Source organism: Peromyscus leucopus, chromosome 7, assembly GCF_004664715.2.
Source record: "Peromyscus leucopus breed LL Stock chromosome 7, UCI_PerLeu_2.1, whole genome shotgun sequence".
Lineage (NCBI taxonomy): Eukaryota > Metazoa > Chordata > Mammalia > Rodentia > Cricetidae > Peromyscus > Peromyscus leucopus.
The window spans coordinates 78483918-78772275 of NC_051069.1; the positions used below are offsets into that span (position 1 = coordinate 78483918).

Below are 288358 nucleotides of genomic sequence, written 5' to 3' on the forward strand. Positions count from 1 at the left end.
TGCTGAGTTCTTTGTAAAGGCAACTGACAGAACGTTCCGGAAGGAGAGTGCCTTATCCCTGACATAGAGCTGCTCCCCAGAGAGAGGAGCACAGCAATGGTGGGAGAATAACGGGGGGGGGGGGGCAGAACTACCCACCTCACCCTCGTATTGCAACTATTTAATAAACCAGACAGATACATTCTTTCTCATAACCTGGCTGGCTCAAAGGCTTTCTAAATCTGGAGGCAGGCAGGTGGGGCTCAGGAACTGTAGATTCAGCCAGAGCAGAGCTGCACAGCAGAGGATCAAGAGGTCCTTTTGTAAAGGCTAGCCATGGCCACAATGGGGAGGGACAAGAATGCCAGGATCTGAGCCTAGATTGGAGGACAGGCAGTGAGAGACAGAAGCCTGCCGAGTGCTAGGAGATTCTCTGTGGCTGTGTCAAAGTTGTGTGACCCCTTGCTCTGTGCCCTGGTAGTTGACCCAAAGACAAGACTGAAAGACCAGAAAAAAAAAGCCAGCTATAGTTGCATATGCCTTTAATACCAGCATGTAAGAGGCAGAGTTAAATGGATTTGTGTGAGTTTGAGGCCAACTTGGTCTACATATTGAGTTCCAGGACAGCTAGAGCTATATAATAAGACCTTGTCTCACAAAAACAAAACACAGCAATAAGAAGAGACAAATCCTGATCTAAGAGATGAAAACCCTGGCCCTACTTCATTATGAAAAGACTCAGTAACAGATTAAGATCATTTGTGGGGCAAGACATTGCTTTAGTTCCTTTAGAATAGCTGTGCTTATAAAATGTGGAATGTATTGGAGCAGCCTGCCAACTGGGCACCAGAGAATAGACACTGGAAGCCACTGGTGTGCAATGCATTCACTGGCTGCTTCTGAGAAATCCCTCAACCCAAGCTGAAAGAGCCTGTCTGGGAGGCTACTTACTCATTAGTGTCTCCTCAGCATCCATCAAGGAGAAGTAGATCATAGTAGCTGCACAATGAAGGTTTCCTGAATGGATGGCTGGATGAATAATAGGATGGGTGGGTGGGTGGATATGGATGAATGGATGGATAAGTGGGTGGGTGTATGAATGAATGGGTATGTGCATGAGTGAAGCATTTGGACAATAAAATCTTTCCTCCACTGTGTTCCCACTGTACCATTATGTCCAGGCTATAGACTTTCCTCAAAGGAAAAGAGATATCTGTGTTTTGAAGTGTGTGGTCTTCAGCCTGACAAGAGTAAACTGTGACAGCCTCCAGCACTATGACAGCAACAGCGTCAAGCGTCCACCCTCTAGCGTCCAAATGCTAGTCTGCACCGTAGGTTCCACCTTTTGCAACCACAGCTATTTTCCAAAGGGGATCACAGCAGCAACTTGCCTCTCACAGACCTTGTTAGTCTGTGGGGTCTTTCTCCTATAATGAAATGCAGTCTGAATTTTTAAATCTGAGTCTGTTATGGCAATGAAAGGTATGCTGTGTGGCTTTAGGAGCTAGGCTAGAGGCAACAATGTAATGGCTCCTGGCACTCCTGGTCCACTGGTTCTTAGATCTTGGCCATGCTATGAAGAAACCTAACCGACTCCACTAGTAGATCATGTATATTTCCAGACACATCCCCAGGTCGGCTCTGAACTGAAGTACATTGTTTTGCCAATCATGTGAATGAAATATCTTCATGGAAGAGAAACAAACTAGTTCCCTCAACCCCTCTCTAAGTCGTAATTTTGTGGGCAAAATAAATTAATGTCATTTGAGCACAAAATTTCACAATAATTGTGCAAAAATAGACATTGAGAACAACAAAAAAGTCAGTTTAAATAGATCAGAAAAGAATAAATTAGCAATACTTATTAAACATCCTTAAAAATTACCATGCCTCTTTTGGGAGCCCGGTGCCTGCAGTGTGGCACCTTGTGCAGACTTGGTGCGGCGGGGAGGGGCTTGGACCTGCCTCTGCTCGGTGTGCCAGGCTCTGCTGACTCCCCAAGGGAGACCTTGATTTGAGGGATGTGGGGACGGGGGGTGGGAGGGGGGAGGAGATGGGATCTGTGGGTGGTATTTATGGTGAGTAGAAAATTTCTTAATAAAAAAAATGAAAAAAAATTACCATGCCTTAAATCCAACACCCCATTTTGAGTGATTTAATCCTTGTGAAGAAAGGAAATATGAGCTCTAAAATTTTACTGCAAAAATATGTTTTAATTTGGTACATACACACAAAGGAATTTTATTCAGATGTTAAAGAGCAATGAAATTAAGGCATTTGTGGGAAACAGATGAAACTGGAGATTATTGTGTTAACCAAAGTAAGCCAGACTCCAAAAGAAGACAAACATCACGTATTTGTATATGTGAAATCTAAACGTAGATTCTGGTGTGTGAGTGGGAAGGAAGCCGCCTAAAGAGGGGAACACAGAGAAGGTAGCAGAACACATGTGAGATGGAAGCAGGTCTGAGAAAGGGAGGCAAAGAGCTAGGGGGAGCGCAGAGATACAAACAGGAACAAAGTATCATGGTGTGTATATATGAAACTGATGCAAGTAGAAACAAAGTATCACGATGTATACATATGAAATGGAAACATCACCCCGAAACCTATTATTTATGATGGCAGAAGCCTGTCATTCCAGCCACGCTGGCAGCTGAGGCAGGAGGATGACAAACAAAAGGCTTTCCTGAGTTCCAGAGTGAGTTCAACACCAGCCCGTGGAACTTAATAAGACCTCGTCTCAAGACTAAAAGTTAAAAGAGACCTGGGGATATGGCTTGGTGGTAAAGCCCTTGCTGGGAGTGTACGTGGTTCTGAGTTCAATCTCCTTGGAGGCAAAAACTAAATTATGCTAAAGACGTGTAAGTGAGAAGAGTGCGAGTTAGAAAGAAGGCATTGGCAGGCAGACAAGAGAGGGTAATGGGATATGGAGGTGATCATAATATATTGTATACATGTGAGACGTTTCCAAAAACACTGAAAACCACCCAAATATTTAACAGGGGTTTGAGTAATTCAATTTGAGCAGATCTCATTCTATTCTGGTGACCAAGTCTCACACTTGGTCATAGAGTACGTCTTCCAGTCATCTCATTGCTGCTTCTAGTGCGGGACTCTTACAAAAGGTGATGGACTGTATTTACATCTTCCCTTAGATTCTGCCCGTTGTTATTATAAGATGCATTCTTAGGGGCTGGAGACGTGGCTCAGCAGTTAAGAGCACTTGTTGCTCTTCCGGAGGACCCAAGTATTATTCCCATCACCCACATCAGGTAGACCACAACTGCCTGCCATTCCAGTTGTAGGGGATCCAGCACATTCTTCTAGCCTCCAAGGGTACACACACACACACACATGGATATATTCACACAGATACACATATAAGTGTAGGTTAAAATTAGTTATTTTAATTTATCCTTAGTGAAAAGGAGGTGAGCTGCATAAAGGTACACACATTTTCAGTCATAAATAGAGAATTTTCCACAGGGCCTGTATTCCGATCAGTGATATAGGACTTGCTATTTCCCCACACCTTTAAGTGTCCTTGAGCAAATATTTATGTTTCCACTTGTGCTTCTGCTATAAATTTCTACTTTGTGTACTTTATTCATCTTTCTCTGTCTGGGCTATTTGTCTTTTTCTCATCAATTTATATGGCTGTCCTTTTTTCTTTTTCTTTTATTGAAAACAGTTTTTTTTTCATACAATGTATTCTGATTACAGTTCCCCTCCCCCCTACTCTCTGTTCCTCCCCAACTCTCCTCCCATGTGGATCCATATCCTTTCTGTCTCTTGTTAGAAAACAAACAGGCATCTAAAGAATAATAATAAAATAATATAAAACAAAAAATAGGAATAGGACAAAACAAACAGAAGAAAAAGAGATAAAGTAAAAGCTCAAGAAATGCACACAGATGCAGAGACACACCCTATTGCACACACAGGAATCCCATAAGAAAAACACAAAACCAGAAGCAATCATACATACACAAAGGACCTGTAAGGTTCATTTTATGTTGGCCATGTACTGCTGGGTATGGAGTCCGTCCTTGAGATGGTTTGTTTGTATGACTGGACTTTACCAGTCATACGGCCTCAGGAATATTCTCTAAGGACTGTGCTGGCCAATATAGCAGCTACTAGCTATATATGTAGCTATTGCCATCCAACTCACTGAACTTAAATAAAATTTCAAATCCATTTCTTCAGTCACAGCAGCTTCGCTTCAAAAGCCAGGAGATGCCTGTGGCTGGTGAACATGGCAAGCAATTCCCATAGCATGGGAGTTTTTGCTGTACATCATACCCTCATCCACCATTTATCATTCATCTTCACATTGCCTTGCAGCACAGCTAACTTGGAATTTTTATATTATTAAGTGTGGTAATCTTTTCTTCGTAATTACTAAATATATCTTCCCTCATTAAGTAAGCCAACCTTATCCCAAGATTATTACTTTGAAGGTTACAGTATTTTAGATTACATTTATTTATTTATTGCTGGGAGCAGGGCAGGCACTCACGTGCCTCGGTGCCTGTGTGAAGGTCAGAGGACAACTTGTGGGAGTCGTTTCTCTCCTTCCATCACGTGAGACCAGGGAATAGAATTCAAATCATCCAGTTTGGTGGCCGATGACTTTGAATGCTGAACTGTTTTGCCAGTCTCTAAGCTTCAATTTTTATTGCTAAGATTTTACACCACCTTTTTCATTTAGAGTTTTTAAATCTTTTTTTCTTTTTCCATTTTCATGCGTGTGCTATGCATGTTTGTGCATTCATGTTTGAGTGTATGTGGACACATGGGGGTGCACATAGATGTGTGTACATGTGGAGGCTCAATGTGGATGTCAGAGACCACCTCCCATTACTCTTCCACTTTATTCAGTGAAGCAGACACCAGTCAAATCCAGAGCGCCCCCAGAGCTTGACTGGGGATTCCCTGTCTTCTGAGACTGGAAGTACAGGCAGGCAGCCACACCTACTCAACATTTAGGTGAGTGCTGCAGATCTAAAATCTGGTCCTCACGTTTATGCACCAAGCAGTTAACTGCAGAGCTCTCCACCCAGCCCTTGGATCTTTAGTCTACAAGGCGTTTGTTTATACTCCTACATGTCAAGCCTGCTCATCTGGGTTTACTTTTGCATCCTTCACGTTGTTGTTAAAGTTCAGCTATGCACTGTCGGTGCAACAATGCTTTTATTAGTGATCTGTGCTCCCTTCCCAGGCTTACCCAGCTCTGTCTTTACCCTCGGTCAGGTGAGTGCTCAGTTGCACTTTCAGTGCCAATGTTCCCTCTCTGATCACAAACTCCGGACTTTGTACGGTAAGAAAGTAACGTAAGAGGACAAGGACAGAGACAAACGGACAAAGCTGTGATAGTGAGATGCCTTTTGAGAGCATGTGGCTTTCACAGTACCCCATCCATTCCCTGCAGATCCCGGGTGTGGTTCTGTGGTGTCCCCAGGTCACCTGTGCTCAGCTGCAGTGACCCTAAGATGACCTGTTGGCAAACCTGAAGTCCTGCTTCCCACTTCTTTATCACCATCACCTTCAAATGCTTCCAGGCTCTTCCCCAGCTACAACCTGGGCATGTGCCCAGATGGTACCCTGGACTCAGCCTCTGCCCATGCAGCTAGCCTGGACTCAGTTTGTTGGACATCAGGGAGGAAACCACATCAGACTCCAATGGAAGGCCTTGTGAACAGCAGAGGAAAGGCTAGCTCCATTATTTCTGGAACCCAGAACAAAAAGAAAATGACAGCTGGGCGGTGGTGGCACACACCTTTAATCCCAGCACTCGGGAGGCAGAGGCAGGCGGATCTCTGTGAGTTCAAGGCCAGCCTGGTCTACAAAGCAAGTTCCAGGAAAGGTGCAAAGCTACACAGAAACCCCATCTCAAAAAAAAAAAAAAAGAAAGAAAGAAAAGAAAGAAAAAAGAAAGAAGGAAGGAAGGGAGAAAGAAAGAAAGAAAGAAAGAAAGAAAGAAAGAAAGAAAGAAAGAAAGAAAGAAAGAAAGAAAGGAAGGAAGGAAGGAAGGAAGGAAGGAAGGAAGGAAGGAAGAAAGAAAGAAAAGAAAAGAAAATGATAGCTTCCTTTTTTTAAATATCTTAAGAATTTCAGGATGGTGTCAGCAGAGTTAACTGAGCCTGGGGCCCTAGGAAGTATGGAGCCATGAACCTTCTAGGGACTCCAGACCTGGAGAACTGGGATTCCACCCAATCTGCTTCCATACTCAGACTGTGATACCCTCAATGTCCTGTGTGTAGAATGGATGTAGTACTGTATAAGTTCCATGTCTTCAGAGCGCATCTACTGTCACAAGTCTTGTCCCTGTATATTTGTTCTCATTACCTTAAGCTGCCTTACTTACCTGGAGCCCTGAGCCCTGAAAGCAGGGATTCACTGGGCCCCATCTTCCCTCCACACCTCCAGCCCTACGCCATGCTCCCCACTGAGAGCCTTGACCCAAACTGTCCTATTTTAAAAACTCCCGCTTCAATGAAAGCATGTAGCCCAGTACAACCTGGCTCACATCTGGGGAAATGATGGTCCATACTCTGTAAGAACAAGAAACTAGGTTCAAATTCCCATCCGCCACACCGTATACAATAAGTCTCTTCTGGACTCTTACTTAGACGTGCTTCAGAAACAGTTGTGAGGACTGCACAAAGTAGGACTCAAGCCCTGGCACAGACCAGGGACCAAATAGTAGTAACTTTTTAAGAAGAGTTGATGTGGCCAAGTAATAAGAGCCTGAGCTTCTGGAACAGTCCCAGCTCTGCCACTAGCCACCTCTACCCCACACTCCCAAAGTCTCTTCCGGTTTCCACGGAGGTCACAAGGGAGAGCTGCTAATCGTGTATGCTTTGTGCGCCGCTTTTAAGGACTAAACCTGTTAATGTGTACAATCCAGTGAGAGCACCGCTTGCACAAAGCGCCGGTCACATGGCTTCGTGTTTCATTGATTTGGAGTTCCCAGTGAGTGCTCTGGGGACCTTCGGGGACTGGAGGAAGAGCTGGTTTGGGGTTTTCTACCTCTTAAGCAGGCCTGGTAGATTATCTGGGCCATTGTTTTCTGGTCCAGTTAATGGGAATAATGGTTGGTGCCTACAGTTGTTGCAAAAACCAAATGTGCCCCTGGTGCCAGAGTGCTGACTAGAAAGAGGCAAATTCCATTGTCATTGCGATGATCTTTCTGGTCATCAGAATCCCTGGTCTTGGACTGGCAAGAGGGTTCAGTGGGTAAAGGAGCTTGCCCAAGCCTGACAACCTGAGTTTGATCTCTAGGACCCACTTAATGAAAGGAGAGAACTGACTCCCAAAAGTTATCCTCTGACCTCCACGTGCATGCACACACATACAATACATACATACATACATACATGCATGCATGCATACATACATACATACATACATACATACATACATAAATGTAATTTTTAATGTTAAAAAAATAAAGAAACCCTGGTCTTGTAGAACTATGGAAAGAGAACCAGCTACTCAGCAGAGACAGAGAAGGCAGAGACCCACACCCACACTCCAGCCAAGCAAATTCACTTAGAGGTTGCCCAAGGCTGGATGGAGAGCCCCAATCTGCGCAGCTTAAAGTGCTCTTCTGAGTGAGGGGGGACTCGCTCATCCTGGCTCCACTGTCCCTCATTCTTTTCATAAGCTCTTGCCTCTTCCGCCATCCATAAACATGAAGGCATTCCTTTGCAGGGGATTTAATATCAAGGCTGTCTGTCTGACCCCTGAGGAAGTCCAAGCTTCCTCCCCAGGTCTGTGTCTAACCGAATGCAGCTTTCTGCTCTGCTCTGCAGACAACCCTGCACTCCCTTGATGTCCCTGGGATTGATTGCTCACACTAAAATCCGCTGCCTCAGGGATTTCCAGACAGAAGTAAGCCTTCTTTTCATGAGCAATCACGAAGCAGCCTGGAGCAGGAAGGCGGGGTGCCCGCATGCCTGGCTGGTCTCTATAGATATTGGATCACACAAGCCTCCCCTCTCCCTGACCCCACACAATAACCTCCCCTGGGAGGGAGTTGCCTGGGCCAGGAAGGAGCTGTGCCATGACAGAAAGGCATCTACATCTCGCTACACAGATGGAGGACCCAAGGTTGTGCACAGCACTGGATCTGCTTGTGTCCAAATCTGAGTGTAAACTGAATATCCTTAATCACTGTCAAGAGCCCACTGCTTACATCTGAGGGGCCTTGCAGGGTGGGAAGAGAATGGCCAGGAGGTCTTATGTGGCTTTGACTTAACCCTGGGAAGGAAAGGTGAGTACATTCAGAGAAGTGGGTCAGGAGTAGACACATGTACAAAAAACCCTCTGTTCCCCTTCCTGGAGATACCATCCACAAGCTTGCATCTCAGAGGCTGTGTGTGTGGCTGAGCCTGGAAGCTGTAAGAGCTGACAATGCATCTGTGCACATCTGCCCCTCAGGGCCTTCTGTTCTACAGACATCGAGTTTGAACCCATCATGTGCTAAGCCACATGCCAGGGCCTTGGGATTCAGCGATGAATAGAGTCAACAAACCCACTGTGTTCTCCCCACTTCCAGCCAGGTGCTCAGGCCACACCCCAGGAAAGCAGGCTCTATTCGAACCTTTCCACTCACCAGCCGTGTGTCCTGGGCTCAAGTTTAGACTCTACCCTCTGTGTGACATGGTACATGTCAGTTACCCACTTTGAACTCTAGTATCCCAACTATAATCCAGAAATGATGACAGCAATGGCAAGCTCAGACCACATGCGTCATAATTAAATGAGGTAAATGAATTGAAAAGAAAGGGATTTTGCTCACAGATGTTCCTAGTAAGCCCTAAATAAATGAACCATCTACTTTTAATCATTAGTATCCTATCTTCCCAAGGACAAACAAGCTTTGTTTCCATCTTTTCATGTGTATGTCTTTGGACCAATCAAAAAAAAAAAATAGAAACAGTCTGTATAAAAATGGAGTTATAAGAAACTATGAAAATACCCCTCCCCCGAGAATCGACTATGGAGATGTGCTCTGTTTTGCTGTGATTGGGAGCCCAGCAGGGTCTCCCCAGGCAACTATCACATCCTTGAAGAATCATATGCAACAAAGGAGGGTAGGGACTCCTTAGCAACCTGAGCAGCCAGCCTCTAACTGGCCTGGGGGGGGGGTCAGCAGAGCCTCTAGACTGCACTTTATTCCTCTCAGCAGCTCTGCCCATCTATCCTGTAGCCACCTAAGCTCCTCTCCATGCCCTCTGGTCAACTCTGGGCAGCAGGTGCTGAGTCTCCTCTGGCACATGCAACCTCATGAAAACACTCAAGGGCCTCAGCCACCTCTGAGAGAAGGAAAGACCCTGAAGAGACTTCCACTTCACTTGCTGTCCCCAAGATCCAGTTTGCATTTAAAAAAAAAAAAAAAAAAAAAATGAACCATCATCACAATGGTCAAAAACTTAGTCAAAGTCACAGCAGGCATGGCAGAGCCATCCAGGGCTTGAAAGCAGGCACCTGGACACACAGATCCTCGGCTGTCGTTGCAGCCACACCCACCAGTCTGAGGTGTCCGTGGGAAAACACTGCAGAGCTGCAGGGCCTGGGCCACGTCCACATCAGTGAAACCAGAATCTGTGAGGATGAGGGGCACGTCAGCAGCGGTAGATAGCTAAACTGCACAGCACCCCATTAGAGCAATGAGACCCCAGCAGGACACCAAGGGCCTTCGGGACAGTCCTTGACATCTGCTCTTAGCCAGGGTGCGCCTCAGAGCTCTGGTACAACTGGCTGCCTGTCGGAATCGTTCAGAGCCACCAGGTGACCGCCGGGAGCAGCTACCGTTAGGAACACTATTTCGTGAGCTGGACCACTCAGTAGGAGCACTTGCTGCACAGATATGAGGACCAGAGTCCAGATCCCCAGCACCCACTTAAAAAGTCAGGCTTTCATCCGTACCTGCCTGGAATCTCCGTGCTGTGGGATGAGGAGGACAGAAGGATCCTTGGATTGGTGGCCAGCCAATGTGGCCAAAATGACAAGGTCCAGTTCAGTGCAAGATCCTGTCTCAAGGGAATAAAGCAGAAAATGACGGAACAGTCCACTTGATGTCCTTCTCCGGCCTTCCCACACACATGCATGGACACACACACACATCACTCGTGTGTGTGTGTGTGTGTGTGTGTGTGTGTGTGTGTGTGTGTGTGTGTAGAGAGAGAGAGAGAGAGAGGGAGAAAGACTGACAGAGAGAGACGACAACTGTTTTTGCCAGCAGGATGGTGCTTGCTCATGGACTGAGACAAGAAGATCATGAGTTAGGAGCCCACTTGAGCTATATAGTAAGATCCTCACTCAAAAAACAAAACAAGCAAACAAAACAAAACAAAAACTTGTTTTATTGTACATCATAATCTAAAAAACTGTATTTACTCTTTAAGGGAAAAACAATAGTTAGTTGTAACAAAAAAATGAGCTTTTCAGTTGAACTGCTAAGCACAGCATGTTAGTCTGTAACTAGCCATCCAGCATATGAAAGCATTGATAGTACAGGAGTTTCACCTGTGGCTTGACCCCTTTCATACGGGTGGAGGCAGACTCAGGCGTGTATCACTCAATTACTGTCACTTGTCCATTCACACAAATGGACTGGATTGGATTTGGTGGGAGTAATTAATGTAGATAAAGAATCAATCTGAATCAACAACATAATAAGCAGCCATCTTTAATAAAAAGAATGTGTTTAATCAGGGCCGTGAAACATCCCCTTAGCACATGTCCTACAAACTGAGAAAGACAGAAGTGTTTAGTGTGTATCTGCCATTTGCTGAAGACAATTTCTAAGGATGGAACTTAGGCACAAACAGAAATTTCTGTTCTTACCCTTTTAAAAGAGGAACCCCTAAATTTCATAGTTCCATAGCCTTTTCATTCACCATCCAGCTATCTGAATGTAAGAGACTCAAAAATAAGGGCTCCCCAACTCCCATCCTCACCCACTGTCCTCCTGGAGGCGACTCTAAGCCCAAGTGCAAGGAGCACATTTTAAATAAGCAAAATGAAGACTTTACCAAGTCTATCCCAGCATCCTCAGGCAGGAAGCTCAGACTAACCTTGCTGTCCTTCCCAGGCGACCTCTTCCTCAAGTCCTGCGCTACCCTGGGGCATCTAAGGGCAGTGGCATCAGGTTTTCTCCACAAAGAAAGTGCAGGTGAGCCAAGGATTTCTGAAGGCAGTGAGTGCCAATCACCCACCCTTATCAGTTCTCCGTCCAACACTTAGAGTCACAAAGCTGGCTGGAAAAGTGATAAGGAAACATGATTGGCAGGCAAAGAAGTTCCAATGAAGCATTGCCAGACCAGGTGAAAGCTGACACTTGATCCCCCCCCCCACTACCACCACCACCCTTCCTTAGCAGGTCACTCTGCAGCACCCACCAGAGTCTCTCAGGCCCTTCCGCTTTGCTCTGACCACTCCCCGCCTTGGACCGCTCTGGAAAGCAGTGGATTCTTTGCATTTTAAAATATATCTTATTTTCTATTGAAAGTAAAAATGATTTTCAGTTTTAAAAGTTAGTAAGCAAAGCCAAGTGAGCAAAGATTTTACCAGAGGGCTCCTGCGAGTCTGAGGCTGGGGGCCTGGTGAGTCCTGCTCCTCCCCAAGTTCTGCTGCTAAGCCAACACCCACATGCCATTCATAAAGTCCCTACAGGAAGTCTCCTCCTCTCATCAGGATTGGTCCTCCAGAGGGGCTGGCCTCAGTCCAGAGCCCATCGACAGCAAATCTGCTCAGGCTGGACGTGTCCGCCCTGCTGCACGGCCTTGGGGGGGATTATGCCAGGGTGGAGCTCATGAAACCCGGCTCACTGTCTCATCATGTCAGGTGCTTCCTCTTGACCCTTTCACCTTCCACACTGATTCCTCCACAGAGCTTCTGGAAACCCAAAGGAGTCAGAATGGCCGCCATCATAGAGACCTTGACACCATTCTATTTATCGCGATGAAATCAAGGAAGAATATTCCAGGATTCAACAACGAATTTGTGTTATGGGGAGGGCATCGACTTCCATCATGTCTGCTTACCACTTCTTGATTGTGTAACTGAAAATCACTGCATCTCCCTGAGCCTAGGATTTCTGCCCTATAAAATAGTGTTTGGTTGACCCTTTGGTACCCATGAGAGATTGGTTCTAGGAATCCTGAAAAACCCCAAATCTGCAGATGCTCAAGTCTCTTATACAAAGTGATGGAATGTTTTCATATGACTTTCATGTATTCCTCTGTGTGCATTAAATAATCTCTAGAAGGATTTTAATACCCAACACAATGTAGTGACTATGTAAATAAAAATGCTGAATTTGGTGATGGAGAGACAGCTCAGCGTTGGGAACACTGGCTGTTCTTCCAGAGGACGTGGATTTGTTTCCCAGAACCTACTGGCAGCTCACAACCATCTGTAACTACAATTCCAGGAAATCTGACACCATGCACACCTACACATAATTAAAAATAATAAAGGCAAATTATTGTTATACAAAACTGATTAAAGAATGACAAGAAAAAACATCTACACACATTCAGTTCAGATATGATTTTCCCCCAAAATTTCTACCCTTCCCCATAACTGAATCTACAAACATGGAACTCGCAGACACAGAGAGGAGATGACTGTTCCACCCAAATCCCAGGATTATGTGGGAATCTCCTGAGAAAATTGATAGAAAGCACTAAGTTCAAAGTCACCATGACTACTTCCAGGTTAGGTCACTTTTGATAGGTGTCTAGAACTTTCCAAATTTCAGTTTCTTGTTTTAAGAACTTAGGGGCTCTAAAATCTACCCCAAAGAGTTGCTGCAAGGATTGAGATGCACAGTGTAAGGTTCTGACTCACTGATGTCTATGTGCTTAAATTGGCCTGAATTTAAATCATGCACAGCCCTGTGAGGTTCTACAATTCCCTGACCATCTCATTTGGCATATCTGCAACACACACATGTGACAACCCCAACCCACAGGGCAACAGTAACAGTTAGAGGAGATGAGTGACCCAAAACCACTTAATCCAGAGAATTTAACAGATGCATAGCCAACATCACTAAAAAGATAAAGCCTCTATCGACAGTGGCCTTGACACAGGACCTACCACCCCACGACCATGACTTTAACAAATGTTCTAAGAACTGTGGTGTTTTAGACCATGTTCACAATTTCTTTAGGTTCATATCAGGCCAGTCTTGTGAAAGAGCCTCTGCCCTGGCTGTCATCTGTACATGAGGCACCAAATATGCATCTATTGCAGGCAGCTCCTTAAGCAGGACCAAGAAATAATAGCATCCCTGCCCTCTGGCTTAAAGAAAAATAGGCCAGGGCCCAATGAGAGAAATAGGACCAAGGCCTCTGCCCCAGATTCGAAGCAGTGAGTGCTTTGACATGCAAGGAGTCCTCCAGTCAAAGACAGGAGGAGCCTGAGATGCAATCCAATGGGTGATCTAAACATACCACAAAGTCTCTAACACCAGCCTCTAGGAGGAGCTAGGTCTGGGCAATGATAATACCTGTGCTCCAGCATCCACTTTTTTCCTGATGAGAAAGTGGAGCCAGAGTGGAAATGTGGTGAAGGTCTGAAGGATACAGATTTGTTTCTGATCCTTGAGAGGAAGGTGGCTTCTTACCAGCAGGAGGGAAACGTAGCTCCCTGACTAGATGTCAGGCTACAGGACCATCTTACCACCTTTCAAAGACCCAAAGTGTGAGAAGAAAAAAACACAGTGGTTCACCTCTTCTTCTAGGAAAACAGCTGTCCTGTCTCTTTTGAGACTCCCACAGTTCTTGCCACAACTTTGGTTCTGTGTCTGTAAATACTACAGGGCATGAAAACTCACAAGTATTCAAAACTCAAGAATATCTTCAAAGATGGCTCCTATGTGCTTGAAAGGGAATGCTTCTAGCAGATAGAAGGAGTCCATAGCAAAGGCCCCTCTCTCATCATCTTGTTCCTCTAGCAGAAAAAAAAGGGGGTTCACATTTCAGTGTCTAAAGTAAGTTGCTTAACATGCTTATTTCTTACCGCCATTCTATTGAATTCATTTTCATTCCATGTAGCCCATCTGACAGACATTGAAGAGATCAGAGGTGCTGTAGATATTAGACACAGAGAGAAGAATTCAGTCTCTACATCCAAGGAAGTTAGAAGGTCATGGGTAACAGTGACCTGCAAAGCCCTTAGCAGAAAAGAACCCCGCACTGCCTTTGGAGGAGATGGAAAAGAATGACTTGTGGCTCCTGCCTGAAACAGAGGTAAGGGATGTAAGGCAGAGGCCCTGGAAAGGTGTTAAGTTGGAGACAGCCAACATTCCAGTTTTCAGGTGAGGGTGTGAAAGGAGGCCAGGGATGTAAGATGAAGACCAATCACCATGCCAGGGACACTGCTTTAATGTGTGTCCTGCCTGGTAAGCAAAAGGAAGCTCTAAGGTCCTAAGAAAAGCCACAGTTGAGTCAGACATGAAGAGGGAGGCTTGGGGACAAGACAGCAATGGAAAGATCACTCAAGCTGCTGCTGTCAGTGCACAGGAGAAGCACAGGGAAGCAAAGACGCGCCTCTTCTCTAACTGAATTTTAAAGCTAACACTCCGACATAGATAAATAGCTTAGTTGGTAAAATGCATGCTGCACAAGCACAAGTCTGAGTTCCAGGAGAGTAGGAGGCCCTCTCTCTAAACAAGACAGTCAGCTCATAATCGAACTCCTGAGCTTGACCGCTGGCCTCAAAATTCACTGGTACATGTATGCACAAGTGCATATGAAACACAGATACCTTCGCACACACACACACACACACACACACACACACACACAAATGCATGCATGTATATACACACAGAAGAAATGCACCAAATAACTAAATAATGGCCCTTTGATAACTAAGTAGTTCCATTCAGGCAACATCTTCCAGCCGCTTGCTGAGCTCAGCTCAACCCTTCCTTCCGGGCACCAATAGTCATGCAACACAAAAAGCATCTTCCAGAGATAAACCCCATCTCTCTAGTCCAGGGACCCTTCCAGACAGCAGATGCCCCCAGGAGCCAAGGAGAGTCAATCTGCACGGCCTCTTGAGTTTATTTAGACTTGTTGCATTTCCACCAGAGAGACAAAAATGCAAGCATGAGCCGATCCCAAGACACCCACAGGGCTCAGGCCAGTGCAGCCCTTTGACTTACCACTCAAACTTCTACCCCACTGAGCCCCACCCTAACAGTCCTTCCAAAACTCACTCCAACTCACTTTCCAGGGCTAAGTAACAAGACAGTGTGTTGCTATCTTCTGATTACAGGTGAGTTCATTGGCTTTGGACTTTTGCTCCTAAAAATACCATCAGCACATGAAGGGACAGGAGGGGGGGCATCCAGGGGAGTCCTATAGCCACAGCTAAGGAAGCTAGATTGCTTTGCTTTCACTATAGCTGCCCCATGAACCCACAGGGTCACTCAGGATATATATATATATATATATATATATCTTTGTGATTTTTACTAAAACATGCTCTAAACACACTAAGGCCAAAATATATTTGACTTAATTTTTTTCACATCTGACTGGGCAGTGGTGGCACATGCCTTTAATCTCAACACTCAGGAGATAGAGAATCTCTGTAAGTTTGAGGCCAGCCTGGTCTATAGAGCAAGGGACAGCCAATGTGGTTACACAGAGAAATCCTGTCTCAAAAAAAAAAAAAAAAAAAAAAAAAAAAAAAAAAAAAAAAAAAAAAAAAACTCTGATGCAAATTACTTTCCAGAAGCCTATTTTTCTCAAGGTAGCACCCTCCTCATTACATAATAGAAGCAGACTCAGAGAGGTTAAGGAAGTTGCCCAAGGCTTCACAGCCGCTCCGAATTAGAACCTATTCGATTTCTCTACATTGTGCACTCTGTCAGTGCACAAAACAGTGAATTAGCATAGTACTCAACTCCCACAAACATCACAAATCACACATGCCATGAAACTATTTCCTATTCCGATTAGCCCCACATTGAAGACCAGTTTAACCATGGGGCTAGCTTGAAAGGTTAAGCAAAATAATTACCGAGATGCTAAGCCATGCCTTGCCCATCTTTCAGGAACACCTTGTCCAATAAATGACCCTGGAGATCCCCAAGGCACTTTCTCTTTCTTTAGCATTGCCTGACTCTATTCAGGTTATGAAATCCCAGCCCACCAGTTCTCAGCTGGGCAGCCCGTCACATCAGCTTGCATCTCACATAATCCTTTCCTGCCGGCTGACTGCTTCCACCTAAGCCTTTCTGTTTGCCTGCTGCTGAGTTCCTTCTGAGCAGTGTCAAATGTGACCTCAGCAGTTCAATTCCCCAAAGCTTGCACCATGTTTGGGGCACGTTAAGCTGTAGAACGGACTAAATCAGGACAGGCAAAGGGACAGAAATGACTGATCACTGGACCCCTTACAGCAGGTGCCACTGCCTGGCCCCTGGATCCTGGGGCTCCAACTCTCAGGCTCCTCCCTGTACTCCATCTGGCTGAGCTCAGCTCATCCCATTTAATGAGCTCAGGAATGCAACCAGTTGAGACACCCAGTGTTTGCTTTGGCATCTTTGAGCTGAACTGTGGCCCAGGCTCTGCTCATCCACCTGCAGGATCACATAGTTCAGCCCTCAGACAGCATCCAGAGGCAATGGGAGGGCAACACCCGGAGCGGGGCTCAGACTTGTTGAATATGCTCTGAAGTATAATAAATAGCCACTAGGAGTGCCCTGCAGAGCTACTGTGGACCTGGGCTAGCATCTGGGGAAGACTCTGTTCTCAGCCTGACTGTGTGACCTCAGAGCTGGAGGCATCAGGGTCAAGGAAGCTATTCTCTTCCCTGAATGCCACTAGACCCTAATGGTCTTCAGCAAAGCTGCCTCCCACTGAAGTCCACATGCCAGTCTGGCGTTTGATCAGAAAGCACTGGCTAAGCATATGGGCTAGGGATTGAAACCAATGCTGTCAGGCTCGGGTGTAAGGAAGTTAACAGAGGCATAGAAATGGAGCCAGAAACCCTTTACCCAACCTGCATCTGGTTATGATTTTATACTAAGTCAAGACTTTAAGTATATAAGAAAGGGGAAGAAAAAACATGACCTTGGGGTGGTTTCAGAAAACCTGGTTTTGCAAGTAGATCAAGAGCCTAAAGCCAGGGAAGCTGTGTTTGGGTGGAGGGACCAGACAGAGTATTCCCAATGCACTCTGGGAGGTGAGCAGTGGGGCTAGAGAGGTAGATGGGTACAGACTGGAAGGGTCTTAAAAGTCACGAAAAAAAGAAAGGCTCCTCTTCTGGAACTGGTGATCTATGGAGGGCATGGACTAGCATCATGCACACTTCATAGTCCGTTACTTATTCCGTCTCCCCCACTAGGACATAAACTCTGAGAGTTTTGTCTGTTTTATTCATTGCTGCTTGTTGTGGGATGGTCTGTATGTCAAATTGCCCTGATTGGTCAATAAATAAAACACTGATTGGCCAGTGGCCAGGCAGGAAGTAGGTGGGACAAGGAGAGAGGAGAATTATGGGAAGCAGAAGGCTGAGGCAGAGAGACACTGCAGCCACTGCCAGGACAAGCAGCATGTAAAGACGCCGGTAAGCCACCAGCCATGTGCAAGGTATAGATTTATAGAAATGGGTTAATTTAAGATAAAAGAATAGTTAGCAAGAAGCCTGCTACAGTCATATAGTTTTTAAGTAATATAAGCATCTGAGTGATTATTTTATATGTGGATTGTGGGACTGTGGGGCTTGGTGGAGCCTGGAGAGAAGCCCTCCAGCAACAGCTGCTTCTAGAGCTGAAGCTGCGATGGCAAACGCTCATTCAACATTAATGAAAACTGAGTAAGTAAAAGAATGACTTCCTCGCTAGAGAGTGGTGGGCTGTTAGTGAGTTTGGTTTTGTTAATACAGAGCCTGGTGTCCATAATCTTAACATCTGAAGAAAATATTTAAAATCCTTTTCTTCTTTCCATTCTAGCCAGCCAGCCTCCAACAAGTCTGTGATCTTAGGGATCTCCTGTAGTAGGTAGCCATTCCAGCATTGACCTGGAAGTTCCAACCCCCATTGAGGCCTCGGTAATGGTCAAGCCTACAATGCAGGGCTGAGAGAGGATGCTGAAGACCCGAGATCCAGATGCGCAGGCTCTCTTGGTTCCTGGACCCTTGACACTGGAGGTAGACCAAGCAGAGTTCTCCAGAGAGCACTGCCAGACTGTGCTACACCTTTCTCAGACCCTGTAACCTATCCCTTCATTTCTAAGTTACCCCACAAAATAAACCTCCCTTTTAACTACGTGGAGTGGCCTTAATAATTTCACCAATAGTCTCCTCTGCAGTTTCCAGATTAATCTGACTCTACAAACCTAGATCACATGCAAAGTGATGAAAACTAAAGGGAAACAGTCCAGAAAGGTAGCCATGCAGGAGGCTGGTCACGGGAGAGATCGGGGTTGGAGTCTCAGCTCTGCTCTGTGCTCTCCTAAAGAAGGGGACAAAGCTGAAGCTGAGCAGTTGCCTTCCAGAAGCCTTCATAGAAACCACCCCACTGCTCAGACCCATTTCTAAGCTGGGTGCAGTTGACTCATGGTGATGCTCAGAACCATATATAGGTCGACACCTCTACACCTTGCTCTGGAAGACACATTGGCTCACCTGGTCCTCACTGTCTTTGTATGCTTCCTCTGCCCAACACTCAGAATGCAGACAGGTTGAACCATTCCCCACTTCATCCAGTGTCATCTATAAGATCTTTGCACGATGCTAAGGCTCTAGCCACATGGGAACAACCAATGACACAAATACACCCCCACATTCCCTTCTCCATCCTTTCATCCATTGCAGTTCTTCATGCTGCGTGTTGTGTGTGTGTGTGTGTGTGTGTTTGGCTGGGGGGGGGGGATACGACACACCTCAGTTGAGTCTCTTAAACTGTTGCCCAAGTAATATCTCTCTCTCTCTCTCTCTCTCTCTCTCTCTCTCTCTCTCTCTCTCTCTCTCTCCCTCTCCCTCTCCTCTCCCTCTCCCTCTCCCTCTCCCTCTCCCTCTCCCTCTCCCTCTCCCTCTCCCCTCCCTCTCCCTCTCCCTCTCCCTCTCTTTCTCCTCCTAGCATACCCAGGACAGCCAAGTCACAAGTTTCCCCTCCCATATTTCCAGACAACAAATCCAAATGGGCTAACAGCCATCTCCTCCCATACTAATTGGACCCATTGTTCTTCCAGATGCCCCTTATCCGGGGATGTACTTGGGACCTGTTAGACATTGCTGCAGCAAAATGCACCATCTGTGAGGAAGGAGGCCAGCACCTTGATCTTGAAGCTCCCAGTTCTTAGAACTGTGATTAATACATTTCTGTTACGTATAAGCCACATGGTTTGTGGTGTTTTGTTTTAACGGTCTGAATGGACTGAGAACCCTCTTTTGCCAAGAATACAGCGTTTACTTCTTCTCCATGCCCAAACCCTCTTGTCTATAAAGAAGTGGTAGTAGATGGAGATGAGGGAAGTAACCCTAGGACAATGGAATCCTGAAGTAACGACCTTCAGAGATGCCCCACACCACCAAATTCCAGAGCTGTAGTGTGTGTAGGCAACAGGATGCCCTGCTCCATATTGTTCATGGGGCTTCTAAGAAAAACATTAAAGAGAATAGCTTGCCCAAAATCATCCAGCTGCATGACAGCGGGAACAAAGACTTTAGTCTTGAGGATCTCAACTGCAGGAGTGGATCCTCCCGGCCATATTCTTGGGAACATTTCAACTAGGTGCCAAGTCCCACTAGGACCACTCTCCAAATTCACAAATAAAAACGCGACATCCTGGCATTCCGATGGTCTCCACCGGCCCAGTAACAACGTAAAATAGAAAGTACCAGCCGTTTCCAAGCTCAGGAGTTATGTGACTTTGAAAATCCATATGTGATGAGGGGACATCAATTCCAAAAGCAGTTACCCAGACAAATGAGTCACAGGGGAGTTTTGCCATAATGATACAGACCTTCTCTAAGTCTTGGTCAAGGAGAACCAGAACTTTTTCGCCAAGAGTGGAGATTATTAGAACTCCAGATGCATGGTCCCATATTCAGTTAGGGAAAGACAGAACTCAAAAGGCTCTTTTTCTAATATGCATACACTTTCCATATTGCTTTCCACACAACACTGGGACTGGGACAGATGCCAGAAGATGAAGTAAGAGCCTGGGAGGGAACACAGACTTATGTTTCTACTTAGAGAAACCTGGGTCCCTTCTTGTTCTCTCGGCTTTTGTCCTGTCCCCAACCGCTGAAGACACATCAGAGTTGCCAGAAAGAGGGGCCTTTCCTGCACAGCACAGAGCTGCAAACCTATCTGAGTACAAACAAAAGCATTTTTAATTGCACATCGTGAAAGTAAAATGGAAAAAAAGTAAAAATAAGGTTCAGCTCAGGCCCTCAGACCCCAGACACCCGCACGGCCCATACACACACCACCAAGATGTGGAGAGTGTGAGTCAGCCCACAGTCTTCTCAGCACAGCTTCAGAGGTATTTGCAAACTGGAGAGTGGATTTAAAAGTTCCTGGGTTTTGATCTTGCAATCTCCATGCTTGAAATCCTCTCTCAAAGGACGGGCAGAAAGTAGAAAGGGAAAAGTGACACACAGCCATTCTCTTCAGCATCGTATGTAATGACCAAAGAGCTGGAATTTCCAAGATGGCTCCTGGAAGAATCAGTTAAATGGACTGTGCATCATCCATCCTATAAAGGGGAATTATTGGCCCAATTCACTGCACAGTGCAGTGATCTGAAAACATCCACAAATTCTTTGCAATTTACCCTCTCAAGAGGTAGAGTGGTGATCCCCACCTCACCTCCAAAGCTTTGTGAGCCTCTCTAGCTGCCTTGAAGGGCAGAATGAGGTGGAAGTGTCTCTCACGGTGTTTACTGCCACATCTACCCCAGGTGCTTCCAAGAGAGGGTTTGGAAAGGTACAATTTCTGCTGCTCACTTGGGATACTGTGACCCGTGAGCTGCTGTGTCAGGGTCCACTGTCTTGAGACATTGGAGAGGGTAATGCCCGAAGAACCCCAGCCCTGTGAATCTCTCCAGCCCAGAGACATAGACGTGGAGGTTCCATCCTGGGAACCCTGACCCCAACCATTATCTGATGTCAGCCCCTGAGAGACTCTAAATGAGAACTGCCCAGCCATGCCCAGGCAACACATAACACAGCAGAAGACATTATTGATATTGGGTGCTACGGAGTTAGCTCAGTGCTTACCATGTAAGCATGATGACCTGAGTTTGATACCCAGCACCCACATAAAAAGTCAAGGTGTGGGAAACACTTATAATCCCAGTGCTGGTGAGGTGGAGACAGGAAGGTCCCTGGGCTCTCCAATCAGAGACCTAGCCTAAAAACTGTGATCCTGGGTGTCTGTGAGGGACTCTGCTTCAAAAATTAAGACAGGTGGCTCTTGAGGAACAATACCAGAAATTGATCTCTGACTTCCCCATATGGGCATGTGCATGCAATGTGCACAGAAATAAAACAATGTATAAAATCTTTAACAGAAATTATCTTTGTTCGTTTAAAAAGCTATTTTAGGGGTGGGTTGCCATACCCCCCCTTGCAGTGAATAACTATCCAAGAGGCAGATATACAAAGGGAATGTAGCGAAATAGAACAGCCTGAGTTGGAGACTGAACGGGCCCTCAGTGTGGAACTGCTTCTCTGTCACACGTAGGGGCTGGTAAAGAGAGGGAGGGTGTCCATCTGTTGTGGGACTTTCATTGGCCCTTGACACGAGTTTCCCAGCATGTTGGCATTTTGTACCAACAAGCGGGAACATCCCACTGCACCTAAAACGCTGCAGCTGCAGCGGAGGGGGGGGGGGCGTCTTTCCCCTCGCTTCGCTTCGCTTCTGCTTTTGTTACATGTGCTCTTTGGGAAATGTTTGTCGTTCGGTTCCCCCTGGTGGCTGTGTCTTGCGCCCTCATCCTCGCCCATCAGCAGTCTTGACCCCTCTAATGTTCAACTAGAAGACCCTGCCCCATGATCTCTGTCCCCACTAACAAGGTATGCACCTTCCAGTGTGTCCCGGTGCCTTCTGGTGCAACATCTGTCTGGCTTGTGCGCATTTCAGATACCAACCTGAGGTTCTTCAGCTAGGGAGCCTGCCCGAGACTGACCTAGGCCTTCTGCGTGTGGGTGACAGTTGTGTAGCTTCGTCTGTTTGTGGGGCCCCTAGCAGTGGGGCCAGGATCTGTCCCCGGCGAATGAGCTGGCTTTTTGGAACCCATTCCCTATGCTGGGATGCCTTGCTCAGCCTTGATACAGGGGGCGGGGAGCGGGGAGGGGGAGCTTGATCCTGCCTCAACTTCATATGCCATGCTTCGTTGACTCCCATGGGAGGCCTTTCTGAGGAGTGGATGGGAGGTGAGGGTAGAAGGGAGGTGGGGGAGGGAACAGGGAGAGAGGAGAGAGGGGAAACTGTGGTTGGTATGTAAAATAAATTAAAATTTTTAATAATAAGAAAGGAGGGACCCCATTATAAATATGAAGTTATCTAAGAAAAAAAAGAAAGACATTTGTTTCTTCTCGGCTCTGGCATTCCCTGCTGGGCCTGCAGAACTCACTCTCCTCACGCTCTTACAGCACTCACTCCCCACTGCAACATTGTCATTGCTGGAGGGGTACAACTGAGGCAAATCTGGGCTACAGAGCAGCTACATTCTCTTCTAATTCTACCTACCAGCCCCTGGCCTTTAACAGACTAGGGCAGCTTACCTTCTCCTGTAATTGGCTAGAAATATTAAAAACACCTGGGTTTTTTTTTTTCACTTCCAGCTGGACTACACCTAAGAATTAGATGTTAGAGCCTCTGTCACACACAGGACACACACACACACTCTCTCTCTCTCCTCATCAGCATTTAGTGTCCATCAGTTTATGGAGCACACTTCCCTCCTCTTGGTCAGAGTGCAAATGCCCATTTAGTTCACTCTACAACCAGCAGCAAATTGACCTTTAAGAGACTTATGTAACAAAGACAGATGTTAGACGGTTGTGTTGGAAGTAGTTGTGTCTGGAAATTTGGAGCAAGGCTACACTCACAGGCTGGTGTGGAGAATGAAGGGCCCTTGCCCCCAGAAAGTGTTCATCCTGGAATCAATAATGACTCTGTAATGGGCTGAAATGTAGACTTAAAAATTCCCAGGTTATTTTTAGGAATATATGTATATTTACTTACATATATGCATGCAATAACAATTAGCTTTAAAAAGAGGCCATGACTTTAAAGGAGAGTGCAGAGAGGTATACGGAGGGTGTGGGGGGAGGAAAGGGAAAGGAAGGGAGGAAAGTAATTGCATTATAATCTCAAAAAAATAAAAATTCCAATGCCTTCTGGGAGTAAGAAGAGGGAGATGAGAGATGTGCCAACAGCCACTGGAAGCTAGGAGGGAGAAGCCATGTGTGGAAGGACTTCCGGGAGGAAGTCACCATGAGAACCTCAGACCTACGAAGAAATACGTTTCTATTGTTGGAAGCCACCTGTTTTCCGGTCATCTGTTAACCTCAGCTCAGACTAATACAGGCCTTGAAGGAGGCATGGGAAGAGGTAAAACTGCTCCCTCTGACGGCTACACAGGCAGGAAGCAGAGGGGAAAGGGCCTGCTGTAGAGCACTGTTTTCCAGAAATGATACAACCGTTACTCCATTACCATCTGGAAATCAGTGTAGATGTGACGACTGCCTTAGACCCTCATAAGATCAGGCCTGCTGATATTCTCTCATAGAAGGAGTAGGCTAGGCTAGGCCTGGGCCAGCCTGGGAGGTCCTGGAGAAATCTTACAGATGAGCCACCCCTGAGCCTGCCACTTAGTATTCTCGCCAACCGCTCCATAAAGCCTTGTGAGAATGAGGGCCTGAGGTCTATCTGCAGGAGGAATGGAGGGAAGGCTTTGAAGAGCAAGGGGGGAGCAGAGTGCCTCTTGCCTGAGACCAGGGAAATTGGTACAGGGGTATTGTGGGGACAACTTGGTCTTGTCAGGCGGGGCCCACTGAGGTCATTAGTTCAAAGCAGAAGAAAGAGGTCTCTGTGGCGTAAAACTGATGGGAGCTGCCTCTGAGCACAGAGGGCCCCCACCTCCCCAGCTCCTCAGGGAGCTAACAGCAAAGGCAGCAGAGCTTTTCCCTCATTTTAATTTGATCAGTTCAAAGGAGTGTGACCTTATTCTGCAATCACAGGCTGGTGAAGCCTGAGACATTCCAGAGAGGTGAGCATGCCTGCAGTTTCCCAAAATAGGTAAGAAATTAACACCTCCAAAATAGCTGTGTGAGAGCCACCAGAGGGGTGCAGCCTGGTTCTGGAGCAGCTGCTGCCTTCTTCCCGTCTCCGTGTTCCTCTTCATCCGGCCCTTCCCCACCCACCTGCCACACTCCTCTCCACTCCCTACAGCCCTCTGTTTCTCTTTCTGCTCCTGTCCTGTCCTCTAGACCTTCTCCTCTCCTCCCTTCCTGCCCCTTTCCACCTCCATTTTCCCCTCCCTGTGATCCTCACCTTTCCTCCACCTTCTTCTTCTTGAGGGAGACGCTAAGCCCACAGTTGTGTTTCCCAAGGCCCGAAGCAGCAGGGAGTCCCTTCTCCTCTACTTGGAGACAGTGCAGCCAGGGCAAGTCCTGGCTGGTCTCTGGCTAAGCAGGAAGCCTCAGGAGTTTAAGATGTGAAAAGGAGAGAGAGGCTCCTTCCTGGAAGAGGTCTTCTTAAATTAAAAAAAAAAAAAAAAAAAAAAAAAAATTAAATCCATACCATTTTTCATGCAACAAATAACCTTGGCTCACATACTGAACACCTACTGTGTGCCAGCTCATTGGTGTAATAAGCATTCTAAGTGAAAATGGGCCCACGTGCAGAAAGTATGTGCAGGTGCAACAGGGACAGCTTATCCAAGGAGAGGGTGACCGTATTACTCATTCCTGGTCTAGGACATATATGAGAGCAATGATTTCACTACAGCAAAAGGAACAAACCAGACCTGTTTCCAGCAGATGAGGATCTCTGGACACCCCAGCTCTGAGGATCACTTAAGGGTACCCATTTGATAACATAGACAATCTGCAGAAGCAAATTTGTAAAGTCAATTAAGAACTATTTACTATTTGTTTCAAGGTCTCACTCTATAGTTCAAGAGAGCCTCAAATCTCAATCTCCCTGCCTTAGCCTCTTGAATACCTGAGTTTTAGATAAGTGCCATGCACCTAGGAGTTCACCTTTAAAAGATACTAGGCACTAGAAGAGTTTCTGTTTTATTCCTTGGGGATCTAATATAATGACGGAAGAAATTTTTGCAATCACATCAACAGGACAAAAAATAAAGGGACACACAAGAAGCACCATCAGAAGCCAACATGTATTTTTATAAAATTCCGTATGTGGTGCTACTAAAGAATATACTCTGAACTGTCACTAGAAGAACGTTTTCTTTCGGAATGTAAAGACCAATTAGCATTACACTCACTAGGTAAACACTGCAGCTGTTGTTGTCTTTAAATAAGAACTGTCTGGTCTCATTATGATTAAGCATTGTTCTGAAGCATGTAGGCAACAAAGCAAGGTAAGGAAACAAATCATACAAAATTATAAGGGAAGACAAAACAAAATTATACTCATCAGGAAGTATAACTTTCTACCTGGAAAAACTCCATCAGGATTTAGTAAAGTGACAGCTGTAAATGGTTACATAAATATGAATAGTATTCTTTTCTTACAATTAGTGTGTGTGTGTTATGATGTGACACATCCATACATACATTCATACATATGTATATGTGTTTGGAATTAAATAAAAATGCTAGCATTCATAAAGAAACATAAAAAAGAAATAATTATAAATCTAAAACATTTTCTTGAGGCAAGAGATAATATCATGGAGATGCTTAATCTCATTAGAAATTATAACTACAGTTCATAGTATTCAATTTTTTATTTAAAAGTTTTCTGGAGCAATAATACATTGTAATAAATAAACCTGTAACATTCAATTTTATTAACAAGTTTTCTGAAATAATAAATGTGAACAAACAAATAAATCATCAGAGAGAAGGGTGGCCCTATAAAACATGTTCTGAAAATCTGTAGCTCTTGTTTTTTGGTTTTTTGGTTTGTTTTTAGAGTTATTTGGGGCTGGAGAGATGGCTGGACAGCTTAGAGCACTTCCAAAGAAGACACGAATTCAGTTCTGATCACACACATCAGGGGCTCACAACCACCTAAAGCTCTTGTTCCAGGAGATCAAATATCCTCTTCTGGCTTCTGCAGATATCTACTCACACAGTGGGGGGAATAATGCTCTTCAGTATTGGAATAATGAGTTATGTTGAATAACCTACAAACCCCAACACTACCCATTACACAGATGCTGCCATTCAGACTCACAGTTCCAACTCACGGTGCCCATTAAAAATCACTGGGAAGGCTCTTAAAAATACCTATCTCTAAAGCAGTCCTTGAAGGGCATCAAATAATAAGAGCATCACACTTGACTCTGAGTGTGGTGCACACACGTACATGTACATAAGTAAAGGTAAAATTATTTATTTTATGTATGTAGGTTACACTTTTGTGTGCGAATGTGTACACATGTTGGAGTGCAAACCATCCATGCTGAGGCCAGAAAAAGGTATACAATTCCTGGAGGGGGGATTACAGGGGTCTTAGGGACGTCTGCTTTCTCACACCGGTGATGGGATCCAAACTCATGATTGGTCACCAAGCGTTCTCTCTAGCTCCAAAGCAGCAATCCTAAGACAGCAAACGTGAGACGTACCAGAGCACTGGGAAGTCCCGAAATGGCTGGTGGCGCCTGTAAACAGCCAGAATAAAATGTCTGTTCTCTGACAGCATTTGATAGGATTTGAGGAAGTCAGAAAAATACTAAAAAATGGCGGGCAGTCATTTTAAAGTTATGGAGACAAATTTGATCGCCGCGTTAGGCCTGACTTTCTTTCTTTCTTACTTTCTGATAAAAATCGATGATTTGATCCTTGCTTGAGTTTAGTGAGAAGCAAGCCAGCATGTGGGCAACATGTGAAAACTGTTGAAGTAGTAGGGACAGTGATTTTCAAGCCACCTTCAGCAGCCTCTTCCTCCTTCCCTAGTTTCTTTGTTTCTGGGCAGGGCACGTGACTAGCTCTGGCCAATGAACTGTGGGACAAAATGACTTGGGCAACTTCTAGCCTCAAATACAGAGGAATGTGGTGTGACCTTCCAGATGTTTCTTTCCTTTTTCATGGATGCCAAGGAAGCCCAGGACTCAATATGCTATCAAAGCTGCCATTGGCTGCTCTCTGCCTGCCTTTAGGAGATAGGCAGTATGATCAAAAAGCAAATATTTGTGGGAGAAGCCACTAAAATGATTCCAGTGTTCTAGTCTGGGAATAATGAGTTATTTAGAATAACTCACCTACCCTAACACCAGCTGTCACCCAGATGGCAGCATTCAGACCCATGGTTCCAAATCACATTGAACATTAAAAATATCTGTTCCCCAAGCCAATCCTTCCAGAATACCAGGCTTGACTCTGAGGGTAGTGCGGGCATGGGATCATTTTAAGGGATCATTGTGCAGCCCTTGTTTCAAATACCACTGCTTTAAAGTGAGAAGCTATGTGTTTCACACTCATAAAGGTAACAGCACACTTGAGTCATGGTTGGGTCAATATCTGCTCTTCAGACTGGCCTTTCTCTCTCTGTGTCCACACAGCAATAAACATACCTGTGTTTTATGTTGGGTTAAACTATGCTGGTCTTACATACAGCTACCGATTCAAAAGAAGCTGTGACCATGCATATCATATGTATGTGCAAGCATGCACATGTATTTGCAGGCCTGAGAGGTGTCCGAGGCCTGCCGTCAGAGGCTCCTCTGTAAATGGGCCAGAGGGCCTAGCATGGGAAGCTCAGTTTGAAATGTTCAGTATTCAATCTCTGGAACACTTGAAGGCAAGACCCTAATAGATTTTGGAGACACTCTTGCATGCTGATGACATTTCTCCACTTTAGCCAGGATTAAAGCTGGAATTGTGGGTGAGATTACTGTTGAACAGGGTGATGAATGATTATTGCTACTTCCACACCTGGGACCAGGTGTCCTGCATGCAAGATTCCAGGGACACAGAGAGGTTCCTAACACCCTCATGACGGAAGTCATGTGTTCTAGGACATGAGGCAAGCTGAGAGCCGAGTGGGAGGCTGTTGTGTGAAATCACAATTCTTTTCTAGTGCTGAAATGATAGGGTGTGAGTCTTCTCTTTCCCCCTACTCCCGGGCTTGTATGTTGGCAGCATCTGTGACCCAACACAAATCAGTGGATGAAGAGGCCCTTCGAGAGAGACAGTGACCAAAGCACGTGAAAAAGGCTCAAAATGACACCATTCCTGTGAGCATCCAAACAGAAAAGCAAATGTCTAAAAGGAGCCTGTGAAATCTGGCAGATTGCGTAGAGCTAAAATGGTCACGTCAGCAATGTGACTCGTGTCCGAAGTGATGTGATGAAGGTGACATCTCATCAGAAAAGATAAGGATTAAGATGACTCAGGAACTGTGGGGTTGGGGCCGAGACAGAGACTGACGAGCTCACCATGTCAGAGCAGCCTGTGGCTGATCCAGAGGATTGTAAAGTGTGCCCTGGCAGCCTTGCTCTTCCTTTCATGGAGGATGCATTATGATATAAACAGGATTGAAAGGGGCTAAAGAGGAGCATGGTAACTCGGGGTGCTGTATGAGATGAAGTAGAACCCTATATAGAAGCTGGACCACTGGGCTGTCCAGTTAATAGACGCTGGGCAAGGATCCAAAGTCCAGTGAAGTTCTGGGCAGATTCTATTTCCAGATGGTAAACCAGGGAACCAAGGCAAGTTCGCTTTAGCAGCCATGAGCAAGAACACAGTGATGGGCTGTCTCTGCATGGCAGAAATTCCTGGGCTGCCCCTCACCTAAGCAGGGCAGTGGTTAAATACTGGGTGGCAAAACTAAGCCCAGAGAAGAGCCTACTTCAGGTTCCAGAGATGCCCTGAAGTACTTCTCACCAGCACTGGGATTCTCTGGCAAACTGGCTGGTGACCAGTCTGCAGTATCAAGCTAGGCTTCAGAAAGGGGGTGGAGAAGGGGACTGGATGGATCTAGCTGCAGTGAGCCTCTTCATATGTATTAACCAGATTAAGACTATCCACAGGGAGTCACTGTCATCCTCTCGCACTTGGTCAGTGCTACCTCTATCTCTGACCATTTCCATTCCACAGCCCCGTAGCCAGTGTTCATCATTACTCAGTTAATCTCCCCAACACAAGGTTGCTCGGCAGCTCTGCAAATACCCAGCACACAGCTGCTGCTTGCTCCCTCCACCTGGGCCAGTGGCAGACATCACTAGGCAGTTCCAGCAGCCTTTCCCTCCAGACCTGTGCAATGCCTTGGCCTTATCCCAGGCAGCCACAGCCTGCCAGTCAGTGTTGGATGTTGCCACCTGACCATAGCCTTTAATTCCAAGAACAAAGCCAAATCAAAGTCAGCCCCACCATTGATGTGGAGGTCATCTCTACAGCTCTCATTGCAAAGGCAAAATTGAGTCCTTTGGCAAAGACTATCTAGTCAGCCTGAAGTGTCTGCTGTAGGATCCTTCTTTGGTCAGAGCAAAGCATGTTCAGATTTGTGGTGAGGGGTTACAGAATTTTTTTAAAAAAAAATTCATTAAATTTGTAGAGAATTGATGGTCCTGAACCTGTGGTGAGTCAACTGACAGGGTATGTTTTGTTGTCGCTGTTGTCTGTTTTTATTTGTTTTTCTTTACAATGGGGTGGAAAGCATACTCATACAATCATTTTACCACTTGCTTTCAGGATAATATGCAAGAAATTACATGATCTAGTCAATGACTTATAAAACTGACTTTGTATTAGACTGTTGCCTGACTACACTCTATGAGACTGTTCCAAGTATGTTGAAGGTGGGCTAGCCCAGGTAATGATGCTCAGTAGGTTAGGTGTAGTGAGTCCCATTCATTACATCAGCTTATGGTGGTCTTATCAGGCTATAACTCCATCATAAATCAAGGAGATGTATATAAACCTTTCTATAAAAAGAAATATCAATAGTTGAAATAAGGAAAATGAGCTAAAAATAGAATAATGGGACCATCTAATTACCACCAGCGTTAAACACTAAGTTACTATACCTGGTCAACACAACCTTAGTGCTGGAAGCATACTTCAACTATACATTATTTATCAGAAACTACCTAAGATATATCCTCTGATGTTGAGCCAAGTGTCCAAGGACCCCAAGGCAGAGGGTCACCAAGAACCTACCAGCTGTGCTACCCCCTTCAAGAGTACTTCTAGGCCATGAAAGGAAGGATGGAGAAAGACTCTGCCACTCTGCCTTCTTCTTTAGCTCCAGACCCCTTCCTTCCAACCAGGGTGTGGTTACCTGGGTGACTTAGCTGTTAGTCCCTTCCCCCTCTGCCACCAGCTCCTAGCTCTATCAGATCAGTGCCCTGTTCCATTGCACAGCTAATTCACTGGGACTTTTTATAATCACCACAGCCACCTCAGAGCTACTCCTCCCTCAGAGCATCGTTCACACAGAGACCAGATTTTGAACAGTGATTTCTTGCACTTCTGAAATGAAAAGCACCTGCCTGACAAGTCAGCTCTCTGGGAGCCCTCTCCCTTTAAGGGATCGCCTGTGAGTCTGGTAAGCGTGGGTTCTTGCCTGGGCCATCAAGAGGACGGGTTAGGAACTGGCTTTCATCTTCCCTCATGGCTCACAGCATGTATGTTGCCAAGGATTTATTAAGTGGCCATGCCTGTGGGCTGGGAATTTAGCTCAGCTGGTGAACTGCATGCTGCAGGAGCATGAGGAGCCTGTTCAATCCCAGCCCCTGTGTAAAAATGCCAAGCACGTGCCTGAAATCCCAGGGCTGGGGAGGCAGAGACAGGAGGACAACAGTTTATCTGAATCAGTGACCCCCAGGTACAGTGAGAGACCCTGTCTCAAATTAATAACAATAATTATAATAAGTGGACAGTAGTTGAGGAAGAAACCTCATATCAACCTTCAGCCTCCACAGGGATGTGTACACATGTGTAAACACACACACACACACACACACACACACACACACACACACACACACGTGTGCGCATGTGTGAGAGAGAGAGATACAGAGACAGAGAGACAGAGAGAGACAGAGACAGAGACAGGGAATTCCTGTCTCTAACGATCTTAGCAGATCTCAAAACCTCACAGTGGGTTTGGGGAGAAAGACATGATGAGGCTTTATATCAAACGAGGTTCTCGTGAGTATGCTGAAATTCCTCATCCCAAATGTTCTTCTCTCTCAATAGTCATGTGCAGACACAGGTGGGGTTGGATTCCAAACAATTCAAAAGCAAGACCAAGAGATCCAGGCTCCATGTTATTCAGCAGGCCCTGGGGTACAATCACAGACTAACTATTCACTTAATGTTCAAAAATTGATCTTTAACACTTAATATGGCCTCTGGCAGTCCCTGTATAAGATTCTGGCTCACCCAAAACACCAAAACATCTGGAGACTTTAGACAGTCCCACGCCACAGGCTCTAACAGTCATAGTGTGTTAGCATCGGAAACGCTGCATTCAAACATAGCCATCCCATCTGTCCCACCTTCAACTCCTCGTGGTGTCTTTCTCTTTATGGTTGCAAAGCAGGTGCTCTCCCCCTGGGAACTGGGAGTGTAAGGAAGCTTCAAAACACCTTTCCTTCTTGCTCCACATCTGCTGGGCTCAGCAGAGCTGCCTAAGGTAGTGGGATTGGAACAAGTGGGGACCAAGTTTCTCAAACTGACAGCTACTGGATCACGAGTGATGGAACCGAGTGGAAGCCCAAAAGAATTTCTCAGAAAGCAAAGGATGTTGCTGCAGAGAGGCCATTAATGACCCAGCTTCTTTCCTTGATATAACAGGCTCAGAAGATTAGTCTGGAATTTGCTGGAGGTAGTTTTCATCTTGGTTTAATGATGGGATATGATATGACAGCTGTATGGACGTGTTGGAGCAATACATAATTGCACAACCAGGGTGATCGGAAACTAACTCCATAACTCTAGCTGAGGCCTATTGATTAAAGGCATTTGACACCCAGGAGGAGGTGAGAACCCTAATTGGACTCCACTGTAGTTTGGATAAGGCTCTGGAAGTCAGGTGCCTCTCATCTGCAAATACCCTGAGGTTGAACACAGTGCAGAACTCCATGAGTTCTGCCACAGCTCTGAGCTCACCCTACCTGGGATGGTGTCCTCGCTTCACCCATTAATGTCCACTTGTCGCTGGGAGTTGCATGAGCTCTGAGTATCTGTTCAATCACTCCCTGGGTCTCTCCCTCAATCAATGGGAAGGTTAGAAGTCTCCTGTCTATAAAGTACTTACTGGCGTAAATACATTTTATTTAATGGGAATGGAGGTGAAATCCTGCCTGTAATGTCCAAGAGGCAACTGCAGCTGTATTCACTATGGCTTGAGAGCAGCTGGGAGAGTCTGGTCAGCTCTAATCCAAGATTCAGCCATGCATTCACTTAATTTAACAGGCAACGAGATTTGTAGTGGCCATGACAGTAAGAATTCGCGTAAGGGGGAACATGCTATGTGCTCCATGGGTAGATACTGGACATTTGAACTTCAGTAATGCACTGAAGGAAAAGGCAGCCATGTCGTGGGTGAGTGAGGAACAGCCTCAAACAATCCATTGTGGACACAGGCTGACTCGATGGCAACAGTGTTCAGAGAGGAGAGAGAAGCAGCATGGAGCCTGGCCACAGGATTTGTCGGTATGGTGGAAAGCGGGGGTTGGGGAACCGTGTTCTAACCAGGAATGTAAAAGGTCTATGGGACCCTGGTGCTCGCAGATCCTGCATAGCATTTGAAAGTTTGATCATTTCTCAAGTGTCCGGGACACCCTCATACCGAAGGCTGGGGGTGTGGTGGGGACAGGCACGTGATGGAAGGTCGGTGCGTATTGTAGATAAGCTGCTCTGCTGCCCTGTGTTACTGTGCAGGGATGGGGTCCAGGAGAGCTCCCAGTCTACAGGCCTTGGAGGGAGAAAAGAGGTGTGGACTTCTGCCTGAGTGAATTCCCAAGCCCAGTGATGGATCAGAGCAGGGTGTGGGCCAGAGAGTGTCAGGATCAGATCCTGTCACCAGGAAATAAGAAATCCAAACAGGAGAGTTAGAGGGCTGTCATGAACTGTTGCTTTGGCAGGAAAACTGGCCCAGGATCTGTGGCTAGAACTTCAGCCGATAGCTTGGCGGCATCCTTGGAACCCCTGAGTTAACTTGCCACCAGGTCCAGCAGTGAGGCATGACGTCTCCTGAGGTGCCAAGTGTCTCCATCAGTATGAGTGCTGTATGTGCCAGCTGCAAATCACAACTAAGAAGCCCAGAATAGTCAGTGGTTCCCAGAAGAGGAACAGACGTGTTTTCAGTCATGCAGCGCTAGTGAGGTGCATTTTCACCTGTACTAGCCCCTTTCCAGCCATGTCCCTGTAAGCAACTCTAACAAAACTCAGGGGATCATTTAAAAAAAAAAAAAAAGACAGGAAAGTAAAGTAATAGGGCCTATTTGAGGTAAGGGAAAGGACCAGCAGGAGAGGGGAGGTGACAAGAAAGGGTAATGGAGATGAATATGAATAAAACACATGCTATGTGTGTATGAGATTGTCATAATGAAATCCATTAGTATGCCTAGGTAATATATGCTAACTACAAAGTAAAATTTAGAGGAAAATATGCCATACACACATATAGACACATACATACATACACACATATGCAAGTACACACACATATACATACGTACATACACATACATAACACACATACTCAAATACCCATACATAAATACACACATACACACACATATATACACACACAGCCCAGCCATCGACCACATTTTCTGATATGTGACAAGCCACTCTCCATTTCCAAGCCTCAATTTCTACAAGTACATGGTGATGACGGCCCTACTTCCCAGAGCTATGGTGAGAATCAAGTGAACTAACGCTGGTGAAATAGGAGACCTCCGTCTTCCACCTCGGTGACCCTGCTCTCCTGCTCACGCTCTGCAAAAGGAACCAAGATGGGTCACCTGTCGGGTGATAGTGTGAAACTGACTGAAGCTGGCTCATCCTTGTCATCGCTGTGGCTGAACAGAACCCAGTCAGGTCTTCAGGTTGACAATTCCTGTCTTCCTGTGTGGGGACTCTTCAGGGTGGGCCTAGAGAGGAAAGCACCCTCAGCTGGCAGAGGTTTGCAGAGTTGAACCCATTTGCCCTGATTATCAGCCCTGATCTAGGGGGCTTGGCTTTGCACTTTTCTTTGGCTTCCTAACTAAGCATTGCTCAGCACTTGCCTGATGTGAACACTCTAAGTTTAAGACCCTTCCAAGTAACTCCTTTCCCTGAAGCCTCTGGACCAGGGCTGCTAGTGCACGCAGAGGGGCAGACCACGTCAAGAAAAGACAACTGCTAATATGCACAAACGCTCCCTAGAGTTCAGAGGACTTCACAGACCCCTCGATACCAGGTTAAAGGCTGACCGTGCCCATCCCCCAGCATCGCGGGTCCTGCAAACCTAACTGCTTCCTGCGAAGGGCCCGGACCAAAATCACTCAGTAGTTAGAGGCATCACCAAGAGAACACTTCCTACCATGCCTCTTTAGGCCTCCTGATGCAACATTTGGTGTGAGAAATTGAGGATCAAGAGAGGACGCCAACCTCGCAGCCCTCTATCCAGGAAAGCACTTTACCAGAAAGAAAACAAGGACTGCCTATGTTGGGCCTCCATTTGCCTAAACTAGCCAACATCAAGACTCGGTCAGGGCCTTTTCTCACCACAAGGGGGCGCCCGTGTCATGCGTTAGTTTAGAATGTGGTTGGGGTGTTAACACCTTAGAAGATTGTGATCTCAGATTACAGATAGGGAAACTGAGGCCAGAAGAAAGCAAAGGGCTCCTGAGTCATCCTGAGTAATTTTCTTCTCTGTGCTCTCCACTCCCGTGTAAGGCTTTAGATTAGCATCATGGCTTCCAACAAGGGGACTTGGTGCTTGGTGGATATTCCTCCCAGAACAGGATGAAGAAACGCTGGTTTCAGACTGCCCCACCCACCCGAGACAGCACCTGCGAGCACTGAGCCCCTAGTCCTGTGCTACTACCAGCCTTTGACATACTGAGCTCTGTACAAGATTTCCTCCAGATCCTTGATTTGGCTAGGAAATGGTTTGGAAACTGCTGGTCTCAGAAAATGCCCATCATCCAGAAACTCCACAACTCTATTCCAGAAATGTGTGCAGCTTTCAAAGGACAAAGCTATGTGGTCCTGATACCCGTGAGAAATTCTGCAGGCAACAAGGCAAAGATAGGGTTAAAGTCAAGGCATCACTGAACTTGAGACCTGTACTGACTGCTGCTGCTGCTGCTGCTGCTGCTGCTGCTGCTGCTGTAATTTCCATGCTGTGATGAACTATAGCCTTGAGCTGTGCGTCAAAATACACCCTTCCTCTCCTAAACTGCTTCTGTCGGGTATTCTGTCCCAGCAACAAGAAGTAAAACTAACACAATGAGGTTCGCGTTAAGAGAAAAAAGCCAGGCACTCTCATAAACAAAATGACTTTATGTTCTCCTGCCTCTCCAGGGGAAAACCTCAAATAAAAAGCAGGAAAAGGTGAGTACCTGCGGAACATCCACACTCTTCCTGAGGCGATGACTGCTCCTCTCTTTAGTACACATCCCCATCCCTCCATTCATGGCCAGATATTCTTTTTTAACAACCAGGAACTCTCTACCCAACCCCAGCTTTGCTCCCTTGACATGGGTCAGCCTCCCAGAGGCTGCCCAGGCAAACCTGGTGTCTGCATTGGTTTGACAGAAGGCTGTCCAGGACCTGTGCCCCCATCACAAGGGAGAAGAGGAACCCCTGAGAAGGTGCATGGTTTCATCTAAACGACATATTTGGAGCCCAGATTGGACAGGTAAGCAATGTTTTCTAGACAGCAAGAAGAGAAGGCAAAAGTGCCTGGAGGTCTGTGCATCCTGTGGGTACTCTCGGCTCCAGAGGGAAGTGACCATTTATTCCAAGTTCCTTCACATTCAGACTCTCATAATAAGTGTCTGAATGCAGCCAGGGAAACCAAAAACATGTAGTTCTTTCCTTCAAAGAAGTCAGAAACCAATCCCCACACCACCATGAGAGGAGGTGCTGGTGGCACTTCCAGAGAGAGGGCACTGTCCCTACTACAGAGTAGGAAGGCATCCCATGGAGAGTATATTAGTCTGAAATTAGGAAGGGTGCGCTGGGTCTGTTCCACTTTTGATGGGACCTAAAGCTTATAAATGTGTGTGTATGTGTGTGTGTGTGTGTGTGTGTGTGTCTGTATGTATGTATGTATGCATGTATGTATGTATATATGTATGTGTCAGTGAGTGTGCCTGTCTGTCTGTAAGTATGTACATGTATGTCTCTGTGTATCTATATGTCTGTCTATGTGTTTGTGTGTCTGTCTGTCTCTGTGTGTATGAGACTGTGTATATCTGTGTGTCTGTGTGTCTGTTTGTGTGTGTGTGTGTGTGTGTGTGTGTGTGTGTGTCAAGAGGAGTGGGAGCTTGATTGAACGAAAGGTTAGAAAATAAAGTACAAAATCTACAATTGATTTTAAATGAGAAAAGGAATCACAGAATATAGTTTTTGTAAAGCTAGAAAATATTAGGGACTTTACAAAAGAACATTGTTCTCATTAATGTGCCTGACTTGCCTCTAACAGGCTTTTTTCCTACATTTTTGTTCATTTAGTCATTAGTAGTTTCTACAGAAAACCAGGACCTTGTAATGTCATCTTTTTTTTGTCATAAAAATATGAAAAGAAGTCAATCTTTCCTCCAGCTTGGTAGATCAGAGAAAATTTATGGTTGGTAATTTCAGTTAGATGAATGTTAATATTTAGCATGGTTACTATTGCCATTACTGTCCCATCACTGTGACAAAATCCCTGGCAGAAAACAATTTAAAGGGAGAGTGCTTTACTTGCATTCACAATTTCAGAGTCCCAGCCATAAGGGTAGAGAAGGCCTTGCAGTTGAAGTGTGAGCAGCAGCTTCCAGCGTCTCGACAGATCAGGAAGCAGAAAGAGAGACCAAAGCTAGAGACAGACCATACCCCTCAAAGACTCGCCTCAGTGATCCTCTGCTTCAAGGTACGCCACACACATCCCAAAGAGTCTGCAAACTCCCACAAACCCAGGATCAGGTGTCCAATCTCATGGGCCTCTGGAAGGACACTCTATGTTCCAACCATGTAGTTACCAATTGGGGAAAACTTCTACCAATGATCTTTTATATGTGTGCTGTATAATTTCAATACACTTTGGATTGTCTTTTGCAAAGATGACTCTTCAGTTCTTTTGAATTTGAGAGTACTTGTTAGCCAATTTGTTGACAACAGTTCTGTGTTAACATCCTATTACCACTTTTAAGTTATCTTTGTCAATGTCAGTACTTATTCCAAATACGCAAAAATATTAATCTCTTTCAAAGATGTCCATATGATTGATTTCTCTTCATTAACTCACCAGCCAAGCCATCCATGAACCAATCCATTACCTGTATTCAAAATGTCTCTCTTTCTCTTAATGAATTGCATACATTACAATTCACTTTTCTTTAATTAGTGTGCGTGTATGTGTGTGTGTGTGTGTGTGTGTGTGTGTGTGTGTGTGTTATATGCATGGACATACAGCAAATGTGGTGTGTGTCCATGCATGTGGAGGCCAGAACTCAATGAACTCCTCTGTTTTTCTCCACTGTATGTTTTTGAAACAAGGTCTCTCACTGAACCTGTGTGCCTTAGTTAGGGTTTCTATTGCTGTAAAGATACACCATGACCACAGCAACTCTTATAAAGGAAAACATTTAATTGAAGTGGCTTACATTTTCAGAGGTTTAGCCCATTATCATCATGGTGGGATATGGCAGCATGCAGGCAGACATGGCGCTGGAGAAGGACCTGAGAGTTCTGCATCTTGATTTGCAGGCTACAGGAAGTGAACTGTCTCCACATTGGGCATAGCTTGAGCATATGAGACCTCAAAGCCCACCCCCACAGTGACACACTTCCTCCAACAAGACCACATCTTCTAATAGTGCCACTCTCTATGAGCTGATGGGGGCCAGTTACGTTCAAACCACCACACCGTGTAAGACTAACTTGCTAGCAATCTCCTGAGGTCCTCCTGTCTCTGCCTCCCAGCACTAGAATTACAGGAGAGCACCACTGCAGTCAGCTGTGTATAAGTGGGTGCTGGGGATTTGAACTCAGATCCTCATGCTTGCATAGTAAACCCTCTACTGATTGAGCCATCTCCCAGCTTCACCATTCACTCTTCAGCAGCAGGATAAGTTCGGTTAATTTTATTTCCATAGAGTTTTCTTATCACTGATTTTTCACCTGAATATTCTCTTTTTCTTTAATTAATAAATTGAAAGATATCAAATGGATTTAGCCAAGTTGGGAATCTGAGTTAACTTGTTTTAAGAAACCACTCAAAAAAATCTTACCAATTTTAGTAAGACTCAATTAAAGTGGTGTGATTAAGATTTAACTTTTTGAAATGAACTTTTTGTATCTTGTATTGGGATTTGAGTTTTTCTTCTAAGTCTTAAAAATACATTTAGACTCTTTAAAATGCCCTGAGCTTACACTGCAAGGCTTGAATGATACCTTTTGGGTCTAAGCCAGGAGGTATCTGACTTGGGAGTGCTTACAGTTGGTATGGGTGAAGTTCACTGCCATCCTATGCAAAGGTTAATGGCTGTGAGCTGTCTCTATGTAGGCCCTGCTTTCAGGAACATTCCCAAAGCCCCTTGTGCTAACTCACCTGCCGCTGTGTCAGATACCTCCTGGCTTAGACCCTCACCCTTGGGAGGGGCTATGCACTAAAGTTTCCCTAGTCTCCTATGAATTTCTGAAAACAAGGTGCAAATTACAGAGAAAGAGAAATTAGGAAACAGAAAAAGCACAAAAAAACCATAGCCACTCATTCAAAAGAGATAGCCCGCAATAAGCCTCATTATAGCTAAGAAAGCAGGAGGCTGGAGACACTGGGAGCCAGATGAGAAGAGGCTGGTGTTCCCAGGGAGGAGGGCAGAGCTAGATCCTGCAGCCAGTGATGGTCTCAGTTGTCCGCACAGCTTTCCTTCTCCCTCTGCATTCCTGGGATCTCCCCTGCATTCCCTTTGTCAGTAAAGACCTTTTGAAAGCTCTGGTCTGCTGTCTGAAGAGAGAGGTACAGTTTGTGCAGAGTTGAACTTCATCCCTCTTCTAGGCATTGTGTGAATGTCCAAAGGGAAGACGGGCACTACAAACAGAAAGCAGAAGCTGGGCTCACTGCTGCGTTGCCATGTTACCTGCCAAGGGTGCTTTACAGTCTACAGGACATGAATGCCACCTTTGGTGGTTTTGATTTAGAACGTACATCCTTATGAGGAGACCTGGCAGTTACTAGTACTCTTATTTCACAGTTGAGGGAACTGGGCCTGTGGGGACCCAGATGACTCACTGTAAACAGGTTAACAAGGCCCTGTGTGAGTCATCCTCCTAGCCAAGGACAGCCAGGCCCAGCACCGCCTGCATTGTCATATCAGTTGTCACAGGACAACCTGCCTTGGGAGATGTGTCAGAGGTGATCTGCGCCTGCCCATCCACGTGGAAGGATGGCGCCACTGTCCTTCCCACCCACGCTCCTTTCGCTTCTCTCTGGGGTTCTCAGACCTTCAAGCCACAGGACTGAACATTGCAATATTGTTGGTGTATGGAAAATACCCCTACCTCTAACTCTCATCCAAACTGGAAGAACATCTGTTATCAGAACAGCTATGGACACTGGGTACAAATTGGTCAAAGATTGTCTACATTGAGACTGCCCAGCCCACACAGGCAGAACGTCCTGAGGACTGGGGTCAGAGCAACAGTTTGTACTCAGCATTAACCATCTTAGGTATCTCCAAGCTAGCCAGCCCCTTCTCTGTTGAGTGTTGGGCATGAGAGGCCGTTGGTGCCTTGGGAAATAGCTGTTAGTTGCTTATCTGATGCCTTATGTCATGTACAGGCTCAGCTACCCAGGGACCTCAGTGGCCTGGAAGCTTCCAGTCTTTCCCCATGAGGAAGGCTAAGAAAAGAGTAATTAACCATCCATTCTTAATTGTTGAGAGTCACTGTAGCCTTAGAGAGCCTCTTCAGCTTTGGGGTCTAAGGTGGGGAATTGACTGCAGCAAGTCCCAGGACTGGCAAGGCCCTGGACGGCCTAGAATGAGGCTGTCTGATATAAGGTGTCAGGTGTGGAAATCCATAGCCATGGAGTCCCGGTTGCCCTGATCTCAGCTCATCAAGACAGCACAGAATCCTTCTTAGGGTGTTTGTCTCCCTCCTTCTTCCTCTACAGTGCACACAAGTCTGGGCATCCTCTTAAAAGCAAGTTCTGACTCAGGAAATAGGAACCACATGAGGGTCTGCTAGCCAACAAGCTCCCTGGTGGTACTGGGGCTGGACCAGACTGCACTCGACTTTCTATGGTTCTGAATCCTCCAGTTCTCTTCCAAAGCTGAGAGAGTGGGGAAGATGGGCCAAGGCAGGACAGCCATGTGACATGAGCAGCTCCAGCATCAGTGACAGGAAGAAATGAGGCTCTTCTCTCTAAAGAGAATTTAAAGGTGGCCTGTGGTATTCCTGAAATAGTTTGATCTGTAAGGCATCCCCAGAAGGTGTCTAGTCAGGTGTCCAGGAGGAACATGAGTACTCTCAAAGGCATCAACAACACTCCATGGGGATGTCCATCCAGTGACTATGTTGCTTTGGTTAGTGGGAAAACCAGCCTCGATGCCAGAATCCTTAATGGATAAGAAGAGGTCTAAGTTTTGCTCCCATAAGCTGTATGGCTTTTTTTTAAAAAAAAAAAAAAAAAAAAAAAAGAAAGAAAGAAAAAACTCTCCAGTGTGAGGTTCTTCATCAATGAAACTCTCAGTGTGAGGTTCTTCATCAATGGCACAGGAATGATAGCAGAATGAGAAAAGGTACAGAGTATAAAATCCTCACTGAAGACCTAGAGCTACAAAGTACCCACTAAACGTCAATAACCATACAAGTATCCGTTGTTATTATTGACCATCGGAAGCTATGTAAGAGTGCAATTGGCTCTGTGACCCACAGAGTTCATCGAAACCTCAAATCCTGCTTCTCTCTAAGGTGAGTCACCAGCCAACTGGCGAAGGATGAAAGGCAGACTTGAGACAGAGAGAGACATCGGAGGTCTCCTATTTCCAATCTCCCTTTGTCAGCCAAACAATAAACCTCAGGGCACTTGACAAGCAAGGCTGGGGTTCAATATTTGTGTCAGGGTACATCCACTTGGCATTTAAACAGAGCAGACTGCCTGCGTCCTTGGACTGCTGGAACAAAGCACCACACACTGGTGACTCAAAATACTAGAAACTGATTATCTCTCACAGTTCTAGAGGATAAACATCTGAAACCAAGTTGTCAGGGGGTCACACTCCCTCTGCAGGAACTAATAACAAACCCTTCCTCCTCCCCTCCCTTTTTTCTTCCTCCTTAGTTCCTTTCTTCCTCCATTCTTTCCAGTGTTCCTTTTTCTCTCCCTCCATCTCTCTCTACTTCCTTCTTCCTCTGTCTCTTCCTCTTCCTCTCTCCCTCCATCTTTCTTCCTTCCTCTGTCCCTTCTTTCCTCTTTCCTTCCTTCCTTCTTGCTTGGTTTGTGACAGCCTAACAGGTCTCTGTTTCTGCCTTCATGTAGATTTCTTCTCCATCCGTCTCTCCTTACCCCCTCCTCTTCATGCACAGATCTCATTGTTTTTGGTCTCCACCCTTAATCTAGAATATCTGGAGGTCAAAAAGCTTACTGGCAGAAAGGCGTTTTCCCGGGCAGGTTATGGTCTGAGGTTCCAAGTAGAAGTGAATGTATAAAGGACACTATTTAACCCAGTCAAGGGACAGTCTTCAAAGCTGGGTGGCATCATTCTCCCAGCCAATCACAAAGCATGTCCTAGTTGAGCCAGGTGCTCGACTGTGGTACAGTGAACACCCTCTGAGCTTGTACTGGAAGGAGCAGGATAGAAGGGCATCAAGGAGTGGAAAACATGCCTTCCTTCTTACCCTCCTTTTTGTGGACATAAAGCCATGCCCAGAGGAGGGTGGTCTGGAGTATGATGACTCTGGCAAGAGTCACTTTCAAACACTTTGAGACACCGGGGACACTAGCCTGGAGGGTACAGTTAGGGATACTGGACAGAAAACAAGTACATTTACTGTCTTCAATGCCTACACATTACAGGCTCTACAAAAATAGGGGCTATAGGGAAGAGTACTTGACTCATCCAAAGATGTGTCCTCTATGGTGATTTTTTTATTTGTGCTGAAATGTGATTTTATTTGTATGTTAATAAATAAAGTTGCCCGGAGATCAGAGGTAAAAGCAAGCCATTAAGCAGAAGTCTGGAGGTGGTAGCACATGCCCTTAATCCGATCACATGGCAGGCAGAGTTTCTGTGTGGTCAAGGACACAGCCAAGCGTGGTGACCCGGGAGTCTTTAATCCCAGTACCAACCAGAGACCAGGAGGTCTGTATAGACAGGCAGTGACGAGAAAGTCATGTGGCTTGGCTTACAGTCAATGAGAAAGCAGAACAGGAAAGCAATAAAAAGACAAGTCACACAGGGAGAAGCTCTCTCAGGGGAAGGACAGCAGTGAGTGGTAAGCTAAAGGTAGTCTTGGCTCTTCACTAGTGCTCTGATCTCTTGGGCTTTTAACTCTGTATTTGGCTCTGTGTTTCTCATTCAATAAGACAGTTTAGAATTTCATCTACAGTCCTCCCCATTTCCACTTATCCTGGAGTATGGATGTTCCCTGAGGATGTATTGCATCCCTGATTCTCATACAGCTCCCTCCACAGGAGTCTAAGACATCCATTGGATGGAATAGATGCAGAGGTGGGTTCATGAGCTGAATGAAGAGGTGGCTAGTTGCTTATCTCCACTCACTTTTTCTTTCCCCAAGCTGTATCCATTATTCCCCACATGCTCCAGCTCTCCACCAGTGACTTGCAGGAGAATTAGATTCACCTCCTTCAACTCTTGCTCATTTTCTTGCCAATCTTATCATATGGGCTTATATGTCTTCTTGCCTTACTTCCCATATGCCTACGAGACAGGTTCTTCAACTCCAGCACTCCTAACACTGTGGGCTACATCATTCTGTATAATGGGCATCTTCCCTGTACACTGAGGAATCTTCACTAGCCTTTGCTTCTCTTTGGCCTTTATCTACAGAATACCAGTAGCAGGCCCCAACTTCCCTATTTGCAGTCAACAAAAACTCTCCAGGACTTGGGAAGTGGTGCAGTTGGTATGTTCAGGTTGCATCATGAGTCAAGATTGTTTTTTGGAGCCTTCTCTATGAAATGGGTATCAACCCAGGAGATTTTTGTACCCTCCCCCTGAGACATTGGGCTGCATCCACTTCCTATTTTTATTTTTTTCTCACTAAACCTGGGACTTGCCCATTTGGCTAGCTGGCTAGTCGTAAACCTCCAGGGATCCTGCAGTCTTCAGTTCCCAGGGCTAAAGTTACATATAGGTATAGGCTCACCTGGTGTTTCTGTGGGTGCTGGAAGATAGAACTCAGATCCTCCAGCTTACCCAGAAAGCACCTTACACTGTGTCATCTTCACAGCCCCCAAACTGGGAAGTGTTTTAAAATCCTTACACTCTGCCAGTCAGCCTCCAGAGGTGGCATCCCAGAGCCACACTTTAAAGGGCCTCAGGCAATGTCACTGTATGGTGATATTTTATTTGTGCTGAAATGTGATTTTATTTGTATGTTAATAAATAAAGTTGCCTGGAAGTCAGAGCTAATAGCAAGCCATAGCAGAAGCCGGGCGGTGGTGGCACACACTTTTAATCTGATCACATGACAGGCAGAGTCTATGTGTTCAAGGACATAGCCAGTTTGGAGACATATGCCTTTAATCTCAATACCAACCATAGAGACCTGGATGTCTGTATGGAGAGGCAGTGACGAGGAGGTCACGTGGTTGGGTTTACAACCAATGAGAAGGCAGAACAGAAAATCAATAAAAAGACACACAGGAAGTAGGTCTGTTTTTCAGGGGAAGGACAGCAGTGGCAGCGGGTGATAAGAAGCCGGTTTTAGACTCAGCTCTTAGCTACTGCTCTGACCTCTTGAGCTTTTAACTCTGCATTTGGCTCTGTGTTTCTTATTTAATAAGACCATTACATCTACATCACTGTGTGCACAAAAGTGGAAAATATTGTCCTAAACCCTGCCTACCACTAGCTTCCCAATGTGCACACAGAGAGAGAGAGAGAGAGAGAGAGAGAGAGAGAGAGAGAGAGAGAGAGAGAGAGAGAGAGAGAAAGAGGGAGGGAGAATCTGCTCAACCCCAAAGGATTCAGTCATGAAGTCATTTCCATCTTCTGCATTACAACTCTGTCTCCCACTTCATGTTTTTATTCCTATTCTGTTCCCCTTGTCCAGAATTCTCTCATATACCCTCTTTGGAGTAACACCAAAATTTGAGGACTAGAGGCCTTGATGATGGTAACATTAAGCAAGTTGGAGTATTAGGGGGAGGACTATATTTGAACAAGGTGCATCCCTAGACTGAAAACTGAGTCCTAGAGAAGAGCAAGTGGAGACAGGTTTTCTACCAAGACCTGAACAAACCACTGCAAGTTATTTACAAAGAGATGGAGCCTTTTGGAGCTCAGCCTACAAGCAGAAATGCTTTTGCCTTCTGTCTGTTGCCATGGTCTCTGTATGCTTTTAGCAATTAATTACCACTATTAATTTCCACTATTACCCAGCTCATTACAGTTCTTTTTTCATGCCTATTGCTGGCCCTGGGGCGGCTGACTCCCACAAAAATATGTCCCAATATAGTTGACCTGCCAGTAGCCAGCCCAATCTTGCATCAGAGGAAACCCCGGGGCTACTTGGTTAGATTGAAGGTCTGCAGCCCTTTCTGGGGTAGACTAAATCACCTACAGCCAGCTATAGCAACTTGGGAACATCCCACACCTGGGATATGGAAAAGTCCCAGGCAGTGAGTCCCACAGCCTTGTTGCAGCCTGATTGCTGCTGCTGCTGCTGCCGGTGGTGGTGGTGGTGGTGCTGGTGCTGGTGGTGGTGGTGGTGGTGGTGCTGCTGCTGCTGCTGCTGCTGCTGATGCTGATGCTGATGCTGCTGATGCTGCTGATGCTGCTGACGCTGCTGATGCCGCTGATGCCGCTGATGCCACTGATGCTGCTGCTGCTGCTGCTGCTGCTGCTGCTGCTGCTGGTGGTGGTGGTGGTGGTGGTGCTGCTGCTGCTGCTGCTGCTGAGCTCTTCCCCTCCATGCCCATGGACATCTGCTTCTGTACCTAGCCCACGTTGTCCCACCTTAGCTCCGAGGGGTAAAAAGGACATTTGTACATTCTTCTCATTGGGCTTATTATTCTCTCAGAGGTGAGTTCTTTGTTCACGTTTCAAGACAGGATAGGTACACCTCCAAGCCTCCTATTACTATCTGGGTTCAGTAGCCCCTCTAAATTGCTTCAGACCCCTGGAGGAACACCTCCTCCAGTCCACTGACCACTCTCGATGATGCCAGGGTGAGTGGATGCTACAGAAGTGTTAAGGTGGAAGTCCAACCCCGTGGTTAGAGCAGAGACTGACAGGTGCCTCCCAGATTCTGAGCAAGATTGGCCTGAGGGTCAGGAGCAACACTAGCCTCAATGAAAGCTGCTGGGGAGATGGTGGAAGCTTCATGGTCTCCTCGTCCACCCAGTGCAGCCCTGTGGGTGAGGAGTCAGGGTGTGGCTTATAGGAAAGGCACAGAAGGCCCATGGCACTGCAGAGTCAGGAATCAGAGGGAACATGGAAGCAGAGGGGATCACTCTGCTCCATGGTCATCCCAAGAGAACTAAGCCACCTGCCAGCCCTGCACAGTGTCAAGAGAATACACTGTCTCTGCCTCGATTCGGAAGAGATGCCTAGCCTACCTCAAGAGCCCAGGATGATGGCTCTTGAGAGTAGGTACCCCAGAGTAAGATAGTAAGGTACCCAGTTCAGAGTAAATACACTCAGAGACAATGTCATCCTGGAAGATGGACCCAAAGGGAACCTAAAGTATGTCAGACCCGAGTGGGTCCACATGAAGGCTGGGGTCTGGGATCTGAAAACAATGTTATGATAACAAAAATTGATGCCTTAGTAGCCAGGAAGTCCTACAGGGCCTGGAGACAAAACCCAAAAATGCAACCAGCAGGAACACACAGGCCTCTTCAACAAGCTGGGAGAGGTGAGGCAATCTATGGTTGGCGGGACCTGTGGTTCTTAGGTCTCTGGTGGTAAAGTTACACTTCACAGCAAAAAGATTGTGGCAGAGCAAATCTGTTCACTTCACAGAAGCAGAGAAGAGAGTGACTGAGATCCTCAGAACTCCTTCAAGGTCCTTCTCCCAGTGACCACAAGACTTTCACCAAGCCCCACCTCTCAGAAGCTGAAGGTCAAGTCTTTGACACAGAGGTCTTCAGAGAATGCTTATCCAAGCCAAAGCAGTGACTTTCTTAAATTCACACAGTTCATCAATGACACAGCCAGGATTTACACTCACTTATCCCTGTCTAAAAGGACAAGTACTCAAGGGAACTCTGGAAATCCTGATGGGAAGAAATGAGAAGTGCCCTCTGCTCTCCAGGGCCCCTGGAACAGATGAATACTGCCTAGATCTCCCTTGGGTTCGAGGTGAAATACCCTCCCCAGGCAGGAAGCAGAGCCTCTCATGGCGCTTACACATTCTCTGGAGTAGCATGGGGTTAGCAAGCCTTGGGTTCTGCATCACAGAGTGTCTTTTTCCACAGCTCCTATGTTTATGGAGCTTTGTCCTACAGCCATGTTTCAGGCTTCACAGAGGCTGCACTCAGCCGGGCCAGCACAAGGAGGCAGCTCAACACAGAGTCGAAGTACCAAGCTTAGGACCCTTGCATGGAGGACAACCACGAGAAGGCCACTTTACAGCACTGGATACACATGAACCAGATCACATCTGGGAGGTGTCAGGACAGGGGCTACACGGTCCCATCTGTGACAGGAGATGAACACAGAGAAGCACTGACCTTCAAGGGAACTGTGAAAACAGGACCAATCACTAAGTACAGGTGTCCAGAGCTGATTATCTCAGTTTATTCATGATCCAGATCAGGAGGGTGGGGTCCCCTCAAATGGGATTTAACAGCAGTCTTTACAAATTTTTAAAACCACATCTTCAATCCCATTATCGGTGTGTGTGTGTGTGTGTGTGTGTGTGTGTGTGTGTGTGTGTGTGTTTGTGCGTGCGCGCGCGCGTGCATGCCCATACATAGAAATGGAGGTCAGAAGACACTAAATGTCCTCCTTTATCAAAACTCTCTGCCTTCCTCACTTGAGACAGAGTCCATCATTACACCTGGAAAACAGTAAGTCCCAGTGATCCTCCTGTCTCTGCCTCCCTGTAACACTGGGGTTACAAGCACGTGGATGTAATTGCAATGACCTTTTTCATCCTGGGGGCGTGAACTCAGGTCCTCATGCCTTCACCTGAACCAGCGCTCCCATGATGTTTTTCCAATATAATTTCATTAATTCTTTGAGAAGTTCATCCAATGTATTTTTAATCATGCTAATTCCCACTCCACCCTGTAAGTCCTCCAAGATCCACCCTCTCTTTTTTGAAATAACTCAAGTTATTTTTTTAAATAACTTAATCTTTACTATCATATTCTCATAGGTACAGGTCTATCCATTAGAATGTAGTTGACCTAGCCAGGGGCTCCACTCTTAAAGAAAATATCAACTGTCATTAGCTCCTCAGTTAGGAGCTAGGGTTCATGAGGCCCTCCCCACTCCAGGCTATAATGTTGACTAGATTGAGCTTGTTCGGATAACCACAGCTGCTATGAGTTCATGAGTACATGGGTTCTGTCATGTCCAGAAGACACTGATTGGCTCCAGTCTTCTCTGACCTCTGGTTCTTAGTCTTCTGAGTTCATCCTTGAACCTGGGTTGGGGGTGTGATGTAGATGTCACATATATGGCTGAATGCTCCAAAGGCATTTATACTCTATAATTTGACCAGCTGTGAGTTTCTATATTAATCAACATTCATTGCACAAGGAAACATTTTTTGGTGAGGTCTAGAAGCTACACTAATCTATAGGTATAAGGATACAAATTTAGAAAGCAGTTTAGTATTGTGTTTAATATTTAGCAGAATAACAAGTTCAATCCAGAGGGCTCTGAGCTCCCCAACCATGGGTTCTTGGCTAGATGTACAGTATCACGTATACATTTCTTCCTGTGGAATGAGACTTAAACCTAATCAGAAACTGACCTGGTTGCTCCTATAACATTCATGCCACTATTACACTTGTGGCCATATCTTGCCTATCAATTGTTATAGTTTACAGGAGGTGTCACTGCTGGTAAGACTCTTGATGAGTCTTGTAGGTTATTTCCCCCAATAGCCTACAAGAACACCTTCTGATACTATGAGAGCTGGCCAAGTAGGAAGCTTCCTGGTCAATATCAGCTTGATTTCTCTGTGTCCTGTGATCAATGTGTGTGGTGTCTTCGGCAATAGGGTCTTATCATCAAGTTCTGGTGGGTAACCAAGAGCAAGGGAAATATCCTGCATTGTTTTTCCTTGGGGGAGGTCTCTGAGACACCTCTGACCAACAAAAGGAGGAGGGGGTATCTCACATCTGGTACTGGGTTTTTTATTTGCAACTTATGGCTCAGGAGAAGAGCATAATCCTAGATTATGTAGGGTAACTCCAGCTCTCTCTCTCTCTCTCTCTCTCTCTCTCTCTCTCTCTCTCTCTCTCTCTCTGTGTGTGTGTGTGTGTGTGTGTGTGTGTGTATTATGAAATTGTAGGTCCATGTGTCTTTAAAAAAATCCTTTGTGTTAGTTAGCCTTTCTCTGCCCCTCCTCTGCTCTACACTTCCAATGTTCTCCCCATTACGCCTCCCTCCTTGTTATTCGCCCTTTCCCCTCATGTCACCTGTGTTCTACTTTCCACCTTTAGGATTTTTCCTCCCCCTCTTCGCCAATGGTCTTGTTCTAGTTTCCTGTATTTTAGAGGTTCTCCAAGTTACACACAAATCTAGAGACTCGACCGCTATTTGTTTTTTAAGATATTGTGAAACATAAAATACACAAAACGGCACTCACTCAAATCAAAATGAAGCTAATTTTGCTAATTCTGACCACTTGGTTCATTCTGTAAAGAGGTATTTCTCCATGCCTTTTCCTAACTTCTTTCTCTAGAAATAACACTGTTATTTCTAGATCCTTCCAGACCTTCCTTTGTGATTAAGTAAACCTATGCTGGCATGTTTAATGGTTAACTATGGTCAAAGGCATTGTAATTATTTAGGTGTCTTCCTTATGTAAGAAAGAATAAACCAGGCATGATGGTTCATGCCTGTAATCTCAGAGACTGAGGTAGGAAAATCTCAAGGCCAGCCTGGGCTAGAGTGTGAGACCTTGTCTTCATCAACCAAAACAAAATGAACAAATGAAGCCAAATAAGAAAAGGGAAAAAGGAAACATTCTAAAATACCAATTTAATGAGAGAACATGGCATTGACCAAGTGTTCTACAGAACTGACTGCCATCTCATGACCAGGGCCGGGGGTAGCCAGGATGGTAGGGAGCCACTGTGACTCAGTGTGACTGCTGACCTGGGAAACAGGAGTGCACGAAGCAGGAAATGCCAAGAGCCCATCAGGGGATGGGTGCTAATCAGTGTGGCGTTGGCACCTGCCCCTGGGAAGCTCCCAGGCATGCTCTTGAATCAAGCTGGCAGCTCTAGCCACAGCCGACCAGCCTGGCAGCCCAACCACCGCATGCTGACAGGCATGCCCAGGTCAGCAGATACTGAGCCTTCCTGGACACTTAGGAGTAACACTGCTAGTGAAAAACAATGCAACAGGGGACATCTGGGAGTGGGTAGCATCCCATTTAATCCCTCACACTTTCCCTGGGGGTGGGGGGAGCTATTATTGGCCCAGTTTCCAGAACTGATACTCAAGGAAGTGAAGTCACCTGCCCACATTCTCTCACACTCCCTGGTGGTCAGACTGTACCATGCCCTCCCAGAGCTTCCACGGGGAAGTAACTTTCTCCCTATTTTCCAGATAAAGAAACTAAGCCCAAGGAGGTCCGGATCTGCATCTTCTGACTCGAAACAGCCTTACTCCTCCTCCCTCAGACCCAGTGTGGGGGTGGTGCTGCGGAAATTCAGAGAAGGGCAGGTTGCATAACATGGCTTTTCTCCTCCAAAAGCTGCGAACACCCACTTTCCCCATTCACGAATCTGGGCAATGAGTGGTGGGAGTCAGGGAAGGATATATTAAAAAAAAAAAAATGTCTTCAGTCAGGGAGTTTCACAGTATAATTATGTAGTGAGGACACCAAATTAGCAGAATGAGGGACTGACAGATGCAGCAGTGGTACAGCACCACTGTCATCCCCAGATTCACAACCACTCACAGCCTTCTGGGGAGGCTGGGAAACGCTCCTCTCTCTAGATCCTAAATACACCCTGCTGGTGCTGGGAAGTCTCTACTGGGTAAGTTCTCAGCTGCCATTGACCCCAAACTCCCTCATTTCACACTTGAAAAACTAAAGTCCGCCAAGGGCTGGACAGCCAAGTCTAGCCCCACCCAGGCACTCTAAAGTCAAGTGAGAAATACGCTCCCCTTGGGCTTCTAGAGTCCAAAATAAATGCATTCACAGCTCTTTGCATCGTTACCATGGTTATAGATAACAAGGGCCGTGGCAAAGCACAGAAAATTAGTTAATGATGAGAAAGAAACTTCCAACAGTGACACATTCCGCATGAGCGACCGGCGGCTTTACTTCCTGGTGCCAGGGCAAGCTCTGATAGTGAGAGGAAGAATAGCATAGGGAGAGCAAGCAGAGCACACTGGCCACACAGCCTCCTCCTGCCCCTCCTCAGGCTTCCTGCCACCAAAAAGCATAGTGTGAACCATGAAAAACTCTCATGATCCCTGGAGGCCTTGTTTCCTGGCCCAGCAGAGGAGGGCCACAGGGAGATAGCCTCTGGCCTTTGGCCAGCTTGTATGAGCCTATCTGGGCAGTCAGAATAAGTGGGTAAGACCAAACACAGACATGTCCCACTTGGCCTTGCCTGATCACTTTGCAACTTGCCTCTGTGTCCTCAAGTTCCCAAGGCACCTGGTTTCAGTCTGTGGTGGTGATTTGAAAAGAGAGCTGTGATTATTCTCCTCCTTATAACCAGCCACTCCTCTTCATACTGTGTCTGAGGCTCCTCCATGGGAACCAGCATCATTGCCCTTCTGAGCTGTTTTGAACAATGGAATGTGGAGCTCGACTAAGCCACAAATCCTAAAGTCCTGACCTCACTCCCAGAAACATCCGTCCGTCAGGGTGACTGTTCGCATGTAAATCAACTAAAACTGAATGCATCAGCAATCTACAGGCATGCTTTTTCCAGTTCTGCCTCAGTCCCAGTCCTTGGGAAGCAGATGTTGTGGAGGGGGAAATGGAACGTCTCCAAAACTCTCCTGCAGGGATGCTATGAGGAGAGTGGGTTTGTGAAAAGCAGTGTGGATAAATCAGCGGCTCGGGTGGCAGTGGGATAGTGGTGATGGGCTGACCCTGAAGAATGACTGGGAGAACAAAGGCGGCATGGGAAAAGCCTGAGTATATCATGAGGTCTGAGGAATTACTGCAAAACCCTCCTCGGGGAGTCTCTGAGCCACAGGGAGCTAACAAGGGACGTCAGCCATCTGCAAGAGGCAGCCTGTAGGAGAACAGCTTCGTGCACAAGCAGCAGTGGGAGATCAAAAACATAGTAGCTGCTGTGCTTGGAGTAAGAGGGGTAAAGACTCTGGTCTCGGCCAGGCCACAAATGCCCCCTCGGTCCAGCCCTCCTGGATCACAACCTCTCACCAAAGAGTGGGTGCCCCCCTCATCCTTGTCATTCAGTCACTCTGCTCTGCTCTGTGCACTTTTCACTCTGTGTGTGTGTTAGTGTTTGTCTACAGGTATGTCTATGCACTGCATACATGCAGTGCCCACAGAGACCAGGAGAGGACGTTAGATCTCCTGGGATTGGAGTTACAGACAGTTGTGAGCTGGGAATTGAACCAAGATCCTCTAGAAGAGCAGCCAATGCTCTTACCTTCTGAGCCAGCTCTCCAGCTCCTCCTGCTCTGTGCACTTTAATTGTACTATCGCCCACTGGTTTTGTTTCTTTCTAATTTTTCTATCTCTTACCACCACAAGGTTGGCTCCCTGACAACAAAAATGTGTGTCTGTTTTCCTCATTCCTATATCCCTAGTACATTAAATGGTGCCTGACACTCAAAAAGTACTGGGTAATGGAGAACATTACAAAAAGCCATAACCAAGTTGAGTGCAGAGAACAAGTAACTGTGTGGTGCTCAGCCCCAACTGATAGGTCTACAACACAAGCCCTGCACCTGAGGTTTGGGGATCATAAAGGAAGAGGGGGTGGAAAGATTGTAGGAGCCAGGGAAACAGAGGGTCACTGTGAGACTGTGTCCTAGAAATGTCAGAAAAGCTACACCCACGAAGTCTCATTAACATGACTATCTAAATAAAACCTGAACAAACACGACATCAACGGACATACTAACATGCAAAGGGGAAATGTCATGGGACCTCATCCCTGGACAAAGAACTACAGGCAACTAAGGAATGTTGAAAACAGGAGAAATAGTATTTCTCAGGGAAGAGGCCTCAAGTTAGTTATCCAATACCAAGTGGTCAGCCCTGACATTGTGTAGTTACTTCTATGCACACTATTAACATTATACAGACTGAGCAGGTTATATTTATGTACTGGGGAATATATTTACAAATATGCATATATATCAACATTGAAAGAAATAGAGGCCATGAATTTGAGAGACAACAAAGTGGGTGGTACACAGGAAGTGTTGGAGGAAAGAAAGGGAAGGAGAATTTTATGTAATCATATTTTAATTTCAAAACTAACACACACACACTTCAGCCTGAGATGGTCAGACAGTGTAGCATTACACCTGCAATCCCAGCATTCAGGAGGATAAAGCAGAAAGACCCTGGGTTCAAGCCTGGCCTCACTGCATAGTGAGACTCTGTTTTAGAAAAACAAAACAAGAAGAAAATAACCAATAGAATGAATGGGTGAATGAATATATGAATGAAGTAAGAAATATGTCTTGGTAGGTCCTGATGGGCCACTTTCAAATAGTGTAAGCTCCGTGTTATGAGTTAAGTATCTGTGACCTTCAAGGATTCATGTGTTGCCGCTTTAACCCACAGTATGATGGTGTGGGAACTAATTAGGGTCAGATGAGGTGACAAGGGGGGTGGAGCCTTCAAAGTGGAAGTAGAGCCATATAAAGAAGAGACCAGGCAGCTTGCTGTTGCCCCACAAGCATTTGAGGAAAAGACCATGTGAGTGCAGAGAGAAGGGAGCTCTCTGCGAGCCAAGAGAGTCCTGAGCAACTCTGGGCCAGCATCTCCACTAGACTTTCCAATCTCCAGAACATGGAGAAAACAAGTGGCTGCTGTGTAAGCTGCTGGCCTACGGTATGCATTCCTTCGCAGCAGCTGGGGGAAAGTAAGGCACATCAAGGCCACTGTTAACTCACACAGAGAAGCTCCACAAGTTCTCAGACCCCCAGAAAATGCTTCACGACAGCAGGTGTCATTCCTCACAACTTCAACAGCCACAGGATGTAAGGCCACCTTTCCGATGACTGTTACTAATTCACAAGGAGACAGAAATTGCATGTTTGTGACTGGCAGCAGCAAGGGCATATAAGAAAGGAAGTGGGGGCAACATAGTTAGCTAAAGTTCCTGTCTTGGAAGAACCCAGACATGCTCAGACAGTGGTACCCAGAAGACGTGACGATGGGAAAGTGGGCTGGCCCTGGGGGCTAATCAGACCAGAGCTCTGGGACAGTTTTCCCTACCTTGTTGCTATAGCAACAGACTCCAGCTGCAGGTGCCCACCTGTCACCAGTACCAAGGCCAGACTCTGATTGCATCTGAATAGGCCTGTCAGTATGGGAACAGAGAAAGCAAACACAGAAAGGTCTTGTGTGGCTTGAGGAATTGTAGGTCACAGTAAAGAAGCAAGTCCATGGCATAGATCTGTTGAGATTCCTGCTGGGTGCCTCTACCCCTAGGTATATGCACAAAGCCCTGAGGCTGCCCTCTTCCAGCCGCAGAACAGGACGTAAAATGCAAAAGGTACCATAATACCACCCACTGTGCAAGGACGCAATGGTGAGTACAAGAAGACCAAGGAAGAACCTTCCTGTGCCCCTGCCTCACAAAATTCCACCACCCCGACTTCTGGCCGAAACACAGGACTTTAGACAGCCCATCTCCAGCTCTGTTACTTATCTCATTGTTCACCACCAAACTGAGGGTGGGAGTATGTTCACTCCTGTCTGCTGTCCCAAGCAACTCCCTAACTTCATCCATGACCTACTAGTTCCCTAGCAATGGTGATATCTCACTCCCAGATGGCCAGGCTACAGCTGCAGGCTCTGTGACTACTGTCACATGAGTGACTTTCACAAAGCTCTTTTCTGGTCATTCCTCCAGCTGGGGAGAACTGTGTAGCCACCCTTCACATTCCACAGCCACCTTCCCGGGCCAGGTCACTTTCCCTCCACCCCTGCAGTGCCCTTCTTGTCTACCTGAATCAACTTGCATTGTTTAGATCTATAATGTTCCCCAAGGGCTTTAGGGAGGTGGTTTGGTCTTGGGGGTTATGACTTCATCAATGGGCTAATATGTTCATTGATGGACTCGTCATTTGATAGACTACTGTGTGGTAGTGTAAACTGAAGCAGGTGAAATCTAGTTGAAATGAGACCCTTGGAGGAATGCCTTGTCTGTGGCCACTTCCTTCTGCTCTCTCTACTTTCTGTGTGCCTTGAAGTCAGCGCCACCCAAGTGAGGGCACCCCGTGTTGTATAGCTGTCTCCTCCAGACTGAAAAGTTTCTCCACTGGAGGAAGGCAAGAGACTGGATGCTCACAGGGAAGTTTACAAGAGTCTCCTGATTCTTCCTTGGGCTTCTGAAAGCAGTAAATGCTTTCTGGGGAAGAAGAGACTCTCTAGTGGATCTGCCTGCGTGTTTTTTCAGGGAGCTCCCATGATGTAGCTGTCATGAAACATCACCCACACTCAGGTAGGCTTTTCCATAGCATAGCTGTCTTTGAGTCACCCCTGCTCCTCTAAGTAACTCCGGTAAATGCATTGGTTCATCAAGCTAGACTTGGATAGAATTTCTATGATCTATGATTACTGTTCTACCTAGAGAGAATAGCAATTTTTCATGTCTCTCCAGGGAAGAGCACACAATACCCCATTACATCCAAAGATGTCCTACTTATTAGTAATGACATTGCTCATATCTCCACATAACAGAAACCCAATGTGTTTATTTATCCCACATAAGCCCAGAGGTGGGGCAATCGTTCAATGGGCAGCCATTGAACATTAGATCACTTGTCCTATCTCCTTCCTGCCCTGATCAGTTTGAAGGAGCCCAAGTGCCCATCACAGTCCCCAATGTCACATGCTGACCAGCAAACATGCAGCAGTAGAAAAAAAAATGTTCTTACCTCTCCCCTCTTCAGAGCAAGAAACTCTCATCTCATTGGCTAAAATTGTGTTTCCATGCCCATTCTTAAATCAGTCAAGCTGTAAAGAGTCACATCTGCTTGGTCCAGAACCAGGACCTATTCACCTGACACCAAATAAACTCTTGTTCTGTACCCCAGAATAAATGATGGTGGTAGGTGGAAAGGAAATCAGTTAGTTCCAACCAGGTGTGGCGGATCATCTCCAATGCCAGGCCATGGTGCAGGAGCAGCAGAGTTGGGGAGGAAAAGGGCCAGTAGCAGCTAATCCCTGAGGACATGATTGAAATGGTCTGAACAGAAAGAGAGCGACGTGGGGTGACAGAGGAGAACAAAGAAAACAGATCCAAGAGGCATCCCAGTGAGCCTTGGAGCTGCCTGGTTTTGGAGGTTGTGGGGATAGGTCTGAAGGATGACTTGAGGCTTTCCAGCAAGGTGGTTCTGTTTGTGTTAACTGAGCCAGACATAGTTATCCTGGGAAACCCAAAGAGGCAATAGACTGGCACATAGGACACGGCACGGGAGGGGCGTTCTCCAGGCCTTCATGTTTAGTGGTGTCATTTGCTCCTCAGAGCAACTCTGCATGGCATGCAAAGTGAGGTGAATAGGGGCACTCCCGTTTTACAGGTGAGGATACTGTCGCTGGGACCATGGCTTTGTGCCTCCAGGTGACAGGGCCAGGAACTGGGACACAATAGGCAGCAGAGCTGCAGTCAGGCTGATTTGAGCTAGAATCCCCTTGACCTGTTCCTAGTCCGTGCCCAGAAGAGAGGCAGCTCCATGTTCTGACTTCAAAGTTGAAATTTCTTCATTCTCCCTGCCTCATAGCAAAAAAATCTTTTGTTGGTCGGTCTCAAAGGGACCAATTTCCTTGCACTATATTTAACTGATATTTTTGAAGTATAATAATTGGACATTTTTATTATTTTCTCCGAATGGGGAAGGACTTTTTAAGTATGACTCAAATCCAGCAGAAACGGCAGCAAAGAGAAGAAAGAGAGGGGAGGAGGGGGAAGAGAAGGAGAAAGAGAGAGAGAGAAGGAGAGAAAGTGGTAAATTTGACTCTGAAGGAACAAACACTGGAAAGAATCTCATAAACAAAATCAAAAGGCAATGGAAGAAAATACAGAATTTGCAATTCAAATCCCAAACAAAAAGCAAATTATCCTAATAAATACAGCGCTCTACACATCAATCTAGCAAAATAAAATAAAAGACCCACGAGCAATTAAGAAAATGGGCAAAGAATATGAACCAAATTTAGTGAAAGAAAATATACGTGTTGGATTGGATTCTCAGCATCCATTAAAGGCACCAATAAAACTTTTTCCACCTTATAGTGTGTATAGTGTGTTGAGGGCAAAATATGGCCATTGCTTGGTGAGAGCAAGAGACCCAGGTTCCCATACTCAGCTGGCATAGGAATGTCATTAGGAATTTTGTGGAAGGACGCCATAAAATATTACAAAGATATCTGCCTTAGCACTCTAAAATTCCACTTCTTCTGCAGAACAGACTGGCATCCTATCATAAAGGCACCAATCCATGTTCCAATATTGTTTGTAAAAACAGAAGATTAGACACCACTTGAAAATTCACCAATTGGAGACTGTTGGTTAAATTACAATCCATCCATCTTAAAAAAAAAAAAAAAAAAAAAGGCAGGAATGGCAAAGAATGATTTCCAAGCCTGAATAGCAAGGGCAGAGCAGTCTGCAGAAGGAGGTACTGGCCATGCCAGGGAAAACTACATATGGAGTGGAATTTGCACACAGATGGGAGAACTTTCTGGAAAGATAAATAAGAAACTGATGGCACGTGTTGCCCTGGGGAAAGAAATTGAGTAACTGGGAACAAGGCAAAAGGGAATACGTTTCGCTATGAATTCTTCACAAATTCTAAAATGTTGGCACTATATACATTTATTATATGTTAATAGATAGACTACAGAATGGAAATGCAACAGTAAAATGAAAGGGTAAAAGCTGCACTTAACGCTGGAAATGGATATTATTAGTTTTCTGTGCTACACAGTAAATTATCACAATTTAGCAGTTTGAAAAGCAAACATTTACCATCTCGCCCTTTCCGTGGGGCAAGAGTCCAGGCACAGCTGAGCTGGGTTCTGTGTTCTGGGTCCTGCCAGCTTGTAATGGAGGTGCCAGCGGGGCTGCATTCTTATCTGGAGCTTGAGTGAGGAACAGTCCAGCTCCAAGTTCACTCAGGTTATTAGCACAATTCATTTCTGTTTGGCTATATGGCAGAGGACCCTAGTTTTTCGCTGGGTATTGGCTAGAGGCCACTCAGATTCTGGAAGCTTTTTGTGCTTCCCTGCCATGTGGGAGTCTCCAACAATCTGGTACCTTCAGAAAGCTCAAAGGAGGGAGTCTGCTCTGATCTGCTAAGATGCGGTCTTATGTAACACTCACTCACCAGAGTGCTGCCAGGCCTCCTTTGCCGCATCTTAGGGTGAGAAGCAGAACCCAGGCTTTTCACTCAGAGACCAAGAATGGCAAAGTCATGAACACCAGGAGGTGGGGATCACTGTGGTCTCCCATCCAGCCCTTAGCTATCTTTCACAGTAGCAGGAGCTGCTCACAATGGAGGCGACAAGCATTCAAAGCCCTCTGGGAGTAGGAAGAAATGGAGTCCACAAACACCCCAAGTGCCTTTTTAAAATTTTATTACATTTATTTGTATGTGTGTGAGAGAGAGAAGGGGAGAGGGAGAGGGAGAGGGAGAGGGAAGGAGGAGAGGAGAGAGAGAGAGAGAGAGAGAGAGAGAGAGAGAGACTTTCAGTTCTTTCCACCATGTGGATCTCAGGGATTAAACTCAGGCAGCCATGCATAATGGTAGGTACCTTTCCTCCCTGAGCCATGTCACCATTCTCCTAAGGTCCTTTTGTCCAACACCCACCCCACCCCCCACCCACCCCCCCACCCCACCCCACCCCCCACCCCACCCCACCCCCACGCCCCACCCCCGCTTCAAAGCTTCCTTTTTTTCCTGAATACCTTTTCACTTTTGAAACAAACCCCTCTCCCCAGGAAATCAAAGCTTCTTCAGCAGCTCTCCTGAGGATCCTCCAGGCCTGAGACATGGTTGACTCTGTCTCTTCGAGCTCTTCTGTCCTCTTTTGGCCACATCCCTCACATAGAAGCTCACCATGGACCATCTAGGCTCCTTTGCAGTTCAAGCTCAAACCCTGATGGGAGTTCCTTGGGTGAGTCAAGGGTCAGGCATTTTGTGCTAACTAATAAGAACAATGTGTGCTTTCAAGTGTCTCCATCACCGTCATGATAGCAACTACTAGCTGTTGATTTCTTCACATACCTGCCTGTTCCCACAACTCACAATACTAGACCCCTCACCATTTAGAACTCATGTATTTCAGACCCACAAGTTCGATAGCTGTCTAAAGAGGGCTAAAAGCTCCGTCTTGCCTCCATGTGGACACCCGTTCCTCAGGAATGTCAGGTCATACCAGCTTTGCAGGGACTTGTAAGGTCTCTACCTCCTGACATAAGACAGCTTGCCTCTATAGGAAGATAAAATTGTATTTTCCTCCTTCTGGAACTCTGGGGAGATGCCTGGACTCTAAACCATATAACCTCTCTCTCTGGCCCAGACCCTCTCTTCAAACTTCGGTGTGAAAAGAAAAGACGTATTTCAAAGGCAATTCTCAGGATGGCCCTTCCCACCAAATATCTGTAACAAATGAGCCCTCCAAAGTCACTTGGTCCATCTGTATCCTTCAGAGCTTAAAATTTCCCCTCCATCTCATTGTTCCTCAAAGCTATATTAGCTTCTACTTGCTTACCTCCAGGGATGATGAGCTCACCACGAGACAAGAGCATCCCAGACAGTCAAGTCCAAGCTTCCCCCTAACTGAGCTAAATTTAATGACCCAGCCAATAGAGGACTTCTCATTAGGTCAAGATGGTAAGAAGAACATCCAAAAAGAAAGATTTTGTTTTTCCTATCAACCTTGGAGAAAAGCATTACAGAAGCTAAGCCCAAGGAATATCTGGTCATATCCTTGCCCACTTGGTCCAAGGCTTAGTTCATACACCCTGCTATATAGCACAATACCAAAGGGTGTGTGGTTTATAAACAACAGAAACACATTAAACATAGTTCTAGAAGCAGAAAAATCAGAAGCCAAGACATTGGCTGGTGTCTGCTGAGGGCCTCTTGCTCCATGTCCACATGATAGAAGACAGAATGACAAGTGAGCAAATGCTGTATGAAGCCTCTTTGTAAGAACTTAGCCTCATTCATGAAGGAGGAGCCCTTGTGACCTAACCACTTCTTAAAGGCCCTACCTCTCAATACAATTCCATTGACCAGTAAGTTTGATACTTGAATCTTGGGAGGGACATTGATGGGTGGCTATTTCCTCCCATAAAGTGCTTTGAATGAGAAATGTCCCCCATAGTCTCAGGTGTCTGAACACTTCGTCCCCAGTTGGTGGTGCTGTTTAGGGAGGTAGTACAGTCTTGCTGGAGGAAGTGAGTTATTGGGGGAAGACTTGGAGAGTTCATAGCCTCACCCCACTTCCACTTCCCTCTCTCTGATTTCTGCATATGCATAGAGATGTGATCTCTTAGATTCCTGCTCCTGCCTCCATCTCTCTCCCACTTAATACTATGCATCTTATCTCTCTGGGACTGTAAATGAAAATAAAGAGTTGCTTTTTGTCATGATATTTTATCACAACAATAGATACTTTTGGTTGGGTCATTGCCATCCTGAGTTGGATCACCCACATAAAACCCTCACAAGATTGGGATTATCAATATTCTTTGTGGAAAGAGGGAGAGGCTCACAAGGCACCTCCTTCCACCCAAGATATAACAATAAACAATTGTTGGGGGACCAGAGACTCTCCATGGGTATAGCTGCCCTTAAGTTACACATGAGACTCAAATGACAATGTGCTCATGAGTTGTCATACATGCTGGGATTGGGCTGCGTTTCAGGGTCACAGCTACCTGAGAGTTACTCAAGCTCCTGTAAGCAGTCCCAATAAACGCATTGATTCACCAAGCTGGACTTAAGTAGAATCATTTCTTTAATTGGTGTTCTGTCTAGAGTGAATGGACTTTATATGTGACTCTCCCCAGGAAAATTAAAGCAGTAGACATGTTCAGTCACAGCCTCCAGGATAATTCTAAGTCCCCAAAGCATCATCTTTCAACCTTCACTATCAAAGGCCCCAACATGGGGAGTCACACCCATCTCCTGTCACATCCATCCTGCTACTCATACTCTGTGTACCAGTCCAATGCCACATCTGCTCCTTAAAAAGACCCCTTTGTACACTGTGACTTTCCTCCCTCCACGTGCCTCTCTACATCCTGTGGATCTGTTTAGCTGCCAACTCTTCTGAAGTTTTTCTTCTGGGTCCCAAGCAAGCCTCATTCTCCTCCCCAGCTCTCTTGGTACTCTTTGCAAGGTAGCTTCCAGGTTCTAAGCACCTAATCCTCATATCCCTGGGCAAATACCACCTCTAGCTTTTATTTAGAGAAAAAAAAAATTGTCCATTTCAAAGAGGAGGGGGATGGGGGGGACTTAGAGATGCCACATGGGCCAGGGCCACCCATCAGCTAAGGGATCCAGGGTTCAAATCCAGGCCTTTATTTGTGTGTGGTAGAGATGGAGGGTAGGCACATGTATGAACGTATATACTAGCTGGCAACTAGCTGCATTGACCCTACTGTCTCCACCTCCCCAGTATTAGGCTTACAGGTATATATCACCACACCCAGCATTTTATACTGATCTTGAGGCTCTGAACTCAGGTCCTCATGCTCCCACAACAAGAACATAATCCATGGGATTCTGTTGTGTTGCAGCCACTCGGCCAGTGTTTTTGAAACATTTCTAGACTTTGGCCCTTAATAACAAATGCATTTTATCTTACCACCTAGCGCTCACCTTCACGAATGACAGCTTTCAAAACCCAAACCAGTCTTTCTTTTTCTAGTACCTCTGGTTTTTTTGGGTTTTTTTATTTCATTCCCTTTAATGCTGGTTGTGAACCACTAAATTGACTTCATGACCTGATGGATAAGGACTTCCAGTTGCTTGGTTAAGCAGCTCCTACACTCACACACAGGATGCCCTGTGGGTCCCCACCCCTGACTTCCACTGAGCCAGGGCTCTGCCCTGACCTTGGGAAATAGCTGGTTCCCTGGAGCCAACAGACAAGAACTCTAGGACTCAGAAGACCCCATGATGAATCCATTCCTCCTGGTGCTAAATTCAAAGGGCAGCAGAAGCTTCCAGATGACATCCTCTGAACCGACCTTTAATGACAGTGTCATTGGTCAGTAAGTCTGAGGTAGTTGTTACCATGGCAGGGTCAGAGTTGCCATGGTCATCGTGCAGCCCAAACCTAGGCACAGACTGTGACACTGTCAACTTCCAGAACGTTTGTACCCCTCTCCTTCTGCCCCATGAGTGGTGAGACAGGACAGCTGGACGGTGATGGACTGGTGTATTTAATCAGCCTTGGATTTCACCTTTGCCTAACAAAGGCTGAGCTCACTAAGAAGCTAGATTCTAAATTTAGCACCAAACCCTGGGAAACTGGTGCATTTGCCCCCAGCGCCTGCGGCAAAGCTGGCTGTGAGGTGGTTGCTCCACTTTTGCTCATGGTCTATCCTGATGCATAGGAGTCCTGCTGACTCACCCAGGCCTGCAGGCTGGCAGGGAGGTACAAGAATGACCCTCCTCTGCTGTGCTGCTGGGAAAGGGGGCTAGCAACCTCTTGGGGAGCTCATTTCTCAGGGTCTTATAGTACCCCCAAACTCAGTTCTGTAACTATGTGGCGCTGCAGCAGTGGTTTCTATCCCACTTCATCTGGTCCTCTTGGCCTGATGGGGAGCTTCCAGAGTTTCAGGGAAAATACCTTTTCCATCCTCCATTCATGAAAGCATTTGTTGTATGCATGAATCCTGGACATCTGCACACTCTTGAATCACTCACTAGATTTCTGAGTCCTTGGAACAACTCCCTCAACCTTCACAAATGCCCCGTGAAATGGACACTATGGTGAGTCATTTCATATTGTGGCAAGATGATTTGCTGGTGGGTACAATACCAGCGCACTCCACATACCTATGTGTCCAGGGACTCTTGCCTGAGACCTGGCTACTATATCTGGAATCTGGAAGCCCCCTTCCCACACTCCCTATGTGTGTTAACAGAAGCAGCCTCCCGCAGCCTGTGACACAAAGTCTAGTGGGGATCGAGTGCCAGATCCAGAATTTCTTGCTAGCTCTGTGGACCTGGGCAGGGGACTTTGCCTCTCTCAGGCTCAGTTTCCCACGTTTTATAAATGTGGCTGAGCGGCCCTCCCTTTCCCAGAATTCTCTCCCTGGTGCCTTTCCTGTTCAGGCAGAAGTGAAGCTGCAGCCATTTGTGGCTCACACAAATCGTCACTTAACTCTTTGGGACTTACAGCTATTCCAGTCCACCTAGGTCTCTCTTTAGCATCCTCACTTTCTGGGCCATGTCTATTATTCAGCTCCACTTCTGAGCCATATCTATTATTTAGCTCCACGACAGGACATCAGCTTCTTCTGTAGAGGTCACCATACTGTCAAGGTTGGCAAGAGCAGTGATCAGCCATCTCTCTGACTTCCAACTAAAGTAACCATAACATCCTGGAATTTCCCCAGATTTACATGGAATTTCCCCAGTTTTAAAACCATGAGGCTCGAATCTCAAGTGCGTGCTCAGCTCTGAGGAAACAGGACAAGGAGTTAGTATATCACTTGTTTCAGTGTGTGTTTGCTGATTGTAGATGATTCCTCCCTTTTATTTTTCCTATAACTTCCTTCTCAGCTGCCTGCTCAGTGGAATTCAAAACCCAACACCAAATGCAAAGAAGTAGCAGAGACCTCTCAGGCAGCCCCATACTGTGAAGTCAATTCTCTGAAAGGAATCTCAGATAGGAAGGTAAGTGATAGATAGATGGATGGATGGATAGGTAGGTAGGTAGGTAGGTAGGTAGATGATAAATATAATTGATAGACGGATGGATGCTTTGTAGAGCTGTGGGCGTCCAATGAGCACCATACCTGGCACAGAGGAAATAGTCAATACGTATGAGACCCTACTGCTGTTACTAAAAAGTTCCAAACTATGTGTGTGTAAGACGGTGGTGGTGACAGCTACATACATGAGCCTCAGAGCCATGTATGTGGTCCCTTAATCTGCCTATAGGGGACAGCAATACTTGTATTTAGGGAGCTGAGCTGAGCTGAGGCTGCCTGCTGAGGTCACATTTATGCCTTGATGTAGGTTAGGTTCTAGCTACATGGTGTACACATTTCTAACACTCCACTGGACTGTACATGGAAAGTATGCACACTTTACTGCAGTACAGTTCAACAGGATACGACATTTCAAAGAATATGGGAGTCTCGAAGGGAAAAAAATCTAATATCTAAAAGTAGGTAATTCTTCTCTGCCAGTGATGTGCCAAATGGAGTCATATCACTTCTTTAAACCATAATGCCACATCCATGAAAGGGCCTTGATGGAGGCCGTCAGGAAGCTGGTCCCCATGACCCCTTTGTCCCTGAATTTTTACAGAGAAGCAATACTCAAAACCTCCCCCAGGGAGAAGGCAAGCGGCAAATCCCCACAATAGTAGACCCACCAAGTGTTATGTTCTGTACCAGGAGCCTTGTAGATACTAGACCTACAATGTGCTGGGCATGGTGCTGGATGCTTCACTGACAATGGACCTACTAAGTGATAGGGTTGGCCCTGGGTGCCTCCACGACAGCAGACCCACTGTGTAATGGACTCTGGGCCAGGTACTTTGCTGAATCACCTCATTTCCCTTCTATGGAGCAACGCGCAGTCACTGAAAGGGGCACTCATTTGCATTTTTTAATATTTCTACTGTATTTCTACAGAAAAATAAACTACAGAAATTAAAAACTGAAAATACACAATTGTCAAAGAAGCTATTTTTCTCCCTGTGGGAAGGGAGGGCTATGCTGGATTTGGGAACCAATTGAGCATAATTCTAAATAGTTCTACATTAATGCAAAGTTAGGCAATTACTGCACCTGCGGTATCATCCAGGGACCATGATTGTCCCAATTGCCATGTGTCTGATTTCAGCTTTGATTAACCAAAAGCAGGCTTGGTTGGAGGCAGGGAGATAGTCAGGAGGCTATTGCAATAGGAAACGGTAAAAGCGCTCCTGGACTCTGTTGCTATAGCAACAACACAGCAAAGCTATTTAGTTGTTAACTCCTGGGAGAAAAGGCAGGACAAAAATTAGTGTAAAGTTATAGTACAATTTAGACTGCAGATATTTAACCTCTGTCTCACCGTACTCCTCTGAATGCACTCAGCAGGTTCCCAGTGAGCTGCGACTGTACTCTTGCTTCTAGGCCAGACATCGTACCTGAATGCTGGAGAGTGCAGTTATCCAGGGATAACCCCTAGAGCTAAGCTTTCAAATCACAATGCTCAGAAATCCCATGGGGATTTGTTGGGACTCCAGCTTGTGCGGGTGGAACCTGTGATAATGCTCTGGACCATCCTGAAGCTGCTGGTTCATAAACCACACTTGAGCATGGTCGTAATTGAGACTCTCAGAGTATCATGATGAAGGGATTAGATGGTCATGCCTTGCTCCCTGCTGTATCCTATGGAGCTGGACGGTACCTGATGTGGAGCTGTGGGAGGAAGGAGGAGACTCACAAGGGTTATGTATATGAAGGAAATAAAAGAGTCCTAGAGCTATTCACATGACTGCACTGGTCCTGTTCACTAAAAAGTAACTGATGCCTGGGGTAACACTGAGAGAGAATTGCTTCCTTCTTCTCTGGGCTTCTGGTCACATCATAGCCAGTTTTTAATTTGCTTTATTTTATACTTCCAGAAATCATTAGTAATGTATATGCTTTTTTCCTGGGAGAAATGTAGGTATACCTAGCCCTGTGGTTTTGTTTCTCCTGATATTCATATGGGAGGTTGTTACGGTCTGAATATTTGTGAGCTTCAAAATTCATATGCAGAACCCTAATTCTTAATACAAGGGAGGCCAATGGGAGAGAATCATGGCATGAGGGTTCTGCCCGCATGTTCGAATTAGTTCGCATCAGGAAGGAGATCTGGGAGAGTCACCAAATGAAGAAGGCACACCAAAGGAGCCATCTCTGAGGAATGGACTGACCCCTCACCAATATGGAATCTTCTGGTCTCTTGATCTTGGACTTCTCAGCCTTCAGAATTGTGAGCAGTAAATTCCTGTTCTGTTTGAAATTACTGAGTCTCACGAACGAACGTAGAAGGACTAGGTGGTGAGAAGCATTCTAGAAAAAGGGTGGAGGAAAAAAGACAAGGTAATTGGGGGAGGGAAGGTCCAAATACAGTCCGTGTCCTGTTCTGTGTGGATCCACATATGGGATAAATCACTCTGTGTATTTATGACATAAACGCAATGGAAGACTATTTTGAGGAGGGAGGGATGCCAGTGGGAAGGGGCAAGGGAAGGAGAGGGGTGAATACAGCAGAATACACTGATGTGCACGTGTGGAAATGTTGTGATGAAACCCATTATTTTGTATTCTAACTAAAAAAAGAGATAAAATAAAATTTGTACAGTAAAATAAGAATGAAAAATGAATTACCAAGCTTAAAGTATGTTGTTATAGCAAGTAGGAGCTGACTAAGGTATTTTTTTTCTATATCTGAACAAGTGGTTTACTCTATCTCTTTAATCAGCCACAGGGCACTCTAGTCGTATATGTAATTCTTCTCCATTTCTTGCCATTGAACAAAACAACGGGTTTTAAGATGATGTTCTCATACATCCACATCGCCCTCTCCTGCCCTCTAGCCCCTCCCACTGGTCCTCTTCCTCTTCCAGAAATTCAATCCTTTCGTTTTGTTTTGTCCCTACTTTGTTTTAAGTCCAGGTGCTGCATATGAGAGAAACATAAGATATTTGCCTTTCTGGTTCTGGTTTATTTCACCTCACATGTTGATCTCTAGCTCCATCTATTTTCCTGCAAAGGTCATCATTTTATCCGTAACAACCGAACAATCCTCTGTTGTGTATGTGCACTACGTTTTCCTTATTCATTCGTTGACTGGCGGGGACACAGGCTGATTCCATAACATGGCTATTGGGGGGAAGCACACCACGAAGCATGGATGTGCAGCTATCTCTGCTGCACACTGAGAATTGTTCCTTCAGGTTTACAGCTGGAAGAGGCATAGGCACAGCTGTGTCACCTGGTAGCTGTGTTTTCGGCTTGTTGAGGACATGTCTGACTACATGTCATTTACTGTTTCAAATCATACTGCAATAAACACCCTTTTATACTTGTCTCTGTGCATATTCAAATTGCGTGTTGAATAAGTTCTCAGATGTGCAAAAGCTGGTCAAAGGGCATGTGTTTTTAATCACGCTAAGTAATATTTAACTGGTTATCAAATAAGCTGCACCAATTCTATCTATATCCTCACCAACCTTTTACAAGGACATCTATTCCCTCACACTTTAATTTTATATGCTATCAATTTTTAGCCTTACCAATCTGATAAGTGAGACCAAACCCTTGTTTTGTTTTGATTTCATTAACTGTAAATGAGATTGTGCATTTTTTTTCACATTCCAATACCATCACATGAACTAGCCAAGTGTTCTTTCACTTAGGAACTTATTGATTTTCACATATTGATTTGGGAACCAGCAGCTTCCATGAATGCTCTGACTATTTCTAACAGCTTTTTCAATTGATTCCTTGAGCCTCATAGTTACAAAGGCATAGCATTTGAAATGATAATTTTGTCTTTTGTCCTGGTTAGTATTTTGTCAACTTAACACAAGCTAGGATTTCCAGAGAAAAGGAAACCTCAGTCGAGAAAATGCCTTCATCAGACTGGTCAGTAAGCATGTCTGTGTGCATTTTCTTGGTTAATGATGGGTGTAGGAGGGTCTAGTCCACTGTAGAGGATGCTACTCCCTAACATGTGGTCCTGAGTTGCATAAGAAAGCAGGCTGAGCAAGTTCTGAAGAGCAAGCCATTAAATAGTACTCCTCCATGGTCTCTGCTTCTGTTTCTGTCTCCAAGTTCCTGCCTTGACTTCCCTCTGTGAAGGACAGCTCAAGCAAACCTTTTCCACCCCAAGTTGCCCTTGGTCATGGAATTTTATCACAGCAATAGAGAGGAAACTAAGGCATCTTTACCATTTTTATTCTTTCTTAAATTTATTGCAAACAGAAAAGAACAAAATCAGAGATTTCTCTTAGCAAATTTTGAATGTGCTGTTTCACACAGAACATTGCAGGTTGAGTAAGTTCTCAGGTGTGCAACAGTGGATCTTTGTATGCAGCGGATCTTCTAACATGTCCTTGAATGACTGACATGTTGTGACCACTGAACAGCAACTCCTCATCTGCCTGTCCCTCTGGCCACTGGCAACTACCATTCTACTCTGTCCTTTCTGCTTGACCACTTTAGATGCCTCAGCCAAGTGGAATCATGCAGCATTTGTTCCTCTGTGACTGGCTTGCTTTCTTTAGCATGACACGCTCTGGGTTCATTCATTTTGTCAAACATGGCAGGATTGTCTTCTTTTTAAAGACTGACTTGCATTCCATTTGTATTGTGTACATACCGTCTTTAGCCTTCCATCAGTCTATGGACATTCAGAATGGTTCTACATCTTGACTGACGATTTCTTCATTTCTTTCTCTCATTGGTTAATACTCCAGAAAAGCTCAGAAAATAAATGTGAGAATGGGAACATTTATCTTCTCCTTAATTTTAACAATGTTAATAAGCTTTTAATCATAAAGAATAATGCAGGCTTTCAGTTTGAGATGTATTTTTGTTTCATTAATGGAAAAGTTTTACTAAGATTTTCCTTAAGTCTAATTTGATCAAACATTTTAAAAGTAAGAGTGATAATAAATGGAATGTAAGGAAAGCTTTCACAAATGTTGAAGTCTCCTTAACTTCTGGAATAAGCCCCATCTTGCCCTGGTCCTGTGCCTCTCAGGCTCTCTTCCTTTTGCCATTGTTCTGTTAGGAGTCTGTGTTAATCCCCAGGAGTGAACTTCATCTCTGTGATTCTCTCATATGCATCACTGGATTTGAAATCTATTTCATGCTGGCTTACAACAAAATGTGTTATGTTTCTTCATAGTTTTCGAGAACAATTTAAGGAGCTACACAATTCTATTTCTCTGGATTTTTTTTCCAAATTGATAATGTTCAATTTGTGTGTGAAAATTTTTTAAATGACTTCTAAAGTCCATTGGTAGCAAAAAAAAAAAAAAATGATTAAGTATAACTGAATATAGGGCCAGCCAGCCAGTTTAGAAGGTAAAAGTTCTTGCTGCACATGACTGACATCTTGGGTTTCAATACCTAGACCCTACAGTAGGAGAGAACTGACCTGCAAATTATCCTCTGACATCCCATCAACCTATGCTCAGACATACACATCATGCACATACTAGAACAATAAATAAAATAAAATTTAAAATAATAGTAATTAGAATATAATGCTACACACCTGTTTAATTCTTTAGGCTAGAAAGCCAAAGGGCTCTTTAAATTTTATCTTTATTTTTGCTTATTCCATGATAAATAGAATGAAAGAGGATGCTTTGCACCCAAGATTCAGCTTTTTCACCATAACACAAGTATAACAAACTTAACATCCATAACAGAAGACAGCTCCAAAGTGATAGCCAATTACTGTTTCTAGCTTAAACCCAGGATCCCCAAGTACTGTATATTTGTGTAAATCATATCTGATTTGGATCCTAGTGGTCATGTGACTAGGACTAAATGATAATGTAACCACTTCCAAATACACAATATATGGTGGTAGGAGAATAATGATGTATACACACACACACACACACACACACACACACACACACACACACACACACACACACCACACACACACACACACACACACCTGTTGAGAAAATGGAAACAAACAGCAAGCATGGTTGATACTGTAAGTCACATCTTGCTACATAGAGGTAATAAAGATCCCATTATTTGGCCCTGAGGTGAATTTGGGGGGCAGTAACTATGGATGCCCCATGTTTGTACTCTGAGAATATGCCTGATCTGTCTGTGGTCATATATTATGACGAATTGGGAAAGGATTCTCTATCTGGAGAAGTCACTGCCTGAACAGCCTATTTTTACTATTGATCTATCCATCCCAGTGGCCACTACAACTGACTGCCATAGTAACCACTATGACTGACCATCACAGTGACCACTATGGCTGACCACAGCAATACCACTAGAGTGACCACTGTGGCTGACCATCCAGATGGACACTACAACAGACCACCACAGTGACTACTAAGGCTGAACACCACAGTTACCACCAAAGCTGACCACCACAGTTACCACTATTGCTGACCATCACAGTGAACACTACAACTGAGTGCCTGTTTACTGTAGATCTAATTAAGGAAGGTGGGGTGCTTTGGGCTTGAGTTATTGGGGTTTATAGACTCCTTTAGAATTCTGGTCTTAGATCAAAACTTTGTTTTCTTGTGTTTCCTCCCAGTTGGACTTCCCAAAATAGAAATCCTGCCAAGTTATAGTCTTTGAATTTGAACCTCTCTATGGTCATTTCTGTCCATTACAAAATGAGCCTTCAAGAAATGTTGGACTGGGTAGATTTAGTAAACAAGTACTTTCAGACTGAATCTGAATTTCTCCTAAGATTCTTAAAGAACAGCCTGACTTAAGAATACTTGAAAATAATGCACTGGAAATATTTTTTCTCAGGTATTCAAACCTTAGCTCTTCCATGATCTTATGTAGGAAAAAAAGCCCACCCACTCACCAGAAGTTCAATAGAGAACAATAGCAGAAAAAAAAAAAGAGATAACTGATAGGCACAATCATAATTACATTGTCAAATGTTTCTGCCATTATAAGTCAGAGTTGCAGCTAGCTAGCTCCCTGAAAAGCAAATGAAATATTAATAAATCCAACTGTGGAGTGGGGTCTTTCTGTTGAGTGGGTATGCAATCAACAGGAAGAGTGGTCCAGCAATTCCTTGGGTCATCACACACCAGGTGAAAATCAGGATTTCTGGCTGCAGGCAATGGAGACTGAGTTTGATTAAACAGAAAGAGAATTCATTAGAGGACTTGAGAGTGTATTGCTCTGTGAAGTACTGGGAGAGGTGAAGCTCCATTGTAAGAGTTCTAGATGATCAAGTTCAAAGCCACACTGTGAGACTCTCCCGCTCATGGACCCTGGGAGTCCCCTTGGTTCTACCGTGTCCCTGACAGTCAGATGCCTCAGAAGCACCCGAATCAGCAGCAGAAATTCCACTGGGACACTCCTCTTCCTGTCATTCATTTCTAAACGAAAATCCCAAATACGTGACCCTGATGAATAGGAATGAGATTGTGTTCCTACATCGTAAACACCAAGGAAGCTAGAGAATTGAGTTCTCAGGGACCTGTGGGACTAAATGTTCTGCAGATATGGCAATGACTCAGAAACACACTATAAACCCCCAGAAAGCATGACCAGTATTCATTTTAGATCTCCATCTCAATTGGGGGTGGGGGAGCTCTGAAAATTCACATTTAGGAATTTGAATAGACAACTGTCAAAATTCCATTTCTTTACCAGTTGTAGATAGCAACTCCCAGAAGCCCTCAGTCTATGACATGGAAAATGAAATTGCATGAAGAAACTCTCCCTAACTTCTCTGGATTCTTTAGTTGATTCTGAAGATGCCACTTTGTGTGAACTCCGTGGTGAGCATATCTGGTGTAAATGGATTCTATGCTCTCTGCAGTGTGATAAAACAAGACACATCTCCTCCAGGTATACACTTCTGAGATTTCTGCTGTCGTGCCTCATTGCAGGTTCTCCTGTGGCTATCTGGTATACCCCAGTCAGTTATTCTCAATGTTACCTGTCATCTGACTTAGGATCTACCCACTTCTAAATAAATGGAGTCTCAGTGTGTATGCATGTGTGTGTGACTGGGTGGGTGGGTGTAGTGCTCATGTATATGCATGTACACATGTATTCAGGTGTATGTGAAGGCCAAACACAGGTGGCCTGTCACCTCCAGAAAAGCCTCCTGTCTCTGCTGAGAGTACAGATGCACACCAGCCCTCGAGGCTTTTACATGGATGCTGAGACCAATTTCATCTCCCCAGCCTCTGCATGAGGTCTCTCTACAGCTTCCTTCTCTCACCTCATTCCTCCTCCAATTACCAAGGGCCTCAGTCTAGCACTGCTCTTGCTTCCCATGCTTGATTCAATGAGCTGTTTCTATTTAACATCTGAACTGACCTTATAGAACATATACCAAGACGGTGGCAGGTAAGTTGACAAGATTTTCCAGGTCCTTTCTTGAGAGGCAGGACCACCATCAAGGCTTCTTTAAGAGGGAACATTGTCTTCTGTCTCATTCTACCCTGTCGGCACCCTCCCCTGAAAGTGCACTAAGTTGTGGTTGATAATAGAGAACATTTGTCAATCCTCCTACAGAAATAGGATTTGATATAAAAGAAGGGTGTTATTTGAAAAAGAGTGGGTCCTCATTTGCATACCAGGATCCCTGGAGGCTCTTCCGGCTCATTCTGAGCCATATTTGATATGTAGGTTGGAAAAGAACAGACCTGATTCTAACTGATGCCTCCTCCACCTCACTGTTACAAACACAATACCAGGACAAGCTAGGCAGATCTGAGCATGAGTACTGGTGGCCTGGGACACACGGTGAGTAGAGGCAGTAGTTTCCTGTCTTCCCTGGTCCCACCTCTACACACTCATCTAATAGGGCATCTGTCTCCCTCCACAAACTGTCAGGGTACTGACACCATTTCTCGACTTATCAATTTGCTGCAAGGTTAACTTTCTGCTGTGTTGGATGAGAAGGATGCTCCCCTTCTCTCCAGCCCCTCTCCCACCATACACACAATGTCAATACAGTTATGGTGCTAACTGGAGGCCCCCACTCCCCATCAGCTTCTCCTACCCTCTCTGGTTCTACTTCTGATGGCTGTGCATTTTTTGAGGCGAGATCTCACCCTGTAACCCAGGTTGGCCTTAAATTGATGGCAGTCCTCCTGCTTCAGCTCCCCAGGTGCTAAGATTACACACATGTGGCTCCCCATCTGCTTACCTTTGCATTTTAAAAACATTGTTGTGTTTTTTTAATAGGGGAGGGGTTTTCTGTACTTTGTAGAGTGCAGTAAAGTTCCAGCAGAGTCCAGAAGAGGGTGTGTGGTCCCCTGTAGCTGGAGTTACAGAGTTATGGAGTGCAGAGGTACCCAAAGTGTGTGGGTGCTGAGAACCAAAAGGGTTCTCTGAAAGAGCAGTACGTGATCCTAACCGCGGAGCCATCTCTCCAGTCCTACATCTACATTCTTAACATGAAAGAATTCATACTTGGTTCTGCAACAAAGACTAAATTGTCTTTGTTTTGTCTATGGAGTGGAACTGAATGCCGAGTGCAGTTAGTGGCATTTCCAATGCTGTGGCCTCAGGATGAGCAGAGCCAAGCAGAGAGGGATTGCGACTCATCCTTTCTTATGTGGTTACTTGCTCTTCCTGAAGGCTCTAGTTCTGCTGTATTTCTATAGCTGGCATCTCCATTTCCCCCTTGTAGCCCATAATATCATCTACTCTATAAAGATCTTCTTTCCCTGGACCTCTTTTATCAAACTCTCCACTGGCATGAGGACACCCTGGCGTTCTCTGCACCGACTTGGGGTGGATTCCTGGGTCTCCGGAGTCTGGACCTCCTCTGTTGTTGGTTCACTCTTCTGTTTTGCTCCAAAACATTCTCCAAGTAGCATTGCTGAAATGATGATGTAGGAGGCAACGTTTCAGCATCTTGGGAATACTTCTGCCCTCTTCTTGCAGTTTGGCTGGGCATAGAATTATTTCCTGTTTGTTTGTTTGTTTGTCTGTCTGTCTGTTTGTTTGTTTGTTTTGAGAAGCGTATCACTGCATAGTCCTAGCTGGCCTGGTACTCTAGGTAGACCAGGCTGACAACAACCTTACAGAGATCTGCCCACCTCCAGAGTGCTGGGACAAAGGCATGTACCCCCACAACCTGTTGTTTTATTTTTTTAAGTTTCCTTTGTTTTCCCATATTATGTATTATATATATTCACATATATTTAAGGATGTATATTTTAGTCTCTCTTCTGTGATGGAGGATTTCTCTAACTCTTTAGGGGGCCTGGGGTGGGGGAGGCAGAGAGTGACTGGGTCTGAGCTCAAGGCTTTGTGCATGGTAGGCAAGCGCTCCACCACGGATCTACATCCCCAGCTCTTCGTTTGAGACAGCACCTTTCCAGATACTACTTACTATACACAGGCTGACCTCAAACTCCCAACCTTCTTGTTTTAGTCTCCTGAGTACTGGGATTACAGGTGTGTGCCTTTATGCCCAGCTATGCTTAGTGTTTCTTAGTTTACCTTCACATACAAAAGTGAAGCTGGGAAATTCAAGAGCTTCTGCATCCAGGTGCCTTCCTTAGCCTAGGGCGACAATCTGGAAACCAGTTGATGAACTAAAAGGATGATTCCTAAGTACCTAGACTAGAGTGCCTCAAGCTCAAGACCATCCAATCCTCTAGCAAAACGCTAACTAGTGTATTTCTCCCCTGAAGGCCAAACTCTCAGGCGGGCGTGTATATCCTGGGAGATATAGACTCAAGAGTAGCTGGAGAGTGTGGACTCGATCACCAAAGGTAGCTGCTCCCCTCTTGCAGCCCAGACCCTGCCCCATTGGCCCCTGCCTTTCCCTGATCCCTCTGAGTGTGGCATTTGCACCTTCCTCCAACCTCAGGAGGTCGGTGCCAGAAGGTGGCACTCTGACAACCACCCATCCCTCCCCAGGCAGACAGACCATTTCCACACTAAAAACCAATAGGCTTCCAGCAGCTTCTGTTGACAGCGTAATGACTTTTATTAAAGCGAAAGCAGGTTGCATTCTACTCCCTCTGTCCATTATTTTCTTCTCCTTACCCTGCTCCTCCTCCTTTTCCTCCTCCTCCTCCTGCTCCGCAGGCCTCCTCGTCATCCCTTCTTTCTTCTCCAGGCTACACTCTGGCCAAAAGCACCCGGTGGCCTTTGCTTCATTCTCGCTGGGGCCTTCAGAGATTGTTAAAAATAATAAACTCCTGGCTACTGCTGACCGTGGCTCCGGCACGTTTGCTGTCATTCAGGTGACATCATTTACCAACACAGTGGCTTCGTCAGAACCACACAAGAATGGGCTGTGTTCTACACGGTGTGCGCCTGTCACATGGTTTTAAAAGACAAGTAATCTCTCCCAAGAAAGGATGGTTTCGGAGAGGTGAATATTTAAATTCCTCAGAGTAGCAAAACTTCCTTCTTGAAGGGATTTTTGTTTGTTCGTTTGTTGTTTTGTTTTGTTCGATTCCCACGGCGCTCTCTCACGGCTTCTGCTTGGCAGCGAGTTTGGACCTTGAGCTTTTAGGCTCAGAGCACAGCTACCCACCTCTGCCTCAGCTTCTGGGCAGTCCCCAGTCTGAGGTCCAGACAAGCTCCATCCTTATTCCACATGGGCTGGAGTTTTGCCCACAGACCTTTGGCATTGAGTCTCTCTCAAATGCCTGTGATCCTGGCAAGAGCCATTTCCAAATTAAAGTTGCTCTCTCTCACACTTAGTTGCATTTAAATTCCAGCAGAGGGGATTTGAACATCTACTCATAGGAGGAATCTCCTTGCATCCCTTTTTCCCCCTTTTTGATTTTGTTTTTGTTGGTACTGTTTTTTGCTTTGAGAAAGGGTTTTGTGTATCCCAGGCTGGCCTGTCACTCCCTATATCGTTGAGAGTGTCCTTGGATTCCCGATCTCCCTGCTTCCATATCCCCAGTGCTGGAATTGCAAGCACGCTCCCCAACAGAATCCTCTTTGCCTTTCATCTGAGCTGAGAGGGGCAGCTCTGTTCCCAGTGTGTCTTTCAGACAAAGGCCTCTCTAGCTGGAGTTTCTGGTCCCATGTGAGGCATCTCACTTGGGAAATAGATCCAGTGCCACACAATGTTATGGCATGCTTCCTTCAGACAGAGAAAAGAGGCCCTCATCCAAAGATGGGAGAAACGTGGGGTGCCTGAAATGTGAGACTCCATGGCATGAGTGTGGTTTCCCCCTAAAGAGGAGATAATTCTGTTTAGTTTTTGTGGAAGTCCCGGTGGAGGAGGGACTGGTGTGAGCAGGCTGCCTCTGAACCCTCTGAGGACCATGCAGGCTGAGCAGGAAGCTGTGGTTTACTAGGCTGTAACACACAAGTATCTCTCGAAGCTTTGAGATGCTGCTAAACACCAGCCAAGGAAGAAAACAAGCCTCCCTGGTTGAGGGGCAGCTGTGTGGATGCGTTGCTTCTTGCTGAGAGATCAGAAGGAAGCCAGAGCATAGCTTCCCGTCATGTCTCTTACAGTCCAGTCGGGGGATATTGACAGAGAAGGGAGGGAGAGCGGTGAAGAGCGAAGGAAAGGAGAGAGGGAAGACAAAGAGACAGAGAGAGAGAATAAATGCACACGGATGGAAGTGGAGAGAGAGGAAAATGGGGAAGGAAGAGGAGAGGAAAGAAAAATTAACTGGTGATAAACTCTGCAAAGAATTAAAATAGATTGGCTGTACAGCGAACAGGTGTGTCCTCATTTATTTTTCCTGTTCAGGGAGGGTCACTCTGAGGAGCTGAAATTTGAGTTACAAGAAAGAAAAAAGTCATACAAAGTCTGTGTTGTCCAGCTGTCTACAGCTCCCAGACGGGCAGCGGGGATCTCTGTTGAGTGACATCTGTTGATCCTGTGAGATGTGGGCTGGCACCATCTTGAAGATGATGGGGACGAAGGCTCAGAAAGTAGAAAAATGTCACCCAGTGCCATTGTTTAGATCTGGAATTTCCCCCAAAATTCCCTGTGTTACAAGACAGGAGCAGCAGGTGGATATAAGTGACTTAATGTGGTCTTCTGAAATAAACTCTTTCAGGGGGAGGGACTTGGAGCCCTGACATGCAGAGGCACAGGCTGTGTAACACAGATATCGATTTCTCCCAGCACAAGACAGAACCCTTGTCACCCCTAACCTGTGTGGTATGTGCAGCATTAGTCCTGGCTATGGCTTGTGTCTACGACATGTGATTTTCTGTTCCCCGAAAAAGATGAGAAAAAAAAAAAATCATGCAACGCCACCCAGCTTAGAACACCAGCATCTCTCCAGGCTGAGGGCGGAGCATCCCAGCCTGATTCTGAGTGAAGGCCCGCCCCTTAGATACCTAGGAAGGAGGTGGATGCCTATCCCTCGCCTTCTGATTCCCAACACTCCCCCCTCCAGAACATGTCACTGAAGCTCATTACAAGAACATTTAGCAGCGCTGTTTTAAAATGTTTGGTTCTGGTGGGTGTTGGGTGAGTACAATTCAAACAAAATCTCCCGGCCTAGAAACCTCAAAGGTAGAGGAAGAGAGAAAAGAATTGGACTGCTGAGCAAGCATCAAGCTGGACTGTGATGCCTGTCAGGGAACTGTCTAAGAGATGACAAAGGCCGGAGGAAGTCTCACCCTCTCCTTCAGGAAAGCAGGCTCAGTCCATTATACTCATGCCTTTAAGGTCAACAATAACAAGTTCTCAGTCGAGAGAGTCCAACAACAGGGTTTGTCAAAGTTCACCTTACACCCACTTGATAGTGTTTAATAATTGGCTCTATCCAAAGACAAAATAAACTCCTGTATGAGAAGAGGAAGACTCAGGGGGGTGGGGGTGTATGTATGTGTGTGTGTGTGTGTGTGTGTGTGCATGTGTGTGTGTGTGTGCGCGCGCGCATGCGTGCACTCTCATGCAAGCATGTGTGTGACTGCCAGCACACCTGGGCTATACTGCATCAGAGGACAACCTTGGATGTCCACTCACCTTCCACCTTGTTTGAGACAGGGTCTCAAACCTTGCTGTTTTCCCACTGAATACCCTAGGCTAGCTCACCTGCCAATTTCCAGGGATGCTCCTGTCTCTACCTGCCACTCTACCTCCGCAGCAGGAGCACTGAGATTACAGACCCTCGTTATACATGTCAGGCTTTATGTGGGTCCTGAGGATTTGAACTCAGGTCGTCAAGCTTGTGAGGCAAGGTTGGAGTTTGGAGAATTGGTGGCTCCTCCGGAACACTGTCTTATCGATAATTGCATTTCAAAGTGGTGACCCTCCATCCTTAGGGGAAATGTTCCTGGGTCTTTGGGTCCTAGAGCTGGCAAAGGGATATTTTGATTTTTAAAAGATTTACATGCATTTCAAATAAACAGATGAGAACCTAAACATCCATGGTTTCTAACACAAGTGTTCTGAAAGAAGGGCCCCAGAAGTCTCTTATTTCAACTGAAAGAATTAAGTTTCTCATTTTTAATTTATATTTGCTCCTCCATGAGCATAAGGAACCTAATTTGGTGAACTTTATTTTTAAATAATCCTTTGAAAATAGAAATTACGAAATGTTTCTAAGGGAGAGAAGAGGTAATTTTTTTTTTTAAGAAGTCTTGAGAGGAACTGGAAACCACTGCTCTCGGTGATGTAAAGCCACTTTATGCAAAACCGTTTGCACATTTTTAAGTAGCTTCAAAAGTCAGCAGTTGCGCAATCAACAGCAGTTGCCATGGTAGCAAAAGTTGGTGTTATTCTAATCCACTTGGTGATGATTTGGCTGGGACTGCAATTGAGTGTGGGAAGCCATGTTCTTCATATGGAGTGAGTGAGTGTGTGTGTGTGTGTCTGTCTGTCTGTCTGTCTGTCTGTGGGGGTTGTCATGTTGGGGGTCGCACATGTATGTGTGTGTGTGTGTGTGTGTGTGTGTGTGTGTGTGTGTGTGTGTACATGTGTGTAGGCTTTCTTCAAATAGACTAAGCTGGCCGGCTGGCCAGTGAGCCCCAAGAATCTGTTTGCCTTAGCTGCCTCACTATTGGGATTACAAATGTATGCCACCTGCTTTCTCTGCATGGGTTGTAGGGAGTCAAACTCAGGTTCCTACATGGTAAGGCCGGCACTTTACTGACTGGGGTGTCTTCCTCAGTCATTTTAGGCACAGCATACAGCGTAGAAATCAGGATGTAAAATGTGGCATGTGTATATGAGGCCCCAGCAGCCATGAATAAGGATGCAGATGGACCTGGAAATACAGCTTGGCCTGTTCCTGCCCTCCCTAAGGACTGTGGGGCGAGGCGGGAGGAGGGACAGTCACTGTGAGCTTCAGGGAAATCCAGGGACTACGCTCATCAATCACCTCAGCAGTCCCTCCAGTGACTCACACCACCTGAAGCAAAAGCTACAGGTCCAAGACCATAGACCTGGTGGCAGAGACAGGAACAGGACCAAGGGGCTCAATCTCAAAGCATGAGAAACGGCAGTGTTGACCTGGGGTGGGGAGTGGGGAAATCAGAGAAGAAATCCCTTTCAAACATGAGGCATGAGGAGTGTTAGTGGAGAATTTAGGCTTGAATTAGCAGCCAGACAGACTCAGAGTCAGGAAAAAAACAAAACAAAACAAGGCACTGTGGTGTCTTCCCTATGTCATATAAAAACACAGTTCTCACCTCAAGGAGTTAGGGAATAGTTTAGTCTCAAGTCAAATATTAGTGACCATGGGCCTGGGAGCACAGATTCAGGTCACCCAAAATTCCATGTTTCAACATGGTAGCCATTTCATGAAGAAATTTTTATACAATTTTATTACATTTACTTATTGTGCATACATGCAGGGGGCACCCGTGCTATGCTTTGGCACACATATGGAGGTCAGAGGGCAGGTTGCAGTAGCTTCCCTCTGTCCACCAGGTGGGTCCCAGTGATGGAACTCAGGTCACCAGGTTTGACAGCGAGTGTCTTTCCTCGCTGAGCCTCCTCGAAGGCTCTCATGAAGTTTTTAGAGTAATAGAACAAAGAGTATCAAAAATCAGTATGCTTTTCAAATACACTGAGGGAAACGTCAGATAGGTGGGTTATAGCACAGCAGGGAAGTGTCTGCATAGGCCTCAGATGATGTCTAAGGAGCCTTTGGTTTGTGGAAGCCAGCATTCTGAAGACATATCCCGAAAGGTTTCACCTGTTTGTCACAAGACTATTAAGTCAAACACGGAAGTAAGCAAGGGATAGTTATTAAGGGCACTAAAGATAGCCCAAGACAAATGGTCACAAGGCTGTGGTCCTGCAGCACTCCGACCTCTCCACGTCATTAAGTTCTAATCAGTTAATCGGCCTTGCAGGCCATTCTGTGTAAGGTACCGTTCTTTCCCAGAACCTCCATTCGCAGCTCTCCCTATTGACCAAGCACCACATTTTGTGCGTGGAGGAGCCAAATACTGATTTTCTCTCATTGTTAGGAGGCTCATTCCTAGGGTCTAACATACTGGAGGCTAAGTAGAAGGCAGGAAAGCAATCCAGGAGACGGAGAGCTGGTAAAGCCACTAAGGAGCAAACTCCTGGATCATATCAAACCTGTTAGGCGTTATGATCTGGGTCAAAGGTACAGCCCTTCCAAGTCATGAAGCATGGGCTGTGGCACTGCGTTTGTGCTGTAGACCCTCACTGTGACAGCCTGAACCCCAAGGGAACACGTGGCTCACACTCAGTACAAGCAGGGATCCAGAGAGTTGAAGCCCTTGGGAAAAGTAAAAGGTCATACACCCATGCCCCAACTTGCCAGCCCTCCACCAGGCAGCTCTAAGGGAAAACCCAACTCTCCCTGTGGTCTCCAGTCAGACAGTGCCCTATTTTCCCACTACAGCCATCTGCCCATTAAATCCTTTTCTTGCATGTAGCACTATATGTCTCCTAAGATTATCTTCTAGATAAGACACTCTGTCTCTCAGGCCCTGAGAGAGTCCCTCTCCTATGCTAGGTCAGAGACTGTGACTATCTGTCACCTGGGTCGTGGATGGTGTAAGGAGCCAGTGTGGCACTGAGTTCAGGTGTGCTCTCCCTTGCATCTGCCTGAGGAGCCTCCTCATCTGCAGACAGTAAAATCAAGTAGAGTCAGGTAGAGTCCAAGTGTTCAGGACAAGCAAGCTGCCTTTCTTTAGCCTCACAGGGAACTCTGGTGAAAGGGAGTAAACCACACCCCTATGCCCCCACCCTGCTTCCTAGACCTGAGTCCTAGCTACTGGTTTACCAGTAACTCACGCGTTGCTTGAGGCCTTTATAACCCTTCCTGTCTGTATTAGTCAGGGTTTTCTAGAGAAACAGAACTGATTGAATGACTCTATAAAAATGAGATTATTACAATGCCTTACAGGTTATGGTCTGACTATTCCAACAATGGCTGTCTTCCAATGGGAAACTCAAGAATCCAGTAGTCATTTGTCCCAATAGGCTGGATGTCTCAGCTAGTTTTCAGCATTTGCCAGAATCCCAAAAAAGCAGGCTCCAATACCAGTGAAGGAATGAACTTACCAGTAAGAATAAAGGCAAGCAGGCAAAGAGCAAGCACTTTTTGCTTCCACGTCCTTTATGTAGGCTACCACCAAAAGATGTGGCCCAGATTTTAAGGTGGATCTTCCCACACCTCAAAAGATCCAGATTTAGGATGGGCCTTTGCACCTCAAATAATTCAGTGAAGAAAAGCCCCTCATAGGTGTAACCAGCCACTTGAGTTGTAGTTCATTCTAGATGTAGTCAAGTTGACAACCAAAAATAGCCATCACACTGTCCCATGACACAGGTCCCTCCTGGTAAGGTCAAGTCATTCACAACACCACACCAGCCTGTATATCCACAGGCAGGAGCATCAGCAAAGTAGCTGTACCTAGGCAAGACAAAGCCCCATCTGTAATGCTTAAAGATCTAACACAGCAAAGTGCTGACCCTGTAGAGCTGAAATCAAGCCAACACAGGTGACTGGCAGCATTCTTCTGGCAATGCCTTTTCTAGCATTGTTAGTTTCGCCTTTTTTTTTTTTATGAGAGGGATGTGTTTATGTATACTCAGGTGCATGTGAGTATTTGTACACATGCTTGGCGAGGCCCGAGGTCATTCCAAGTGAACTGGCCATCTTGTGCTTTTGAGACAGGCTCTCTCACTGGAACCTGGGGTTGGTCAATTGGACTGAACTGGCTGGCCAGTTAAATTCAGAGACTGCCCACCCTCCCTGGTGCACACCACTGTGCCAGGCTTTTTCACGTGGGTGCCAAAGGTCAGAGGTCCTCATGCTTTCACGGCAATCATTTTACCCACTGCACTGAGCCAGCTCCTCAGCCCAGCTTCACCTTTATCCTTATTGATCTATGACAAGTCTCAATAGCTAACATTTTAAATAACTTGCCATGCCTACTATAAACATTTTCCCAGTTTTATTTTACCTTTAAGTTTTTGTATAAGTTTATAGATATAAAGTGCCTGATTCTTAAATTAATTTATTTTATAATTGACAATAATTATGCATATTTATGGAATACAATGTAATGTTTTTATCAATTGTAGAAAGATTCAAACAAGCTAATTAACTCATCAATTACCTTACCAACTTATCCTTTTCTGTGGTGAAGATGTTAAAAAAAAATCTAGTCATCTTTTAGCAGTTTTGAAATACACAATACATCATGTTAATTGCATTCATCAGGCACGGCAAGATATTTCTCAAACTTATTTCTCTCTTCATATTGAAAATTTGTTCCCTTTGATATCATTTCCTTTTTCTCCATCCCTCTTCCTCCCCCACAAACTTACTTGATACTTTCTACTATCTGTTTCTCTTAGGCTCACATTTTTAGGGTCCCCATGTGACATCACATAGTATTTGTCTTTCTGCCCCTGGCTTATTTTATGTAGCATACCTTCCATCTTCACTCATGTGACCATAAATGACAGACTGTCCTTTTCTGAGACTGCATCATGCCGCCCTATATGTTTAAACCCCATTTTCACTGTCCATTTGGCCTCTGTTAGAGACTTATGTTGTTTCTTATCTTGGCTGTTATGAACAATGCTGAGATAAACAAGGGAACACAGCTATCCCTTCAGTATACCCATTTCAGTTCCTGATAACATAGAACCAGGAGCTGGACTTCGAAGTCCTATGTCAATTCTCCTTTTAGTTAATAAGAACCTTTCATGCTGGTTCCCAAAATGGCTGCTCTGCTTTACATTCTCACCATCATTGCAGAAGGACTGTCCCTCCTCCAAACCCCAGCCCACACTTGGTATCATCCCTCTTCTAAAGGACAGCTTTTCTAACTGGTGGTGTGCGGTTTCCTGTGATGGTTTTCACTGCCGTTCTCTGCAGATCAGAGATGTTGAGCATTTTTCTTGTGTACCTGATGCCCATTCCTATCTCTTCTGAGAAACAGCTGTATGGACCCTTTGCCTGTTTTTCAGTCAGGTCGTTTACCAGGTGTGAGTTGTCCATTATCAGAAACTTATGACTTACAAATATTTATTAGCTGTATACTTTATAAATATTTTCTCCCAATCCCTGAGTATATCTTCTCTTCATTGATTACTCCCTTTGCTGTTCAGAAATGTAATCCTGTTTGTCGACTTTTGCTGTCTGTGGTTTTAGAGTTCAAACCAAAAAATAGTCACCTAGACCATTATCATGGGCATTTCTCCTGTTTTCTTCTAGGTGTTTTATAGTTCCAGGTTACACTTAACCTCTCATCTACTTTGGGTCTACTTTTGCATGCAGTATGAAATAATCTTTATTATTCCATTCTTCTGCATATGGAGACCCAGTTTTCTGAGTGCCCATTATTGAAGAGAGTGTGCTTTCTTTGTTGTGTGTCCTTGGCATCTCTGTTCAAAATTAATCATCCATGAGTCTAGAGAGCACATGTTGCTCTTCTGAAAGACCTAGGTTCAATTGCCAGCATCCACATGGAAATTTACAACCATTTGTAACTACAGTTTCATGTGGTGTACAGACATACATGCAGGCAAAACACTATACACATAAATTAATCAACCATAAATACATGGGTTTTTTTCCTGGGCTTTCTGTCATGTTCCACTGGTTGCTAATTCTGCTATTATGCCAGGCCTATGTTATTTTGACTTAATTACTTCATTATACATTTTGAAATCAGGAAGGGTGGTGTCTGTAAACTTGTTCTTTCTGCTCAAAATTGCTTCAACTTTTCAGAGTCTTCCTATTCCATATGGATTTTAGGATTGTCTTTCCTATTTCTGTGAAGAATTCCATTGATACTCTGATAAAATTGTCAGCTCACATGTTCTCTGTAGTATGGCTATTCTGACAATATTAACTCTTCCAATCTGTGAGCACATGCTACATGTTCCTTCATTCCTGTCTTCTTTGTGGTCATTCTTCATGGTTTTAGAGACTTCAGAGGACTGATCTGTAGTCAGAATGTTTCTCTGGTCCCACCAAGCCCCTATAGTCCCTTGGCCCGCTTATAAAATAATCGCTCGGACACATATTAATTATAACTGCTTGGCCATTAGTTCAGGCTTATTACTGATCAGCTCTTACATTTAAATTAACTCATAATTCTTATCTATGTTTAGCCACGTGGCTTGGTATCTTTTCTCAGTTCTGCCTTCACATCTTGCTTCCTCTGTGTCTGGCTGGTGACTCCTGACTCAGCTCTTTTTCTTCCCAGAATTCTCCTCATCTGCTCTCCTGGCCTATGCTTCCTGCCTTGCTACTGGCCAATCAGCATTTTATTTATCAACATATCAGAGCAACACATATTCACAGCATACATAATGACATCCCACAGCAGACTGATATTCATTTCTTTGGTTAAATTTACACCTAAGTATTTTCTATTTTTTATGTTATTGATGGAATTGTTTTATTAATTTCTTTATCAAGCAGCTTATTGTTGGTGTTTAGAAATTCTATAGAGTGTGTGTAAGCAAGGGTGTACCCATGCATGCCTATGTACAGGTACGATTACCAGTGGGAGAGTTGTGAAAGCCAGAAGTTGATATAGGAATCTCTTTCTCAATCACTTCTCCACCTTAGTTATCTAATTTGAAATTTTCATGCATGTAGCCAGGCAGTGGTGGTGCACACCTTTAATCCCAGCACTCAGGAGGCAGAGCCAGGCAGATCTCTGTGAGTTCAAGGCCAGCCTGGTCTACAGAGAGAGATCCAGGACAGGCACCAAAACTACACAGAGAAACCCTATCTCAAAAAAAAAAAAAAAAAAAAACACCAGACAACTTCATGCATGTATATAATAACTGAATTTGGACATTTTCATCCTCCATTACTCTTCCTCTCATTCTTCTCTGTCTCTGTGTCTCTATGTCTCTGTGTCTCTGTCCCTGTCTCTCTCTCTCTCTCTCTCTCTCTCTCTCTCTCTCTCTCTCTCTCTCTCTCTCTCTCTGTGTGATGGAGATCCCTGTTTAGGCTAGGGCTAAAAACTAGTCTGGATGTCCAGGAAGTCCCAATAATCTGTGTGTCTCCACTCCATCCCAGCACTAGGGCTCTAGATGTACAACACCAAGCCCAGCTTTCACACAGTCCCTATGCATGCACAGCAAAGTGCTTAGCCAACTGAGCCATCTCCCCCAGCCCCAATCTTGATTTTTTTCGCTGTTATAGCCTGAAACTTAACTGAATTGATTTATTAGTCCTAAGAGGGTTTTTTTAGAGTCTTTAAAGTTTTCTGTATACAAAATCACCTGTGGGTAATCAGGCAACTTCATACCTTCTTTTCCTGTGCGGATGCCTTTTCATTCTTTTTACTTGCATAGTTGCTCTGGTTGTAATGTCTAGGACCCTGTTGACTTGAAGCAGCAGTAGTGAGCATCTTTGTAAATTATTCCTAACTCTAGAGAAAACGTTTTCCATTTTTTATATCGTTTGATAATGTTAGCTTGTCACATATGGCCTTCTAGATCTTTTTTAAATTATTTTATTTATTTATTTGCTTATTTTGATAAAGTTTCATGCAATCCAGGAACTTGAACTCATTATGTTGCCAACCTTGGGATTACAGGCATGCACTACCATGCTTGGCTTATGCAATGCTTGTGATGGAACTTCAGGCTCTGTACAGGCTAGGCAAGCTTCTACTAAGCCATATCCCTATGTACTTCCTCACTCCTTATTGGCCTGCTCAACTTTTCCATGTCCTCCTGATTTAGTCTTGGTAGACTGCATGAGTCTAGGAATTCATCCAATTCTCTGAGTAGGTGCATAATTTTTCACAGTGGTCTCTTACAATTCTTTATATTTCTGTGATATCTAGTGCAATGTCTCCTCTTCCTGGTATTATTTGACTAAGTTGTACTTCCATCTTTGTTCAAGATTTGTTCTGTTTTTATTGTTGTTGTTTTGTTATTGTTGTTTTTCTTTTGGAGACAAGTTCTTGCTTTGTCAACCAGGACAGCTTCAGGATGGCTTCAAACACGTAATCTCTCAGCCTCTGTTTCTGGCTTGCTAGGATTGCAAGTGTGTGCCATCACATCTGGACAAAGACATTTTCCAAATTTATTTTTCAATTTCCTCTTTGACATATCAGTTGTTCAGAAACATGTTGGCTACTGTTAATAATTTTCATATTTCCCTTCTATTATTGATTTCCACTTTTATACCATGTGGTCTAAAAAAAATCCTCAATATGATTTTAACTTTTCTACATTTATTAAGACTTCCTTTGTAACCTAATATATGATCCATAGTGGACTACATTCTATACACACTTGAGAAGAATATGTGCTCTGTTGCTGTTAAATGGAATGTTCTACAAATACCTACTCAATCCATTGAGTTTAAAATGCAGTTCATTTTATTCCCTATTAGTTTTCTATTTAAATGACCTGTACAATGTTGAACGTGGGTAGTAAATAAATTAGCTGTACAAACCATGGGAAGTTTTACCATGAAAGTGCATTTGCTTTGAATGAATTGCTTAACTTTTTATTTTTCCTTAGCAGGGTATGTACTAATTAATTATGAAACAATTGATTTCTACAATGACTCCGTTTGTTTTCAAAGCTACAATATTAGCAGTTTGATCTTTGTGGGCATTTTCATTATGGAAATGAAGAGAGGAGATAGAAAATCTAAATTCAGCTTTATAGATCTATGAGCATCCTGCATTTTTTTTCCCAATAAAGGCACATGAATCTGCACATAGCTGTGAACAAAATGCAAGAACATTTGTTGAATTGGGTCTGTAAGGGAACGGGAAGACAGACATTCAGTACAATGCTGCTAATCGAAGCCAGGGTTCTCAGGCCAACTGCATGGATTAAGAAAGGGAATGTGGCAGGCAGGCTCTGTGGAGTACACTGCACCAGTTAGAATCAATACCCCACACATTTGAGAAGTGAAAAGCGACAAGACTCATAATACAGTGCTCTAACAATTCCAGACACCCACACAACAGCACACAAAGACACACAGACAAAACAGTACTCCTGAAATACATTGGAGTGGTGTCCTCTGTGAGGAAGGTGATGAGAAGAATTCCCACAGGGGAATTCATAAGAGACAGTACCATAATACTTTTCAAATTTCTTTTTCTGTTATGTTTACTTCACATTGGAATTTTAATTTTACCCTTCTAAATCAGGAGAAAGTCTCCTACCCACAATAGTTTAGGGGGGAAATGAATATTCACCACCTAACTTTTGAAATTGACATTTATTTTATGATTCAAGGAGAAAAGGTGTAGAAATAAATAGCATAAAGCTAGAGAAATTAACCCATAAGACTGGGAAAACAAATTAAGCTTATTGATGAAATTGGAGTTAGGAACATTCATTAGTTTGGGGGATTTATTTACTTGGTGATCTTGATTTGAATGGGAAGAAATTTCAGTGACTTCACTTATTTTATGGGGATTAAGTTCGTTTTCTCCATAGTTTTGTTACATAGAGTGTCTGGTACAAAACTCATGGCCCAGACATGACACCATCATTCAGTAATGACTTTTGCCCACACTCAACAAAGGAACATATGGAGCGAATTTCAGCCACATCTGAGTCTTTCCAAACTTACTCTAGACAAGATTACTGAAAGCATCTGAGCCTAACACAGTCCCCAGATGAGGTAGGTCTTCCAGCCCACAACTGGCTTGCTCCTGGGGCTTCTTGTAAACTTTCTGGATATTTCTTATCTAGATATTTATTTTATTAATAAAAAATGTGTTATTTGGGGGATGGCATGGCCTTCTTGACAATGTGACATTGGGGCTACAAGAGAAAGAAGAAACTTGCAAGCTCTCATTGAGCCTCTGCCTGCCTAGGTTTACTAATGGCCCCTTTACTTGAGCAAAGCTGGGGCCACTCCCTAGTCAGTATGGGAGGAACCTGCACAGGGAACAAAGACATGGTTCTTTGCAGCTACCAAAATGAACTCTACCAAAAATGGGAGAGGAAGGGTGTGTGCACATATGTACACATGTAAAGGGTGAGTGCTGATTTTAAAGACAAGGTCTTGCTCTGTAGTCCAGGCTAGACTGGAACTTGTGATTCTCTTGCCTTCACCTCCTAAGTACTGGGATTACTATCGCGAGTTTTAATCTTTGCAGCCAGAAACACTATTGGATGAGAAAGTCAGGAACAGCCGGGGGTCCAAGCAGAGAGAGTTACCTTGCCAGTAAGCCACTTGTATTCAGACTGGTGTTGTGCTTCTGAGAAGACCTAGAGTAAGATGTGGAAGGGGTTCTACCATACTGATCTTAATGAAAGGGCTCAAATTGAATGTATGGACTTGGAATTAGATGGGCCTGGTCTTGAGCCCCAATTCTGCAGCTCCCAGTTCTGTGGAGCCTTGTTCCTGAATAAAGTCACCACCAGCTGTACTAGCTCCTTTTGTTGCTAAGATAAAACATCATGAACAAAGGGGACTTACAAAAGTAAGAGGTTGTTTTGGGCCATGGTCCCAGAGGGACAGTCTGTCACAGCAGAATAGGGATGGCGGCTGGCAGCCAGAGCAGGAAGCTGAAAGGTTGTACCCTCAACCACAAACAAAAAGCAGAGAGGGTGAACTGGAAGTGGGACAAGGCTACCCTCTGAAAGCCCACCCTCAGTGACACACTTCCCGCACAAGATCTCACATCCTAAAAGTGTCATTGGCTCCCCAAACAATGCCACCAACTGGGGACCTAGGGGCAGGTGCTTCCTCTCCTTGCTTCTGAGCCAGCCTTGAACTATCCTGGTCATGAGTTTTGCATGGACCTAGAAAATTCAAGAACTCTTCTAGGTTTTCTGAGACTAGACTTTAAAAGCTGATGACTTCCACTCTTGGAATCCAGCCCTGTGCCCTGCTGGAGAAACTGAATACTGGAGAGACACTAAGAGCAGTCAACCAGGATCCAGCTGTCCCGGCCACCTGGTGGAGCAGTGGGCACTGAGAGCCTTGAAGAGGTCTGAGTAGACACAGCAAGAGGCAGGTGACCCTTGGATAATCCCCTGTACCTCTCGGGATAGGAACAGAGCCTTTGCTTGCCGCTAGTGCAGAGAGCTGCGCAGCACCCTCTCAGGAAGGAGTACACACTGCAAGTGGCAAGGCTGAGCGTGTACGAGTGTGTGCCTGGTGCTGTGTGGGCTGAGTGTTAGAAACAGCCTGTGCAGGCTCCAGAATCCTCACAGCCTCCCTCCCACAAAGCAGACCTCCCTGCCACCTGCCCCTCCGGGGCTTGGGCCAGACTGCTCAGCCATCAAGCCCATCTTTCGGCTTAAGGCCAGAGTCAGCTCCTGGTGGGATGGTTGGGGCAGGTTGAGAAGCCTTTCTCATAGACCTCTGCAACCATCTCCTCTGCCACCATCCCCATGTGAAGACCTCCTCTCGACTTCTCTCCAGTCGGTCTCCTCTGCCCGAACCATCCTCCTCACAGCTTCCCTCCCCAGCCTGCAGCAGCAAGCCACTCAGCTCCCATCTCCTGCAAACAGCCCCCCACCCTTCCCTTGTCCTGAGTCGGACCCTCCTGTGACCTTGGGGGTCCTTGCTTATGCCTTCCCCCATCCATAGGTCTGGAAGTAAATTCATGGTGCTCCGTATAGCCCAGGATCCTCTCCTCTACCTTCCAACCTAAGGGAGACTGGAAGGACTAAGTCACACTCATCATTGCACAACCGGGTATCTAACCTGCTAGCTGGTACACACCCAGTGGATATAGCTCTCTTCCCCTTCAGTCAAGTTCCTCAGAGGGTTGAGCTGACTCTGGCATGGCTGAGAGAAGTAATGACGAGCTGCCGCAAGGCCCTGCAGAGGGGTTTGTCCTAGTTTGGTTTCTATGGCTGTGGTAAAACAGTCTGACCAAAAATAACATAGGTGAAGGGAGGGTTTATTTGACACACACTTGCAGTAACAGCCTGTCACCAAGGGAAGTCAAGGGTAGGAAGTGAAGTCGGAACATGAGTACAGGCCATAGAGAAAGGCTGCCTGTTGGATTGTTCCCCATGACCTCCTCAGGTACAAGCCAGACCCACCGGTCCAGGGGTGGTACTGCTCACAGTGATGTGGGCCTTCCCATGACAATCATTAATTAAGAAAATGCCCCAAAAGGCCAAACTGATGGAGGCCAGTCCTCAACAGATTTTTGTCTTCCAGGATGACCCCAATTTGTACCACGTTGACAAAAACAAACCAACACAGGGTCCAATTAGCAAGACAAGGAGAAAGGTCCCCAGCCTTATAGCTGTTTTCTACTCAGGGTCATCATGTCCAATGATTTAGGTTGTTTACCACACAGACACTCAGCCAAATGACAAGAAAGAATTGAAATCCAGCCAATTCTCCCTCGCCAAGCTGTTTGTCCATGCACAGTGTTGCACATACCCAAAGACACCCCATTTCAATTCACACAAAAGTCCCTTGTAAGTCAGCTATAGCCCCTACCCACTTGGGGCAGAATCCTGCCTACCACAGCATTTTCCTGGCAGGCTCAAGGGCCAAGGCTACCAGAACCTAAATTCTAGTCCTGATGTAAAGCAAATGCTGTTCATCACTGTAGCATGAATCTTAAAAGGTCTTATTAATGAAAACAAACCCAGAGCCATGTATTAGGGTCGGAAGATCAGAGAAACAGAACACAAGCCACAGCCACCTCGCCTCACCAATTCCTCAGCTGATCTCGTTTACTCAAACTGGAAGCCTCTGAGTCCTCATCCAAATGGATCTCAGCTGAACTGCTGCTAAAAGCCTAAAAGCTTAAAGAGGCTCTAGTTCCTTGTCCTCATACCTTATATACCTTTCTGCTTCCTGCCATCACTTCCTGGGATTAAAGGTGTGTGTCACCATACCTGGCTGTTTCCAGTGTGGCTTTGAACTCACAGAGATCTGGATGGATCTCTGCCTCCAGAATGCTACGATTAAAGGTGTGTGTGCCACCATTTTCCGGCCTCTATGTCTATCTAGCGGCTGTTCTGTTCTCTGACCCCAGATAAATTCATTAAGGTGCACAATATATTGGGGGACATAATATCACCACACATCACATGACTGGCTTAGATTATGCCGTCTCACAGTGTGTATGTCTGGCCTGTAGTCTGTGTCCCATGTGTGTACATCATCAGGGAGAGTTTGGGTCTTCTCACTAGGTGCTAGTGTCAGTTATGTTGGGCTACAGAACTCAGGGTAAGCAGAGAGAGTCACCCAGGCAGCACCCAGCATTGCACAACTTAAGCACCTAGGCAGTATGAGCTGCCTCACCAGGGCAGCAATGGGCTCAGATGCCCTCAAAAGATGCAGCTTTCCCAGACCAAGTTCACCGATACAACCGCAGGGCCCGAGAGATGGGTCAATAAAGAAAGGTGCTTGTCGCTAAGCCTGAGTTTGCTCAAACACACACACACACACACACACACACACACACACACACACACACAATTTTAATTTTTAAAAAGGTCTTAACATGCTCCTGCAGAGTCTCAGCCATCTCAATTTGAAAGAGAGCCTTAGCCCATTACATAATCTATTAGCTCATCAACCAAACATCCTACCAATATAAATGGCCACCTACTCACGATGACCATACAGAGATGATGCCTGTCTTCTCAGAGCTTACATTTGAGTCGAGGAGATAGTTTTAAATATATATTTATATACAAGTAAACAGAGCTGGAGAGATGGTTCACGGGTGAGAATGCTTGCCGTGCCAGCATGGGGACCTGAGTTTGAACCCCCTTGACGTCCACATACAAAACCAAGCATGGTCATACACACCCATAACCCCAGTGCTGTCAGAGACAGAGACCAGACCACTGAGGTTTGCTTGCTGCCAAGTTAGTGCCAGGTTCCGTGAGAAACTCCGTGTCTCAAGAGAATAAAATTGAGAGAAAGACGCCAGGCCATCACATGTCTTCCTCTGGCCTCTGCATACCCATGGGCTCACATGGTCCACACACACATGTGAACATACATACAAAATGCATTTGTGGTGGCTATTCTTGGTTGTCAATTGACTACATCTGGAATCAACTAAAACACCATCCTCTGGGAACCTGGTGAGGATTTCCTTGCTCAGATTATTTGAAGCAGAAAGACCCACCCTAAATGTGGTGGCACCTTCCAATGGCAGCCCAGATAAAAGGACATGGAAGAAGGAAATACTGCTTTATGCCTCCTTGTCCTCACTCTCCCTAGCAAGTCCATCTATCCCACTCCTATGGCATTCCTTCACCAACATGAGAACCACTGCTTCGGGATTCCAACAGACTGAAGACCAGCAGATCTCCAGGAATCCTCCAGGCCTTCAGCACCAGATTGAGCTGCTGAGGCCTACAACCTCATGGACAGAACAACTACTGGATTTTCGGCCTCTCCAGTGTGAGCCAGCTGATGTTGGACTGCACAAACAGCATCCTGGAAGCCAATATAATAAATCCCATACATGCTTATATTCTATCAGTTCCGTTCCTTCAGAAAATCCCAACTAATATAAAAGAGCAATAAAATTATTTCAAATTCTAATTTGTGTAACAAAGGCAACAAATATGAGAAAGGATAAGAGAAGCAGACAGATAGATCTATTATAAGAATGTTCTAAGAAAGACACAAAGGAGTTAGTTATATGGGGGAAGACAAATGCTACCACATGGGAACGGCAAAGGCTCTTGGCAGAGGTCCTGTGGCAGGGAGCAGGGTTAAAGCAACCATAAGCTCTAAACTACTTCTTGCCGTCTGTAGGTCCTGCTTCCCACACTCTGAGCATCCTACCTTAACAAGATATACAGCGAAGGCCATATCAGACTTCCCATGCAGCCCTCAGTAGATGCAGCCCAAGTTATAGTGCAGCTGCCAGACCAGCTCAGGTCTGTGACAGTGGAGCTTCTATCAGCCTCCATCCTATGAAGACAAAGTGAGACATCCAGCCATCATTCCAAACCAGTGCCCAGTCACTGACCCTAGGGATCCTAAGCAGCCCATCGCCATCGGCCCAGAGTCCCAGAGTTCTCATTAAGGTAATGGAATGCACAATACCCAGGAGCACCTGACATTTCCCTGCATCCTTGAGCCAATGGCCCCCAAACCAGGCTTGCAGAAATGCTAATAGGAACAGAGAACTCACCATGGAACTTGCTTATACTTTCATTCAGTCCTTGCTGACGCCTACTGAGAACACAGCAGGATCTTCTCCCCACATGTGGTCTTCATGAGGGAAATGCAAAGAAATGACCTTTTGAGAAGGCCAGTGAGGGGGCTCAGCTCATCAAGGGTGGGCAGAGTACCCAATGGCATTTGGATCTCCACACCACCGATGAAAATTATAACAAGGAAAAACCAAAGAAGATGGGGGAAGGCCAGGCCAGTTTAACCAAGCCACACAGTCCACATGGCAGGCTGGGCCTCATGATGTCTCTGGAGCAATGGCCTGGCTTTCGAGGTCGAGCCTGGGCTCTGAGCCTGGCACCTGATAATGTGTTGTCTTGTCTGAGACCAGGCTTCTCTCCCTGTGGAGTGGTGGCAGCATTTCCCCGTGGTTTTAGGAAAACCCAGTGAGTTGCTCCCTGAAGACTACACATGCAGCTCTGACTTACCCTTCCCCATTCCTGTCATCCTGACAGCCCAGGTTCATCCTTGTCATCATCAGCTTCCCTGATGCCTCCCCAGCTACTGCCCTGATGGCTACTCCATGGGTGTGTCGCTCTACCCCGCAGGATTTTTCTAATTAATTTTATTTTATTTCTTTTGTGCCCCTCAAAAGATAAGGGAATCCTGGCCAAGCTCATCATGCTGTCCTTTTTGTCCAATTTGACAGAATAATGCTAGCATCTGTTTGACATTGTCAGTAACTGAAATAGCAATCCCGCTCCAGCTGCCTGGATTGGACTTGTCACTGTCTTGATACGACAGCTTGGTGACGGGTGCCCTGTGGATTCTTTCTAGCAAAGCCAGGAGTCTCAGAAGCTGAATGTCAGGGGCCTCCACCCAGAGATGTGGCAGAAGGTGGCATTTAACCCCTGCTGACTAGGTGGAGTGTCCCCTGCCCTACGCTGTGAAGCATCTCCCTGTGTGTGGTACTGCACCTGGCCCCTTTTGCTTGGCAGATTAGAAGCTACTGTTTTATTCCATTTTTATTTTCGAGATGTTATCTTTACTATCTAGCCCAGGCCTGGCAATCCTCCTGCCTCAACCTCTGAAGTGCTGAGATATAGGCTGTACTACCACACTCAGCTGCTATTATTAATTAGTATCTATACTTGCTGGCCTAACACCCCAAACCATTACTGCTCATGGCTATTCTGCAAAGCAGAGCTCCTACCACCACCACCACCACACACCACCACCCCCGTGTGTGTGTGTGTGTGTGTGTGTGTGTGTGTGTGTGTGTGTGCAAGCCAGAGAGAGAGAGAGAGAGAGAGAGAGAGAGAGAGAGAGAGAGAGAGAGAGAGAGAGAGAGAGAGAGAGAGAGAGAATGTGTATCATGTGGGAATGAGTAGCTATATTTGTGCCCAGTGCACATGTCGGTTTGTGCACATAAGTAGAGGCCAGAGGTGACCCCAGGTGTGTGTCCTCAGATATTGGTGTTTTGTTTTATCATTGTTCTTTCCATTGGCCTGAAGCTCACTGAGTAGGTTACACCACTGGCTAGTGAGCCCCAGGAATCCTGACTCTGTCTCCCAACTCTTTTGCCTGGAGTCTAGGCACTGGACTCTGACCCTCATGCTGGCAAGGCAAGCCAGCTCCCCAGTGCCAAGGCAAAGACCTCCGTGCACATTTCAGGGATGGAAGCACCAAGATTTCAGTGAAGGGCTCACATCGGGTTTAGTATCTGGATTAGTGTCTGCAATTAGTATCTGGAAGAACTTGCAGAAAATGATACTAGAAAAATGTTACACTTGGGGCTTGTGTCCACACACGTTTTCCCCACTAGAAAAGTTGCCCTTCCTCACACAGACACAGCACTGTGACAGTAACAATGCAATTTCAGACCCACTTGCCTCTTCAGCTCAGCACTCTTATGCAATAAAATATCTGAACAACTGCCCACAGTGGCCCGGCATGTGTAACACTCTAATTGCTTAAGGGTCTGTTGCTTCTATAAGATGTAGAACTTTTTGAAAGCAATAGTCCTGCTTCCTTAGTCTTTATATCTGCCCCATCCCTAGCAAAGAGCACAAGGGCCTATGGGTTACCAGTTGAGTAAAACTGATTTTCTCTGCAAGTTCGCTGCTGCCCTCTGTGTCGTTTCACTTAAGCCACTCTTACTTGGGCTCCACCTACTTTCCTTGACCTTGGCTGGGTGGGAACATTCCATGATAGAAATGAGTGCACACTGTGAATCCAGCCCCTCAGTGTGGCTGTAGCCTGTGCAGTGGAATGCCAGCCTGCTCGCTGTCCTCCCCCAGGAGCTCTGAGTGAGGGGCTGGGAGAAACGCCGTGTGCTCAGCTCCTCAGCGCAAGCTGCACACTGTTATGGGGTTTCTGGATGAGCTCCCCACAGCTCTCCATAAATGCAGGCTTCTGAGCCGCTGTCTCCCCAGCTCTGCTTGGCTGGCTGGCTGGAGCTATTCTGGGCATTTCTTCAAGTGTCATGGGGAACTTAAAACTCACCAGTGACAAGCTGGCAGATTCACTTACAGAGCGCAGCTCCTGAAAGCTACTAATGATGCCGTGAGGAGACAGGAGACAAAAACCAGCAGTGTTTGGTTTTCGGTTTAAGGCATAAATATCTGAAAATGAGAAATCCCTCGGAGCCAGCTGCCCCACAGAGCTTCCAGCGTTCTGTTATGTAAAGAGCTGCAGCAGCCAAGAGGTCAGGGCATGACCGCAGTGAGGCTGCCTGTGGGGCCTGTGCCCAAGCCCCGGTGGTTCCTGAGGGACACGTTCCTTGTTTAGGGGCACTGCTAATATGGCCTGGCTCACCAGGTATGGTGAATGCCAGGAGTCTGTCCACCTGTCCTTCTGAACAAGAATGCAATCCAGGCACTGCAGGGACGAATTCGAATGTGGCTTTATTACACCTCAAGCCTCTGAATGGAACTGCTGAAGACAGCAAAATGATCCTTACCTTTCCTCCTTGAAGAGACCCAGGAGGGCTCTACATCCAGTGGGGGAGAGAGAGAGAGAACTTGGCTTTTTTTTTTTTTTTTTTTTTTTTTTTTTTTATTGTTGTCATTTTGAGACAGGGTCTCTTACAACCTAGGCTGACTTCAAACTCACAGCGTAGCTGAGACTCGCCTCGAACTTCTGATCCTCCTGTGTCTGTCTCCCAAGGACCGGGAATACAGGTAAGTGCCACCACACCCAGTAGCTGTTACTGGTTGAAGTGGAGGCACTGGGTGCTGAGCTGGCTTGCCCTAGATAGGCAAGGGCTGTGCAATGGGCTGGGGCAAGTTTAAACTAACAGGAAACACAGCATACTATCGAGGAACCATGTCAGGTTCAGCCTTTAGAGGCTGGCTTCTATAGCACAGTATAGCATCTCTAAAGCTTCCCGGGGTCAGCCATGTTGTTCCAGTGTGCAGATGTACCACACAGAGTCTGCCCAATCACCTACTGACAGACAATTCAAGCTCTTTGCAACTTTTGACTACTGCGATGAAGCTGTTATTGGCGTTTCCGTACAAATCTGGATGAACATAAATTTTTGTTTCTCTGGGTAAGTGCCCAGAAGTGTGATTTAGGGGGTCTCAGAGTAAGCACACACACACTCTGCTGTGGAAGAAACTGCCAAACTCTCCCAGAGCAGCTGTACGACTGCATGCCTACCAGCGATGGGTAAGAGCATCAGTTGCCTGCCTCCTCACCAGAATCCGAATTGTCTCTCTTCCCCCAATCTCCTTTAGGTATGGAGTCATGGCTCCTCATGGCATTCCTTTTCATTTTGTTAACAGCTAGTGACTTTGAACAATCTTGTCTTATGCTCATTTGCCATCCTGGTTTTGTCTAATTTCTAATTGGATTACTTTCCTGCTGAGTCTTGAGTGGCATGTACACATACATGTAAATATCTAGATATAGATATATCACATTCAAGATACAGATTCAAGATATACGGCTTACAATTATTTCTCCCCCCCCCCAGTATGTAACTATCCTTTTGTCTTCTTGACAAGGTCATTTTTAATCTCCACTAGGTCTAATGTGTTGGTATTTTTCTTTAGTAGTTGATCTCATCTTTCTATTATCATACATACTCACTCTTCGGGCCTATGTACCGATAATTTGATGATTTGTTTTATAGTATTCACACTGCATTTGTGTCTGGGATCCATTCTGAGTTGATTTTTGCACACAGGGAAGTTTAACCAGAGATTTATATAATTGCCCATGGAGATCTGATTGCTCCAGCTCTCTCATTGAAAAAACTGCTATCCTACTAAGCTTTTACATCTGTTTGGATCTGTTCCTAGGGTCTTTCTTCAGTCCCACTGACCGCTGTGTCCATCCCTCTGCCAATACAGCTAGGTAACACCTGAAAAGATTCCTGCTACCTTTATCCTTCTTGTTATTTCAATTCCTTCAGCTATTCTAGGTACATATTTTAGAATTCTTTTATTTATGCTACAAAAAAAAAATGTTGCTCCAATCTTAATAGGAATTGCTTTAAAACTGGAAGAACTGACATCTTAAGCCAGTTGAAATGTTAAACCCAGGAACACAGTAAGGCTTCATTTATTTAGGTATTTTATTTCCTCATTCCACTTCTACACTTAGAGGTGCTTGGGTCTGTTATGTATTTTGTTGCACTTATACCTAAGAATTTCATTTTTAAGCAATTGCAAATAATATTGAATTGGTGAGTGGATGTGTGTGTGTGTGTGTGTGTGTGTGTGTGTGTGTGTGTGTGTGTGTTTGGAGACCAGAGGTTGATGGGAGTATCTTCTTCAATCACTGTCCACTTTATTCTTTGAGACAGGGTGTCTCACTAAACCTCGAGCTTGTCAATTTGGCTAGACTGGCTGTCGAGTAAGCCCTGGAGATCAATCAACCTGTCTCCACCTCCGCAGGACTGGGATTACAGGTGTGCACTCTCACAAGCTTTTACATGGGTGCTGGGAATGGAAGCCAGGTCCTTACACTGACACAGCAAGTTCCTTAACAAATGAGCCATCTCCCCAGGTTCTTGTATTTTTAATTTGGGTTTCTGTGTGTTTATTGCTACTATATAAAGTGATATTGATTTTTGTGTTTGTACTTTGGCTTGCCTCCTTGCTGACCTCATCCTTCTGATATTTTATTTTAGTCTTTGTAGACTCCTTAGAATGTTTCTACATAGCTTGCCATGTGACCTATTTCCTCCTTCCTGACCTGTCTATACTTTATTTTCTTTTCTTCTTTTATGAGCTAGTAGAGTTTCCAATATCACATTAATTGTTTAAAGAAAAATTAACATTTGTTCTACACAATCTATTCTAGAAAACAGATTAGGGAAAACTTCTCAGTCCATTCCTTGATACCAACATCACTAGGATAGCAAATTCAGACAAATGGAGTTCAAAAAGAATGAATAAATAAAAGCTGTGCTTTTATTAAGTATAAAATAAAATAAAATAAAAGTCATGGCTCATGACTATAGATTTTTAAATCCTCAATAAAAATACTAATACATAAAACTCAGCAATATATACATACTAGTAATAAGTGGAGTGTCTTATGATTTTTTTTTAGTATGTACCCCATTCTTTTATTTCTGGCTTCTATAATATTTTTCTTCATTATAATACTATCAGTGAATAATTTATATAATTATTCAAAGAAGAAGAGCCCTTTTAATAACATAAAACTCCGTCCTGACATAGCTGCATTTCCAAAGTGCACATGACCAGATTGGAAAAAGTGTCCGGTAGTCAATGAAGCTCAGATCCCCAAGATGTCACGGGAGCAAGCATTTTGTTCTTGTTTTTTATTTTGTTCTGTTTTTCTTGGAATATAGGATTTATTCAACGGCATGTTTTTATCCCATCCATTTTATTGGATTATTGGTAAAATTGTTCACAATGAAATCTACTACTTCATGAGACTTAACTGCTTTATTCAGTAATTACTAAATGCAGTTTCTTAGGATTTTCTCTTCGAAAACCTTTGATGTTGTCTCTCTATCAAAAGTTTATCAGCCATATTAATGGTGTGACATTTATAATCTACCATATTTATAATGTAAGAAGATTAAAATTTTAACAATATACATAAAAAACATTTGATGAAATTTGCTACTTTATCATTTTGAAGAAAAGGATCATTCCAGAAATGAAAACTTCAGAGGTATATCCTCAGCTTGATGAACAGCATCTGTTTTAAATTATATCTATAAAGCAAAGGTCTAGGGCTAGAGAGACAGTTTAGTGGTTAAGAGCACATACTGCTCTTACAAAGGACCTGAGTTGGGTTCCCAGCACCCACGTGGCAGTTCACAACCCCCCACACACACACAACTCCAGTTCCTGGGGATCTGATGCCTCTAGCCTTCATAGGCATCCTCATGTACACACACACACACACACACACACACAAAACACACACACACACAAAAACACAACACAGTCATCATCATCATCAACCTAAAAGAAACAAGCAATTTTTCAGTCATTTCCCTAGACCCTCACTATTTCAGATGCTGTGTACCTTGACATATTCCTCTAGTATCCAGTTCTTGTGTTGGAAGATGGGAGACTTGGACGGTGGAGGAGGTACCAAGAAGAGGCCCTATTTTCACTAAGACCTGAGCCCTGTGGAAAGGAAATGTCAGAAACCCTCTCCACCAGGGAATAAGGCTGAGGGAACCCTGGGTCTCATAACCCAAGTGGAGCCCTGGGCATCTTCCTGAAATTGTCCTGGCTTTTTCACCCAGCCAGCAAGGATGACTTAGAGAAACGAAGGGAGCCCTGCACTGTTCCAAACATACAGCTCTCCAGCTAGAGACATGAAGCAGAAACCTTGTCCAAAAGTGTTACTGGGGATTAAGGTGCTTCAAGAGCACGCTGCTTGGATTGGGGAGATGGAGCAAGAGGCAAAGCACTTAGGAGCAGGAGGCTTGGAGTTCAGACCCCCAGACCCACATAAATGCTAAGTGAATGTGGCAGCCCATGTATAATTCTAGTATTCCGAAGGCAAAGACCAGGAATCCCTAGGGAAAGTTAGCTTCCCAGACTAGCCATGTTGGCAAAGTGTGTTCATTTGAGGGAGCCTACCTCAATGAAGAAGGTTGGGAGCAACCAGAGACGATTGCTGATGTCAACCTCAGGTTTACATACACATGTGCACACACATACACACACAAACACGCATGCCTGTGAGTTAAAAAAGAATAGGCTGTTCACTAGGAAGATCCCTCAATAAAGCCAGAAGAGCCAGCCAACAGATGTGCAAACTGCATCACAGGAACACAGCATAAAAAAACATAGCACCATGAGCCCTCCAAAATATCAGAACTCCTTGACTACTGAGGGACTGAAACAGGTCGAATGCCAAAAGCTTATTTGTAGAAGTGATCAATGACCTCAAATGAATCAACAAGCCGGTGACAGACATAGGGAAATCAATTCAGGGCCTAGAGAAGAAAGCCAACATCGTAGATGAGGAAGTCAGTGGTGGGTGAGAAACAGTAATGTGGATGAGAAATCCAGCAAGGAAACTAATTATTTAAAAAAAAAAAAAAAAAAAGTTGAAATACTGAAAATAAAAAGTACACTAGAAAATAGAGAAGATGACCACATAGAAACAAAAATATCCAGGATGGAGAAAATGTTACATCTAATCATCCATACAACAAACGAAACTTTAAAAAGACAGAGAAAGAGACCAAGAATCCAAGGGGAGAAGCTGCTGAGATTAAAAGGAGAACATAGAAAAATCTATTCAATACAATAATAGCAAAAGTTCCCAAATCTTGGAAAACAAATGGGCATCCAAGTACAAGGGGTCCTGATAGCCACACCAGAGAAGAACTTCTCTGTGATACTGTCATCAAGATGCCTCAGCACAAGCTACTGAGACCTCGTGGTCAGAGAGCAAAGTGGCCACACACAGATGAGAAAGGCGATTCAGAGAGAGCCCACGAGCTGCAGGTGAAAAGTAGCTGCCTGATGGGAGGGAACAGCACACACCAATGCCGGAGGCCTGAATGGGCCCCGGGCCTCAGAGAACTCACACAGCTCAGCATGAAGCCAACAGAAGGTGCAGAGCAGCAAATGGATAAGCTTTGAATAGTGCTCAGGTGACTTCAGATTTTATTCTAAGAGTAGCTCAGGGGCTAAAATCAGAAGCTATTGTTCTTACCCCTGGAGAGAAGCCAGACCCACAGCGGGGAGGGACAGGGATGCCAGTGAACAGACTGTTTAGACTTGAAAATCTAGCACACAGAGGGGACGTGTATGTGGGGGAGGGGGAGATATGTGTGAAAGCCAGAGGACAACTGATGGGAGTCAGGTCTCTCCTTCCACCACGCAAGCTCCACGGGTCAAATCCGGGCTGCCTAGCTGGGCAGCAAGCACCTTTGCCTGCTGCACTGTCGAACCAGCCCTCCAAAAGTTTTTGACTGAAATTTTTTCTCAAAGGTCTTTGCATGTCCCTGTCTTATTATTTATTTTTTTTAACTTCTTAATTTTAAAAAGTAGAAAATACAGATAAGAAAGAAGAAAGACTGTTGAATCTAAATGAGAAACAGTGCACATATGCCTCCCTCCCTCCCACTCTCCTAAAATGATTCAAAAGATCAGATTAGCTGGGCCTGATTCCAATGAAGGGGGTGGCAAATCTTGGAATTATTTTTCATATTATTCTGTGCTTATAAGTCAACCCTGTATATGTAACAGAATTGGATCCAAAAGTGTGAACAATTGAAAAAAAAAAGAAAGAAAGAAAGAATGGCAGACTGAAACCCCAGGGTCCTAGATGAAGTTCTTGTTAGCCATGACTTCCTGTGACTTTGAGTGCATCACTGTTGCAATCAAATGTTAAAAAATTAGGACTGAATTATCTGTGAATTTCTTACCAACGCTTTACAAGTTAAGGTCCAACAGGAAATAGAGCAAAGGAACTGGGTAATTAAGACAGTATATAAGCCAGGTGGTGGTGGCACACGCCTTTAATCCCAGCACTCAGAAGGCAGAGGCAGGTGGATCTCTGAATTCGAGGCCAGCCTGGTCTACAAGGCAAGTTTGAGGCTAGCCAGGGCTACACAGAGAAACCCTGTCTCAAAAAAAAACCAACCAAACAAACAAAAAAACGAGTATATGAAAGGTGATATTAGAAGGTTCTCACTAGAGGTAGTGAAAAACAAAAGCCATCAGTCACATTGCCCCGGGGGTTTAAGTACCACCCCTCCTCCTGAGCAGAAGGGTGGAAAACAGGGCTTGGAGTCGAGGGACAGTGCAAAGGGACAGCACTAAGCAAGAAGGTTGCAACACCAACCTCTCTCCACACTTCGTCCAGGAAAATTGTCCTCTTTAGCCAAATCCAACAGGAAGCCTTTTGTCTAGGGAAGACCAGCAGAGACTGAGACCAGAGACACCAGCACCACTGAGCTGATGAGAAGAGCTCAGGCTAAGCCTGCAGGGGCAGGTGGGGACAATGACACACGCTCACTGCCTTTGATGAATGCACTACCTCCTGCCCTCTGTCAACTGTGGTCATGGGGACACGTTTATTTCTTCTTCACTTATTGTGAGCTACAGAGCTGGCTCAGTCATCTACGAATTCTTGCTCTGGGCTTTGGGTGGACTGGGTGGTCTTATGACCAAGTCACTGCATGGCGCTGTGCAGTGTGGATATAAAGGGAATGAATTAGTTCACTCTTGGCTGCTGTGACAGAAGGCCACAGAGCGGGTAACTTAGAAACAACAGAATTTCAACTCAAGGCTCTAGAGACTACGAAGGGCAAACCATGTACCAGCATCTGGCAAAGGCCCTTTATGTTGGTCATAACATGGTATGAAAGCAAGAAAGCATGTGTGAGACAGAGAAATGTATGTCAAACCAATTTATTTTCCCATGCGCCCATGCCCGTGATGATTAACCTATTCCGGTTGATAACAGCATTAATCTGCTCATAAGTTGTGCCCCATGGCACAACACCTCTTTAAGGGCCCACATCTTAATACCACGACAATAGTGATTAAATTGAGAGAAGACGTGCAAACCATAGCTGGGAGTGTGCCAAGCATCGGCGGTTTGAGTCCAGTGGGATCAGAGCTTGGGAACACATGAGCAAGGTGATGCTCTTTTGTCTACACCGTGTTTGCTTCTTAGTCTGCAACTGAGTTCAGGGCCCTAGCTAGTCCCTGCACCACCAGGACACTGCCTTAAAGGAGCACACCAGCTTCCCTCAGAGTCCCCATGCTCATCAGCTGCTTCTGTTCTCATCTGCCAACTAGCTGTGCTGACCACCTGTTACAATTAGAGCTTTGACCTTGTAGATTGTAACTCATTGAACCCAGCTACTAGATTTGTGTCAGTCTCCACACCCTGTGAATCCAATGTGTGTCTTTCTCAGAATCCCTTGAACAGTCACAAGCGGACCGGCTGCAAAACACAACAAAAACAGCCATCAATTTCAATAAGTGTGAAATAATGCAGAGCGCATTCTCTAAGTACAATGAAACAGAGCCAGAGATAAGCAAAGCAAGCAGAAACTTGGCTTGGACATTCAAAAGGCATTCGATTACAATTTGATGGTCAGGCATGGTAGTGCTTGTCTTCCTTTAATCCCAGCACAAGGAAGGCAGAGGCAGGAAGGTCTCAGTGCATGCAAGGCCAGTCTGGTCTACAAAGCAAGTTCTAAGCTAGTTGGGTCCATGCAGTGAGATCCTGCCTCACCCCCCCCCACCCCACCCACCCCACCCCACCCCCACACACACACAAAAAAAAAAAAACAGAAACAGTCCTATGGTAACTATCCACCTAAAGGATAAATTCATTTCTGTCTCTTTCACTATAGTGATAACTGGAGATTGATACAGCAAGCCCCTTGCATTTGTTTTATGAAACAATCCTGTAGGATCTGGGGGGAAGAAGCAGAATCAGTTCATACAAGAAAGAAAACCAGCCTTAAACACTGTTGTTACTTAAACAAGAAATCATGGAAATAAAATAAAACTGTGCACTCAAGAGGTGGAAAGAAAAATCATATAATGAAGACAGGAGCTGTATTGATGAGTTAGGAAAAAGTGAAATCAATAAGTGGTTGAACATCGTAATAAGTCAAATGTCTTTTCTGAAGACAAACTCAGCACGTTAAATGGGGATGTGACACAAAAGGAGAACATTAGAATAGGATTTGGTAGTGAATATAATAAGTTAGAAAGTGGGAACAAATGATCTTGGAAATTATGTCACCAAGACTGACTCAAGAAAAGACAAGCTAAATAAATTAAATATAAAAACTATGTATTTAAGTGGGATTTGTCCAAAAGATGCTATCATCCCTAGGTGGTAAAAAATACATTGATATGTTCCACTCACTTAACTAGCAAATTTAAACAGATGAGCTAAAAATTTTTAAAAATCAGAAAAATTCAATTCATAATAATGACTTCAAAATAAATACATAACTGCCGGGCGGTGGTGGCACTTGCCTTTAATTCCAGCACTTGGGAGGTAGAGGCAGGCAGATCTCTGGTAGAGCCAGACTGATCTACAGAGTGAGTTCAAGGACAGGCTCCAAAGCTACACAGAGAAACCCTGTCTCAAAAAACCAAAAGATAGATAGAGAGAGAGATAAATAAATTAAATAAATAAATAGATAAATAAATAGATAGATAAATAATGTTCACTTGTAAGAAACCGGGTGTGATGGGACATGCCTGTAATCTCAACTACTGTGAAACTGCAACAGAAGGGTCTCCAAGTTTGAGCCCAGCCTGTACAGCGCAGCAAATCCCCATCTCACAAAAATTAATTAAGTTCAAAACACAAAAATGGCATGTTTCCAATAGCAACCACTAAACACAAAATATCTAGAAATAAGATTTACAAGGCATATATAAAGGAAAGTGTAACATTTTACCAAAAAAAATTAGGGACAAAGAATTTGAGGAATGGACTTCTTTGCATAAGAAGACAAAACATGTTATATAAGAATTAATCTTATGATATTTTCAATATAATTCCAGCCAAAATTTTTCTGGAGCTGGATAAAATGAAAATACTTAAGAACCCTGTAAAGCTCAGGTGTGGTGGTGCTCACTTTTAATCCCAGCACTCAGGAGGCAGAGGCAATAGGATCTCTGTGAGTTTGAGGTCAGCCTGGTCTACATAGCAAGTACCAGGACAGCCAGAGGTATGCAAAGAGACTCTGTCTAAAAGGGTGAAGGGGACTGTTTAAGAAGTACACATGTTATTTTACTACAATGATGAATAAGACAAGCAAGGTACTATGGCAGTTATTTGCATCGTGCATGGAGTCCCTGGCTATACATTAATGAAATACTGATAAATCTACAAGAAAATATAAGTTGATCTTCAAATTTAAAAATTTTAACATAAGCAAAAAAAAAACTCAAAAGAGAAGGAATACCATGACTATGCAACTAAAGTTCAATAAATTAATAAAATGAATGAAAATACAAAGAGAGAATACTTTGGGGCCTTCTAATGAGATAAAGAAAGACATTGAGCCTATAAAATATCAGATTCTATAGAAAGCCATTTGGTGAATATGTTTATGTCTGAAAAAAGCAAAAGGATTTTATAGAAAAAAATTTTAAGAAGACTCTTTGGTGGTATTATCTCTTTATTCCTTATGGGCTCTTATTAATTAATTAATTAATTAATTAATTCACAAAGAGCTTTCATCACTCTTAGAAGCAGACATCTAATACAAACTAAAACTGTAGGCCCCTTGCTCCTCAGTAGACATCTGGTCAAGGTCATCAATGGAGCTGAAAATAGAATTGGAACTTCCACAGACCAAGGACACATGTCCAAAAGTTTTCTGACTCAATAAATTTAATGTCTTTTTTTTTTTCAAAGCTGTACGGACTACCTTTTTTTTAAAAAAAAAATATGTTGCCCCAAAACAAAACTTCTCTGAGTGCATTTGCACATATGTATGTACACACACACACACACACACACACACACACAGAGAGAGAGAGAGTAGGGGCCTCAGTTTCTCCACCAGGGAAATGAGGTTATTAGCCCCTATTCAAAAATCTTATTGGAAGGGTGGAGTGCATCGAGACAAGGCCCAAATGCACTATGATTAGTCAGCCCCTGTCCTTCCCGGAATGAGAGGCTAAGTTCTTACCCCATGAATAGTGTGTTTAATCTCCAAATATGCCCATTTCTATCAGCTATGCCAAGGTATTGTGTTGTGTGGTTTTGGCAGTGGTGGGGAGAGGGGGTATGAATTAACATTTATTTACTACAGATAGGGCAGCAATGATAGACCAAATAATTTCACCAAAATCTAGCTTGGTGAACCAATGAGATGGTTGGGGTAACTTACAGGGCATGAGTAACTCAAAGGCAGCTGTATCCCTAACCCATGCCCCCTCCTGTGGTGGTATTGTGTTCCCCAAAATATTGTGCACCCTAATAAACTTATCTGGGGTCAAAGAACAGAACAGCCACTAGATACAAAGGCTAGAAAATGGTGGCACTCACACCTTTAATCCTAGCATTCCAGAGGCAGAAATCCATCTGGATCTCTGTGAGTTCAAGGCCACATTGGAAACAGCCAGGCATGGTGACTCACACCTTTAATCCCAAGAAGTGAGCCTTTAATCCCAGGGAGTGATGTCAGAAAGCAGAAAAACATATAAGGCGTGAAGACCAGAAACTAGTCTGGTTAAGCATTCAGGCTTTCAAGCAGCAGTTCAGCTGAGATTCATTCTGGATGAGGACTCAGAGACTTCCAGTCTGAGGAAACAGGATCAGCTGAGGAACTGTCAAGGTGAGGAAGCTGTGGCTAGTTCTGCTTCTCTGATCTTCCAGCATTCACCCCAATACCTGGCTCAGGTTTGATTTTATTAAGTACCTTTAAGATTCATGCTACACCCTCCCCAAAATGGGTGCATCCTTGAAGTTCCCTGCCCAACTTGCTTGCAGCTCTCCTAAAGATTTCCTCCTCTGGTACCACCACCCACCCCAGCAATTGTAACTGCTCATCTAACCCTGGGAAATGAGTATTGTAAGGTCTAAGCTTCCAGAGCTGTGGTGGTGGGCTCAATACCCAGTCATCAGTTGGTAACTGGGAAAGATTAGAAACTATGGCCCTGTTGGAGTAAGTGTGACCTTGTTGGAGGAGGTGCGTCACTAGGGTGGGCTTTGGGCTTTTAAAAGCCCACACTGGGCCCAGTGTCTCTGTCTCTGTCTCTCTGTCGCTCTCACTCTCTCTGCCTGTGGATCAGAATACAGAGCTCTCCATTGCTGCTCCAGCATCACACCTGCCTTCATACTGCTGCCCTCCTCACCTCACCATGATGCCAGAGAACTCACCCTCTGAAACTCTAAGCCATCCCCCAATTAAGCTCTTTCTTCACGAGTTGCCTTGGTTGTGGTGTCTCTTCACAGCAACGGAACAGTGACTGAGAGAAGAGCCTGGTAAGTGTCTTGAACTTCTTGGGTCATATGAGCCTTCCTCCTCCCTCTAGGAGGGAATATTTCAATTCAGAAGAAATAACTACACTCTATATGCCCACCTTCTCTATAGCACCTCTCACAGCAGCCAAGCAGAGACCAGCCGCATAAATGATACTGCCTTGGCCAACATCATTAAGTAGCTTCCAGGAGCCTTGAGCTTGATTCCAGTCCAAAGACTGCCAAGAGGCCAAAGGTGAAGCTCAGGTTTCTGCCTGTGGTAAAAAAAAAAAAACAATACTCACACAGCTTAGATAGGAGTAATCAAAATGCCAGACAAGACATTGACCATTTCCTCTTTCTAACACAGCAACTTGGAGCTAGGGCCACCCTTCCAGCATGATCTAGCTCACCAGGAAATCTCAGAAACCCAGGATTAGCAAAAGCATGTGACTCCAGCGCTGCAGTGCTGACCAAGGCAGGAAGAGACAGTACAGGGATCTTTTTGGCCCAAGATTTAGTGGTCATTAGCCCTAGCTCCAGGTTGGCACCTCCCAGACGCTTCTAAGAAGGATATACATGATTCTGACTTCACTGACCCAGAGTAAGGCCTGAACACAGACTTTAAATCTCTAAAGCACATCGGAGTTCAGAGCTTCTGAAGTGGGCTCAATTCTGATCCTGACTGGCACTTTTGGTTAGCATGCCTTCCCCGGCCCCATGAGAAAGTGGGTTTTCCTCTGGCTGTACTAGGAGCCACACAGCAAAGAAGTTCCTAAGCTAGTCCAAGCTCCAGAAGGCAAGGACTAAGTTTTCCTTATCATTGTGTCTCCAGAGACCAGCCGAAAGAATAAGATGTGTGTGTGTGAGTGAACAAATGGATGAGTCCCATTCTCCCCCACCTCCTGAGTGCCCCAACATCTAACAAGTGAGCTGCAAAGCATGGAAGCTGTATAGATGGAAGATTGGTCAGAAATGTAGGTTTGTCAGAAATGACCCTGCTCAACTCCACCAATGATAATGTACCACCTGACAACAATCCCAGGTGATTCGAGTGTCCAAGGCAGCATCCCTGCTTCTGCCATGTCTTTGTGAGTCTCCAAGCCCCCAGAGTAAAATTGTTTGTTAAAGTGCACCCATCAACCTGCAGCCCAGGTTCAGAAGAACCATGTACTGTAGATCTGCCTGCCACACAAACCTCAATGCTGGCCAAAGCTTGGCTCTAGCTCACCTAGAGATACCCTCTCTCCTGATCCTGCTCCTTTGTGCCATGAACTCCAACCTCTATGCAACCCTAAACTGTGCTCTACATAAACCCCAACCTGGTTCAAATCTCACCTCTGCCGCTTTCCATTAAAGTAGCTGTAAGCAAGTGACCCCAAGCCCAACCTATGCTGAAGGCTTGAGAGAAGATGCAAAAGCTTAACTGAGCGAAGTGCTTAGCACAGTACCCCTTACCAGAGTGTTCCCTGGCCTCCTCTGTAAGAGACTTCTTAATAGCAATTTACATAAAATCCCCAATCCTGGACATTCTGCTTCCACAGAGAAGGCAGGGAAAATTAGACACGTGCCTTCTCTCAAGATGCTGAGGGGAGAGGATCAGCAATTCAAGCCAGCCAGAGCTGTAAAACAAGATCCTATCTGAAAAAAGGATAGGGTCTTGGTGAGAAGGAGGAGAAGAGGGAGGTGAAGAGAAAGAAGAAAGTTAGAAAACAAGTAGAAAGAATCACAATCATTTTTACAAGATATCTCTTGAGCAAACCAAGGCTGCGTGGAGGGGTTCAGCCCTCTGCTTTTCGTTTTTGATTACCTGCGGAAGAAAAATAAGTGTCACGGAGGAACACGGGCCTGGACCACTATGCCCTGAACAGGGACAGCTCTCCATTCCAGATTATAGTGTGTGTGTGTGTGTGTGTGTGTGTGTGTGTGTGTGTGTGTGTGTGTGTGTGTGTTTAAAGGGGGAAGGGCTTCTGTGAGGAAAGATGGTGTTCTTCCTCCAGAGGGCTGCAGGGACACCCGTCCCGGCTGCAAACTGTCAGCGCTGCCGGGCGCTGCTCCCGGTCTCAGGTCTCAGCGAGGCCGCTGCCCTCTGCGGCAGACGGCGGCGCGCGCTCCCCGCTCCAGCACCAGGCTGGCCCGGCAGCCCGCGCGCTCTGCCGGTGCAGCATGCGGGCGCTGTGACGTTCTCGGATAAATGCCGTGTAACTGTGTAGGCGAATGGGAGCTAAAAATAAGAACGGAAAATCTATCATTAAGGTATCATTGCGCCAGCGCAGCTATTTGAAGGCTCCCATGGTCCCCGGCGCCTGCGTTTGAAGCCCGCCTTCAGGCTTCAGGGGTATTTGCTGAAAACTCCCAGCAGCGGCTTGCCAGCCAGACCTTAGGGTTCACCGGGTGACGCCGGTAATTATGGCAACGCTCAAAATGAAATAAAATAAACGGTCACCTCTACCTTCCCAACCTCACCCCTGTATTCTCAGATCGCCGGCGAAGCCGTGGGGAATAAGGCTGAAAACTGAAAGGAATGAGATCCGAACGGTTATGCAAAAACTAGTACATATCCCATCCCTTTCGCCATCCACCTTGGATTAGAAAAATAAAGTACCGGAGGAAGGTGAGGGGAGGCTTTAGGAGAGAAAATGACAAATGGGGCTTACCCTAGGTCTAGAGTGCGCCGCGGCGGGGCGCAAAGAACGCAAACTCCGGGGATGGTGAGTCTCCGGGGTTCCATTGGGTTGAACGAAAATTGATCTGATTTGGTTTAGAACACTCGAAGTGGAGAAGAGGAGGACAGGGAGGGAGGACGAGGCGTGTGTGTGTGTGTGTGTGTGTGTGTGTGTGTGTGTGTGTGTGTGTGGTGTTTGTCCAGGGAGGGGGAGGAGGAGGCGCCAAGGTGCAGCCTGCGTGCGGCTCTGCGCCTCGGCGGGGCTGCGTGCGTGTGTCCCTGTCCGCGCTGCTGAAACGGGCTCTTCGAGGGATCGGCGTCACATGACTCCGCCTGCCCCTAGCCAGCGCGCAGACCGCCCGTCCCTCAGTTTGCTGGGGGAGGGTCGGGCGACATCTCCCGGGGCCCCGGGGCTCTGCGGAGAGGAGAAGAGGTTCCAGCAAGGAATGGTCCATCTAGGTTCAAGAAACCCCAGCTCGGCGCCAGGTCCTGGAGTGTAGATCTTGAGAGGGGTGGGTGGGGGAACAAGAGGGAGCGATCCAGCGAGCGCCAGAGAGAGGCAGCGCGGCGCGCACCGACGAGGGGCTGCTGGGTGCCGCGCGGGGAAGATGTAAGCGCGTGGGGTCTCGCTGGCCTCCGAGCACCATGCAGAAAGGGATCCGGCTGAACGATGGCCACGTCGCGTCCCTGGGACTGCTGGCGCGCAAGGACGGCACGCGCAAAGGCTACCTGAGCAAGCGGAGTTCGGACAACACAAAATGGCAAACCAAGTGGTTCGCGCTGCTGCAGAATCTGCTCTTCTACTTCGAAAGCGACTCAAGCTCCCGGCCCTCGGGGCTCTACCTGCTGGAGGGCTGTGTCTGCGACCGCGCGCCCTCCCCCAAGCCCGGAGTCTCTGCTAAGGAGCCGGCGGAGAAACAGGTGAGGGAGCGCCGCGTCCTGACCTCCCGCGCCCCTGCTGAGGCCCTGCGGGTTCAGGGCCTTCCACCCTGCTTCAGTGACCGAACTTTGACCCTTCTACTTTAAGCATCTAGGGCGCTCTCAGCATCTTCCGCGGGAAGGACCAGCTGGACAGAACCGGGAGGGTGACCCTAGGGCGGGCAGAGGAGGCAGGGACTGCGGGCTGGGCGCTGCTAGGAGCTGCAGCCGCCCTTGGCGGGGTGAGCCCCGTAAGGGGCGGGGACAGGGAGGCTGAAACTTGGAGATACCGATGGAGATGGGGTCCAAAGGGCCGATACCGGCGAGGAATCTGATCAGCGTCTGACCCAAAATGGTGCCCCTACCCCTATCCCCACCCCCACAACAGCCCGGATAGCTGTGATCTTCTGCCTGAGACCTGGGATTCCTTGCGCTTAGGCTTGAGAAGGGTGAGACAGGCGTCGAAGCGTCGCGGTCCCCTGCCTCCCGCAGCTAGGGGCGAAGAATAACCTGTGCTAGCCTGGCCGAGTTGGGGATTGCGGGGCCTGGGGGATCGTTTTGTGAGATCGAGTGGTGGTGTGCTCCCAGCTGCCTCTGGCCCCGCTAACAAACCCCAGGGTTCCAAAGACCGCTATGATGTGGCGGGGCCAGGGCCAGGGTTGCTGCGGAGCCGTGGGACAAGTGGGCTCTTCTTTCCTCCCCCGCCCCCTGCGCCGCCGCGTTCGCCGCAGTCGCCGCTGTAGCGCTGCGCTCCTTCACTCTCTCGCTGGCGTTACCCAAACAGCAGGTCTAAAGGGCCAGGCCGCGATCTACCGCGGGCCTGGACCTGATGGAAGAGCATGGAGGGAGGAGGGGCACCTGCAGCCTCCCGGTGGGAACCCCCAGACAGGGAAAGCTATCTTTAAGCTTGGTATCTCTCCCAAGGCATCCGGTCCCCGGCCTCTGGGAGGAAAGGAAAAGTACATGACAGTGTATCCAAAAATGTCATCACTGGGAGAGAGGCCTGACATCCATAGGGCTCAGGCACCTGGCTATTGCCTAGATGGGGAGACTGAGGCCCAGGGAGAGAGAAATATTCTCTTGTCCAGTGTCATAGCAGGAGTCAAAGCCACCCAAGGTTCTGAGGAGACAACCAAGCGAGAACTCAAAAGCACACAGGCTGCTGGCAACTGAATTGCCTGGGATGAAAGTCTCCCTTGAAATCCGCTCCTTAATTAGAACGGAGATCTGAATCACTTCAGCACTCTCCTTATGCCTTGCCCTCAGCTCCTGAGTGTTAGGTGACAGTTCCTGGGAGCTACAAAGTGTGGGCAGGAATTTGGAAGAAGAGGGAATGACTCTGAGAGTGACCAATCAGGAGGCCAGGCAGAGAGGCTCCCAGATGGCAAGGAGCAGTGGTTCCTTTGCTTGTAGCCAAATGGAGCCTCCTGGGCTCAGCTAGAACAGCCAGACCCAGGCTGCCAGCTCTCTTGCTCACTTGCTGTCTCCAGCCACAGCACACCTGTATCTACCAGTAGGCTGCACCCCCAGCCTCAGCCAGGGCTCCCTCCATGCCCCAGCTCCCTATATCACAGTGGGAACTGAGTTCCTGGGTGGGAAGGAAGGCAGGAGCAGGGAAGCTAAGTTGGTGGAGGCCCAAAGCATTGGCTCTCAGGTCCCTCAACTAGAACACTTGACAAGCTGGAGGCTGAATCTCTTGGCTGTATGGCTTCAGTTAACATGAAGAAGTCCTCTGGAACTGTTTTGTATACAAAAGGGAAATGACACTGACCTTCCCTAGGGCTTTGGGAGGCTCACAATACAATTTAGTGGGATCCTAGCTGGATTAGAATTCTATTAGGTCAATCCACACTTCCCATTTTTTTCTCAGGCTGAGAAACTGAGGATGATAGAAAGAAAGGGAGATGCCCAACATCAAAGGAGTCTGGCAGAATAAGACCTAGAGGTGACCCAGTGTCTAAAACTCCTGAAAATAGAGTCCCATGTTGATTCCAAGTTAGCCAGCCCTCATCTTGGATACTGATCGTGGGACAGATGGGAATGCAGGCCAGTTGGTGTCATGCACACACGTTCTGAGCCATTTCCCAGAACCCGCAGTCACTGGCTCTCATTGAGAGAAGAGGGCAAGCGGGGAGCAGTGGGTGATGACCTGCTGTGGCCCAGCTTGGCAGGGCCTTGCTAAAGACTCCTGCTTTATCTCACGCACTCATATCCAAGTTCCCTTCAGCTCCAGAATGAGTTTAGCAGCTATGGAGTCATAGTTCCCACCGCTTTGACCCATTCTTGTGTACAAAATTCATGACCATCCCCCTACCTCTGAGTAAAACCTGTGGCCCCCACAGCTGCTTCTGTGTTTCTGTTGGGCATGGGCACCCCATGGAATAAACTGGGTGGTAGAAGCCCCAGGCCACTCTGCAACCAAGTTTGGACCTAAAACAAATCTTGACTTCATACTCACTGGGCATGTGGCCAAGCACCCAAATTAATGAGCCTAGAAAACAGAATCAGTTTGGCAAGATTAGCTGGTATCTGGTGGAACTCAGTTCTAAGGGGGCTTCATTTTTACCCAAGTCTAAACTCATAGGAATAGAGACGATGTCTGAGCTGGGAACTGCCACTCCAGGGTTGAGGACCAAGCACATAGCAGATTGAGCTGGACATGTTTGGGGTGTCATATGTTACTATTTCATGTCCTGAGGACTGACTGAGTGCAGGGCACTAGGCCTAAGAAGCTAATGATCATGGATGTTGGGATCCTGGGGAAGATAAAGACAAATAAGGAGGTGTACCATACCCTGTGAAGACCTTGAACTACTGGATTACAAGGTGTTCTGAGAGCCCAGGCTGATTTGATGCCATCTCACCCAGCTGTACCCTGATTGGTCTGACTATGTTTAAAGGAAGAGGATTTTGTTGCACACTGGCTCTGGCCTGGGACCCCAGGGTCTCGTGAAATGAGATAGATGCATCTTGTCCTCCACCTTCCTGGGCTGCTGCAGGGTGCCCCTCCCCCTCACTGTGGCCTGGGCTCTGCTTACTCAGCCCTAACTTCCTCTCCTCCTATTCCTAAAACTACACCCCAAAGCCTGGGTCATTTGACCTCTCAGAGCTTGGATCTTCAACATGCCTAGAGATTGGCCCTGGGGGCTCCACACCTTGTTTATGAATAGTCATCCCTGGTAGCTTTTCCAAACTACCTGAAATAAAACTTCTAGTGCCAGATTCTCAGTAAGAGGTCTTGCTAAATTAACCCCAGTACTGCCTGTACTCCTTCCAACTGGGAAGGGCCAAATGTAGACCTAAGGTGCCTTCTGATTCCCTAGAGAGAGAAAGGATCCAGGCAGATGCCAATGCCCCTGAGCCGGATATAGGCTTAGGCTCCATGAGCTGGAAACCTCTCTGAACACCTCTTCTCCACCAGGCCAGTGTTATTTCCTAAAGGAAGTGCTACTCCGGGTCCTCATTTATAGGGAGCATTCCTAGTTGGCCTGGTAGATTGAGTGCACCAGTTTCACAGGTGGGCAGACTCCTCAGTGGCCACTCACCATGGCAGCAAACATGAGACTTGCTCCTCTGACGTCCCCTCTCCACAGCTATGCCTGCCTCACCACCCTCCAGAGCTAGAACCTATTCAACTCCTCCACCAGCTGGGAAAACGCAAGCCAAAGTGCGGAGAATGAGGCCACTCTAGAGGCAACCCCCTTCACACACAGCTTTCTCTGATCCCAGCATACCAGGCATGAAGGGCAGGGAATCAGCAGCTCCAACGTGAGGGTGTCTACCTGCAGGAAGCTGGCAAGGCTGAGCTGGGGTGCCAACATGTGTGGTGACTGGCTCTGGAGTCACTGTGTGGGGTGCTCCTTTACCCACCCTACCTCTCAGCAAAAATAAGGTTGAAGAGGCTCCCTGAGGATGCCTCTCATAGGAATGGGACAAAAAAAAACAGTCTCTACTCCCTGCCCCGTGCTTGCTGGCAATGGGATAAGGGTCAGGGGTAGGTGGTATGTAGGCCTAAGCTTGAAATCTCACTGTTGGTTTGCCCAGCTTGGCTCTCCACACTGAGCCAGGGTCAGATCCCACAGGTGCAGAGGAGAGAGCTTTGTTCCACGAAGTACCTGCCAAGGGCAAGAAACCCTTGATCCCTCCCAAAGAGCCCCTTGAGGACTCTCTCAGCAGGCCCTCTATGGGTAGGAACTCTGCCTCATCCCATTTCCATTCACCTCACCCTGTTCCAGTTCCCCTCGAGGGAACAAGCAGTCCAGTGTTTTGGGTTTTTTGGGTTTTTTTTTTTTTACTTCTGTGTTTATGTCACTTTTAACCTTTTTGATTGACACTTAACCTGTACTATTTGTGCGTATTTATAAGGTACAGTATTATGTTCTGATTTGTATTTCTATTAAGTGTTGATCAACATAGGGTAACTGCTCCATCCACTACCTGGACTTTGACATTTCTCACCCAGAGTGCATTCAAATCCCTCCTTTTGCCAGTCATTGCCGACACAGTCCCTTGAGAACAATCCTGCTGACCTCTCTAACCCAGCCCTACGTCCCCTGCTCCTTCTCCTTCTTGCTCAGGTCACAACTCCTCATCCTGAACAGCCCTTCTTCCCATTCTCAAGGCACTGGAAGCAGCCCTTTCCTCTGATATGGTGATCTTCACCCCAGCCCGCAACTGTGGGATGCGGACTCTGGTCCTCTGGCAGCTCTTAGCCTAAAAGTGACCTCTCAGAAGAGAAATCTCCTCTCCCCCATCCTGGAGCCAGTGCAGCCCCAGCTCCAGCACTGGTGGTGTTTACAGCTCCTTCTTCATTCGTATCTGCAGCCACAGTCCATGATTACTTCCTGTACTTGTCTGGTAGCTTAGAGATGGACATTTCCCCCACTAAATCCAGATGCCAGGACAGTGCCAGACAACAACTAAGTACTTGATTCACAGATATGGAGCCAAGAAAGAAAAAAAGGAAGGAAGGAAGGAAGGAAGGAAGGAAGGAAGGAAGGAAGGAAGGAAGGAAGGAAGGAAGGAAGGAAAGAAAAGTTTATAATAGACTTTATCGAGTGACCCTAATTGAGGACTGGCAGGAACTGGATGAGATAGAGAGGTGGGGATAAAATCTGATGTCCACATTATGCCTGAGGACATTGGTTATGAACATACAGCCAACTAAGGGGGTAGGCAGACTCGTGACAGTGAGAAATGATGCTGTCTCAGGAGGTCAAGTGGGAGATGCCAAGGGCAGGAAAGGGTTTTGGTCATTTGTGAAGAGGATGCTCATTGGAGACTGTGACCCTTGCCCCCAGTGGACAAAAGCAGGACTGTGCAGAAAGGGATGGGCCCAATGAAAGGCCATGGTCAGATGCTTGGCAGGCGTCCTCCTCCCTGTTTCCTAGAGCCCAGGGAATGAGGTGATGTCCTGGACAGATGTACCTGTCAGAAGGGAAGACAGCAGACTGTGCCAGCTGGGTAGACCTGTGTAGTCTCTTAGGGTCAGCATGTCCCTAGACACTTTCACAGCCTGGCATGGCTTGTTAGCCTATCCTTCGTGTGCTCTGAGAGCAGCCAGCGGTGGGGTGTGAGCTCAGACTGCCAGCCAGGTGCTATTGTTCCAGCTGCACAGACAAGGATGGGAAACCCAGATGATTTGCCAATGCCGTGTGACAGAGCAGAGTTGAAGCTTCTCTTCCACCCCCTTTACAGATCAATCATGTGGCTCCTCATCTGTGGTCCTCCTCCCTGAGGAGCCCTGGGGGCCATACCCCAACATCAGTCAGAACGATCTGCTTTTAACTGTTTTATATATTAATTTGGCTTCCACATAAAAACTCATCTATATTAATGCTTTAAAACGTTTGACCTTCACTACAAGTTATTACCAAATGCCTTTCAGCTCAGCTCTGGCATGTTCTAAATGCAGATTAAAATGTCTATACTTTTTCTTTCTCTTAATATTCAGTGGTGGAAATTGAACCAAGGCCTTTGTGCATGCTAGGCAAGTGCTCTACCACTAAGTTACACATCTACTCTGTTTTGGTATTGTTTAAACACACACACACACACACACACACACACAGAGTTTTACTAAATTACCCAGGCTGGTCTCAAACTTTAGATGTTCCTGCCTTAGGCTACCAAGTAGCTGGGATTACAGGCATGAACCACCACGCCCAACTTAAAATGTATAATTTTGTGGCCTGGTGCTTTATAACAGTACAGTAGAAATGCTGAATAAGAACAATGAGTGTCAGCTGTTGAGCCCCAGAGTGTGACTACACACTTCCCTTAATGGTCTCAGCAGCTTGTAAGGTTGTTACTGATAACCCTTTTTTGTTGTTTGGTTGGTTTTTTGTTTGTTGGTTGATTGGTTTGTTTTGTTTTGTTTTTTTGAAACAGCGTTTCACTGTGTTGTGTAGCAGTAGACCAGGCTGGCCTCGAACTCAGAAAGAACCACCTGCCTCTGCCTCCCAAGTGCTGGGATTAAAGGCGTGCAAGACCATCACCCATGTTAACCCATTTTCAAAATGGAAAAACTTGGGCTCCACAACTTCTACTTCTCTTGTTCAAAGTCATGGAGCAAGTCTGTGCAGAAGCTGATACCCAGTTCTAACTCTCAAACCTAAGCTCTCCAGCCACAAACAGAGTTTAGAGACTCTGGCTGGGTGCCTTCTTAGCATCCTCTGCCTGCCAGAAGAGAAGGAGAGTAAAACAGAATTCACAGCAGTACTGAGGATGCAGCTTGGTTAACCTACCAAACACAAAGCCCTGGGCTGATCCTCGGCATCATATATGCTAGGCATGAAAGTACATAACTGTCTGCCCAGCATTGAGGATGCAGAGGGAGGAGGCTAGTTGCAAGTGTGAGGTCAGCCAAAGATATTAGAGAGAGAGAGAGAGAGAGAGAGAGAGAGAGAGAGAGAGAGAGAGAGAGAGAGAGAGAGAGAGAGCCCTTGTTTCAAGGGGAAGAAAATTAACAGCAAGCAAAACTATGTCGTGTCCACTTCAGTGACTTTTGTGAAGGAGGCTTTGCTTTCCGCTTGGGTGGGAACCCTGCAACTCTGACATGATCCAGGGAAAACACCAGGCAGGCATCCCCACCCCACAGTCCTGACTCATTGGAATCTCTAAGAGCCTGGAGCTGGTGTGGTGCACTCATAGCCAAGAGCACAACTCAGCCCCCTGATGTATATGTAGGAGTCCCAGTGACTTGTGAACGTGACAGAGGCCCAGAACACAGCCAATGCCAAAATGCTCCTATGAGGGTCATTGTCACGCAGGGAACACCAGGGAGGCCCAGACACCTCCACATCTTTTCCCCAGAGGGGAATTCATCGCCCCTCAAACACGAAGCCTTCATTTCCTGTCTCCAGCCTTGAACATGGAGGAGTTCCCAGCATCTCAGGAGAGACAGCATTAGGGACTCTCAGCCGAGCTATAGGCTCTGTTTCTGTCACCTCCCTAGCTTAGGATGGGTTTCAAGTTCTCTGGGCCTCAGCGTCCCCGTCACTACATTAAGCTGGGTACAGTTCAGGAAGCTACGGGACAACCCGGAAGGTATAGCCAGTGAATTGTAGCAGTTACCTCTTCCACTCTTGCTTCTTTTAACAACCAAACTTTCCCTCAGGGAAGTAGTGACCCAGGTCACCCGGGGCTTGGTCAGGTGAAGCAAGTCAACACAGAGCCTTAGCCCTGGGAGCTCCTGAGACTCGGAATAAGCTGTCCCTGAAGGACCACTGCTTGCTCCCTAGCACTACACCACTGGAAGTGAGCATGGTAAAGGCTAGAATTTGGGGAACACCAAGGCTCCCCTTCATTCTCACCCAACCCTGTGACTCACTGCTGAAAGCCATGCCTCAGCGAGTGCCAAAACCACCTGTGGAGTCTGTGCGGTGGTGCCCGGCTCTGAGTTCTCGGTGTCAAATGCCAAAGTCAGAACTTGAACCAGACCTCCCCCGGGTTGACAGGATCAATGGACATCCAGGGGGATTGTTAAATTCGGTGATTTCTGCTTTTGAGAATAGGTTTTGCTAACCTCTCGGGCTAAGGCAACCTCTTTTCTCCACAAAATGAGATAATCATTTTCTAGAAGACATCTCCCCGCTGATCTTTGACTTTCTTCACATTGGAAAATCCAACTCCTATCTTAAAATAAAACCTTTTCAGAACTACTTTTAGAAGAGTGAATGGATGAATTTGTATCAGCCTTCACTGGGATTCCAAAAATCCTTGTAGAAATGCAGAGAAACCTACTCAAACATTTCTAACTGCAGGCATAAAATGTAATCAACTTGTCTAAATGCCTCCTGGGTTGTTAGGTGAACTCCAGACATTGATAAAATCGTTTGGAAGAACCTGGCCACAGGCAGTGTTTGCAGACTGCCCAGTATCTACTTGTCCCAAGCCTGCTCTCCCGAAACATCTTCTTTGCCCTCTGGCGATACTGGTTGCCACTCAGAATCTCTTGTCCTCTGGTCAGATCTGTGGGAAACTGGGAGGAGGGAAAGAGGGTAGAGTTCTCCATGAGCCATACTCTCATAAATATGTGAGCACAGTCAAGGAGAGGTGAATAACTGTGTCAAAGGGCTTCCCTGGTAGCCTGGGCAAAGAAAAAAACAGCTTGGTTATGAGACACTTGACTGCCTCATTAGTTAAAATGAGCAAAAGTATGAATGGCTTGCATCACATCATCAGGGACACAAAGATGACCTTAAGAGGTAAGTCACTGTCCCAGTCAGCAATTCTTGCTGGCACTCAGTGAAGACCACACTCAGGAGACAACTTGATGGGGTCTGAGTGTCAAGTATCCTGACTGTGCACAGTGGCACTCGAGTCTGGAGACCAAACAGACAGTCAGAGGAGCTCACAGACAGCCACTGCCTGGTTTATTTTAAATTAGTTAATTAGGAGTATGATCCCACAGCTGAACATTTACGAGACAAAAAGCGTAGAGTGAAGCTGGTCCTCCCACCTGACCCTAGCCTCCTAGAAGTGGCCATTATCACTAATGTCCTACACGTTCTCTCAGAGAGCGTACAGATCAGACACGTACATGTGCGCATAATTGCTAACCAGTTGAAGTATGCTGTAACCACTGTGCCACACCTTCTTTTTCTCACTACATAGTGATGATTCTTTATGGAACTACTCTTTTTTAACAGCTGCAGGGTACACCATACGGGTATGCTAATGGCTTTTAAGACAGCCTTCTTCTGAGGAATATTTGGGTCATTTTAAACCCTTAGTATTATTATAATCATAGCTGGAATTAATAAATACGCATGGCAAGGGTCATTTCTCATCTGGGTCTCTGACAGAAACTGAAGAGCAGACACTTTCAGGTGGAAGCTTGGGTCTTATTCATTGAACATCTAGAGAAGTAATTGATGGGAAGGTGAAGGTCAGGCTGGTGAATGGCATAGTGATAGGCTGAAAGATGTTGGTATGATAGCCACCATCCCCGCTGTGGCCCTGGCTCCCAGGGCCTAGAGTATATGAAAACAGACCATTCAGCGGACAGAAGCTTGGCTCCAAGCTGATGCTGAGAGAGGCAAGCTGCCACAGGGCTGTAGAGATCTGGTACACCCCCACAGACTGGACAAGGAGAGTCAATGAGCAAGGAAGAAGGTATGTAGGAGGTCAGCATTGGCAGCAAGTATGTGGCCAGATGGATACCTGGCTAGACCCTGTAGGAGACTAGCAATCTAGATAAAGGCTTGAGACAGGCACTGTGGTGGTTTGAAAGAAAATGGCCCCCAAAGTGAGTGGCATTATTAAGAGGTACGGCCTTGTCGGAGCAGGTGTGGACTTGGAGGAAGTGTGTGGCTGTGGGGATGGGCTTTGACATCTCCTATTCTCAAGCTACTCCCAGTGTCACGGTTGACTTCCTGTTGCCTGCATATCAAGATGAATTCTCGGCTCCTTCTCCTGCACCATGTCTGCCTGCACACTGCCATGTCCCACCATGATGGCAATGGACTGAACCTCTGAAACTGCAGGGTGCCCCAATTAAATGTTTTCCTTTATAAGAGTTGCCGTGGTCATGGTGTCTCTTCACGGCAATAGAGACCCTAAGAAAGGCACTTAGCTTGGGAGCTATATTAGTTGCTTGTTTTATTTTCTACGATAACATACATGAGAAAAGTAACTTCAGGAAGGAAGGATTTACTTCTGCTCATGGGTCAAGGGTCATCAATTACCATGGAGAAGGCACGGTGGCAGGAGTGTGAGGAGGCTGGTCACATGGGGATAGCGGTCAGGAAGCAGAGAGAAATGAATGCTGATGTCCAGTTTGCTTTCTCCTTTTCATTCAGTGCAGGGTCCCAGATCAAGAAATGGTGTGGCCCTCATTTAGGGTGAATCTTCTCTCCTCAGTTAACACACTCTAGATGTGCCTGGAGATTTGTCTCCTGGATAATTCTAGATCCCAGCAAGTTGACAATTGATACTAACCATCACCCATCATGGAGCAGAGCAGGGGTCCTGGTCCAGTGAGCAAGGTCCTGAAGATTCAGATTTGAGAATCCAGAGAGAGAAGCTGGGCAGAAAGAAGCCACTAGACTCTGTGGTAAGGGTGTCTATATGAAGTCGGATCAGGTTAGATGGGGAGGAAGTGGGCAGGACAGGCAGTCTGTCCAGACTGGTGTGAAGTCATCAGTAAACCCGTGGAGGCCTGTGCCTGGACTCAGTAGCCCTTTATGAAAGTACAGTAGCTGGTGAGATTCCCACTGTGCTTACGGGTGAGGTCGGTGCAGCCATGGGTAGGAGGAGGTGCAGTCCAGGAGTGTCCTCTGTTGTAGAAACTGGGGGAACGGTCAGGAGATAGTCCTGAGATGGCCTGCTAAAGCCAGGAGGAGCTTGGTTTTAGGGGCTTTGGGGTGAGCTCCAGAAAGGGAACTAGAAGACATGAGTAGGAGGTGCCTGAAGGGACGCCCCCACAACGGGGGAAGGAAGATGTACTTTCTGATGACTTAACTGCTTGTCATTCAGTTCAATCAGGTGGCCTTGTGAACGGCTCCAGGTTTAAAGCATGTCACTGAGCCCATGACAAGCTGGTGCTACCACAGCATCAAGCACCCCATGGGGGAAGACTCTGTGGAAGAGGAAACTGCCCACAGAAGTGACAAGCCATTCTGAAGGCCCCGTGAGAAAATAGCACATTCGAACTCCAAACCCTGGCACCTGCCACGACCCCAAGATGACTCCCCAGAATTCCGGATTTCCAGGACATGAATAGGATAGGGGCTGGTGTTCCACCATACCCCAGCATTCTGGGGGCTTCGGCAAGAGGAGCTCATGTTTGAGGATAGCCTGAGCTACATAGTGAGAAAGTGGCTCAAAAACTAAATGAATAAATAAGTACATCAGTAAATGGAAAAGGTCCTGTATTGACTAGGTTCCAGAACCAGTTCTTTGGCTCCAGGAGCGCCCAGGACCTTCCTGCTGTCCGTGCAATGCCAGTCTCTTTCATGAGATGCCTGTCCTCTTATCAATCTTGCCAGCTCCACTGCCCACTCCCGAGGGGCAAATGCAGCACCACCTGCTTTGAGGCTTTTGCTATTAACCAATTAACTAATGAACTGGTCTAATGAGTTTGGTCACCCACTCAGCAAACAGGGACAGCTCCATGCCCAGCACGAGGCACAGTGCCAGGCTGCCGGGCTGTTTCTTAGTCAGAAATGACTTCTCTGAAAGGACAGGAGCCCACTCAATACAGCGTAGGCAAAAGAGAAGACGCGGGCAATCATGACAGTGGTGGTACTTAGTAGAACTCCCCAGAAAAATCAGTGTCTCCAAGGCCCAGGTGAGGAACCAGTTCTGCCTGCCTTGCCTCTTCTCCCCCCCACCCCGCCCCCTCCGAGTAGCATCATCTCCTCCCTGCATGCTCTGAGACCCTCTGCTTCTGTAGAATCCACCATGCCCAGGCCATTGCTTCCATCTTCCCATTGCTCTGTTCCAAACTCCAAGAGCTCCCAGGACCTGTTCCCACTGCCACTGCCCGTGCTCTCTGAGGAAACTGAGGGGCAGGAAGAGGCGTGCTTGCTTCTGGTGCCAAAACCGCACTCCTCCCTCGGGCGTTTCAGGCGATGAGTGACAGACAGACACAAGAACCAACTGAGGGACTGGTGTTCAAAAACACCAGCGCGAAGCTGTGGTGATAGCTCAGTGAGAGGGCCTGAGTTTGATCCTCAGATCTCATGTAGAAAAGCATGGAGAAACAGGCTCGTAATCCCAGACAGGGACAGGGCATTCCCGAAGCCCCCAGGCCAGCCACTCTAGTTTACTTTGGTGAATTCGAGACAAGTGAGAGATTCTGTCTCCACAATCGTGTGTGTGTGTGTGTGTGTGTGTGTGTGTGTGTGTGTGTGTGTGTGTGTGTGTGATCGTGTAGCTGGCTCTCTCGTGCTCTCTCTCAAAACCACACACAACAAACAAACAAAAACAGTGCCCACAACCCCCCTGTCTATTATCATGGATCCTTAATGGGGTGCCACTGTTATTTAAGTTCCCAGATGACACTGATGTTCAGCATGAGTTGACATTGTCAGAGACAATGGCAAAAACAATTAGAAAGTCATCAACATCCAAGTTGAGGAGAATTGATGAGGGATGGGGCCATAGGAGCCACCTTATCCATAGCGAGGGACATAAACTGAGCAGGTGAGGCTCCAAACACCTTCCCAGATTCAGAGGCTCAAGTCCTTCTTGCCTGATCTCAACAGGGCAAGGTTGTTTTGTTTTTAATACTAGCACTGGGGACTTTGGAAAGCACTGATCAGGAGGAATGTCTTACCTCTCCGGAAACACTCACGGCCTGCCTGTTGCCACTCATAGCCATGGGGGGAGGGACTGGCTTCTGCTGCGGGCAGGGTATTTGTGACTAGTCTAACAAATGAGGAATCCCTCGGACAGAGAGGAAAAGATGTGAGCTTTGTTTCCCCTGTTGACACCACTGTGTGTAGTAGGCTAGAACAAGCGCCCCCACTAACCAGCCAGTGAGGACCCCAGGGTTCCCAGAGTCAACAAGGCTATCAAACCCTGTTGAGCAGTGCGGCCAGACTGAATTCCAGCTGCAGGGATTGCCACCTCTACATATGTCTGTTAGGTGATCAGCTGTTCCACTTTTCTCAGATCATGCCATGGCCCCAGAAAATGCATCTGTCCTATGTACCCCCTTTCCTGTCAGCTGGGTGGGACAGGAAGCCAGGGAGAGGCTGAGCAGGTGGGAATCCAAGCCCCAACCCATCCCCAGCTTACAGGAACTCAAGCCCTCCTCACCTGACTTCAACAGTGGACATCTGACATCGGCACCAGGAATTTTGGAAGCTGAGGATTACCCTAGGTGGGAGGTGGTAGTGGTTGAGGGGAATAGATCTAGACAGACCACACTGACCTTGGGAGCCACCTGCCAGGTGAAGAGGAGTGAAGAGGAGGGAGAAGGGAAGTGGGTGGTGAAGACAACGGCAGGACCCACAGAGAATGGAAAGATCTAGACAGAGAGGCGTGGAAAGAACAGAAATAAGATGTGGTATCTTTCCCAGCTCAAAGAACCAAGATCGGGAAGGAGCCTTTGCAGAACTTTGGCTCATCCAAGCCAGAAGCTTTGCTCACTGTACAGAAGACAGACTTAACCTGGGTCATGAGAGCCACTGTCGAAGGCAGAGCTACTGTGGCAAGCATCCCCTCCACTTTCATCCTGTCTCCTTGTGAATGCAGTGTGTGCCAGCCTGAGGGTGTGGCTACCCTCCAGGGGGTGGGGACCAGGAGAAGATATCGGGAAGATGTGCCATCTTTATGGTGAAGGCACAGAATGGTTTCCAATGTGTTCCTGTGCCGTTCCTAGTCACCCATGGCACGGGCACTTCAGAACCTCAGTAATTCTGTACGTTTAAAGCTGTCCCAAACTTTACCCCAAATTTCTAGACAGAATCAGGGCCTGAACAATAACCTTTTTTTTTTTTAATCCCACACTTGCAGCAGAACATACCAGCCAAGAAGCTGTGTTGTCCAATGAGAGTGCTGAGGGGTGATGTTATAAAGATAGCAAAAAAACAAAACAAAACAAAAAAGAGCAGCAAGCACGCACTGGAGACTTGTTTGTGGGATGGCGCCAGTGTTCTCTCTATTGGACCTTACAAGAGCTATAAAAGGAAAAGAGCCTCTTTATGCCAATTGCATAGATGAAGAAACAGGTATAAAAAACACTGAACAATGCCCAAGGTTCTAGTGAGACGTGCCAGCAAAACATTTATCAAAAACCACAAGGTCCCTGGGCTTTTCCTTGCTGTCATTCAAAAGACCATGAACCACCCCTTCATTTCTCCCCACTAAGTGAACACAGCCACTTCTTCAAAAGAAAATGAAGAGGCTGGGAAGGTGGGCCAGTGAGTAGAGTGCTTGCTGTGAAGCATGGGAATCTGCATTTGGATCCCCCAAGACCCACTGAAAAAGCCAGGCGTGGTGGCCTGTGACTCATCCCAGCACTGGGGAGGTAGAAGGTGGGAAGACCCCTTAGGCTTGCTGGCCATCCAGCCCAGCCAATCACTGAGCTGAGGGTTCAGTAAACCTTGTCTCAGAACCTAAGGTGGAGAACAATTGAAGACGTCAACATCTGGCCCACGCACAATTTGCGAACATAGAGACACACTCACACACACACACACACACACACACACACACACACACACACAATAAATGTGAAAAAGTTCTCCCAAATGTGGCCTCCCTTTTCCTTTAACCCCACACAGAGGAGGCTGGAGTGAATGTGCCTTTGTCATGCTCTGTCTCAGGTAGGGCTGTTCCTGTGCAGAGGCAGATGAGGGATGCACTCCTTGACCCAGACTGGCTGTAAAGGCGTTATTCCAACCCTGACTCTTATGTGTTCTCATGTTCTCGTTGTCCAAAGTCTCAGATCAACAGGACACCTGAACCTGTCACAGACTAGGCCTCACATCAGGTGGGAGGTGGGGAACAATTAAAGCAGAACCACATATGACCTCTGCAGTTAGCACCAGCTGTTTCCCAAGCTTGAGCAAGGTGCCCACACCGTTGCTACCACCCAAAGACTGCAAAGCGCCATTCTGTAGTGTGGGAAGGTGTTTCCCCCCATCCCTGGGGGGTCTGTGCCAAATTGTAGAGAGGACTCTTCCATCTGGAGTAACCTCTCAGCAGGAGCGGCTCCTGAAGGCCAAGCTTGACCTCGGGGCTGCAGAGTCCAACAGGAGCCCAGACAGGAGGGCTTTGCTGTAAGACTCTTCCAATGTTTGCAAACACCTGAACTTCACAATAAGACGTTAGTAGTGGAGAAGAGGGAGCAACAGCCAAGGCTTTCTCAGCTCAGGCACCACAGGGTCCCGATAAGCTGCAAAATGTGGTCCCTTCTCTGTGCCCTTTCCTCTAAATCTTTGCCTTCCTTCATTCTCAGACCCGGGGCCATTCACCATCTTGGCTGTCCTCACACCTCCACGAAACCTTCCCTTCCTCTTCCTTTAGCAGCAGAACCCACTTCCCCAGAAGGTCCCCTAATCACCACCCTGGACAGAGAGGAGGTGGGAAACAGGCCGGCACAGAGGAAATCCTATCACCCTCAGTGTCTTTCCCTGGGCTCTGCGTTATTTGGGGAGCCTGTGATGGTGATAATAGAATTAAAACATCAGGTCTAGACTCCAGCTAACCCAAAGCAGCAGACTTATGGTCTTGCTCTCTCCGTGGGGGCTTTGCTGCACTCAGCAATGTGGCAGGCACGGGGCATGTGCTCAGGAGAGTTGTGTCGGGTCGTTACTAATGTGAGCCAAAAAAAAGAGCCCCAGTATGCCTGGTGCCTTACAGAGACCTCAGAGGCAGGGCAGGGTGGAGCCCTCATCATCTCATTCACCCTCTCCTTCAGCCGTCCGTAGTTCACTCAGAACCAGCACAGGGTAGGTAGGGCTGAGAATACCCCAGATCCTTCAGGCCCAGGCCCTGGCCTTGAGCAGTCTAAGGCCCATGGGTCAGTGCATCCCTGAGGCTCCAACATTGGAGAGCAAAAGTAAGGAAAAGGAAGCCTGCACCCAGCAATCAGCATCCAAGTGGCAAAGACAGGCCCCAAGGAGGAGGTGTGTCAATTGGCTCCTTTGCTCACCACTTGCTCGGCTTCTCTGAGTGTCAGGGTCGTCATCTGGAAAGCAGATCATGCCTGTAGCACTTGGTGGATACGGGACAAAGCAAGATCATTTGAGATGAACATTCATGGGCTCCTTTCCTTTCCCCAGATAGGGAAGGAGCTAAGTGGCTCCCTGCAGCTCCTCTTTTAACCTGCTTCCTTCCCACAGGGCCAGTGCCCACTGGAGTTGTTCCAGGCTAGAGCTGACATTTCATGTTACAGGCCCAGTTATCTGTTTCCTAGGAAACAAGGGATAACGCTAACTCTGCAACAAGTCTCCCCTCCACCCCCTAACACACACACACACACACACACACACACACACACACACACACACACACACGAGTCTATCAGCTAGAATGGCAATTAAAAATAAAGTACAAGTCAGCCGCTAAAATTAGTTTACATATCTTTACCTTGTGTTGCTGTTTCCCGCCACCTGGACACCTAGGAGCAGAAACACAGGTACCCTGTATGGCACATCCTCCAAAGGACAGGCCCCAGGCCCCTCTTTGCACCCTACCCTGCTTCTTCCCAAGAGCCAGAAAAGGTGGTCTCCCGCTGGGGTTCTCCCTCCCTCTGAATGACTTCTCTTTGGCTTCTTTCTCGACCTCAAGGCTGTCACCAGAGACCCACATTCTGCATGTCCATCCCCCACTCATCCTGCCTCCCCACCCCCCAAGCCACTCACAGACTCGTGTCTATGGTGCCTCAGGACTCAAATCAGAACATCACCCTCCCCCTTTCCCCTCACCTGTGTTCTGCATCCCTGAGCTCCTGCCCACGAGTACCCCTGCCTTTTGTCCATCTACACTGTGTATCTCCTCTACTTCCAGCAGGCCATGGGCTCCAGGTACCTGTGTTGTCGCCCAAGGTCTTCCAGCCGACTTGAGAGAGAACCGAGACCCAGGGCACATATCCCCCCCACCCCCCCATAAGCTCTTCATCTTCCTGGGTGGGATCAGTGGCTGGCTTCCTCTGTGCTCCACAGTCCCTTTCACCTGCGGCGTGGAAGCGATCGTACTGCATTAATTACTGCACACACTTCAGCCGTCCTTCCTTAGTGCCAGGGGTTGTTCAGAGAGCTCCACGGGTATTTAACTCCCACAACAACCCCAGAGGTGTGTGTCTCTTATCTGGCTCCGCAGCTTCCCCCGAGACCTCAGGGAGGCGGCCCCACCATTGACTCGGCTTTAAGTCAGACACCTGTGCCCAGCATAGAAGCGGCTTACAAGTGAGATTTCCTGGGGCCTGTACCATTGATTCGCTTCTGTCACCCCAGCATCTAGAGGAGTGCGTAGTCAGTTTTTGTGGAGTAATTAAAGAAACGTTGCATTGAGCTGGCACCTAGTCCCCACAGAGATGTCCCCTCGGTGTGTTTCCCCCGCTGTCCTTCCAGAGTGCCTGATGGTTTCAAACTGGCTTTTCTTTTTCTTTTTCTGTAATTGGTTGGCAAATAAGGCTTTGTGGGGTTTGCCTCCTTATCACATCCTAAGCATAGGTTTTGTTACATCACACAAAAGAGTTTTTGATTGAGCACTTGAAACCACTAAATAGAATGCATTCGGGCGACCACAAAAAGCGTATCTGGGCCCTGCTGCAGAGGCAGCAGGCGTTCAGCACTGGAGCAGGGAGTGTGTGGGGCTCGTGGACATCCTGATAACCGCGGGTGTCTGTCTTCCTCTTGGTGCAGCATTACTTCACAGTCAACTTCACCCATGAGAACCAGAAGGCACTGGAGCTGAGGACTGAGGATGCGAAGGACTGTGACGAGTGGGTGGCAGCCATTGCTCACGCCAGGTATGTCTCGCCCTGCTAGACCGCCTAAGCGGAAGAGACCACGCCAAGCAAGCGTCTGCAAGTCCAAGCCTCGGGACAAGCAGATGGGAAAGGAGGGGAGGGGAGTGTGGATGTTGTGAGAGTCTTGGCCACCCCATAGTACGAGAGCCCTGCAGACTCCCATTCTGTTCTAACCACGTAGTCCCATCGCTAATGTGTGCAGCCACCAATTTGATGTGTGACCATGAATTAGTCCCCTCTTTTTTTCTGAGCTAAAACTGACCATGCCCTGGCAGAGCTAAGCACTGTCAAGTGTAGCACCATCCAGCTGACCCTCTAGACAGCTGATCTCGCTGACCTAGTAAATAATGAGGTGTTATTGTGTCTACCTTCCTATAAAATGTGAACTGAGGTCAGGAGTGATGATGTTTGACTCTGCATTCTCAATGAGTGATTTAAAAAAAAAAGCATAGAAAAGGTGTCCAGCAGATGTGAGTTGGAAGAATGCAAAGAAAAATGGAAGGATGGAGGGGAGATATAAGGCTGCAGGCTGAAAATTTGTGATTAATGGGAAATTAGTGATAGATAAATGAAGGATAAAATGATATGAATGAGTGTTTGAAGTATATGTAGAGGATGGAAGGATAGATGGATAGATGGATCCTTTGGGCCAGAAACCGATTTTGTGACTCTAGCAATGGCCTTAGCCCTAAGATCATGCCATCTCTATTTCTGTCTACAAAAAGTATTCAGTCTTAGCTACAGAGACCATGCAATAGACACAGAAAAAGCAACAGACACAGGCCTAGTGCAAAGTGCCAGGGATCTGGAGCTGACTGCCACACGAGTATTCCCCTGACAGATATCACAGTTTGATGAGTGACATTATTTCCCTTTTCAGGGAAATGGGGGTAGAAGTAGGGTACCAAGTGGGCCTTAGTGAAGGATGGGAAGGAAGATTTAATGGGTTTAAACATGAGCATCTCAAGAATAACACCTCCCTCCCTATATCTCTCTCTCTCAAAAAAAATTTAAAAAAAAATTTTTAAACCTTATTTAAAGCACTGATACATGGAAGATAATTTAGAAAATAATGAGGAAATGAAGTTTAGATGATAAAAAGCAGATGAGGACCGGTGAGATAGCTCAACAGATAAAGGCACATCCCACCAAGCCTGAGAGGACTTGAGTTCAATCACTGGGACCCACTTGGTGGAAGGAGAAAGAGGGAATGTTGTTCTCTGACTTCCACAAGTACACACACACACACACACACACACACACACACACACACACACACACACATAGAAAACACGCAATATAAAAAAAACTTTTCAAGCATATGAGGTGGACAATTGGCTGTCATTAGATCATGAATGAGCTCAAATTTCCTGTTGAGATGTTTGGCCTTTCCTCTCTGAATCACGAGAGCCACTGAAGGTCTTACACCAGGAGAGTATCATGACCAGAGCTGATGGAGACCAGGAATTGCTGGGATGTTCCAGATGAAACTGCATGAAGAAAAAACTAGGTTCAAGGACAGCAATTGGACCTCAGCCTCCCAGCATCAAAGGAGAACCAATAACAAACAGGGTTTTATTTTGAGATCAAAACATTTCACTTGAAGATCAAATGAAATTATTTACATGAAGGAACTTCATAAGTATTCAAGCACTACAGGGGTTTTCTTTTGCATCTATTTATTTACTTTGTGGGAGCTACAGCATGTATGTGGAGGTCAGAGGACAACTTGCAGGAGTTGGTTGTTTCTACCATGTGGGATCCAGGGTTCAAACTCAGGGCATCAGGCATGTGGCATGTAACCTTTACCTGCTGAGCTGTCTTATGGGCACTGCATTAGAATTTTAATTCATTATTCATCAATACAAACAATTTCTAGAGACAATGCCATAACAAGGTCTATATGGTAGGTGGCTAAAATGATGAAAACTGACAATACCAAACGCTGGTGGAAGGCTGGAAATACTTAGGCAGCACCAGAGGAGTGTGAAACAGCACAACCAACCGGGACATGACCAGGCAGCTGCTTACCGTACGATCTCTTAGCTCCATTCCTTGGTACCTATCCAAGAGGAATGAGAAATGACCGCAAAAAGTCTCCTATGTAAGTGTCCTTAACTGCTTTATGCAAGCCGTCAGCCATGATATCTCTGAACAAGCTAATATATAAACAAACCTCCAGTGCATTCATAAAATGGAATATTGCTGGGAAATAAACATAACTACAGTTATGCACTACAAGATGGATGAATTTCAAAATCAATATGCTGAGTACATACAGCAAAAAAAGTGCTATATGATCTCAGTTACATGAAATTTAGACGAGACAAAAGTAAACAGGGTGATGGAAACAGGAAGAGCAGTCGCTTCTTGGGGTGGGAATAGAGTGGGAAATGGTTCCTGGGTGCTAGAAATGATCTTTGCCTTGGTTCGGGGTTTATGTTTTTCTATCATACTTGCGCACACTGTTACTGGTACTTGGGACCTGGACCGGGTATGTCCAGGCTCTTAGTATCTTATTCAAAGAACTGAAAGGCTCACACAAAACTGTAAAAGTAGCAAAGCAGTAGAAGAGGTAAGATACTCTAGCAAGAGTGACAGCGGGCCTCAAGAGTGAAAAGATTCATGGCCCAATTACTGTTTAGCACTTCCTTTTATGGGGTTCAAATAAAAGATGAGTTTTTGTTGCTTAAGGGTGTGGGAGGGTTTTTTTTGTCTTGATTGATATGTTAAGTTATAGACTTCTTTTCTACTGCACATATCCTTTCCCAAAATTCACCTTATTTTAATCATATGTGTGCCCAATTATGTATAATCATAAAATGGCAAATATGGAATTTCCCCTAAAAGTTCACTTTAAGGATGCAGTTTGCCTTATTACAAATTAGCACCCAAAAGCTAGCTCAGGCCAGATTGACCTTCCTTCTCTACACCAGAGCATAACTAGAGTATGACTAAACCGAATCTAAGTCTGATGGTTCTTAAGAAAAGAAGAAACAACATTGTCTTCTTCGGAGAGGGGTGCACATGCAAACCAGTGCATATAGGAGTCCTAGGTTGCTAACAGGTTACCAGGTGAGTTTCCTAAAAGAGTATGTGTGTGCAAGTGTGTAGTGCGTGTGTGCGTGCATGTGTGTGTGTGTGTGTGTGTTTGTGTGTTTGTGTGTGTAATTCAAGGAAGAATTTCAGGCTATCAAGTGCATTGTTAAAAGAGAGGTACAGGTATCTCCTAAGCCAAGTTTGAGTCCCAAGTTGCTAAACTACCTCCCATGTTTGTCTTCCTCACCATTGTGGCGGCATTAGGATGGATCAGTGCTTTCCACAATATGTGCACTGAACCTCACGTTTTAAAAATGAATGATGAATATTAAAATGTCTCAATTTTCTGTTGCTGCATGACAAATCACCACAGACTTGTCAGCTCAAAATTTCCTTTCATTATTTTGTGGTTCTATGGATCAGAAGTCCAGGCTCAACTGACATTTCTGGCCAGCACCTTGTGAGGTTGAAATCAAGGTCAGATCATTGAACTATGAGCTTTATTCAACCTCAACCTAAGAGAGAGAGAAAACGTACATGCATGTATATGTGTGGATATGCATGTATTGCAAGAATTCCTTCCCTGCAGAAAAGTTAAAAAAAAAAAAAGTCCACCTTGTCTTTGTAAAGTCCCAACCAGAAAACCAAAGGTTCTACAGGGTTCACCCTGGGAAACGAGTGAATTTATTGGGCTCAGCTACAGAGCAGTGAAGGATTAGTGGCAGGACTGTAAAGCACCCATACTGGAAAGACTTCATTCAGCATAGATTATGATTTTCCCATAGCCACATAGATGAAGCCCCAGACAATATACTCTAACACCTTCCCACACCCCAAGGTCACATGCAAAAATGGCCAAAGGGTGTAGATGTAACCAACCGTCTTGTTAAATAAGAAACACAGAACCAATGTAAAAGAGAAAGTCAAGAGGTCAGAGCTCAGAGCTAAAATCTCACCCATCCTCCTGCGGTGGTCCCAGCTTCCCGAAAGAGAGCTATTTCCCTGTGTGTAAGTCATTTCATAGTCATTCTGCCTTCTCATTGGTTGTAAACCCAAACACGTGACTGCCTCGTCACTGTCTGTATGTACAGCCCCCCAGGTCTTAAAGGCATATGTCTCCAATGCTGGCTGTATCCCTGAACACACAGAGATCTATGGGATTAAAGGTGTGTGCCACCACCGCCACACTCTGTCTATGGCTCTAATAGCTCTGACCCCCGAGCAACTTTATTTATTAACATACAATCAAAATCACATTTCAGTACAATTAGAATACCACCACATTTCCCCTTTTCTATTTTAATAAAAAGAAAAAAAGCAAAAGGTTATAACTAACATAAGAAAAACTATATACAAAAGTATAATAACTATATACAATATATACAAGTAATAAATACCTAAACAGGTATTTGACAAATCAGAGAAAATAATTCCATTATCTATCCTATTTTGGTAAATCCAAGATGTATCTAATGCATTTTCTATCCTAATTAATTTTCAACTATAACTAACTAATTTTCAACCATAACTAACTAATCTTCAACTCCTTCAGAGACCCAAGAAGGAAATAATATTAGCTAACAAAAATAAAAACAGGAAGTGCATGCAAGCAACTTCCAAAAAATTTGTGAGTTGACAGAAACAGCCAGCTGCCTGGACAGTCAGTCACCTGAGGTTTCTGCAGTGTTGGGTCATCATCTTCAGCCTATAGGCTTAGTGTATCTGACAGACTCATTTGTGAAGTAGGATGTACACAAGGTTAACAGTTCAACCTCACATTGGGTGAGAGCAGTCCATGTACCAGAAACACCTGAATTCCACTAGCGTCCTGTCATGATTCAGGATTTTAAATTCCGGAAATTGTTGACAGTTTTTTAATTCAGCTGTCCATTCTTCTTGGCTGTGTATATATGGCTTCATCTCAGCATCCCCTTCTTCTCCACATCCCTCTATTAAATGCCAGTCTACTATCGAGAGGCGTGAGCTTTCAGCTGCTGTTCCATTGCACAACAGAAGCCATCAGCCCTCTGCCTGTTCAGCTGCCTTCAAAGAAAAGAGCACTGTACCTTTTCTGGATTGTGAAGGCCACTTCAGGGATGGGGCCATATTGTCCTGGCCTCAGAAGATGCCTTTTGATAAAGCCATAACCACACTTGTTTTGGCAAGAATCAGTAGTCCTTTGTTTCGTGTCCTGTCTGTCCATTTTGAACTGTTGATTCGAGGATACTTTGTTGTCCAATGGCTAACTTTTGCCACAATGAAAGTTGACTCCATATGCAGTTTCTTCAATGCCCATATTTTCTCTGAAGTAGGTTGGTACTGCCAGGAGCCGACATGTCTCAAAAAAGAAAAATTTCTAAGTTATTAAAACATTTTAAATGCCATATTCTGTAGATCTCTGAAGGGTTTGAAGATGACCTGTCTAAAACATCTCTGCTCAATTTTTAAAACATATCTAATATGACTACAAGTTCTATTGTAATGTCTAACTACTAACTTTCATTTCTTTATATCCTAATAGTTGGTAATTCAAGGATCAGAAAATTGCATTACATTGTTAAATGTATGGTATGAAAACAATTAGAAATATATATACAGCATTTTCTAACAATATCAGTTTCAAATTTGTATACAATATAAAACAATCCAATCCAATGTAAAGTATTTAAAACTAGTAATTGTCTTTTTCTTTTCTTTTTTTTAAACAAGAACCTTAAATCTAATCTCCCTTGCTTAGCCTTTTTCCTAACCCTTGACAACAACTTGTAACCAACCCCCCTAAACATTGAAAATTATCCCAGACCCAAAACCCATTAAAAAGACCAAAAAACCACCTGTCCCACACCACCTCTTTGGGAATGTGGGCATCGTATTCTTAAAATTGCTTCCTGCTGGGTATGGGCGAAGTTTTCTTTATCCTGAAAGAAAAATTTTAGGTTAATTGTCAAATTCTAGGAAAGGTAACATTCCTCAAACCTTTTGAAATTGCTTCTCCTACCCACATATCATCATGCTCATCAACCTCAACATTAACTGTGTCTCTAATCCAATCTTCCAAAGGTGCAGATCTTGCCCTTAACGGCCTGATTATTCTTTTGCGTGCTGTATTCGCATTCTCAAAGACCAAAGATTCAATTATTGCCTTACTAGCTTCTGAATCCGAGACCATTCTCTTTACTGCTGAAGCCAGTCTTTGTAAAAAATCTGTAAAGGATTCTTTTGGGCCTTGCATAACCTTTGTAAATGACTCAGATTTTTTTCCTGGTTCCTCAACTCTGTCCCATGCATTCAAGGCTGCTGTTTGACATAAAATTAGGGTTTGGACATCATATAAACTTTGTGTTTGTACTGAAGCATATTGGCCTTCTCCAATAAGCTGATCCTGGCAAACTTGTATTCCTTTATCCCTCCATTGTTTTTCTATGTTTTTAGCCTCATCCTTAAATCACGTTAGAAATTGAAGTCTCTGGCTGGGTTCCAGAACAGCTTGTGCAAGGTCCCGCCAGTCCTGTGGTACAATCCTATTATATGTTGACCAAGAGTTTAACATTTGCTTTACATATGGGGAATGCATGCCATAAGATACTATTGCTTCCTTAAACCTTTTTAAATCCAACATTTCAATTGGAGCCCAAATATTTTGTGTAGCCTTTTGATCAGGCATCTGCTGTACGGTTACAGGATAAATTAAGGGTGACTGTGTGAAAACAGGCTTTCTTTCTGTAACCTTATGATCCAGACTTGAAACAACTTTGCTGTTAATTTCTTCTGTCTGAATTTTTACAGGTTTAACAAGTTTTTCTAAAGCTGCCATCCTGGCACTTAAATTGACTATGTTTTTAAACTGCAAAAGGAGGATAAGCATAGTGATAAACTGCATAATTCCAACAATACTAATCTTCTCATATAGTTGTTCCATTGTCAGACTGCCTAAAATTTCGAACAAAACCCAATTTTCTTCCAATGTACACATAAAACCCACTTTTTTTAATGTGGAAAAAAATTTCTCTTTTAAATAGTTTCCTTTAAAATATCTGATATGTTATGACTTACCAAATCTGCATAGAACAGTAGAAATCCGAGGGGATTTTCAAAACAGCCACCTAGTGTCCAAGGTGTAAATCCAGAGAGAGAGAGAGAGAGAGAGAGAGAGAGAGAGAGAGAGAGAGAAAACACACAAGAAAGTGTAGCCAGCTAAAGCTTAAATCCAGCCACGTGTTCCCTCTTGAGCCGAGTCAAGGCTTGGCTCTGGCTTCCTTAAGGTCCGACCACGTGCATTGACTTTACAGGCGGGGCCCTGTTCAGCAGGGCAGGTCTGAGTTGTTTGTAGCACCGGCTTTAAGCAAGCAGCTCACAGTTAGTCCGGCCTGAAGCCAAGCAGACCTAGGTTCGGGCTAGGAAGCCAACCGCTCGGACTAGGGGGCTACACGGCCTGCCGCCCTTGCGGGAAAGCGGACCTGCCGCCAAGCCAAGTGGTTTTTAATGGATTCTTGTCACGTTGGGTGCCAGATGTAGATGTAACCAACCGTCTTATTAATTAAGAAACACAGAACCAATGTAAAAGAGAAAGCCAAGAGGTCAGAGCTCAGAGCTAAAATCTCACCCTTCCTCCTGCGGTGGTCCCAGCTTCCCGAAAGAGAGCTATTTCCCTGTGTGTAAGTCATTTCATAGTCATTCTGCCTTCTCATTGGTTGTAAACCCAAACACGTGACTGCCTCGTCACTGTCTGTATGTACAGCCCCCCAGGTCTTAAAGGCATATGTCTCCAATGCTGGCTGTATCCCTGAACACACAGAGATCTATGGGATTAAAGGTGTGTGCCACCACCGCCACACTCTGTCTATGGCTCTAATAGCTCTGACCCCCGAGCAACTTTATTTATTAACATACAATCAAAATCACATTTCAGTACAATTAGAATACCACCACAAAAGGGAGGGGCTGGAGTCTCTGATGAAGATCCAGTGACCCTCCCCACTCCTTCCTTCTATGAGGGAATGTCAACTTGGAAGACCACATTCTACAACTCTGTGTGTGTGTGTGTGTGTGTGTGTGTGTGTGTGTGTGTGCAGCAGTGGCAGCAACAACTGGCTCTCTGCCACAGCCATATTGAGTATGAAGTATTTTTACATATCCCCAACTTAGTTTTTATTTACATATACTTAATAGAAACATTCCGTGTATAAAAATAAGCACTGTGGTGTATTAATACCATGTTGAGACACAATGTTCTCTCACACTGTATGTATCATAGTCTAGTATTATGGGATGCCACTGTAGTGTATGCGTATAGCCATTTGTAAGATAAGGCAGTGTGCTTCATACCCAGCATTTTTGTGAGAGCTAGATGCCAGGCAAAGAGACTGAAATGCACTCTCAGGCCCTAGGGCCAATTCCACCTCCAGCTTTGACTCCGTTGTTCTAAGTCGATTGCTTCTCCTTCCTGGACTTCAGTGACTTCATTGAGTAAACCATGCAGTCAACCTTTCATGACCCCTGAGTTTCCTTCTAGCTCTGAAAGTCTATGAATTCATAAAGACTGCACACACCAGGAGTGCCTCGGTCAGTCTCCGCTGGAAGGATTCCAGGAGTGGAAGGAGTAGGAGAGGAAAAGTAGAGAATGGGGTGGTGGGTGGGTAGAAAGGGAGGTAAAGCGATGTTGTCTCTGTTTTTTTTTTTTTTTTTTTTTTATTGTTATTACCAAATAGCTGAAATAATCAGCTTAAAGGAAGAAAGACCTACTTTGGTTCATGGTTTTGGGCCACAGTTGGCTGGCTCTGTGAAATTTAGGCCTATATTAGGACAGAGACATCTTGTGAGAAGGGTGTGGCAGAGGGAAACTGTTCCCCTCATGGCTACAAGAAGCAGAGAGACAGAAGCAAGAGCAAGAGAAGATAAACCCTCAAAGACACACTCCCCAGCCACCCACCTCCTCCAATTAGAACTAACCTACCAGTTTCAACTACCTCCCAACAGTCCATTCAATGATGAATTCATCAAGGGCCAGTCCACTGATTAGGTCAGGGGCCTCACGATTGCTCCCAAAGCCCATCTACTGGACACCAAGCCTTTAAACATCAGCCCATGAGGAGCATTCCAGACTAAAGTATAATATTCTTCCCTTGGCCCCCAAAGGCCCATGACCATCTCACAGTGTAAAATGTATTTACTATGTCCCCAAAGGTCCTCAGTCTTAATAGCCCCAGAATTTCTCAGAAGGCTAAGTCTAAACTCTTCAATAACTCAAGGTGGCAGTAGCTATGAACACCTTTAAAATAAAATAAAGGAAGTCGTGTACTTCTAACATACAATGATAGGAGCCCTCCCCTTTACAAAGAGGAATGGAAACATAGGAAGAAAAATGAGGCTAATACCCAGCCAGACAAACATTATACCATGGAGCTCCATGTCTGGGTATTCAGGTCATGTCATGAGCATATACAGGATCTAGGGCATGGTATGAGCTCCAACAGGCTTGGAAAGTCCCACCTCTGTAGTCTTTTCTGACTGTAGCTTATATTGTTATCATCTAGGGGTCTTGACCAGGCTCATTTCCTTTGTCAGTTAAAGAATCAAAAGGCAGGGGGAAAAATCTCCATCACAATAGGTAGCAACAGGGGAGTTCTCTGACCTAATCAGAGGACTGACTCTGGATGAATTCATCATTGACTGGACTATTGGGAGGTAGTAGAGACCATGGAAGGTTAAGTCCAGTTGGAGGAAGTGGGGAGCTGGGGAGTGGAGGGTGTTCCTATCACAAGCGGTCCAGAAAGGTTTTTACCAGAGGCGAGGAAATGGGCACTGACCACAAGCACACAGAGAAAAGACCCTCTGCAAGGCGGAACGAGAACTAGAGAAGCTGAAATACAGCTTCTCTTGGGGACTGGAGTGTTTTAAAGTCCCCTCCCTAACATAGGGTTGCTCAGTTTGAAGAAAGGAAGGACGGCTAATGGTCCTACAGCTGTAGTGTAAACATGCCCTGATGCAGCCAGGGACTCCCTGAGCCAGCCCATGAGCAGGGGGCCCTACTGGCAGGACAAAAAGCCCACAAGCTGTCAGGTCTTTGTCTCAAGTCAGGAGGGTGAGGGAGAAGCCAGCCATCTTGGAAGTTCACCATCCTTATTACATAGCCATGGCCCCTCTCCCTTTCTGTATGCCTCAGGCAGTCTGTCAACTCCTAGTTCCTCAATATGACTTCTCAGAAGGCTCTGTTGACTTCCTAAAACTCTCCTTGTCAGATGTCCCCCATTCTTGGCCTCTCCAGCTTCCTGAGGGCTCCAAGAGCTTCATATTCAACTCTCACAACTTCACTATCTCAGGGACTCTTGACCCTCCCATACTGCCTTGCTTCCCAGGCCTCCTTTTGAAATCTGGGTGGGAACCTCTGGGAGCCACAATACTTATATTCTGCATGCCCCTAAAACCAATATCCTATGGCTAGCACCAAATTCTGCCGCTGGCTCCAGCAGCAGCCACATCTGCTTGGCTTACACCTCTGAATACTTAATGGCTTGGTGTAGGGAAGGACTTCCATAGGCCCCCTGTGACATCTCAAAGCAAGGTCTTTCAGATGTCCTTGAGCCTAAATGGCTGGAATCTGGCGTGTGTGTGAGTGTGTGTGTGTGTGTGTGTGTGTGTGTCCAGGTCTCTCACTGGACAGGAGTCCTTGGGGTAGGCTAGGCTAGATCTGCCTACCTCTACCTCCCCAGTGCTGGGATTCCAAGCACACACCATCATGGCCTGTTTTATTTATTTACTTACTTGCTTTCAATTGGGGTTCCCCGCACTTGAGTGGCAGGTGCTCCCCTGACTGAGCCAACTCCACTGTCCCGTGGCCTCTTTAACAGTCTAATCTCTGCAGCAGCCCTGCTGGTCTTGGCCCCAGCCTCCCCTGCGCTTATCTCCTGACACAGGAGACTTCACATTCAAAGCATAATAGGAGAGTGGGGTGAAGGGAGGGGGAGAGAGAAGGGAAGGAGAAAAGGAGGCAGAAGGGATGGGGCATAGGGAAGGGAAGGGGGAAGAGGGAAGGGGGAGCAAAGGGGACAGGAAAGAAGGGGTGGAATGATGGGAGAAGAAAGGAGAAAAGAAAGAGGAGGATAAAGAGAGGGAAGGGAATGGGGGGAGGAGGAAGGCAGGCAGATAAGCTGCAGATGAGACTCCTCCTTCCTGCAGCACTGGGGTGTCTGCCATTAGTAAGACCAGACTAATGAAGAAGCTGTGCTTCGCACCCCTGTGTGGGGAGGCAAGATGGTGTGAAAACAGACTCCTTGCTCTCAACTGAATTTTGCTTGCAAGTGAAGACAATTAAGTACCCTAGGAAGTTGGAAAGCCCTTCCAGTCTGGGTTCATTTTCACAAGAGAAGCACCCAGACCGCCATAGTGTTATATTGGAACAGCATCTCTCACAGCCTGTTACTTAAGAAAAGGTAACGCTAAGAACAGAGATCAGTTCTCTGGACCACAGTTTCTTCACAGGATCCCTTCCTTGCTACAGGTGTCCTGAGCCTGATGAAGCAAGCCTTTCCTGCTATATCATCCCACCCTCAGGATATGTATGGCCTCAGCCAGCCTCCTCCCAAGAAGGCATCTTCGGGCATCATCAGAGAACAGGGCCCTCCCTCTGTAACTATCTTTCTACCTCAAACACCTTGGCATGGCCCTTCTTTATTGCAAGGTTACTTCCATCATGGCCTCCTGGGTCTCACCTCAAACCTTGAGGCTCACAGAGACTCTGTGAGCTCAAGTGGCAGGCTCCTGAGGCTGAGACAAAGACCCCCCTCCTCAGCCTGACCCCACTGGCCAGCTATGTGCAGGACTGCATGGTAATAATACCAGAAGCTGGCAGACTAACATCAATCTCACATTCCAGCAGTCTCACCAGTAGGAGACAGTGGGTGGCCCCAGAGGGGGAGCCGGTTGCTATGGGTGTGAAGAGCCAATGCTGTGCTGATGGAGTAAAGAAAATCCTAGCAGACCCTGGGTGAGCAGCTCTTTCAATAAACCATGCTGAGCAAGTGGGAAAGAAGGTGACAGATACCTGAGAGGACAACCTTAAGGAAGGAAAGTAGATTTTGGTTATGATCCTCCATTGGCTCTGTTGATGACTGCGGTAGGGTAGACAATCATGAAGTGAGCTTGTGGCAGAATGAAGCTGCTCATTTTGTGGCAACCAGAAGGCAGACAGAGAGAACGTCCTGGCTAGAAGGCCTCCTCCCTCTTCCCCTTTGGTTCCTTCTGGACCTCCAGCAATGGGACAGGACCACTCAGTTCAAGCAAGTCCTCTCAGTCCTTCATTAACATCTCTAGAAACTCTCTCACCAATACATTGAGATGCGTGTTCTCCTTAGGCCACAGCCATCTCAATCCAATCACTTTGACAGAACGGTAGAGTTAGGGAGGTTGAGGAACAACTTGGCTTGTTCTAAGGGGTAGGGAGTTGAACCTTTTCTGGATGCTGGGATGGAGTGTGATGGAGCAGAGGCAGTTCGTTCTGAAAGAGACCCTGCAGAGGGGTTTGATGTGCATATAGAACATCCTGGGCTGTGCCAATCAAAGGACGGGAAGGAGAGGCCCTCACTATCACTAAGAAAAGAGACACAGACCTTGCTGAGAAGACAAGAGCACAGAGGAATGGGTAGGTGTGAGAGAGGAAAGGCAAAGGGGTGGCTCTCAGGCGATGGTGGGTTGAAGCAAGGGGAAGAATTTGAGGAACAGTGAGGAATATAGACCCAGACTGTTATCCCTGAGAACTCTAACCTTTCCCTTCCAAGGTCCTGCCCTTTCCCTGACCTTGACCCCATCTGGATAGACACCTCCCTCTGAAATGTTGGAGTCCTGTTCTCCAAGCCTCTCTGCCCACTGGGCCTCTTCATGGGATCAGATCCACAACTGTGATGTACTCTGGTGGTCTTGTTCATACCATAGAGCAGTATGGAGAGGCCCAGACCAAGAACGTAGAGGACTGGGGTCTCTCTTCAGGGGTGTGGTGACCTCAGGCAAGCCATTTCTTACCTCCATTCCTGCTCTGCTACTCTGTCCATCTGTGTGCCACGCGTTAATTTGGGAATCTGATATGATACCTTCCCCCCCCTCCCCACCTTTGCCTGTCCTTTGGGACTGTCTCTGACCTGGTGCCACCTAATCACCTCACCTCATTATCAATTACTGCCAACACAAGTCTCCTACCCAGGGCTGCCCTAAAGTGGGTATGTACCCAAGGAACTATGTTTGGAGTCAAACGCCTCAGCTCCAACTTGGTGGTGTGTTACCTAGGATCTCCTGGAAGTCTTCTCTGAGCACAGTCCTTGTTGCTGGCCCCCTCCTTCTTAGCATACACTAAGAACCTGTGACTTGCCACTGGACACTTCTATGTCCTGTGCAGTCTTCAGGCATCACCCAAACTAACAATGAGATGTCCGTGCCTCCTCATCCTCCATATATCCCACAAGGCCTGATGCATGCATCTGTAGTCTCCCTTGCATACAGCAAGTGTCCACTGAGTACTTTTTAGTCACATAGAGTATCCCCCTCCATCACCATGCTACTAGTAGCTCTGAAGCTGAAAGAAGATCCCTGGAGTCCACCAAGGCAATTCATCTGAATCCCAGAAGTAGCCTAAGAAGAAGTGTGGAGTTAGGGAGCTGGGGAAGGGTATGTTTCAAAATGCCTATCTACCTAGACAACAGCCCAGGGGGAGAGGAAAGGAGGGGGGTAGGGAGAACGTGTGTGTCTGTGTGTGCGTATGATATATAGAGAGAAACAAAGACAGACAGACAGACAGATACATAGATAGATAGATAGATAGATAGATAGATAGATAGATAGATAGATAGATAGATAGATAGAGATAGAATGCATAACAAAGAAAGCCAAGCAAATAAAGCAACCGGAAGTTGGTGTGCAATGGGGTGGGCAGGGCCCAGAGACAGGGGGCAGCTTCTCACCTGCCGTGCACCTCTGTCCACAGCTACAGGACACTGGCCACGGAGCACGAGGCGCTCATGCAGAAGTACCTGCACCTGCTGCAGATAGTAGAGACAGAGAAGACGGTGGCCAAGCAGCTGCGACAGCAGATCGAGGACGGCGAGATCGAGATCGAGCGACTGAAGGCAGAGGTGACTGCCAGCCAGGGGTCCCCAGACCAGATCAAATCCCTGACTCACCCCGCCTCTGTGCTTCCCAAGTGCCACCTGAAGCGTGTCCCCCGCCCCTCTGCTGCTGAGTTGTTTCCTGTAATGCAGGGTCTTTGCTATGACCTAACCAGGTGATAAGGATGAGTGAGATGCTTATGGACAAGTTATTAGAGGGTGCAAGGACACGTTAACTGTCACCATTGTCAGCTCAGATTCTGGAGTGCAATATCACCTGCAGTCATTACTGTGGGCTTTCTCTGTGTCTGCACCAGATACACGAGTGTCAGATAGCCAGTCTCGGGCTTTTAGGGCCTGCCCCTGACGGCATGCCGTCAAGCTTGCCTTGTGTGTGGCTTCATTGGGCAGAAGTCCTGTACACACCTCCAGGAGCCTAGCCACTCACTGTTTACCAAGGCCTTGGGCAGCACTAGAACTCCCAAATGAGAACCTGCATTTATATACCATGCTAGGAGATGCTGTTGATTCCTGGAGCACAGGCTCTCAGGCATCCTTCCTAGAAGCCCATGTGGCATCCTGGATGTCAGGATGTGGAGAAAAAACATGCAAGAATCCACCTAAGGAGGGTACAGTGAGAGGAGAGGATTCACATGATCCAGGCCTGCAATCCCAAGCTGTACTCCCTGATCCCATCAGGCTCCACTCAAAAAAAAAAAAAAAAATGTAATCCCAACAGCAAAGGATGAAGAACCTGCAGGTGTCAACTGCAGAGCTAGAAGCCCTGGGTGCAGGGTTCTCTGTGTACAGAACCCCTTCCCACATCTGCACTGTAGCCCAGTGCCTCCCAGCCCTGTCCAGAAAGTTCAGAGACTCAGAGTCACCAACCTCATCTTATCCAGCAACAGCAAAGCTCTCCATCAGCAGCAACATTGACTTACAGCTTCATGTTTAACTGAAGTTCCACATTTGACCCATCTCTAACCCTACAAGACTTCAGACATATCTCCTTCATCAGCCCCCATTGCCATCCCAGAGGAATAAGCCGTGAGAAGCCAGGCTCAGAGAGCACGGGTCACTTGTCCAAACACACACAGCTGAGAAGTGACAGACGTTGAACTGGAACACAGGCTCCCGTCCACCTGCTAATCTTTCTACTCTGTACAGACTCTCTGACAGTCAGTCTTCCAGAGGCTAGCCCAAAATTATCCTCTAACACCGCTGGCTCATTCTGGGCTCCAGCCCACTCTGGAGAGAAGCCCTGAGATCTATGATAGCCCAGCATAGCTTCCTGAATATAAACAGAGCTGCCCCTGACCCCAACACACACACACACACACACACACACACACACACACACACACACACACACACACAAAGAGACCAGGGAAGGACTGTGGTCCCATTACCCAATTACTATCTGGGACTGTGCAGTCCCCTAGCACCACCCAGCATCCCAGAGCACTGAACTGTCCTACCCCCTGGCCTTTGCACATGCTATTGCTCTTTTTTGGCATGCCTTTCTCATGCCCATGTTTCTAGCCAAATCCTGTCAAGGACAGTTACCTCCTGATGGAGCTACTGGCTAGCATGTACTTTAGGTCCTCTGCTCACAAGGCTTCTGAAGATCATCACAATGCTCCCTGTGTGTCTGTAATTTCAGCAGTCTGGTAGGAACCCCATAAGGGTTAGGCAGTCTCTGCTACCACTCAGCCCTTCTTACCTGGCATGATAGCTTGTGAGGGCTTGGTGAGTGAGTGAACGCAGGCTCTGGAAGGTTCTAGGGGTATGGAGATGTCTGCCTTTCTAGTCCACTGTATTAGAGTGTGAACAGAGACACAATGGTGCTGCATGAGCCCTGGTCCTGACAAGGTGTTTGAAAGCCAGGGGGTATAAGCTCAGTTTGCACTTGGCCCTAAATACTTTTATCAGTTTGTGGGCCCAAGAAGGCGCAGGTGCAGAAGACAGAGGTCCCTGAGGGGCTAGGAGCAGAATGCAGGCCAGTCGGAAACGTGTGTGTGTGTGTGTGTGTGTGTGTGTGTGTGTGTGTGTGTGTGTATACTGCATGCACATGTGTCTGTGTGTATATCTGTATGTGTATTACGTGCACGTGTGTGTGTATGTGTACTGCATGCACATGTGTCTGTGTGTTATCTGTGTGTGTATTACATGCACGTGTTTGTGTATGTGTACTGCATGCACATGTGTCTGTGTGTGTATTACGTGTGTGTGTGTGTGTGTGTGTGTGTGTGTGTGTGTGTGTAATGACAGAAAAGGCCCATTTGGTGGGAATTTAGAGCAATATTTCCAATCAAATGCCCTGCCCTTCACAGTATATGCATACCACTGTACTGGCTGTACTATGTAGCCTAGGCTGGTGTCTTAGTTATGGTTTCTATTACTGTGAAGAGACACCATGATCACAGCAACTCTTATAAAGGAAAACATTTAATTGGGGTGGCTTACATTTTCAGAGGTTTAGCCCATTGTCATCGTGGTGGGACATGGCAGCATGCAGGCAGACATGGCGCTGGAATAGGAACTGAGAGTTCTACATCTTGATCCACAGGCAACAGAAGGAGATTGTGTCCCACTCTGGGCATAGTTTGAGCTATGAGATCTCAAAGTCCACCCCACAGTGACACATATCTTCCAACAAGCCCACACCTACTCCAACAAGGCCACACCTCCTAATAATGCTGCTCCCTATGGGCCAAGCACTAAAACACATGAGTCTATGGGGGAACATCCCTATTCAAACCTCCACAGCTGGCTTCATGAACCTCTTGACTTAACTTCCCAGCTGATAGTATACACCAGTAATTCCAGCAGCTCCCTGCCTGTCACAGAGCCCAACACCAAGACACCACTGGGATTTTCAGATGGGGTGAGCACAAAAGAGACATATGGGCTTGGAGGAGACCAAAGGAAAGCAAGGAGAAAATTGAGTTTCTACAGGCCATAGCCTAAGACTTCTGCAACAAACCAAGTTCCTAACTCTCCTGAACTGTATTCCCAACCTGATCCTTAAATAAAGACTCTAGGCTCAGGGGATAAAGGCGTTTGCCACCAAGCCTTATGAGTTTAATCTCCAGGTCACATGATGGAATGGAAAATAACTGGTGGGGGTGGGCTGGGGGGAAGGGGAGGGAGGCAGGAAGGGAGAGAACAAGGGAATCTGTGGCTGTTGTGTAGAACTGAATAGTATTGTAAAATAAAATAAAAAAGAAAAACACACACACACACAAAAAGAAAATAACTGGTGGAAGTTGTCCTTTGACTTCCAGAGGCATGCATGCATGTGTGCACACAAACACCACGCACATAAATAGATGAAACGAATGGACAAAGGAATTTTAAAGACTCTAAGACTGTTAGGGCTGTCTGAGCTCTGAGCATCACAGCATAGTGTGAGGCTTGGTTATGCCTATTTTCTGCCCTGGTCCCCACTGATTGAATGTCCTATAGAAGGCCTATCAGAAGTGTGCTGCAACTTTTAATTGCTTTTTAAATTGTTTGTTTATATTTATTTTATTGTCTATGTGTTAGTGTTGCCTGTATGTTTGTGCACTATGTGTGTGCATGGTGTCCAAGGAGGTCAAAAGAGGGCATCAGATTCCTGGTTCTGAAGTTTTGGAGGGTGATCAGTCACCCTGTGGATGCTGGAAACTGAATTCAGGGCCTCTGAAAGAGTAGCTGGCGCTCTTAACCTCTGAGCCAACTCTCCAGCCCCCATCATCAGTTTTAAATGCAGACCAGCCCCCAACCACCACAACCTCCCTCAGTGCACATATCAAAACTGGCAAAGAAAAGCAGGATGGCATGAAGATAAAGACCTTCAGGCCAAGAGGGACTGTTGACCCAGCCACAGCAACCTCTGAGCTCACCAGAGCTCTGTGCTTGCATGCCACTGTGTGCGCGTGTGCGTGTACGTGTGTGCGTGTGCGTGTACGTGTGCGTGTGTGTGTGTGTGTGTCATAAGCCTCTTAAATTACAGGCCAAAATTTTGGCCTTTTATTTCAACATGTAAATGTTCAAAGCTTAAGAATTGCTGAGAAAATATAAGGAAGTAGCACAGGGGGGGGGGGGAAGCAGAGAACAGGCAAGCAGGTCTCTCCACTGAACATTCCAGTTAGTTGTTTTCAGACACTCTCCAAGTGAAGGCCAACCAGGGTAATTTTAGCAGCCTAGCAGTGGAGAGCCTGAAACTGCTCACTCCACTTTCAAAGGCTTCAGTGGCTCATTTTTGAGAGCCATTCATCCTGAGGTTCAGCATGTGGCCTTGAGGGCACACAGCCTCGTGTTCTGAGGAGGGAGCAGCCTGCCCACAGCTGTGTTTAGAGAATTCCCTGAGCTTCTGTCTTTAGATGTGCTGGGCTCAGTGACTGCTGTAGCTTCCTGTGGTTGGGGGTTTTGAGGTCACTGTTGCTCTGATCGGTTTTTGATTCACTTATTTTTTACAGCTAACAAGGGTGTGTTGCATGCTGGGTCCTATGCTAACCCCCAAGAGCTCTAATGAATGAGACCACTCTAACCACTCCACAGAACTCTCAGCAAAGCAGGGAGAAGAGGTGGCTTTCCTTCAATAGAAAGTTCTTTCTTTTTACTATGTGAGCCCCAGTACAAGATGATCGTTGGCCTGTCCCCTGGGACAGTCTCAGACAGACTTAGGATGTCCAGCTCCTGGACACCAGCCCTTGGTTTTGGTCTTGATTCTCTATGATCCCCAAATAAAACAAATGGAGCTTGTTTTAGATATGCTGGGGGCTACCTTAGCTCTCTGGGCAAGTAGCAAAGCTCCAAAGAGGACTTTGATTCCAAGAAATGCTTCAGGGTAACCCAGAGAGGAGAGAAGCCAGCCACAAGAGCTATACTCTAAGCCACCAGCCTTGATCTGATTTATCCCCCGATGTGCTTTTGTTGGAAAGACAAAGGACAGCCCAATGTCTGCAAGTGAGCTAGTGTTGCCTACCACAGAGATATGTGTACATACATGTTCATGGCTGCTATATTCCCAATAGCTAGGACATGAAACCAGAACATGGGTGCATAAAGAAAACAAGGCACATAACACATGTGGAACTTTATGTGGCCATAAAAAAAAATAAAATAATGACATTTGCAAGAAAATAGATGGAACTGAGGATCACTGCATTAGATTAAATAAGCCAGAATCAGTCAAATACTGCACATTTTCTCATATGTGGAACCTAGGTTTAAGATTATATACATGTGCGTTTCTATGTGTGTGCTGTGTAAGTAAAGAGGATCACAAGAGAGGAAGATGAAATCCTAAGGAATTGGAGGGAAAGTGGGTGATGGATACATATAATAAAAAAGCAGAAAGAGGGACTGGCTTTCTGGGGGAAGGAAGAGAAACAGCCTGAAGGGGTAGGGAGGCGGGGAGAGGAGAAAGGGGATATATGAGAACCAAGGATAATAACAATGTGTATGAAGAAAACTTAACATAGGCTACAAAATGGATGAACCCTGAGGGTGCAGTGCTAAACAAAATACCAAGTAACTCCACAAGAGCTTCCTGGTGTAAAATTCACAGATGTGGAAAACAGCACAGATGTGTGTCAGCAGCTGGAGGAGGAAGGGCTTACAGAGTTTCCATCTGAAGACCCCAGGGAGGAACGGCGATGTTGGCTGCACATTACAAATAGACTGGCTGCCTCCAGACAAGGCACCCAATAATGGTTCACTGGGGAGGGCAGTGAGAGGGCTCAACAGGTGAAGGCACTTGAAGCCTGACGATGTAAGTTCAATCCTGAACCCCACGTGGTGGAGGGAGAGAATGGACTCCTGAAAGCTGTCCTCTGACCCCCACAAATGTGTGTGTGTGTGTGTGTGTGTGTGTGTGTGTACATAAACAAACCTTTGTTTAAAAAATTATTGATGGGTGCTAGGGAGCTGGCTCAGTCAGTACAGTCCCTGTCACGGTGGCACAAGTACCTGAGTTCAGATCCCCAGAACCCAAGTAAAAAGTTAGGCATGGCAGGACATGCCTGTAATCCCAGTCTTGGGTGAAAGGGTGAAGACAGGAGGATCCTTGACGTTCATTAGCAATCCATCCTAATTGAATTTATTCAATGAAAGACCTTGTTTGAAAACTTAAAGGTGGAGAGTAATCAAGGAAAGACCTCGGGCCTCCATATGCAGGAACATACAAGTACATATTTGCCTGCACACACATGCACATACCACACACATATACAACATTACACATTAAAAAAAGATTCACATGGTAACTTTTATCTTCCTGTATAGCTTACTACAGTAAAAATAAAAGGGACCTGTGGTTTGCAGAACATGGAAGAAAACTAGAGATCAGGCTATAGCCACCACCTCACACCTAGAAGGGCCTTGTCCACACTCTGATGGCCCCAAAGTATCCAAGGTAGACTTGTTCCAATGCAGTGTGCACTTCTGTACGGGCATCTGGGGCCTGTGTGGTTCACGGACAAAGCACTAGGCACAAGAGACTCAGCACCCAACACTGTCAACTCTTGTGGCAGAGGAAACAGGCTTCGGGTGCTGCCACTGCCTGCTGGCCAGTGTCCCCTACCCACTACTGACCTGTGATTCTGTTGCAGATTGCATCCCTGCTCAAGGACAACGAACGCATCCAGTCCACCCAGATTGTCACCCCCAATGATGAGGACAGTGACATCAAGAAAATTAAGAAGGTCTGAACCCTCCCTGGCTGGCAGTGTCTACCTGCCACCCCACATATCCTTATGGCATGTCATTCACCCAGTCCCCTCAGCTCCAGAGATGGAACCAGGAGCCACCTGCCTCTTTTGACGCCTGTCATGCCATTCTTTTTGGTTGTCCCTGTGAGTGAAGGTGAGCTAGCCCCATTTTATAGAGACAAGGGAGAGGAAGGAGGAGATGGGGTCAGGACCAAGGTCTATAAAGTCTCCTTTAAGAGTTTTTCCTCCAAGAACGGTGCAGCCTCACCAAGGCTCCTCAGGCATCTTTCCATCGTGGCTTCTTTGCTTGTCATCCACCTCCCCCACTTCTCTGTCTCTCTGTCTCTGTCTCTGTCTCTGTCTCTCTGTCTCTCTGTCTCTGTCTCTCTGTCTCTCTCTGTTTCTCTCTCTAACACACACACACACACACACACACACACACACACACACACACACACGCACCTCACGACTTCGTACTCCCCAGCAGGGCTCAGCAGGGAGCTGGCCTTCAAAGACCCCACAGTGAGCCCCTGCTTCAGCTCTAACAGAGTTTCCAAGGGGAAAGATATTTGACAAAGTGCCAGGGACCTGCCCAGGAGCCAAGGTAGTAACAATACTATAGACCACCCTATAGTGCCACAGCCCAGGGAAGGGGCCTGGCTATGTTTTCATCTTGCCAGACTCAAGACAAGAGAGCTGGTTCACCCTGAGGACAACAAATGAAACAAGATCTTCCTTGTCAGGTTTGCAGGAAGGACCCCATGCCACACGCAGACCAGAAACTGCAAACATATCCCACAGGCCAAGTCCAGCCCTCCCTGGTGCATATGGCTTCCAGCCCATGTATATTTTCCCATTTATATTTGTTGCTAGTGCTTTAAGAGCTAAACACTTCACGCGGAAATCTGGATATCTGCTTTCTCAAAAATAGAAATTGCAGCAGCATTCATTAGCCACTTTCTACGTGCCAGATGCTATTCTGGGAGCTTGATGCAGATCGAGTGGCTCCTCAGTGAAAGCCTCTGAGAATTGATCATCATCTCCCTCTCATATCTGGGGAAGCTGAGACACAGAGAGGCCAGCAGCTAACCTGTCGAAGCTCACACGGCAAAGTGTCTGCAGGGAGACATTCAAATCCTGGCACAGTCCTCAAGCCCATGCCCCCAGCTGCATGAGCATGTGGCCTCCTGGAGAAGCCGGAGGTCTAACAGCCTGGGCCACGTCCTATATAGTTAGCAATGTCAGCTGCGAGCAGAAGAGGTTGTCCTCTCCCGTTCCCAAGCCAGCCACATGGGCATACAGGAGCTGTCAGGTTCGCACAGGCAAACAGGAAGATTTGACACCAGGTCCCACCAAGGCAGGGACAACTGGCTCTGCTATGGCCCCTGAACATCTCTGCCCACCCGTCAACTCGGGGCAGCCCTTTCTGCGGACAGCATTTGATAGGGCTGGCTGAAATCCACCCCCATATCTGTTCCTTGGGGGTTTAAAGCCCTCCCTTTTCTACAAATGCCTCCCCTCCTTAGAGGTGAGTCTGCACTGCGGGCTGCTTTGTTGTCCATGGTCAGTGCCCTTCAGTATAGATTCCTGTATGCTGGCCCCAGGCCCGTGTCCCTCCCTGTGCAGATCATGAGCTTGTCCACATCCCAGAAGCCTAAAGAGTGCAGAAGGTAGGTGACCCTGGATTAGAAACCTGTGCAGCTGAGGACAACTGTGTGTGTGTGTGTGTGTGTGTGTGTGTGTGTGTGTGTGTGTGTGTGCATTGTCTTAGGGTTTCTGCTGCTATGTTGAAACACCATGACCAAAGCAAATCAGCGGGGAAAGGGTTTATTTGGCTTGCATATCATAATCCACTGAGGGAGTAAAGACAGGAACGTAAACAGAGCAGGAACCTGGAGGCAGGAGCTGATGCAGAGGTCATGGAGGGGTGCTGCTTTCTGGCTTGCCCCCCCCATGGTTGCTCAGTCTGCTTTCTTATAGCACCCAGGACCACCAGCCCAGTGGTGGTACGACCCACAAGGGGCTGGGCCCTCCCACATCAATCACTAATTAAGGAAATGTCCTACAGGCTTGCCTACAGCCCTTTTCTTTTTTTTTTTTTTTTTTTGAAAATTTTTTTCTTTATTAAGAAATTTTCAGCTGGGCGGTGGTGGCGCACGCCTTTAATCCCAGCACTCAGGAGGCAGAGCCAGGCGAATCTCTGTGAGTTCGAGGCCAGCCTGGGCTACCAAGTGAGTTCCAGGAAAGGCGCAAAGCTACACAGAGAAACCCTGTCTCGAAAAACCAAAAAAAAAAAAAAAAGAAAGAAATTTTCTACTCACTCCACATACCACCCACAGATGCCACCTCCTCCCTCCTCCCACCCACCCCCGTCCCTCTTTCCCAAGCCACCCCACATCCCCACATCCCCCAAATCGAGGTCTCCCATGGGGAGTCAGCAGAGCCCGGCACACTGAGCCTAGGCAGGTCCAATCCCCTCCCCACTGCACCAAGGCTGTGCAAGGCGTCACACCACAGGCACCAGATTCCCAGAATACAGCCCGATCTTATGGAGACATTTTCTCATTTGCAGCCCTCCTCTTTGATGACTCTAGCTGTGTCAAGATGACATAACACTAGCCAGTACATGTGTGTATGTCTATCCGTGTCTTCATGCGTGTGTGTGTTTGAGTGAGTATATCTGCGTACATCCGTGTGTCCTTATGTGTCTATGTGTATTTGTCATGTGTCTGTGTGTAAATGGCTCTGTGTATATATGTCTGTGTAGGTGTGCGTGTGGCTGTGTGTATGTGTATGTGTGTATCTGCTTGTATCTGTGTGTGTTTCTGTTTCTATGTGTATGTGTGTTGCATGTGTAGTATGTATGTTTATGTGTGTCTGTGTTCTCTGTATGTGTTCCTGTGTGTGTATCTGTGTGTGTGTCTATGCACATGCGTGAGTGAAGACCCTTTCCCAAGCCCCTGCCACTTGTCAGAGGCCACTTCTCTCAGCCTCCTTCAAGGCCACTGAGCAAGTGCCCGGCTCATTTCCCCGCTGAGTTGGGAGAGGCTCCAGCCTGGCACTGGGGCTCAGAAGCCACTGAAGAGCTGGAGATGAGCAGATTTGCCATGTTCTGTTCAATTTGATAATTACCCTCTCCAGACAAGCTTTAATTGAAACCTCTGGGCTCTCTGAAGAGTCATTAGACAAGACGCAACCATGCCCAAACACAGCCTAGCAACCCTTCTCCTCACGCTAGCTCTGGGTGGAAACTTTCGGCCCACTTTTCCTCCTTTCTGCTCTTCCAGGAATCAGGGAACTTGTTAAAATGCAGCGGGCTGGGGCAGGCCCTAGAACCCACACTTCCGACAAGCCGTCTAGTCCATACCGCGATTGCTCCCTGGCCTCTCTTTTCACAGAGAGAAAAATCGTCTCAGAGGGCCCAAAGAGCATGCTCAGCATCTCACCGGCAGCAGAGCCTGCTCCGCATCTCAGCTCTTCTTCCCTGAGCTCACAGCAGCAGGGTTGACTGACCCTGCTCCCTGCCCTTGAGGTGCTCACGGTTCACAAAAAAACAAGAGTAACTCATGCTAACCTAAATCTCCCCCACTGGTCTTAACCAGGTACAGAGCTTCCTTCGGGGCTGGCTGTGCCGGCGGAAGTGGAAGACCGTCATCCAGGACTACATCCGGTCTCCCCATGCCGACAGCATGCGCAAGAGGAACCAGGTGGTGTTCAGCATGCTGGAGGCCGAGGCCGAGTACGTGCAGCAACTGCACATCCTTGTCAATAATTTTCTGCGCCCACTACGCATGGCCGCCAGCTCCAAGAAGCCTCCCATCACACACGATGATGTCAGCAGCATCTTCCTGAACAGGTAAGCAGGACAGACAGCAAAGGTAGGAAGGAGGCCCGAAAGAACTGGTCAACAAACATGCGCTGAGCTGAATCCTGTCGCAAACCCACATCTGTTTCCCACCAAGTACAGCTGAGGAACCCGCGGCCCAGAGAGGAAGGAAATAAGCCAAGGTCATATGGCATGGGAATATGAACTGGGGCCTACGTAGTCTAAATGGAAAGCCTTTTGACACTGTAAGACAGTTATCAGTGACAGTTTTGGCCGCACAGTTTTGAGGAGGTTGTTACCGACATCTGATAGGCAGAGGGCACAGATACTTCTAAACAGTTTATAACGCACGGAAACTATTCCACCCCAAATACCAACACCACCACTGTTGAGAAACTCTACTTTCTATGTTTAAGAGTTAGAAACTGTCTTCATCTATTTCATATGGCTATAACAAAGTACCTGAAGCTGAGTACTTTACTGTTTAAAATGGTTGGAAATACAGCTCAGGTGGAGCACATTTGCCTAGTATATGGGAGACCCTCGATTATATCCCCAGCACTGAAGAAGAAAAAAAAAGGAAGAAAAGAAAAGACAGTTTATTTGCACTCATGTTTTGGAAGTTTAAGAGCTTACCTTGACTTCTGGGAGTCTCTTGTAGTAAGAGACTCTCTGGACAGAAGCACCTGAAAGAGAGGTATCACACAGCAAACAAGGAAGCAAGCGAGGAAGGAGCCCCCCCCCCCATTCTTACAGCAGCCCACTCTTTCCAGAACCAACCCACTCCTGTTTGTAAGACCCAGCCCTCAGTGCAGAGCCATCACCAGCCCCTTCCAGAGCAAGCCCATGACGCAGACAGTCCCGCTAGGCCACGCCTCTCCAAGCCTCTCCGACAGTCCGCTTTCCCATACCATCAGAGAGTTTCGTCAGGAACAAACCACAGCTCAAATGAGGCTACCAGATGTTAGCTGAGGCATGCTCTTTATCTTAGTGCCATGCCAGTGACCTGGAGGCCAGGTTCAGATTTCAGTTCTCAACTGCCAGAGCTCTGCTGTGCACTGTGCCACCCCTCACCTAGTGGAAACATTTCCTTTGCCACTTGTGGGCTCTCAGCCCTCTTGCTCTTCATCAGCCTCTTTCTAAAAGGACTTTTCTTAGGAGACGATTTGAGTATACTTTCCCAGTGGGTGACAAAATTTCGTAAACTAGATAAAAAGAACCCCCCCCCCAAAAAAAAAGAAGAAGACACAGAAATAGCCTGCTGTTCCCGGATGGGTCTCACCAGGAGTAAGGCAGCTCTTGTGCTGCTCTGGGTTCCCAAAACTGTGTTTCCTTTTCAAATCTTCATTCTGTTCTTTTGCTAACAAACCAGGTCCTCCTCTGAGACCTCTGCATGGATACTTGGGACATGGGTCACTTTCTCTGTATCTGTCACTTCTGCCAAAGGAATGTGTCAAGTTTTAAATCCTATGGGACACCATGAAGTGATGGGAGAGGCAGCAAGGTGTGGGTCTGATGCCCAGGCAGGAGAGTAGACTGAAGCAGCCAAAAGTTGGTGGGTGGAGCAAGACTGGTACAGAGGATGTAATGGGGTGTTCGAACGGCACAGGGTGGGACAGGGAAACAGATGCAGGCAGCGGGAAGGAAGTAGCTTCTGGCCTCCTGAGACCTTTGAGAAGCTGAATCAGAGTGCTTGTTGGGGGCAAGGGCAACAGTCGTAATTGGTCATATTTGTGTTTTCCTAACAGGTCAGGCCATGATTGTAAACTTTTGGTAACTGTTTAACATTATCACTAAGAGATAATTTCGCCTTTTTGCTTTTATTTGTCTTTCCATGTTTTTATTGTACTGTGGTGGTTTTTTGTTTTTGTTTTGGGGTTTTTTTTTTGTTGTTTTGTTTTGTTTTGGTGGTGGGGGTGGGGGAGGTGTCAGGACCTCACGGTGTAGCCCAGGCTGGTCTCAAACTTTGAACTCCATGAACGGTCAGAGATCTGGCTCCTCTGCCTAAAGTGTTTGGATTAAAGGTGTGAACCACTTCTCCGGCTTCATTAGAATTCTTATAACCTGGAATTTTGGGTTGAATGTTCATACTACAGGCAAGGTGTGGTGGCACATACCTGTAACCCAAGCATTCAAAACTGGTTGGGCTACATCATAGTGAGACCATGTCTGAGAGAGACAGAGCTTGTGTAAAGCATTTAGCCAAGCATGTCCCAAGGGCTCATAATAATATGCCCTGAAAGAAATCAGCTTCATATCTGTGTTAGGAGCATTCCCATTATAAAACCAGCCTTACTTTATATGGAAACCAAGCAAAGACATCATGAGAAAAGAAAACCACAGACCAGTATCTCTCATGAGTGTGGATGCAAAGTATCAAATTGAACCCAGTGGTGTAGAAAAGGAATAAGATAGACTAAGTAGGACTCATTTCAGGAATGCACACTTCATTTGATATTGAAAATTAATCAGTATAACTTACTGTATTACCTCGATATAAGTGTCCCTCAGTAATCCTGAGGGATTGGTTCCAGGACCTCTGCAGACAGCAAAAACTGCAGATACCCAGCCCCTTATGTAAAATAGCCTATTTGCATCTAACCCTCACATCCTCCTGTATATTTTGAATCACCACTAGATCACTTATAATAACCAGAGCCATGAGAATGTTATGCAAATAGTTACTATGATACAATGTTTAGGAACAATGACAAGAAAGTCTGTACATAGTCACTACAGACACAATTTTTAAAGACTTTTTTATTTTACGTATCTGGGTGTTCTTCCTGTATGTGTATCTGTGTATCATGTATGTGCAGTGCCAGAGGAGGTCAGAAGAGGTTGTCACATCCCCTAGAACTGGAGTTATGAATGGTTTATTCTCCACCATATAGGTACTGAAAACTAAATCTGGACCCTCTGCAAGAGCAGCACGTGCTCTTAACCACTAAGCCGCCCTTTCCAGCCCCTACAAACCCAGGGGTTTTTTTCTCCTAGCATTTTTGATGTGTATGTGGTTGAATCTGTGGGTGTGGGACCAGGAGGTACAGAGAGCCAAGTGTGCATTAAGGAGGAAGACCCATGATCCTACCGGTGAACACAAGTCTGCTGCACTTGGCTTCTTCTCTCTCCTTACTTCTCCTTTCTCGAACAAGAGCTAATGCCTACCCGGTGCTCACCCTCCTAGAAACATGGCCCGCTGAGGACAGCACTTTCTTCCCTGACTTAAGCTTGGTGCTTCCTGTGAGCATAAGAACAGCCGGATTGAAAACAAAACAAGCCAGGTGTGGCGGGGCACACCTTTAGTTCCAGCACCCGGGAGGCAGAGGCAGGTGGATCTCTGTGAGTTCAAGGCCAGTCTGGGCTACAGAGTGAGTTCCAAGACAGCCTGGCCTACCCTGTCTCAACAAAACAAACAAAACAAAAACAGCTGGAATTCCTTTCTAGTCCACTAGCATAACCCAACCCAGACCCTTGCAGAGCTGAGTGTCGTGGACAGGTCCCCTGCTAAGGGAGTGCTCTGTGGGACCTGCCTGACTCGGACTCCTTGTACTAGCCCTTGTGCTTTCTGGTCTTCGGGGATGCCCCCAGAAGGCTGGGTTAGGACTCAGAGCAGTGCTAGAAAGTGTTCAAAGATGCACACAACCAGGAACATGGGCTGGGGTTTTAGCCTAGTCCTGTTTTATGCTAAGGCTTGTGCTTTCTCAGGCCACCTTGTGAAATTGCAGAGGAGCGAGCCTAAAGCGAGGCTCCTCTCCTCTACTCCATTCTCCTGGTGAGTATAGCTCAGAGCACAGGGCTCCAAATATCCCTCCATCTGAAGTCTCCCTCTATGTGAGTCCCACCCTCCTCTACTCTAAGTGCCTTGGGCACAGGTTCCAGAACCTGATCCTGCCTGCCTTCCACCTCAGCCATGAGGCAGAGGGCTGGGAACCACGTGTGAGGATCGAGGCTGCCTGCTTGTTTACTGGAGAGCATTTCTGCACAGTGACGCCCGGCCACCTTGCTTGTAAGAGGAAATGGACAACCACATTAGAAACCTGATGTCAATTTGGTGATTTAGTTTACTGACACTCCTTTAAAGAGTCCTGGAGAAGAAAGAGACTTCTCTTCAGGTTGGCAGTATTGTGGAGGGTGTTAACTGCATGCATGCCATACCTCAGAAAGATCCCTCCTTAAGCAGCTGCGGCAGGCTCTGAGTGGCCAGGATGGTCTGCCTATAGAATCGAGCAGTTTCCTTCTAGTAAAATCTGTGCCCGGCACTGAGTGCTGGAAGCCACAATAGTGCTAAGAGGCTCCTCTACCAGAGTGACGGGGGTGGGGGGGTGGGGGGGGTAGCCTGATGGTCATTCTGATGATTGACAGTGACTGACTTCCTGAAGCCCTGGTTTGTGCCAATGAGGAACTCCATGGGGGAAAAAATGCCATAATCCATTTGTCATGTCTGAATGACTAGTGGGCACCAAAGCCACCATAACTAGCAGAGTGGACAGGACTGTGTCTGCCCAGCTCTGGCCCCATGCTGTCTACTTTGGACTGGCCTTAGTCATGACTCCTTCCTGGTCAGTGAAGGAAGAGGCAGGTAAGCAGGTCTCCTATGAACTGCTTCTCTGTCTTCATTGATTTCCTTGGATGGTATGTCCCTCATCATTCCCCGGACCTCTTGATACTTATTGATTGACCTATCCCTCTGTAGACTCCTAGAGTGCCTCTGCTGCCAGAGCCTTCACTACGTTTAAACAGTCATTTCTTTTCTGTATGTGTGAGTGTGTGCGTGTGTGTACATGGAGAAGCCAAAGGTCTCCTTCAGTTTCTCTCCATTTTATTTTTTCCCCGTATATTTTGAAACAAGGTCTCTCACTACACCTAGATCTCACCAATTTGGCTACATATTGGCAAGTACCAAGGATCCTCTTGTCTGCTTTCCCAGAGCTGGACTTGTAGTCTTATCTTACATCACCATGCTCCATTTTCCATGTGGGTACTGGAGATCCAAACCAGATCTTCATATTTATGAAACAAGTGCCTGACCCACTGACACCCCACAAGCCCAAACAATGATTTGGTGTCTAGAATCCTCACCAAGGGTGAAGACAGGATCATAGCTACACACTGCATAATTCCTGGGATACCGTTCATATAGGGGCCAGCAAAATTTACCTACAAAGGGCCAGATATGAGGTTTTATATTTTATTGTGGGAGGTAAGAGAAGGAAAAGGAAGTTAATGAAGGGACAAATCTGAGCAAAGTACAAAGATACATAAAATATCATTCCTTTAGTCACTAAAAAATTAATTAATAAAAAAATAAATATTTTAGAGTTTGTGAATCCTACACTCCCCAGGGCAACTAAGCAGTAATAGAGACATAAACACACTGCGAGCACTGGATGTGGAGTGACCAGTGTCTGGTCTGGCACCTGACCATGTGCTGACAGAGCTGTGCACACGACTTGCAGCTTTCCACCTTCAAAGGAGTGTGTGCATTTAGAAAATCTTGTTGTAGAGTCTCCTTAGAGAATCACTATAAGCTTAGCATTTTAAAAGAATCAATCATTTTTACTTAAACTGACAGAACTGAATAAAATCAATCATTTTTACCTAAACTGAAAGAGCTGAATAAAATGGAAAGCTTTCCAATTATTCTTATAAAAAAATGATTTAGAAAAAAAGCATACTTGGGACTAGAGATGGTGGTTAGGAGCACTCCTTACTCTTGCAGAAGACCAACATTGAATTCCCAGGACCCACACGGTGACTCACAACCACCCATAACTCCAGATTCAGGGATCCAATGCCCTCTTCTGACTCCATTGGCACAAGGCATGCATGGGATACACAGACATATGCAAGCAAAACATCCATGCACATGAAAGAAATAAATCTAAAGGAATTGTAAAGTACACTTGCATGTATATAGTACTATACTCTCCCCCCTCCCACCCCTTCTTCCCTCCTACTCCCCTTCTCCCAACCAAAAATGTCAATATGTACTAAAAGAACAGCCTATGCAAAAACTGAGGCAAGAAAAACTTGAGTGCAGTGGACAGAAATAAAGGCAGAGTGGCAGAAGCAAAGTGAAAAAGAGGGATGGATCCGTAAGACAGACGGGGAGGGGGGTGGCAGACAGCGGGGAGACAGTGCAGGCCAAGCCAAGGCCACTCCAGATAATCAGCTCAGACGTTCAAGACTGCTGCGTTAAGAGAGAAGGAGAACTGGGGACAGGAGTGGAAGCAGGGAGCTGGTGAGGAATCCACTAGCAATCATCTGGCAGAGATGATGGAGAGGCATGTGCTCTTGAGAGCAGAGCGTGGAATCTACAACATGATGGGTTAGGTGGAGGGACTGAGAAGCTGGCCCGCTGGAGCTGCCATTCAGTCAGAAGGGAAGCTGAGGGTGGAGGAGTAGCTGTGTTGGATAAGTTAGAGGTCACAATCTATGGGAGCATGGTAGTCAGTCCAGAGTCTGGGTAGTTTGTAATCCAGATGGGTAGCTTTTCCCATTGTCTACAGAACAACTTAAAAATATAAGAAAATGACCCTGCTTATAATAGAACCAATGACAGGATTCTGTAAAAATAAACAGAAGGCCCAAATGATGAGGACATAAAGAAGGACTCAGAAACACTGAGTGGGACTGGGGAGATGACTCAGTGGGTATTCAGGTCTGAGTTCCACCCCAGAGCCTCAGGTGAAAACCCTGAGGGTGGTAGTGTGTACCTGTAATCTCAGCACTGAGGTGGCAGAGACAGGGAGACCCCTGGGGCTCAATGGCCAGCCAACCTAGCTTACTTGGTGAACTTCAGACCAGTGAGAGACCCTGTCTCAACATCAAGTTGACAGTGTTCATGAGGAATGTGCCAAAGATTGTCCTCTGGCCTCCATATGTATACACACCTGCAAATGCATGTGTGTACAGGGAGGGAGGGAGAGAGGGAGGGAGGGAGGGAGGGAGGGAGGGAGGGAGGGAGGGAGGGAGGAGTGCCAATGTCCAGATTAGAAAGATTCCCTGTCAGAAATGTCCTTTCACCAAAAACATTCTCCAAATTTAATGTAGTCCTACTCATAGTGTAACCTAGCAAAATGATTTTAAAGTTCACCTGAACAATGAAAGACACACACCCTACCTTCAATTAAAATATGTTATAAAGAGGAGGGGAAGATGACTGGGTGGGTAAATTGGTTGCTGCACAAGCATGAAAACTGGAATTCAGGTCCTCAGCACCCACACAAATGCTGGGTGGGTGCAGTGGTCCATCTGTAGTCATCCAAGCAAGCTGGCTAGCTAGACAAATAAACTTTGGATTCAGTGAGAGACCCTGCCCCAATAAATACAGTGGTGAGCAACTGAGGGAGACATCTAACATCAACTTGTCTTCAAACCCATGCAGGCATGCATACACACTTGCACACACTACGTACACACAAAGGTGGGTAGGAGTGGGTGGTTGGATAGATGATAGATAGATAGATAGATAGATAGATAGATAGATAGATAGATAGATAGATAGATGATAGATAGATGATAGGTAGGTAGATGATAGATAGATAGATAGATAGATAGATAGATAGATAGATAGATAGATAGATAGATAGATAGATAATAGACAGACACATACATACATACATACATACATACATACATACATACATACATACATAGAAAGAACAAAGGTGATAGTATAATGTGATGAAAACATCTAAGACCAAAATCAGCCAGCAGGTCATCAGATCAAAAAGAAAGTCTAGACTCAAACTGAATAATGTATTTGAAAAAAGCCACTGGTACCCTAATTTGAATTGGGCAATTGGCACACCAAACAAAAAGGAAGGTTTCATTCATAGCCTTCTTCTCATATTACACCAAAGCAAGCTCTAGTTAACTATTTTCACATAAAATAAACTGCAGGTGAATATGGATGTAGTGTAGAGTTGGGAAAGGCCTGGTGTCCAAGGTTGAGGCAGAAAGAAAACAGAGAACCTCCCATAATGAAATGGAAGCCACATCATCACCCCTGATAAATCTGAAGTGAATGATGGGGTGCACACATGTCAGACCTGAGTTTGAGAGAATTGTTTCAACTTCCTGAGAGAAAATAGTGAATGAACATCACTAGGAAGTTCCCAGAATGGAGGCAAATGGTCAATATGCATGGAAAATGTTCAACAAATGTACTAAGCACGTGTGTGCCTGTGTGTGACTGTGGGTACACGTATGTGCAGTTAGAGGACAACTCTGGGGTCTGCCTGTCCTCTCCTCCCACCTAGATTGGGGCAGGGTCTCCTAGTTGTTTACTGCCATGGATACCTGTGTCTACCTCCCCACAAGAGTGCTGGGTTACAGGCATATGCTTTCACATCCAACTTATTTGGGTTCTAAGAATCCAAACTCTGGTCTCCACAATTATTCAGAAAGCACTTTATCCACAGAGCCAGCTCCACAAACCAACAGTGGATTTTTTTTACCATTGTTTTTTGTTTGTTTTTGTTTGTTTGTTTTTTGTTTGTTTTTTTTCCTTGGAGGGTGGGAAACAATGGTGATTTCTGGCTTGTAAGGTTAGGATGAAGTTCTCATAGGCCACAGTTTGAGGAGGGATGCCTTGTTTTCTGCAGTGTGTTCCTGCCACTGTGCTGAGCAGAAGTGACTGTTCACGATGCAAGGCTTGTGACCACCCTTCACAGAGCATATCCATCAAACAACACAGTGTATGCCTTTCTCATTTTAGTAATTCTTATGGAATTTCAAACTTTATTAGGTTATGATGATCTGTGACCAGTGACCTTTGATATTATGACTTCATTGTTTGGGGTGCCATGAACCTTAAGGTGATGCATTTGATATGATAAATGCCATGTATGTTCTGGCTGCTCCACCAGCTGGCCATTACTCTATCTCTCTGGCCTCCCTCTCCCCGGAGATACAATACTGAAATTGGAACAATAACTCTACAGTGGTCCCTGAGTATGTGAGCGAAGCACAGTCTGAGCATCCAATTTTGAATCAAAAGCAAAAACATCTCTCAGTGCGAAAAGCATGCTGAGAGTTGAATGGCCTGAGAGCCAAGCTGTGAAGTTAGCCAAGTTGTGAAGGCAAAGGAAAGGCCTTGAAGAGAATTAAAAGTGCTACTCCAGGGCTGGAGAGATGGCTGTGTGGTTAAGTACTCCTTCAGCTCTTGCAAAGGACCCAAGTTTAATTCCCAGCGCCCACCTCAGGTGGTTCCCAATGGCCTGTAACTCTTCTAGCTCCAGGGAATCCTATGCCTTTGGCCTCCTCAGGTGCCTGCACTGATGGGCACATGCCCACACTCAGACACTTAAAATAATACAAATAAATATTTTTATTTAAAAAAAGAAGGTGCTGGTCCAGTAAACACACAAATGTTAAGGAAGCTAGCAGTCCTGTAACTGTTAGAGAGACAATCTGAGCAGTCCAGAAGGAAGCTTTAAAGAAAAGAAAAAAAAAAAACCTGGCATTGCCTGAGGCTATGACCTAATTCAGAGTGATGCTCCAACTCTCAACTCTGGGAAAGCTGAGAGGTGAGGAAGCTATAGAAGCTGCAGAAAGTAATCATTCCTCCAACATGCAGTGCAAGGGGAAACATCGGGTGCTGATGGGAAACTGGAGTAAGTTGTCCAGATTGCAGAAGATGGATCAGAGATAACCCATGAAGGCAGCTGCATTTCACAGCCAGTCCTCCATGTGGACCAAAGAGCCAGACAGAATGGGCGACTCCATGGAAGATTGTCACAGCTACAGAGAAGTTGGTGCCTGCCTGGCTTCAGAACATCAACAAATGAGCTGTCTCATTAATGGTTTAGATGTGGAGTCTAAGCCAGCAGTCACTTAAAGTTCAGATTTGCCAAGAACCTGAATCTCCTTCACCTAGCTCTGTGAATGGAGCCAGGCACATCTATATATGGACATCCATTGCTGAGACCTAATGCTAAGGAAAAACAAAGATTCCTTCCAAAATAGTACCAGTGATTGACAGTGCACCTGGCCACCCCAGAGCTATGACGGAGACATACAAAGCCAACATTTATCTCATGCCTGCTAACATGACAATCTGCTCAGCAGCTGGTGCCTGAAGGAGGAATATCAACTTTCAAATCTGGTTATCTAAATAATATATTTTTGTAAGGCTGCCACAGAGTGGGGATTCTTCTGCAGGAACTGGTCAAAGTTAATTCAAGAGCTTCTGGAAAACACACACCATGGAAGAGCATCCATGAATTCATGGGAAGGGACAAAATATTGATGTTAAAAGGAGTTTGAGAGGGGCGAGTTTAGGAAGGGATGGTTCCAACTCTCACAGGGAACCTGGAGGCGCCCAAGACTTCCACAGAGGGAGTCACCACCCACCAGTGTGGTGGGCACAGCAAAGAACCCGGATCACAAGTGGAGTCTGAAGACGAGACTGAAGGGCTTGCAATCTCGGGATATAAGCAAAGAAGGTGACGTCTTCTGGCAGCTTTCACCCATGGAGACTCTGTGATACTCTAACCCACTGGTTCTTAACCTACGGATCACAACCCCTTTTCTGCTGAATGGCCCTTTCCCTGGGGTTGCCTAAGATCATCAGAAAACACAGATATTTACATTATGATTCATCACAGTAGTAAAATTACAGTTATGAAGTAGCAACAAAAATAATTTTATGATTGGGGGTCACCACAACATGAGGAACTGTATTAAAGGGTCACAGCATTAAGAAGGTTGAGAACCACTGCTCTAACATGACAAAGGATTTAGAGCACCATGAAAACTTGGCTGGTAGCAGCAGCAATGTCTGAGGTTCTAAGTTTGGAAGCATTCTCCTGGCCCTAAAATATGGAACTGAGAATGCCTGTCCTGCAAAGGAGGGGTCAGTGGATCTGGGAAACTTCACTGTTGTCTTATTTTAAGAAGTCACCACAGCCACCCCAACCATTCGCAGCCACCTCATTAGTGATGGTCAATGTTGCTGCAAGACCCTCCACCAATAAGACTGGCTTGCTGAAGATTCAGGCAACTATCTTTCAGCAAGGAAATGTTTCTCAGAGTATGTGGACTTTTAACGCATCATACTTAGGCTAGGGAGATGGCTCAGTGGACAAGAACACTTGCTAATAAGCATGAGGACCTGAATTCAAATCCCTAACACTGGTTAAAAAAAAAAAAGTTGACATGGCTGCACAGGCCTTTAACTCCAATGCTGTAGGGGGCAGACTCAAAAGGATTGCTGAGGCTTGCTGGCTGCCAGCCCAGCTCCAGGCTCAGTGAGAGACCCTGCCTCAAAGGAATAAGGCAGAGTGATAAATAAAGTAGGACATTCTCCTATGGCCTCCACACACATGCACATGGGCTCATGCTCTGACACACACAGGTGTGCATATAACAAATACACACCATACATACACACACAGACATCGCATTACTGCACATTTAGACTAAAGCGTAGTGGAAATAGAACTTGTAACAAACATTGAGGGTGGAAAACAATTTCATGACTGGATTAATTAGCTTGTTTGTTTTGCTGTATGGTGTTGATCCACCCCTTGCAATGCCTTCAAGCTGGTTTTACCATCCTTTTCGTGATGTTCCTGGTTTGTTGTTAAACTGGCCTGTGCAGTATTGGGATCTAAGGAGCTTCCTTTCCTTGTGGGCACATGCCCGGGTGTCTGGTGTGTGTCTTCTGGCTGCCTGAAGTGGCTTCCCAGGGACTCTGGCTGCAGCAGCACCCAGTGCCATGTGACAGGATGTAGATACAAGACTCCCTCAGGAAACTTGAAAGTCTCCAGCCATCCTGCCATCCACTGCAGACCAGGTTTCTTTTTTTTTTTTTTTTTTTTCCTATGCATTCTTACACACCCCAGGCTGGTCTCTTGGTATCCAAGAGTCTTCCCATGTTGAAAACCAATGTTCTTAACCTGGTTTGAGGGTTAACTAGACATTAGATGGAAGCCTGTAAGTGGAGCTTTTCCTCAGCCTGGCTCCCCAGTAAATGACATGGAGACTTATTATTAATTATAAATGGTCAGCTGATAGCTTAGGCTTGTTACTAACTAGCTCTTACAACTTAAATTAACCCATATTTCTTATCTACGTTCTACCCTCCCTGTGTCTGTGCCCTGCACAGGACCTTTCAGACCTGCTCAGGGCCCTTGTCCATGGGCCCTGCTCTACACCTGCTGCTGCTCACTGCTCCCTCCCTTCTTCCCCTGCTCAGGCAGTGTTGACAAAGCAAGACCCCTCAAATCACAAATTGCTAGGAGGGAGAACACATCCAAGCAGAGAACAGAGCCTAGAAAATGGGTTAAAAAAAAAAGATAAGAACATTCCAGAAAGGGGGGAAGACGGACCTTGTGCTGCCTTTGACTCAAGGGGAAAAGTGGGGAAGTCTCCCTCTCCCTCTGGAATCCTAAATGGAGTGACTCTCCCACCCACCAGGTCTCCTCCATGTTTGAGAATCCCCCCCACATCTGCTTGTAGTGGGAGCTGGGCAGACAGCTGTGAGCACAGAGGAACCAGAAGGAAGGGTAGGAAGGACAGATGCCCTCAGGAGGGGGCAGCTGCCACCTGTTGCTTGGTTTCTCTTCTGCTATAAACTTGACCTGAGACAGAGGCTTTGGGCTGGGCTGTGGAGCCTGCCACTTGAGAAGAAATGGAAAGGGGGAAGGACACAGGGGAGGGGCCAAGGGAAAGTGACCCCCAGGGAGCATTCAGGGAGCACGTCTAGCCAGAGCTAGGTTACCTAGACCGTGCTCCCAGAGTGTGCATCATGGTGACAAAGCCCAGAGCTCAAAGTCTTTTAGGCCCCTGGCTTAGACTCCCAAGAATGAAGGCAATAAGAGGGCAGTGGAGGCACCCACTGTCTAGCAGGCACCCGAGCAACCCCGTTGTTGTGGGAGACTCTTCACTGCAGCCCATTACACACAGAAGGATGTGGACTCCAGAGATGTCAGGTGACTTGCTGGAGGACACGCAGCTAGCAAAGAGTCTAAGTCGGACACGAGCTTCCTTCTGTGTCTGGGTCCCAAGCCCTGCCGTCTCTTCCCACTGACAGTGGCTGGTGTTCGGTAGTCTCCAGGTCTCTCCAGTACCTTGAGGCAGAGGAAGTAAGGGGAGACAGCAGGGAGGGCTTCTCGTGCACAGCTGGCTGCTGGCCGCAGCAGCTCTTCTCTGCCATCTCCGTGGGCTGGCATCCCCTGTGCAGAGGGGCTTGCGGGAGGGTTGATGTCCTGCCACTGAAGTTCAGAGTTCCCACCGAGGGCCCCACATTTGGTACGGCACTAATGTGTTCAGCGAGGTCCTCCCCAGGGAGGTAGGAAGGCCAGGCAGGAGCTCATTGGTGCTTTTTCTTTCAGTGAGACCATCATGTTCCTACATCAGATCTTCTACCAAGGCCTGAAGGCTCGCATCTCCAGCTGGCCCACCCTGGTGCTGGGTGAGTACCCAGCCCCCTGGGACCCCATCCACAGGGCAGGAGACAACTCTGTCCTTCTAGATCATCACAGCGAGGCAGCCTGTAAACCCCAGAGTCCCTGAGAGAAGAACAATCACTATGTGCTCATAGGAGAGAATGAGGTCTTTCTCTTTGCATACCCACTTTCCCTTTCAAAAGACAACACACCCACTCAGAAATGTCTCAAACTCCAGAAAAGCAGAAAACACTTAAAATGTCACCTGTCATTCTGTCCCCCAAAGACAATCACCCCAAACACTGTGGTGTTCCCATGCACATTTCCCTACACAGAGGTCCTGAGAGTGAGCATTTTCTTTTCCCATTTTTACATAACTGAAAACTTAGTGAGCTAAACAGTTTGAAGCTTTTTATAGCAGACATTTCATTTGTTTGCTTACATTTGATTATTACATTATGCTGGTTGCTTTTTTGGTTGGTTGGTTGGTTTTTCTTTTTTATTGTTGTGAGGCAGGGTCTCTCTTGTATCCCTAACTGCCCTGGAACTTGCTGTGTAGACCAGGCTGGACTTGAACTGGTAGAGAAAGATATGCCTGCCTCTGCCTCCTGAGTACTGTGATTGAAGGCGTGCGCCCCCACACCTGGCAATGCTGTTACATTTAGAATATCATTGTAGGTGGAGCATTTTCTTCCTGCCCAGTTTTCTCACGCTGAGTTTTTTGGTGGCCGTATAATGTCCCAGTGTTCTTAACTATCCATACCATGGATCCAAGCAACCAGCTAGCTCTTCTGATTGGTTCTAAGCTGTTGCAAATTCTTGGGGGCATCTCCATGGGATAGGTTTCCAAAGGTTGAATTACTAGGACAAAGGCTGTGTCTTCATCTCCATTGCCTAGAAAGTGGTGCTGTCGGGTCCCAGGAATGAGGCACAGCTGCACCCTTGCATGGTACCACACCTGTGCCAGGCTGGTCCCCCCCCCCCCCCCCCCGCTTTCTCACATTCTCACTTTGCTAAGGAAAGGTGGACACCAGTGTTCCCTTCACTACAGAGGGGAAGAGTCACTGAGGCCGCAGAGTCACAGTCAAAGCCGGACCAGATGTAGCTCTCCAAGTCCCCTCCACTCTTGAGATACTTCAAAGACTCTACTTTGTGGGGCGGGGGAGATAATTCTTGTCAGTAAAGTGCTTGCCTCAGAGGGATGATGGCCTGAGTGCAGTCCCCAGAAGCCACACAAACAGCTGGACTCAGGAGAGACAGTACTTACAACTCCTGCAGAGGACTCAGGTCTGTCCTCAGCCACCCACATGGAGGCTAACAACTGTCTGTCACTCCAGTTTCCAGGGGAAATCTGATGCCCCCTTCTGGCCACCATGGGTACTGCATGCACATGGTATATTTACATATAGGCAAAACAGGAATGAAAAATGAGGACATGGTTTCTTCCCAGATATGGTTGAGAGAAGGTTTTTTATCATAGATATAAAGAGAAAACAGACATGTGGAAGGGCTCAGACTGAACCGGGCCATGAGAGGAGAGAGAGGAGAGGAGAGTGAGAGAGGAAGAGGAGAGAGGAAAGAGGAATGGGTCAAGAGAGGAGCCAGGAGCCACCAGACCAAGAGAGCACACAGCCAGAATGGCTGAGTTATATAGGGAAGAGAAACGGAGGGAAGGGACATGAGTCTCGGGGCCTGGAGACCTTTAGGGTAGGGGCTGGGGTGGGCAGTGGTTAGGGTAGGGGCTGGGGTGGGTGGGCAGTGGTTAGGGTAGGGGCTGGGGTGGGCAGTGGTTAGGGTAGGGGCTGGGGTGGGTGGGCAGTGGTTAGGGTAGGGGCTTGGGTGGGTGGGCAGTGGTTAGGGTAGGGGCTGGGGTGGGCAGTGTTTAGGGTAGGGGCTGGGGTGGACAGTGCTGTGAAGAGTAAAGACTCTGTAATGGGTAGTTGCCTTGCTGGGGGAATCTGGCAGGACAGTGTCCACCATGGAATGTTAATAGGCACCTCAGTTAGCCATTTGTCCCGGTTTCTTTGAGACCTCACAAAACACATCTATAAAGTAAAAATAAATAAACTTATTTTTTTTTTAAGTTGGACTCAATGGCATGCAGTTATATTCGCAGTCAGTGCTGGGGAGGCAGAGACAGGTGGGTCCCTGGGCTTTCTGGCCAGCCTAATGAGCAAGCCCTGGGTACCAGTAAGAAAACCTTACCTCAGAAAACAAGGCCAATGCCTCCTAAGGAATGACAGCAAAGGTTGAATTCTGGCTTTCACATACAAGCCCAGAGAGGTGCACTGCATGTGCTCACACACACATGTACCCACACACACATACACACACACATGTACCCACACACACACACACACACACACATACACACACACTGCCTCTCACAGAGACACTTGGAGTTGAAGTAGGGGCTGGCCACACTCCACATAGACCCACCATGAGATCAAAGTGTGATCTATACCAAAGCTGTCTTCTTCGGTTGGAGATGATTCCCGGAGCAGCTCCCCTGGGAGCCACAGCCACCAGGGTATGGGACTCCGCACCATCTCTCTAAGCCCCTTCAGTCACAGCTGCCACAAGACAGCCCACCTCTGTGAACCCACTTCTGCTCATGGGTAGGGCATGCGTAACCCCCAAAGAGGGATCTCTCTGGAGTGGGGATTTGAACCCGGCACATAGCTTCTCTGGGTAGGCCAATGGGCCAAAGGCCTGGGGACGTCTAGCCCCAGGGTCCCTCCTGCCTGCTGACCCCACCTGCCCCGCAGCCGACCTGTTCGACATCCTGCTGCCCATGCTCAACATCTACCAGGAGTTCGTCCGCAACCACCAATACAGCCTCCAGATCCTAGCTCACTGCAAGCAGAACCGGGACTTTGACAAGCTTCTCAAGCAGTACGAGGCCAAGCCAGACTGTGAGGAGCGCACGCTGGAGACCTTCCTCACCTACCCTATGTTCCAGGTGGCTGCCATGACCTTCACGGGAGCAGGCTGGGGCGGGGGCACGGAGGGTTCACCTGGCAGGACACAGTCCCCAACAACCCCGGCAGGTGGAGAGCCAGCTGACCACGCATGTACTTGTCCACTCCAGCAGTGGGGAAGGTGAGGGGGCCGTCCCTGGAGACAGTCCCATGGGGGTCCCTATCTTCCTGGCTCTCCGGGCAGATCAGACACAGCCTGCTTTCCTCCTCAGCCCGCTGGGTTCAAAGGACCATTCTTGCCTCCTCTGTCTCGCCTTCTGTCTCTCTCTCATTGCCCCACATCTCTCGTCTGCCGTCACTGTCTCTACCCGCTTTCCCTGCCCCTCCTTGGCTCCCTGTCCCTCTCTGTCTTTCCACCCATCATCCTTCATCTCTCCGCCTCTGTCCCTCCGTGTCCCCTGCCACTCACAGATCCCCAGGTACATCCTGACACTCCACGAGCTGCTGGCCCACACACCTCATGAGCACGTGGAGCGCAACAGCCTGGACTATGCCAAATCCAAACTAGAGGAACTGTCCAGGTGAGTGCCTGGCCACGGTGCCGAGGGTGGGCAGGGCAGGGCTGAGAGTTTCCTCAGGAGGGGGATCTGAAGGAGGGCATAGCCTGCCTCACTTCAAAGAAGTGGGTCCCCTGACTGACCTGTTCAGCTTACACACAGGCCTGGGTGAAACAGCATGGGCTGGGGGCCGTCCCCGGCAGAGATGGGGTCTGCAGAGCCCTGAGCATTCAACTGGACCCATCACCCTCAAGAGGGAGTTCGCAGCAACTTTCCACACCTGTTTCCCCTCTTTTTCAGTCAAACCTGTAGTGAGCCAGGTGTGGTGCTAGACATCTATAATCCCAGTACTCAGAAGGCAGAAGTAGGAAGGTCAGATGTTCAAAGCCAGCCTCTACTCCATGCAAGTTGTAAGCCAACCTAAGATACATAAGACCTTATTTTTTTTTTTAATGTTGTAAACAAAAACAAGGCTGGAGATCTAGCTTAATTGACCGAGTGCTTGCCCGGCATGCATGAAGCTTTGTGATCAATGTCCAGTACTACATAAAACCAGGTATGTTAACCTGTTAACTCCAGCACTTTCGAAAAGGAGGCAGGAGGATCGGAAGTTCAAATTTCAAGGCTACCCTGGAATCCCTGAGACCCTGTCTCAAAAAAACAAGCAAAAACTGTGGTGATAAGAGCTCCCCAAGGCTGGGGGTTCCAGGTGACTAGCCCTTGTGTGCCCAGGTTCCCATCAACAGTAGGAAGTGACAGGTGGAGACACTGTGGCCATTTCAGACACTTGAGTCCTCAAGTCCAGACCCGTCACCTACTCCCCTCTCTGTCCTGCAGTCCAGGGGCGTCTTCCTCTGCAAAAGCAGCCACAGGAGGAGGGGGGCCTTCACACCCCACCGAGGTTCTGGGGAGGTGGGAAGTGGTCTAGATTGGAACTGGAGCTTAAAGACAGAGTTAGTAGGATTTCCCGATGGGCTGGATGGGGGAATGAGAAAAGACCAGTGATTCCAGACCTGTGGGGCTTTAACCAAGCCAGGGTGTGTTAGCAGGTCAAGAGCTTGCCTGGGGATCACATGGAGCTTGACATGCCATTAGATACCCAAGTGGAGGAGACGGGAAAGGAGGGCTCTAGAGTCTGGAATGGAGATCTGTCATCAGTTCAGTGACAATCCCAGCGCTATGAGATTGCCCCAGGAGTGACTTCAAACAGGAAGACACCAGAGCCTAGGATTGAGCCTGGGTGGGGGTCACAACAAGAGATGGGCCCTGTGGTCAGACAAAGGGGATTAGGGGTGAGGGGCAGGGAGGCTCAGCTTCCTGAAGCCAGCAAAGGCTGGCCAGGCAGGTCTCAGCTCCAAGCTAGGCAGTAGGACAGGCAGGGGACGGGCTGCCTAGCCTGATCCTGCTGAGACCCAGCTGAGTTACTGGACATGAGGGAGGACCAGAGAAGGCATAGTATCAAGGTGTGACTGCCGGAGGACAAAGCCAATGGCAGGAGAAAAGGACCCCCTCTGTCTTTCCTGTTCAGGAACCAAATCCTACACGCTCCTCCCTCCCCAGGGGGGAAAAAGCCTAGAATGCCCCCTGAGGTTCTTCATCATTGAGAGACGCAGGTCCTGGAGCAAACGGGGGCGCAGATGGCCTGAGAGGCCAAGGTCATTGGCCAAAACCTAGGTATGCATCCTCTGCTTCCTTCCAACACCTGAGCCTTCACCTGAGCCCAGCCCAAAGGGCGCATTGGAGTCTTCTCTCGTCCTCCCTCCATGGAGTCCTGGCAGGACTGAAACCATGAGATAGCCAAAGTCTGCCCAGGCTAGGCATCATACCTCCTCCATCAGATAGCTCTGCCCAGGCTGGGGACCACACCTCCTTCTCCAGTCAACACCAGCTACTTATTCTCAGAACTAAAATACTTCTCCAACACCCCCAGCCGCACTATCTCTAAGGGCCAGGCCTTCGTTTTGTGATAACACAGACCATCAACTCCAGTCCCTCAAGGCCCCTCAAAGGTCACCCTAGCCATGTGTGCACGTGGGACCCGAACTCCTTCTGAAGCAGAACTTGCACTGTAGGCCGCTCTTGTCACGTCTGCCTGCCACTCTGGAGTCGCCCCTCCGTGCCTTTGTATCAAGCATTCCCCAGCAATACTTCACCCTCACCATGAGAAATGCTCTCTCTGCCACCGGCCACTTCTCAGACAGGACCCCATCTCCAGGAACTGGGCTTCTAAGAAACACATTTCTGATCCAGAAAGGGGGAAACTGAGGCTTCTAGAGAATCAAGGCAGTCTAGATGTCCCGGAGAGTTTGAGCTAAAAAGGGAGTCCTAGACCAGGCAAACAGTAAACGGAAAGGCTGGTGCTTACCTCTTCTCCAGCATTCTGCATACAGGGAACTGGGGGTCCGATGGCTCGGGGCTTGAGCGGTCTGCTCATGTTAGAGCCCACCCAAGCAGCGTCTGCTTCCCTGAAGTTAAACCATACATGGTCACCAGTCCTGTTGGTGACATTGACGTAGAATTTCAGAAATTGGCAGAAGCCGGGCTGGTGGTGGCGCACACCTTTAACCCTAGCACTTGGGAAGCAGACAGGTGGATCTCTGTGAGTTTGAGGCCAGCCTGGTCTACAGAGAAAGTTCTAGGACAGCCAGGGCTATACAAAGACACCCTGTCTCGAAAAACAAAACAGAACAAAAATCCGGCAGAAAAGCGTAAGATGTGATCTTCTTGAAGTGGGTGGGGTATTCTTCCAGAGCTCTCCCTTTCCCAAAAGTATTCTTTGCTTTCCTAAAAAGCCTGGAAAACCACCAGGGCAAAAGTGCCAGAGAACCCTTTTTTTCCCCCTCATGCGCCTTTTTTTTTTTTTTTTTTTTTTCAAAGTAATTAAATGGCACCATCTCCTGGACACTCTGGGAGTTGCAGAAGAGAGAGAGGAACAAATTCTTTTCTCCTCCCAGAAGGCAGGTAGATAGAAGGTGAAGGCCAGTCTTTCTCTGAGCCTACAGAATTGGCAGGGGCTCCCAAATCTGGCCAGCCTAGGGCCCATGCAACATTAAAAGCGCCTCCATACAAAGATATGGTAGAAATATCTAGGGCATAGCGGTAATGGTAGAGCACTTGAGTTCAAGACCTTGAGTTCAATTCCCAGCAAGGGGGAGAGGACAGCCTGAGGAAAAGAATGCAGGGGTATGAACTTTGCTTGATGTACGGATGAGAATAGTGTATCGTGAGACATAAGTAACAAAAAAAAAGTGTCTTGGGCTCACATCTCCCTCCTTGGCTGGACCTGCTATCTATCTTCCAATGTTCAACATTGAAATATGACTGGCCTGCTTCCTAGCTGCCAGTTTCCATTTCAGTTTTTCCTAAAATAAGCACCTGGCTCCTTGGGCTGCCAGGGTATTAAACCAGGTGGAGCCTGGGCAGTGTCTTGCATACAACTGGCACTCAATAGATACACATCGCCTTCACCTTCTTAGCTACAGGTCCCACCCCCAAGCTTCTCTTCTTAGGTCTGCCCAGAGCGCACAGCATCCCCCTCCCTGGAAGTGGGACAGCATGTCTCTTCCTTTCTGTCTCCCAGGATCATGCACGATGAAGTCAGTGAGACGGAGAACATCCGGAAAAACCTGGCCATCGAGCGCATGATCATCGAGGGCTGTGAGATCCTCCTTGACACCAGCCAGACCTTTGTGCGACAAGGTAGGGCAGCTGCCCTGTGCCCCCATCGAGGGGTCCCTGGAAGAGGGGCAGCACTTGGGGACATCCCCAGGGGACTTGGTTGCAGCTGTGATTGTGGAGTGTTCTGGGAGTGCAATAGCTCTACACGGAAGCAGGAACTATAGACACACCTGAAGATACTAATGCTTCTCAGTTCCCCTCATGCCAAGGATGAGTCTGCTACCTCGACTGGCCTTGGGCTTTTTGTTGCAAGCACTGGCCTGTTCTTTGGGGAGAAAGTGGGAGACAGGATAAGGACAGAGAGTGACTGGCTCTGGGAATGGCAGGTGTTGGGAGAGAAGCCTATGCACAGCTGTTCTCACTGAGGTTGGTCTTCTCACCTCTGGCTCTTGCTTACTTTGAGAGTGGGTCTGGAAGGTATGGCTGTTGAACTCCTGACGGCTCAGAGACATCAAAGGTGTGATGCATTTGAAGGTCACCTCATGAAGCTTTCATGTTCTGTGGGAAACTCGGCACTTGCTTGTGTGCCTCAGATGGATCTCTGCCCCCAATATAGATGTCCAGCATCCCCTCTACCCAGCGCTGGAGTTCTCTAACTAGTAAATAACCTTCTGAGAGGCTCACGCTGGTCTATACCTCAGAATCTGGCCTCTGGGGAGGGCCTGATATCCATTGTGTTTCATGGATGGTGGCTGCATGTGGCCCCCAAGGCCCTTCCTGGGAGCCACCTGTGACACAGGAAGCCCAGAGACAGCTTTCTCTCTGTCTCCCTGAGTTGCACAAGACATGATCAATGCCAGAAGCATTTTCCTGGAGCTTCTTTCTGCCTTTCTGAAGAAAACCCTGGAAAGAAGCCCCTCCTAGAGTAGGCAGTCCCTGCCCCACCCCCACCCCCCACCCCACACACAGAGAAATCCAGAAGCTGCTCTATCACCCAGCAGAAGCACTTCCCCCTCTGTGCTGGAGCAGGACCTGGAGCCCCTCCCAGCCCTTCCCACTTTTTAGCCACATAGCCAACACTGACCCCTGCCCTGTGTGCACCAGGTCCCCATGGGGTTCCAAGGTCCCCAGAGAATGGAGCCAACCCCACCCTGCAGAAGAAGACCTGTCACCAGTGGACATCCAAGATGCAGCAGACACAGCGCAGGGCAGGGGAGTCAAGGGAGGGGGCTTTCCCAAAGAGGCTAGGCAATGTGGTCTAGGATTGAAGACAGTGGGGAAGGAACCGGTAGGAGGGCACGTGTTGTGTGGGATGCCCAGAGTAGAGACAGCCAGCAATGGCTTTCTCTTGCAATACACTGAGGATCACATGCTCAGTCTGGGCTCAGAAGTTAAGTGCCGTGATTGATTGGCGATATCTGCTGTGGCCACAGCTATGCAATATATCACGCTAATCCACAAGAGCCCGCCTCCAGCTCCCCATTTGTTCAGCTTCATTGTTCAGTGACATTTGCAGACCTCAGCCCAGCTCTCCATTTCTTTTAGAGCCCCTTTGCTTGCCAAGACCTTGGTCCCTGGCTGGGGGGTTGTGAGGTCCTGTATAGGGCTCTCCTTACCCCCACCACCTGGTTCTGAGGCTGGGCGGGGGAACAGTAACCAGGGTATTTGGACTGCCTTGCTCCACGGCCACTTGTAGCCGCGCCTCAACCTCCAAGGCTGGGCCAGAGGGTGGTGTCATTGGTGTCATCGGAGGGCAGGCTCAGAGCCTCCTCACCACCACCCCTGCTCCCACAGGTTCCCTCATCCAGGTGCCCATGTCAGAAAAGGGCAAGATCACCAGGGGGCGCCTGGGATCTCTGTCCCTTAAGAAAGAGGGCGAACGGCAGTGCTTCCTGTTCTCCAAGCACCTCATCATCTGCACCAGAGGCTCTGGAGGGAAACTGCACCTGACCAAGGTAAGGCCATGGGGGAGGAGCAGCAAGGCCCGGGGCTCAGGTGCACGGGCTCCGCCGTCACCACGGGGCTGGAGGTTCATGGTCCAGCCGGGTGCTGAAGCACTTAGGTGGGCCTTTGTGAGTATGTGAGCATACACCTACACACACACACACACACACACACGCACACACACACGCACACGCACGCATGCACGCACCTTGGCTAAGCTGAGGGTGGGAATGAGCTGAACACCCCCTGGTATCTCCTACTGAAGAGATAGATCATAGGAACTGGAAAGGTAGTGTCAAGCCCCAGAGACTCCCACAGCTGGCCAGGAGTTCTGACGAGCCCTCCTTTAAGGCACAAGTATGAGCATATGATTGTGCAAGTGTGTGTGTGTGTGTGTGTGTGTGTGTGTGTGTGTGTGTGTGTGGTGTGGATAGAGGTGTTGGGGAGAGTGGACAGAATGGAGGGTCCCCTCCAGCCTAGGATTAGAGCAACACAAAGCATCTTTCCCTGTCATCTCCAGGCAAAGATTCTCAGACACCGCCTCCTCGGTCACGGGAAGCCTTCCTCGGGTCAGGTGACCCCGGGAGGCTGCTGAACGGTGGTCACCACATGTGCCCTCTTGTAGCACAAGCTCGGCGGCCTGGCTCATGCCAGCAGGGGGAAGGGAAGAAGCATCTCAGACCCCAGGGCGTTGGTTCCTGCCATGTACTCAACTGCCCAGCCTTCCCTCTTCTCTGGCAAACCGCCTTCGGGTCCTTGAGACCTACCCAAATGCAGCTCTTCTGTAAAGCCTGGGGCACACGCCAAAACTACTGCTCCCCAACACAACTCACAGCTGGTCCCATTGCTCTGAACCCCAGCAGGCCCCAACCCCGTCACACATGGGACCCTGCCAATGCCCTTGCCCTGTGTGCATCAGTTAAACAGATAACCGTCCCCGGAGGAACACTGCATGAGGGATCGGACAGTGGGCTGACAGCGCCTATGCATTTGCTGTGCTGATTTCAAGACCTCGTCTCTCTCCGATGCCATCTCATACCATGTCCATCCCGTGCGAGCAGATGGGATTTCAAATGTGAACATGAGGCAGCCTGGAAAGGAAGGGACAGAAGGTGCCCTTAATTAAGTGAGAGCATCCGGAAAGCCCTTCCTTTGGGGACCCGGAGGCCTGGTCCGTAGCCTCCTGTTGAGCTATTAGATCAAGCGCTGGCTTCAGGGGAATCCCCTGCTTATGTTAACATGTCAACAAATTAGCTGGTTGGCTGCACATGGAGAAATTAATTTACAAATATTAAACACTCTAGCTCCAACCAAATTATGTGTCAAGGGAGGCTTTCATTAATTGTTAGCCCCAATGTCTCTGGCCAGGTCGGGAGGGTCAGGTCTCCTGTCCCTCAGCAGTGGGGTGAGCACGGGCAGGTTGCACTGGAGACACGACGGCAATTTCTTGATCTGAGGCTGGAAGTTCATGTTTTTATGTTGGTTATTTTCATTTGTTTATTTTTGAGTTTTAAATAGTTAGCCTGGAAGCTGGAGACATGGTGACCAGAGGAGAGTCCCTGCTGCTCTTCTGGACCACTCCAGTTTGGTTCTCAGTACTCACGTCAGATGGCTCAGTACGGCCTGTAACTCCAGCTCCAAAGGATCTGACTTCCTCCTCTGGCTTCCATGGGCACCTGCAAACATGTTACCTGCACACACATGTTACATGCACACATACACATGCACAGACACACAAAATAAAAATAATTTTTTGAAGGATAGCTCCTAGAAAAACACAGCATCTGAGAGCTGCTGTGTGTGTACCAGGCAGACCTCAGACAAGTCATGTGACCTCACTAAGCCTCAATTTCCTTATCTGCATAATGGATATGAAAATACTACCCAAGAATGCTGAGGGAGTCCCAGTGCCTGGTACATTAAATTCTCAGTAAGCTAACAGTCATTGTAAACCCTATGATAATGAGCTTGTCCTATTACTGACCGCAAGGCCTCCAATAACAATTACCATGGCCAGTCCCTGTCCCAAGTGTTTCACATATATTTAATTCCTAGAACGCCTCTCAGGCAGACACTATCACTTTCCCAGTTCACAGATAAAGGAAGTAAAACAGGCCAGTAAGAGCGTGCCAGCTGGGGTGCCGCTTGGTGGTAGAGTGCTGGCCTAGCATGCAGAAGGCCTTGGGTTCCAACCTCAGCACCGCAAATGAATAAGGGAATGTCAGAGCTTGATGGGATCGGGGATTCCAAGATTGTTAAGCCCCTTGAAATCACAGGGCAAGGTTACTGTTCAGAAGTCCTGGGAACTTCTCCAGGCCACTAGAGAAGGAAGCAAGAAGCAGACCCCAGGGCCTGGGAATCCCCCCCAATGCTCTCCTCACATGTGGCAGCCTCTATAGCATGAGACCATAAGAATCCAGGCAAGCAGTTAAAAATAAATTCTGAGTTTCGTAACAAAAAAAGTGGGCAGCCTGCCCGGTATTTTCATATATAGATCAGTCACGTGGCTGGGTCTATATTAACAGCAGTTACTGTAGGACAAACACTTCCTGCCTCCCATTTGCAGTGGGTCAGGAGGTCAGGAGCGACTTCGAAGTGGTCTTGGCCCAGGGCACCAGTTGGCAGCAGCATTGTCTGCCCGGCCACGGTGTTCTAAAAGCTTACCCAACCAAGATGGCTCATACACAGAACTCCTGGCGGGAGACCTCGGTTCTTCACCTCTGCCCACAACACGGCACCCGCCTCCCTTGAGACAGGTGATCCAGGAGAGAACCAGGGGGCAAGCGGAGGCTGCAGTCCCCAGAGCCACATGCCTTCATTTGATTCTTTTTATTCAACTCTGATCGCAGCCCAGCCCTCCCCTAAGAGGAAGAGGGTTCTGCTTCCACTTTCAGGGGAAGGTGCTGAGGTTGGAACCCAAGGCCTTCTGCATGCTAGGCCAGCGCTGTACCACCAAGCCACACCCCAGCTGAACCCAGCCCCCACCTAAGGGGAAGAGGGTTCTGCTTCCACTTTCAAAAGGGGGTTCCAAAGCACCTGCGCATAGGAAGACTGCCACCGGATTCCCTTCTCACTAGCGTCAAAGGGAGAGGTGCCCTTCCTTTACTCCTGATAACAGGAAATGAACTCTTGACCTGGGACTGGAACAAGGGCCCTGAGGCTTCCTCAGGACCCCACCAGTAGCTGACCAGGTGATTTAAGGAGCCATTTAACCTCTCTGACTTCACTTCCGAATCCATAAAATGGGGTGAGCAATACAGACAATGGACCCATAAAGCTGGGCTGTTTCACCCTTGGTATCCGGAGGGATTGGCCAAGAACAGGGGGTATGATGTAATTCTCAGAGATGATGATGTGGCAAGAAGAAGCCCAACAGGACAGATTCTGGATTTATCTGCCCACAGTTTGACCTCAGCCTCCAGGGTTGGTTTCCCTGAGAAAATCTCATTTCACCCACCTCAGCAGACCTTGTAAAAGGAAGCTAAGGTCCTTGCCTGCAAAGCAAAATGCCCACTCGGCATATGCTCCACACACACACACGTACATGGATGTGTGGCTGCTTAGTGTAGAGGCCCCTCCAACCCTGATGTTCTGGGACTCCCGCTCTAGCGCATGGACTCCTGGTCCAAAAATGGTGCCTGCTGCTCTTTTTCAGAATGGAGTCATATCCCTCATCGATTGCACCTTAATGGAGGAACCAGAAAACACAGAGGAGGAAGGTCAGTGTACAAGCTGCTTATGTGTGTGCATGCCTACACACACACACACACACACACACACACACACACACACACACACATTCATCAAGGTTGGCAGGAAGAGCAGATGTTGAAACATGGTAGACCCTGGCCCAGATGTAAAAAGGCTAGAGAACAGCCCAGACTGAGGCAGACAGCTCACAGTTGTGTGCCCCTACAGAGAAGACCTTGACCCTGGGAACTTATTCTTTCCAGTAAATGGCTCTCAAGAGTTCCGGGGCCTAGCATGTGTGGTGCCCTGGATTTGATCCTCAGCACCAAAAAGAGAAAAGAAAAGGAGAGTTGAATATCAGTAATAAAATACCTGGGATTTACTTTCATACCAGGGAGCTGTAAACCAAACTGAACGTTCAGCCCAGTCCAGGAAGTTTCAGAGGTTAATGTCGCTTGTCCCAGGTGTTAGCGGAAGGGCTGCTTTGTGAGACCCCCATCTCACCCTGGCACAGCTGCCTCCCTGCTAGGAGACTTAGCTGAGTCCCAGCTCAGAACCCATTGGTGCGGTGAGGGCAGAGGACGTACTACTCGGCACCTCCGGCTCTGAATCAAGAATCTGTGTGCCTGTAAATTACTTGTGCGTGTCAGATCCTCCGTTCTCCACTGTTTGAAATAGTGACTCTCGCCTAGCCAAAAATCATAAAATACTATTCTAAAAGGAGCAACCAGTGGCTTGGCACCCTCCTGGAACCTCTACTGGCATCTAAGTCAGGGACCGGAGAGCCTTACCCAGCTCACAAGCACCCACACTCACTCTGCTAACTTCATGTTTTGTCACTGGAAAAGCCAAAGGAACTGCCCAGGACATAGACCACTTGGATTTTAAGATCGGGGTGGAGCCAAAGGATTCCCCGCCCTTCACAGTCATCTTGGTGGCCTCATCCAGGCAAGAGAAGGCAGCGTGGACCAGTGACATCAGCCAGGTGAGTAGCACTGCCTGTTCCTCAGAGCACATTGTCCCTTCATGTTTGACCTGGTGAGGGACCTAGATGGACAGTGTACAGGGGCATTGTTCTATTAGAGAAGACCAGAACCCTCCAGGTTCATGGTCCCAGCCCAGGCTGAGTCAGCCAATGCATACCATTTGCTGTGTGGATTTAAACCCTTTAGACTGCTAGGCTGTGCTTCCCGCTCCCCAGACCTGTGAATGGCAAGGGTGTCTGCACTTCAGTCTGATCTCTGAGTGCTTATATGCACACACACAAAAATGTCTTGGTGCTACCATCCAAGAATGTTAGATACAGCAGACCTTGAAGAGAGAGCTCCACAGTCCTGAGACACTGGGGCGCCTACTCCAGAGAACCAGGGCAGCAGCCTCCTGAAGTCCAAGCCAGCATTCATATTACCAGAGAAGGATGGAGTTTTGTCCTTTGCAAGCAGTGGAGTCGTCCCCCGCACCTCACTCCCATTTAACCATTACGCAGAAAGCATTGGCTTCCCCTGGAAAGTCAGTAGCCCAAGGCCTTTGGGCACTAGGAGTACAAGAGGTGAGACGTTGAATGAGTAACAGGGCTCTCGGCAGCTCCTGAGAGCTTGTGCTCCAGAAGACAAAGGGCAGTCACATAAAGGCAGGAGCCAGGTCCCATCCCGGGGTGTCTGCCTGTGGCCATGCTCTCTGCAGGGCTGTGGGGTCACGTCAGGAGAGCCACTGGCAGCAGAAAAGGACAGCTATGGCTGGCTTTTGTCCCTGTGCCTCAAGGACTTAGAGAGGGCAGGGGACCCAGTGTGCCTAGAGGGCCTCCCTCACCAGCTCCCTACCTTCTTACCTCTGTGCCCTGCTTCAAAGCAGGGTTTGAGCTCCAGCACTGGAGGAAAAAAAAGAAGCGTTGAAAGAATCTTCCAGATGAAGATCGATAGTAAAGTTCCAAGGATTTGCTTTCATATTGTGGAACTCTAAAAGGAACTGAACACCCAGGCAGTCCATAATAGTTAGATAGCAACATTTCGTGGTCCAGGGGACATCAGGTGGCTAGGCCTTCTGGCAACCTGCCCCTCTAGAATCCACAGAGAACCAAGGCAACATGGGATTTTGCATAATGTAAATCTATTCTTTTGAGTTTTACCCACCCATCCCCCCAAAAAAGAAAAAAAAAAAAAACCAGCATGCCCTGGAGAAAATGGAGAGATCAAACCCAGCTTTTTCCTGTCCCCAGTGAGCCATAGTCATCAAAGGTGCTGGCTGTTCCCCTAAAGGGAACTACAGAGATCATTGCCCTCTAAGCAACATCACTGATGCCCGTGAGTACGGGTCACCCAGCCCCTTCCCTTCAGGAGCCATCCTGGCAGCTTCCTGAGGTCCTCTGCTGTCTCCACAGCACTCTGACTGGAGTTGCTGGCAGAATGAACGTGAAAGAGAGTCTCTGTGTGGTGGGGAAATCCGTCTGAAAAACACAAAGACGGAAAGCTTCCGCTGTGTCCTACCTCCTTTGGGGGTCTGGCTTTGACATAGAGACTGAGCCTGGAAGCACCTGCCACCCACTGCGCCAGCTTTCTGGCTTCCACTTCCCAGTGGCCTTAGCACCAGCCTCCACTAACACACAGCCTCAAAGCCATAGATTCATGATATGCATGGAGCTCCCCAAATCCTTGATCCAGGAGACCCCCACAGCAGAAATGTTAAGCCCAGGACACAGGGCCAGAAGGTGAAAAGAGGCAGTCCCTCTCCCAAGACTAATTTTCTGTGTTTGGTTTGGTCTCTTTTTTGTTTGAAGATAGAGTCTCACTATGTAGCCCGGGCTGGTCTCAAACTTGTGATCCTCCTGCCTCAACCTCCTAAGTGCACTCCCCATGAGTAGATTGGAAATGTAGGAACCACCTCCAACATCAGAACATTGACACTGGGGGCAGGGCAGAGGACGCATGTACTGTACACACTCTGGTGCAGAGGCTCGCTAGGTAGCTTCCCAGGGAGCTCAGATCACTGTGGGGAAACCTCATTCTTGGCACTGGCCTCACAGGATGCAGCAGAGTGGCCAGAGTCTGATGCATCTCCTTGGCAAACACCCAGGTAAAGCAGGAGTCATCCAACCCATCTGGGCAGATAGGGAAACAGACTCAAGAAGGCCAACTCAGTCTCGCAAGGTCACTTGACTTCCAAAATTTGAATGATGCTTGCTGTGTTGGCCTTGGCCTTGCCTAGACAGTGCCCTTGAAGCCTGAGGACCCTGTCTGCAGGCTGAGAGAGCCCCAGTTGGGTCTGGGATCCAGTGTGGAGATGAATGAGTTCTGAGCCTGGGGGTCCCCTCTGTTTCCAGTGTGTGGACAATATCCGGTGCAATGGACTCATGATGAATGCCTTTGAAGAAAATTCCAAGGTCACTGTGCCACAGATGATCAAGTAAGTGCCCTTTACCTGTCTGCACTCCAGACGCAAGCACTAATCAGAGATAGCCAGGACCTGAGCAGGTCCAGCCTCCAAGGCTCCAAAGATGCTGTGTTTTGTGATGGAGGCTTGGGATGTCTGTTTGAGGTTTTGAATGAATGTCTGTTCGGTCAGCTGCTTTGATGTAGCTCTTGTTGTGGTTGGTTGGCTTTGCACAATTTGGCTTTTTTAAATAAATCTTTATTTACACGTTGGTTGTTTTTTTACATTGGACTTTTAAAAATATAATATTAGGAATGAAAATTTCACATATTGTTTCTTAAGGATTTTTCTTCTAATTTCAAAATAAACACATAGAACATTTCAAAATACATCAAAAACCTAATTGCAGGATGCAGCTGCAGGGCAAATGCTCCTATTTGAGCAGTCCCTCGGGACAAAGGGGATGGTGTCCTTTGGACACAGTTTTCCCAGCCCTGCCCCCATGCAGCACAGCTTCCATAATCCAACCTCCCCCTCCTTCCTTCCCCAACCCTGCAGCACCTTGGCTGTCTGGCTCCCATCTCAACCTGTGAATCCCAAGACTGATAATGTCACTGGATACCTCCCAGGACCCCACTCCCCACTGGCCTGTGTGTAGATGACTATGGCTGCTATATGATGTGAATCTCTGCTATTTCCAGTGAGTGCCCTGGGACAGTGCATCCCACAAGACTTAGTGTCTGAAGGATGCCAGACTCCTGTTGTTCACACTTTGCGCCAAGATAAAGGCAAGCACTCGATGAGCCTACTGTGTGCTGATGTTACATGTCTCCACAGTGAGAAATCACTCTGATCATTTAGAGATGAATGAAGGAAAAACTCTTTAATAATAGCATGTGATTGATTCTAATGCACAAAAGGGGACAAGCCTTCAACAGATATTTACCAGCCTTTATATGCCTTTGGCTCATTAATTCCCAATGCACTGTCATCCTTAAGTCTCTTTTAGGTCCCAATCGAAGGTTACACTCTGAACAATTTAAACAAAGACAGGAGGCTGCAAGTCTGGCCTCTTGGGCAGTTGGGAGATTTACACAGCAATGATATTGCCACGATTATTTCTCAAGTCCACCAGTGCTGTTCTTTTTGAATAGTTGCTAACTGGGGTCATCTCTCTCATCTGGTAGAATTATGTTTTGTGGTGTACCGGGTCTTAATGACATTTGTCACCTGTGTTACCCACTTGAGTTGCCCCTTAGAGGCATGGTCTTTGACAGGAGAATGCACCTAATGGCTGATTGTAAGTCAGGGGTGGCTTCATTGTCGTGGGAATAGAGCCTAATTGCAGATCAATCCTGGCGAACAAACATTGGCTGAAGTGTTTTCCCAGCAATGCTAAACTCGAATTATTTCTAGCAAGCCTGGGTAGTGTAACACTTACATTTGAGGTGTAAGGCACTGCGCCCTTAGTTAGCTTAATTCTACTTTGTGTGACTTAATGTCTCCTAAGCAAGTTTATTAGCAATTCCTTTATAGAATCAATTTTATTACTTGGAGTTTCTCCTCCATTTGGGGGGGGGGGGTCAGCAGAAACAGGTTTGGGGGCATCAGGTCCCTTAAACTTCTTTGAAACTGGTCAGGTATCATTCCCCTCACCACCGCATTGCTGAACGCCCAGAGGTGGTGGCGGGTGGGACCCGTAGGAAGAGCTGTTCAGTGAACCAAAGAGACACACAGTGAAATGCCTCTGTGGGGAGTAAGGGGAGAGCCATAAGACAGCTTGTGTGGTACTGGAAGGGTGCGGGGGACGGATACAGGGCCGATTCACTGAGCACAGTCAAGCAAGGCTTCCTTGAAAAAGGAACCCAGAGCTGACATTGAGTGCCAGTTGCAGTTAAATAGAAAGGCATTCTGGGAAGAAGGAACAATGTGAGTATTTGCACAAAGGCAAGACAGTGCAATGTGTTTGAGAAATGATGATTAATCTCATTGGGCGGCAGGGTTATGAGACTTGGAGTGCCATGCAGGCAGTAACCTGGGTGAGCTCTACTCTCCAGGTACCTGATCAGACCGATTATCCTCTAGGCCTTGGAGCAGACAGGCTCAGGGGCCAAATTCAGATGTGTCACCCTAGGGTTTGGTGAGTCCATTTGAAACACAGAGGAAGAAGCAGGGATGGGAGTGGAGAAATGGAACAGGAAGTTAGGGGGGCTTATGGTCAAGTGCCAGCCCCACATTACCGAGTGACAGACTACTCTCCTGCCCTGCCTCCCCCCGTGTTGTGTCAACCTTCCCTGCTGCACAGACCAGAGTGAAAGTAAGATGAGCGAGCCCAACCTATAGAACGCACTTGGGTCTGTAGCGCACACTTGCCTTCTCTGAGATGTAAAAAGGCACACCTGCCTGACCATAGCTGAGCATGCCAGTTAGCCTCACCAACAGCTGTGAGGTTATCTGCATGTAGGCGTCATCAGTGGACGTCTGGCTTAAAACTTCATGAACATTGAACATCCCTGGTACCTCGTATATCTTAAGTGTACCAAGAATATCGGGTGTCTCTGCGGTCCATTGTTCCTGTCCTGCCTTCAACAAGCTGTAGTTGATAAGTACATCTGCGGTGTCTCACGAGCTATTCCTCCACTTCATTTCACTTCTCGTTTCTCTGACCTTTTTATAGCACAGTCAGACTTTATTAACTAACACCGTGTGGTGAAAGATGGGGCTGCTGAGGTATGTGGGATCCAGTTAACAGTGTCGTGTCTGGCCAGCTGTTGGGTTTTATTCTGTAGGTGGTAGGGTTGGACCCCAAAGGTATCAACCCCACCCCCTTAAGGGCCACTCTGATAGAGCACTCGGGAGCAATGGTATCAGCTGGAAAAAGGCAAGGAGCTGAGCCGGGGACTTGGCGCCAGCATGTTTCTAGGATGTCCTGCAACAAAGCTGAGTTAGAAGGCCTTGCCTCTGTTTCTCTGAGATGGTCTCTTTTGAAGTGCTGTTATCTCTGGAGGCCATGTGGTTTAGTCTACACACTATGGGTTGGACTCACTTACCCAGCTTCCCCTCTGGTCCACGCAGCAGGGAAGGTTGATGCAGCCAGTAATGGAGAAGCAGGACAGAAAGGCAGTGTGTAGCCAGTAATGAGGCTGCCATTTGTCCACATGCTACCCTAATCTACTGTTCCACTTCTCCACCTTCCGGATTCACCCTCCTGCTCATTTGGAGGCTCTTGGGAAAAGGCTATTTATTGATATTTCAAATCCCCGTATTTCCAGGGAAAGTATTTGGGAGTTGAACCTGGGGCCTCACACACACTTGGCAAGTACTCTACCGCCCAGTTGCACCACCAGCTCCCCAAACCCCAAAAAAAGTGCCTTAGAAATGGTACAAATGAGAAAATGAGTCCATATGTTCAGTTCCTTAGAGCTCTGTCCATATCCTTGAGTGGGAAACACCCTCTGCAGAGGCAGTGAATTCAGCCAATTCACTTAGAGCTTTCTGTATTCCATGTCCCATGCTCGGCCTCTTAAATTGGTTCATTCATCCCACTCTCAAGGAAGCTTTGTGGAAGGCCTTGTTTCCAGCTCACAGATGAGGAGACTAAGAAGTGAAGAGTAGGCATTGTCTAGGAAACGAGAGCAGAGCTGGCATCAAGCTGTGTCCTTCACACCGGCCCCAAGGATGCTCTTATGGTTGATTGTGGTATCCCCCATTACCTCATGTGTTTCAGCACTAAGTGTCCCGCTGGTGACACTATTCTGAGAAATTGTAGAGCCTTCAAAAGGCTGAACCCAGTTGGAGGAAGTGAATCCCAAGAGGACAAAAGGGCTTGTGAGTTATAATAACCAGGCCCTGCTTCTGGGTTCATCCGGATGTAAGCTAGCTGCTGCACCACGCCTCATGCCCCGACCCTGTGGTGGACTGCCTGTATCAACCTCCTCCCTTGAGTCGCTGCTGCGTTATGTCACAACTGTGAGAAAAGTAAGCCTTACAGGTGTAAGCCTGTCCTCACCTCGGCAGTCAGTCCAGGCTGAACTCCTCTTTTCTGTGGGGGTTTTTGGCTCTGGGAGTTCATTATGATAAGATTTCCTTTCCATAAGAGCATATATTTATCTGTTCACCTATATACTCCTCTAGTAACATCCCACCAGAAACACAAAAGGGCTAAGACAGCTACTAGCTGCAAGTAAAAACAACGAATGAGATACAGCCATCAGTGTATAGGGAATACAGGCCAACAAAAATGAGGCAGGAAAATCAAGTGAAGACTGCATCTCACTCAGGTATCAAAGTTAAAAAAATATACAGGGGGAGGGGGCATCAAATTCAGCTATTTGTTATATGGAGGGGCTTAAGTCCTTGATTGGTTCTCCATTTGGGACTGTTGCTGAGGACTTACCTATGAATATGTAGAGCCTGATCTGACTCAAAAGTATCTTTCTAGAAAGATTTCATAGTTCTTCCATTGAGTGTCCCAGGGATATCACATCTGTGACACCACTTCCCACTCTTAATCTGAAGAGCGTAGATCACAGCATATTGTACTTCAAGACCAGGATCAGTAAGGCCTGCCATCCCCTTCTGCTGGAGGACAAGGTTTCTCCCTCACTGTCTTTCTCTGAAAGTTGTACCCTTCATGGACCCCAAGTTGACATGATGATGTCATCCAGCTTCCTGTTCAGTAGGCCAGGCTTCTGTGAAAAACCTAGGGACTAGTCTCCAAACTCCAGAGACACCTCGAGGTGGCAAAAACTGGTTTCCCAGTTTCTCTTCACTTGGAATACTGGAATTTCCCAGTTATCTTTTTTTCCCACCCCATATTACCTTTCTTTCTTTCTTTCTTACTTTTTTTTTAAGATAGGGTCTCACTATATAGCCCTGACTGGTCTAGAACTTACTAGGTATACCAAGCTGGCTTTGAATTCAGAGAAATCTGCCCCACTCTGCCTCCCAAGTACTGATGGTAAAGCATGTACCACCACACCTGGTCCTAAGTATTTTTTTAATTGAGACAAATTCATTTAAAAGTACAAGCCAGTAGATTTCAGTGTATTCACTATGTTGTACAGCTGACACCAGCTTCTACTTCTAAGCTACTCCCATCACCATTCACGGAAGAAAGGGATGGCATACATGTGAACAGTCAGTCCCAAAGCACCCACCGAACACCCAACATCCACCAGATTAGTTCCTGTTACTGTGATTTGCCTGTTCTGTGCTTTCTTATCAATGGGACCATAGTGCACATGGGCCTGTTTCACTTAGCGTGATGTCTTCAAGGCTTATCCATGTTGTAGTATGTCAGTGCTTCATTTCTTCTCATGTGCACTGTGTTTCATTTGTCCATTCATCTGCTGATAGACATTTGTGGGTTGTTTCCGTTCTGCTCTATTATGAACAATGCCACTGTAAACATAAATGTGCATATTTTATGTGAATAGAATTCTTGTGTGTTGGGAATTTGGAAGCACATTTTTACAAGTTTGTTGTATTTTTCCGATACTGTTGGGGGTTGGTGTATACTGGAGGATTTTAGGATCCTGGGGGAAAGAGTTACAGCTCTTTCTTGGTGTTATCCTTCTAAAGTTTCCCGTGCTCACTTAGTAAAACTCTTCCTGACTGGGAGGCGGGGGTTGACAAGGTGGCCTGGTGGTAGCCTCAGCCCTGGTCTAGTGAAGAGATACCATGGGCCCAAACACCCTTAGGCATGTGCCACCTCTTCCTCCCTGCTCAGCCTTCAGGCCCAATGCCTCCTTATATTGTGTTGATGGTGGCATCTGTACACATGTCACCTCTTCCTGCTCCCTCCCTCCACAGGTCCGATGCCTCCTTATATTGTGATGATGTTGACATTCGCTTCAGCAAAACCATGAATTCTTGCAAAGTGCTGCAGATCCGGTACGCCAGTGTGGAGCGGCTGCTGGAGCGGCTGACAGACCTTCGCTTCCTGAGTATCGACTTCCTCAACACCTTCTTGCACTCCTACCGTGTCTTCACCACCGCCGTGGTGGTCCTAGACAAGCTCATCACCATCTACAAGAAACCCATCAGTGCCATCCCCGCCAGGTGCACGCACGGCCCTTGCCATCACCATCTACAGGAATCCCTGGGTTTTGAGAAGGTGGCTAAGTGGGTAAAGGCACCTGCTGCCAAGCCTGATGATCTAAGCTTGACTCCTGGAACCATCCCGGTGGGAGGAGAGAACTCACTCCTGCAAGATGTCCTCTGACTTCCACACTCACTCTATGACCTGAACATCCACACACACACACACACACACACACACACACACGCACGCACGCACGCACGCACGCACGCACGCACGCACGCACGGGCACACACTCACATACATACATTAACTACTTAATTAAAGGTGAAAAATATTTTCAAGGGAATCCCATCAGCACCATTCCCCACTAGTACGTGCACCCCCTCCCAAACCCACAGATCTTCCAGGCCAAAGAGATCCGTGGAGAAGAGGCTGTCCCAGAAGCGAGGAGGTGGTGGCACACACCATACCCAGACCACAGAAGGAGTACATTTTGAGTCTGTTTTTTATTTTTCCAAAGGAGACTGGACATGGGGGTACAAGGCTATAACCCCAAAGCTCTATAGCTGAGTGCCAAGAGCAGAAGCACAAGACCATCCAGAGCTGTACAACCTGTTAGAGGTCTACTTGGGAGGATGACATTCTCTAGGGAGGGGATCACTCTGCTCTCCCTCCCTTCCCCAAAGCCCGGAGGCCCTTGAGGTCTAGCCATCCATGCTGCTGCTTACTAAGCCTCTTTTACCTCCTCTGCCTTGCTCAGGGAAGCCAAGAGACATCCGTTGTTCTTCCTTCACTATACCCCTTTGGGAAACATAGGGCCCACCCTTTATAGAAAGATGGAAAGATGGAAGGGAGAGAGACAGGCAGGAAGGTTCTCCTGCTCTGTGTATACCCATCATGCTTTGAAGAGAGGTAGCCCTTCATGGTATGCTCAAGGTACATCCTTCAGTGGACAGAACCCTTTAGCCACCTTGGATTTGAGGCCATCTTTCATGCCTATGTCACTGAGGCTCAGTTCTCCAGTGCGCAAGCTAGGGTCCAGGAAAGCCAAGAGACTTTCCACAAGGCCCCTACAGCTCTGGCTGAGGTGGTCTTAAATGCAGGCCTGGCCTCGGGATTCCTGAGGCGCTGCACTTCCACCCCCTCGAAACCCAGTGGACTCGTGAAACCCCTCAGGTGCCATGGTGTAGACACTGGGTTTAGAGCCAGAGGCATCAGATGAGTCACTGCCTGTCCCTGAGCCTCTGCTTCCTCGCCCACAAGCATCCCTTAGGACCACTGTGTGGACATGGGCAGAGCATGCAGGTGAGAGCAGCCTCCCGTGGATGGATGGAGGCTCTGCAAAGGCCTGCAGTCAGGAGGCTTAACACCACAGAAGAAGGCAGCATCAGATCACGCCACCACCAAACATCCAGCCTACTCAACCCCTACGGGTATAGACATTTGTCCCCAGGCCCTTTAATCCCAACCCTGTACAGGTTCCCACCCCCAGCATCAAGGATCATGCACAAAAGGGAGACACCGCCATCAGCCACCCTGAGCCTTATTGGAAGCAGGCCAGGTGGACAACACTACACCAACAGCTCTTTCTCCCCCTCCCCTCCCCTCCCCACAGGTCACTGGAGCTCCTGTTTGCCAGCGGCCAGAACAATAAGCTTCTGTACGGAGAACCCCCCAAGTCACCTCGTGCCACCCGCAAGTTCTCCTCACCACCACCCTTGTCCATCAATACGTCGTCTCCAAGCCGCAGGCGGAAGCTGTCCCTCAACATCCCCATCATCACAGGCGGCAAGGCGCTGGACCTGGCTGCATTCAGCTGCAGCTCCAATGGCTTCACCAGCATGCACTCACCCATGTCTCCCTTCAGCAAGTCCACACTGGACACCAGCAAGCTCTGTGTGACCAGCAGTTTCACCAAGAAGACTCCAGACGAGACCGATACAACTACAACCACAACTACAATGACGACCACAACCACCACCATGACCCAGACCCCAACCCAGACCCCCACCCGGACCTCAAACCCAGCCTCAACCCCAACCTGGACCCCAACCCAGACCCCAACCCAGACCCCAATCCAGACCCCAGCCCAGACCCCAGCTCAGACCCCAACCCAGACCCCAATCCGGACCCCAGCCCAGACCCCAACCCAGACCCCAACCCAGACCCCAATCCGGACCCCAGCCCAGACCCCAACCCAGACCCCAATCCGGACCCCAGCCCAGACCCCAACCCAGACCCCAATCCGGACCCCAGCCCAGACCCCAACCCAGACTCCAATCCGGACCCCAGCTCAGACCCCAACCCAGACTCCAATCCGGACCCCAACCCAGACCCCAATCTGGACCCCAGCCCAGACCCCAACCCAGACCCCAACCCGGACCCCAACCCCAGCCCCAACCCCAACCCAGCCCTTAACCCAGCCCCAACCCCACCCCAGACACCAACCCAGACCCCAACCCCAGCTCTAACTCCATCTGCAACTCCAGAGAAGCCTGAGGAGTCCTCAGCCCTTAGCAAGCAGAGTGAGTGGCTATGTGAACAGAACCACTCCATTAGCACTCATCACAGTGAGGCTGGGCTGGGCTTTCAAGGCCTCTGTTGTACAGGATGTAGGCCGTGCAGACTGGTAGCCATGTAGAGGGGATAGGTTGCCAAGGCAAGGACAGCATAAACTCCCATGATATCATCACACTTTAGATGAGTCCAAATTCTCAGGTTTGTGCCTCCCCTCTCCTTGTCACACAGTAGCATCCTGCATCCTTGTATTCAAGTCATATCATTAGCTCCTGCCCTCAGGATTCACAGTCTAGCTTGGGGACCGAACTGAACACTGAGCAGTGGACACCTGGTGCCCATTACATCTGAAAGGTGATAGAAGAGCACAGAGGATAGACCAGGGACACCATCAGGAAAGTTGGAGGATTACTAATGGACCCATTAGATTGGATGTTCACCAACAGAAAGGAAGAGCATTCCAGACAAAAGTAATGGAGTGTAAAATGCTGAAGAATAAGGGAAGCATTGTAGGCTCTGGGAACAGCTCAGCACACCTGGAGCACCAAAGGTAGTGGCAGTGGCCCAAGATCCTGCTGGGGCAGCCAAGGTCTTCCTTCCCATCCACAGCCTCTCCTGGCCATTGTAGAAGGGTCCCATTTGGTTCTGTGTTAGTTCAGATCAGGCCATATGCTAGGAACCACCACCATAGTCTTGCTCTGTGTGTGTGTGTGTGTGTGTGTGTGTGTGTGTGTGTGTGTGTGTGTGTGTGTGTCAATGTATGTCTGTGTGTCTGTCCATGTGTCTGTCTGTCTGTCTGTGGGTGTGTGTGCACATGTGTATATACACATGCTTGAGCTGATCACAAACCCCAGCATTTGAAAAGGAGGCAGAACTGGAAAGAAGAGAAGCCACACAAGGCTCCATCTCTAAAGGACATTCCCATGGTACATGCAACAAATAGGTAACTGTGTGTGTGTGTGTGTGTGTGTGTGTGTGTGTGTGTGTGTGTTTGTGTGTATGACTCACACAGCTGAAAGTTGGTAGCTAAGATGACAGCTTGCCAGAGAACCCAAATTATGCACATCCAATGTGCATAATGTATGGGATCTTAGACAGGCAACAGTGTGATGCTCAGAATTCTGTCCAGCACAAACCTGCAGTGAGATGCCATTGCTACTTTGTGGAATGCAGCCTGGGTCAGACCTACAAAGCCACCTGGTACCAGGTCCTAAGGGATGATTGTGGGCAAGGAAGCAGAGGCTCAGGGACAGGCAGTGAGTCATCTGATGCCTCTGGCTCTAAACCCAGTGTCTACACCATGGCACCTGAGGGGTTTCACGTGTCCACTGGGTTTCGAGGGGGTGGAAGTGCAGTGCCTTAGGAATCCTGAGGCCAGGCCTGCATTTAAGACCACCTCAACCAGAGTTGTGGAAAGTCTCTTGGGCCCTAGCTTGCACATTGGAGAGCTGAATGACCCAAGGCCCCCGTAGTCTGTCTGTGTGCTTCTGTGAGCTGGGTGGGTGTGCTTCTAAAGAGACCTGTGGCTTCCAGGTGTTTTATAAACAGGCTCGAGTGCACTCACCTTCTAGTTGGGGAAACAGACTCAGAGCAGTTAAGTCCCCTCCCCCAAGGCTCTGAGAAGGTGGCTCAGTTGGTGAATTGATTGCCACACAAGCACGAAGACCTGTGTTGAGTCTCTAACCCCTACATTAGAAAGCCAGGCTCCGAGGCACAACCCTACAATTCCAGTGCTGAGAAGGCGGCCAGGAAGCTCCCAGACGCTCTTGATAGCTATTTTAACTGACATTTAGTGAGCTACTGGTTCAGCGAGAGACCCTGTCTCAGAAAAATTAAGTGAAGCACAATTAAAGAGGGCACGTGCCAGGCAGTGGTGGTGGCATACGCCTTTAATCCCAGCACTCGGGAGGCAGAGGCAGGTGAATCTCTGTGAGTTCGAGGTCAACCTGGGCTACAGAGTGAGTTCCAGGAAAGGCGCAAAGCTACACAGAGAAACCATGTCTCGAACCCCCCCCCCAAAAAAAAAGAGGGCACGTGATGTCAACTTCCATATTACATACGTGCACATACACACACACACACACACACACACACACACACACACACACACACAACTTCTTCAGCAAAACCTCACACTGTCCAAAGAGTATATAGACCCTGACTCTCCCCTGATTAGGAAACTAATACTTATTTCAGACCAGAAGCAAGAGATGAGATATGAAACAGGATTCCCCCAAGATATCTTCCCCAAAACAGAAACACCTTGCTACTCAGTATGGTCCATTGCTCAGCCACATGAACATCACCAGAAGCTTGTTAGAAATGCAGATATTTGGGCCTGGAGATATAGCTCAGATGAAGCATACTGCTTATCTCCAATTGATAACAGCTTGCAAAGGAAAAACCAGTTTTCTCTAATAGTCTCACAGGGTATACAAACCACACTTAAGGGCAGGCCCCATGCCCTGGAGTAGATGGCCAACACGAAATGAACTCAATGGCATTTTTGAAGTTTTCTTTGTCTCATAATGTCTGAGCTTATATGTTATGTTTTCCAGTTTTGTGTTTTTATGGGATTTCTGTGTGTTCTAATATGTATGCTGAGTCTATGTTTTCTTATGATTTTTCATTGGCTCTTTTTCCTGTTTGTTTTTTCCTACTCCTTTTGTTGTTGTTGTTCTTGTTGTTGTTGTTACTTAGATGTCTATTTTCTAATGAGAGCAAGAAAGGGTGTGATTTGGGTGAGTAAGGAGGTGGGAAGGATATGGGAGGAGTTGGGGGGGGGAACCTGAGTCAGAATATATTGTATGAAAAATCTGTTTTCAATTAAAAAAGAGAGTGCTTGCCTAGCACAAAGCCCTAGATTCAATCCCCAGCACTGTATAAAATCTGGTGTGGTTGGTGTATGCCTGTAACCCCAGAACTTGGAGGGTAGGTGCAAGAGAATCAGAAATTCAAGGTCATCGTTAGCTACATAGCAAGTTCAAGGCTAGCCTAAGCTACATGAGATCCTGTCTCAAAAAAATGAAGGAAAGAAAGACTTCCTTGTTCCATGTAGACAGGAGCTGTATTACAACCTGCTCCCCACCCCTACCACTGATGATTGAACCCAAAACCTTAAGCATGCATGGCTAGGCAAGCACTCTACCACTAGGCCCCATAATCTGCATTCTAACAGGAACCTAGGTATGCCATTAAGGAAGCCCTAGTAAAGAAAAAGCCATCTTGGAGAGCCAAACCATCCATGAGCATGCAAAAGGTTCTGATAAGGCCTGTAGCAACTAAGCTGTTGAGCGGTCTTCACCCAGGGTACCAGGCTCTTGTAGATTACTCTGCTTTTCTTTGGTGAATTATGGATGTAAGGTTTCCAATCAATGAATAATTGAGAAGAGTGCGAGTCTTTCTATTCCCTCAGGCTCTGAAGTCTCTGTGAAGGAAGACTCTGATGCTGACCAGAACCAGAGTGATGACTGTGACACTGAGGCATCACCTACCAAATCTCCATCAACACCAGCATCAGTCAAAAGCAAAAACTCTTCAGGTACCATTCCCCAGCGTGGAGCTGCAGGCAGATGTCCAGGGGAGGAGAGGGCCACAGGGCAGATCAAGGGGAAGCATGCCCGTATTGCCACTTAAGTTTTATGAGTGATTCCTCCCAAGGAAGGAAGCTTGCAGTTCCCAAGCTCTTGCTCCCCACACATGGGGCAGCTCAAATCCCAGAATCCCCTACTTTCAATGCCTGGGAAGAAACAAGGAACAAGACTGCCTGGCTTAGAGCAAAGGTTCCTGAGCACACTGCAGCCCTGGCTTCGTGGATACAGCAGTAGATCTCAGGAGAGCCCATTTTTAGAAGCAGGCATTGAGGCCCAGGTGTGAGTGATGACTATAATCCCAGCACTTGAGACACTTGAGAGGCTGAGGCAGGGAAATGGGGAGTGCCAAGCCAGCCTGGACTAGAGAAAGTTCAAGACAGCCTGGGCAACTTAGTGAGAGCTGTCTTTGACACAGAAGGAGTCAGAGGAAGGGGATGAAATACTATCTCAAAGAGTGAGAAACAAAGAGAGAGAGTTGATCTCAGAAAGAAGGGGAGGAGACATCTCAGAAAAAGAAGGGAAGGGAAGGGAATGGAGGGGAGGAAGGGAAGAAGGGAAGGGACAGGACAGGAAGGGAAGGGGAGGAGAGGGGACGGGAAAGGAAGGGACTAGCTCAAAGTCTTTAAAGCAAGCCAGTTGCTTTAGAATCCTCTAAGATGAAGCCAAAGGGTTCTGGAGTTGACTCCATGGCTATTTGTCATCATTACCATACCAAACGTCTCCACGTTTATATAGCTTTTTGAACTTTCCTCTGTGATCTTTTTGTATCCACCTTTGGACATATCCTTACAGTCCAGAGGAGATCCCTAAGGCTCCAGAGTTGAAGGAACTTTCCTATGGTCACACAGCCAGTGAGAGGTGGGGAGAATTTCAACCCAGGTAGAAGATCCACACATGCAATGTTATCTTAGTCTCACCATACTCATAACTCTGTCAATATGAATTGTGGCCATCAGAATTTTAGTGGGCTATGTCAGTTCCCAGTACCCTGAAAGCAGATGGCTAATGATGCCTTCCTCAAGCAGGCCTGGGCCCAATAAGGCCAAGAAGTGACAGGGCTGGAAGTCTTAGAAAAAGAGAAAGGTGGCTCCCTGTCTTCTAAGCAACAAGAGGCTAGCTGAGCCTTCCTTCCCTGGGACAGCTCTAGGAATATTGTGGCATGACTCTTACAGGGAACAGGGCCCCCCACACTACCCCCTGAACCCCTCTTCAGCCCTGGGCATAGAGGAAGAACTTCCACTCTTGAGGTTGGGCTGTCCTCCAGCTGCCTGAATGTCTGCCAGGACTGAGGAATGGCTGAGGGTCAGCTCCCTCCTCTCCACAGAGTTCCCACTCTTTAACTACAACAACGGAGTCGTGATGACCTCATGTCGTGAACTGGACAACACCCGCAGTGCCCTCTCGGCCTCCTCTGCCTTTGCCATAGCTACCGCGGGAGCCAACGAGAGCACCCCAAAGAAGGAGAAGTTTCAATATCGCAGGATGTCCTTGGCTACCACAGGTGCGTAGACATCTGTGCTTGTGGGTACTCCCTTCTCCATGAGACCTTCCCTTCCCCAGGTGTTTAACGTGCGTTGTAGATGCCATGGTGGGTCCTTCTACAGTGCCTCTGGAGAGCCCCCTGCTCCAGCAAGCTATCCTCATTCCCTGGACATGAAGCCTTGCTTCCTGTTATTTGCCCTGTTGACCCCTCCTCTCGTGGAGGCTGGGATGGAGCCCTTCTCTCGGCACCAGCTAGGCTCTGCACATCCAGACCTGCAGCCAGGGCTACTGCGTGTTTAGGGTGCAGCCTGCTCTGCACCCTCCCTTCCCACATCCTATTATCCATGAGATAGTCTTAGCTGTGTTGCTTGTCCACCCCGAGAAAGGTGGCCTTAGCTTATCCACAACCACACACACACACACACACACACACACACACACACACACACATACACATATGCACCCCTACATTTACCCGCCCCTCTATGTGCTTTGACATGATGCTACCCACAACACCCCACTCTTTCCTGCAGGCCCTGCCAGTGCTATCCTGCCGTCCTGGAGTCCCATCCTCCCTCCCCAGTCCCCTTTGGTCCTTGGCCAAATTCTACTCCAGGCAAAGAACGCCAACCGAGAGAGCCCTCGGCACCCACTTCCACAGCAACGGTTCCACACCAAAGGTTAGAGGCAGGGGGGGTTCCTGGAGAGCTCTGGTCTGGGGTGTCCTGTATAATCTTGTTGGTGGAAGCTGCCTGAAGGGTATGACAAGAGATTGGGTGCTGAAGAACCGCATCCCCCTGAGGCTTCCCGGCCTCTCATTCGGTTCTGAACCCAGTTGCTAAGCGCTCCCTTCCAAGGCGCTCAGACAAACTATGTCTGCTAAGCAAGCTCCACCTCCTGCCCCTCTCTTCCTCCCCCACCAGCACTGCCAGGGTTTCCCCCTGACCAGAGAAATGGCGACAAGGAGTTTGTGATCCGCAGAGCGGCCACCAACCGCGTGCTGAATGTGCTCCGCCACTGGGTTTCCAAGCACTCTCAGGTGGGTGGGACTGAGTTCCTGAAGCAATTGCTTCCCCCCCCCCACTCCCCACCCCCATGGCAGTAAGTGATGGCAAACAGTAGTAGGTCAACAGGAAGGGGGTCCTGTTTTCCTGGGGGAGGGGGGTGCCTGCTCAGATTTCCCAGGGCAGGGAAGCAAGGACAGTCAAGAAGACAAGGGGCCTGTGTTTGGCCACCCGTCTGCAAGTAGAGTACAAGCAGGCTTGGGCCTCCCTGACTTAGGGGTACAACAGCGAAGGGGTGGTCTTGGTCTTGTCCCAGCGCCCTGTGCCTCGGAGGCTTGAAGCCCCACGTGTGGCCTTGCTGGAAGTAGGGACAAGATGAGGAAAGCAGGCAGCCACCATGGGCAGACATAGAAACTCCCTCCTTCAGCCTGGCCTCAGAATACTGCAGGAAAGCTTGGTAACTGTAGCCAGAGCTGCCTGCCTGTCTTCCCACAGGACTTCGAAACCAACAGTAAGCTCAAAAGCAAGGTCATCAGTTTCCTGGAAGAGGTCATGCATGACCCAGAGCTTCTGACGCAGGAGCGAAAGGCAGCGGCCAACATCATCAGGTAAGAGCAGCATGGTCCTCCTGCTTAAGATGACCTGGCCCTGCCCTATACCTCCATAGCAGCCAGACTGGGCAGGAGGTATATATCAGGGTAGATGTCAGTCTCAGACATCTGGGAGCCATGCCCCTTACTCTAGGCTCAAGTATGGAATGGGTGCTCTGTGTACTTATCCCTCTCTCCTCCCCACCCCTCACCAGACCTTGATGTAGCTAGGGATGTCGCTCAGTTGGTAGAGTGCTTGCACAGGCCTGGCTTCAATCTCTGGCACCATATAAACAGATTGTGGTGGTGCATGTCTGTGATCCCATCTCTCAGGCTGTAATCTCAGCACTTGGGAGACAGAAGTATGTGAAGTTCAGAATCATCCTTGACTACACAGTAAGCCAGCCCGGACTACATGAGACCCTGTTGGGGGTGGGGACATATACCACTTCTCCATGTATGTCCATGGCTGCTAACACCTGTTCAGCGTGTGCTATCCAATGTGATAGGTACTAGCTACATACAACTATTTAAATCTCAGTGAACTAAAACTAAATACAATAAAATTGTGTCCCTCAGTCCCCAGAGCTTCAGTTGGCTAGAGGCTTTCTATCTTAAACAACATGGGCCAGTCCATCTCCTCACTATAGAGAGTTCCATTGGATAGTGCTCACAGGCATTCAAGGGATGTCTGTTGGTTTAAACTCAGTTATAATTGTTTGTCCTCAGACCCATGCTGTGCATGATCCCTAACCTGCCTCTTCTAGCAGAGGTCAGGGTTCAGACAGTCCCACATCTGAGCTACCTTAGCCAGTGACTCACTGTTGACCAGAGGAAGGCCCTTAGCCAAACCTCACTTTCTCCTCTGTAAAATGAATGAACCCTGCTGGCTTCCAGGGTGCAGTAAGCGAGATGGTGCATGCGGCTTCTCAGAAGGTAAATAGCATAGACGCACTAGCACCCACAGTCTGCTCTCATCCTTCCCACTCACGCTGGCCTCTCCAGTCCAGGCTGGGGAGGGCTTCTCCTCCTTACGTCCAGCAAACCACTTCTACACCCCAGTCATTGCATCAGCCCCAGACTTTATCCCAAATGCAGCTTGGGCACTTTCTACTTATAACCCAAGTCTCCAGCCTCTTTCCTAACCCAAGGCCCCGTCCATGTCCAGGTCTCATCACTTCACCACAGTCCTAGGATACTATGGCCCTCCCTCATCTGCAACACTTCCTGTGTGCATGCATGCATGTGTGTAGAAAGAGAAGAAAGAAGACATAGACAAAATGACCCAGAGAGAAACTATAAATGCAGTGCCCACAGGCATACTCATGCACACAAGCAGTCCCAGCCCTTGGTGTCTCCCTCCAGGTTCTCCTGGGGGCTGGGAACACTGTGTCCAGCAGGACTTCTTTGCCTGTCGGCCCTCAAGAGAGCCAGTTCTCAAAGTGTCTATTCCCTGGGCTGGTGTTGGCTTATAGGCCTGATCTCCAAAGTTCCACTCCCTTCAGCCGGTCCCTAAGGACTTCTCACTGCTTCTCTGTGCACACCCCAGATCTATCCCTTGGTCTGTCATCGAGAGCCTACCACTCTTCCCACCCATATTCTCACGCCATGCCTATAAGTTCTATCATAGAAATTGAAGATTTGGTCTGACTTGGGGAGCCGGCCCCCAGCTCCCCTCACTTTCCACTAATGCTCAGAACTCGCCCTAGTTAGCTTGACCACATCCTCCCTCACTTCTCACTCAACACAATCCCATCTTGGGTTCTTGGGCCTCCATTCTACTGTGTCACATTATCTTTGGGCCCTCTGACCAAGCCAGGCCCGAGGGACATCCCATCTAGAAACGTCTCCTGTTCACTCTGGTCTTCCAAGTCAGACACGACTCCACCATGTGTATCCCATCTTTCCATGTGCACACAGAAGTGCTTGCCACAGGCCCAGGCTGATGTCAGAGGTCCCTGCCCATGTCTCTCTGGGTCCCAGCACATACATACACAACAGTGTGCAGGAAGTTCAGAGGTTAAGGAAGGGACCTGTCCCAGACAGAAGGATCAAGAACAAGTCAGTAAAGCAGAGGGGGGACAAGGGAAGCAGAGAGAAGCAGGGCCTCTGGGTAACGGCAGTAAGCAGGGGTCAGAGGTTGTGGAAGACCGGCCAGGTAGGGAAGATCTACAAGAGAGGTGTGCTGGGGCTCACATGCTTTCTTCTCCCTAGGACTCTGACCCAGGAGGACCCAGGCGACAACCAGATCACACTGGAAGAGATCGCACAGATGGTGAGCAGGATGACCGTCTCCCCTGATCATCAAGGCAGTGTCCTCCTCATTGCTCCATGACCCCCCCCTGACCAAGCACAGTCATCACCTGCATCCATTTCCTGTGGCTTTGCAGCTAAGGGCCACACAGTAGGCAGTGTGATCCTCCCCCTGTCCTGGAGCCTGAAATCTGAAGACGTAGGCGGGGCTATGCTCTCCCAGGAGCTCCAGAGGAGGACACTTGCTTGCTTCTGCCAGCTTCCGGTAGCCTTGTGTACCCTCAACCTATGGCTGCACCACTCTAGTTCATGTCTCCATGGTCCTGGGGCCATTTCCTCTCGTTTACCTGTGTTGTCATCCTTCTGTGCGTGTCGGTGTCCACTGTGTCCATGTTTCCCATCTTACAAGGACATCGGTCATGTTGGCCCACCCCAGTGGCCTCACTGTAAGTTCATAGCATTGGCAAAGATTCCAGACAAGCACCAGGGCCCAGGAAATTGCTCCTTTATTGAGGAGCAAAATACAACCAGTAAATGCTACTTTCCCTTTCTTCATCCACTGTGCCTCCTCCTCTGCGTTACACACCCCGCTTCTCTCTGTCATACTTCTCAAGGGACAATCCTTTGATGGATGCCTATGTGCTGGACCACATTAGATTCTGAACGACTCCAGATCCAGCTGACAAGAGGTCATCTTGTCAATGATGCTGAAAGTTTGCATCATTACCCTGTTTTACAGATGAGGCAGCTGAGGCACAGAGATCTAAATCACTCACTCAAAGGTGTGAGTGGGAAGTGGTAGTTAGGCAAGCTGTTCACATTCAGATTCAGCTAACCCCAGAGAAAAACTCAAACCCTACACCCCACCACCCCATCCTGAGGAGTCACGATGTGCTCACCAAACCTGCCCTGAAATGACAGGACCCCAGGGGAGAGTTGTGTTCACCATGAAAGAGCATCATGAGCTTGGGGTGGCACTCCATATGCCGTAAGAGATTGCTGGCCTCATGTACTTCCAGCCTCAACTAGGATACTCAGAATGCCTTTGTGAACCCTGCCAAAGTTCCTGGCCACTGAATGATGATGGTTGGAAATGCTCAAGACAGACTCTGACCTCCCCAGAGGTGGGTTCTGTGTCATCAGCTCAGCTCCAGGCTGACGAGTGTTAGCAGAATCCATTGTAAGGGCTTCGGACTCCAGGCCCTGGCTCCTGTCCCTTTTCATCACTCAAGACTCATGGAGAACAGTACCCCATCCACATTCTGGCCCAGGAATAACTCTGCCTGGCTGGTGATCCCCGGAGCCCACACAGCTCAGTGACCTGCCAGGTCAGGGAGGATGGTGTGGCACCTCGACATCACTTACTGCAGATTGATCCTCTGGGCCCAGAACACTGGAATGGCCTCCCCACCACTTCCCCAGTGTAGAGAATGCCCTGTGCTCCTGTTTGCCAGCCGGGGCCTGACTGGAATGTTTACACTTCATGAGTACAAGGGCCCTTTTCCTTTGTAAATGGCCTGAGGCTCTTCTAGAACAAAAGGTTATTGAGCCCCATATCTGTACATATCTGACAGGTCCCCAGAGACTTTGAGTGACAGACAGGTCCATCTTAATGGAGGCCAGTGACTTCAGTGGGAAGGAGAAAATTGGCTTGGCACATTATTTCTCACAAGTCTTTCTGGAAGGTGATGGAAGTTATCACTCTGACCTCTACTTCCAAAGCCACTTCTTGAAGACCTGGGCAACATCAAAAGTGAGAGAAAGGTCACCTGCCCCTATGAAGCACCCATAGCCACTGGGCCACTGGACCACACCCCAGCATGGCCTCCTGGACTTTTCTGTGACCCTCACAGGCCTGCCATCCTGGACCCAGCCCTGAGAAACCTACACAGGACCCTCAGGAGTGACTGTAGCTGAGCTGCCCCCCTTCCGGAGGGTCCATCCCCAAGAACACACAGGAGAAATGCCACCACAAGGGTCTTGTCCTCCAACCCAGCCCCTGCTGCCCTCATGCCCACATCCCGCTTTGCCTGCCTAAGAACTCATCCTCCCCAGAGGCATTGCGCTCCCCACCCCCACACTCCTGCACCTGGGCTTCTGGTCTCTGCCCTGGTGACTCTGCCAGGAAACACCCATGACTGATCTGCCACCACACAGAATCTATTGTCCCCTGAGTCCTCACTCCGTGAAACCCCTGAGCCTGAATCATGTCGACAGGTCTGCATATGTCCAGTGTCTGCCACCAGCCTAGCAACACAGACCTCACTGATGGCAAAAGAAATGGAGGGGGAGGGGGAGCAGCAGAACACTCAGCCTCGAGGAATGGCATGTTCTCTGGGTGTGGGTGGACCCCACTTCCTCTTCAATCCGTGCAGACGGGCCACTTGGGCACTCGGCCAGCTGCTAGGACTTCTGGGTGCCGTGGCGTGAGTGTAAGGAAGCAGAGGTGTGCAGGCCCACCTCTACCTTGTAGGCCTCCCTCTACTCTTGAATGACCCAGCCAGCCACAGTGCACAGGAGACCTTTAATCTGACTCGACCCTCAGTGGACCTAGGCTCCTCCCAGCACCAACACAGCTGTCCTTTCCTCTCCTCCCCAGCCCCAACTCCCAAATCCAGCGGACCAAAGACTTCTCTGTATTAACTTCCAGCTAGCTCCTTCTATGGGTACCCCCGTCCCTGACTAATGTTTCCTAAGGGTGTTCCATGGTCAAGGAGGCCCAGGGGATAGATAATCTTAAAGGTTGTTTGTATGAGTGAACCTCGTAAGTCAGGGACATGGTAGCCAACAGCTGTCTTCTGCCCACAAGACAGGAACACTGCCCTAGGTGCAAATCATACCCTGGAACCCACAACCCACGTCTACTAATGTGTTTCAAGGAAAAAAATGTGTTGAACCCACCTAGGACCAGGCAGAACCCAGAGGAAGTGGCCCATCACAGCTGGGATCAGATACCCAGGCTTGCGTCCCCGCCAGCCTGTTTCCATCTGAGCAGCTTGAGCAGGGTTTGGCCTCCTTCCTACATGTAGGTGACTGACTCCTCCAGGGAGAGTCCTCCAGAAGCACAGAACACACACACAAGGGTGCAATACGCAGTGGGGCCCTGCTTCCTCACTGTTATCCCAAGTACCCACCAGAACTGAGAGGAGGGTCTCCTCAGAAAAGTGTCGAAAGCCAGGAGGCACCATTGGCCTGACTCTGCCTTTGCTCCCTCAGGCAGAGGGCGTGAAGGCCGAGCCCTTCGAAAACCACTCGGCCCTGGAGATAGCAGAGCAACTGACCCTGCTGGATCACCTCGTCTTCAAGAAGATTCCTTATGAGTAAGTGGGTATGGCTGCCTGCCTCCTCTCCCTCCACCTCCTCCTCCCTCCTCCTCTTCCTCCCCCTCTCTCTCTTCCTCCCTCCTTGCCCTTTTCCTCCCTCTTCCTCCCTCCTTCTCTCTCCTCCCCCTCCTTCCCCCTCCTCTCTCTCCTCCTCTTCCTCCCTCCTCCCCCTCCTTCTCCCTCCTTCCCCTCCTGTCTCTCCTCCTCCCCCTCCTCTCTCTCTTCTTCCCTCCTCTCTCTTCCTCTCTCCTCCTCTCTCCTCTTCCTCCTCCTCCCTCCTCCTCCCCCCTCCTCAGCACATCCCTGACTCTAGCCTGTGAACCTCTCCAAAACTTGGAAAGAATGGTCTTCCCCTGCCCTCTCTTTACCTATCACCTGTAAGCACCCACCTGCTCCCCTTATACATACTTTTCCAGAAGAATCCTCTTTCTGGGGGTGCAGAAAGAATACATGTTTATCTGCACACAGGCATGAATGTGTGTGTGTGTGTGTGTGTGTGTGTGTGTGTGTGTGTGTGTGTGTGTGTGTGTGTGTATACAAGCCCTAGGAACACATTTCAGGATGGCTCTTGACTTTGGTGAGGCCTCAGGCCTGCTACTGTCTGCCCTGCCTTGTCTTCAATCACACTGGATTCTCTGTAATCACAGTCCTATGTCTCTCTCTTATCTAATAACCAACATGCATCTGTGAACCACTGTTTTGTGGTGCTCCTTAGTGCATTCTAAGTTAAGCTGGTTTTCTTTTTTATGTTTAAACCTGAACTAAGCATCCTCCCAACCAAGGCATTTCTCTGAATTTCCAATAATTCTTATATAATTATTTCCAACCATTGTCATCACCATGTCTAAGGCCACACATTATTGGAGCATCCTTTAGTTTGCCTTCCAGGGGCACATGCCCACAGGCATGAGTACAGCCTCACCTAATGACAGGGTTGGCCTGGAGACTTACGAACCCCAAGATGTGGAAGTGGTGTTACTACTGCCTCTCTCCAGCAGCAAGAGCAGGAGAGATGTTCATAGGTGTCACCTCCCCATGGGGGCACCAACCTGTGGGACTTCACCCCAGCATCTCTTCTGATCACTTAGAAGCATGGGAAGTCCATGGCTTACCCATTAGGTTCCCTGTACTAGAACACACTGCTTGGAACTGGTTTTCAGTTCTTTTATCCACTTACCCTCTTGGGCCCCACCTTTTTCGGATAGTGTTGAGAATTGAACCCAGGACCTTGCACATGCTAAGCACACATTCTACCACCAAACTTCCTTTGTGGTTATCTGCCACCTCTGTTCTGAAGACGATCTGCTCCAAAGTACTAAAATGTAGAAGCAAGATCCATAGCAAAATCTGGTATGCATACCCGCTTCACAGCTTTGCTGGGCCATCTCATACCTCATCTCCTTTCAGTCTTATGATGGTCCCAAGAGGAAAGTGTTGCTGTTATGCTCCCATTTCACAGATGAGTAAAGGACCCAAGACACAAAGTGTGGCATAGAGCTGGGCTTGAGCTCAAGGTTCCTTCCTCTCTGGGCCTCTGCCGAGGGCTGCTCCCCTGTAAATGATCACCTCAAAAAGCAAAGAAGTGACCCCACACTGAATGAGCAAGGCAGAGCTCATTTCACCTGCTCTGGGTTTCTCTTTCCTCCCTGCAGGGAGTTCTTCGGCCAGGGCTGGATGAAGGTAGAGAAAAACGAAAGGACGCCATACATCATGAAAACCACCAAGCATTTCAACGACGTGAGTACACATGTGCGGGCAGTGCCTTTCTGCCAGGCTTTTTCATTGGCAGGTCCACCAAGGGGCTGAGTAGAGGGCAGGCTGGCACCACACCTCTGCCACACCCCTGTGTAACCAGAGGCAGCTTGCTTCGTCTCAGTCTTGGTTGCTTCACCTGTTAAATGGATGAACATGAAAGGGCCACCTGAAGATCAGCTGGGACAACCATCCAGAGCCATCAGCCAGCAATGGCTCCTGAGGAGCTTCCTCGGGCCTGTGGTCACCACAAGGAGCTTCTCCCAAGAGTAGGGTCGTGGCAGACCGGCAGCAGAAAGGATGGAAAGAAGGAAGGGTTGGACAGAAAAGACCAAAATATTCTTGCCGTGTTTCTTACTTTCTTACCTCATCTCAGCCTTAGAAACAGGCAAACTGAGTCTGGAAATGGCAGGCAACTTCCCTCGGATATGAAAGTTTACTGAAACCCTTCTGACTTCCCTAAATGTTTTCTAAGAGTTTCATCTACATGATGATGTAACGTCCTAGCCACCATATTACCTTTCATGATTGGTAAGAAGGCTCAACAAGTTAACCCTGAAGACCCTAGAGGCCCCGGAGTTGCTGAGAACAAGGCTGGGTAGCATCTAATATTTCCCATAGCTGCCTGGGACCATGCTCTGTATGCATAGCAACCTCATTTAAATCCTACACCCTAGGAGATGGGTGCTTCTCTCACATTCAAGATCCTGAGAGGCTGGGGTTCTCAAAGGGTATGCTGATTGGCATGTAGCAGCACGTGTGTTTTCCATTGATGTACGATAGAGCAGGACCATATGGGAGAGAAAAAAATGCCCCTGTGTAGACATTTATAACCCCAACATTCAGGAGGCTGAGGCAAGAGGGTTACAAATTCAAGGCCAATCAGGTCTACATAGCAATAGCTTATCTCAAAATAAATAAATAAATAAATAAACCAAGGGGTGGGGGATGTGGCTCATTGTTTAGGTGCTTACCTAGCACATACAAAGCCCTGAGTTGAGTCTCCAGCACTGAAAAAAAAATCTCTCCCAGCAATTTCTCTACATCCATGGGACGCGCCTTCTCCTAGTCTTGTGCCAGCCCTGAGAGCATTTGCACATGGCATCTTCATTCTCTGAGTTTAATCAACACAAGTAAAGAGCCTTTTATGGTCAGAGATGGGAACACATGATGTCACTTGTCCTTGCTGCCTGGCCACAGACAGCATCACATATCAACCCCATAGGGGGTGGGGAGCAATGGGTCCCTGACAAACATCATCCAGGAGGGCCTTTGTCAGCCAGAAAGAAATGAGGAAGCCACAGTATTGCAGTGCCGGGGAAGGAGGAGCCTCCCGGCCCTGGCACTCTGTGAACCCAGGATGGAGTAAGCACAAGCCAGGAGCAGGATGTGTCTTCATTGATACTGTGTAGTGGGCACTGTGGGAATGACTTTAACCCATCTCATTTAACCCATGACACTGACTCTATAGAGGAAGAACCCAAAACTGAAAGATTAAGTGGCACTGCCCATGTGACACAGCAGAAAAGTCCCCCTTTGAACCACACAGTCCTCTGGAGGCTACCCCGTGACTGTTTGGCACTTGACATCTCTGTTCACATCCATCGCCCTGTTCAGAGACAGAATGTGTACCTCTGCGACAGGGGTATCCTAATCTCTGACATGACTCAATTTTCTATTGTCTAGCCCTTTGCTAATTCTCTGTCCTGTTGACTGGCACTGGCCAGGTCTCCAGCACTAGGACCAGACTTGGGTGAGACAGGCATGCAGCCCAAGGTTGCCCCAGCTCTCTCCAGGACAACGTGGAATGGAGATGGAGACAGTGGGCCTTGTTCTTGCTTTTACAGGAAAAGCTTTTAATCTTCCCCTATGTAAGGGGAGATGAAGTTAGAAATTTTCCTTTTTATTCTTGAATGCCAATAATGAATGTTGACTTTTTCTTTTTAATTTTTTCTTATTTATTTTAATGTATATGTGTGAATGCCAATAATTTTTTACCATGAATGCATATTGACTTTTTTCTTTTTAATTTTTTCTTATTTCTTTTTAATGTCTTTGTGTGTATGCCTGAGTATAGTTATGTGTGCCACATGCATGAAGGTGCCCACAGAGGCCAGGGCGGGCATCAGATCCCCTAGAACTGTAGTTACAGATGGTTGTGAGCAACATGGCATGTGTGCTGAGGACTGGATCCAGGCCTTTGAGAGGGCAGCAAATGCTTTTAACCATTGACTCATCTCTCCAACTCACACACAACTTTTTATTCACTGTTTGTTCTACAGCTACTAAGATGGTCATGTGGTTCTTCGGTCCTTTAATCTATTGATATGGTAAATGAGAATTACATAGTTTTTCTAATCCTCAAAGATCCTGTGCCTCCAGTACAAACCCAAGGCAGCCATGGTATATAAACAGCTGGGTACCTAGTTTTTTTCTTTCTTGTGTTGCCCATCTCTGGTGCACAGCACAGTGGTGATGGGTTTTGTAGAATAAATTAGCAGGTATTCATTTTGTTTCTCCATCCCATGAAGAATCTCACCGGCCTGCTCTTTTTTCAATGTTGTTCTTTTTTTTTTTTTTTTTTTTTAAGTTCTTTTTAAAAAGATTTTTTTTGTTCCAGTGTATTCTATATGGAAAGATTTAACTACTTAAACTTAATTAGTATATAGAACACACACACTGTTTTATGTGTTATCATTCCCCCTAATTTCAATAGTTCTTCATAAGTCCATACTAAAGTTCAGCATCCCAGGCAACAAGAAATATCAGTGGGAAAACCTGCTGCCAAGGCGGATAACCCGAGTTCCATGTCTGGAACTCACATGGGGGAAGGAGAGGACCAACCCCCTCAAGTTGTTCTCACATGCACTGTGGAGTGTATCACCCACCTTCCTGCATGCACACATACACACAAAAATAAATAAACAAATGTAAAAAAATTAAAATTCAACAGTCCTCCTTGGCATCCATGCCATAGTAACTACTTTAGAGAAGGTTTCTTGGTGGTATAGCTCTACTTGTATATACATAGTTGCCTTTAACGTCTTTATTTTTCCAATAACAAGTCATCGTTTCTTTTACCTTTTGAAAGATTTTTTTAATTAATTTTTGACTATCATACAAAGAAATGAGCCTCATTGTGATGCTTTCATACATATATATTTAGGTACACACACACACACACACACACACACACACACACACACGACTTCATTTACTTTCTACTTTAAAATATTATAGATTCAAGGCGACGTGCAGGGAAAGTAGACGTTTCCAGCCTCCCCAGCTCCTTGCCATTCCAGCTCCCTGATGTTCGGGCCCCAGCTTCCACCCTGTTAGCCACTCCAGTTCTAACTCACATGTGATTTGTTTGTGTGATTGTGATTGTTGGCAGGGTGCAGGATTCCAAGGAGGTCTGGTCTCCTGCGTATGTGAGACCAAGTGTGTGTCCTATTCCAGAAGAGAATATGATGGGAAGTTCCCTCAGAGCTGGGCTTGTCATAACTGTTCATTCTTCCAGATGAACTTTAGAATCACTCTGTTAAATTCCAAAGCAATTTCCACTGGATGTTCAATTGGTTTACATTGTACTCATGGGTTAGTTATGAAAACATGCTACTTATATTACCATTTGGCAATATAATCTCTTTCACTGTTACTTAAGCCTTTTACATCCTTTGATAACCTTTTTTTCCCATGCAACAACCTACGTGGTTTTCATTAACTTAAATTCCAAGATAATTCACAGATCTCTTGTGATTTTGGTGATAAAATCTTCGTCATTATATTTACTTGTTTGTTTTTATTTTATTTTATTTTATTGAGGTAAAGCTTTACTGTGTTGCTCAAGCTTGGGAATCCTCTTGCCTCTACCTCCCAAATGCTGGGATTACAGGTACATGCCTCCATATTCAGCTTCATTGTGTTTTTAATTGATAATCACTGATTTATAGGAAAATGTCTCCTTTTTATATTAAGCCTTTGTTCTGACAGCTTTCCAGTTTATTGTTTTGGGGACTTTTAACAAGAAATTGTGTCTGCAAATAATGGTGATTTATTATCTTTACACTACTTATGCCTCTTACTTTTTCCCTGTCTTATTGCATTGGCTTAAAGATCAGTAACTTGATTGCTTCAGAAATTATCCGAAATGAGGACATCAATGCAAGGGTGAGCGCCATTGAGAAGTGGGTAGCTGTGGCCGACATATGCCGCTGCCTACACAACTACAATGCCGTGCTGGAGATCACCTCCTCCATGAACCGCAGTGCGATCTTCCGGCTCAAAAAGACATGGCTCAAAGTTTCTAAGCAGGTGCGGGCAGGAAGCTGGCACTGCTGCCAGATGGGCCTGGGCTGGGTGTGGAGGCAGGGAGACCGGAATCCAAGGATGTGAACAAAGGACTGAGCTGAGGGTCCACATTTCCAGTGGACCTGTGGAACTTCAGTTCCTCCTTGGGCAATTAAGACTCCGCAGTGGGAGCTGGGAGGCAGCGATTATTGGTAGTGCTAGTCTTCTTCTTGGTTTGGGACAAGAGTAGTAGCTTCCTAAGCTGAATCTTTTTGGGTGATAAAGTTCTCTACACTAGGGTCCTGAAGGACAGCTCATAAGCAGAGCATGCTCTGAGACACTTCAGCGCTTCCTTGGTGAACTTGGTAGGTATCCCAGTCCTGGTTTACATGTCTGCAGGAGGATAGACAACCCCATCAGAGATAAGCGAGCCTCTAAAGGCACCTATAATGTGACAGTGGTGTCTGTGGTCTTTCAGCTGAGAGAGCCTTGCAGGACCCAGCATTGCCAAGAGGCCTGTCTGCGGCACTCTAGTTCTGTACCCCTCCATTGTTTCTCTTTATCGCCTGTTTCTCGTTATCTTCCTGGAGCCGGCAGCAGGTAGTAATCTTACCCACTAGCAGGCATCAGCTCCATAAGTCTTCCTACTTCCGCTAGTAGCCAAGCCAGAGTTGGGATGCTCACTCTTCTGTCCTTCTCTGCCCCGGTTTTCAGCTGAGCTGTAGAGTCTGTAGGAACACTCACCCCCTTACACCTCAGGGAGGCTGGACCTCCTCCTCATTGGTGCATTGGGTGCCCAGAGTTAGGGCTGTGGGAGCAACTCCAGGAAAGAATGGAATCTGGGAGCTTCGGGGACAACTGGCCACACAGACACATACTGTCATAAACAGGGGGGCGGGAGTGGACCTGCAAAAGCACAAAGTCTTCTGAGTCACTATGGCTTGTCAAGGTTCAGACAGGGTTATTGGGAGCCCATTCCAGGTTAGCATCTTACTCCTCCCTCCTTGTACTGTTGGATGAGGGCACCCTTCCCATGGCTCCTCCAGACTAGGCTTCACTTCCTGCCCCACCAGACTCTTCCCAGAATGCACATGCTGTATTTCTTGACCACATTCTTCAGCATCACTCTCCTCGTGGAGTTGGGGGATATGGGGATACACCATGGCCATTCTGAAACCTTCCATTCTCTTCCAAGAGCAGTCAATGTATGTGGCCTGGCCTGTATTCTAGGACATCATTCAGAACCAGGAGCCAGCAGACCTGGTCGAATCAAAGTCAAAGATGCCTCTAGCAACACATGCAGGGCTCAGCTTTAGATGCAGACTAAACTGGATGGCTTCTCCTCCAGCCTGTGCTGTAGTTACGCATCGACACTGTGCTTGGCTCCAACGGCTTCTGGAAGACCATGTCCACAGCCCTGCCAACAAAAGCCAAGTTCCTTATCTGTCTCTCTGCAGGCAGCCTGTGGACTCTTGTGACACACCAAGATGGCCACATTTCCTAAAGACCCTGCAACACAATCTTGTTTGTATCACTTTCTTCTGTGTGTCAGCCCGATTCAGTAAAGAGTGACATCAAGTCCGCTCCGGCCCGACAAGAGAGTCAAGTAGACTTTGAAGTTTTTTTGTTTCTCCTTTCTGATTTCAGTTCCCTTACCTGTCATCTTTCAAACAATCTCTGTCCCTTGGGGAAGTGTCCAATGTGGCTCTCCAGGACAGCAGTTATGAGGGACGGGCCTGTGGTTCTCCGCCCTAGGGAAGTTGTGCCTGTAGGGACAAAAACCTGCCTTCAGCTCACAATATGTCTTGGTCTCTTTGGGAGGAAACATTCTTCATCACTTGATGTTTTCTCTTAGATAAGCAGGAAGGGGAGGTATTTTGGAGGCCACAGGAGCATCTTTCTTCCGGACACAGGCTCTTTGCTTGGTCCTTGATTCCAGTGACATATCAAAAGCATCCCCCTTTCCATCCTGCTAGTGTCCACATTGAGCCAGAAAGCCTTAAGATCCAGGAGCCTAGCACCCCAGGGAGCACTAGAAGATGGGAGCTCCTGGCCCAGCCTAGGCACGTGACCTGGCTTTCAAAGCGAAACACAATGGGAAAACTTCATGATCTCCCAAACTCTATCCTGGATAGAGTGTGGCAGCCCAGAGAGGATCCGTGTATACAGTAGGCACGAGGCTGTGGAAGGAATCAAACCGTGCCCTGCTCAGAGCCAGAGTTTTTCCCCAGGCATCTGAAATAGCCTACATAGGGCCAGTGAGATGGTGTGGTAGGTAAAATGGGTAAAGTTTAAGCCTGGTGACCTGAGTTCAACCCCCGAGCCCATAGTAGAAGGACTCTTGAGGTATGTCCTCTGACCTCCACATACACCTACAAATCACACACATGCGCGCGCGCGCACACACACACACACACACACACACACACACACACACAGCCTGTATACATGTACATGACCTCAAAGTATGGGTACCTCTTTAGCCAGAACTACATTGACTAAACCTTGTGATCTAGCTTCTCTCTTCCCAAATCTACCATATCTGACCTAGTGTTTCCCTTAGGGAATATCTGAGGAATGGGAATTTGCTCTTGTGTATGCTGAGTATGGGTGACAGAGGCTGAGGAGGCCCCAGATTTGGTGCTAAATCCCCACATCTGACCCAAATCCCTCTTGGGTCATTCCTCCATGAGTGGACATGGAGAGGAGGAAGGTACCATCCTCAGAAGGACTGGTCCAGGTAGTCACCAAGACCCTGTTAAAGACTGGCCTAGGTGGCTGGGCAGTGGTGGCGCACGCCTTTAATCCCAGCACTCTGGAGGCAGAGGCAGGCAGATCTCTATGAGTTTGAGGCCAGCCTGGGCTACAGAGTGAGTTCCAGGAAAGGCTCCAAAGCTACACAGAGAAACACTGTCTCGGAAAAAAAAAAAAAAAATGGCCTGGGAATGTGGGCTTTGCCAGAGTGCTGAAAGCCAATTCTAAAGGAAACTCAGAGTCAAATGCCTTAGCTTGGATGTGGATTCAGTCCTTCTGTCACACGGCTCTGTCTTCAGGTCAGAATGCATTTGTGCTTTGAGCAGGGTCAATCTAAACACCAATTCTCCCTCTCCTTCTAGCTACGGAGCCAAACAACCAATGCCCCTATCTTCTCTTTCCTCTCAAAGGATACACACTGAACATCCATCAGCATGAAAACTCACCCTGTCATGTTCTGTGACTGCACACATCACGGCCTGTGACTGTGTCCCTCTAGGGATGATTAATACTCCCAGTCTTGTGATGCATGGCTATCCTCAGCACAGTTTCTCAGCTACATTCTGGATTTTGAAGGCCATGTCTAGAAAGGAAAAACTAATCCCTCCCATCCTTTCATAAATGAGGGTATTGGGAGGCTGGAAAGATGGCTCAGTGGTTAAGAGCACTGGCTGCTCTTCCAGAGGTCCTGAGTTTAATTCCCAGCACCCACATGGTGGCTCACAACCATCTGTAATGAGATCTGGTGCCCTCTTCTCTCTGATACCCTCTTCTGTCATGCAGGCTTACATGAAAATTACATAAAAATACATGAATAAACAAATCTTAAGAAATAAAAAATAATAATAAGTGAGGGAACCGAGGGCCTCAAAGAGACATCCCGTAGACCAGACAGGGAAAGGAACACAGAGAGAGACCCAGGGCAGTGCACTCCCCTGGGGAGGTAGCTGTTTGTTTGTTAGACAAACCCAGCTGCCCATACTCTGCCCTGCTCTCATGTAGCCCAGGCCTGACTGATCATTTCACATATCCTTTGCCAAGGATTTCATCCTTTCCACCCAGGCCTTTCTTGGATGATCAGCTCCTCTGCCATCCATTGCCTCATTTCTCGACCTTGGATAGCATTCTTGGCCCATCAAAGTAAAGGTATGGCCGGGCGGTGGTGGCGCACGCCTTTAGTCCCAGCACTCGGGAGGCAGAGGCAGGCAGATCTCTGTGAGTTCGAGGCCAGCCTGGTCTCCAAAGCGAGTTCCAGGAAAGGCGCAAATCTACACAGAGAAACCCTGTCTCGAAACACCAAAAAAAAAAAAAAAAAAAAAAAAAAAAAAAAATGGTCAGAACCGTTCATTCTAACTCTTAGTTCTTTCCTGCTCTAAATGTAGGCCCCCTCAAGTCACCCACCCAGTCCTTCTAAATCATCAGTTCTCAGGAGCTTACCAGTTTCCAGGGTCATTACTCACTTTGGTGTTCTAGGAGGTATATGTGAAGAGAGGAACATATGATAGGGATCAAGCCTGAGTCCTAAGGAGATCACAGGTGAGGTTGCCAGGCACAGAAAGTCCCCAAATCCAAATGTGGCCTGGAGCCCTCAGGTCAGCATGTTGGATCATGGGCCGGAGCCTGGGACTTGGGACCTGCGTGTGTGTTGAATCTTAGTAAATGCTTCTGGTTCCTTCTAGACAAAAGCTTTGATTGACAAGCTCCAAAAGCTTGTATCGTCAGAGGGCAGATTTAAGAACCTCAGAGAAGCTCTGAAAAAGTAAGTGATGCATCTTCATTGTTGTATTTAAAATTGTAGACTGCATTACAGAGGCCTCTTCTCGCCACATCCGGTCCGCGCAGGAGGTCTGCCTGTCCCTCTCCCTGCCACCAAGACCCATAGACTCTCCAGATCCCAGCAATGGGTCAGCTTTGCCCTCCGTTATTTACCAGAGAAATTCCAGAGCAGCTTAGCTGTCATTGACCGCAGAGTTGGTGCCAGATTTCTTGATTCTCAAATGCAATTTCCCATTTTAATAACTCCAATAACTGGCATGCCAAGTCAGTTTATTTAGTGTGGTTGTGTTTCTTGTTCATGAGAAACAGTCATCAAAATAAGTGAGTACGGCAGACGGTGGTGGTGGTGCACGCCTTTAATCCCAGTACTCGGGAGGCAGAGGCAAGTGGATCTCTATGAGTTCGAGGCCAGCCTGGTCTACAGAGTGAGATCCAGGACAGGCACCAAAACTACACAGAGAAACCCTGTCTCAAAAAACAAAAAAGTAAAAAAAAAAAAAAAAAAAAAAAAAAAAAAAAAAAAGAGTGAGTACATTACTAACAGTTGTGTCTTAGAATCAAAGAAATACATTTTACCAATAGTTGATAACATCACCTTACAGTGTGCAGGGTACCTCCCTGACCGTTGCCACTGAACCCCATTGATACTGCCTGGGAAGTGGGTTTCTCAACCTCAGCACTGTTGTCAGCTGGTCCAGGATGGTTCTGTGTTCAATCCCACAATTGCATTGTGGGATTTCTAGGTGCACCCTGGCCTCACCCCATGGGATGCTAATGACATCTCTCCTCTTAAGACTACCAGAAACATTTCCAGACATTGTGAACCCCCACCCTAAGGCAGCTCTTTCTGTCCTGTCTTTCTAGACAAAAGATGGGGACCTAGTGACTATGCCAAGGTCATGTGAACATGGCATTAGAACCTGGATTTGGCCTGAGCTGGCCTCCAAGACCAGTGCTTTGCAGTCTGCCTTGGGCACTCTCTCATGAGGTGTGGGTACCTCTGACAAGGAAGCCACTTTGGCTGCGCGTTCATGAGACGTGGGCTCTGAAAAGACAAAGTTCTGCTTTTATTGCTCCCTAGCAATGCTTTCTTCAGGCTTCCATACTAGGCCCCACCCCATTTGTCCCCGTCTCGCTGCTGGTTGGCTGGCTCCTCAATGGACCTCGGAGATGCTGGGTCTCTATAGCTTCCAGGAATACTCTCCTCCCTTCCATACGAGATCTCTTGACCACAGCCAATAGGAGCCCCAATGGAGGTCACTGCACATGGCCGTGGGACAGCCAACACCTCCAGCCCTTGACATTGGCTGGAATGCCCTGCTCACCCCCTCTTACCAGCCAGCCTCTCCTGCTGCCTCTTCATGTTTCCTTCCTGCCCTACTTCTTGTCCATCCCTCACTAGCTCAGTGTGCCATCGCCTTGACCATCTCCACTTTGTTTATGTCCTCAGACAGATGTTGAACCCATCTGTGCTGTCCGGCCGTCTCTCCTCCGCCTGGGCTCCCAGGAGCCCCTGTGGACTGTGCTTGTGCGGAGCTGCCCCACTGTGCATTCACCAACTGTCCGTCTGCCTCTGGGCGCTGCTCCATCTGCCTCCTTCACACGGCTTCCTCATCCACCGCAGCCACTACTGCTACCTAACTGTCTCCGTGGCTCCCATTCTGTCTGAGTCCCTCTCCTGACTGTCTTCCTTTTCAGGTTATCTGTGTAAGTGCCTCCCCCAGAACCCTCCGCTGCCCGGGACACAGGGCAGAGGGCTTAGGGGGCTTCTGGGAACCAGGATCTTTATGTAAGGCAGAGCTGCCCTGTGGAGCTGGAGAACATACCATGTCCAGTGATGCTGGGGAGTCTGTTTCATCAGAAAAGGGCCAGAAAGCAGAAGATCATTGGCAACAGTCTTCAGACAGAAATAATGACACACCCAGAGAGTCCTGCAGCGGCTCTCCTGTGTGCATCCTCAGGCCCATTCAATCGTCCCTGGAATCTTTTTCAGCCTGTTGTTGCTGGTCTCTTACTCTGAACTCTCCTCAGCTTCCTGGTCCTAGAGATCTCCATCAAAAGAACTCAGGCAGGATACACAGTGCAGTGTAGAAAAGATATATAGAGTTCATTATAAAGACACGTGCTCAGAGGATTAGAGCGAACAGTGGCCAGAGGGACCAGTGTGGTGACCTACATGGTTAGGTGGGCTTCACGCTCTTTCTAAAGCTCTCTGGAACAGCTTCCTGCAAAGCATTTTCCTGTCCAAGTGACTGACAGCCCCATTTGGATTAAGTCTTAAGAATGGGACAATGCAGTTATCTTTGTTCGAGAGCAGTCGTACTAGATACTTATCTATTGATGACCACTTAGGCAGTTTAGAGTGTCTTTCCTTGAGCTGGGAACGTAGCTCAGTTGGTAGAGTGCTCACTTTAGCTTTCAAGAGGCACTGAGTTCGATCCCCAGCACCACATAAAATCAGGTGTGATGGTCAGGACAGCCAAGGCTATGTAGAGAGACCCAGTCTCAAAAAAGCAAAATCAACAACAAAAATCAGATGTGACAGTATACACCTTTAATCCCAGCACAGGGGAAATGGAGGCAGGAGGATTAGTTCAAGGTCTATACCTCCCTTTCCTCCAGCATGGCAGGGGTGTCAAATGGCCTGAGGAACAATTCCTCTGCCATCCCAGCACTGAGCTGAGAGGAAGTTGTAGAGCACTGTCTCAGGAGTCCCCTGAAGCTGCTGAAGGGAGGAGGGAGGATAATGGCCGCTCACTCCCATCACCAATACCATTAATCCTTCCCCTGCACCCTCCCAAGGTACCAGAAAAGCTGCCATGGTACAGGCAAGGAGTCCCTGCTCAGAGCCACACATCAGAGGCCTGGTCCATCACACCAGGATCTCATCTCTTGTAACCATAGACCCTGGGAATCGCCCACCCTTCCCAGAAGACACTTCCAGGAAGGTGATCAGAGGACCAGCCAGGGTTTCCTGCTTTGGCCCCTAAACTTAGGTGGCAAGAGGACAGGTCTTGGGGATGCTACACTGAGTGACTGCTGGAACTTGGGTGTGGGTGGCCCATCCTTCCTAGAGGTGACCGAACGAACATAGAGTAACAGTGGAAAAAAAGTGAACTGGGAGGAGGCTGGGAAGAGCTGGTGAGCTCCACCGGGCAGACACCAGAGAAGTAAAGAAAGGCATTTTGGGTCACAGAGGGAAGAGATACAAGTAAGACCCCCTTCCCTGCAGCCTGTGGGTGAGGGTCCAGGCTGTTCCACACTATCCTGCCCTTCAGCCTGGCTTGAAGTCTAGGCAAGCTTGAATGTGCCCCATGATTCTTCATAACTAGAAATCCCTTTGCCTCTAGCCAGGCAGAGTCTGCATGCAGGGTACTCTGTTCTTAGCAGAAGTTCCTTTCCTTAAGTGAAAAACTTTTGTGGATGCCATTTGTTTCCAAGTTGTGACCCACCCTGTGTCCCTTACCTGGGGATGTACCTCACTGACTTGGCCTTCATCGAGGAGGGGACACCCAATTACACAGAGGACGGCCTGGTCAACTTCTCCAAGATGAGGATGGTATGTTTCCCTGGGTAGATGGGGGCACAACTCCAGACTGAGCCACCCAGACACTGCCCCAGCACAGCCTGTTCTGCCTGCCCCTGTTCCAAGTACACCCAGTGGAAGGCCACCAGTAAAAACTGTGACTGACACTAATGACATTAGCCCTGTGTTCCCTTCCTTTCCCACGTGAGCTCAGCACCCTCCCTACAGGGAAGGATGGGGAAGGTCAAGAGACCAGCTCAAGGCCCTCTACATGTGAAAAGAAGAGCCGGTTCTGAATGCTGGGTCTGACCTCACACTCCACACCTTTCCTCACATCCCACCCTTTAATGTCCACAGAAAGGCTTGTTTTGTATAACTAAAGAAAAATCATTCTGCAACACCACCACCTAAGAAAGAAAGTTTCAAATCTGCTCCAAAAGATCCAGAACATGAAGTTGAGAGGACCCAAGAAGACCCCTCTGAGTAGGCACAGGACATCTGGACATCCACGTCTCTCACTCATCCCAAACAGAGAGCTTCTGTTTGCACCCATTTTTTGCAAAATGGGCTTACACATTAATAAAAATCATGCCTTTCAAACACAAATGAGAAGCCCCATCTTGGTGACAGAGGGAAGCCCTTATGCTTCACATCCTGGCATGCACCCATTAGACACCCACAAGCCTTTCACTCTGACTGGCAGCTGGGGTTTGGTTGTAGTGGTGTGGGGAAGTCTGTGGCCCTGACTGAGAGAGTTTCCTCAGTCACACAACATACACACACACACACACACACACACACACACACACATTAGCACAGTTATCCCAACAGGCAGGTGGGTGGTGTAAAGAAAGCCAGTGGAGTTTTTCAAGAGGCAGCGTGACTTCAGGCACAGCTACCGGTGACCCTTTTCATCCACGAGGCAGCATGAGAGAGCAACTATTCTAAAACTCCCCTGCCTTCCCGCAGATCTCCCATATTATCCGAGAGATTCGCCAGTTTCAACAGACTGCCTACAAAATCGAACACCAAGCAAAGGTAAGAGGACACCACGTGGGGTCTCTCCTCTCCATCACAGTGCTGCGTCTGCACAGACTTCTGCCCTTTCCTGAAGCATCTTTCTGCACCCCTTCCTGGATCCTCATGGTCCAGCATAAAATGCCATGTCCTTAAGGAAACCACCCCTATTACTGTTCCCTGGCTGCTCCTTACTTGTGATTCTTGCCTGATTTGACATCCCACAGGTGGCTTAAAACAATGTCTGCTCTCCCACAGGGCTAGAGAGGCAGCTCCAAACATCTCCTTTGCTTGGTTGGTCAGTTGTAGTTTTGCTTGGTTTTTGGTTTATAGGGTGCGTGTGCGTGTGTGTGCGCGTGTGCGTGTGCGTGTGCGTGTGCGTGTGCGTGTGTGTGTGTGTGTGTGTGTGTGTGTGTGTGTGTGTGTGTGTTCACATGCACATGTACCACAGAGCCTGAGGAAATAAGAGGACAACTTACAGAAGTCCGTTTTCTCCTTCTACCACATAAATTTCAGGGATTGAATTTTAGATCTCCAGGCTTGACAGCAAGTGCTCGCCATCTTGCTGGCCCTTGATTGGTGTTTTTTCAAAGCCTCACGTAGCCCATGCTGGCCCCGGATTCAATATGTAGCCAAAGACGACCTTGAACTTGGCATCTTCCAGCCTCCATTTCCCAAGGGCTAGGAATCCAGGTGTGCACCACCAGGCTCCTTTTCTGTGGTGCTGAAGATCAAAGCAGGACTTTGCAGATGGTGGTCAGGAAACTGAGATCTATCCCCATCCCCAAACACTTCCATTTTTTGAAAAGTACTATGCTGCAAAGACACAGAAGTCACAGGTTTTCCTCCCAAAGACCAGAGTATCCTTCTCAAGTCTGTATTGGTGCCAGTTCATAAACACAGCACATTCTTCTTCTACTATAATGTCACCCGCTACCCATTGCTCAGTCCATCCTGTTTTCCTTATGTGTCTGAAGTCACTCCTTCCTGAGACAAAGTGGCCTTTTTCTTGCTTAAAGCTGCAGAGAAATCCATTCCTCTCACTAATCCTGTACATGATGGACATCTAGCTCATTTTAGTCTTTCTCTGCTACAAACCAAGCCCAAAGAAATAATTTGTTAGAGTTGGGAATATGAGTCAGTTGGTAGTGTACTTGCCTAGGATGCATGATGCCCTGGGTTTGATCCCCAGCATAAAAGCAGGCATGGTGGCCTGGGCCTGTAACCCCAGCCCTTGAGAGGTGAAAGCATCAGAAGTTCCAGGTCATTTCATTCTTAGCTACATAGCAAATTTGAGGCCAGTCTGGATAACTTGAAACCTTGTCTCAAAAAAAAAAAAAATGTTGCTGGGTATGGTGGCATACACCTTTAACCCCAGCACTCAGGATGCAGAGGCAGGTGGATCTCTGTGAGTTCAAGGCCAACCTGGTCTATATAGTGAGTTCCAGAGCTACATAAAAGAGAGACTCCGTCTCAAAAAACAGCAAAAGTTAATTCTGTGCCATGTTCTGCTCTACCATGTAGAGAAGATCTGTGGATAACTAACTGGGTCACTGGTATGTTGCTCTTTGTTCATCCAATGGACACATATTGATTGAGTGAGTACTGTGCTCTCAGCACTATCTCAGGCCACAAGGCACAGTATACAAAATAGGTAAGCACTTGGTCCTCAGGAGCTGGCACTCTGGCGGGAAATAAACAAAGCAGTAAAAACCACAGCATGACAGTAGCACTTGGTGGGAGAAGGCTTGCTTGGCATAACTGAGGCTCTGGAGTTCAGTTTCCACCTGCCGGAGCAAAAAGAAAAACTAAATGAAACACACACACACACACACACACACACACACACACACACGCCATTACTCTAGATTAAAGGAGAGATTAAAATACATGGCATATAAATTCAGTGTGTGAATGTTGATTTAGACCCCGGGTTTATAAATACCATGAGGGCTGGCAAGGTGGCTAAGCAAGCCTAACAACCCAGTTTGATCCCCAGAACCCACAAAGAGAAAACTAAGTTCCCAAAGTTGTCCTCTGATTTCCACATACACACCATGGCACATGAATGCCCGCCCTCCCCCACCCCACCCCCACAAAACACATATACACACATAATAATAATATAAAAGTACAAATCCTGGCTGGCCAGAAGCTCAATATGTAGACCAGCCTGGTCTTGAACTCACAGAGACTGGCCTGCCTCCGACTCCCACCATATCTAACACTTTTTTTAAAAGTACCTCATGAAGGCTAGGATTACCTTTGTACATGCTAGGCAAGCACTCTACCAACTGAGTTTTATCCCTAGTCATATATCATTTAGCCTATAAAAAAATAATATTTTTTTGAGACAGGGCTTCTCTGTGTTACAGTCCTGGCTGACTATCCTGGAACTTGCTTTATAGACCAGGCTGGCCTCAAACTTACAGAGATCCACCTGCCTCTGCCTCCCAAGTGCTGGGATTAAAGGAGTGGACCACCACCACCTACCTTAATAAGAAATAATATTAAGGGCTGAGGAGATAGCCTAGTGCAGTGGTTCTCAACCTGTAGGTCATGACCCCTTTGGGGGAATCGAACAACCCTTTCAGAGAGAAAGAGAACTATTAAGGCATAGGCTATCCATTTAAATTTAGCAGCATCTGGAGGAGCTTTGTTAGTGGGTCACACACTGTATTTAGAAAGCACTGTGGTGATAACATGGCACCCTAGAAAGTCCCAGAAGCTACCAACAAATTCCGAGGGCTCTTTTCTGTCTCCTGCCACTTTAACCTTCTCTCAAGCTCTGGGGTTCAGTACATAGAAATACCACTGCCCCTCGAACTTCCTGAGTGTCTCAGCAGGGATGGATTCGTCACCAATCTCCAGCTCAAGGAAATCAGGGAAACTGAACTTGGTGCCCACATGGAAAGCACTGGTCAGTCTGCTTTGGGAGCTGAGTGCATTTATATAGTCTAGAAAGAACCCTTTCCATGGAGCTACGGGCTAGGACTAAAAGTCTAGTTCATTTCATACGGTCATAGGTCACCCTGTCTTTATCTGTAGGTGAAGCCAGATGCTGACATCTGAGGTCATCTTCCTAGAGATACAGAGTATGAGCTGTCAATCAGCATAGCAATAATTTCATCTGTCAATCAGCATCCATTTGCTTCTGACCTTCATGGTGACAGAGACAGTTCCCCAAGACAAAAGCAACAGGCTTGGTCTCCCCTAAGCAGCTACCACTAGACTTTCAAGCACAGAATATGGGTGTCGTTTCATTTCCTTCTTTTTCTTGGTTTCTGTGCAGGGAGAAAGGCACACTTAGTTCCAAATTGACAAATTCATGAACCTTGGATCCAGGGGATGCTTGTAAGGTCAGAGCTCTGATCTCTCATTGAATGCGCAGGAACTCAGAAAAAGACTTAGAATCAAGAGTACAGTGGACAGTCAGGAGGAAATACAACTAAATTTCCCAGGGTGACCATTCTCAGTTTTTCATACTAACATTTTACATCAGACTCTGCCATGGGAAACCTACACCGGCCCTTCCCGAGAGAGCACTGCTGTGTGTAAACATACACACCTGACATGGCTGGAGAGCGCTTCACACTGAAACACTGCAGGAATTGTGAACACCCACCTGCCACTTAGATTGAACAATCGGCCTTTTCAGGGAGTTGTTTATTTTGTTTAAGTCCAAAATATTTCCTTAAAAGACCAACTAAAAATGAGAGAGAGAGAGAGAGAGAGAGAGAGAGAGAGAGAGAGAGAGAGAGAGAGGAAGGAGGAGGAGGAGGAGGAAGAAGGGAGGGAGGAGGAAGGAAGGAAGGAAGGAAGGAAGGAAGGAAGGAAGGAAGGAAGGAAGGAAGGAAGGAAGGAAGGAAGGAAAAAGCAGTCAAGAGTAATGTTTACCACGTGTGGTTTATTACCATTAAGATGTTTATTAAGAGAATATAGGAACTGTGGATATAACTCAGTAATTCTAACTCCAGCAAAACACACACACACACACACACACACAGACACACACACACACACACACACTAAATCTTAAAACGTAATTTAAATAGAAAAGTTATATTAAGACAAACACAGCCAGATATGATGGTGCTAGCACTTGGGAAGCTGAGGCAAGGGAGCCTGAGTTTGAGGCTAGAGTTAGCATTGTCACCTAGCAAGTCCCTTGGAATGGTGGAGGTGGCCGAGACCCTCTGCCTCATACATGCGTGTCCTGAACCTACAAAAGTGTTTGGTTCTGCCAGGCATGGTGCTGTTCAGACTTAAAACAGAAGGATGGTCCCAAGTTCAAGACTAACCTGGGCTACATAGTGAATTCCAGGCCAGCCTTGGTCTATAGAGTAAGACCCTATCTCAAATACCCAAGACAAAAGAAAAACTTTTGCAAGAGACCCAGTGTCCAGGGACGTCCCACCATTCTATTGCTCCTTTCTCTCATTTCAGGTGACTCAGTACTTACTGGATCGATCTTTTGTAATGGACGAAGAAAGTCTCTATGAGTCTTCTCTGCGCATAGAACCGAAACTCCCCACCTGAAGCTCACCCACCCTGCCCCAGCCGCTCCCGTGGACACCCGCTATATGATATTGTACATAATCGTTTGGTTCCTCCGGATTTCTTCTTCAGTATGTGCTTCTCCAAGAATACAAATCTGTTCTTGTTCTTAGATTCCTGTAGAACCGGAATATGAATTTCTGCACTGTCTCAGACTCTGCCCCACCCCCTGCGGAGCCTGTTCCTTCAAACAGCTGTACTCCCTGTCAGCTCTCCCAGGCCCTCACTCCAATCAGAAGGGGAGACAGAGCCCACGTGACACAAGTCTCAAACTCCAACCCTGCTTCGTCCCTCCCAGCCCAGGCCCCTGGGTTAGCTCAGGCCACTCAGGCATCCTCCCCAGCATGTTCCATGTAGTTGTTATAACTGGGTGGGGGGAGGGGGAGGAGGGAGGGGGAAGTCATACCTGCAAGTCCAGTCCTTGACACCTCTTCCTGCTGATGGTGATGCCAATTTCCAAAGCAGCTTCTTCAGCCAGTACCGCAGGTCTCAACAGTCCCCATTTGTGGAATCCCAGTAAATTTGGCTGGAAGGGAGTCCTCTCAGCTGAGAACCACGCCCCTTGCACCAAACGCCACCACTTCCGGCACCATGCTGCCCTCTGCTCTAGGATTAACACCAGATAGCATGAAAAGCAGACTCAGTAGAAGTGGACAGGGCCCTGGAACTTCTCTAGGAAAATGGAATCACTACACCAAGTCGTGGTGACTCTGGCCGACCTCTGCCCAGCCTCCAATGGAAGTCAGGAACACACACACAAAAAAAAACATCACTTCTCCTCTTTCAGCTGCCTGACAGTCACTACAAGCTTATGTTGAGATGCCCTGAGTCTGTATACTTTGTGGTAATTAGTCCCATGACATAGAATTAGGAAATCAATAACCGAGTGTTTTTATTGCATATACTGTAGTCCTGTCTAAATGCCTTCTAGCAGGAATATAGTGAGGTAGTGCTTATTCTGTGAATATTACCATAATTTTTTTTACATTGTACAGTAGAGAGAACACTCAGACGTGGCAGGCATGCTCCACTACAGCAGACAGACAACTTTTGCTGTAAGCAATACCTAGCGGTATGAGGATTCTATTTCAAGCCCTAAAATATTTCCACTCACAGCTTGTTTGGGAAAAAAATTTTCCATTTTTGTAAAAATATATGTTTCCTGATTACCTCTTGCTAATAAATCTATTCTATCTCAGGGTGAACCGTGAGTTTTGATGGGTTTCATTTGTCCCCACAAGAAATACTGGATGAGAGTTGTTCCTTACCAATCCCTGGGCTGGCATCAGAGCTGTCCAGTGACAGTGACATCATCCTTGCTTTGATCTGATGAGGTTGACTGCCTCCATCACCCATGGTACCCAAAAACCATCCCTCAGAAACTGAATGACTTGAAACCATTTGCCTTGCTTCCCCCAGTTCTGTGGGTTTACTGGGCCCCACTAGCAGCTCTTGCTTGGGGACTCTCATGAGACTACAATCAACTGCACAGGCGCAAGGGCTGCCGTCCCATGAAGGTGGCCCCTGCCCACATACCCAAGACGGTGGTCTGACACAGCTAGCAGTTGACGTTTCCCAGGCACTGCTCTAGGGCCGTCAACAGGATCATTCACAGTAGCATCTTTGTGTGACTTGGGTGTCTTGCTATGTCCAAGAGTGACTGCTCCAAGTCTCAGGAAGATATTCACGGGAGCTTCTCCAAACCAGCCTCCGAAGCGGCAGAATGGCATACAACATTCTACGTGCTCAGCACAAGGAGAGAGGGTTTCTGTTCTCAATGAAAAAAGGAAAGGAAGAAATGTCTAGCCATCTTTCACTGACTAGAGAATCACACTGTGAGAGCCACACTGCCAGACACAGGTGCAGAAAGTACGATGCCAAGGAGAATGACCAGTGGGCTGAGGTGGAAGTGAGGAGGGTAATAGAGCTCCACAGGAGTGAAGACACCAGTGTTGAGAGATGATCTACCAGGAAGATAGGGTGGGGCGTCTCTCCCTTCTTCCTGACTGTGGATGCAATGAAACCAGCTGCCTCCTACTCCTGCCACCATGTCTGCCCCCCCCCATGATGGGCTATGTCCCTTGACCCGTGAGCCAAATAAACCATTCCTCTCTTAAAGTGCTTTCTGTGAGGGATGTAGTCACAGTACCAAGAAAAGTCACCAATGCAAGCACTTGCTGGCTAGATGAGACCAGCAAAGTCACTCAACCTCTCAGAGACTCAGTTTTTTTTTTAACCCGAAAAACTGAGCTTGAAAATAATATCTCTGGCTAGAGAGATGGCTCCATAGTTAAGAAAACTGGCTGCCCTTCAGAAAAACCAGATTCCAGTCCTAGCACCCACATGGTGGATCACCATGGTCTGCAACTCCAGTTCCAGGGCAACACCCTCTTCTGGTCTCCATGGACACTAGGCATACACATGGTACACAGACATCCATACAACACAGACATATATCAAAACACCCATTCATGTGAATTTTTTAAAAAGGAAAATGATATTTCATCACAAAGTAGTATTAACTGAGCCCACACAAGCCAACCACCACTCATTGAAAACCCCAAATCCAAAATGCTCTCAAAACTAAAACCCCTTGATTTGCAACATGGTACCACAAGTGGAAATTTTTCATAGTTGACTTCATGAGGCAGATCACAGTCAAAAACAAGCACATCAAGAACAGTCCATCAGGAAAAAGAGAAAAATAGTGCATCGGGGTGGGAGAGGCAGATCGGCAGTCAGGAGCACCTACTGCTCTTCCAGAGGACCTGGGTTCAGTTCCCAGCACTCCCATGGCAGCTCACAACCTTCTAAAACTCCAGTTCCAGGGGACCTGACAATTGATGCACAGACTTAAATGCAGACAAAACACCCATACATTAAAATAATTTTTTAAATAGTGTATCAAATTACCTTCAGGCTGTGTGTATGAGGTGCATAGGAAATATGTACAAATTTCACTTTTAAACTTAGGTTCCGTGTCCCCAGATACCACACACACACACACACACACACACACACACACACACACACACATATATATATATATATATATATATATATATATATATATATGCAAAGCTTTTAAAATAAAAAAATCTTAACCATAAAACACTTCTGGTCACAAGTACTTCAGATGAATACTCAGCCTTAAAATACTTAACACAGAATAAACAGATATGGCAGTTCTTGCTTTTAATCCCAATAGGAAGCTGAAGCAGGAAGGTTGAGTACTCAGATCCAGTGTGCATAAGATAGTATCTTAAAAAAAATAAAAATAAGGGGGCCGGAGAGATGGCTCAGTGGTTAAGAGCACTGGCTGCTCTTCCAGAGGTCCTGAGTTCAATTCCCAGCAACCACATGGTGGCTCACAACCATCTATAATGGGATCTGATCCCTCTTCTGTCAGCAGGTGTACATGCAACTTACATAAAAATACATGAATAAACAAATCTTTAAAAATAAATAAATAAATAAAAATAAACCAGGCAACCAAGATGGCTCCATCAGCTAACTGCTTGTCATGAAAGCATGCAGCCTTAGCTTGCTCTCCTAGAATCTATGTACAAATACTAAGCCTGGTGACATGTGTCTATAATGCCAGTCTGAAGAGCTGGAGACAAGAAGATCCCCGGGGCTTAGTGACCAGCTCGTGTAGTCAAGTCCTTGGAGCCCCAGGCAAGTGAGAGAACCTGCCTCAAAAAAACAATGTGGTCCGGAGCCCAGGAATGACACCTGGGGTTGACCTCTGACTTCCACACACATGCGTTCACCGACTAACATATGAACACACACAAGTTGGCTGCTCATCTCAAAGCTGTTTGTCTTATAAAGGGGGGAGGGTAAGACAATAGAAAAATAACTGCTTGCTTAGCATCGGGTAACTTGTGTTATGTGGATTAAGACAGAGACGTGAGGATGATCTGGCTGTCACCCGCCGATAGCCAGGGTTGATGCAGCTGATCTGACTGGCTAAGCAGGTGTCCCCTTCCTCCCCCATCACTCCATGTGCATGCCACCTGAAGCTGCATGCATCCCCAAATAGAAAAGAACTCAGAAAATGAGTAGCTCCTCTCTCTGTCCAGAACCTCCAAGCAAGCTCTCAGGACGGAAGGAACTACATTCTACTGTGACCAATCCCTTTGAAAATTTGGCCATTGTCTCTCCTTTTCTGATTATGTTTTTGTTTTGGATTTTCTGTGGGGTTTCTTGTGTGTTTATTTTGGTTTTGTTTGTTTGTTTGTTTGTTTGGTTGGTTGGTTGGTTGGTTGGTTGGTTGGTTGGTTTTGAGACAGGGTCTCATTGTGTAGCCCTGGCTGGCCTGGAACTCACTACATAGACCAGGCTGACCTTGAACTCATTCACAGAGATCGGCCTGCCTCAGCCTCCCCAGGGCGAAATTAAAGACGTATGCCACCGCATTCCGACTTTGGTTTTAAAGGACAAATAAAGAGCTTAGTTTAGGGTTGGTGATGTGAAACTTGAATGTGAGTGAGTCTTGTTGATGTAATCAACAGTCCTATTAAATAAGAAACACAGAAACAATGTAAAAGAGGAAACCGAGAGGTCAGAGCTCAGAGCTAAAATCTCACCCTTCCGCCTGCGGTGTCCCAGCTTCCCGAAAGAGAGCTATATCCTGTCTGTTCGTGTTTTTTTTTTATAGTATGTTGTTCTGCCTTCTCATTGGTTGTAAACCCAAACACATGACTGCCTCGTCACTGTCTGAATGTACAGCCCCTTAGGTCTTAAAGGCATATGTCTCCAATGCTGGCTGTATCCCTGAACACGCAGAGATCTGTGGGATTAAAGGCATGTGCCACCACCACCACACTCTGTCTATGGCTCTAATAGCTCTGACCCCCGGGCAACTTTATTTATTAACATACAATCAAAATCACATTTCAGTACAATTAGAATACCACCACAGAGTCTAATTTGGTTTTCAGTCTTGTTGGGGCACACTGCAGAACATAGACCAAAACTACAGCCTCCTGTAATAGTATTTGATACTCTTCTATAGAAAGGAAGGCAGAGTTTCCCCCATTGAACCCAGAAACTATATAGCTTACCTATCTAGCCATCTTGTTCCAGAAATCTCCCATCCCTACTTTTCAAATGCTGGCATTACAAGGTGTTATCTTGATGACCCAGCATTTACATGGTGCTAAGGATCCCAAACTCCAGTGGTCAGCTTGTACAGCAAGAGCTTTAACGCTGAGTCATTTTTCTGGACCATAAATATCCTTTAATGTAACATTTTTTAAAAGCCAAATTTCACACAGAAATTACCAATGCCCAAGATGTCAAACTTGAATGTATAAGGCAAGATCAGGGACACTGGTGTTTCCTATTGTGGTGGTTTGAAAGAAAATGGCCTCTGTAGGTTCTTAGGGAGTGGCACTTTTAGGAGGTGTGGCCTTATAGGAATAGCTATGGCTATTGTTATTGAGGAAGTGTGTTACTGCAGGGTGGGCTTTGAGGTTTCAAATGCTCAAGCCAGTCCCAGTGTCTTTCTCTCTTCCTGTTGCCTGCAGATCTGGATGTACAACTCTCACCTACCTCTCCAGCACCAGGTCTGCCTGCATGCCACCATACTTCCCACCATGACAATAATGGACTAAACCTCTGAACTGTAAGCCAGGACCAATTAAATATTTTCCTTTATAAGAGCTGCTGTGAGGGCGGTGGTGGCACATACCTAAGAGGCAGGTGGATCTCTGTGAGTTCAAAGCCAACCTGGTCTAAAGAGCAAGTTCCAGGACAGCCAAGGCTGTTACACAGAGAAACCCTGTCTCAAAAAAACCAAAAACAATAAAAAATAAATTTTAAAAAGAAAGGAAATAGTTGAGGAGTTAACTCAGTGATAGAACACTTGCTTAGCAAACCCAAGGACCCTGGATCATTCCTCGGCTCAGAAAGAAAAAAAGGAGAGAGAGAGAGAGAGAGAGAGAGAGAGAGAGAGAGAGAGAGAGAAGAAGAAGAAGAAGAAGAAGGAGGAGGAGGAGGAGGAGGAGGAGGAGGAGGAGGAGGGGGGGGCAGAGGAGGAGGGAGAGGGGAGGAAAAGGGAGGGAAGGAGGGAGGGACGGACGGACAGACGGACGGATGGACGGATGAACGGACAGAAGGAGAGAGGGGAGAGGGAGAGACAGAGAGGTTAAAGATTATTTTGGTGCCCAGTTCCCAGGGATAAAGTGTTCATCTTGGCAGGGGAACCTGTGGTGGCTGGTCACATTGCATGCATATTCAGGAACAAGAGAAAGATGAATGTGTTCAGCTCAATTTCTTCTTTTTATTTAGTCCAGGATCCCAGCCCAAGGGATGGTGCTGCCTACATGCGGGGTATATTTTCCCACTTAGATTGATTTAACCTAAAGACTCCCTCACAGACATGCTCAGAGACGTGCTTGTTTCCATGGGAATTCTAAAATCCCATCCAGCTGACAGTCAAGATTAACCATCAGGGAGCCAAGAGTCCCTAGTGCTACTTTCAATTTAAAGCAGCCATGAGCTATTACACCAACCTGCCCACCACACTGCCTGGCTCCCCCAGCAAGATCTGGAGAGCAGATCCAGGCAAGGGTTGGGCCCATAGTCTCAGGGGGAAAAAAAAGCACCAAACTGACGAGACAAGTCTAGTGCTTTCAAACGACCTAGAACAGCAGCACTGTCAGCCTGCCTGCCCCAGAATGTGGTCCAGGAAGCCCTGGATGTGGCTGTCGTTGGCACATGACAGTTTCTCCTTGACATCATGCAGTTCTGTGAGGCCACGACCATTGAGATCAAGATGGTGATTGTGGTCACCGTGGATGAGACCTTCCAGAGGAAGGCTTTGTGTAGTACCTGGAAGCTGATGTCCCTGGCCAAGAGCTGTTGTGTGAAGCTGACCCAGCATGGGCTTGGAGTGCCTCCTGGAAGCTGCCTACACCAAGAGGCTGGAACTAGGGGAAAAAGTGGGAAGTGACTGGTGCAGCAGACAAGTGCCGCTCCGTGTGCCGCCTGCCACTTTATGAAGTCTTCTGTGCCAGACAACAAAGAGGAATGCCCAGTGCTGGGAAAGCTGGGGGAGGTGTCGGCAGCCGGGGAACTCTTGGCCCTCAGCTCAGCCAACTGAAGTGACATAGAGCCTGGCAGCGCCTCTCCAGTTGCTATCCCTTGGGTGGACTCTCAGAGAATAGTCCCACTGGGGGAGCCGGGGATGCTGAGCCTAATGTCTCCCCAGGACAGGCTCATCTGTCTATCACATCATCTCTCATGGCCCTTTTTTGGTTCCTCTCCTGGTTGTTAAGATGACCCACCCCAGCCTGCAGCCAGCCCTGCCCAGTGGTTAGGAGCTATCCCACACCCCCTGAGGTGAGGACAGAGCCACATGCTGTTGTGACACTGATGCTGTTGGCTCCTTCCTCTTTGTGGCTTTCACAGCTGAGTTTCTGTTCTTGCTGGGAAATCCTTCAGCCTTGCTCTTCACCAAGGCTCTATTACTTTCCACTGACGATGGTCTGGACACTTTCACCAACCATCCTTTGTGCTGAGAACCTCTCCTACATTTCAGCAATGACCTTGAAAAAAATAAAAGTCTTTCAAGTCCTGTCACTGGCCTTGCTGGAGCTCAGACACCCCAGACTTGGCTCTTAATGAGGAAGGGGCGTGTAGGAACCCTGACCCGGCTTCCTCTGCTGTTGTGCATGAAATTAATAGTATTAACGTTTGCTTCTTATGAGAAAGAAAACCAGAAGGTTAACCACCACAGTGTCCTTTGGTATAAGTGGGTTTCATCATGGCAAATGGTGCCACTGGCGTCTGGCTGCCCCTCCCCAAACTGCTTACTCTCATGCTGTTTAATGGTCACAGTGTCTTTTCCTAGTGACAGTCCTGATCAGAAGTATAAAGGTGCCACCCAGACCTGCCCACTTGCCCACATTATGATGGAGTGAGTTCCTGTACTCGCATACCTGGGTGACAAGCATCCACCCACCTCCTGACTTCCTGCACCAATGACTCAGCTGGGGGAAGCAGTCCTCAGGTGGAATAACTCCCACACTTCCAGCTCCAGCCACCAGCACCCTCTCTCCAGGCTTCAGACCCTTGCAGCCAACTATTAAGCTGCTGTCCCAGTTTGGGTTACCTACACCCATTTCTTTTTTTTTTTTTTAATTAAATTTTTTTATTCATTTTACATAGCAATCAGATACCCCTCTCTTCCCTCCCCCTGGACCCCCAGCCTTTCCCCCAACCCACCCACCCCTATTTCCTGCCTCTGACAAGGTAAGGTCTCCTGTGGGGAGTCAACAGAGCCTGATACATCCAGTTGGGGCAGATCCAAGTCCCTCCCCCTGTATTAAGGCTATACAAGGTGTCCCACCACAGGTAGTGGGCTCCAAAAAGCCAGCTCATGCACCAGGGATGGATCAGGATCCTATTGCCAGGGGGCCCCTTAGGCAGATCAACCTACACAACTGTCTCTCTTATGCAGAGGGCCTAGTCCAGTCCCATGGAGGCTCCACAGCTATTGGTCCACAGTTCATGAGTTCCCACTAGTTTGGTTTGGTTGTCTCTATGTTTCCCCATCATGATCTTGATGCCCTTTGCTCATAGAACCCCTCTTCTCTCTCTTCAACTGGACTCCTAGAGCTCAGCCTGGTGCTTGGCTGTGGATCTCTGCATCTGCTTCCATCAGTTACTGAATGAAGACTCTATAATGACAGTTAGAGTATTCACCATTCTGATTACTGGAATAGGTCAGTTCAGGCACCCTCTCCACTATTGTCAGTAGTCTAAACTGGGGTCATCCTTGTGGATTCCTGGGAACTTCCCTAGCACCCAGTTCCTCCCATCCCCATGATGTCTCCCTTTATCATGGTATCTCTTTCATTGCTCTCCTACTCTGCTCCAGTTTGACCATCCTGTTCCCTTATGTTCTCATCCTCCATCCTCTGCCCTCTATTACCCACCTCACCCCCAGTTTACTCATGGAGATCTCATCTACTTCCCCTTCCTAGGGCAATCCATGCATCCCTCTTAGGGTCCTCCTTGTTTCCTAGCTTCTCTGGAGCTGTGGGTTGTAGTCTGGTTATCCTTTGCTTTATATCTAGTATCCACTTATGAGTGAGCACATACTATGTTTGTCCTTCCGAGTCTAGTTTACCTCACTCAGGATGATATTTTCTAGTTCCATCCATTTGCCTGCAAATTTCATGATGTCATTGTTTTTTTTTCCTGCTGAGTAGTACTCCATTGTGTATATGTACCATATTTTCTTTATCCATTCTTCGGTTGAGGGGTGTCTAGGTTGTTTCCAGGTTCTGGCTACTATGAATAATGCTGCTATGAACATAGCTGAGCATGTGCCCTTGTGTTATGATTGAACATTCCTTGGGTATATACCCAAGAGTGGTATGGTTGGGTCTTGAGGTAGTTTGATTCCCAATGTTCTGAGAAACCATCATACTGATTTCCAAAGTAGCTGTACAGGTTTGCACTCCCACCAACAGTGGAGGGGTGTTCCCCTTGCTCTACACCCTCTCCTATATAAGCTGTCATCAGTGTTTTTGATCTTAGCCATCCTGAGAGGCCTACACCCACTTCTAACACGTGTGTAGCAAGCTGACCTGCCACTTCCGCCCTCTTTCCCACCATCCATGACCCCTCTGCTAACACTCCCACCCACTTAGCCAAGTCAGCAATGCCAGCCACCTCTCTCACTTCCCACTTCTGGGGGTCATGAGGTCCAGGCTATGTGACCTCTTAATTATCTCTCCATCCAGGCAGCAGCATCTCTCCTGTCACCTTGGGCTAGCTGGTCTCTAGGATTTTGGCTTCTAAGAGCTGTTTATACTCCTAAAACTTACCAAGAACCCCTAAAATCTTTTGCACACATGGATATTTATCAGTATAATTGTATTGCTGATTTTTTTATTCAAAACTTGGGGAAGACGTGTTTATTGGTACATTTAAAAATAACAGTGAGCTAAGGCTGTAGCTCAATGGTAGAGAGCCTGCCTTGCATGCCTGAGGCCCTAGGTTCAATTCCCAGTACAGCTAAATAAATAAAATAAAAGTGAGTATGATGATACTTTGAAGGTTGAGGCGGGACAATAAGGAGTTCAAGACCACTCCTGGCTACATAAAAAGTTTGAGGCCACCCTGACCTAGTGAGAATCTGTTTATATGTGTACTAATATTGGAGAGTTATTTGTGCAGGCAACATTCCTAACAGCATTCCACACAATGGCCAACAGACTGAAATAATCTAAATGTCCACAAATGAATGAATAACATGGCAAAACCATCCACTGGTGCATTTTCAGCCTCCAAAAGAAATAAAATATTGATATAAACTACATTTTGGATGCCAAGTGAAAGAAGCCAGACATGGAGAAGTCAAATGTATAATTCTTCTTATATGAAATACCCACAGACAGAAAGTAGTTCAGTGGTCATCCGAGAATGGAGGGGCTGGCGTGAGGAGTGTGGCATTGTAGAATGTTCTTTTGGAGTGATGAAATGTTTTGAAACTAGAGAGAGGGTAATGGTTGCATAATACTGTGCATCCATTAAACACACTGAACTTTACATTTTAAAATGTTGGGATGTTTTTGTTGTTCTTTTTTGTCTTATTTTTTGAGACAGGCTCTTGCTATATAGCCCTGTCTGATTTGATACTGACTGTGTAGGCCAGGCTGTTCTCAACCTTTCGGAGATCCTCCTGTCTCGGTCAAAAGCTAGGTTCACAGGCATGTACCATCAGATGCAACCTAAAATGATTAATTTTATGACTTGTGGATTTAACCTCAATGTCAAACCAAAGTCCTGCACAGTGCAGCACACCTGTAGTCCGAGCTACCAGGGCTGAGACAGACAGACCTGGAGCCCAGGAATTCATGGCTTGGGTCTACCATGTCCACAAAGCAGTGGTAGTAAGGTTGAGACGAGGACTCTTGCCTCTCAGGTACACCAGTTTGCCTGAGAAGGGTAGTGAATCGCACAGGTGGGAAGCCTTGAAGGTCATACTCCTGTGCTGATGGTACTAGGACCACACCTATTAAGAACCCTAGGCTCCAGCCCTTAAGCCTGGGCCTGTAGCTCAGTGGAGAGCCCTTGCCTAGGAAGAGTCAGGCCCAGGGTTCCATGGTCAGCACCAGAAACAAAACCAAATAAAAACAGATCCCCCGAAAGCATAGAAACCTGGGGTTCCTAGAGAAAGGAATGTCAAGATGTCCCAGATAAGTCAGCCCCTGAATGGGGGATGCGCTGAGGAATGCAGAGAAAATGAGAAAGAGAGATGCTTTGAAGAGGCCGAGGTGGGTGGTGGGGCCCAGCCTAAGATGTAAGTGGCTGGCTCAGGAAGTCACCTACAAGTACCACATCGTGAAATGGTGATGAAATCCGGCAGTTCCCGGTTGGCCAACTTGATTCCATGATGGTGCAGCCAGTCCTTTCCTCAAGCCTTATCAGCAGCATCTGTGATGGCTGATGTTTACCAAGCAATTAGCCTCACACTCAGACCAGGTGACTCTTGACCCAAAAACAGTCCAGGCCACTTCTGAGTACCAGGAAAGGGAGCCAAACCTGCTCACTCAGAGAGAGTGCTCTCCAGTCTCCAGGACAGCCTGAAAACTGTCCTTTGATTTGCACAAGAGTCTGGGGCCCTCTAGCCCCACCCCACCCCAACCAAGCACAGCCTCTGTCTCTGTTCCCTGTAGCCCTTCAACACATTCACAAACCCCATGCATGAAGTTGGCTCCAACAGAGTGCCTTCCCAAGACCCCAGGGCCTCTGCCGGTAAGTACAGCATCTCCAGACCTCAGTCATCCAGAACCCAAAACCAAACCCCCAAACATAGTCAATGCCACAAGCCTTTTCCTGTCTGACTCTGAATAAGCAGTGGCTGCTGCCTGTGTGACTGACCGCACAGGGCTGCCAGGGTTTAAGGTTCCGAGTTTGAGCCTGTGAAGATGTCAACGTCCGTTTCACCCATGAGGGCAAGGTACGGGATTGCTGTAGATCTCCAGAACTGCCAGCTCACACTAAGGTATACATACTGCTACTAGGCACTTAAAGTTAGTAGCAAAAGGATGCAAGGGTGTTCGCAATCAGTGCACACAGGAAACCCTACAAGTCAGACAGGATTAAACAAGGTCGACAGTGTGAAGTACAAGTAATTAGCTTAGGAATTCAGGAAGAGGGAATTTCCAATACGGGTAAGAAGGGTGTGGTCGTGCAGAAGTGCAGGGGAGGGTTATAAGTGAGGCTGTGCCCAGGACAGACAGCTGACCTGTGGAATGATGAATGAAGTAGTGATGGGCATTATCATCTGAATAGGGATATGCCACAGAGGGCCTGAAAACAAAAGTGAGTTCACAGTGAGAATTTGTCAGTGAGGGGAGAATTGTTACCGGAAGCTCACCAGAGATGACCACTCAGACAGAATGTGTAGCCGATGGAAAGTCTTTATTCCGGCCGGCTGGGACCCAAGTGTTTGAGGACCGAGGCGTGGTTCAGAGTGTCCAGGGCCTGGGGTTAAGGGCAGAGACCTTGTAGAGGTATCTGGCTCAGCTTCACAGAGTAAGCAGCTTGAAGCAAGCAGTTTCAACAGAAGCTGATTAGCAGTTAACCCTAAGTTCCGCACAAACAAGCAGCTAAGATAAAGGGTTAGCTGGAGGAGGTTCCGCACAAACCAGGAGTTTTAACAAAGGCTAAGATAAGTGAGCTAGGACATCCTGACCTTTGATTCCTAGACTAGAGTTGGGTAGTTTTCCACGGGGTTCTCCATCAAGGAGAGCAGATTCTAGTTAACCCTGGAAACGGGCTTCAGGAAGAAGACAAAATGGAGGAACCTCTGCACTGTCTTGCCCAGTCACAGGCTAAAGGAGGCCCTGGGGAGGAAACTGGGGGACGGTGCAGAAGAGACTTAGAGGAAATTCCTGGAGTTGGTGCATCTTGATGGGGCCAGAGGTAGAGTGAGAGAAGCAAGACACACAAAATTGAAGAGAGTTACCACTCGGTAGATAAATTCATCATAGTTCAATGCAGTGGCTTCTTAGTTTAAGATAGAGATTCACATGCCCCAAGTGGCCCTTAAATTCCTGATACAATGCCTCCATCTCCCAAGTATGCACCATCATACCTAGCTTAATGCAATACCGTTGTGGAGGAGTATTGAGACAATGTCTCATGTTGCCCAGGCTAACCCAAATTTGCCATGTGGCTGAGGTTGGCCTTGATCTCTTCATTCTTCTGCCTCTACTTTCTAAGTGCTGGGATTACTAGCATACATCACCACACCTGGTTTTTTAATGCAAAATTTTTAATCAGTTTTGGTTTTGAGACAGAGTCATGATGTGTAGATCAGATTGGCCTTTTTTGGGTAATCCTTGGCCTCCCGAGCGTCAGGATTACAGAGGTGCACCATCATGTCCAGCTAAAAAAATTTTTTAAAAAGTTTAATGCCAAATAATCTGTACTTCACAAAACATCCCATTTAGTTTTTATAGATTTGTTTTACTTAGTGTATGAATGTTTTGCCTGCTTGTGTGTATATGCGGCACATGTGTGCCTGTTGGATCTCCTGGAGCTGGGCTTAGGAATGGCTAGGAGCCACCATGTGGGAACTGGGAATTGAACTGAGGTCCTCTAACTGGGAATTGAACTGAGGTCCTCTGCAAGGATGACAAGTGCTCTCAACTGCTGAGCCCTCTCTTCAAACCCTGTCTGAGGATGCCCTTTCACAGCAAGACCTTATCACTTCCCCAGCCCTGGGTGTGATGAGAGGCCCTCCTCTGGGCTCCTCCACAGGCCTCCATGTGCTAGGCTACAGTGCAGGGTTTTCCGTGCTTGTCCAAGAGATGCTGTTATCCTGACTCCTTGGCCTTGTGTAACCAGAAAACATTCTTCTGGGAGCTCTTCTCTGACCCACAGTGACCAAAATGGCTAAGCAGGACGTCATCTGGTCTATGATGGAGCTAACAAACCGTGTGAGTCACTTTACAAGCCAACTGAACCCATTCTGCTAGCTCCTTCATGCCTGTTAGATAAAAATTACAGAAGATCTCTCATCGCTGTGCACTACAACCCTGTGCTAGTTCCCACCACCAAAGACCATGAATCAAAATGGAATCACTCCCAGGAGAGCTTGACAAGCTGAAACTCAGCAGCCAGGATGATGGGAGAAGTCAGGAATAGAGAGGTAATGGCCCCATTTCCCAACAGGACGATTTCATTAGCTGTGATAGTAAAGTTGCCTCTATCTTAATCCTTACACACACACACACAAAATAACTTTTAGGCACGGTGGTGAGCATCTGTAATCCCTGCTAAGGCAGAAGATTTCAATTTCCAGGCCAGCCTGGGACTGCATAGGAAGTAGTGTATCAAAACAAAACAAAAAGTCATCTAATGCTAATTAGTAACCTGCCTATTGTTCTCCCATTGTGCCTCCTACATACCTTGCAAGAAAAGGAAATGACAGAGCTAATCCCCTTTTTTCTGTTTCTGTTGTTGTTTTGTTTGGGGTTTTTTTGTCTTGTTTTTTCTTTTTAGTTTTTCAAGACAGAGTTTCTCTGTGTAGCCTTCACTGACCTGGAAGTTGCTCTATAGACCAGGCTGACTTTGAAGTCACAGAGATCCACCTGCCTCTGTCCTTTGTGCACCACAACTGCCTGGCATACCTGTTTTGTTTTTGCCCAAAAGTTCTCTCTCTTTGTTCAGCCAATTAGAATCCTCCTTCTACTTAATGGCAGAAGGGTTGCCCAACTGTAGAACTGACAATAAAACCAGCCCCATGACAAGCGCGAACTAAACTCCAGTAGTTGTGAAACTGAGGCAGGAGGATCATTAGTTTAAGACAAGCCTGGGCTACATGCAAGACCCTATCTAGGAAGGAAAGAAAGAAGAAAAAAGGAAGGAAGGAAGGAAGAAAGGAAGGAAGGAAGGAAGGAAGGAAGGAAGGAAGGAAGGAAGGAAGGAAGGAAGGAAGGAAGGAAGAAGGAAAGGAGAGAGGAAGGAACAGAAAAGACATTAATAGGTTTAAATTGTAATCTTAGGAGTAGTGCTCCTTGTCTTTAATCTAAGCACTTGGGAGGCAATGGTAGGCAGATCTCTGTGAGTTCAAGGCCAGCCTGGTCTACATAGCAAGTACAAAGCCACATAATAAGACCCTGTCTCAAAAAATATAGTTGATTAAATAAATAAATAAACTGTAATTTGTCCTTAGCCACATACCTCTGTATTCATTAGCATTCTCACCACAGACTTGGGTCAGTCATCCCTTCATTCATCCATCCCTCCTTCCATCTGTGCACTCTTTCTCCCTTCCATCCACCCACCCATTCTGCCCATCTATCCATCCAACCATCTATTTACTCAGTCATAAAGCTGCTTCCCACCCCTCCTGTCCACTCATCCGCATGTACATCCCTACCGTCAGCGTCCAGCCACTTACTCTACGTATTTCCCACCTAGTGTGTAAAACCAGCACATGGCAAGAGCTCTAGCACTCGGCAGCAAGCCTACTTAACTTCTCTCGGTTGTCGAGTCTTGGAGCTTGTATCTGCTTACAAGAGACTTCATGTTGCTGAAGGTACCTCCTGCTTTGTTTGCAGGACCTAGAGAAATCAAGCTGGAACTGGGCTGGAAGCTTCCTCCTTCTTAGCTAGTCCATATAGGCTGGAAGGTGCTGAGGAGGCTTGTGGGGCAAACTAGCATCAATAGTCTTATTCGGCCTGGGGACTCTGCATGCTACACTACCGACTGGCCAGGCAATATGCCTAGTAGTACAATCACAGCAAGTCTGTTATAGAGGTAAGCAACCACTGTCTTTTTTTTAATTAAATAAATTAATTATTTTCATTCAATAATTAAATATTTTAAATTAATAAAATAATTAAATGTTTTAATTAAAATGTTATTACATCGGTTCCTCTCCCTCCCTCCCCTCCAACCCTTCCGATTTATTCCCCCTTGATCTCTCTCAAATTCATAGCTCTATTTTTAATTGTTGATATATGTTCCTAAATATATAAGTAAAATCTGCTGTGTTTATATAATGTTACTTGTATATGTATGATGGCAAGGCTGACCACTTAGTAATGGGTAACCATTTTGGGGGGCATTGCTCTTCCCTGGCGAAGACTATTTCTCCCACTTTCAGTATTCCTTATTTCCCTGTAGTTTTTGGTAAGGGTTGAGACCTCAGGAGATTTCCCTCTTCCACATCATCATGTCTATTGGTGTTGTCCTTTACTGGTGTTGTCCTGGTTTAGGTCTTGTTTAGGCAGCCATGCTGATGAGACTACATGGGTGTAGTTTCTCTCTCATTTCTAGGAGACACAATCTCACAGGAAACTTCCTGTCCCTCTGGCTCTTCCGATCTTTCCACCCCTTCTTCCTCTATGATCTCCAAAACTATGTTGCAAATGTGTCAGTTGGGGCACGGTGCCATACAGTCACAGTCATCTGTTCTGTTGTGGTTTTTCTACACTTGTCTCTGTCTATTGCAAAGAGGTGTTTCTTTGATGGGGCATGAGTCCTGCACTTATCTGTGGCTATAAGGATAAATATTCAGAATGGAATTAGGGATTATGCTGGTTTGATTAGCTGGTGGTTATAAGTTTTCCTTCAAGATCCATAACTTCCCTGGGCTCAGGTAGTTGCCTATATTTCTAGTACCAGGCATGATTTCCTTCTTCTCAAGCAGGACTTAAGTCCAGTTAGAGAGCTGTTGGTTACCACAAAGGTATGTGTGCCACTACTGCACACTTTAGGACACTGAGACAGGCTGGCCATTGCTGTAGTTCATAGGCATCACAGCTGGGCAGGGCTAGTGGTTGCTTCCCTCCCTTGAAAGCTTGTATGGCTAATGAAAGCGAATCTTCAGGGAGGAGGCTTTCAAGTCAGATTCAGCTCAGATCTTCTGAGTCTTGTATATGAAGATCATGTTGTCTTCAGAAAGAGGGACTTCCCTTCAAACTCTGGGAGGTAACAAAGGGTAGCAGCAATCGTGGATAATGTTTGGAGATGCTCTTGATTGGATAACCCTGACTAACAAACCAAAAAGGGGCTCCTCATGCCTGGTACTGAGGTATTTGTTAGACAATCTCTAGCTCTTATAGGGAGCATTGTCTGCCCAAATTTTTATGTAAACTATATGTGTATATGTATACATAGACTTACATGTATTATATGTAATTTTAGGTAAATAGATAATAATATGATTTCTTATGGCTTTTCCGGACATCTTTCTTATTTTAACTTCCTCCCTTCTGTATTTATCTCCCTCCCCATCCCTAATTACAGCACCCCTTGTCTAATAGCATATATGTACCACATTCCCATCATCCATTTGTCAGTTGAAGGACAGTTAGGTTTGGTTCTATTTCCTAGCTATTGTGAATAATTGACCATTTGAAGGCTGGATCTGAGGCCTGCTCCAAAGGAAGCAATTCACATCTGGGACTGGAAACTTGGTCAAAAACCCAAGGTTGGGGAGGTCATGGGCCCTTGGGGGGGGGCAGTTACTGCTCTTGTTTTGCTAACTGGATACAAGGTGTCCAAAAAAATTACCTCCTGAATGTTTTCATTTAGGCCCCTAGGTCAGAGCTGCTGTCAGAGCAAACAGAGAAGCTTCCTTCTCAGTGGGTAGAGGTTACTGCAGAGGCTCCTAGCTGCTCTATGTTCTGAGCAAATCCACTGTTGAAAGCTGAAGCTTAGATGGAACATCTATGTGTGCCCCCTCCCCCAAGCCTCAGGGAGCATGGTGGATGAGGGGACAGGAAGACATAAGAGCTGGAGGAAGGGTGGAGTTCTGTGGAACACTCTTCTGGGCATAATGGAGGCACTCACTGCGCTCTTAAACTCAGCAGCTGTGACTATCAGCGCAATCCCAAGACTGGGCCTGTCAGCATTCTTTTCTTCTTTTTACTTCACTGGTTATTCCTGGGGGAGGGGCACACATGGGGGAGGTCAGGGGACAGCTTTGTGGAGTTGGTTCTCTCCTCTACCTTTATGTAGGGTTCAGGGATCAAACTCCAGTCACCAGGCTTGCACAGCAAGCATCTTACCTGCTGAGCCGTCTCACGGGTCTCAGGTCCGTCAATGTCCTGTCATGGAGGAGGGGAGGCGGATCACGAGACCTGATTCCTCCCTAAGGCTATAAAGTCAGTTAATGGTTACTGAGGTGGGGTGAGACATTTTCTTGAGTGCTGTAACCACTGCCAAGTGCCCAGACTCTGGTCAATAACCAGTGTTATTGTTCCTATAAGGAACTCTAATTATAATTAAACTCAGTGGGTCACAAAAAAAAAAGGGAACGAAAGGACATGGCAGTAGAAGGGAAACTGTAACCACTGCAAGCTGAAGCAGGAGGGGGTAGTGGGGGTGGAACTGCACAGATGTGACAGCCAGCGCTAACCTGAGGGCACTGTGTTATTGCCTGCCCAGAAATGAACTGCTCTATCCCAGTCATTAGAGTGCTCAGACCTGAGTAAGAATTTACACAGGTCCCGTGATGACTGAAGGAACTTAATATGGAGCCAGGCATCCCTTAAGGGCCGTTGACCTTTTGCTCTGGAGTGCCCAGGAGATCCTAGTGGCCTGCTGGTATGATAAGAATAGGATAATGGGCTGGGAAACATTATCGCTGCCTCTGCTTCTGTAAAACCTGCTTATCGATATGGGAAAGGGATGAAATGGTCTTTGATTACCACATAGCGGGAAGGAAAGATAACTGAGGGAAGTGAAATGATTGTCTTGCCCAGCTGTGAATCTCATGGATATTTGTGGATATCCATAATACCTTTCTGATGTCTGCCCTTAAAAACCCCCTTAACCTCCACTTCCACAGGGCACACTGTATATTGGCTCTAAGGCTGCCTTCCCTCTGCTAGCAGTAAGAATAAATGCATTTAATCTAAATTTGAATTGAGTCTAAATCTCTGATTTCTCCCAGTGGACTTGAACACAACAGGGACAAGAAAGAATTATGGGAATAAATATGATCAAAATACAGTGTATACAAGTGTGAAAATTTCATAAAGAAACCTATTAGTATATATACTCAATATATTCTAACAAAAAATTGAAGACAGGTCTCTGGGTCCCACACAATAGGAGAGAACCAACTCCTACAAACTGTCTTCTGACTTCTGTACACTGTGGCACATATATGCCCACACACCCATACACACACACTTAATAAATATGTACATACACACATACACACACACACACTTAATAAATAGGTACATTTTTAACTTAAAAAAATAAAATTGGCATGGTTTTTACAAGCATGGAACAACAAATTGCACATGAATGGTGGATGCCATCTTGTTACTGCAGTCATTGTCATAATGAGATGTTGTGGGTTGAGCCCAAGGCTGAACCTGCTCACAAACCCAGTCTGTCTGCTAAGATGTTGACTCTGGAAGACTGTAGGTTGACTACAGAACCCAGAGACTGGGGTTGGCTGGATTTCAAAGTCCTCCTGAAGCAGCTTGGGATTCTGGACCTAGAAGGTCAGGGAGGTAGGCAAGCATCACTTTCCTTCATCTACTGTCACAGGGCAGAGGTTACTCGTGTGTGTGTGTGTGTGTGTGTGTGTGTGTGTGTGTGTGTGTGTGTGCAATACATGTGGAAACCAGAGTTCCACCTTGGGTACTATCCATATGTGTTGTCCTCAGATGCCATCTACCCTATTTTTTGAGGCAGAGACTCTCATTGGAACTGGAGTTCTATGACTTAGCTAGGCTAGTTGGCCATCAATTGCTAAGGATATGCCTGTTCCTTCCTTGACAGTAATGGGATTATAAACTTGGTCCACAAGGCCCAGTTTTTATGTAGGTGCTGGAACTTGAACTCAGGCCCTCATACTTACATAGTAAGCACTTTCCTAACTGAGCCTAAAACTCTGTGTGCAGTTGTTTTAGGCTCAGTTAGGAAAAAAGCTCTACTCCCAGATCATTTGTGATCTTTATCTGTACGAGGATAAAGAGTTCAGATCCAAGAAGTTCATCCCTGTGAAGCCTGTGGCACTTGGAGGTAGTGACTCTTAAACTGAAGAAAGCTTGTTGTCTTGGCCTCTCTGTTCTAGACCTCTTCTGCTTTGCCCAGGCCCCTGTCACCAGAGGAAGGCACTTGAGTGTGTGTATCACTTCCCTATTGCTACATAATCACGGCTCCAGACCTAGAGGTTGAAAGCAACATGCATGTATTCCCCAACAGCCTGCGGTTCAGAAATCACATGGTCTTAGTAGGTCTCTTCTGCCTGAGATCTCCACAGTCAAAAATCAAAATGTCAGGCAGAGTTCTCCTTTCTCAAGGCTCCGGAGGCAAATTAACTTCTAAACTCACTTAGATTGTTGACTTAGTGCTGTGTTATTATAGACCTGGGGTCCCCTAGCTGGAGTCAAGCAAGGCCATTTCCAGCCCATAATGGCCACCTGCCTTCCTTGGCTTGTGCCCTCTGAAAAGCTATCCATAACAGAAAGAGTTTGTTTCATGGTTCCAAGCTGTCTGGCTCACTTCCTATGTCACCCCTTCCTGACTTTTTTTTTTTTTTTTTTTTTTTTTTCATGTAAGGTCTATTGTAGCCTAGGCTGGGCTCTCAAACTGTCTATATAAGTGAGGATGACCTTGTCCTTTTGATCCCTCTGCCTCTATCTCTTGAGTGCTGAGATTACACATACCATGTTCCTTTCATATGGTGCTAGGGATTTTGTTTGTTTGGTTTGGGGTTTTTGTTTTGTTTTGTTCTGTTTTTCAAGACAAGGTTTCTCTGTGTGCCATGGCTGTCTTGGAATTCAGTCTGTAGACCAGGTTGGCCTCAAATTCAGAGGTCTGTCTGCCTCTTCCTCCTAAGTGCTGGAATTAAAGGCATGTGTCATCGCCACCTGACTGGTGCTAGGGACTAAACCCAGGGTTTAGCACATGTTAGGCAAATACTCTACCAACGGGTTACATCCCCAATCTCTTCTCTCTGCCCCATTTTTCCTCCTTTTCCGACTTTTTCTTACCTCATTTTCTGTCACCTCTGTTCCTCTTCCTGTAACAGCACCCCAGACCTTAGTAGGTTCCAAGACATAGCACAACTGACTCCACGATGAAAGTACTATTCACGCCATAAAACTCACCATGGAGACAGTAAGTACCACCTGCCAAAATAAAAACAAAGACCATTGAAGTCCGTAGTTTTGGGAAAGTCTCTAAACCTTGTCTTTTGGTTTCTGTAGCTCCACTTCTGGCTAATAGTTCTTGTTAACTCAAGTATGTCAACCCAGAATACAGTTTTTGTCCTTAAAAGCTCACCCCGAGAAAGGCTTGGGGCTTCACTGGGATTCCAAACACCCCATGTTGTTTCCAGTCGGCTAATAAAGACTTTCTATTGGCTTAAATTCGTGTCCAAATAGTCTTCTCTGGTAGATACCCCAAAACATTCTGTCTTTGAGGGCCCTGTGATTACAAGGGTCCCAAGATGACCCTGTTTTAAAGTCAATTGACTTGGGATTGATTTCAGGTGCAAGGCCCCTTCCTAGCAGCGTTTGACCAGATAACCTGAAGAAAGGGACCTGTAGATTCTACTGAGTGCCTATCCGCACAAGACTCTGCCACCAGCCCCAACCTTCAGCATCGCCGATGAAGAGGCACAGAAGCCAAGATCCATGAAGACACCTCACAGGCGCAGAGGCAACACCCAGCGGACTCTAGTAGGACAGACAATCTCACCATCAAAGCAGGAGCCACGCGTCAGGACACCGAGTGTGCTGGGCTTTGGTGAAGCCCACACGTGGTCAGTTACCATTCCAGCATCACACTCAGGGCTACGCTACAACATTTTTCTTGTTGTCTATATTTAACCCTGCCAGGAGACAAGGACACTTGCTCATTTTGGAGATGAAGAAACCCGAGGTTCTCCGAGAGTAAGCCACTTGTTCAGGTGACATGGGGGGATTTGTGGTAGGATTGGAACTACACATTAGTCTCCAAGTGACCAAGTAGGTGCCCTCCATTCTCCCTATCCCAGGGGCCTCCACCCTCTGGATGATCTATAATTATGAAGTCGTGAGACCATCCCTGGACCAATTCAATATCCAGGGCCTTTAAATCCTGCTTCTCTCCAGGTGACCAGGATGACAGAGGGATGAGGCAGTCCCAGCACACCTGCAGGGTAAGACATCTGCAACAAAAGACACCTTCATCAGACCAGGGATTTGCACTCCAAATTGTAGCCATTTAGGCTCACCTCAGAGACATTGTCCTCAAAGCATAGCTCACTTCCAGAGGGGCATCTGCTTTATCAGAAGTACGCATGCAGGAAGTGGAAAGATGGCTCAATGGGTAAAGTACTTGCTGCACAAGTGTGAGCACCAGAGTTCGGATCCCCAGAACCCACCAAAACTCAGACAGGTATGCTGCCTTCTATTTAATCACAACATTCAAGACAGGGAGACAGGAGATCAACCATAGCAAGATGACGGGCTAGAATAGCTGGAATCTAATCAATGAATAAAGCAGATTGATCAAGGAAGATACCTAGAGTCAACATCAGTCCTCCATATGCATGTTCACACTGACTTGCATGAAACACCTGCACACACATGTGCCCACACTTGAAAGTGCATGCATGCATGTGCTTGGCAAAATCTATATGTTAAAACGCAATATCTAATAAAATTATATCTAATATCTATATATATTAAAGTGCACTTCAACTTCCATGGTTGAAAACACTATAAATCAATGGTGCATTTTACTTTACATCCAACTTACCAAGCATCGCAGTGTAGTCCAGGTTACTGGAAATGTGTTCAGAAGACCCACATTAGCCAACTCTTGGGCAAGACTGTTTGACATAAAGCCCATTACATAACAAAGACCAGAACTGCTCATGCCATTTGCCTCACACAGTTTACTTCAGAATGTCAGCTGCTTCCCTTCAACATCTCTCAGCTGACAGGAGCTGCAGGTCACTGAAGCTGCTGCCCTGGGAACAGCTCAAAACTCAAAATTAAATCATGGTTTCAACTGCATGTTGCCCTCACAGAATCAAGTCAGAAATCCTAAAATGGGAGCCCTTGTGTAGTATCAGTTCTTGGGGCCGTGTGTCCAGGACCTGTCAGTACTGATAAGTGATTCCTGTGTAGATTCAATGTCCACCTGCTGTCCAGATCACTTGAGAGACACACCTTTGTCTGGTGGCTCCTGGTTTGGTTTGGTTATTTGGTTATTTATGGTGTGTGTATGTGTGTGTGTGTGTGTGTGTGTGTGTGTGTGTGTGTGTTTCTGACAGTACTAGACATTGAACCTAGATCCTCATGCATGCTGAGTTATATACTCATTGAGTTATATCCTTAGCCCTGAGACTCCTTCAATAGAGTTCTGAGAACTGGTCAGACACACTAAACTAGTTGTTCTCAACCTTCCTAATGCTGCAATCCCTTAATACAGTACCCCATGTTGTGGTGACCCCAAACCATGAAGTAATTTTCATTGCTACTTCATAACTATAATTTTGCCACTGTTATAAATCATAATGTAAATATCTGTGTTTCCAATGGTCTTAGGGTACCCCCGTAAACGGACATTTGACCCCCCACTAAAAGGGTCACAACCTACAGGTTGAGAACCACTGCTCTAGACCAAATCTTAAAAAAGAAAAATCCTGGAATCTGTTCCCCTGGAACCTGAAAGGCAGAGTCTGACCAAAGAAGTTCAGGGGAGGAGGGTCATTCAACCCTCATCAAAATGCCATGAGCTGCCAAGGAAGCTGAAGCAGGAGGATTACAAGTTCAAGGACAGCCTGGGAGGTAATAAGATAGAACTGCCTCAGAGGCAGTATTAATACTACAGTAGCTCTGTAGCCTTTAATCCCAGCACTTGCGAGGGAGAGGCAGGTGAATGTCTGTGAGTCCAAGGCTACACCCTTGTCTACAGAGCAAGTTCCGGGACAGCCAGGGAGCCAGGGATACACAGAGAAACCCTGTCTTGAAAAACCAACCCCCCCCCCAAAAAAAAGTTGCTACCATAGACTCAGACTCCCTGTGGGGAAAATTAGCATCTTCTACTCCTAAGGGCTCAGTTTCCCCATTTGTAAAATAAGAATTAAAAAAACCTGCCATTTGGCAGGGTGGTGATACAAGTGGAAATAACCTGGGCTCCATGGTTACCAGGCCTGGTGTTAGGTTGGCTGAATTCCCTTTTCTCCTTCAGAGGAATCCTGGCAAGGGCTCCTTAGTTCAAAATGTGCTTTGTCTGTTTATTTCCTATGAGGACCTTAAATGGATCCATTTTCTCCTTCAGACTTGCCAAATAAAGAAAATAGCCAAGTAGGTACCGTGTGCCTTCCTCAGAACAAACCCAGAAGCCTGTTGGGAGAAGTCAGGATAACCCTCTTGTTCCTTTATTCCAAGCCCTGGGGAAGACTTAACAAACCCCCATGGAGATGGGGTTTCCGAAGATGGGGCAGACAGGGCACTGAGCATCAGGCTGTGCTCCCTCCCACATGATGGACCAGCAGCCCTCAGGGCCAGGCCCCAACCTTCCTTCCCAGGAAAAGAGCTGGAGTGCAGTGGAGGGAGGGGACGGGGGAGGAACCAGTGTGGCCAAGGCGGAGGCTGGCTTCGCCCCACCTCCCTCCCGCCGGCTGGCTCCTGGGGCGCTCCACCGGACCGGGCATTGAGTGCCACGATGTGGGCCGCGCTGTCGCTGCTGTGCGCCGGGGCATGGCTGCTGAGTGCCCAGGCCACCACCGAGCTGACCGTGAACGCCATAGGTACGTGAGAGAGAGAGCGGGGCGCAGGGTTCCCAGAGCACCAGAGGAGGAACGGGGAACCCCAGGGCGGTCTCGGGGAACCCGTGATCCGAGGGACAGACCCGTGGGTGCCCAGAGTCCCTCTTGTCCAGGCCTAGGTACAGACTGCCCTCCGGCTGGGACAGCTGAGGACGCAGAACTTTCTTGCCCTGCTACGAGGAGCAGGACGTCCCAGCCTGTTCGGGCTCTTTGCGTGGCCCTGACCCCCAGGGATCTCCCTACGTTGGTTGTTAGTCCGTCTGTGGCATGTTGGGGGATACTCCCTGCCCCGAGGAACACGCCGTACCCACAGCAGTTTTACCCTAGTGCGTGTGGCGTGCGGAGAAGAGCTGGATCAGAAAAGCAGCCCGAACTTGGTGAAGTGTAACAGAAGACTAGCTAGTAAATGTTTTATTTCTGTTCACCGTTGGTCTCGGTAGCAACTCCTAAATGCCCGCTTGTGGGACAAAAGCACCCACAGGTAGCTTGTTCGGATAGATGTTTATTTATGGACAGTGAAGTTAGAAGTTAGGTTAAATGGTTTTCAGGGGCAGCTGTTCTTGCGTTCACACACACACGCACACACACACACACACACGCACACGCACACGCACATGCACATGTATGCTCCCCACTTGCCATCCATTTTTAAGTGTAGAGCGCCCTTCAATCAAAGTCAGGACTTGGAGTAGGTGGTGGGCTGTGGTTTTCCAGCCCTGCTGACCGTCTTTCAGCAGGACATACAAAACTATACTTTCTTTTTGCTAATGATTTTATTAGCATAGATTAATTAAACATAATGATGGGTTTCATTATTACATTTTCATACATGTATTTAATATACTCTGATCATACTTCAGCCTGCATAACCCTCTATTGTTCCCCCCATCCCACTTCCGCTTTCTTCCTCTTACCAGCTTGTCCCTTTTCTCCTCCCTCCCTCCCTCCCTCTCTCTCTCTCTCTCTCTTCCCTCCTCTCACCCACCTCCCTCTCCGGCTTTAAATCTTTTTGTGACCCTCTGGGTTTTATTAGGGTTATTTACAGAAACATGGGCACCTTACCAACGGCATCAGCACTAAAGAAAAGTATCTTCCCACACACACACAACTGTTAATTGCCTAGGGGTGGGATCTTGTGATTCCCCTCCACCTTTTTTTTGGTTTTGTTTGCTCTGTTTTTAAACTCACTGTGTAGCCAAGGATGGCCTTGAACTCCTGACCTTCTTGCCTCTGTCCCCCCCCCCCAAGTACTGTGTTTACAGGCATGTGCCATGCCCTAGTCATACAAACATTCCTTTTGGAGAGAGAGCTCAGTGGGAAAGGCACTTGGTATACACGCCTGAGAGCCAGAGATCCCCGGAACTGTGTAAAAACTGGCCAGGCACAGCACCTGTAATCATAGCACTCAGGGGTCAATGATGAGGGGTCCCGGGGTAAGCAGGCTAGCTAGATTACTGTGAGCTCCAGGTTCAGTTAAAGTCCACCTCAGTAAAGCGGAGCAGGATAGAGGAAAAGGTAACATCTCTGAGCATACACAGTGCACCCGTACACTGCACACATTCTATACACACATACACATATAAAAATAATAAACGAATGAAATGGACAGTCACAGTAAGCTTAGGATGGATCTGAGATTCCCCTAAGGTCACCTGTGCTTTCATCCACCGACACTGAGAAATTCTGGGGCTTTCTCCCCTTTTGCTGTTTTGGGAACCCCCCAAGAGGCATAGCCATAAACTTCTGCCTGCTGCAGAACCTGGTCTGGGATGAGGTTTGTGTTCTCTGAAGGCTTCAGCCACAGCAGGCCCTTAGCCAGGGTTTGGAATCCCCCAAGCCCTGGGACCTGTCTTGAAGAACTATGCTTTTTCTTCCCAAGAGAAATGGCCCTGGCTTAGCTGCTGGAGCAGATCTGAGGCTTGTGGATTGAGATGTAAGTGCAATGTAGCAATGACCTTCATATTGCTGTGCTGGCATGGGTCACTGGGGACCCCTGGGGCAACATGGAGCCATTCCAAATGAGACAGACACAGATGGATGGTGTCAGAGAAATCAATCGAGACCCTCTACTTTAAAACTGCCCATTTGACCAGATGTTATTTATGATGCATGCCTGTAATCTCAGCACTCACAGAACTCACAAGCATGAAGAGTGTGAGTTCAAGGATAGCCTGGGCTATATAGCCAGACACTGTCCCAAACACACATACAAAGATATATTTCCACTCAAATTTTACTGTTTTAGATTTAACAATGACTTTTCATAGTGTAAAATATGTTTGGGGGGAAAAAAACTAGTAAAGGTCTTCAAAATAATTATGATTATTGCTCAATCTAGAATAATTTTTTTAATGTTTAGAAAGCAAAATAATTTTAGTTGATGTTTTGTTGTTGCAGAAAAGGATACAGAGTGATTTAGTGTGAGGGGTCTCCTTAGGATAAAATTCTGTGGGACAGAAAGATAGGTGTTCGAAGAGAAAAAAAATGTGTAAAATATCGAAGTCTTTGTTGTTGCTGTTGGTGGTAGCGTAGTGAGGCAGGGTCTTTTCTGTAGCCCAGGCTTCCCTTGAACTCTTCCAGATCCTTCCTCAGCTTCCCAAGTGCTAGAATAAGCAGGCTTATGCCTCCATGACCAGCAAACCAGCCAACACTGTGTTTGTATGGGGGGCAGTAGATGCATGTATTATGTATGTTCTTATGTGTGGACACACATGTGAGCAGATGTGTGTGGAGGCCCAAGGTTAATATCAGGAATCTTCCTTGATTGTTCTTCTACCTTATTCATTGAGGCAGGTCTACCAATCAAACCAATTTGGCTTGTGTTACTGGACACACTCTGGGTATCCCCCTCTGCCACCTCAGGCTGGAATTACAGGATAGCTTCCATGCCCCATGGGCATTTAGCAGGTTTTGAGGATCCAAACTCTAGTCCTCTTGCTTTCATGGCCATTGCCTTAACTGCTCAGCCATCTCCCTAGCCCAATGGTCTTATTTTCAAATGTCAATATTTAAAGTAAGGGGCCAGCAAGATGGTTCAAGGAGTCAAGATGCTTGCTTGCTACCAGGCCTAACACCTTGAGTTCAGTTCCACATGGTGGAAGGCAAGAACATGCTCCTGAACACTGTCCTCTGACTACTACAGTCATACCATTGTATGTTCATGTACACATATCTACACACTGTAAAAAATAAAAATAAAAAATTTAAACATTTACCATACATTAGAATACATCTTTTGCAGGTATTTACATTTAAAATGGAAATTTTAAATCATGTACAATAAAATATTCCCAGCACCCTAAAAATTCTATTCCTGGGTAGACATGAAAAAAACATCTAAGCGGGGTGCTGGTGGTTTACACCTTTAAGCCCAGCACTTGGAAGGCAGAGGCAAGCAGATCTCTGTAAGTTCGAGGCCAGCCTGGTCTCCCAAGTGAATTCCAGGACAGCCAGAGCTGTTACACAGAGACAACCTGTCTCAAAAAACCAAAACCAAAACCAAAACCAAACAAAAAAACAAAGAAAAGAAACATCTACTCACCCCTGATAAGGAACCAATGACAGATCAAAGTCCAACTTGATGACCAGTAAGTTTTACTGGGATTACTTACTGGATTGTGGGTGAGGGGTTAGTTACAGAAATAGAAATAACTCAAAGACAGCATCACCACAAGTCTGCCCTGGCATGGGAGACAGCTCGGGAAAGCTGGAAACCTGGAGCTTGGCTGAGCTCTGTTTCTCCGGACAGTTCCCACCCAGCCTGGAGACCTGGTTTCCTTGGGATCCACACAGTGGAAGGAAAGAACCAACTCCCAAAAGCTATCTTCTGATGTGCGTGCACACACACACACACACACACACACACACACACACACACACCAATAAATATCATTTAAAAATATTAAGTGTACCACCAGTTGGGGGTGCTCAGTGGGTAAAGTGCTCGTGACACAAGGACCTGAGTTCTGATCCCTAGCGCCCACCTAAAAAAGCCAAGTGTGGGGGCACACACCTGTAACCCCAGTGGCTGGGAGGCAGAAACAGACGGACCCCAGAGCTTTCGGGCCAGCCAGTATAGCCGAATGGCTGAGCTTCAGGTTCTTCCAAACACTCTGTCTGGAGAAATAAGGTGGAAAGAGATAGGGGACGCTATCCAGTCAACCTATGGCCTTCACACACACACCTGGCTGCATACCTCCCCCGGGTACCACATAAAAATAGCAGTTTCTTCTTAAAATGTCTTGTGGTAACAAAGCAGAAAGGGTTGGGGTTCCTTTTTGTACTCAAGCATTAGCTAACCCACACCAACCTCCTCTTTGGTATTTTGTAAATGCAAATCACCTAGGCATGGTGGCATACACCTTTAACGCTGGCATGCTAAGGCAGAGGCAGGGGGATCGCTATGAGGCCTGCCAAGGCTGCATAGTGAGACCCTGCTTCAAATAATAATTCTATAAAAAGTAAAAAATAATAAACAGATAAGATAAAATGCAAGTCAGCTCTTCAGTGCCCTGCTTAGCTGTAGACTCAGCGTGATCACGAGGCACGCGCAGACCTAATTCTTCTTTTTCTTTTTCTACAGAAAAGTTTCACTTTAAGTCATGGATGACACAGGTCAGTGGCCAGCTTCTCCTTTTGAAGTTTCTCTTGTCACAAAGCTTCCTGTTTGCAAACTAAAGTGTATCAGAATGGAGACAAAAGAGAGGAATTTTCCAACCTTGCTCTCTTCTGGGTCCTTCCATGCTTCAAACTGACCAAACTCTGGGAAGGATCCAGTGAAGTAAACTTCCAAACAGGGTTGCCCAGTGATGAGCCTGGCAGAAGCCTTTCCTGCCTTCCCTTCATTGTTGGAGTTTGTATTTGAAGCACTTTGCACAGTGGCTGCAGAATCTTTTGAGGACACCAGTTTGTACCGTTTTGAAAAGGATGGATTCTGCCATACACTTGGCTCCGCCATGAGCCACGGAGTCCACAGGCCACCTGAGCTTGGCAGGTCTCCTCAGTGGGGTCTCCCCAGCTCTTAACTGGTGTCCTGACACTTGCATGGTCTTCACTCTGGCCACAGGTCCCGGGAGATAAAGGATTGCTTTGTAACTTCCTGATAGTGTCAGTCGAGAGCAAGAACGGAGTCCCATCTAACTGTAGCTCTGTCCTGAGAGAATGGCAGAATGAAAACCTCCATGGGCTGGGCATACAGCTCAGTAGGTAGCGTGCTTGCCTAGCATGCACAGAACTCTGTGTTGATCCCCAGCACCGTATACCCCAGGCGTGGCAACATATACCTGTAATCCCCGCATTTGGGCAGTGGAGGTAGGATCAGAAGCTTAGATGTCCATGATCGTCTTGTCTAGGGACATTAGACCAGCCTACATACACAACACCCTAAAGGACTCTTGGGGTGGGTGGGGGTGGATCTCTAAGACTCCCTCTGGTAAGCTTCACCTGGTCTCATGACTTGCTGCTGGTGTCTTTTGTTTTAGCACCAGAAGACGTACAGCTCGGTGGAATACAATTACAGGCTGCAGATGTTTGCCAACAACCTGAGGAAGATAAATGCCCACAACCAGAAGAACCACACATTTAAAAGTACTGGGGAGCCCCCTTTCCCCCAGGCCGCTGGGAGGAGGAGGGGCGGGAACATCTCAGATCTGGAAAGAAAACAGTTAGTGGCACAGGCTGGTGAAAGGGTTTGCTCAGACTATAGCTCTGCAAAGGACGTAAATTTAGATGGTGCTGCTAACCCTCTGTGGAAGTCATGAAGTTTACAAAAGATTCTAGAGGAGCCCTGCCCCTGCAGCCCCCTGCCCACCTTCTGAGGGTACAACACACACACACCTAGATCTGTTTGGGTTGCTGTGAGACCTGGACTCTCAGACTGCTCTGAGCCCTTGAGCGGTCTCTGGAATCACCCAGCATCACTCTGGAGGGGTGAGGGTCTGAGGCACAGTGTCAGTTGACCTTTCTGTTTTGAATTATAGGAAATACAGAATTTTACAGGAGCCAAGTTTAGGGGCTATAAGTAGAACACGGGTAAACGAGAGCTCTTGGGATTTTGTTGTTGTTGTTGTTGTTTGCTTGTTTGTTTATTATCAATTAACTACGGCCTCTATTTCATGTGGTTTTGCCTGGCTTGTTTTCCCTTCTCCTTTTCAGTGGCATTGAACCAGTTTTCAGACATGAGCTTTGCTGAAATAAAACGCAAATACCTCTGGTCAGAGCCTCAGGTTGGTGTAGTTCATTGTCAATAAATCTGGATCTTTTCACCCAAACCTGTGAAATAAACATTAAGCCTACTGTGTTGCCAGCTAGAGTCAGTCCTATCCCCAGCCGTGCCTAGGGGTGTCCCTGAATTCTTGGGGAGAGCAGGAGGATCCATCTTTCAGCAGTCCCTTAGTGCAGGGCTCTGGCCTTAACAACAGGAACCCATGATCAAGAAGTAGCAGATAAAATACAGGTGTCCAGTAAAAGATGAATTTCAGATAGACCTTTTTTGAGATAGGGTTTTATGTAGGCTAGGATGGCCTGGATGAATCTTAATATTTATCAAGGCTAACCTTGAACTCCTGATCCTCTTGCATCTATTTCAAAAGTGCTGGGATTATGGATGAGTGCCCACGCTCAAATTTTCGTTTCTCACTCCCTTGTGTATGTGTATATGCATGTGTGCTTGAATGTATGTGGTTGATGCATACGTGCATGTTATATGTGTATGGTGTGTGTGTGTGTGTTGAATGAAGAGAAAAAAGAAAGAAAGGACATGACTGCTCCTAGGTGTGGTAGAACAGAAATTTTATTGTAGATAAAAGGAGAGTATAGGGCTGGAGAGATGGCTCAGTGGTTAAGAGCACTGGCTGCTCTTTCAGAGGACCCGGGTTCCATTCCCAGCACCCACATGGCAGCTCACAACTGTCTATAACTCCAGTTCCAGGGGATCCAACACCTTTACACCAATGCACATGAAATAAAATGAAATTAAACCTTTAAAAAAAAGAGAAAGAGCCGGGCGTGGTGGCGCACGCCTTTAATCCCAGCACTCGGGAGGCAGAGCCAGGCAGATCTCTGTGAGTTCGAGGCCAGCCTGGGCTACCAAGTGAGCTCCAGGAAAGGCGCAAAGCTACACAGAGAAACCCTGTCTCGGGAAAAAAAAAAAAAAAAAAAAAAGAGAAAGAAAGCATAGCCTGAGACAGGGGCATCTGGGAGAGTCCCGAATGGACATGACTCTGAGCCATATGGAGGGTGCGGAGGGAGAAAGAAGAGAGGGGAACCAGGTGCAGCAGCCAAGAGGGCAAAAGGTGAAAAAGAGGACAGGTGACCAAAATGACCGGATTATATGGGGAAGAGCCTCTGAGGGAAGAGCAGCCCAGCCCCTGGACTGGAATGTTTGGAGTAGAGGGCAGGGTATGCCAGCCATACCCTGTAACAGGTAGGGACTGAGGAATGCTGGGAGAACCTGGCAGCCAGGTCTGCTTTGATGTGTTAAATAGGCACCTCAGCCATTTGTCCCAGGGTTTGAGACTTAATATGTGGTATATGAATGTGTGTGGTGGGTGCATGTGTGTGGGTGTGTGTATGGTGTATATGTATATTGTGTATGTGTGCATGGTATATATGTGTATGCTGTATGTGTGTGTGATAGATGCACGTGTATGATGGATGCATGTGCGTGGTGTATGTGTGCATAGTGTATACGTGTGTGGTATATTCATATGTGTAGTGTATGTGTGTGTGGTGGATGCATGCGTGAGTACACTTGCCTACACATGCACATGAGGAGGCTACAGGTTAGCGTCCCTGTTTTCCTCTAATGTTCGCCACCTTATTTTTTTAATTTATTTTTTATGTATTTAGGTGTGCATATATGTGTATCTGTACATATACATATGTGTGTATATTTATATGCCATATTATGTGGGTACCTGTGGAGCCATAAGACAGTATTGTAAACCCCCTGACATGGGTGCTGGGAACCAAACCAGGGTCTTCTAAAAGAACAGCAAATAACCTTAACTGCTCAATGCCAACCCTTCTCTCTGATCCCTTCTCCACTCTTTTTTTCCTAGACGAGATCTCATTATGTAGCCCTGGCTGGCCTCAAACTCTTTATGTAGCCTAGGCTGGCCTTGAACTCACAGAAACCCACTTGCCTCTGCCTCCTGAGTGGTAGGATTAAAGGCATGTGCCACTACACCCATGCTCCTACCTTAACCTAGAGCTCATCCATTGACTAGACTAGCTGATCATCAAGTCCCCGGGTTCTGCTCCCCTACCCCCACCCCGGCACTGTGATTACAAAGGCACACGGTTGTGAGGACTCTACCCACTGAACCATCTCCCAAGACCTCTCGCTCCCTTTTAATGATTCCATTTTAATTATGTTTGGTTGTTTCAGAATTGTTCAGCCACCAAAAGTAACTACCTCCGTGGTACTGGCCCCTACCCCTCCTCCATGGACTGGCGGAAGAAAGGAAATTATGTCTCACCAGTGAAAAATCAGGTATGCATGGCACTCCTCACATTTTCCCCTCCAAAACAGCCATGTGGTCAGACATCATGCTAGGATGGAGAACTCAGATGCTCACAGCGTCTTTGCAAGCATAACCTTACTTCTGCCTTTCCCCTTCTTCTCTCCAGTTTTCTCCTCCGCAAGGCTTTGGATGCCATTGCTTTAAGGTTTGACAGCTCTGGGGGATGAAGATGGCCCTCTGTCAGGCTAAAGGCCCTGCTTCCCTGCTCTGCACACTGTCCCCAATCCTCCCATGACTTCCAGGTCTGTCCTGCTGAGATGCTCCAAACACATTCCCTGAGCCCTTGGAGTCCGAACACCAGGACTCTTTCTGCCTGAAATGTATCTTTTCCTCCCATCCCTCACACCCTCCTCAGGGTACCAGGCTGCAGGCACTCTCCTGGCTGGCTGCCTTTGTGGAGTGCTTCCAAGTGGTTAGGGATGGGTAACCCAGCCCAGCATCTCTCATATGCATGCCCTGGGCTTAGCGTGTGTGCATGTGTGGGTGTGAGCTCGGGGTGGTCAGAGAGCCCTCTGCAGGGCACAGTAGACTTGGCCAGGTGCCTGCCTTTCCCCCAGGTTCTGGGAGATTTTAGTGCATACTCTCTTCTGAAGACCAGACCCCATGCTCTGCTGTTCCTGCTGCACTCTGCCCCCTCCCCTCAAGATGATACCACAACAGTATTCTCAAAAATTCTGACTGCTCTCTCCATTCCAGGAAACTGAGGTTAAGGCGGCCTTCCTAGAAACAGTTGGCTTTATTCCAGAACTATCCACAAGAGGCATGGCTTTTTCATGAGAGCCATGTGGTGCAAAAGGCATGCAGCACAGCTCCACATCTTTGCAGGCCCACCACAGCCTAGAGCCTGTCAGGTTAACCAGATGTGTTAACCACATTCCAAGGGAATGAAACAAGCTTCTGCCCTTGCAGGAAATGTGGGAGCAATAGGGACCCAAAGGCAGTGTTCAGGGTCCTGTAGCATCTCACGGCGGTTCACAGCATGGGAGCCTAAGCCTGCTCACTGGACAGGTGGGAAGCAGATGTTCTGAGTTCTGTTATTGGGACCCTAGGCCCCCATATAGGACTGGTATAGGAGCAAGGCCATTATTCGGGGGTGTATGTGACATCTTATGGTGGCTACTTTGTGGTGAGACTGGCCATCGTACCCCACATTAGCTCTGAAAGTCCCCTTGAGCTGCCTCACTGTCCAGAGGGAGAAAGTGAGTTGCTAGCTCAAGATCCAAGATAAACAAGAGGGTACTCAAATCCAGGTCTCTGCCAGGGGTGGTGCCACTCTCCTACAAGCCCCACTGAAGCAGGAGGATCTCAGATTCCAGGGTAGCCTCAGCTACATGGTGAGACCCCATCTCCTCAGATCCAAGGGTAGCCTCAGCTACATGGTGAGACCCTATCTCCTCAGATTCAAGGGTAGCCTCAGCTACATGGTGAGACCCTATCTCAAAAAAACAAAGCTAAGAAAAACAAAAGCCAGGTCTCTGCCCAAGTCAAGGGCCAGTGCTGCTTCTTTCTACAGTGTCTGCAGCCGCCTCCATTGTGGCTAAGCATCCTCTTTGACCTTCTGTGTGTCCTTTTGACCAGATATTTCCTTCTCCGAAGGGAAGGATTCAAGAGGGAAGACTGGGTGCATTTGGCTTTTGAGGAAGGAATTTAGGAGACATTTAAAAAGTGGAATGTGGAAGACAAAAACCAGCAAGGAGACAAGGATGAATGTTTGGTCTGTTAGCTCAAGCCTGTTACTAACTAGCTCTTACATTTTGATTAACCCGTTTCTATTAATCTATGCATCACCACGTGGCCCATGGCTTACCGGTTCTCTGACATCTTGTTCCTTGGGTAACTGAATCAAGTCTCCCCCACTCCACCCTTCCTTCCCACTGTATCTCTCCTCTCCTCTGCCCTGCCTTCTCCCTGTATCTCCCGTTGGCTTTCCTGCCCAGCCTTATTCTGCCTGGCTGTAGGCCAAATCAGCTTTTACTATCAACCAATGAGAGCAGCACACAATCACAGCATACAGAAGGATCCCTCCGCCGCAGTCCTAAGCTAATCTTCTTCTACAAAATGAACAGATTTCTGGGGACACTGCTGCCCAGATCACACAGCTAATACACGAGAGAGCTGCGATTTAGACTGACCGAGTCCAGTACCAGACACCTAACCTGACCTAACCTTCTAAAGGTGTAGCGAATTGGAAACTTGCCAACAGCAAGGGCGTTGGGTAGAATGAGATTAACAGAAAGGTGCAAGAGAAGGTTCTAGAAAGAACTTTGGTGATTCCTGTTGGAAAAGAGTAGGGAAGAAAGGACTCAAGGTAGGAGAACTAGAGGCTGTAGGATAGGCTCAGGAGGGTTTCTGGCCCTAGCATGGTAGGGGAATTGTTCAAAAGGCCCAGATTGGGAGTCAACTTGGCTGGTCAGCCTCAGTTGCTGCATTATGGAGGAAGGATGCCAGCCTCCTGAACCTGTGCAGGACAGCATGGACAGACCTACTAGCCAGGGCTTGTAGAGAGTAAAGGCATTCAGGGACCAAGGTCCCCACCCTGGTAAGTGGAGCGGTGTCATGAGGGCACAGTCATTGACTCCCTCTACCCATGTGTCTTCCCTAGGGCACCTGTGGCAGCTGCTGGACTTTCTCCACCACGGGGGCCCTGGAGTCTGCTGTGGCAATCGCCAGTGGGAAGATGCTGTCTTTGGTAAGAAGTCAGCCCTAGGCCATTTCCTGCAGACCACCTTTCACCACTAGGCCTGGGCCTTCAGGCTCATTCATGGTGTTAGCCAAGAGTCCTGTTTCTGTCGGATCTCATGCTCCACTCTTGAGGACGTTTAGTCTGGGAATCTCAACTGATGTGTTTCCCAGAAAGGATGCGAGTGAAGAAAAGGCCCCGAGGGCTCCTTCCTGAGCGGATGTCGGTGGCCATCACATTCCTCAGTTTTTCAGCCTGGTACTTCACCAAGAAGACCTCTGTGGGGGACTTTTCCTTCTAGGAGCTGTGCCCCTTCCCACGCTTGGTTATCATGCAGGGAAGAGCTAAGGCCTATGTGTCCATCCACTAACCCCCAAGAGAAGGGTGACACCCAGGAATGAACTGTCCCACTGTAGGGAGGAGGGAGAGTCGAGCAAGGTCAATTTTGGCCATGAGAGCCTGGGTTGAGGAGTTATGGAGCAGAGTCTCTAGGCCTGAACTTCTTCTCCCTCTAGCATACACGGTGAGATGCATAGTTCATACTGTGCACACCCCTACAAGACAAGTGCTCATTAGGAGCGCCTGTTCCCACCCTCTCACCGGCTTTGCAGCCAGGTCATTTTGAGCCCCTCCCAACATGTGCCAGCTGCAGGACAGACACCCTGGGATACACAGAGATGGCCTTGTTCCTGGGGGACCTTGCAGGGTCATTGCCACACGACACCCATCAGGCTACAAACGTGAATGAGTTAGTGAGAGCTGACACTTCAGAGCAGCTGAATGTCTGGCCTCTCTGCCATCTTCTCACTGGGTCTGTGCTTCTTCCTCTAGGCTGAGCAGCAGCTGGTGGACTGTGCCCAGAACTTCAACAATCATGGCTGCCAAGGGTATGTTCCGGAGTGGGAGAATCCACTCCTTCTCATCTCCCTCATGTGCAACTATAAGATTCAGCCGCTGCTACAGTCATGAAGTCTCTTCCACCCCATGGGTAGAATCTAAGGGTCTCAGAGCTGGAAGGTTCAGGGCTGAATCCAGCCTCCTTCCAAGATGTCACCCAGCTCGATGCTCAGCATGGTCAGCTGACCATGGAAGTATCTGGACTAATAGCCAAAAGAATAGAAAGGGAAGGAAACACATCGCCCTCCAAACCCCAGATCCGCACGTGGAAAGCTGACTGGCCCTTAGACAAGTTCCCTGAAGCACACAGCTGCCCCAGCTCTTGAGAGCCTTGTGAGTTGTGGAAATGTGTCCATGCATAACGCTGTACTGGGCTGGCTTCCCGGCCATCCTCTCAATAAGTAGCTAACTCCCATTTTCACAGTGACATTAGCCCTCCTCTCTTTCTCCATGTGAGCTGCTGAGAGAGTTTTGTGTGGTCAGTCAGGCTTCTGTGCTTGTAATATGCAGAAAGTCCCTTAGGTCCCCTAGGACATATTCTCAGCCTTGACTTCCCTGTCAGGCCCAGCCTTGCCCGCACTGCTCCTCTGTGGGACATCCCACGAACCGTCTTCTACTCTGACAGCCATGAATAGTAGGGTCTCCATGCTCCAGGCTGAGTCCAGGGATTCAGGGCTGATGCTATACAGCCTGCCAGGGATCCACGGGGCGCTTAGGTGTCCCTCACTTTTCGTCTCTTTCCTCTGTACAACTTCACACTGCCCATGGTAAAAGGCTGCCTCCTGGGCACACGGGAGCCCTACCGTCTTTTGACGTCTGTTTGCTTTGGTTCATGACATTACTTCCATTTTCATTCAAGTACCAGTTCCCACCATATCCCCCTGTGGACCTAGGCACAGGTGACCCAACAGACAGCAGACCACACAGAGCTGACATTCCTCAAGGTTGAATAAGCCATGCACAAGCATGCCATAGGTCAGGTGGTAACACGGGTTTTAGGGAGAAGAGCAAGGGCGGAACAGAGTGGGGTCTGCAGAGTGAGTTTGCTTGTTTTTGTTTTTGTTTGTTTTTGGGGAGGTAGGAAGATGAGAAGGATTGACGTTCAGAATCTTTAGTCTGAATTCAGGTTATGGCCTGGGCATGGTGACCCACTTTTCTGAGCTTCTACCTGGGGCTGACATGAGGGGTCAGGCAGTGTGTCTGTGAAACACAGTCCATGAGGATGCCTGGTGTAGATGGCATTGTGACAGTGATTCCCTCAGCCCTCTGAGGGGCTGCCTGCTTCTCCTGACAGGGGCCTGGTTTCCAGGGGTCTCTGCCCCAGAGGGCATTTTTGGCTCCCACAGACCCCAGTGACTGAGACCAGGGATACATTGCAGACCTCTGCCACTGGAATGTGCCCTACCGAGACCCCAGTGATCCAGGCAAGGGCAAGCATCACCAAGCTCCAGTACTAATGTCCACTCCTATCTGTGCGGCCAGTTCCAGAAAGGCTTATGTATGTGTCCTTCTTGCAGAGGTCTCCCCAGCCAGGCCTTCGAGTACATCCTGTACAACAAAGGCATCATGGGAGAGGACGCCTACCCTTACAGAGGCAAGGTAACTGTGGGTGGCCTCAGCTGTGTCTCTTCTTGTCCCCCTCTCACTCTCATCCCCCTCCTTCCTGCTGCCGATCAAATCTGGGCTCTTCACGATGCTTGCTGTGCCCTCTGCTCTTATCGGGGACCTCTTGTTCCTAACTCTAGCACCATCTCTCTTTCCTGAGTGCCTTTCTTCAGGACCCTCCCGCCTCAATTCAGCTTGCCTTCTTCCTTCGTGACTCCATTAGTCCACCCCACGTCACCACCCCATCCAGAGTTTGGCCTCCCTTCATCAAGAAACCCCTAACTGGCCTCATCCCGCAGCTCTCTGATCAGCTTGGCCTATATACCCACCTTGGTCAAAGCACAATGGAGGCTCCTGGGGTCTCTTTCTCTCCCCACGGGCCAGTCTTTCCCATCATCCTGCCCACAATTCCTAGCTCCCGGAAACCAGGTCCCCTGCCTCCCATTTCTGCCTGGTGACTTAACCTCTGCCCACCTCTGGTTGCCACTATTCCCTGGACTGTCCCTCCAACTAACCCTGCTACAATAGATTCCAACATGGCTTCTCTTTCTGAGTTTCCTTTGGTGAGCTCAGGTCCTTCCTCTGACAAAGCAGTATGCATGTCCCAGACAGCACAGAACTGTCTCCTGGTCCTGGGTTCTAGACACCTTGAGGACAAGAATACCTCTAAGCCCCTCTGGAGGGCTACAGTCAGCAAGGCCCTAGTGCATGCCAGCTGCTTAGAAAATGTCAGCCTTCCCAGGGAGGGTGGGGCCTCAGCCTCAGGGTAATCATCTAATCAATGGTCTCTTCCCTGTGCCGCCCTGAACAGGATGGTCACTGCAAGTTCAACCCCAAAAAAGCCATTGCATTTGTCAAGGATGTTGCCAACATCACACTCGTGAGTACCGGGTCCATCTCTAGGTAGGGAATGTGTTCTGATATGAAGGCCACAAGAGCAGCTCTTCGTCGTGGCTCATGACTGGTGGAGGAGTCTGGGTTACTTCCGGCTCCTGCTCACCATGAAGGCTGTGTGATGGAAGACAGGAAGGGAATCATGGAGTGACAGGTGATGCCCTGGGTTCTGAAGGCCACGTCTCTATGAGGCTCTGTGCTTGTGGTTCTGTTTTCTTGTCTAAAATGTGAGTGATAATCTCCACCATCTCACGAGAGGATGGAGCCTACAGGTCAGCAGGTGAGAAGATGAGGAGCCTGGGCTCGGTCAGGTCGGGCTAGGCTTTGCTGCAGCCACAACTGTCCTCAAGACTGGAGGGCACAGTGTGTCCCACTCCCGTCACCTGTTTGTGGTTTGGGTGGGGCTGGGTGAATCCTGTGTTGTTGGCCTCACTTCAGCACCCAGGCTGAGGGAAAGGGAGTGATAAACCATACCCCTAATGAGTTATGTCACACCTTGAGTACTTGGAGAAACACATTCAGTTTTTCTGGGGAGGCATTAATAGATGCCTGCTCACCCCAGCTAGGGTACCAACAACAGACCAGAGTAATCCCATTGCACCCAAGTCTGGCTTGGTGAACCCATGAGTTGTTGGGTTCCTTACTTACAGGAACATGAGTGACCTCAAAACAGCTGTACCACCAAAACGTCCCAACCTAGAGAGGATGACAACTTCCCATCGCTGCATAGAATTAATGAACATGCCACCTCCTGTGTACACTAGAACCTGCAGGGACCACATGAATTTTATATAGCTTTGACGGACTCAGGAGGGAGGAAGTAGCTGGAACCTCTGGTGAGGGTCTAAGGGCCCTCCCTTCCCCCTCCCATGAGGGAACATCAGCAAGTCAAATCTTGTTGGATCTAATCGGGGCTACTCTGATTATAAGACGGTAATGGCTGTCATACTTGAAGGACAGCATTCCCTAGCACACACTCATGCCCTGCTTTTCCAAGAGAACACGTGAGCATGCATGAATGCCCCCATGAGCCTGGTAGGCACAGGCTCAGTCTGGCAGGACTGTGTAGGATGTGAGAAACCTCCATGAAGTGTGCAGGTGACGGGGCGTGTACTCATAAACAGATTCAGGACACAAACATGTAGTTTATGTAATGATAGCAGCTGCCATCTAATTGAAGGGCATGCCAAGCTCTCCATAGTAATAACAGTTTGGAGTGATTAGAGGCAGTATAGAGCCACCTGACAGGCATTATCTCCAAATAACCTAGGGCATGAATGTGGTTATTACCTTCATTTGACAGATGAGAAAACTAAGTCTCAGAGGAGCTACATGTGCCCAGGAGCTAGGAGGTGGGGCTGCATCTGAACTGAGAAATGTCATTCCAGAGCCGAGGTTCGCCACCTCAGCCACACAGCCTGCAATGTTATCGTCTCCTGAAAAGAACCTGTTTTTAACACACCCACCAAGACTGGCCCTCTGAGCCACTGTCTTCCACTATGAAGTGAATGAGGCTCTCAAAAGCTACCTTTTGCCTAGTTCCCAGGGAGAATCTTATAAGGAACATCAGCAGAGCCCAGAAGAGCAGGCCAGATCTCTCAGACGGGACCAGACAGGACAAGGGACAGCTGTAGAAACAGTGCCAGCCACAGAGGTTCTGGCCCTTAGGTAGGCAGGCCTCTGTGATCTCCTGGGCTCCCAAGACTTCTAGCTATACTTGGAAGGAACCGCATGCCTGAGGGAGGACACACTGAGTACTCTGTCTCCTGCCTTTTACTTCCCTTCTCCAAGCTCTGGCCTCCACTCACTGAACGGCCTGCCCACTCCCAAGCATCTCATCACTGTAGCGCCTGCTCAGTTTTCCCCAGTTGGAACACTTTGAAACACCTGAAGGTGGGAACCACCCACCCTGCCTGGGAGGGAGGCTTTTGAAGTCTACCAGGTGCTTCTGGCTGCTGCTCTCACCCTGCCTCCAAGAAGCTACCATGGCTCCCTTCTGCCTCCCTTCCCCCACTGAAGTGGTAGGTCCTACTCAGCAGGCCCCTGGCCTTGGCTGGTCTTCTTGTTTCCACCGTGGTCTAGGTCTTTACCTATTTGTGGATCTGTAAAATCTGTGTTCCACTACTGAAGGTCCCTAGATAGTGTTCCTCATGGACGTGGAGTATTGGGAGCGAAGCCACACTCATCTCTGCATCCTTCACAGTCCCTAGCCACGATGGTCAGTTGTGACTGAGAGAATGAATGGCGGAGCTGTGTGTAAGGATGTGAGGGAGACACTCAAAGTGAAGGCAAACAAAGGCTGAAGCCCCAGGGGAGCTAGTTCAGTTTGGGAGGAAGAACTATAAGGCAGACAAAAACCCAAATAGGCCAGAGGTGTAGCTTAGTCTTAAGAGGAGTTACTTAGCATGCACAAGATTTGATCCCTGGGTTTGATCCCCAACACAACAACAGAGGCCGGGCATGGTGGTGTATATCAAGTGTAGAACACTTGCCTAACAAATTCAAGAGCCTATTCAATAAACTGTTTATTTTGATTTTTTTTATTTTGTTTTTTTAGACAGCCTCTCTATTATGTAGCTCTGGCTGCTCTGGAACTCAATATGTACAGCAGGCTGGCCTCGAATTCCTAGAGATACACTTGCTTCTGTCTCCCAAGTGCTGGGGTTAAAGGTGTGCGCCACCTCACCCAGGTTTAAAAGGTTTTTAAAAGATAAATTTTATCAGTGCCAGGCATGGTAGCACCAGTTTGTAATCCCAGCACTTGGGAGATGCAGGCAGGATGATGGGGAATCCGAGGTTATCCTGTTATACAAAACAAGTTCAAGGCCAGCCTGGACTACCTAAGACCCTATCTCAAAAACTAATAAAAATCAATCCAAAGGGTACTGGCACTCTGCATAGGAAGGTGGGGGTCTGCACTGCTGAGTGCCGGGGGCTATTGTTCACCTGCACCGCTCTAGAATTCTAGCCCCTACCTTGAGGCAACAGGCCATAAGTATGGTGGGGGAGGTGGCAGAGGCTGTACAGATCTGTCAACCCTGTGTCTGTCTGTCCACAGAATGATGAGAAGGCGATGGTAGAAGCTGTGGCATTACACAACCCTGTGAGCTTTGCTTTTGAGGTGACTGAAGATTTTATGTTGTATCACAAGGGCATTTACACCAGGTAAGCTGGGGACCTGAGAGTCAGAAGGGACAGTGCACAGGACTGGGTGGGCCTCCTCAAACCCAGCACATGGCCTCCAGCCCAGCCTATACTCTTAATTAGACAGAATTCAGGAGAGTTAGCATGTGTTCCCTCCATCCATTAGTCTTCTTGCCGCTCTGAGTGTCAGGGAGCAAGTCTCTACCCCGGGTGGGGGGAGGGGAATCACAGAGAATGCCACAGGCCAAGCTATTGTGACTAAGTCATGGCAAGGCCAAAATCCATGTCCAGAGCTCCGTGGTCATCTACAGAGGGCTGAATCCAGTCAAGAAACCAAGGTTCAAAAACATAGTCAAATATTTCAAGATGGGGTTAAAGATGTAGCCATTTGGTGAGTGCTTGCCTTGAATGCACACACCCTGGGTTTGTTCCCAAGCACCACATAGATGGTACATTCCTATAATTCCAGCACTGAGGCGGCAGAGTCTCAGAAGCTCAGAGTCATCCTCAGCTATATAGTGAGCTAAGGCTAGACTGGTATGCATGAGACCCCGTCTTTTAAAAAAAAAAAAAAAAAAAAAGATGGGAAAAGAAAAGCAGCTGTTCTCAAACACCAGAATCCTATGCTGGAGGGTTCACTGTCTGGCTCTTCAGGAAGACCAGATTCCTTAGCACCCAGGGCTTCGTGGACAGTAGGCAATCACTCTATTGCTGAGCTGCACTATGCTCCACTTAGCATGTCTAATGTGGGATTTCCTGTGCCCACACCTCTTAGCCTGCCGATTTGGTGGCAGCAATGAGTTCAGCAAGGAGTCTCTCTGGCCACTCCCTGCTCTCCAGGCTCCTTCATGCTCTCTGTTCTCTAGCCACCCCTAGAATGTTCCTGTTCTTCTGGGCTTTGCCCTCAGTCCTCTATGCAGTTGTCAGATACAGCTGTAAATCCACAGCTAAGAATATCCATGGCTCACCAAATCTCTTCCAAGTATTAGATGCATGCTTAGGTCTGAGGGCCCCCTGCCAATTCAGCCTGGGTGGCCATGGAGACCTCCAACCCTGTGTTCCTCCAGCCCCAATGCTCCTTGGAGGTCTCTGTGTCTTTTAACAGATTCACATCCCTGTTGCTGCTGCTGCTGCTGCTGCGGGAGAGGCCAGAGCCACAATAGGGTGCTCCCACTCCTCTCCTGCCTATTCCAGCCCATCATCACCTCTTCCAGATGCCTCCTCATTGGCTTGTTCTAGACATCCCTCTCCCCTGCAATAAACACACACACTGGCTCCTCCTCCATTGAAACCCAGAGTCCCTTTTTGGCCATGAAAAGTTGTATCTAAGGCCAAATGGCAAGTCTACATGTTTGTCATAAGCACAAGTTGGTTTTTAGAAGGAGTGAAGAGGCAACAGAACAGAGCAGTGAACAGAGCAGTGGATTGAGTGCTAGCTGGGCGCTGTTGCCGGCAGAAGTGAGGCAGGGGGCTACTCTTCTTGTTGGGAGTCAGAGGTGTGGAGCAAGGCCAGTACTGTGGAGACTGCAGGAGCAGAAGGACTTAGAACTCAGGGGACTCGTTCTCTCCCATTATGGTTGAGGCATAGCTGATTGACACCCAACACACCACCCTCCCTCCAATGGGAAACATCTTTCTACATCACTAGCGAGCCCTTGTGTGTGACACTCCTGGCCTTTATCCTTCCTATACTACAAACCTTTGTAAATTTCGTTTTCATTTCTAGCACTTCCTGTCATAAAACTCCAGATAAGGTAAACCATGCAGTCCTGGCCGTTGGCTATGGAGAGCAGGATGGAATTCTCTACTGGATCGTGAAAAATTCTTGGGGCACCCAGTGGGGGGATAAAGGGTAAGTAGCCTGTAGGTGCCACTGCTGGGGCACATGTTCCTCAGGTCTAGAGGCTCCCCCTGAGTGTGAGGCATCTCAACTTCAAAGTCACAGGAGTTGGACAGCAAGCTCTAGCCAGGCCAGGAAAGGGGGAGTATGAGAATGGAACCTCCACATGCCAAGGCCCTGTAAGCAAGACCCCTCATAGGATCCCAGGTCCCAACAAGTCTTCTGCAGGGGACAGAAAACGAATTGGCTTAACGGGATCTATAGCTGAACTTTGGAAATAGCCAGACCTCAGCATCTTGCTGGGAAAAAAACCAACCTCTAAAAGGGTCTGAGAAATGAAAGCAAGAAATTTGCTACAGTAAGTGACAGCCCCTCCTTTGAATCAGGAAGGGACACAGAGACAGACAGACAGACAGACAGACAGACACACACACACACACACACACACACACACACACACACACACACACACATGAAAAGAAGAGCTTTTATTGTTAGGAGGTCCTAGTGGTGGTTAGGTAGCTATGTCAGGTTCTGGACAGAGACGAGAAGGGAGCCTCCATCAATTCTGGGAAGAAGTAGACTATGCAAAGAGAAAAAGAAATTAGTTACAAAGTGAGGCCAGCCATTTCCTGCTGATAAAATAAGCCTGTGGTAGCTGTTCTGTGAATAAAATTCAGAGGGCCTAATCCCTGGAGTCATGTCTTAGTTTGCAGCAGAACATTCTAGAAAGCTGTGTGGTACAGGTGCCACTAGTCAGGCCTGAATCCTTTCTCTCTGCCCAGGTACTTCCTCATTGAGCGTGGAAAGAATATGTGTGGCCTGGCTGCCTGTGCCTCCTACCCCATCCCTCAGGTCTAAGCCAAGATGCAGAGGCAGCTGGTTGGCAGACAAAGTGATGAACCAGCCTTTCGACGGAAATCATATCCTGGAGGAAATTGTGGGAAAATCCACCCAGAGGGCCCCTCAGTCCTGCACTGAGCCTAGAAGCCTAAAGACTTCTAAGTGAGAAAGAAGAGCTCCACCAGCAACAAGCCCATCCATGTGGCACACATCACCAGCCACGTGCCTTGAATGTGGTTTTGAACTGACTCAAACCCACATGGACTAGAACTTTCTCTCTTTCCAGCTCTCTTCACGTAGAGAGAGCTCCAGTGACTACCTTTTCTGGATTGTATATTCAATAAACACACAGTGAACACCTCCCTGGGCTGGGCCTGTACCTGTACCTGACATTCCCTTCTGTCTCCTGGGAGGGGGAGGCATCACTGGTTGGGAGTATGGTGAGGGTGCTGGTGGCCATGCCAGTCAGATGGAGATCCCAGGAGGAAAAGCAGGGTTAGAGATTCTGCTTTCTCCAGACCCAGGAGGAAGAATGGGGGAAAGGGGCCAGGATATGGCAGAGCCAGGGCAGCCCTCAAAGCCCTTCTGTATCTGTGTGTCCTCTGCTGACTCTGGTTCTCAGCAGGGGTGCTCCAGGCTTCCTTACCAGACCCTGCTTTGGACAGGTCTTCTGCTCCTGTCCTTGCCACATCATCCTTCCTCATCCGTGAGGATGAGGGCTCCAGGATCTTGTCTACAGACAGTTGTAACTTTGCTCTTTGTCTTTTTTTATTTTTCTTTGTTTTTTTGTTTTGGTTTTGGTTTTTTGTTTTGGTTTTGTTTTGTTTTTTGGTTTTCCAAGAAAGGATTTCTCTCTGTGTATGTAGCCTTGGCTGTCCTGGAACTCACCCCATAGACCAGGCTGGCCTTGAACTTAGAGATTTTCCTGCTTCTGCCTCATAAGTGCTGGGATTAAAGGCATGTGCCACCACCACCCAGCTGCTCTTTGTCTTAATAGGAAAAGGCTATATATATTATTTGTGCCTCCTGAGAGAGAAAAACTTAAAAATTGGGAATGTTCATGGCAAAACTTGGCAAATGCAAATGTTGTTTAATCTATTAGAAGATTCTAGTAACATAATACACCACAACTGTAAGTCAACACAAAAAATCATCTGGGAAAGGCCTAGTGGTACAGATCCATAATCTCGATACGAGAGAAACTGAGGCAGGGGAATCATATATTCAAGGCTTCCCTGGGTAACTTAGTAAGCCTGTCTCAAAAGTCCAACGAAGGGCTGGAAGGTGCCTGTGAAATGGACCAGTCGGTAAGAACAATTGCTATGAAAACAAGACTTGAGTTTACATCTTCAGCACCCACATAAAAGCTGGGAGTGGCCATGTGTGCTATAACCCCAGTGTTGGGAGACAGAGACAGATGGATCTTGAAACAGCATGCTTCAGAGTCAATGAGAGACGACCATTTCAAAACATAAGATGGAGGGCTGGAGCGATGGCTCAGCAGTTAAGAGCACTGGTTGTTTTTCCAGAGGACCTGTTTGATCTCCAGCACACACCCACATGGCTTCTCACAACCAACTCCAGGGGAATCTGATGCCCTCTTCTGGTCTCCAAGGGCATTGCATGCATGTGGTACACAGACATTCAGGCAAAACACCCATACACACAAAAATAATTTTAAAAAATTATTTAATACATAAAAAAATAACATGAAAAGTGACAGAAGACACCCAATGTGCCTCAGCACGTTGTGTGATAGCCTTAGCACACATGTGCACCCAACACACATGTGCTCATACATGACACACATGCTCATCACACACAGGACTAGAGATGCAATGATAAAGTACTTGCCAAACGTGTGAGGCCCTGAATTCAGTACCAACACACACACACACACACACACACACACACACACACACACACACCATCTGAAAAGACGTAAAAATGGTTAGATAAAATTTTGTTACACTTTTTAAAGAGCTAACATGAAATAAAAGTATAATTCCTAAGTATAAGACTCTCAAATCAATGGTCGTATAAAAGGAGTCCCACCAAAGGCAGATAATGACAGATAGGTCCAAGAACACCACAACTGTTCAATATGAGCCTGAGGTCTAGCTACAATGCTTGTCTAGTGTTCATGAGGCCCTAGGATGGTCACCAGCTCCATGGAAAAGCAAAACAAAAATAAAACTAAAGAAAAGAAAATGGCTAGTGTTTAATCAGATAAATTAACATTTCAACAAAATCAGGAAAAAGAGAACATATCACCCACAAAATGTTGTCTAGGAATAACTGCCCAGAGAGCTATATGAAGAAAATCATTAAATTATGAAAAACTTGTCAAGGGTGGTGGCACACTTCTTTAATCCCAACACTTAAAGAGACAGAGACAGGTCACTCTGAGTTTGAGACCAGCCTGGTCTACATAGCAAGTTCCAGGCCAGCCAGTCAAGGCTACAGAGTGAGACCCTATCTCAAAAAACTAGTAACAACAAAATTATGAAACACCACAAATAAGCAGAGAGCATACTATATTCTCAAGTAAAAAGATTAATGTAAATTTAATTTTTGCTAGAAATAGAAACGTAAGTGCACTATATTTCCAACTAAAGTCTAAACAAAAATTGATTTTTTTTTAACTTGGGAGAAGAGTGAAGACTTAAAAAATGTTGCTGGTTTTTAATCAATTTAAAAATATTTATTTTGGATGTGCATGCATGTACACCTGAGGCCAGAGGACAGCTAGTGGAAATCCTTGCCTTCCACAATGGAGGTTCTATGTATCCCACTCAGGTCTCTAGGCCTGGCTGCAGCAAGTGCTCTTATCTGCTGAGCCATCTCACCAGCCCCAAGATAAAATTTATTTTCATAAACTAGTAATGAGGGCCTGATAGTGGTGGTGCACACCTTTAATCCCAGCACTGGGGAAGCAGAGGTAGGTGGATCTCTGTGAGATTGAGGCCAACCTGGTTTACAGAGTGAGATCCAGGACAGCCAGGGCTATGTAAAAAAAACCCTGTCTCAAAAAACCAAAAGCCAAAAATAAAAAAAATAAAAAAAGCAGACCAACTAATGACATTATTTTCACATTAAAATATATTTGTTAGCACTTAAGGCAGTATACAAATTAAGGGTAATTAACCACATCAGTAGTAGAAAACAATTAGATTTTTTTGTTGTTGTTTTTGAGATAGGGTCTCACTGTGTAGCTGGTCTTGGATGGCCTGAAATTCTCTATGTAGACCAGGCTAGCCTGGAACTCACAGAGATCTGCCTGCCTCTAACTCTTGAGTGCTAGGATTAAAGGTGTGCACAGACTGGCCTATGATTTCTGCTAATTCAATAAAAGGTGTTAAAACAATAGGTCACCAAAAAAAACAGGTCACGATTAAAACAATTTAATTTAAACCATCACTTACTATGTTTTTTCAAAACATGTTAGTAAGTTTTAAATTTATGAAATAATTGCAAGAATAGAGTCCTTTTTTACTCACACTCAGTCATTATTAGGATCTTGCTGTGGTATGGTACCTTTGTCAGAGTTAGTATACCAGTATAAAACATTGTAATTACATTCTAGTTAAGTCCTTTCCTTTTTTTTTTTTTTTTTTTTTTTTTTTTGAGATAGGGCCTCCTGTTGCCCAAACTGGCCTCAAACTATGTAGTTGAGAATGAGCTTAAATTTTTCACCCTCCTCTCCATCTCTGAAGTGCTAGGATCACAGGCATGCATCACCACAGTTTATGCTGTGCTGGGGCTCAAACCCAGGCCTCCCTGGCATGAGAGGCAAGCACTCTACCAGCTGAGCTATCTAAGTCTTTCACTTTGTTTGTTTGTTTTGTTTTTCAAGACAGGGTTTCTCTGTATAACAGTCCTGGCTGTCCTGGAACTCACTTTGTAGACCAGGCTGGCCTGGAACTCACAGAGATCCGCCTGCTCTGCCTCTGCCTCCCAAGTGACTGCCTGGCTAAGTCACTCACTTTTAAGAAGTGATTCTGAATGAGGTTTCAGAGAAATTTCATTTATCAAAATCAACCTCATTTTTAGGATTTAGGGCCTCAGTCAGACTGGATGTCAGACACAGACCTGGGACATCAAAGTAGATTCTCTCTACAAAGACCCAGTCATCAATAATGACCTCGACTAGAAGGGGCTGCAAAGCCAGTTCTCCCTTTTATTTATCTATCAAACATCTGCAGAAAGCACACTGGATGCAGGTCCCTACCAGTGTCATTACCTGGGGCAGGCTAGGATACTTTTGGCATCGAATTCTTGGCATGACTGTCATTTAAGGCAAGAACCACACCTTGGATCCATTTGTTTGTTTGTTTTTATTTCATGTGCACTGATATTTTGCCTGCATGCATGTGTGTGTAAGGCTGTCAGATCCCCTGGAATTGGAGTTGGGAGCTGCCACCTGGATATTGGGAATTGAACCCAGGTCCTCTGGAAGAGCAGCCAGTGCTCTTAACCACAGAGTCATCTCTCTGGCCCCCCTTGGATACATTCAGAGAGCAGCAGACATATGGGATGGATACATTCCAAATGCAGTTGAACTCCAGAGATCCAGAAGAGACAATTCCTGCCTAATGGGTCTCAGGTACTGTTTTGACACCCCACTTGAGAGGCCCTGTTCGAACATCTGGGGATCTAAGGGCAATAGGGCACACCTTTGGTACCTAGCAGCTCCTACTTAGGAGAGAAGATTCCATAAATTTTCAAAAAAAAGTTATAGTCCAAAGATAAAAGATATCATAAAAGAACTAGATCAATGCCTTTTATCAATAAAGATGTGAAAAGCTTCAATAAAAAAATCAACAAGAAGGGCTATACATCCAAACCAAATGTGACTCACTCCAGGAATAATGAATGAGTCAACATGTGAAAATCAAGATACCAAATTAATACAATAAAGGCCAAAATACTGCACAAGCATCTCAATAAATGTGAAGAAAACACTTGAAATAAATTTAATACATGAGAACTGGAGATACAACTTTAGAGCACAAAGCTTTCCTAGCTAGATTATATAAGGTCTTGAGTTCAATCCCCAATGCCACCTAACAATGGGAGTTGGCACAGGAAGATGGTTCAGAGGGTAAAAGGCAGTTGCCACCAAACCTGATGACAACCTGAGTTTGATCCCCAAGGCCCACATTTCAGAAGGAAAGAAACTCCCTCAAGTTGTTCTCCGATGTCCATATGCATGCACACCCACGAGTACACTCACAAACACCCATGATAAATAAATGTGACTTTTTAAAAAAATCTAGCATTGAGGTGAGGATCAGTCAATGACAGAGTACATGTGCAGCATGCAAAAGGCTCAATCCCTGGTGTGGGGGGGAGGGAGGGAGGGAGGGAGGGAGGGAGGGAGGGAGAGAGAGAGAGAGAAGAGAGGAGAGAGAGAGAGGAGAGAGCAGAGAGTGAGAAGAGAGAGAGGAGAGAGAGAGGAGAGAGAGGGGGAGAGAGAGAGAGGAGAGAGGAGGGAGAGAGAAAGGAGAGGAGAGAGGAGAAAGAGGAGAAAGAGAAAGAGAGAGGAGAGAGAGGAGAGAGGAGAGAGAGGAGAGGAAAAAGAGAGAGGAGAGAGAGAGGAGAGAGGAGAGAGAGAAAGAGAAAGAGGAGAGAGAGAGGAGAGAGCAGAGAGTGAGAAGAGAGAGGAGAGAGAAGAGAGAGGAGAGAGGAGAGAGAAAGAGGAGAAAGAGAAAGAGAGAGGAGAGAGAGGAGAGGAGAGAGGAGAGAGAGGGGGGAGAGAGGAGAGAGAGAGGAGAGAGGAGAGAGAGAGAAGAGAGAGGAGAGAGGAGAGAGGAGAGAGAGGAGAAAGAGAGAGGAGAGAGGAGAGAGTAGAGAGGGGGGGTGAGAAAGAGAGAGGGAGAGAGGGAGAGAGAGGAGAGAGAGAGGAGAGGAGAGGGAGAGAGAGAGAGAGAGAGAGAGAGAGAGAGAGAGAGAGAGAGAGAGAGAGAGAGAATTTTGTGATAAAAAAAAAAAATGAAGTAGGAATAGATATCAACCAGATAAAGGACATCTAAGACACAGCTAATATGCTAATGGTGAAATAAATGATGAAAACGTTTCCCCTTCAGTCAAGGGGAATTTGCTCTCAACCTGTTCTGTAGAGCAGGCTGTAGCCTGGGCAATCAGATGAGGCAATGGTAGAACAGGTATTCACATTGAAAGGAACAAAACTAGTCTATCCACAGATGAAACCTTATATACAGCAAACCCTAAGGACACATAGACTATTATGGGCTGAAAAAAGGAGCTCCAACTGAAGGTTTTAAAGGACACCAAGTGAAAAATCTGAGAAATACATTAAAAAACAAACAAAAAACACCAAAACCAACAATAAAACTCCTACATTTCAGCAAGATTCTCCTTTTTTTAATCTTTTAGTTACATTTTTAATTTATTTGGGAAGGGGCAAGATATGGTGATATTTTATTTGTGCTGAAATGTGATTTTACTTGTACGTTAATAAAGTTGCCTGGAGATCAGAGGTCATAGCCATTAAGCAGAAGTCTGGCACATGCCCTTAATCCGATCACATGGCAGGCAAAGTATCTGTATGGTCAAGGACACAGCCAAGCAAGGTGACCTGAACTTGTAATCCCAGTACCGACCATAGAGACCTGGAGGTCTGTATAGACAGGCAGTGATAAGGAAGTCAAGTGGTTGGGTTTAGAGCCAATGAGAAGGCAGAACAGAAAGGCAATAAAAAGGACACCGGAGAAGGTCTCTCTCAGGGGAAGCTACAGGGAAGCTAAAGGGAGTCATGGCTCTTGCTCAGATCTCTTAGGCTTTAACTCTGTATTTGGCTCTGTGTTTCTTATTTACTAAGACCGTTTAGAATTTCATCTACAGCAAGAGGACATGCACATACCACAAAGTATGTGTAGAGATCAGAAAGCAACTGTCAGGAGCCTGTTTTCTTCCTCCACCACATGGCTCCTGGGATCAAACGCAGGGCATCAGGCTTGTGGGCAAGCACCTTTACCATCTGAGCTGTCTCAGTGACCCCTTCCCCTTTTATTTTAAAATGTATTGTGTGTGTGTGTGTGTGTGTGTGTGTGTGTGTGTGACATGCAGGTGCCACAATGCATATATTGTAGTTAGAGGACAACTTGTGGGAGTTAGTTCTCTCCTACCACCATGTGGGTCCTGGGATCAAACTCAGATCATCAGGTTTGGTGGCAACTGCCTTTACCCACTGAGCCACCTTGTCAGCCCAGTAAGTGCCCTTTTTGAGGTGGTTGATGGTTTAGCTCAAGACAGAATTTTTGCTTAGCATGGCAAGGTCCTAGGTTTCATCCAGGCTGGCCTCTAACTCTTATCTTCCTGCCTCAACCTCCAGTGTTCTGGGGTTTCAGGTGTCCATAGTGAGTACCTGGCAAGTCATTTGTATGAGGGATAGATTTTATCTTGTTGGACTTCAGGGTGAGGTGTGAACTGTGGCCTGGTGATAAAACACATGTGGAGGATGTTTGGGGATGAGCATCCTCGGGAGGGGGGATGACTGGGTTTATTATGAAGATACTGGGTCTGGGCTTTAATCAGTCCTCTGTGAGAGGGTAAAGGCAGGCATTGGTGCCAAGCGTAACCTACACTCTCACTGTGGTGCACGAGCGTGTGCACACCCCACACACTCCTCACAGCTCTGAATTTGTCTGCTATTCGGGGTCATTTGAGGGAACCTTTAAGAACTGGAAGAAAGGTCTTCCTTCCAGCTTGCTGCCTGCATCAGCTGTTGATTGTAGTCCTCGTTTTCTGTGCCCTGGGCTGAGGGATGATGGCCCAGGCTGAAGAAAGGGCCTTACACAGGCTAAGTACACTACCACTGAGAAACCTATGCCCCCAGCCCCAAGATTCTTCTTTAATGGCTACTCCTAGAATGCTGTTACTGTAATTAACACCATGACCGAAAACTTGAGGTGCTTATTTCAATTTAAAGGTTACTGTTGGTCCATCATCTAGGGAAGCCAGCACAGGACAAGAGCTTGAAATAGAGGCCATGGAAGAACACTTACTGGCTTGTTTAGCCTGCTTTGTTACCCAGGGGTACAATGGGTACAATGGGTACAGGGTGGGGCCCTGCAAGATCATTTAACAAGAAAATGGTCTAAACATTTCCACAGGCTGGTCTGATGGAGAGAACTCCTCAACTGAGGTTCCCTCTTCCCAGGTGACTCTATAGTTTGTGCCACTGAATAAATTTTATGTAACACCATTATTAGGAAGCTTATTTTATAAAATCAACAACAGTCTGTTAACTTATAATTTTAGCTGTGCCTCAAATACTTATTGCATATCTCACCTTCCATATACTGTTCTTCTTTTCTGGTTTATATTTGCTGATTTTCTGACTTTTTTTTTTTCCTTGAAGTGTTTTCACCGAGTTGAAAGCTGCAGTTTTGTTTCAATTTATTTAAATCACATTCAATATGGGTGTACCACACTGTGCTTTTGTTCTTGATTCAGCAGAATAGTGGTATGACTTTATATAGGTCTTAAGTCCATTTTGTTTCTTCCTCACTTTCAATTGTTTTTCTCCTTTAAATATGATCTTTCAACTCCAAACAGTGAGACAAGCCTTTATTAGCCTGAGAGGCTGACATCTCCAAACCCTAGGCTCAGTGTGAAGGTACAGGAGGACTCAGTGTAGGGTAGTTCAGTATGTGTGTCGGGGACTGGGGCCCTGCACAGGTGTGTGGCTGGCCCAGAAACTGCTGTTTGGGTAAAAAGTCATTTTCTAAACTGCAAGGTAAGTCAAACTGCCTCTTTTTTTGTGGCCTTGGGGCTCCAGGGCGGGTGCTTACTACTTCATGGGATTCCATGGGCAGCAGATTTGGGGCCCTGTTTTGTGATAGGGGGCTTCTTTATTTCAAACCTTTACATAAACAGTAGAGGGCTTCATTTTCTGTCTTGCCCTTTAAATATTTTTTTTTTTTTTTTGAGCTGAGGATCGAACCCAGGGCCTTGTGCTTGCTAGGCAAGCACTCTACTACTGAGCTAAATCCCCAACCCCTAAATATCTCAAGAAATTTTATATGTGATATCCCATTATCTAGATTGAAGGCAGTTGAATTTTCATTCAGATTTATCTTCCTTTTCTGTACACACACACACACACACACACACGCGCGCGCGCGCACCCAAAGTTACTTTCTCTTACATCTCTTGGTATTCTGTAGTGTAAGCTTTCAGTTTTGCTTATGTGTATGCTGTGAAATAATCCTTCTGTACATTGTGTAAATTACACTGTGATTGGTTTAATAAGGAAGCTGACTGGCCAATAGCTGGAAAACCAGACTAAGGACACTGGGAAGAAGGGTGGAGTGAGAGGAGTGGCCATCAAGACAGAGGAAACAGGAGGTGCAAAATTAAAGAGAAGTAATGCCATGTTGGCAGTATGTAGATTACTATAAATGGGTTAAGTTGTAAGAGCTAGTTAATAATAAGCCTGAGCTATAGACCAAGCATTTATAATTAATATCAAGTCTCCATGTCAGTTATTCAGGGACTGGCAGACAGAAAGAAAAGTCTGCCACATGTTTAACCCCTGGAGAGTACTACATTTCATATACTGTGTTGTTTGTTCTTTCAGTGTGTTTTGTTCATTCAACTTATGAAAGCAAACTCAAGAGGGAAAAAACACCCAAACAAACCAAAACACTGGCTGAAACAGGTAATGAAGGAGACACTATTGAACTTTAGAAATTACATGTTAATATTGGTAGGCACTGGGGGCTGAAGAAATGACTAGAGCACTGGCTGCTCTTCCAGATGTCCTTGGCTCAATCCCCAGGACCCACACGGCAGCTTATAACTGTCTATAACTCCAGTTCTATGGGATCTGACCCTCTCACACACATACATGCAAGCAAAACACCAATGTGTACAGACACACACACAAACACACACACACACACACACACACACACGAATGGACCTAGTGACTCACTATTAGGTTCAGTTAATCAGAAGGCAGAGGTCACCAGCATGGTCTACACAGCAAATTCCAGGCCAATGGAGTTGGAGGAGGGGCCGCTTAAGATGGGTTGATGGAGCATGGAGCATGCCTGCAATCCCAGCACTTGGGAGGCTAAGGCAAATGAATCATGAATTTCAGGCCAGCCTAGACTATCAGATGAGATGTTAATGGGCCATAACCTAACTTAGCTTTCACTCCCACGAGTCAAGTAAGAACTAAAGGAAAGTCATTAGTTTTAAGGGAGTGGCATCAGTTTCAACCTAGAAGACAAATATAAACATGATAGACATCAAAGAGGCAGAAAGAGAATGGGTTTGATAATTCACAGCTGTCAATGAATCAATGTTGTGTGGGTGATACTTAAAACTCAGCTTTGCCACTTAGCTGAACGCACACTGACAAGTTAACCTCTGTAATCTTGAATCTACAAGGCAAAAATTCTCACGGTTGGGGCTGGAGAGAAGGCTCAGCAGTTAAAAGTACTAACTACTCTTCCAGAGGACCCAGGTTCAGTATGCACCATCCACATCACAGCTGTCTAACTCCAGTCCCAGGAGCTCCAAGGACCTCTCCTAGCACCTATGGAAACGAGGCACAGAGGCACATAGTGCACAAACATTTATGCAGGCCAAATACCCACAGATTTTTAAAAACTGTTACGGTTATATTAACAAACAAAACACCAGAAGACATGTATAAAACTGCAGTTATGGTCACAAACATCAAAAATTAAATGAAGAGAGCTAACAGGAATCAAGTATGCTGATTCTGAGAAAAAAATTTTAAAACCTAAAATAATTACCAATCTTAATAGGACAAAGTACGTTATTTGTGAGCAAGGTACTATCGTGTTCATGGATGCCACAAACAGGTTAAATAACCCACTTTCTTAAATTTTTTTTCTTGCTCTCAGGAGCATCACTAAAAGCTACAACTTGATTTCTCCATAAACCTGTTTCTTCATTGTTGTGGCAAATCCCTGGTTTATTCCAGCTCAAATATCAAAGCATACAGTTTACCAAGGCAGGGGAAGTAGCAGGTACTTGTGGTACAGTCTGTTTACATATTGGCAAGTAAGGAAGCAGTGTGTACGGCATGAGGGAACCAGGGATAGTTCACTCAAAAGGGCCTACTTCTTCCAGACAAGCCCCTTACCTAAGCAGTGCTACCAGATAGAGACCACATGTTTAAACAAATGAGTTTAGGGGGGCCATTTCTGTCAAGCCATAACTCATGTATAGCAAGCTTTTTCATTGTGGACAGGGTTTCCTCTATAGGCTGGACTCGAGTGACCTGCCTACTGCAGTCTACGCAGCAGCAGATACCAGATCAATAAATCTCAAATACCAAAACTGTACCTAAATATTGCTATTTTGCAGCTTACCAGCTTCTTGAGGTTTTTTTCTCCCCTTGTGTTTTGAGTCTAAGAGTTAATTCTTGCTTCTACTTTGCTAAGGCAAGGCCTTGTGTTTCTGCAGCTAGATGACCTATAAGCTTCCAAGCCGTCCTCATTCTCCTGTCTCTCTCAACCTTCTCTCTATAGATGTTGGGATTAGATTTCTTATGCTCTAGGGATCCAATCTGGGTCACTGGGCTTTCATGGCTAGCACCCTTACGCTCTCTGCCACCTTCCCAGCTCTATCTTACCATTAAACATGCTTTGTAAACAAGGATTAAGAGAGCAATGGGCCAGGCAGTGGGGGGCACACACCTTTAATTCCAGCACTCAGGAAGAGGCAGGCAAATATGAATTTGAGGCCAGCACTGTCTACAGAGCGAGTTCCAGGACATCCAGTGTTACATAGAAAAACCCTGTCTCAAAAAACAAACAAACAAAAGGTCTTACTTTACTGTGCTATGTTAGACCAGGATGGCCCAGAACGTGAGCTCCTCCTTTGACCTCCAAGCATTGGGGTTACAGGTGCTGATTAACATACCTGGCTATTACTTTTAACACAGTAAAATAAAACAAAAGAGGCTTGAGTATAGTTGCTCTTAGAGAAAAGTTCAGTCAAACTTAGATATACGGTTGCATAAATTAAATGATTCATAAAAACCATCTTAATTAAGTTTAAAAAAAAACAAAAACAAAAACAAAACAGTACACCAGGGATCATCAGGAAAGGGCCTAACCTGTGCTCAACTCCCAGAACCCATGTGCAAGGTAGAAGGAGTGAACACTTTTGTGCTGTCCTCTGGCATCCACATGTGCAATGTGGCAAACTCTCCCTGCCTCACACAAATTCTACTGTAATAGAAAAACAATACTCTACAGGCATTGAAATACAGGGGTGGGGATGGGACGGGACATGGACAACACCAAAAAACAGAAACAAAAAAACCCACCACCCTTACCATCTTGCAGGGACCAAATAAAGAGGTTGATTTATTCTCCACTTTCTGCTAGGGATTGAACCCAAAACCTCAATAGGTAATCAACAATGAACTATCATCTCCCACCACAAGCAAATCTTCAAACATCTATAATCAAATACAGTTCAAAGGATCATGAATCCACACTACTTCCCTACTTACTCACTCTTATCCCTGTACTCCTCTAGATCTTGCCATCTGAACCCTTCCTAGTATTTTGTACCTATGTCCAACTCACTCTGGCACCTCTATTAAAGGTAACAGTATTGTCCTTTGCAAGTATCCTAATGCCAAACTGCAGATTTTATGCTGACTTTTAGCTCATTTCTCATTAAAAAAAAACAAGAACCTCCTTAAATATAAACAATCACTTACAGAAATCAATTTTCACAAAGCTAAAAATGCCCCCACTGCTAAAATTTCCAAGAATCTAACTAAAGGAGGGCACTACTATCATGCCCTAAGCTAAGACTCACTCAAGATGACCAATTTCTACAACGAATAGTTTGCTTCACATCCAAGTAAGCTTTTCATTCCATAAAGGTCTCCCGAGCAATCAGTATCTAATCACAATGTGCCAGGGTTTTGATAACACAGCCACACAATCTCTTGAAATTTAAAGAAAAATTTATTGAAGATCTGAAAAACAATTCCTACAAGATTGACTTTTCCATAAAACTGTAGCTACACGATGCATTGCGTCTATCATGTTAAAACGTGCATTAGACACAAATACAAAAACCATGAAACAAGCCACCATTCTTTAACAATTAAGCAAAGATAAAATGCCTAAGGAACAACATGGATGACTTGCAAAGGATGGGCTCTTTAAGCACCATTAAAAAAAAAAAAAAGAGCACAGATGGATGAGTGTTCAGTTATATACACTGAAGTGAACCTTTGGCACTAGGAATCAGAGCATTTTGTCATAGAGCATTAACACATATTATAAAAGTGCGTAGTGTCAAAGGAACAGAACCACCAGCATTCAAAAGCAGCTTTGTCAACTAGGCAATAAAACACTCTACAGCATGTCTCTCTGTTGTCCATCACTGAATACACTGGTAGAAACTTTGAAATGAAAAAAGAAAGAAAAAAGGAGCAGGCACTCCTTTTATTTTTCTCTGTTTAAAATCAAACAGAAAACAAACATCAATTCTGTTATACACTAACGGTCTTCAAAGTACATCATTTGTACAAGAGAAGGACTAAGAACCAAACTGTTTACAGAGATCCAAGCACGAGTAAGAGAGAGAGTACACCCCTCACACGGCTTTCCGATGGTACTCAGGAGGAGCCACTTCATAATCACTGGCGCTGAACAAAGTTGCAGAATTCTTCGCCAGGTACCTTAAAAAAAAAAAAAAGTTAACTCACTGTAATGTTAAAAGTTATATTCAATATAGACCACTGCCTCCTTGAAAAATAATACAATCCAAACCAGTAAGGTAACAAAGATACATTAGTGCCAAGTTACTCTCTTCTAAATGAGCAACAACCTGAGGGAATTTGCAAACAGCTATCCTATTATATAGCAGTACTACCCTAAAACAATACTCATTTTCTTTAGCTTTTTAAATACTGTTTAATACCATACAGGGAAGTCTACACATTTCAAGACCAAACGTGAAATAAAGGGATGCGAAATGCAAAATAGTATTATCAAAGAAATTGGAGTCCAGAGAAAATATTTACCACTGTTAGCAAAAGGACTAAAAATAAAAAATTCTAATCCTTTACCCACAAAACCAAGTCCAAGAAGTAATCCACAGTAACTATGATCCATATTCTGAAAATTCCAGTCTTTTTCAAATTGAAATGTTTCTCTCCAAATAAGAATCAGAACACCCCACCTGCCACTACATCTAATTTCTTCTCCAATTCAGTGTTAAATACTATCCTTGTTGCTTGATTTTAAATTCTCCCCTATTATAAAAATGTCATCCAACATCATAAGCTGGAGCTGCCTCTCCCCATTTCTTCAATCAACTAATTTGACCAAAAAAAAAAAAAAAAAAAAAAAAAGTTTACTCCTAACTTGTATCTGTATTGTATCATTGGGCATTATTTTATTTTTCATTTTTTGGTTTTTCGAGACAAGGTTTCTCTGTGTAGCTTTGGGTCTTTCCTGGAACTCACTCTGTAGCCCAGGCTGGCCTCGAACTCAGAGATCCACCTGCCTCTGCCTCCCGAGTGCTGGGATTAAAGGCATGTGCCACCACCATGGGCATTATTTTTGAGACAGGTCTCAGCATAGCTCAGTCTGACCTCAAACTTAAAAAATCCTTCTACATCAATTTTGACAGGTATACTCAAATAAGTATTCTTACTTATTATTTGTATTTCCTTGGGATTTCTTCTAATTTGCATAATCCTCCAATTTAGACAATTTTACTATTTCTAAGTTCTTTTCTTATTTACTCCCTTACCCATTTATCTTTCTACTTTCTAATACATGTGACTGTAAATCTACAAAATTAACCTACAGTATTTTCACTGTCTTAATAGCTTGGAGATTTAATCACTCCATCATTTCCCACATCACCTACATGATTATTCTCCCGTCATCTGTGAGATTCCCATACATGCTATTTATACTGTTCTAGTGCCTTACTGACACCTGTACAAATATACTACTTATTTTAGTAATTATCATGTTAATCTCTCCTTTCACACATTAATTTTAAGTAATCATCCCAATTGCTTATGATTCCAATTAAACTTACTTGAGGAAATCATGTAGATAGTTCAGTAATAAAGCAAGGCTTTTCTCATCTAGAGGTGTATAGGCCAACATTGCTCCAATTCGCACTATTTAACAAAAGAATTCAGTTAAAGTTATATCCATAGGCAGCACTATAACCATACATGTTAACTATGTAAGAAGTAAATGAACTGTCAGATTCCATAAAAATAAATGACTTTATGTATATTCATAGGTGCATGTGTAAGCTAAAGACAACTTTGAATGTGTCTTTCCTCAAGTGCCATCCATTGGACCGGGGTTCACAACTAAGTCAGGGAAGCCAGTGAGAACTCAAGATGCCACATCTATATTCCCAGCACTAGATCACAGTATCCCACCACTATATCCAGCTTTTTTATGTGGGGTTGGGAGGGGGCCCTCATAGTTGGATTTTATGGATTGGGCCCCAGTCTTGTTAATGATTTTTCAAAATTCTTTTTCAAAGAGATTCTGTCATTAAAATCTTTTAAATAAAATTTTAAAGAAAAATTCAGTCATGTTTTGAATAGTTATTTTACCTCTCAGTCATTTAGTAAAGATAAAAAAAAATCAATTATTAAAGACTCAAAAAAAGGGAGAAAAGATAAAATCATGTTTCTTAAAGTCTTATTACCAAATAATCTCAGTAAATGTGGTGCTCCATACACCTGGGACATGGGTGCATCAGGGTGATCTGCAAGAATTTCAGCATACTGTGGTCTCTCAAATTTGTAGAGTAGCTGAGTGCCCAGCATTACATTGAAGTATTCCTTTATCCCTGCTACAACCTCATTAACAGCATACTCCCTGATAAAAGAACAAAAATATTACTTTCAAAATACGTAAAGGTTAAGGAACTATAGCTAAGGCTTATTTTATAAGTAAAATCAATTTCAAATTTATGTAATAAAGGATTTGGAAAACTACAGCCCTGTCAAAATAAGAAGGTATTTATGCTTTCAAAATAGCAAAACCTTTAATGGCTGTGTTAAGTACCTACAACATAGCTTCAATTATACCTAAAATAGTACTTAAGTAATTTGGGTACACTCAAGTAAGTATTCTTACTTATTATCTGTATTTCCTCGCGATTTCTTGTAATTTGCATAATCCTCCAAAATGGAATCCACATTCTTCTTGGCAGGAAGATAAAAAAGCTGGGGAAAAAATTAAAATAATGTTTATAAAGAAAAATTATGTTCGTCCCTACAAGGTGAAGCACAAAAGTAGGTGAAGCACAGAAAGAGAAAGGTGCTCAAGAACACAACTACTATTCAGGGAGATAAAACTTGCATAATCTAACCAAGTAACTCCAAGCAAATTCGAACTATGTCTATGAACCCCAAATACATGAACCCTTAGCAATCACTGTTATTCAAATCCCCATCATGATCACTATACCTGTCATTTGTCAATTTAAATAGTCTGGAGTTCCTAAATCTGAATTTAGGTAACCCCACTCTGTGACACTGAAGTTTTTCTGGATTCCTATATTCCTACATCATGAAAGCAGTTTCTTAAGATTTTGAACTTTCAGTGAGGAAAAAAGAAGCGCCTTAAGACTAAGCAAGTAAACAAACAAGACTCAGAAAGCTGACACTTAAAGATCCACAGGGTCCTTCCCAGCAGCTAAGATAGATCACCAGGGACACAACTTTCACATGCAGCTTTTCTGAGTCATGGTTCATTTAATTGTTTACATTTCTGTAAGCAACCCATCATTCGTGCTCCATAAACCCCAAAACCTCATTGTTTGCCAAGCTGGCATGCTGTTGGCATCTGTTCTATCTTAAATGGTTAATTTGTCTACATCTCCTCAGAGGGAAAATTATACAATATCCTGCTAATAAGTAACTAAACCCAGGACCTTATTTACATTCAGGATCAATTGCAGGTAATGCTATATGCTTTCTACTACTACTATATTCCTATCAGGACATGTATAAATGCTGTATTGTTAAAATGCATGTTTCTCCATTAGTTTTTTTTTTTTTTTTTTTGAAGCAACTTCCAACTTTCTTAAACATAATAAACTAATAAAATTTTAAAGAACTGGAGAGATGATGGTTCAGCAATTAAGAGCATCTAGGTTCAATTCCCAGCACCCCACATGGTGGCTAACCATCTCCAATTCCAGTTCCAGGAGATCCAATGCCCTCTCTGGCCCCACAGGGACTGTATACATGCTATACCATGTAGACATACATATCTAGAATACCCATATCCAGACAAAAAAAATCCATAAAATTAAAATTATATTAAAATATTTCAGTCATAAAACTTCAAGCCTTTTTTATTTTCACCAAATACCACATAACTACAACTTTTGTCATTTTCAAGTTACCTGCTTTTGTCTGGTAATCAAGTCCCAGTCATCCACAAGCCATGGTTTCAGCTCCTCAGGAATCTTTACTTTAACTTCAACTCTGTTCATGAATGTTTCTTCCTAGATAGAAAAAGGTATTGCAAACTTTTCTTGCTTAATAGTAACTTCTTTCTTGAAGGTTAAGAGAGACACTGAAAATACACTAATTCCTTGAAGTAGTCACTCATAAAGAAGGAATTGTCACCGAAAAAAACAAAGACATAAAATCATATAGCCAGCAGAAAGGAATACAGTCTTAAGTCATAGTGGCCCTACCTGCATTTATCTCTTCTGAAAAATGGAATATTCTGAATTGATACAACTTAACAGCATCTTCACATTTACTGTTGATACACAAATGATTACCCCAACATGGCTTTCTTCTCCTGCCTCCTCCCTGAGACATGGTCTTACAATGCAGCTCTGGCTATCCTGGAACTCATTACATAGACCAGGCTGGACTCAAATGTAAAAATAAAATGGCCTCTAACACAAAGATCTGCCTGTCTCTGCCTCCTGAGGGCTGGGATTAAAGGCATGTACCACCATGCACAGCTAACTTGGCTATGTTTAAATATACTTCTTTTTTCTGATTTACTTCTAGACCAGGACCTGCCTATGCACTTTGGTAGCATGTGTTATTACACAAATACTTCAAAATCTGAGGCATGAGGCTCTAAAATCCCAAGGCTAGCCAAAGCCACTCAACAAGATCCTGTCTCGAACAGTGGGAGGGAAGGGAGTGGGGAAGAAAAGAAGAAAGATCATCAGGTTTTTTAGACTAGCCTGCCAAGGGCAGGGGAACTCACATTTTCAACTGTAGGATCTACCCGGGCTCTTTTCTTCCTAGGAGGCTGAGGTGTCTCACTGGTACTGCCACCATCTCCATTTCCAGGTGCTATAAAATGTGTGTGGGAGGTAGGGGTGGTATTAGTTAACTAAAATTCTTCATGGTAGATAGTGTCTTATGTTTTCATTTTCCCCATTACAGATGAATAGATCAATTTCAAGAAAGTTCATACTTACTTTTCTGCTTGTTCTTTTTTGTTTTCCTAGAAGAAAAGAAAGCAAAAATTACTCCTAGAAAAACTGTAAACTCTTATGAAAAATAAATTCAGAGAAAGATGGCCCAGCAAAATTTTCAATGCCTGTATTTTAAGTTTGCTTCCCAAAATATTTATCTTGATTTTAGACTAAAAAAATTATTGAGACAAGGTCTATACTATATAGCTCTGACTGTCTTGGAACTCACTATGTACACCAGGCTAGCCTCAAAATCAGAGATCCACCTGGTCTCTGTGGGAAACTGCACTTTGAAACACACACTCACACATACACATCACTTTAAAAATTATAAAAAATATTTTAAAAACAAAGGCTGGGTGTGGTGCCGCATACCTTTAACCTCAACATTGGGGAAGCAGAGGCAGGCAGATATCTTTTGAGTGTGAAGCTTGTCTTAAAAAAAAAAAAAAAAAAAAAAGGCCAACCTTAAATTTTTCCTTTACTTCATAAGGTTGAAGTTTTTAATAGGAAAGACAGTACTTCCAAGTCCCATTAAACTAAGAACTTTACTTGCACATGCATGCCAATGATTCACAGGAACCAAAAGAAACCAGTTCTTATACTCAACTTTATACACATTACCTTTTAGAGATATGAGTACATAACTTTCATACTATGGGCTGGTTGCCAAGAAGCCTTACAATCCAGAGTTTACAAGTTATACTTTTTTCCCCTCATTCTCATTTTATGAATTTTTAGCACTACTGAAAGTAATCTTTGCCAAAATAATTATCTCAAAACTTGTGACTACCT

General features: G+C 46.7%; 3 protein-coding genes across 4 annotated transcripts in view; 2 read left to right on the forward strand and 1 right to left on the reverse strand.

Moving 5' to 3' along the window:
* Positions 1-110643: 110643 nt before the first annotated feature.
* On the forward strand, positions 110644-225085 carry Rasgrf1 (Ras protein specific guanine nucleotide releasing factor 1). The gene is made up of 29 exons (XM_028865955.2): positions 110644-111322; positions 129145-129251; positions 143260-143407; positions 149980-150072; positions 153681-153934; positions 167251-167330; positions 170073-170266; positions 170697-170806; positions 174363-174481; positions 176195-176355; positions 180000-180063; positions 180883-181019; positions 183351-183433; positions 189215-189463; positions 191062-191387; positions 191927-191971; positions 195379-195504; positions 196881-197057; positions 197572-197718; positions 197962-198077; positions 198538-198650; positions 200847-200907; positions 204102-204205; positions 205861-205945; positions 210077-210274; positions 214684-214763; positions 218222-218339; positions 219276-219344; positions 223770-225085. Exons 1-29 carry the CDS (start codon positions 111047-111049, stop codon positions 223860-223862), a joined length of 3933 nt encoding a protein of 1310 aa, XP_028721788.1. The 5' UTR covers positions 110644-111046; the 3' UTR covers positions 223863-225085.
* A 23397-nt stretch (positions 225086-248482) lies between these two features.
* Positions 248483-269446, forward strand: Ctsh (cathepsin H). The gene is made up of 12 exons (XM_028865956.2): positions 248483-248637; positions 253238-253269; positions 254136-254241; positions 254809-254879; positions 257045-257149; positions 259783-259869; positions 260692-260747; positions 262275-262356; positions 263174-263242; positions 266315-266421; positions 268127-268252; positions 269026-269446. Exons 1-12 carry the CDS (start codon positions 248553-248555, stop codon positions 269099-269101), a joined length of 1002 nt encoding a protein of 333 aa, XP_028721789.1. The 5' UTR covers positions 248483-248552; the 3' UTR covers positions 269102-269446.
* Positions 269447-282059: 12613 nt separating this feature from the next.
* The window catches only part of Morf4l1 (mortality factor 4 like 1), a 21059-nt gene continuing 14760 nt past the window's right edge, over positions 282060-288358 (reverse strand). For both annotated transcript variants that reach the window (XM_028865959.1, XM_028865957.1), the window contains 7 exons: positions 287567-287592; positions 287350-287438; positions 286520-286621; positions 285244-285332; positions 284810-284982; positions 284177-284261; positions 282060-282800 (listed from right to left, as the gene is read on the reverse strand). In XM_028865959.1, the coding sequence (XP_028721792.1) occupies positions 282716-282800; positions 284177-284261; positions 284810-284982; positions 285244-285332; positions 286520-286621; positions 287350-287438; positions 287567-287592 (649 nt within the window). In that variant the 3' untranslated portion in view covers positions 282060-282715. The remainder of the gene's footprint in view (positions 282801-284176; positions 284262-284809; positions 284983-285243; positions 285333-286519; positions 286622-287349; positions 287439-287566; positions 287593-288358) is intronic.

Bases quoted from the DNA above. Each gene is read 5' to 3' on its own strand.
- Rasgrf1 (XM_028865955.2), top strand. From the start codon at position 111,047: ATGCAGAAAGGGATCCGGCTGAACGATGGCCACGTCGCGTCCCTGGGA. The intron at 150,073-153,680 runs GTCTGAACCCTC...GGTCTTAACCAG, and splicing joins ACATCAAGAAAATTAAGAAG to GTACAGAGCTTCCTTCGGGG. The intron at 205,946-210,076 runs GTGAGTACACAT...ATTGGCTTAAAG, and splicing joins CCACCAAGCATTTCAACGAC to ATCAGTAACTTGATTGCTTC.
- Ctsh (XM_028865956.2), top strand. From the start codon at position 248,553: ATGTGGGCCGCGCTGTCGCTGCTGTGCGCCGGGGCATGGCTGCTGAGT. The intron at 254,880-257,044 runs GTTGGTGTAGTT...TGGTTGTTTCAG, and splicing joins ACCTCTGGTCAGAGCCTCAG to AATTGTTCAGCCACCAAAAG. The intron at 262,357-263,173 runs GTAACTGTGGGT...CGCCCTGAACAG, and splicing joins CCTACCCTTACAGAGGCAAG to GATGGTCACTGCAAGTTCAA.